This window comes from Castor canadensis, chromosome 8 (assembly GCF_047511655.1).
Source record: "Castor canadensis chromosome 8, mCasCan1.hap1v2, whole genome shotgun sequence".
Taxonomy (NCBI): domain Eukaryota; kingdom Metazoa; phylum Chordata; class Mammalia; order Rodentia; family Castoridae; genus Castor; species Castor canadensis.
The window spans coordinates 10,215,701-10,504,058 of record NC_133393.1 but is presented as its reverse complement, the minus strand read 5'-3'; the positions used below and the strand labels follow the sequence as shown (position 1 = coordinate 10,504,058).

Sequence of the window (288,358 nt, the reverse complement as noted above, 5' to 3'; positions counted from 1 at the left end):
GACTCCTGTTTCCCACCCAGATATCCACCTAAGTTTAAGAAAAGTAAGTTTCTGGAGAGAGGGGAATAAACGAGAATGATGGAGGGGGTGAATTCAACTTTGATATATTGTGAGAATTTTTGTAAATATCACAATGTACCCCACAATAAAAAATGCTTAAAAAATAAAAAAAAGAAAAGTGAGTTGAAAGAAAAACAGGAAAAAAACAAAGATGTCTGAGAATGGGAGTACAGCATACCATCGTTGCCTTATTTTTAGGTTATTAATGTATTTGCCAGAAATGCTATTTCCTTTTTAGTTATGCTGCTTAAACTGAAGGTTCCTTGACATTGGGAAAACAGTTATGGTTTTGGTTAAGCTCTTGGAGAAACAGGAATCCTTTGTCATGGATGTGGTTTTCTTGAATTGGAAATTTTGGCATAAATAAAATAAAAACCTACCTGCGTATAAAAATAACTGACTTGATTAAGTATTACTGGACTATACTAAGTCTAGATTTAAGGAAACAAAAATTTGTTCTTTTCTCCATTCTTTTTTATGAAATTTTTATGATCCCCAATTTTTTTTACACTAGTCCTCAGTTTTCTTATGTCACAAAGAAGAAATCCTTAACCCTTTGGTCTTAACTTGCTCAATTGGATTCTCAGGGTCTTGTGTGTCACTCTGCATTGTGGAAGGTTTTCTGGTTTTGGTTCTGTTCTTGTTCTGTGGAGTAAAGACCTGGATGCCGCAGAGCAATGAGGATGGTACAGACCTTGGTCTTTCACCCCCTTAGCCAGCAGGAAGGTTACTGTGCTCTTCTCAGGTGCCTCTGTCTCAACCCCTTCCTTGCTTTTCCTTTCCATGACGGAAGTTAAATAGCTAGTGGATACATGTCCTTCAGCATAACAGCACCAAATGTGTTAGCTTGTTTTCCCAAATTGAGTATTTCTTGGCAGTGTGTCAATTTGGAAAGGATCAGTTTAGGATTTAGGTGTGATTAGCAGTTTATTGATCAGGATTCAATCCCCAGGAAAACACACACACACACACAAAATCACTTCAGAATGTGGATGAAATATACTAGCAGAGTGCTTGCTTAGCATGCATACAAGGCCTTGTGTTTGATCCCCAACACCTCAAAATGTACACATATATATGCACCTATATGTATTATACATATATATCGATATACATAGTTACTGTTTTAGAAAACATTCTGCTAAAAGCAAATTCAGTTTAATATGAGGACATAGCTTTTTAAAGATCATTACGGTAAAATTTGAAAAAGTATCTTTTGTAAAAAATTAAGTATCAGGACTTTCTCACTCTTTGCTGCCAAGATGTTACCTGGGAAGTTGTGTGGAATCTTAAATCTGTATCCATATGTCAGTGCTGCGAAATAGTTCTGCAGATATCCTGAGTTCATCCTCTCTACTGCCATCCATCTGTATGTGTGCTGGGTTACAGAATGTCTAAACCCTTCAGCAGTCTCCACACAAAAGTCATTCATATCCAGGCATTTCACTACTCTCACTAATCTATGGTATTTCACAGGCCACTACTAATATCCCCACCACCAATTCTCCTTGCTTTTCTGCCCTGGAGCAATGGGCACACCGTCCCCCTGTTATCTAGAAATTCAGTCTCCTTTTCCACATCCAGGAAACTCATCATTCAGGGAGTGGCCTTAACAAAGCAACTTCTTAACAACTGCAGATCTCTCCCTAAAAGAAAGCTGTGATTGGATTGATGGAGTGGCTCAAGTGATAGAGCACCTGCCTAGCAAGTGTGAGGCCCTGAGTTCAAAACCCAGTACTGCCAAAAAAAAAAAAAAGCAAATAAGAAAGCTGTGATTATCTCAGCTGTCCCTTTGAACAGAGAGAAGAGCCCAAGAAAGGTCACCAGAATAGATACGGCCAACTACATAAGAATTGAAAGGGAGCAATACACAATTATCTGAAAACTGTACTCTTCATAGAAGGAACAGGCAATGATGCTTCAGCTCAGTAAGAGATGACTATGTCAGCCCTTTAGAGCCCAAGAGACCAGCATCCAACCCAAACCTATTTGAAGCCAAAAAGGAAATGTATTATCTCACGATTCTGAGAACACTGGGGGAACCCAGATGACTGAAAGATGAGCTTCAGGAACCAAGCCTCAGGACCTGCAGAGAGAAGCAGTGGACACCTAGGACTTGTTCTCTGTCTGTCTCTCTCTCTTTCTCTCTCTCTCTCTCCATCACCCATTCCTGCTGTGTCTCTTTCCATGTCTTAGATATTGTTTTAAACACAACTTTAGTAGCTATCTCTACTTAGCCTTGCATAGTAAAAACTAGAAGCCCCCTGAATTTCATCTCCACAGAGCTGGGACTTCCAGCCTAGCATTACTCCATGTGTCTCCAAAGAGTTTTATGCAAATATTATGCAAATTTTTTCCTGAATTCTCACAGACTGACAATAAGAATACAAAGCTTAAATGTTTGAAAGCCAACTAGAAACTATTTCATAAGACTAAATATGTTTTTCCCTCCCCTTGAAATTCCATTTTTAGGCATATATGCTTAAGAAAAAATACCTTCATGTATGCACGAGTAGAAGAACTCAAATAAGTCCATTTTAACACTGATTGAAACAGTAAATAAAAATTATTAGTATTATTATTATTGCAAATAGCTAAAGTACCCATCAGGGCTGGTGGAGTGACTCATGCCTAGAAAGCATAAGACCCTGAGTTTAAACCCCAGTACTGCAAATAAATAAATAAAGTGCCCATCAATAGGGAAATGGATAATAAATTGTGTCATTATGTGTGTGGTAGAATACTATAGAACCATTAAAAGAAATGAGTCAGATCTATTTATTTAGATGCCAAAAGCAAAGAGCTGGATAAAAACAGCAAGTGGCAGAATATTATCTTTACTTCATTTCTGAGCATGTCTAGCTCACAGATGCATAGGTATAGAATAAAGGATGCACAACCAAGTCAAGATGGCAGTTGTCTCTGAAGAGGGGAAGAGGGCATGGGAGAATTTTCACTTTATCTGTGATGTTTTGTACCATGTTTGAAAAGAGAAAATAAACAAATAAAACCGTATTCACTGAGAATTTTATGCATTATTTATATAGCCTTTCTCTACTATTCTCAGTACTTCTAATTTCTCCTTAGTTTTTTCACAAAAATAGGTAAATAAATAATAAAGATAATTAGCACACATATTTTCTCTGGAAGTCATATCACAACTTTTTGTGTACTTAGGAACACTTTAAACAGTGAATCACCAACAAAAAATTACAAAACTGTGAAAAGTGAAACACTAAGTAGACCTTGAAGAGGATACTTGCTTATACCATCAGAGTGGAACAAGAAGGCAAAGCATTGCTTTGTTCACCCTCGGCTGGTAACATGGGTGTCAGGAGACACAAATTTTTTCCTGCAGCAGGGAGGAGGATCAGAAGAAAAATAGGCTACACCTGAATTCTGATAAAGTAGAAAGGAGGTAGGGATGACATAGCAGAGAGATAAAACCTGAGGAATCTGAATGTGGAGAGGGTCATGTAGCACTGGGGACTGAAGAAAGACACATTACACAAGGGTAAAGTAGCCTGTAGAATTGTATGTAACCATATATGGATTAAACCTTGGCTTTTGCTTCTGTAACTTGTTTGCAAGGTTATATAAGGTCAGAGCCCTTTGTTCTTGAGGCTCAGCTTTTAGACACGAGTCTGCTGAGTCTGTGTCAGCACAAAAATATGTTGCTTCCTGCTAAACTCCCTTAGTGTTCCATATCCCAGCTTGAGATTCCTGAAACATTTTAGGGAGGCTTGTAGAGAATGTGATTTTTTCATCTTCTTTGTCACCAGAGTACATCCCCAGACCACCGGGAGAAGATCCCACCAGGTGCCAACGGACAGCTTGATCCGGAGGAGGGGCTCATCCTCTTGATAAGTCAAGGTGAGGGCCTCAGACACACAGTGGAATCTGGTGAGATGCAGGAACCAGCGAGGGGAGGGGAGCACCGCCCATCAGACTGGTGAGAACCCATGTTTAAACTCAGACCTGCCTCAGGAGGCAGAAGGGGAGACTGATCCACTCCCAGTGAGACAACCTAGTAACGCCTTTTGGGGTAAAACTGTGTCTCTCAGGTTCAGGGAGAGGGGTGGAAGTACTGTGCTATGTGAAAGTGCGAGCCTAAGAAGCTAGTAAGGAGGCCCAATCCACGGATCAATGGCCAATTCACATGGTCGAGGCTGAGCCTTACAATGCCTCTGGTCCAGGGTTTATACAGACTCACTACAGCCAAGAGACACCTGAATCCCCACAAAGGAAGCAGCCAGAGACCAATGAAGCAAGTGAGGACCACGTGTAGGTGCATTTCCTAGCCAGGTGACCACTTCCAGGTCACCGATAAGGGGCATGTATTATCCTCCCTTGTGTGTCAGAGAAGAGGACCCCTCTTTACCTCTCCTCCAAAACCTGTACTCCTTTGTGTCTGTCTTGATGTCAGGTAATGGGAGGAGAAATTAGAATAAAAACATCCCCTTGGAGGGTATGGCTAAAAACTTTAAAGACTTTAAAAAGGGATTTAATGGAGGCTATGGAGTTAAGTTAACTCTTAACAAGCTTAGGGCTCTTTGTGAAGTAGATTGTCCTGCTCTAGGTGTAGGATGGCCCCTGGAAGGGTCACTAGATAAAACTGTGGTTAAATAGGGTAATTGTAGGAAATCCTGGGCACCCAGAACAATTTCCCTAAATCAATTGCTGGCAGAATGCTGTCCTCAGCCAGCCCACATGGCTAAGGCCTTACCTGGAAGCGGCCTGTAGAATTAAGGTAGATAGGGTGCCACAACTTCCTAGCGTAGAGAGCAAACAAAGGAGCCTATACTGGCCTGGGAGCCCGAGGAATTACCACCGCCCTACATCCCACTTTGTCTACCTCTGCCACCAGCCCCCCAGTTCCACACCTCCACCTCCAAAATTGGATGGAGAAGCTCAAGGGACAGCCACACCTGTAAAATCTGGTTTGGAAGCCTTGGGGGGCCTCAACTCCTTTAACCCCCCTGAGTCTTAGAGACTCCATGCCCATTCCAAGTCCACCGTGCCCACCCCACATCCCCCACTCAATTGAGAGCATCTAACCAGTCTCCTTGAAGACCCCTCCTATCCTCAGACTCTCACTGCCCTGAGGGAAGTGGGATGCTCCTGAGGGAAGTCTAGAGCCCCATGTATTATGACCAGGAAGGCCAAATATGAGGAGGAGGACCTGTATTTGTCTATCAGCCCTTTACCACCACAGACCTCCTCAACTGGAAACATCATACCTGCTCCTTCACAGAAGAGCCTCAGACTCTGATTGATTTGATGCAGTCTATCATCCAGACTCACAAACCCACTTAACAGACTGTCAACAGCTTCTTCTGGCTCTATTTAATAATGAAGAGTGACGCTGTGTAACACTGGCTGCTCCAAAGTGATTAGAAGATAAAATCATGCGCTGAAGGCACCCTAAACGCCCAAGCATATGATCAGGACTATTTCCCAGAGAAAGACCCCATTGGGACCCTAATAATAGCCCAGATTACCAGTGACTTGAAAGGTATCATCAGCCATTACTGGGAGGCATGAAAGAAAGAAGGGAAAAGGCCACAAACATGAGTAAAACATCAGAAGTCCCAGACAGTTCTATGAGCGTTTGCGTGAGGCCTTCCATTTGTACATCTCCCTTTGACCCAGAAGCTGGTGAAAACCAGCAGATGATCAATGCCACTTTTGTTGGCCAGGCCCAGAGGGACTTAAGGTGAAAATTGCAGAAACTGGAGGTATTCGCTGGAATGAAGACTAGCCAGCTTCTGGAGGTGGCCACAAAGGTTTTTGTCAATCGAGATCAAAAAGCTAAGCAGGAGGCCAACAGGAAGATGAAAAGGAAAGTGGATTGCCTTATAGCAGCCCTTGCAGGACAATCAGGCAAGGCCCCAGTGAACTAATCCAGGCAGAGGCAGAGGCAATCCCCAAAAGTGATGACAAATGTCCCCAGGATTCCCCCCACCCTAGGGAGGAACTGGGGTGAAATCAATGTGCCTACCATCTTCAGGAAAGGCATTGGAAGAATGAATGTCCCCAATAGGCCAGGAACTCCCAAAAGGCCCCCCAGACTAGAGGCAGAGGCCAGGTCACTGAAGGCAAATATCAGCCCACCCACAGGGGAGCCAGCTCCTAAGAGGAAAACACTGTTGCTCTGGCAGGCCTGGAAGGATATGAGGAGGACTAGGACAGACCAGGCTCCATTCTACTGGGCCCCAGGAACCTATGGTCTGAATGAAAATAGGGGGCCATTCTGTTAATGTCATAGTGGACATGGGTGCTAAACATTCAGTTGTGACCCAACCAGTGGGCCCTCTTTCCAACAAGCACACAACAATTATTGGGGCTACAGAGGACTGGGTCCACTGCCCCTTCTTAATGGCTAGACAATGCAATCTTGGGAATCATGAAGTAAGGCATGAATCTCTCTATCTCTGATTGCTCTGTGGGCCTGATGGGCAGGGACTTGTTATGCATACTGAGGGCACAGATAACTTTTGATTTGGATGACACAGCAGCCTTAAAGGTGAGAAGACCTGAGGCAAAGACTCTAATCCTCATGGTTGCACAAGAGGAGAAATGGCAGCTCTACACCCCTGAAAGGAGACTTCTTGAGATTCCTGAGCTTCCCTTCAGGATTCCAGGTGCATGGGCTGAAGATAACCCCCCAGGTCTGGCACGAATTGTGCCCCCAGTAGTGGCAGAACTAAAGCCGGGATTTACCCCTGTCAGCCAGATACAATACTTCATTCCATGCAAGACCCAGGTTGGAATTCAAAAACACTTTGACAGATTCTTAAAATATGGACCTTGTCAGTCATCCTGGAACACCCCCTTATTACCAATCCAGAAACTGGGGACTGGGGGTTTCAGGTCAGTTCAGGACCTCTGGGCAGAAAATTCAGCAACTGTCACTTTGCACCCTATAGTCCCAAATCCATACATGATTTTAGGCCTTGTCCCAGCTGAGGCAAAGTTTTTTACCTACTAGATCTTAAGGACACATTCTTCTGCATCTGCCTGTCCCCACAGAGTCAGTCTATTTTTGCCTTCCAATGGGAAAATCCCAACACTGGAGAAAAGGGGCAACTACCCTGATATTGGTTGACAAAAGGTTTCAAAAATTCACCCACTATTTTTGAAACTGCCCTTGGCAGTTATACAACTGCCACCTGTTTTGTGGCCCACAGCATCTAGCAGTTTGAGGATTTCCTGCCCATACTGGATAATTTTTCCTCCTGAATTAATGAGTCCCCTCTCTTTAGATAAGGCCTCATGGACATGAATAGTTGTGAAGGCATATTTAGAGTCAGTATAAGTGTTACTCACACTCTGGCAGTGAGCTGGAGTGCCCACATGTGGGCAACTAGTTCAGCTTTTTGCTCAGAAGTCCCAACTAGCAGCAAGCAAGCCTCAATAACTGAGTCCAAAGTCACCACCACGTAACTGGCAAAGTGTGTGCCATCTTGGACAAAGCTGCTGCCATCTGTGACATATTCACTGTCTGGATTGCCAATTGGTTAATTTGGCTGACTTGAGAAAACTTCATCCATACTTTCTAGGCAGTCATCCTCTGGGGGTCTTAAGTCAATTGGCAATAGAGTGGCTGGGTTGAAAATTTTAACAACCTCCAGCCGGATGTGCAGGTTTTCACATAGCACACTCTGGTATTTGGCCATCCGAGAGTCAGTCAGCCAATAATTTCCCTTATACTCCATGAGTGTCAGGACAGAGTAGGGAACTCAGACAGTGAGTTCTTGCCCTAGGGTGAGCTTGTCTGCTTCTGTCACCAGGGCAGTGGTGGCTGCCAGAGTATGCAGGCAAGGTGGTCAGCCTCAGGAAATGGCATCAAGTTGTTTTGACAAGTATGCTACTGGACAGTGTCAGGAGCCCATTATCTGGGTCAGGACACCAGTAGCTGTTCCCTTTCACTCATGGACATACAGGAAAAAGGGCTTCATCACATGTGGCAGGCCCAGAGCAGGGGCATTTGTAAGTGCCTTCTTGATTTCTTTAAAGACTTTCTCTTGCTCCCTCCCCCATACCAAAGGCTCCCACTCTCCCCCTTTTGTAGCTTCATAGAGTGGTTTGGCCCTGAGGGAGTAGTTAGGGACCCAGATTCAGCAGAAACCTGCAGCTCCCAAAAACTCTCTAATTTGCCTGCAGGTTTTAGGGGCTGGAATGGAACATACAGCCTGTTTCTTCTCAGGGCCGAGCCTGCATTGTTCATGGCACAGGTGAAAGCTGAGGTATTTGACAGTGTTTCAGCAAATCTGGGCCTTTTTCTTAGAGACTTTGTATCCTGCTTCCCATAAAACAGAGAGGAGTAGGCTTGTCCCTTCCATGCAGTCCTCCTAAATTGGTCAAGCCAGCAGGAGGTCATCTATGTACTGGAGGAGTGTGCAGCCATGCTGGTCAGCTGAGAAGGCACTTAGGTCAGATGCACCAGAAGGGAGATGCAGCAATTGTCCAGGGAAACTGGGCAATTGCAGGTTTCTGCTGAATCTGGGTCCCTAACTACTCCCTCAGGGACAAACCACTCCATGAAGCCACAAAGGAGGGAGAGCAGAAAACTTTAGTATGGGGAAGGGAGCAAGAGAGAGCCTTTAAAGAAATCAAGAAGGCACAAAAGCTGAGACAGCTTTGAGCTCAGATGCACCAGAAGGAAGATGTGACAATTGCCCAGGGAAACCAGAAAACTGAAAAAGAAGCCAAACAAGTGGTCCTTACAAGGGGACCAGTCCCAACTGTTCTGATGGCTGCCTTGTTCAATGTCCTTTAGCTGAATAGGACCCATGGTACATACTGCAAGAACAGGCTTGGTTTAAGACTGAGGAGGGAACTTCTCTATTAAACGGATAGTGGAAGTTTGCTGATGGCTGCAATGCCATAACTGAGTCGCTGCCCCCTACATTTGTCAAGCAATTCCATGAAGGAACTCATTCAGGGTGAACAGCCCTTGAGACCACCCTGGCTCTCTAGCATAAGTAAGTGAGAGATGTACCCTATGTGCTAAAAATAACCTGAGACAGGGCTGAGAGCACTGCTGCAGGCCCAGAATGTTGGTGGAACTCCTCTTGAAAACTTGATTGTGGACTTCACTGAAATGCCATGAGTTCAAGGATGCAAACGTCTATTGGTGTTTGTTTTACCCTCTCAGGATGGGTGGAAGCCTTCCCCACATGAACTGAAAAGGCCTGGGAAGTGGCCTAATGTCTGTTAAAGGAAATCATCCCTCAGTTTGGAATGCCTGTGTTAATTGGATCAGATAATGGGCCAGCCTTTGTGGCAGAAGTGGTACAGCTGGTGGCTAAGGGCTTAGGAATCACCTAGAAGTTGCATGTGGCCTACCACCCCGAGTTCAGGAAAAGTGGAGCACATGAATAGAACCCTAAAATCACAGTTAGGAAAACTGTGTCAGGTGACCCGTCTGCCATGGGATCAATTACTGCCCATAGCATTACTAAGGGATAGGTCTAGCCTTCACCCTTTGAAGTCCTTTATGAACGCCCATCCCCCCTTAATCAAGGGCATAAGGGAGGATTTTAAGGAAATAGGTGATTTCAGCTTGAGGCAGCAGATGCAAGCCCTTGGGTTGGCTCTCTCAAAAATCAATGACTGGGTTCAGGAGAGACTTTCTGTCAGCCTAACAACTACCACACACCCTTACAGGCCAGGGGATGCCATCTGGGTAAAGGGATGGAATGTCCAATTCTCTAAAGCCTCATTGGAGAGGACCTTTTGTTGTTATTTTGTCTACTCCTACTGCAGTCAAAGTAGCAGAGATAGCTCCTTAGATCCACTACAGCTGAATCAAGCCAGCTTTACTCAAGTGGGAATGCATCCCCGATCTGGCTTTGCTGTGTAAGATCACCCTCCAGAATGTCAGCGACCTTCTTCAGCTGGATTCTGCTTCCCAGGAAACAACCAGGGACCACAAATGACAGGACAACAGTCCTGCTCTAGTCTCCCCTGGAAGGTAACTAGTCTACACATGGCAGAAGCTTGAAGAGTCAACTCTCCAACAGAACAAACAGACTGTTTTCCATACCAGTTATTTCATTGTAATGCACTGTCACCCCTTGTCTGTATCTGTTATTGTAGTTCTCACCCTAGTCTTCATCATAGGTTTGGCAGAAACCACCCCCACTGACTGGACTTATGGCAAAAAAGGTTTTTATTAGCTCTCTTCAACCTCTTTTGGACAGGATGCATAATTACTGTTACTGATATGGTTTCCCTTTGTGGTCCCAGAACCCTCATCGTGTGACCTATGTATACATACTACTCTGGCAGGAAGTGTCACCAAGACTTTGCTTTTCCATACTTACTATTCCTGTGCAGGCACCGTCATCAGGTCATGCACTCACAACTGTACCATCTATTCAGTGTGTTCCCATGGTAATCAGCATGTCTGTTTCAACCCCACCTACAGCCCTCAGGAACAATAGTTGGAGGTCTGAGATTTGACGGCACTATCAGGGGAGGAATTAGGGACCTCATTAACTGTACCCAGATATTCAACCCTGATAAACCAGTGTCAGTGTTTTTTGATGAATGTGCAGCTATAGGCTGAGATAGCAGGGGATGTGGAGGCCGAGCCTGGAAGAGAGCCTATGTGTTAAATGATAAATACATGTGCCTGGACCCACATGGTGGGTCATGTGGTGTCACAGGTTGGCATTATTGCACTTAGTGGAGTTGTGCCTCATGGGTTACTTGGCAGAAAGTATGGCACTTGGCTCTCCTCCACAAAGGAACACTTATACCTTACTGTACCTTTGACAATTGTAATCCTGTAAATTTTACTGTACTTAAGCCTTCAGATTGGGAGTGAGGATAAAAAGTAAAGATAAATGGAAAGGGGTACAATCCCATGACCCTACTGCACCTCAAGTTAGTGACTATCAACCAGGACAGTTCCTCTTACCAAGTCTTTAATTCTTTTTATGAGGAAATGAAAAGTGAGTTCCCTATATCTGACAAGACTAAAAACTTGTTCCTCTCATTGGCTGAGTCTATAGCCCAGACACTGAATGTTACTTCATGCTATGTTTGTGGAGGAACCAAGATGGGAGACCACTGGCCATGGAAAGCAGGGGAGCCATATCCACAGATGCTCTTTGATGAGACCACCTTTCCCAATCACAGGAAAAGCATCTAGATCCTGTAAATTTCTATCATGGGGAATTACTGTATCTCCTGCCCAAAAGGCCAGTTCTCTACCCTGGTAGGGGATTTAATTTATTTAGGACAGAAGTTTTACAATGACACTGCCCAAGAGACCCAATGATCTAGAGCTCCAAACCACACAGAACCTCAGCCCTACCCACTGGCCAAATTTTCTAATCTCCAGAAAGCTGGAACCATCTTAATCGCAAACATAGATTGGCGGGTGCCCAGGGGGCTGTATTGGATCTGTGGGAAGAAAGCTTATATGGTGCTACCTAGTAGCAGGTTTAGGTCTTGCATGCTAGGCTTAATCAGACCATCCTTCTCCTTGCTTCCCCTCAGACAAAGTGAAAAGCTGGGAGTCCCCATATATAAAGATTAAATAGACAAAAATGGGGTGCCTTACAAATTGGCAGTTGGAAAGATAACGAATGGCCTCCTGAGTGAATCATCCCATACTATGGTCCTGCCACTTGGGCAGAAGATGGGTCCTGGGGGGCTATCACACCCCTATATGTACACTCAACCCCACCATCAGGCTTCAGGCTGTTGTTGAAATTATAACTAATGAAACTAAAAGAGCTCTTGATTTGCTGGCAAAACAAAGCACTAAGATGCACAATGCCATCTATCAGAACCACTTGGCCTTAGACTATTTGCTGGCCTCTGAGGGAGGAGTTTGTAGAAAATTTAACCTGAGCAACTGCTGCTTGCAGATTGATGATGAAGGAAAGGTCACAGCAGAAATCACAGACAGGAGAAAGCTTGCCCATGTCCCCGTCCAGACATGAAGAAGGTTGGGACCCCAATGACCTGGTAGGAGGATGATTCTCTGCCTTGGGCAGATTCAAAGCCCTGATAAGGGCAATGGTCCTAGTTCTGGGAGCTTGCTTAATACTACTGCCTAGTTCCCCTGGTATTGCAGTCTATCAAAACTATTATGGAGGCCATTATAGAAAAGCGGCCACACATATAATGATGCTATGGAAATATAAACCCCTAAATCAAGATGATGCTCTCTGACCCTAGGTGGGTCCAAGCATCAAAGTGGGGAATAACACAGCAGGTAGGAGAATCAGAAGAGAAACAGACAGGTCTGTGTTCTGATAAAGTAGCAGGGAGGTAGAGATGGCATAGCAGAGAGATAAAACTTGAGGAATCTGAACGTGGAGAGGGTCACGTATCACTGGGGAGGGGGGAAAGACAAGTAGTGCAAGGGTACAGTAGCCTGCAGAATTGCATGTAACCATATATGGGTTAGGCCTTGCTTTTTGCTTCTGTAACCTGCATGCAAGAGTATATAAGGTGAGACCCCTTCGTTCTCAGGCTCAGCCTTTGGACACGAGTTCCCGGAGTCTGTGCCGGCACAATAAAAACATTGCTTCCTTCTAAACTGCCTCAGGGTCCCGTATCTCAGCTTGATCAGTACGTGCTTATCTGCAAATAACCTTACAAGCACTAAGTTGATTTGGGACTTAGAAATAAATTTTATCAAGTAAACAACATTGCATATGTAGAATCCATGAATAATGAGGTTTTACTATATTTTTGCAAATCAGTGACACAAATCATAACAGACCACAATCTAAACAAAACCTTATTATTAAAACTCAATAATCTGGGGTAACCATTTGAGTGACAGACATCAACTGCCTTCTCTCCTACAGAGACTTGTTCACTTTGCAGCATTTAACTCATCATGGCCACTCAACGATCACTTGGCAAATGGAAACATCTCCCTTTCCATCTGGAACACCCCAAATGCCATGAGTCTCTCCTTTGTCTTTCAACAGAGAATTCAGCCAGGTTTTGGTTTTCTGTAATTTTCCCTTTATAGAGAAAGCAATGTTGAACTTTGAACAGATTGTCAAAGTGCCACTTCACTTATTTTGTTGTGAATAATCCATGAAAGTTTTAGAAAGGGCCACAGATCTAGACCTTTAATTAGTTTAATTCATCACTATATTAGGAGGAGGAGTAAATTTTAGGAGGAGCATTTTTAAAATAAGAGTTAGCGAACTGAAATCAAGCCACCACTTTAAAAGCTTCAAGACCTGCTATTTAAAATTTTTTAGGTATAGCCCTCAAAGACAACCAGTTTTGGAAGGAATGTGATTTGAAAAATCTAGCTCTGACCTCACAGATTGGACCTTCTCTATACCTACCAAGGGTCGTGGGAGTGGTTCCAGTGGTAGAGCGTTTGCCTAGCAAGCATGAGGCACTGAGTTCAAACCTCAGTATCACATCACACACACACACCTTCAAATACTATGTTTTCTGAATTTTTTTACCACAGAATTTTATATGTGGACATAATTTCTTAAAGCCTGTATAATTTTTCATGATTTCAAATCATACCATAGATGAATCTCTTTCTTTTTTCTTTATACATTTATTTTCTAGTCCTAAATCATTCTGAGACAAAATTGCAGGAAAAGGCACTGACTCCAAGAGCTGTGGAAAGCCTCCCACAGACTCATTGATATGGAAATTATGAGCACCGAATGCAATGAAAGCAATTGGTTTGGTGGAGTCCCCAAAGATTTAAATGAATAAACAAACTTTGTAATGTTTGGGAAATGTAATAGCCAATATAAATAAATTATATGCAAAATAGTAACTTGAAAAATACGAAGAGAAGAAACTGCTTTTACTGAAATGTTTTTCAAATAATGGGAGGGAAGATGAGAAGATAAATAATAGATTGGATGTTCTTAAGAGATCTTAATAGCAATATAAATACATTTCTGAGCGGGGGTGGGGGGGATTCTTTGAAGTTGAACTTGGAGTCTTGCACTTGCCAGAAGGTCTCTCTCTACCACTTGAGCCATGACCCCAGTCCTTTTGCTTTGTTTCTCAAATCAGGTCTCCACCTAACTGGGGCTGGCCTAGAACCCTCATCTTTTTCCACCTCCCAAGAAGCTGGGATTATAGCCCAGGTATCATCACACCTGGCCCAATTTCTAAATTTTTACTACAGAATTGTGCTTACACAATTCCATTTTGATTGCTTGGCATTTTAATTAAACACACACACACACAGCATTTTTCAGGAGAGGTATTTTAAAATCTTTTGAGACTTACTAAGCAGAAAATAACATCAGTCATTGGTCTGCTTTCCTGAAACAGTGGGGATGATCCAAACACAAACGTTTTGGGTGCAGTCATGTTTCTGGGGTCATGCCCTCATCTTGGCATTCAATGGCATGAATGCATTCTGTATACAAAGTCTCAAATGTGACTTAGAAGAGAGAATCAAGTGAACTGACTACCTCTAGCAGCAACATCCATAACTGAAAAACACAGTAACCATCTTGATCTTTTTTTTTTGTTCTTTCTCTTTTTATCATTTTTACATTACTTACATGTGTACACATTGTTTGTGCCACCTCCCTCACCCCCCTTTTTTTCTTGTATGTTTCCTTTTTACATCTCAGTCTTGAAGCATGCCTTTGTTGGTTTTATTTTTTACATGAAAAACATTATGTTCATCAACTTGTAAAGTTAATAATTTTCTAGAAATAACATCATGTATTTTTTTGTGTCTGCAATTTTTTTATTCCAATTATACAAAAATAAAATGTATTTGAAACAAAAAATAGTAACAGTAGTTATCTTTAAAATAATAAAAAAGATAGGACTAGTAGTGGTTCCTTTTTTCTTTTTTTATACCACAGTATTTATTCTATAATGAACACATTAATTTCTTAATCAGGAAAGACGAATCAACATGGTATTTTTTTTGTGGAACTGGAATTTGAACTCAAAGCCTAGTGCTTGCTAAGCAAGCATCAGTGTTTCTTTAATGCTGAAATATTGTTATTTGGGGAAAGGTTGAAAATAATTTCAGTGGCTAGAGTTCACGTCTTCGTTTTTCCCAGTTTGTACAGGTGAACTGCTTTCGTTTGCTGCTACAGTACCTAAAATGGATCAACAATCACTGTAGGATTCATCAGTGAACCATCAATAGTGCCATCCATGGCCTTTTTTCTCAAGTCTCCAGCATTCTTTACATCTTTAAATAACAGAAGGGTCACACTGCTTTCAGGAAAAAGATCCCAGTTGATGTGTAAACTGCATTTCATAGACAAGAAGGAGGATTCTACTCCAAAAATAACCAGAGCAAAATGGACTGGAGGTATGGGTCAAGCACCTGCTTTGAAACCCCAGTCTCTCCAGCCCCAGCCTGTCCTGGAAGATAGGATCACATATTTAAGTGACATCCAGAAATATATGAAGAGTGATGCAAAGTGAACATTTTAAGCACATAACAGTTTTAAAATAGATGTAAGTCATGAGCAGAAAATCTTATTTGAGGCCTTCATGCAGGGATATGCTTTTAGCACATAATCATTTGGGGTTTTGGTTTTTTTTTTTGCTTGTTTGGGGGATAAAGTATGTTTTTCAGTGGAGATTGTGACTGTATTTCTTAGGTTGGGAGAGAAGCAGAAAGATAAGAATCTGAATGCCAGAAAAGAGTACACAAAAAAGCTGAGAGGAGCTCACTAACTTCTGATTCTAAAAGTCTATCAGTCAAATAACTCCACTCTGGCAATCCTTGGTGCTCTTGGAAAATTCCAACATGCCCCAGATTCATGACCTCTGCACTTGCAGTGCCATTTGCCCAGGATGTCCTTCAGTGGGTACCCACATGGCTTTCTGACCCACTCCTTCACCTTGTCACCAACACCTCAAATGTTGCCTTCTCATGAGAACTTTTCTGGCAACCCTTTCTAAAATTGGAGGCTTATCCTTCATAAATTCTTTGTCCCCTTTCCATGCCTTTTTCTCCTTATAGTACAACAGATCTAGCATGCTATCATTTTATATGACTTCTTATCTCTCCACAAGGTCAGGGATTTCTGTCTGTTTTGCTCCCTATTCACCTAGAATAGTGCCAGGCAACATGATAGGCACTCTATAAATATTTGTTCAGTGAGTGAATGATTGACAACTGTACTCAACAAAAAGACCAGTTTACCAGCCTTCAACAGTACTTAGTATTTCAGTGGGTCACTCCTAAGCCATGGAGACTCAAAGTTAGTTTTGGCTTTGGGGATTTTTTTTTCAGCCCATAGCACCCTAACTGTGGTAAGAATTAACCCCAGGCAACTGTACTGTGTATTTCCTTTATCAGAGATGGCAAAGATGCAGGTCACTTAACAAGGTTGAATTCCAAGGGGGACTGAGGTGAGAAAAGACAAAGCCCTTGTACAGAGTAATGTACAGCTGAAGGATAGTATAACTCTCACAGGCCCTTACAAGACTTCCGGGAAAACAGATGTTATTACTGTGTTGACCCTAGTTCCTTCAAACCAGTTATCATCTGGAGACTTCCATTATTGTGGTTCATACTTGCTCTTTTCTCTTCACTATACTTTACAACTCCCCCTCTCAGGGAACTTGTTGCTGCCTCTATGGTATAAGGGTAGACAGGACCTGTTTGTAGTCTTTGGAGTGTGAGCAGGGTAGACCCTGGTAACACCTATGACTTCACAGATGGGAAACTGACCCCACCCAGTCACTGGGGAAATCCTTTGAGAACTTTCATCTTTTTGTTGTCATCCTGTGGCATATTAGTACTCTGGCATTCAGCAAATGCTGGCTCATGAGTTAATGGTCTACTTTTTATGACCGTGGTCATTATGGAGTCTTTAGTCCAGAATTCTCTGCAAGAGTGTGGGCATTGTACCTTGTTGGTAATTAGATTAAGTCTAGGCATCTTTGGATAAAAGTGGACCTGTTTTAAATGTCATGTTTCAGAATCCTAAATTATAAAACTTCATAATTGGTTGTCTTCTTAACAACAAAAAGAATGATGGCTTGCCCACCCCAGGAGGGATATGCAAGAGAAACACAAAGAATTGTCACTGTAGGAAAATGAGAGTTTAAATGACTTAGAGAAGCCTGATGATATGGTGTGCTGGAGTAAACTCTGTGCATGCAAAAGCCAAGCTGGGAACAAGGGAAGTCAATGTTTATGCAAACGCTCTCAGGGAAAGCACTCTAAGACTGATGTTGGGTCCCCTGGCACACTGTGAAAGTTTGAGGATAATCACCTGTGACACTCAGGCTTTCCTTGGGACACAATTTTAAACAACTGACCTTATTTCTGAGCTGAGTGGATGCCAAAATTGAATTTCTGCTCAGTTGGAACCAAATTCTTTCCTAGCCATTGCTTGCTTTGAATTCTTTGTCCCACTTTTACAGAATTAATTTGGGATCATTTTGAAGTCTTTCCCTTTGGGCTAGAAGTGGTGAGGGTTGCAGTGTGTGGTATTGAGGTCCCAGGTGAGGCCTTTTTGTTCATATGTTTACATTGCTTTTTCACTTGCTTTGAAGGCCTATATGGTGGACAAGTCTACATTATGGTGCATCTCAACAACACAAGTGCTTATTGAGTAATTGCCATAGGACGACTCCTCTGTGAAAGGCTAGGATAGTATTGCTGGGGAAGAGGGGTGTAACTTACAGAAAAAAGAACATGATGAAGGAAAGAATCCAGGTTCTGTCTTCCAATCCTGGCCTCACTACTGATAAACAGTGAGAACCTAGGCACTATATAAACCTAGGTTTATATAAGCACCATAAACCTCTGTTCCCCCACCCCAAGCTGTAAAACTGGAGTAATGATCTCAAATCTGAGGCAGATGTATTTGGAAGAAGATTTGAAACCATATATATTTCTATAATGGCATAAAATATAATGGTAAACAGCCTCAAATGCAACACAAATATTCTGTTCTTTCAATGCATTAGTAGTCTCTAATCTCTAGAAACTGACAGATGAGAAAAGAAAATAGCCCCATGCAAGTGAAACAAGTACAGAAGAGCAGAAGGCAAATGAGCGGAAGAATCTCGCAGCTCATCTGGGAAGTAGCAGAAGGAAAGAAGTCACAGCTTCAAAACATGTAAAAGGCAGTAAGTGCTATAAGCAAGGAGAAAGCATGTCACCATTTCTGCATGGAGTCTTTTCTTTTTCTCAGCATCAGCCAAGCCAAAGTGCTTATGTTTTTTGATAATCAGAGTGTTTTGTTCTTTCTTCGGTGAGCATGCCTAATTTAAATTCCATTACATTCAGGATCATTAGAGATCAACAGTTAGATTAAAAGCTGTTTGAATCTTTAAGATGAAGTACAACCTTGACTTTTCTACTTGAGGAAACAGTATCATTGTCACTGTACTGAAAAACCAAGAGAAAAGCTTTTTATCTCCCCCTCTTGGACTGTAAAACCAAGAAGACTGGGAGGCTAGACACGATGGTACAGACTGGTAATCCCAGCTACTCAGGAGGTTGAGGTGGGAGTCACACATTCAAGACCAACCTGGGTTATATAGAAAAACCCTGTCTCAAAAGAAAAAGAAAAAAAACAAAAAGGACAGGGAAAATCATGCTGCTCAAGTTTGACTGAGGAATAATCTGGGTTATTAACAAAATTGCTATCAGTATTTCTAAAAATGGATCAGTATGTATATAGGTGTTTGTAATACACGTGTAATAATGTATATGCATGTACATGTAATAGTCATATGCGTATGTATATTTATGTAACACTGTAATAATGTAGCAATATCACCAATGGCCAATCTGTTTAACCTCTACAGTGTAAATTTTGCACACATGAGTTCTGTTAAGGTCAATAACCCTCTAAATATAAAAACAGTACACGTGAAGCCCCACCTATGGTTGTTCAGAACTCCAGGAAACAGGTGGCATGTGAGTAAAATGGAGCTATTTAAGGCACAAATTGCTGTCCATAAAGTGAACACTTTTGGTTTGCTGACGTGAAGATGTGAATATTTCCAGCTTCTTAATTCTTGGCTGCCTTATTCTTGTCTCTCTGGTGCAGCACACACCCTGTGAATAAGGACTGTTCCATCCAAGGAAAACAGCTTATGACAGTCCACTTCCTCGTATCTCACCTGGAACAGCCTGGTTGGTCTATATTTGACTGACATCACCACATCAAAATGTGCACAAATGGTTCCCTTTGCTGTAACACCTCAAATGTATATTAGAAATAAATTAGGGTGAATTTGATCAAAGTACATTTATGCATGTTTTAAGTCTCACACTGAAATCCCTTTAAACAATTAATTTATGCAAGTAAAAATTTTTTTAAAAATCAAGCAGGGCTTGGTGGTACACACTTATAATCTCAGCACTCAGGAGAAGCAGAGGCAGGAGGATCTTGAATTTGAGACTAGCCTGAGCTGCAAAGAGAGACCCTATCTCAAAAACAAAAACAAAAATCTAATTCAATCTTAATATCACCACCACAAGCAATCTCTCTTTTAAAAACAGTTTCTGGTCAATAAAACTCTTGAGTCAAAGGATTGTGTAATCAAATACTTCCCATATCCTGCTAACTTGGCTTGGTGATTTTAACTAATAATCATTTTTAATTCTTTCATGCAGACAAGTGTTTTGTTTCCTAAAGCATTTATACTGCCAGAAGTTCAAATAGAAATTTTCCTTGCTGGCCTGTTTTGGTAAGTCACATATTTTTTTCCTTCCAAGCTGAACTTATACTGGCTGTGATCTCATAGTATCACTGATAGTGTGTTCCTTTTTTTGAGGAAACAAATTAATGAAGGTGGGGAAGCGTGGGTATGTAAAGGGAACAACATTCTCTTTTATACAATTGTTAAGTCATTTGGAAGGCATCGTAGAAATCACCTAGATCTTCTTCATGAAATGAGGGGGTTGAATTAAATTTCTTTTGTGCTTCCTCCAGCTTTAGAATTCTAAGGCTCTATCACCCACTCAATTTTGAACTCCTGCAAGAACAGTCATGAGGTCTTATTCACCTCTTTATTTCCAAAGCCGCTTACAAGGACTTGGCATGCTGTAGGGCCTCATTATTTATTTCTTAATGAGTGAAAATATCATCTCACATTTTTATATGCCTCCTTTTAATTCTTTCTGACTATAGCAAGAACCATATGTTGCCATTTATTGCTCACATTTCTGTTCTTCACAGTCATAAAATCATACTCATAAAATGTCCCCATTTTTGTTTTATTCTGTGGCTGTAGACAACATACACATAGACTAACAGTGCTCATGATTTCATTGAGGTAGATCAATCCATTCATTCAATAAATATTTTCAAAACCTGTACTAGACACTTGCATTACAATGCTGAACTAGATATAGCTCCCTATATGGAGGAATTTATAGTGTATGAAGAAGGCAGAGAAGTAAAGTAAAATTTGTAAGTACAATACATAATAAAAGTGCATAGAACCATAGGAACAGAAGAGTCTGACTTGGACTGAGGAATTCTGGACCAGCTTTCCAAAGGAAGTAATAAACTTAAACCTAAGGTTAAGAGTAAACCAGGTAAAGGTGGAGGAGGGCTGGGTAGTATGGGAGCAGTGAAACTTCAGGCCCAGAGTTGGTGTTTAATTATAAGACAGTAAAGATCCCTGAGAAGAGGGGGTGCAATTTGTTTTAGAAAAATCTCTCTAAATGCAGTGGGAGCATTAGGAAACACAAAACCAGAGGCCAGAGAAGGCAGAGAAAGCCTTCAGACAGTGGCCATGATAATGAAGACAATAGTAGCAGATATGAGTGGAATTAGATGAATTCTAGATCTATTTAGAAAGAAAGTATATGGGGAGGGCTAGTGAAGGAAAAGAGAAGTCAAGTCTAGTATCTGCTTTTGAGAAATTGAGTGGATGGTTGTGTAATCGGCCAAAATAAGAAGCACCTAAAGTACAGCACTTTGGGAGGGAAGGAAAGCAATGATGTCATAGGGTTATTAAGTGTACACAAGATGAAATGTCCAGTAGTGGCATGGTCTGAATGTGGATGCAACCTCCCTCCAAAATTCATATGGCGAAGACTAATCCCTGATGTGTTGCTATTTGAAGGTGAGACCTTTGGAAAATATGAGGGGAGCACCCATGTATATGGAATTGGTGATCTTATACAAAGAGACACAAGAGCTGGGAGCCCGTGGCTCATGCCTGTAACACTAGCTTCTTGGGAGGCTGAGATTGGGAGGATCAGGATTCAAGACCAACCCAGGCAAAACAGGTCATGAGACCCTATCTCCAAAATAACCAGAGAAAAATGGTTGAAGGTTTGGCTCAAGCAGTAGAGTGTCTGCTTTGCAAGATTGAAGCTCTGAGTTCAAACCCCAGTCCCACCAAAAAAGAGACAGAAAATTAGAAATAATCTCCCTCCACCATGTGAGAATACAGCAAGATGTTGGCAAACCATGAAGCGGGTAGGACTCACTTCTCCAGAGCAGAGTCTGCTGGCACATTGATCGTGAAATTCCCTGCATCCAGAACTGTGAGAAATAAATTTGTAATTTTTAAGCCATCTACATGTGGCAGTTTTGTCATAGCAACCCAAACTAAGACAAATAGTTATTTGATTACACAAATCTGGATTTCAGAAGAGTCTTGCATTGAAATTATATGATTTAAATCCATCGACATATAAATAGAAACTGACACTATCAGAATAAAACTCCTAGGGAGGAAAATGCAACTAAAGAGACCTAAGAAACAGGTATTTGAATGTCAGGGCTATAAAATACTTCCCTTGCTGATTAATGTTTCCTGCTCAGTCTCCATTTCTAAAGACTAGATTCATTCTAGGTCATAGGGACCTGCTATTGTTTGAATGTGTTCTACAAAGTTCTTGTGTAGGAAACTTGATTTCCAAAAGGAGGTATTAAGAGGCAGAAGCTTTAGGAGGTGTTTGGGACATGAGGCTCTACCCTCATAAATGGATTAATGCCATTTTTGCAGGAGTGGGTTCTTTTTCATAGGAATGAGCTCCTTATGAAAGAATGAAATTAGCTCCCTTCCCTCTCTAACTGCCCTTCCACCATGGTGTTATAACTGAAGTTCTAGGTCAGCAGCCCAACTCTGGGAGATCCCAACAAATTAGCTTTGGACACTGGCTCCATAAATCAAATGAAAAAGTTCTGGTGGAAAGACAGGAAAGGATGTCAGTCAGCATGGTCATGTAGGGAAGATGAAGATTGAGCATCTCAGCCCATCTTCAGGGTGCTAACATGACCTTTAGGTTTCAATAGAAGAAGAAGTGGGCCAGGAGGCAAGAGATTTTCATAGCTTGGCAGTCTTGATCAAAATGTGGTTCTGCAAGGTGACTTTGGAGAAGTCCTTATCACTTGAGGAAACAGTCCGCTTATCATAACAAGATTGCTTCTTTTGGGCCAGGGAGAGGGTGATCTTGAAGTGATCTGTGTGTGAGGCTTTACAGAATCCACAGGACTCCAGGTTTAAGGCAGTGACTGGAGACTTTCATCATATGCTTTTTTCAGGGATCTGGCACCGGATATTGTAAAAGTTGACAGTAGAATACCTTGCTTACTCTTATTTTTGTGCCTTCAGCCATAAAGGGAGAGGAAGTATATTATGTACCTCCATGTTTTAGACAGACACTTCTCAGTAATTAATATGCCCACATGCAGAGTTAAGCAGGAATCTGGCCCAAAGTAAAGGAGACAGCTACAAAATGCTGCTTTTAGTTACCTTGAGGGCCTAGTAAGGAGTCAGTGCTTTTTAGCAAAAACAGTCTAAGCTGAGCACCAGGGACCCATGTCTGTAATCATAGCTACATGAGAGGCTGAGATCAGGAGGAATACAGTTCAACGTCAGTCTGGGCAAACAGTTCTCAAGACCCCCACTTCCAAAATAACCAGAACAAAATGGACTGGAGGTGTGGCTCAAATGGTAGAATGCCTGATTTGTAAGCACAAAGCCCTCAGTCCCACAAAAAAAAAAAAAAAAAGAAAGGAAAGCAACTCCTAAGCCCATGTTATCAGTGGTATAGAGTGATGCAGCCAGCTGTCAACCCCTCAGTCCCGAACTTCCCAATTTCCAAATCGTTATAAATGACCCAGTCCATGGTATTCTGTAATAGCAGCAAAAAACAGACTAAGACAAGATCCAACCAGGCACTTTCTGTTGTGATTCTACCCAAGAACTCTGGAAAAGCAAAACCAGACTGAAGGCACTTAAAGATGTTTCATATAAATTATTGACTACTTAATCAAAATGATTTTAAAATCTTGCTTGGTCATGTGAGTATAGAGAAAAAGAAGAGTGCTAATTAATAAATTCATGGGCACCTAAGAAGTGTCCTTGGGTTTCATCAAGAATATTTTTATAGCTGGGTACTGATGGCTCATGCCTATAATCCTAGCTACTCAAGAGGCAGAGTTCAGGAGGATTTTGGTTTAAAGCCAGCCCCAGCAAATAGTTTGTGAGACTCTGTCTTGAAAAACACCATTACAAAAAGGAGCTCACCAGCTCAAGGTGTAGGCCCTGAGTTCAAACCCCAGTACCGCAAAAAATTAAAAAAAAAAAAAAAAGAACATGTGTATACCCAGCATTCAGAGTCAGGAGGATTGCAAGTTCAAAACCAGCCTGGGCTACATAGAGAGACCCTGTCTCAAAACGAACCAACCAAAGAATACTTTTATAGGTTTGTTAAGCATCACAAAAACATACAATATCATAAAAACCCATTGGTATAGAGAGTCCTTGTATTTGTCACTAAGCCATTTTTAAGGAGCGCCAGTATAATTCTTTGCTTTCAGCATCTCATCACCATTTTGCATGTACAACTTAATCAGCAGGAATTACAGTGGAGAAGATGGCACCCGTGATGGTGTCAACAAAAGTTATAGGTGCAAAAAGCAAAAGGAGAACTTATACTCCTGACAACAAACTGAACTCCAGAGCATTTGGCATAAGACTTGAGTCATATATATATACAACATCTCATAAATGGTTTCAGACGCATTTCTGTAAATACTGCTAGGCAGAAATCCACAGCTAAGCAAATGATGGCTCCTTTTATAATTTTCTAAAACCCTAGGGTCAGCGTGGGTTTTTTTTTTTTTTTATGTCATTTTGTTTTGTTTCACTTAATCTGAAGTATCCTGGAGCTATTTAAGATCCCATCTATTGAAACCTTCCTAGCTTGCTGTCAACTTTAGAACAAATATTTGAAGAACCAAGGAGTTTTAACTGAGGAGTTTAAATCAGATAAGAAATTCTGGGGGATGTAGAATCATTGAAAATTTATTATCTTAAGAGATTTAGTTATTTTCTTAGTCATGCATTTGCTATAAACTTCATGCTTTAAAAAGCTAACTTTCTGCAAACACTTCAGTTTTGAGGGCATAATGAATCCCTAAGATTTGACATCTTGGTAAAAATAGACATGAGGATGGGTGGTAGATAAGAGGGTACCCAAAATAGACTCACACATCCTGCTTAAAAACTTCCCACAGTTTTGAACTCTTTGAACATTAACAAGAGTCTGCATATTAGCCCAAAATGATTTTGTAAATTATTTCTGAGATAAATAACAATTCATAACTTTAAATTACCTTTGTGGTGGAGTATCCTAACTAAAACGAGGCTCTAGTTAATTCTTTAATTGAGTGTTAAGTGTTTATTATGATCCAAGCACTTTCCGTCTATCCAACCATCCAGTCCTTGCAACAATCCTACAAAGAGGACACTAACCATTATTAGACTCAGTTTTCAGATGAGGAAACTGAGGCACAGGAGGCAAACTAACTTGCCATAGGCAAACAGATAATAAGTAGTAGTATTTAGAATCTAGTTCCAATGCTATGTGCTTAGTTGCCACCATGCCAGATGTACGATTTTCCCATTTTGTCCATAGACCCCGTTCAGCAAAATCACTTGAGTGTGCAAGTCGGCTTTCTGTTGCTGTGACAAAATACCTGAGGAAAACAACTTAGAGGAGGAAAGATTTGTTTTGTCTCAGGGTTTTAGAGGTTCCAGCCCATACATACATGAGGCCATACAGCACTGTGGAAAAGCGTGAATGAGAAAAGGAGCTCACCTCCTGGGGGCCAGAAAACAGAGAAAGACATAGCCATAATTGATTAATCTATTGATGACATCAGGAACTTCATGGTCCAATCACTTCCCCACCTCACCTCTGAGAATTGCAGCAGTAGGGACTAAGCTTTCAACATGAGCCTTTGGAGACATTTCAGATCCAAACCATAACAGAAGGCTCACTCAGAAGTCCCAATTCCCTGGGAAAATCATCCTTCCATGCTCTATGCTGCAGACTGAACCCATCTTCCTTTCAGCTTTTTTTCTTTTTTTTTTTTGAGACACATAGCCCAGGCGGCCCTCAAATTTGCTTTGCAACCCAGGCTGGACCTAAACGCATGAGCCTCCTGCTTTAGTCACCGAGGTGCTGGGATTACACACATGTACCACCCTACCCAACTCCCTTCATCTTTTGGGGCATATGGCTCTCAGATGCCAGTAGGCTCCAAGCTGAAGTGTCATCATTATCACCTTTAGAGTTTGTTTAAAATGCAGCCTCTGGCTGAGGTCCAGTGGCTCACGCCTGTAATCCTAACTATTTGGGAGGCTGAGATCAAGAGGATATCAGTTCGAGGCCAGCCTGGGAAAATAGTTTGCAAGCGTCCATCTCCAAAATAACCAGAGCAAAATGGAGTGGAGATTTGACTCAAACTGTGGAGCACCTGCTTTGCTTCACATGAGGCCCTGAGTTCAAACCTCAGTCCCCCCACCAACAAAAACGCAGGCACTGGAAACCTTAGTGACTAGAAAGATGGAAAACTTCCAAAGTTTTCCTGATTTTTGACCGCCCCTTCATTTTGGAGGGAAAAGGGGTTTATTAGATCTTTGGGTATATTCAACCAAGAAAAGTCCAGGTCAGGATGATGAAACAGAGTTACTCAGCTGCAAAATAACATAGAAGTTTGTCATCTTTGTGCATGGAGCTGCAGCTGAGAAGACTGTTTTTGTGGGGTGGGGATAAAGTAGAACAAAAGATCAACCAAGAGGTCTGATTCCCAAGTTAAGCTCAAGCATCTTCCTGCTGAAGGGAGATATACTCACCCTGCAGTATGATAGCAAAAGCTTGGGGAGGGACTGGCCCAGTTGGATTGATGGACTCAGATGTCAACTTTATCTCCACTATCAGTAATATCTTTTCAAAAAAGTTTTCATGGCTACCCTACACACCTTTCAATACCATCTTCAAACAACTTATTAGCCCTTCATATAGGACAAACTTACAATAGCTCCCTTCCTATTCTTTATCCCTCATTTGTACTATTGTTTTCATATGTTTTGCTTTTACATATAATATAAATTCAAGGCTGCATTGTTGCTGTTTTTTCTTTAAATAGTTTATCTTTTAGAGTGACTGAAGATAAGAAAAAAAGCATCTTATATTTTTGTCTTCATTCTTTTCAGTTCTGGTGCTCTCCATTTCTTTGTATGGATTCAAAGCTTCAGAACTTCCTTTGATATTTCTACAGCACAGGTCAGTTGCCAAGATTCTCCCTGCTTTGTTTGTCTGGGAAGTCTTTATTTTGCTTTCATTTTCAATGGATGTTTTCACTGAGTATGGAACTCCAGGTTGACAGTTTTTCAGTTTTCTGAAGAGGTCACTCCATTTTCTTTAAGTTTGCTTAGTTTCTGATGAAATGACAGCTGTAAACTTCCCCATAGCTCTTCTGTATGTGATGTGTCTTAGTTTCACACTGCTTCCAGGACTGTATCTCGCATTTGGTAGCTTAACTACATTTAATAGATGTGACTTGCTTTTAACTTTTATTTGTTTTATGATTTTTACTTTACATTTATCCCACTTGTGGTTATCTGAGCTTCTTGAATCTGTAGTTTGACGTCTCTTATTTTTGGAAAGTTCTCAGTAATTAACTTTTCAAATATTTTCTCTTTCTTTTTCTTCTCTCTTTCCCTCTCCTTCTTCTCACTCTGCCCAGGATTCTAATTATACATCTGTTAGACAATTGAATATTGAACTGGATCAATATTCAAGTCTTCTTTTTGGTCTTTTTTTCCTTTTCATTTATTTTTTCTCTTTGAATTTCCATTTGGATAATTTCTGCTGAAACATCTTCAGATCCACTGACTCATTCTTCAACTTTGTCATATCAACTGATAAGCTTGTCAAAGCAATCCTTTATCTGTGATATCGTATGTTTTATTTCTAACATTTCAATTTGATTTTCCTCATACTTTTCTGACTTTGATTTACATAGTTATTGTGACAGATACTATTTTAGCCAACACAAAATCCATTTGTTTTCTTTCCCATAGAACTCTGATTTGATGTTGGTTTAGTCTGTTTATTTGTGCAAATAGACAAGCTCCATGCTCTCAGAGAAGGTGACCAAATGAGCTATGAGGGGAAATCTTCTGGAGAGCTTTTAGGAAAGTTTCCTTTTGATAACAAAAATAAAGGAAAAACTCTTGCACCATAGCAACGCTTTCATTTCCTGTCTTGGTTATTAGTTGTGTGGGGATATAACCCTTGCAACTATCTTGAGATAGCTTTGTGAGATCCTGTCTCAAAAAAGAAAAAATACAGATCAGTATAGAAAAAATGAAACTGTCTCTATTTGCAGATAATATGATGGTCTATGTAGAAAATTTCAAGAAACCTAAAAAAAAAAAATCCTCCTTAAACTAGTAAGTGAATTCAGCTAGATCATGAGACACGAGATCATACAAAAATAAATTGTGCACATGGACACCAATTTTTAAAATAGAATATCATTGATAATTACTCTCCCCAAATGAGATGCTTAGGAATAAATTGAATAAAACATGCACAGGACTTGAACACTGAAAGCTGCAAAAGGCTGATGAAAGAAATCAGAGAGTACCTGAACAAGTAGAGAACACACATGTGCATGTGTGAAAGAACTCAAGGTCGTGGAGGTGTTAGTTCTCCCCAGCTGATATACAGGTAATAAAATTAATATATATAGACAGCAAATCCTCTGCAGATCTTAGCAAGATTTTTCATAGATATAGACAGTATTCTTTTAATGTCTATAGAAAACCATTTGGGAAAAAAAGAATAAAGTGAGAAGAACCAGTCCACCTAGTTCCAAGACTTACTACATAGCTGCAGTAATCAAGCCTGTGTATAACAGCAGAGGTATAGACACACACATTCAGGAAACAGCCCCATACAATTATGCTCATTTGACTTTGTTGTTGACGTTCAATTCCAGGAAGCAACTCCTATTTTTTTATTAGTATATATTAATTGTGCAAAATGATGGTTCCTACTTGATTTTGGACACAGAGAGAAAAGCAATTCAATGGAAAAAAAGATGTGTTTTGTTTATTTGTGTTGGCAGCATTGGGGATTGAATTCAAGGCCTGTGCTTAGCAAGAGTGCTACACTTGAGCCAGGCCCACTTCCCTTTTGCTCTTAGTTTGTTTTACAAATTGGGTCTCCCACTTTTGCCTCAGCCAGCCTCAGACTCCAATCCTCCTATCTCTACCTCCTAAGTAGCTGGGCTTACACAGGTATGCCACCAGGCCAGCTCAAATATTGGGGGTATTTTTTTTTTTCTTTTTAGTTTTTTGGCAGTACTGGGGATTGAACTCAGAACTTCCCCTGTTATTAACATCTTACAATAGTATGATTATGAACCAATATTAATAGATTATTTTTAGCTAAAGTCCCTAGTTTATTTAGATTTCCTGTTTTTATGACCTTAACAGTTTTGAGAAGTAATGGCAAGGCATTTTGAAGAATGTCCTACAGTTGGATTTATCTGATGTTTTCTCATGAGTAGATTGGGACCATGAATTCTAGCGTGAAAGTCAGTGCCATTTCATCATTTCATAAAAGAGTGCACACTGCACCACTATTTATGTCAACCTTGATCCGATGGCTGCTGAGCAGGTTTCTCCACCCTGAGGTTATTCTTTTTCTCTGTTTTCCATACTTTTGTACTTTATTTATTTTGTAGTACTGGGGTTTGAACTCAGAGCCTACACCTTGAATCACTTTATTGTGCTGGGTTTTTTTTTTTTTTTTTTGAGATAGGGTCTTGAAAAATATTTGCCCAGGCTGGCTTCAACCCGTGATCCTCCTGATCTCTGCTCCCTGAGTAGCTAGGATTATAGGCATGAGCCACCAGTACCCGGTTGTTGTTTAATTTTTATTTTATTTTATTTTATTTATTTTTTTTGGCAGCACTGGGGTTTGAACTCAGGGTCTCACTCTTGCTGCTAGGCAGGAGCTGTACCACATGAGCTACTCCACCAGCCCTTTTTTTGTGATTGAGTTTTTTGAGATAGGTCTCAAGAACTATTTGCACAGGCTAGTTTTGAACCACAATCCTCCTGATCTCTGCCTCCTGAATAGCTAGGATCACAGGCGTGAGCCAGCAGTGCTTGGCTGTAGCTTATTTTTTTTAAATGAAGTACTGATACATGCTACAACATACATGACCTTCAAATACATCATGCTAAGTGAAAAAAGCCAGGCACAGAAGACCATCTGTTGTATGGGTCCATTTATGAAATATCCAGAAAAGAAGGATGTTTATAGACAGAAGCTAGATTAAGGATTGCCTCGGGCTGAAGGGCAGAGAGGGGAGTTACTACAAGACGGTAATTAAAAAAAAAAAAAAAGCAAACCTACAATCAGAGAAGCCTCTCTTCCAGTCCTGCCTTCAACCCTGTCCTCTCATCCCCTACAGGAGATCATTATTTAAAAATCAGTTTTTGGCTTACTCTACCATCTTTCCTTTAGCAAATATGAAAAAATAATATGCATTAAATAACATTTTAGCCAGGTCTCAGTGGCTCACCCCTATAATCCTAGCTACTCAGGAGGCAGAGATCAGGAGGATCATGGTTTGAAGCCAGCCTGGGCAGATAGTTCTCAAGACCCTATCACAGAAAAAGGGGGAGGGAGCTGGTGGAGTGGCTCAAGGTATAGGCCCTGAGTTCAAATCCTAGTACTGCAAAAAAATTTTTTTTAATTAAAATTAAATCACTGTCATTTTGTTAAATGCTGGTGATGGGGCTGGCAGAGTGGTTCAAGTCATGGAACACCTGCCTAGCAGGTGTGAGGTCCTGAGTTCAAACTCCACTACCACTAGCAAAACAAAAAACAAACTGAAATGCTGATGGTTGAGGAAAAACAGGTCTTGTTGAGAGGGAAGAAGAAACTCCCTGTCATGCTCACATCGGCAGCACATATACTAAAAGTGGGATGAGGAAACTCCTTTTAAGCTTTATAGCTTTTACCTGCCACTCCACAAAAGTTTTATATATTGTAAGCACTTTTGTAAATGTCACAATGTACGCCCAGTACAACAATAACATGATCATTAAAAAAATAAATAAATAAAAGTAAAAAGTTTTTTTGCCAAGCATGGTGACACACACTTGTAATCTGAGTCCTGGGGCAGAGACAGAAGTATCGCCACCTGGCCTACATAAAGAGTTCCAGGCCGATCTGTCCTATGTAGCAAATCCCTGTCTTTAAATAAATAAAGTTTAAAACATTGGTTTCAGTGTGCCTAGTTTTTCTGAAAACACATGGCTTTCATTAATTTGAATGCAGGTGTTCACAAATTAAGAAAAGAAGAAAGTGGAAATGGCAAAATTGTCCTGTGGGAGACCAGACAGAAACAATTACCAAGGATTGAGAGAGAAGGTTGTGAGTGGAAGAGGGTGGACTGTGTGTGCGTGTGTGTGTGTGCGGTGTATCTGTCCCTTCGTGCAAGAAAGAAATTATCTTTGGTGGCTGTTGCTAGGCTGTGCATGCGAGCGGGTATCTGAGTTTGCACATCTATGGAGGAAGAAAGCGAGTCTTGCCATTTCTCACAATGACCACTAGATGGCGACGCCGGTCCAAGACAGTCTGCTCTGACGAAGGGTACAGAAAGGTAGGTAGAATTTCCCAGGGCACGTGCAAATACATCACGTGTCAATGTGTGAGTATATCCAAGGACAAAAGCAGACGAGTAAACGGAAATGAAAATCTCCTCCACGGCTGTCAACCTTAACTTTTGTTCTTACATTTGAGGAATTTCCTGACGTCAAGATAGGGTTGACCCCAAAAGTGGGAAACTCTAAATCCTTAGGTTCTCAGACAATAAAACTTATTTAACTGTAATTTTACTGTCTGCTTCAAAACCTAACTGTCACACTTTTACACCCTTCCATGGGGATGAGTTTTGCTTTCAACTTGGTAAACCAAGACTGTCTCAAGGGATGGGGATTTCTTAACCCCTAAGCCAGAGTGACAATATATAGCAAGTGGGTGACAAGGACAAAAGGTGTGCTAGGCTTCTTTCTTCCCTGTGGGACCACCAGCTTCCATTTTTCATGAGGAGGTTTGTCCTCTCCAGCACTCCTTGCATTGGGAGAATTTGTAATTCCCCTTTGAAACCAAATAACCTTTTAAAGATTTCTGTTTGGTTAGGTTTGGCTTTACTATTAATTACATCAGGAAACAAGAAAGCTGAGCAAAACATCAAGGAGAAAGTTGCAGAGTTGCAAACAATTACACCATGAATAGTCTCACAATGAGAGTTGTTCCTGCTATTCACTTGGAATGTAAATGCAAGCTTTGATGACTCTCACTACTCTACAGCCACAAATCAACTTTATTTTTGCGAGCCCTGACAACTCTGGGAAACGCTCAGTCCTGGGGGTTATGCCGTTGGCTGGCCACCCGGGACTTCTCCCCCACCCCTGCCTTACATTCCTCCCCACCTGCTTTTTATTTAACATTTACAGAAAAAAATCTGTCAGTTCATACGGGATGTTTGAAGATACAAAACAAACCAAGTGAGATTTAATTGCATTCAGAAGAAACCACGGGTTTTCTGCCCATTTTCTTTCTTCAGAAAAGAAGGCCATTATGTGCTTTTTCTTGCCAGAGCAGGGGATGAAGAGCCAGTTGGGAAGAGAAGACTGAGGATGCTACATAGCAGACAGCTTAGAGGCGGAAGTCACAGGAAGACAGTTTGACATGTCTAGTGTGTGCTGAGGCACATTTCAGTAGGTCCTACAGGATGCTGACCTGCATACTCTACAACTGAAGTTGCTTAATGCAGGACCAATTTGAAATTGTTTTTAAAAAGAATAGGAAGTAAATCTATTGAGGCAGATGATACCTTTGCCTCAAGCTTCTCTGTGGCCAGCTGTGAGCTGGAATCAGGGGCCCTTCGGCCAAAGACTTTCTCTGAGCCAACTCAGGGGAGTGAACACTCATCCTGGGCGTTTCCTCTTGAAAATGATGATGGGAACTCCAGGAGTACCCTTTGCCTCGTGGGGCCTGTGTTCTACTGGACTGCAGCATTCCCAGCTGGAGTGAGCTCCAGTTGTCCAAACAGACTGGATAATGCAGACCGTTTTAGTTACCTTCTCTTCCTTGCCTCTCTTCTTCACACATCAACATTTCTTGGGATACCAAAATAAACTAATTACCCTCAAGTCCTTGTGTCACAGGATCTGCTTTTAGGGAAATCCAAACTTAACATATATAATTAAAGGGAGTTTTTAATAGTGGTAATATATCCATAATGAAATTTGCAACTTTTTTTCTCCTTTTGTCGTTTTTACATTTACTTACATGCGTATACATTGTTTCTGCCCCAACTATTTTTACGTGTACAGCACTGTGGCATTGAATGTGTTCACATTGTTGTACAACAGTCACCACTATTCATTTCCAGAACTTTTCATCATGCCAAGCTAAAGCTATCTACTCATTAAACCTTAACACCCCATTCTCCCTTCCCTGGTCCCTGGGAAATATCAATCTACTTTCCTTGTCAATAAATTTGACGATTACGGGTATCTCGTGTATGTGAAATCACACACTATGTATCCTCTCATATCTGACTTATTTCATAGAGCAGAACGTGTTCAAGGTTCACTCACATTGTAGCAGAATTCCGTCCCCTTCTAAGGCTGAATAACGTTCCATTATATGAATATGCCAGAGTTCTCATTCTTCAGTGGTGGCTCTTTGGGTTGATTCCCTGTTTGGCTAGTATGAATAATGTGCCTAGAAAGATTAGTGTTCAAATCTGTTTAAGTCCCTGCCATCAGTTCTATTGTGCATATCAGAAGCAAGACTTCTAGGTCATATGATAATTATATATTTAATTTTTTAGGACCCACTGTATATTTTTGACAGTGACCATGCCATTTTACATGCCCATCAACAGAGCAGTGTCAATTTCTCCATCTCCTTACCAAGATTTGTTATTTCGGGGGGTTTTTCTTTCTCAATATGTAGTGGTCACCTTGTAGATAAAAGGTAGTATCTCATTGTGATTTTGACCTGCATTTCTCATTAGTAATGAGATTTTCATGTGCTCTTGGTCATTCTTCTTTGGAAAAGTGTCATTTCAAAACCTCGTCTCATTTTTTAATCAGATTATTTGGGTTTTTAATTGTTGACTTGTAGGAGTTCTTTATATATTCTGGACATTAATCCCTTGTCAGGTATAAGCTTTGCAAATATTTTTTTCCCCTTATGTGGATTGCCTTTTCACTCTCGCAATAGTGCCCTTTGATCTACAGAAGTTTTTAATTTTGATGAAATCCTGCTTACCTATTTGCTTTTGTTGCCTGCACTTTTGATTTCATATAAAAAAACAGCCAAATGCAATGTCACAAACATTGTCTTCTAAGACTTTCACAGCTTCATGTTGTACTTTTTTTTTTTTTTTTTTGCAGTGCTGGGGCTTGAACTCAGGGCCTTCACCTTCAGCCACTCCACCAGCCCTATTTTTGTGAAGGGTTTTTTGAGATAGGATCTCATGAAGTATTTGTCCAGGCTGACTTCAAACTGCAATCCTCCTGATCTCAGCCTCCTGAGTAGGATTATAGGTATGAGCCACTGGTGCCCAGCTGTGTTTTACATTTTGAGTTTAATTTTTATTTGGTGTTAGATATGGCCCTAACTTCATTTCTTTGCATATTGTAAATAAATATTTTTTAAAGAAAGCCCCAGTTATTATTATGTAAATAGCTTTGCTAATGGCAAGGGTTAATATTCCTCTCAAATTTTTATTTACATTGTGAACTTCTGGTCAGTTCTCCATATGGTTATTTAAAAAAAAAAAAAAACTAATGTCATGACAGATGTGATAACTCCGACATCTGTGGAGACTGAAAAATGAGATGTGATTACTGAAGGGGGTGACTTTAGCGTCAGTGTTACCTTCTTGTGTTTCAAGGAGCAAACTGTAATACTTAAGAGGTAGGGAAGTCAGGAGGTAAGGATGTCTTTCATAAGCGATATTAGGTGGTTACAGATTAGATTCTATGTATTCACAGATTAAAACTGACTTAGTCATAGCTTGAGGTTAATGAAAACATCGGCATCCACAGATATAACTTGTTTTATTCCATTATATGCGAAATGTACCTGATGTTATAGAAAATTCAACTACTTATTATGGCTATGAACAAACTTATTTTCAAATGTCTATATTAAAAATGTTGTTAGAAATGTAAGCAAGTTGAAGGAGGGCATAAGTCAGAGTTTTGCTCTGAGATCTAGTTAGTAACAAACTTCCAACCATTGTTAACCTCAAGTCATTCCTAGGTTTCATGAGAAATCTGTAAGAATACATTTAATTTTTTAGAACTTTGGGAAAAGGAGCTTTAGAAAATAAGTTTAATTTTTTTAAAGCTTAAAGAAGGAAACATAGGCTGGTGTTGGTGGCTCATGCTTATAATCCTGGCTACCCAGGAGGCAGAGATCAGCAGGATCGCAGTTCGAAGCCAGCTCAGGCAAATAGTTCCATGAGACCCTATCTCGAAAAAACCCATCACAAAAACAGGGCTCATTCAAGGTGAAGGCCCTGAGTTCAAGCCCCAGTACCACACACAAAAAAAAGAAGAAAACATAGAATTTAGAAAACTCTGCCTTTTAGCTTTAAACTCTGCAATATGCTTTTTTAAGCCTGAAGGCTTAACAATTTTTAATTTTTATTAAAAATTAGTATTATAATGAATCACTAGGGGAAGACTGACAATTTGTTAACAAGTAGAAGGTGAGGAGTAAACACTTCTATTTTATCCAAAGTTGTCTCCACATTAGCTGTTCTCTATAAGGTTTAAAAACAATATTTTTAGGCTGGTATGGTGATGCACTCCCAACACTCAGGAGACTGAGGCAGCAGAATCAAGACTTCAAAACTAAACTTCAAGCTACACAGCCAGACCCTGTCTCCAATAAGAAAGATGGGGGGCGGGGGGAAGGGAAAAAACAAAGGAAAGAAAAGGTTTCCTGCAAAGGAAATGAACAAAGGGACAGATAACAAAGCAATCTACTTCCAAAGTGTTTTTCCTGCAGTAAGTATAATTATACCTTGAATCCCATTTAAAAGGAGGAATTCCCCCCAATTACCTGGCTTCTTGACTTTGGCTGTTATTGCTTCCTGTCTAGAATTGCTTTGGGTCTGAATAAACCAGGCAAACCCTCTTTCGCCATGGATAACCATTAACCAGCATATCAAATCTTGGTCATTTACAATTAGATCATGTTGACTCTCTCTTCCCAAACCTACAACAGGAAAAAAAAGGAGTGTGGGGTGGGGGGAGCAAGCAATTTAAAAACAAATTTAATTTCCTCTAGATTTCTAAAGCTGGCTAACTTTGTCTTTCCTCATATTTCTCAAGAAATTCCCAGATGATTACACAATTAGGTGTTACATTATTCTTAAACAATAATAAGCTTCCTTTGGAGATCCTATCCCACAAATTAATCACAAGTTGATGACAGGCAGGAAAATAAAGCAAAAAGGCAACAAGCCAATGTGAGGTTTTTTAGATCTATTATATATCACACAGTTGGCAATTTTGCCAGTTTCATTATTTGTTAGCTGAACTAGGCTTCAGGCTTCTATGTTGAACTTGATTTCAGTATCTTCTGCTTTGATCATGGCAAATATTTTGTCAACACATTAAGAAAACAAATACATCTCCTACCTCCAGCTCTTATCTTTCTCCTTTTATTCTGTGTGTTGTTCTCTGTCCTACCAAACAGCAAGCAGGCAAGACTCCTGACTCCTCCTTGTCTGTCACCCACCAACTGTAGAGCTGGTGGGCACCCAGGATTGCAATGTGGTTTCCAATTAATCAGTTAATCATAGCATCAGAGTTAAAATATTTAGTTGCTTGGAAAACAGCTGTGGGTGGCTAAAGTACCAACCTTCTGAATTCTGAGTCATTCTCCTGGAATGGAATACAGTGTAAATATGTTCACACCCACCCAATTTATCTCGACCTCTGGAAATTATAGAACAAAGCAGGCATTGCAGTGCACTGGCCCTCAGGCTGGCCTTCCTGGAAACAGCCTTTCTTGGTGAGGAGAATCTTATTAACTAAGAACTCTGAACCACCAGGAAGCTTTAAAGCCAGGCCTTTGCTTCTCTGGTCCACCCATTCTACAATAGAAGATGTAACTAAAGTCCTCATTAGTCTATTCACCTGCATTGCAGAAGGGCAGTGTGTTTCTTCGTAAGGAATTGAAATACTGGCAGCTGGCACTGATAGCTAATGCTCCATTATTTATGTGCATAAACCTACTCTGAACTTTTTTCATAGTCACTTTGCCCTTGTGAAATCATCCCTCTATCAATTTTTTGTGGACTGTTTTCCTGTAGCATAAGTTAACATATGCTCAAGGAATAAAATATATCATAATGTTAATAAGGGTGAATAAAATAATTCAAATAGTAAAAACTTATATTGAAACCAACGTACTTACATTTTTCTCATTCTAAAATTGCTTTCTCGGTTAAGTTTATTATATGTCAATTAAAATAACGTATATATATATATATTTGTCATTCATTTTTATTAGTTATTATCTTTAATTTAGCATAAGTGTCTCAGTCCTAAAAAATACTTGAAGGAAATAAAGGAAAAGGCTTGACACAGAGGCACAAATCCATAATCCCAGCCTGAAACAGGAGGATAACAAGTTCAATATAGCTGGACTCTATCTCAAACAAACAAAAAAATTACACAGACAACTAATAGTACAATTAAAACTGAAGTACATTTTCTTTCCTCGGTCTGCTTTCTAACACATACCAACCAAGGTAACCCATTCGTTACCCAAAGTAAAATAAACACAAACACCTCCATTCAGGGGACATTTAATATTCTCCATTGGTGATATTTTTTTCCCTGGATTCAACATCATCCTCCACCAACAGTACATTACTTCATTGCATCTGATAGCCAGGCCTAATTCACTTTGCACATACAGTAATTTTCTATTTGAGTCTGCACAATGCAGCCTAGTAGAAGTCCTTTTTGGCACTGATACTCAACTACACCAGTGCTTCCTATGAGGTAAATTTTAGTCTCATACAAGTCCGTCTCATGTTCTGTATAGGGTTCTCATTGTTGGAAGACCTCACTAGCTATAATTTGGTTTCACCAATGACACTTTTTCCAGCATGGGCTCAAAAGATAGCATTAGAGAGAGGTTCCCTGAACTACCTACAAATCCATTTTGAGAACTGAAAGTGAAATACCCCAAGCCTCATTTGATCACATCATGGAAAGGGAAGCAAAATTTGTTCAAGTTTCCTTATTTGTCACATTAGGAAGCTGGACTCTTTAGATCACTGGAATTCTTCCAAGCCTGTGAATTCTAATTTTTAATTTATAGAATGTTTTAAGATTATACAGTCACAGAGATAAGACATATCTTTTTTTCTTTTTCTTTGCCAGCACTGGGGTTTGAATTCAGGGCCTCATACTTGCTAGGCAGGTGCTGTACCACTTGAGCCACTCCTCTAGCTCAGGACTTATCTTTAGAGATTTCTTTTACATGTTTGCTTTTAATGAGATTTCTTCCTTACAGAAGAGCTTCTTATTTTCCAAGCCCCAACCTGGAACATTTACAGATGGATTTACACAATAAATAATCCATTGAACAACTTGTTTCTTACAAAATAAAGCAGAAACCCAGACCCAGAAATTAACTATCTTCCTTTGGGTTTCTGAAAGAGTCATGGTTACAGTCTAAATTTATAATAAAGTTCTAAGTCTGGTATTAAATTTCATGTTCTTATTTGGAAATACACTTGTCAGATAATTATTTTCCCTTCTTTATTTAGTGACTAAGAAAAGTGTATTTGACTGGTCATTTACTTTCTTTGTTAAATAAAAATGCAAAAATTATGTCCCAGAATGAGTCAGTGTATAGTGCTTCCTGGATGAAAAATAGCTTTCAAAAACAGGAATGGAAGGGAAGAGGAATAAGGGATATGCATACCTTCTGTGCAGCTTTCAGTCTCATAGAAAGAATAAAAATGAATAACTGTTGGCTTGTCTAGAAGCTCACAATTACACATAATACTAGTAACATACAAATTAACACTGTCTGCTCTTATAAAGTTGTTAGAGTCACTGAGGCTTGGCAGAGTGAGAATAGAAAAACATCTTCAAATAGAGTGAGATTTTTTATTGTTTTACTTTTATAACAAAAGGGAAGGAGGAACATGGCTATAGGGGAGAAGGCTGAGTATTATGGGAAGGAAGAATGGTATGTGTTATGGTTCTGAGACAGATGAGGGTATCAAAAAAAAATAAGAAATAGAAAATTTACTTCAGGAGAGATAGTAGAATCACTTTGCTATCTTATAAAGTCTCATTCATTTACTCATACAGTAAGTACTAACTGCCTACTATGTAACCGTCACTGTGTAGACATCAAGACATCATATAATAACTACAAATATCATCACCCTAATGATGGGTTCCAATAAATACCTGTCTTTTCAACACCATTCTTCTCATCTCTAACAACACACTGGTGTCACCAAAGCACCATGCAACTTCATCATGAAAGGAAGTCTTCCACAAATTCATTCTACCATAAATTAGTATAATTGTTCACTGGTCAGGCACTCCACCCAGAATCCCAGAGAATGATGCATTAGCCTTTTACTTCCATTTCATATCTTCTCCTCCCTTTTATGGGGAAAAAAAAAATGTCCTCTTACCTTTTTTGACAATGCTGGGGTTTGAACTCAGGGTCTCACATTTGCTAGGCAGGCACTCTATCACTTGAGCCACTCTATCAACCATTTTTTTGTATTGGCTATTTTTTATATAAGATCTCACAAATTATTTCCCTGGACAGGCATCACACTATAATCTTTCTGATCTCTGCCTCCTGAGTAGCTAGGATTATAGGCATGAGCCACTGGTGCCCAGCTCACAACTTTTCTTCTAATTTCTGGAGATTTGAGGGTGGCTTCTTTAGCCTCCAGGGAAGACCATTTACCCCTATTCTCACTACAAGCATGAAGCTTGGGTTTTAGAACACCAAGTTTACTCAAGGCCATCTCTTAAAGTGTGCTGTTGTGCAATTTCTCCCCCTACCACATATAGTGATTCAGATCTTTCTAACCTACATAAGTTAGGGAAGGTACATAAATCAGAAATCCAACTACAGTGGCTTATTCATATAGGGATTTGTTTGCCTAAAGCAGTTAGATTCCAAAGGGTAGGCACAATTCAAGGCTTACTATGAGGAAGTAGCCATCTTTGAAACCCCTACTTCTCCATTCCTTTCAATTGGTTGCTGCAGTCCCAAGCATAACAGTGGGATACATTCCAGGTACCCCAGTAAATGCCTGATTCATGGGTAGAAATGAACCCTACATATGTTGGGCTTCCCTACATGTTCCTACCTATAATAAAGTTTAATTTATAAATTAGGCACAGTAAGAGATAAGCAACAATGACTAGCAGCCTCACTAGTAATTAATTCCTATTTTCTACCTCACAATTTCATAGACAGAAGATTTTTTTCTCAGTGTTGATTTTAGCAACCACAACATATTTTTTTTCTTTCCTAATTAGGTCAAGAACTCATTTTTTTGCTTAAAGGAAACACTTTATGTCTTCTCTTTGGCATATCTGAATTGCCAACATCACTGCTGATGTACTTTGGGCCATTATTAAGTAAAATAAGGGTAACTTGAGCACTAACATTACAATACTGTGACAGTCCATCTGATAACCAAGATGATTACTGAGTGTATTAGTCAGTTTTGTGTTGCTGTAACCAAATACCTTAGCAAACAGACTTACGGAAGGAATGATTTATTTTGGCTCATAGTTTAGAAGGTTTCAGTCTATCATGGTGGGAAGGGTGTGGCATAACAGAACATCCGGTACCAAGAAGTAGAGAAAAAGAATGACTATGCTATTGGACTTTCTCTTTCCCTTCTCCCCACTTTTATTCCATGTGGACCCCAGTCTATGGCATGGGGCTTCCCACATTCAGCGCAGGTCATCCTCTGTTTACTTAATCATCTCTGGAAACACCCTTATAGACACACCCAGAGCAGTGTTTTACTAATCTCCTAGGTGCTTCTCAACCCTATCAAGTTGACAATCAAGATTAACCATCACACTAAGTGACTATCATATACAGTATAGATATGCTGGGCAAATGAATAATTCTTGTCACAGGCAGGACAGAGCAAGACTGCAAGGGATGTTATAACACTATTCAGAATAGCACAAAATTTAAAACTTGTGAATTATTTATTTCTGGAATTTTCCCTTAATATTTCAGACCATGGTTGATCATAGTTAATCTAAGCCACAGGAAGTAGAACTGCACAATATGCATTCTAGGTAGAATAAGGGGAAGTAGAAGATTGTACTCTACTTAACTATCATTAGCCAAACTAAGGCACATAGCCATTCTTAACTACAGGGGAGTCCAAAAAAAGCAAGGTAGAAAAGAACTAGATTAGCACTAGAGAACCTGAGGCAGGAAAATCAAGAGTTTGAAGGTAGCCTGGGCTACATAGCAAGACCCTAGGGGAGGGGGGAGAGAGAGAGAAAGAGAGCACTAAGATGGGAGAGTAAACTTCTAGTATAGATTTCACCATCAAGGTCCTACCTCCTCTTAAGCAAAAGACCTCTACAATGAAAGCTATAAAACACTGAAGAAAGAAATGGAAACAGAAGACAATAGAAAATGGAAAGACATCCCATGTTTAGGTATAGACAGAATTAAAATTGTGGACATGACCATCTTATTGAAAATGATCTACAGATTCAATGCATCCCCATCAAAATTTCAATGACATGCTTCACAGAACTGGAAAAATAATCCTGAAGTTCATATAGAAGCACAAAACAGCCCAAATAGCCAAAGCAATCCTGAACCAAAAGAGCAATGCTGGAGGAATCACAATACATTATATTACAGAGGCATAGTGATTTAAAAAAGTGGTACTGGCACAAAACCATACTCAAAGACCAACTGACTAGAACAGAGGACCCAGAAATAAACCCATGCAGCTTGATTCTTGACAAAGTTAGCAAAATATACTTTGGAGAAAAGACCCCATTTTTAATAATGATGCTGGGAAAACCAAATATTCACATGGAAAAGACTGAAACTAAATTCCTCTTTCTAACCCTGCACCAGAATCATCTTGATTTGGCACAAAAATCTTAAGATAAGACCTGAAACTTTGAAATTACTAGAGAAAGACATAGGGGAAACACTTCAAGATATAAACATTAAGCAATGACTTTCTGACCAGGAGTCCAATGGCTCAGGAAATAAGAGCAAGAATTGACAAATGAGATTGCATGAAATTTAAAAGCTTCTGCATAGCAAAGAAAGCAATTACCAGAGTAAAGTAACAGCCTACAAAATAGGAGAAAGTCTTTGCCAGTTCTTCATCCAATAGGAAATTAATAGCCATAATATATGAAAAAAAACTCAAGGGGCTAGGGGTGTAGCTCAGTAGTAGAATACTTGCCTAGCATGTATGAAGCACTGGGTTAAAACCCCAGCACTAACTCTCCCCCTAAAAATTTAAATGCCAAAAGAGCAAATAATCCAATTAATAAATGGCCAAATGATCTGAATAGACAGTTCTCGAAAGAAATACAAATGGCCAATAAATACCTGGGAAAAAAAAAGTTCAATTACTTTAGCCATCTGGGAAATGCAAATCAAAACTACATTGAGATTTCATCTGACCCCATCAGAATGTCCATCATCAAAAAAAAAAAAAAAAAAAAACCACCCCCAAATGCTGATGAGGATGGGGAGCCCGGGAATGGGGAAGTGAAGGGTGGGAACTCTTAAACACAGCTTGTGGGAATGTAAATTAGTACAGCCACTATGGAAATCAGTATGGAATGTCTTCAAAAAACTAAAAATAGAAATGCCATGTTATTCAGCTATACCACTTGTAGGTATGTACCCAAAGGAACCAAAGTCAGCATGCAGTAGAGAGTCTTACACACCATGTTTGTTGCAGTGCTGTTCGTAGTATGCAAATTAAGAAAACAGCTTAGGTGCCCATCATCTGATGAATGGATAAAAAAAAATGAGTGTTATTCAGCTACAAAGAAGAATAAAATCATGTCATTTGCAGAAAAATGAGTCGAACTGGAGATCATCATGTTAAGTGAAATAAGCCAGACTCAGAAAGATATGTATTACATGTTTTCTGTCATCTGTGAAATCCAGCGGGGGGAGAGAAGGTTAATATAGAAAGGGGACTCTTAGGAAAGAAGAGGATGGGGCAGGAGGGATAAGAGAGGGTGGTTATGATCAAAGTACATTATACGCATGTATGAAAATGTCACAATGAAACCCATTATTTTGTACAATTAAAATACACAGTAAAAAATGTTTGTTTAAAAAAAACAAAAAAGAAACTCCTCTCATCTACTCCCTGTATGAGCTGTCACTCATTCTCAGCCCTATCTGCAACTGCAGGTAGTATGGGCTGGGCATATGTTTGGGCCTGAGGACTACTTCTGATAGAGTTGAAAATAAGAGCCTTTGAGGTATTCTCCCCTCAAAGACAGAGCATCTAAAAGGTACTTGTTCCTTTCCCTGTGAACTTTTACGACTTCCTAGTGGCTTTCCTGTTCTTTATTGTGCTAAAAATACATTGTCTACTTAACGTGAAACTTCAGTGAAAATGGGCACTTTCTGTCTCTTTGTCAGCCCCTACAACAGGAGGAAAAAGTGGGAAACAGAGTCAGCACTTCCATGTGTGGAACTACCCTGGGACATATAGTCATCTCATCAAATATAACAGCCATAAGCCTTAATTCCTCACCTTATTCTTGCCCTTCTACAAGTACTTCCCTCGGCTAACCTTCTGACTTTTGTCACAGGCACTATGCCGTCAGGAGGCTCCAAAGCCCAGTCTTCCTGACAGTTTCTCTACAATATCCCTCCCGATAGGCAGCAGGCTTCAGGCTCACAAGTCCAGTTGCTTCTTCCTTTTTTTTTTTTTTATCTTATTTTACTGTATTTATGCATGCATGTATATTTGCATGTGTGTATGTATTTATTTATTGGTTTGGTAGGGGGTAGGGTCTCACTATGTAGCCCCAGCTGGACTGTAATTTGTTAACTAATTCAAGCTGGCCTCAAACTCATGGTCCTGTCTCAGCCTCTGGGAGTGCTGGGAAACAGGCAGTCATCACTTCCTGCTTTGCTTCCTCCTTTTTAAGATCTCTTCTATCTGCTCTCCCATTCCCTTTGCAATGACCAAGGTCAGACTCTCATTTTGACTATTAAGATAAGCTCCTAACTTCCCTGCCTCAGTTTCTGTCTTTCTTTCAATCGATCACATATTAATTTTCTAAAATGTTAAATAAAAGCCCACATCCATTCAGAAAAGAACCCCCACTCTAAAACCAGTTAGTGTGGAATCATTTGAAAAATACACACAAAATATACCACAAAGTCATTCTTTCCTGTAGTCAGGTTGGATTCCAGGAAAAAACAGATCTGACTGATAAACATCTTGTGACAGAAGTCAAAACTAGCCTCCAGGCAGCAGAAACATGTTGTTGTTTGTTTGTTTACTGGAGGCAGAGTCTCAAACTCCTGCTGAGGCAGGAGGCTGACCTCAAACTCTCCATCCTCCTGCCTCAGCATCCCTAGTGCCACCACATCCTGCTGCAGTGATTTTCTTCTTGCCAACAAGGCTCTGTATGACTGGTCGTGACATAATGATCAACCAGACAACAGCCTAACCACAATCACCAGTTATGCAATTCTCCTTTGTTCTCTCCCCGTCTAACCCCAAATCTATTGTTAGCTCCTCAAAGACAGGGTTTAGAATGTTGGTTCCCCTGCTTCTTGCAATTCAGAGAATAAATTCCTTTCCTGCGTCCTCTACCACTTGTCTACTGTTGAGTCAATTGAGGCAAGTGGCCAAGTCTGTTCCATTGGGACATTCAGAATTCTGATAACTGTTCCAAGACTATTTTATTTGAACTAATCAGCTAAATGGAATTTCAAGTCTTCTTTCTAGCATAAAGTTACCATTGCACCATCTGTGATTCTGGATATGATTTTTTTAAAGTGGAGTAAGAACTATATACAATTGTGAAATAAGTACAAAATCTCTCCAGATTTCACTGTCTTTTTCCTAATTTTTTTATTGTAGCTTATGTATTTGATAAATTATTTTTTGTTTTGTTTTACAAACTTAACTTCTAAAGGAGATCCTCCAAAGCTTTCAATTTATTAATTTCAATTTAGCAGGGGAGCCAGTGGCTCACGCCTATAAGCCTAGCTTCTCAGGAGGCAGAGATCAGGAGGACTGAGGTTCAAAGTCAGCCTGGGCAAATAGTTTGAGAGACACTATCTCAAAAAAAAACCACCATCACAAAAAAGCTCTGGTGGAGTGGCTCAAGGTGTAGGCCCTGAGTTCAAGACCCAGTACCGCAAAATAAAAAAAGAAAAGGAAAATTTTAATCACAAGTGTGTGTGTGTTGACTTATACATTTTATTGTAGAACTTTACCCACTTTTGTTTCTGCACTCTATTAGTTTGTATAATGCCTAATTAAAATCTCTGGAGGTCTGGATTCAGATAAGAGCACTCACGCACACCTCTTGACTTTCCCATTAAATGCAGCTATCTGCACAGTTCATGGAGCAGCTAATTATCTGAAAAGTAAATAATGGCAGGCAGACTGAATGGAAGGAGCAGAATTTGAAGTACCACTGACTAAAAGAGTAACGAATTTACCACTTTGGGCTTTTTCTTCTGTTGTGGGTTACCATCTCACATCTGATGAAATGTCTTCTAAGGCTGTGGAATGGCTCAAGTGGTAGAGCACCTGCCTTATAAGCAGGAGACCCTGAGTTCAAACCCCACTTCTGCCAAAATAAAAGTCTTTAAAAAATTCTGATGATCCCAGGTAGTAATACAAACACAGCTTTCACTTATCACTTACGGGAAGGCAAACGAGACAGCCACTTTGGAAAACAACTTGGCAGTTGCTTAGAAAGTTAAAAATACCATATGACCCAGCAATCAAGTTTTGGTGTATTCACCCTAGAGAAATAGAAACACATTCACACAAAAACCTGCATGTGACCATTTACAGTAGTTCTATTTTCAATAGCTAAACTGCTCAACAGGTGAATGGTTTGAGAAGCTGTGGCACATCCATACAATCAAATATTAGTCAACAGTATAAAAGTACAAACTGTTAAAACACATACAAGTTTGGGTGAAGAATCTCAAAGGCATTACACTGATTTAAAAAAAAACAGTCTGATAAGGTTATATATTACATTTTAAATTCATTGAGAGCCAGTGGCTCACACCTGTAATCCTAGCTACTCAGGAGGCAGAGATCAGGAGGATTGTGCTTTGAAGCCAGTCTGGGCAAATAGTTCTGCCAGACCTTATTTTGAAAAACCCTTCACAAAAATAAGGCTGGTGGAATGGCTCAAGGTGAAGGCCCTGTCTTTAAGCCCCAGTACCACAAAAAAAAAAAATTCATTAATATTATTTTTTTAGCTAGTGGGGTTTGAACTCAAGATTTTGTGCTTGCTAGGCAGGTGCTCTAACACATGAGTCACACCCCAGATGCTTTTTGCTTTGGCTATTTTTTTAATTTATTGTTTTGCTTGTTTTTTTTTTTTTTTTAATCTTTTTGTGGTACTGGGGTTGGAACCCAGGGTCTTACACTTGCTAGTCGGGTGCTCTACCACTTCAGCCACTCTGCCAGCCCTTTTTTTTGTGATGGGATTTTTCCCCCAAGATATGGTTTCTCCAACCATGTTCCTCCTGATCTCTGTCTCCTGAGCAGCTAGGATTATAGCTGTGAGACCCTAGCCCCCAACCATACTTTGATTATTTTTGAGATAGGGTCTCAATTTTATGCCTGGCAGGCCTGTATCTTAATCCTTCTCTTCACCGCATCCTATGTGGTTGGGATGGCCACCACATCCAGACAAATGTCGGTTGAAATGGGGTCTGATGAAATTTTTTTTTCAGTACTGCAGCTTGAACTCAGGACTTACACCGTGAGCCACTCCACCAGCCCCTTTTTGTTTTTTTCTTTTTCTTATGATAGTTTTTTTTGAGACAGTGTCTCACAAAGTATTTGCCAGGGGCTGACTTCCAACTGCGATTCTCCTGATCTCCTGATCTCTGCCTCCCCAGTAGCTAGGATTACAGGCATGAACCACCAACACCTGACCTGATGAAATTTTTGCCTGGGCTGGCCTCAAACAGTGATTCTCCACATCCCTGTTTCCCAAGTAGCCAGGATAACAGGTGTGAGTCACTGCACTCGACACCATGTGATTCTAAAGAAGTTAAAACTGTAGGGTTGAGAAACAGATGAGTGGTTGCCTGGATAGAGATGAGGGAAAGATATGACTATAAAATGGTAGCATGAGCAACTTTGGGGAGGGGGGATAAGAGATGTTTTCTGTATTTTGACCATGGTCATATTTACACTAATTTTTATGTGTGTTAACATTCATGAAGAATGAAAATAAAAATGTACAATTACAATAATGAGTTCTCTTGACACAAACAACTCAACTGATGGAAGTAGAAGAGAACTAGGAAGCAGTGAGCCAGCCACAAGCAATCTACATAACAGCTCACCTTGGACATCTGCTAGAATATTTTCTTAAGAATGGAAAGCATTGTTTAATGTGGAGATTTGGGTAAATGAGGGTCTGCTAAAAAGCCTCTACAGGTGTTCGCCCACAATTTCACTTCACTCCTTTAAAAACACACTCCAGATGTTTGAATTCTTTATATTAAAAATCTCCATATAAATGCTTGATTACTCAAAGTCAGTGTACATGAACTCCCAGAGGTACTTCCCACATGTGCTGTTTCCAATTCTTTCCTAGTTCACAGTTCTCTGTTCCTCCTCCCTGCTGTCATTAAAGGTGACTTCCTGTAGCAGTCAGCTTAGATGGTACTACTGCAACCAAGGTCACTAAAGATCCTGTTCTTTTCCAGTGAGGGGAAGCTGCCTGCCAGCACTGGCCATCTCCCCTACCAGGACTCACTGACTTCACCGAAGGAATGATGCAGAACAGGACGGAATCTTAACTCACGTGAACATTCGCATGTACTCCAAAAGGCATTTTTGGATGCAGGCTTCCCTGAGGCCAGGCTTTGAGAACATTCCTTTTAAGGCAGCTCAGAGCGAGAGACACAGATCATAGAAACTCTGGGAAATTCTCCACCTCAGAGTTTCCCGTGTCTTCTTCAAAAGAAAGAAGAGTGGACCCTTTTTTTGCATTTTTGGTTTTGATACTGAGGTTTGAACTCACCTTGAGCCACTCCACCAGCCATTTTTTGTAAAGGGTTTTTTCTTTAAAATAGGGTCTCGTGAACTATTTGCCCAGGCTGGCTTTGAACTGCAATCCTCCTGATCTCTGCCTCCTGATTAGCTAGGATTATAGGCATGAAACATCAGAACCCAGCTCAGAATCACTCTTAACAGCATAATATACTGTAGAATTTCTCCATACTAATTAGAAAGATGTCTGTATAAAGCAACAATAGTAAAGGAATAAATCACTTTACAAAAAGCAAAATGAGTTATTCTGAAACAGCAACTAAAGTGATTTAACAAAGGTGACCCCTTTAGTATGTCCCTGTAAGCCAAAATGAAAATGATAGTACTATTATATTGGGTTCTTGAGAGAATAATAATAAAAAATAAAAGTAAGTAGATAGATAGAAAGAGAAAGGAAGGAAGAGAGGAAGGAAGGAGTCACATACAGTCATATTTTGCCTAGTATGCATTTAAATTACACTGGCCCTTCAATTACATTTGTTGATATTTGCTTCCAGATCAATCTGTTACTTTGACTGATAAATTACATTTTATAAGTATAATTTTTACTACTCTTCATCCAGCACTACAAGCTGGTGAATTAATACTTATAGGTCTGCTAACTTTAGGCCTACAGACACTTATATAGTTTGAATTCCTGAATATTCTAAGCCAAACTCCGAGCCAGGTAAAGGTGGCTCTGTATATATTCCTAGCTACTTGGGAGGATGAGATCAGGAGGATCATGGTTCAAGACCTACCCTGGGCAAATATTTCGAGAGACTTCATCTCCAAAATAAACAGAATGAAATCACTGGAAGTGTGGCTCAAACAGTAGAGTACCTGTTTTGTAAGTGCAAAGCCCTGAGTTCAGACCCCAATCCCATTTAAAAAGCAAAAGTAAAATAAAACAAAACTAAAAAACCAAAAACTTTGTCTCCTCAATTCCTCCCCAAACCTGTATCCACTCAGAGATCTCTATCCTGGTCTTGTCATCACCATCCTGATAATTACCTCTGCTACTGCTCAGGGTCACCTCTTCTCATGCATAACTCAGTTTCCCTTTTCTGCGTGAGATTTCTGTTATGTGTTCCTGTCTCTCTTGTCCCTTTCCAAAACCTATGCAAGAAAATTTCCTGCTCTTTTCTGGCTGGAGCCATGGAGAGTGAGGAAAAGAAGAAAAAGAAGGTTCCTGCTGTGACCAAAACCCTTAAGAAAAAGATTCTTGCAGTGCCAGAAACCCTTAAGAAAAGGCATAGGAACTTTGCAGAGCTGCAGGTAAAGTGCCTAAGGAAGAAGTTTACCCAGAAGATGCTTGGAAAGGCAAGGAGGAAGCTCATCTGTGAAAAATCCAAGCATGATCACAAGGAATAGAAGCAGATGTACAGAGAACTGAGATTCTCATAGCTAGCATGGCAAGAAAAGCTGGCAACGTCTACGTACCTGCAGAACCCAAATTGGCATTTGTCATCAGAATCAGGGCTATCAGTGTTGTGAGCCCAAAGATCCACAAGGTGCTGCAGCTTCTTCACCTTCACCAGATCTTCAATGACACCTTTGTTAAGCTCAACAAGGCTTCAATTAACGTGCTGAGGATCATGGAACCATATATTGCATGGGGGGACCTGAACCCAAAGTCAGTAAATGAACTAATTTACAAGCATGGTATGGCAAAATCAATAAGAAGCAAGTTGCCTTGATAGAGAACCCTTTGATTGCTCGAACTGTTGGCAAATTTGATATGATCTGCATGGAGGATGAGATACGTGAGTTCTAAACTGTTGGAAAATGCCTCAAGGAAGCAAATAACTTCTTGTGGCCCTTCAAATTATCTTCTCCACCAGGTGGTAAGAAAAAGATAGCTCATTTCGTAGAAGGTGGAGATGCTGGCAATAGAGAAGATCAGGTCAACAGGCTTATTAGAAGGATGAACAAGGTGTCTACCGTGGGATTTTTCTAATCTGGTCTGTTAATAAACAGTGACTGCTGGCAAACTGAAAAACAAGAATATTTCCTAAAGAGAAGTGCTATTCCCAAATGCCAATCATTACATTAAAGCACTCTGAAAAGGGTGTTCATCACGGGTAGGGCCACCCTTCCTCTGCTTACCACACCATGAGTGCTGGCTCATGGTAGAAACCAGCGCTGGCTCTCTTAGTCCATTTAGGTCAGGGAAGATCCTGCTTTTGTAAGACTTGAACCATATTTCAAATACTGGTGGACCTTTTTAAAGAAAAGGCAATTAAATTATGAATTTAAAATTTGGTTAAAATAAGTACTCATTTAGAATGAGAAAAAAAACAACACTAATTTCAAGTCACAAACATCATAAATACAGAAAAGCAATGCAATTTAAGAGAATTAATTTGCTTACTGTAGCTCTTCAATATTTTTCTTTATTATTTTATCTACCTTTGATTATTTCTTCATGTCACCAAATTTTCAATGTTTTTAATAAAAGAAGAATAGAAAGATACTTTAGTCTTCAGCATGATTGTTTGAAAAAAATTTTTTTATTGATAGCATAGAAAAGTTTAAACTCCTCAAGTCATTGTTGATAATACTGGATTGTATAAATTTAATAAACGTAAGTGAGGAAAGCAGACTTGCAGTTACAAATTTCATAAAACACATGTCATTTCTAGGGTTCTCCCAGAGTCATGGAGGGAGTCTGGGCAAGAGTGGGTCCTTGAAGTTGAAGATTCATGAGCTTCGTGGTGCATCTGTCCCCACACACCCTGAGGCTTCAGAAGTGACACATAATCACAGATCTAACTTCAGAAGTGAACAACCCTAGGAAGAAGAGGCTCTTGAAATCAACCATTTCACAAGAATGGAAACAGCTGTGCCGGCCCTTCCAGACCGCATGGAGTGGACTTTCTCTTGTTGGTCTCCAGAGACACCTGGTATGGTCTCTGTACCAAGCAGCAGCATTCACAATGCAATGAGGCATGGATCCCAGCTGCAGAGCCTCTGGGGCTTCCTTTCCTGCTCTTTGAGAGACTCCAAGAGATACCAAACATTCTTATTAAAATGACATTATGTTTCTACCTAAACAAGCATACGTAGTTTCTGCCGTCAGTCATGAATCTGACTGAGAAAATGTGGGAGTGTGTTCCAAAGGATGAAGGCTGGGGTGACGCCTCATGCATCTCCCTGAGATGAAGGATAGAAAACCAAACAAAAGCAGAATGCACAGGAGAAAACTAGTGTCCAAATATCAGAAAAGTAAAGATGAAGGTCAAGGGCTACAGGTGTGGCTCAAGCGGTAAAGATAAAGATCAAATCGAGGGGCCCACTTGAAGGCAGAAGCCAGTGAGCCAAGAATCTTCACAAACGAAAGGAAACTGAGAAGATCAAAGAAAGACAGCTCAAGATCACATGTGGCAGGTCAGCAGTTGGGTGGTATGTATGAGGATCGAGTGGCCTTAGAAAGGAATAAAAGGAGTCTAGGCAATATTTTAACTTAGGTTCTTAGTTCTCACTGGAAGCCCAAAGCCTCCTACCTTCTTGTCTACCTTGCATTAATGTTCTTTACATAAGACCATTTAACGGGCTATTACCATTGCCTTGCTTTAAAAAAAAATCAGTGTGACTCCCCATTGCTTACAGAACATTACAGAACCGGTTAGCTTTCCATTTCTAATCCTCTTGCTTGCAGGCCAATCTGTCTCTCCAATTTATTCTTCATTATTTTCTCATGCTTTATGCTAGAACTACACTGAGCTACTTGGTATTTCCTAGACAAGCGTTTCATTTTCCCATGCACGGGCTGTTTCTGCCTGGGATGTTCTCCTTGTCAATTGGCAGCACATCCAAATCACTCTGTTTGCTAAAGTCCACTTCAAATGCCACTTTCTTACTCACTGGTAGTATATCCTCCTCTGAGACACCTCAGCTATTTCTCATGTGACTTTTTGCTTTCTGTGTTTCATTACAGTTATTCAGGCACACATTTTTATTTTCTAAAATAATTCAGAGGTTCACTTTGGATCGAATTCTTGGCACAGTGCCTTGTATGTTATAGGTGTCCAAAATGGCCCTAAACGAAGCAACTCTCAGTACCTAAAGAAGGCAAAGGTACTAACGTGTGGCAGGAAATGTGCAGGTTTGAGATCGGGTAAACAGGAGCCGAAGTCATGACTGTCACTGACTAAGAACCTTTGGACACATTGCTGAACTACACGGACCGTTGTGATGTGAAGATAATAATACAGTATAGGATTACCCTGAAATTTTAGCAAGGTTCTAGAAGGCACCTGCTATAACTCCTGCCATAAAAGAGATACTAAATGGATGTTAGTGATTTTTTTTTCTCCCTTGGTCTTCTCTTCAGCCTTTACAACTCTAATTCTACATATTACTTTTCATAAGAAAATATTGTGAGCTATCATGTATTATGAGAGTATGGTCTGCCCATGAATATCATTTTATCAAGATTGCTCCTAAAAATTTGAATATTAGCTTGTGCCTGCCTAGCAAGCACAAGGTCCTGAGTTCAAACCCCAGCACCATAAAAAAAAAAACAAATTTGAATACTAAAATACCCCTAGTGTGATCTGACCAGTTTATAACAGTTTATAGCATATTGGAAATATTACTTGATATGATCTTGGCACAATAATCCTACTTTTGCAATACAAGGGGTATATATATATATATATTAGCAATACTGGGGTTTGGACTTAAGGCCTCATGCTTGCTAGGCAGGTGCTCTTCCACTTGAGTCACTCCACAAACTTTGTTTTGTGCTGGGTATTTTTCAAGATAGGGTCTTGATAACTATTTGCTCAGGCTGGCTTCAAACCACAATCCTCTTGATCTCTGTCTCCCCAGTAGGTAAGATTATAGGCATGAGCCACTGAATCCTGGCTCAAAATTGTGATTTTTTTACTTTGACAAATCTTAAATTTGTAGTTAACTGGCCTGGCACCAGTGGCTCATGCTTGTAATCCTAACTACTCAGGAGGCAGAGATCAGGAGGATCGCGGTTCAAAGCCAGCCCTGGGCAAATAGTTCTCGAGACCCTGTCTCGAAAAATGCTTCACAAAAATAGGGTTGGTGGAGTGGCTTAAGGTGTAGGTCCTGAGTTCAAGCCCCAGTACCACAAATAAATAAATGAATAAATAAATAAATAAATAAATAAATAAATAAAATTGAGGTTAACTAAAATCTTCAGGGTTTTTTTTAGAGCAATATACCTTAAAACCACATGTCCATTTCACACTCGAACATAAATAGAAACACTTCCACTTACATCTGTTAAGTATCTACTTATTTATTGAACCTAAAATTCTACTTTACCAAAATCTCTTTCAGCCTCTATTTTAATAATCTTTAAAAAAGGTATGAGGGGAGGAGAGTGGGAAGGCAATGAGTAATAACTCAGACATTCTCCTGGTTCTTACTTAATTGCAAAGCAAACATCTCCCACAGTGATCCGTAAAGCAGGCCAGCGTTTTATCTATGAGGAGGAAAAAGGATGACTTTTGCACTTTGCCTCTGCCAATCATGGCCACATGAGTAATTAAACTTCAACATGCTTAGTAACTGAATAATAGAAACATATTTTGAAGAGATCACCTTAAGGAAAAAGAAAAGGGGAGGAGGAGGGAACATAACATTCCTTCACATTCTCAAACAGAAAGAATTCGCTCATGATTTAATTGAACCAGCTCTTTTATGCTTTAGTTATTTTTCAGATAGGATCTTGAGTTTTTGCCCCAGCTGGCGTAGACGACAATATTCCAAAATAGCTAGGACCACAAGCATGTGCCACCACACCTGGCTTATTTGTTGAGGTAGAGTCTCGCTAACTTTTTCCCTGGACTGTTTTTGAACCACGATCCTCCATCTCTGCCTCCCAATAGCTGGAATGAGAGGCATGAGACACCTTTCCCTACCTAATAAATGATGTTTAGCTTCTCAGAAATGTGGAGGAACTATTTTTGGGTTCCTCCTATCTTCTTTTTACAAAATTGATGAAATACATGTGTTTTCCCAAGAAATTCACATATTGAAACCCTAATCCCAATGTAGCAGTGCTTGGACGTGGGCCTCCAGGAGATGCTTCGTTCATAAGGGATTTGGCTCTTAAAAGAAGAGGCCAGGGAGCTAGCTCCTTCTTAGTCTGTCATCTGAGGACACAGCAAGAAAATGGTGTCTTTATGAAAAGAGGAAATGAAGATAGATACTCGTGGAGGGAAGACCAGGTGAAGACACGGGGAGAAGAAGACAGTCATTTACAAGCCAAGAAGAGAAGCTTCAGAAGAAAAAACCTTGCCACACCCTTATCTGAGACTTCCACCAGTCTCCAGAACTGTGAGAAAAATTCATTTCTTGTTCCAGCTACCATTCTCAGCCACCCTTTGTTATGGCAGCCATAGTAAACCAAAGTAATGGGAATGGGCCTTTGAATGAGATCGAATTTGGGTCAACAGGGAAGAAAGTTTCTTGAAAACTTCTAGGAAAGAAGGTTCTTTGCTTAAAAGAGAATACCAAAGTGCACTCTTTTTTTCTTGATTTTTTGAGGCAGTGAGGCAAAAATGATAAATTCTGAGGCCATCTTGTCATCAAAAGGATGCCAAGATTCCACCCTGAGGATAAGCCAATGCTCAGAGATGGGCACAGCCAAGAACTGTAAAAACAGGAGCTGCATTGTCTGAATAAATCAATCTCAAAGTCAGCTCAATCTCTGTACTTCCAGTTGCTGTGAACCAACAAATCTTCCCACTTACTTACGTCTGCTAGGACCAAATTACTTATACTCTCTGATGGATTTGACGGGTATTTGATTTTACAGAAAGGCTCAGGCCTCTTCAAATTAGAATGGCTTGTCTAAAGTACTAGAATATACATTAAATAATTTGAAACATTTCTCTTAAGATTGAAAGTATGTACATAATTTGTTGGATCATTAAGAAGAGTACAAGTGAAAGGTTTCATAAATAGAATGAAGAAACTATTTCGCTCTTTTTTTTTTTTTCATTTTTCTTTTATTATTCATATGTGCATACAAGGCTTGGTTCATTTCTCCCCCCTGCCCCCACCCCCTCCCTTACCACCCACTCCACCCCCTCCCGCTCCCCCCCCTCAATATCCAGCAGAAACTATTTTGCCCTTATCTCTAATTTTGTTGTAGAGAGAGTATAAGCAATAATAGGAAGGAACAAGGGGTTTTGCTGGTTGAGATAAGGATAGCTATACAGGGCATTGACTCACATTGATTTCCTGTGCGTGGGTGTTACCTTCTAGGTTAATTCTTTTTGATCTAACCTTTTCTCTAGTTCCTGGTCCCCTTTTCCTATTGGCCTCAGTTGCTTTAAGGTATCTGCTTTAGTTTCTCTGCATTAAGGGCAACAAATGCTAGCTAGTTTTTTAGGTGTCTTACCTATCCTCACCCCTCCCTTATGTGCTCTCGCTTTTATCATGTGCTCAAAGTCCAATCCCCTTGTTGTGTTTGCCCTTGATCTAATGTCCACATATGAGGGAGAACATACGATTTTTGGTCTTTTGGGCCAGGCTAAACTCACTCAGAATGATGTTCTCCAATTCCATCCATTTACCAGCGAATGATAACATTTCGTTCTTCTTCATGGCTGCATAAAATTCCATTGTGTATAGATACCACATTTTCTTAATCCATTCGTCAGTGCTGGGGCATCTTGGCTGTTTCCATAACTTGGCTATTGTGAATAGTGCCGCAATAAACATGGATGTGCAGGTGCCTCTGGAGTAACAGTCTTTTGGGTATATCCCCAAGAGTGGTATTGCTGGATCAAATGGTAGATCGATGTCCAGTTTTTTAAGTAGCCTCCAAATTTTTTTCCAGAGTGGTTGTACTAGTCTACATTCCCACCAACAGTGTAAGAGGGTTCCTTTTTCCCCGCATCCTCGCCAACACCTGTCGTTGGTGGTGTTGCTGATGATGGCTATTCTAACAGGGGTGAGGTGGAATCTTAGTGTGGTTTTAATTTGCATTTCCTTTATTGCTAGAGATGGTGAGCATTTTTTCATGTGTTTTCTGGCCATTTGAATTTCTTCTTTTGATATTTCTCTCTTATCTGATCAATTGAGGAAGGCTTGAAGTGAGGGATTGGACGTATTGGCAAAGGACAAAAAGTTCTGACAACTAGCTGTAGCACCTGTACATTTACCCTACAGTCCTTCTAGCCTCATCGTTAGCAGGGATTCGACTCTATACAAAAATTCATTCCTTTCATTTCTTTTCATTGACCTCCTGCTCACGGATCATAAGATGTCTAGGCTGCTTCACACACCATTCTTCCTAGGAGTAGCCCCCATTCACCTCTGCCCAGCTTTCAGTGCCTCAGCTCTGATGTTTATAATTTATTGTTGCTGGGAATCTGTAAATGCAAAATCAAAGCAGCTTCCACATTTTAAAAGTGCTTATGACACATGTTTCATGAGAACACAGACAGTGTTCCTCCCCCTAAATAGAAAATTCATATTCACCATTTGGGGAAGTGTGAATTTTCCCATGGTTCGACCCTTTAAACTTCACAGACTCAAATCACTGTATCTTTTTTACATTAACATTTTCGTACCGGGAAACAGAAAAGGTCACATTGAAAGATTCTGATTTTATACATTTCAGGGCATGAATTATTCTTTCTTTTCAATCTTTAGCAAGCTAAATAAAAAATCGGGATTGTGAATCAAAGCTTAATTTTTTAATTTAACATATATGCTTAAATATTACATATTGTAATTATATACTTAATACATTTAAGTTAAATATTCTAAATATACAATTACAACTCTAATGAGTGAGAAAAATCTCCCCATCACCTGTAACTGTGCTTGGCATGTAATGTAACAAATACAAATTTATTGCATAGCTATTTGTTGAATGAGTTGACCCACAGAACTTTGTTACATATTTCTTCATCACAAGTTGTTGAATTATTTTATTTTTGTTTGTTTATTTATTTATTTACTTGAGACAAGATCTCTCTAGCCCATGCTGGTCTTGAACTCATGGTCCTACTGTCTCACCCTCTCAGGTACTAGAATTACAGGTGTGTGTCACCACCCCTCACTGAATAAGATTGAACCCTGGGCCTGGCACATGCTAGGAAAGTGGTCTACCAACTGAGCTATGCCCCAGTCCAATTTTTATATTTTAAAAGGACTCTATGTCATTTTTTTTGTCATGCCACAAACGAAAGAATTTCTTAAAAGAAAAAAGTTGACTACTTGATCAAAGACTGAAAAGGAAATACTTTGCAGTTTCCTCCAACAAGGTCCAAGCTGGGTGCCCTGTTCATTCTTCTCTCCCTAATTGAGTGTATCCACTGCCACTTTTGAACAGTGATTTCAACATGAAACCGACCAAAAAGAATTTGTCCTCTTTGAAAAGTGTAGCTAGCAAGGATTTTTTTTAAAAAGCCACTTGGCAGCTGATCAACTAGAATTTTTTTTCCCCTTTACCTCAGTATTCATATAACACAATGAATTTAATCTCATACCTGAGTTTTACCAACTGCAACTGGGAGATGGAGGGGGATGACTTTTTTTGATCTTTGTGTTCCAAGAACTATCATCATTGAACCATTTCCATATCAAATTAGATGGCCAGCAAGGCAGTGTAAGTTTTAGTCCATTAAGGAGATTTTGACAAATTACAACATATTCCCATTGCTTCCTTTGGGTCATGATTTTCTGGTCAATCTACCTCTGTCACTTCCAATCAGTGAGCTCTAAGAACTTAAGTGAGACTCCAGTGATATCAATGGCATTTTGGCACCCCCAAAAAAGTCCATTAGAAATCCTTAAAAGTGAATATAAACTTTCTCATAGACTCCAAGACATATAAATTTTCTTCCAGTATCATTACTTGCATGTGTGTGGGTGCACACACATATATATACATATATATATGCGTATATATATAGTGTATATATATATATATATACATACATATATATATATATCCCTCCAGAGATATAGGATAGTTTCCCCACTTGCTGCACATTTGGGATTTGTTAGCATGCCAAGAGCAGCTTGCTAGGTCTTGTGACTCAGACACCAGACATATGATGCTTCTGCAGGGAGCACAGGCAGGTGGGTACAGACCTAATCTGTTTGCTGACTTTCTTCTGGGATTTCAAATATACCACCTACTAGCTGGTGAGAAAGGATTTCATTTGCATCTTTTAAACAAACGCTTATCAATTCAAGGAAACTTTGAAAAAGGAAAAGAGGCAAACATTCAAAACAAATATGCTGTGTGACAGTAGTCAGAGAGAGAGCGGTTTGCCCTGTCAGTCCTATCACCCTTACCCTGTCTGAATCCCCTGGGGTGCTCCTACAAGCAGGTGCTTGGGCCCATCCCAAGAAATTCTGAAAAAACAACCCAAGATTTTTACTTCTAAAAGGGAAGAAGAAGACAATCTATTTTTTTATTTTATAACTTTTATATACTGCTTGAATTTTCCACATTATATGTTTTTTATTTTTACAGATTTATTTGAAAGCATCTGTCTTCAATGTGGTCTTTACCATACTTGCTAGTGATTGTAACTCTTCTCAGTACTAAAACACTTACCCAATGCCAGAGTAGAAAAAAACCTCTAATTTTAAATATATTGAAATAGCATTATGAACACTGAAGATGAAAACATAGACTTGAAAGCATAGCTCTGCCAAGTGTATAAATTTGGCATGCTTATAACTCCTCTGAGCCAGATTCATCATTGTGAAATGGAAACATTAATATTGTAATTTTAATTTTTCTTTTGTGGCCCTAGGCATTAAACCCAGAGCCTCATGCATGCTACGTAAGTACTGTACCACTGAGCTACGTCCCAGACCAATAATGTGCTTACTTCTTGAAACTGAGAAGAAATTAAATTATCTGATTGATGTAGTTTTCATATAGGAAGTGTTCAATAATGATTTTTAGTCATTATGCACCTTAACACCAACTCTGAGATACACAGTAAGAGGGAATTTAAAGTATGTTGAATTCCCAGGAATGCGGGGAGGAGGATAAAGGAGAATGATGGAGGAGGTAAATTCAACTACGATATAGTGTAAGAACTTTTGTAACTGTCACAATGCACCCCTAATAATAACAATAAAATGATAATAAAAAATAAAATAAAGTTAGAAGAAGGAAAAAAGTATGTGCTGGGTGGGGGTACATTGTGGCATTTACAATGATATACCTTACTACATATTAAATGTATCTTACTTGAATTCACCCCCTCCACCATTGTCCTTCACCCCCTCCCCCTTTCCTGAATAGTTTCAACAGATATCATTTTTCCATTTACATATATGTGTACACAGTATTTGTACCATATTCACCCTCCTTCACTTGTTGAATTCATTTAGTCATATTGTCTTTTCATGCAAATATGTGGTTCTTTCATTTACTAATGTAAATAACATATGAACACTTCCTGAATGAGAGCGTACTTGCTTGTCCAAACTCAAAGGCAAACAGGAATTAGATACAATTTGTCCTAGTTAGGAAATGTTCTCTGATTCATTGCTACTGGCTTTTTCTCACCACCTGCCTTTTGTATACCGATCTTTACTCATTGGTGCTTATTTATACATAACCACAGCTTTCCAAGCTTCATAAAACTCCAATATTGTTTCAGTGGGTGGTATGTTTTTAGGTAGGAGACAGGTGGGTTTACAGTAATCATGAGTATTTGTTGCTGCTGTAATCCATGGTATTTCATGCCTACCAGATACATATGTAGGCCAGGGTTTAAAATAAAACAAGGAAATAGACCGAATATGTTAATATAATATATGATGAGTTTTATAATTTTCCCAAGTACTTTGCTTTGTTGAACAAAGTTCACATTGCTACTTAGCGTTCTCCTGCCAACTTTGGAAAGGGTCTTAGAGTAACTTATGGAGATCAAGATCACTTTGGAAACTTGTTTCAACAATATCCCCAGGTGTCCTGGCAGTACTATGCAGTCTTTTAACTTACTAGTTGCCTCAGATTTTTAAATTTTTTTCAGTGCTGGGGATTGAACCTGGGTCCATGCATGCTGGATAAGTTCTCTACCACTAAGCTACATTTTTGGCCATTCTTTGTTTGTTTGGAAGAACCGGAGTTTAAACTCAAGGCTTTCGCAAGTGCTCTACCACTTGAGCCACACCACCAGTCTGTTTTGCTCTGGTTACTTTGGAGATGGGGGTTTCACAAACTATTTGCTCAGCGTGGCCTGGAACCATGATCCTCCAGACCTCAGCCTCCCAGGTAGCTTGGGAACCTAGCACCCAGCAGCCACTGGTTTTTTTGAGCCAGGTTCTCACTATTGTAACTTAGGCTGCTTTGAATTCATGATCCTCCTACCTCTGCCTGCCAAAGTGCTGGAATTACAGTTATGTGCATGCCTGACAAAGATTTATCTTCACGTTTTTAAAGGGGCTGGTCTGTGAGAAAAAAGGATTCGACTTACTCTGTCTCAACTTAAGAAGACAGAGTGCAAACTAGTGATCCAAAGAACTCTCGCATCCCACCGTGTCAGTGGGTTTCTTTGCCTCAGGAAGTAGCTAATTTCAAATTAAAGGTAGAGTTCAGCATAGACTAAAGTCCACTTGGCAAGGATAGCTTCAAGTGTAAGTTGTGGTTGGACTAAGAGATTATTACAGCTTCTTTCAGCAGTGAAATTCTGTACTTCCACTTTTTTTTTTGTTGTGGTACTGCGGTTTGAACTCAGGTCCTTGCACTTGCTAGGCAGGTGCTCTACCGCTTTAGCCTCGTCTCTAGCCCTATACTTCCACATTTCTTACTGAGATGGAGTTGTTGAAATAGTCAGAATTTGTAGGTATACAGAGCATCTCTAAATCTTAGGTAAAATTCTCAATCACTTACATAATGTTCTGAAGTTCCTTACCTATTAGGTTATTTTTCTATGTCTACAACATCTGAATTAACTTTATGCTCCAACTTGACAAATAGACACCCTTGATAATTCCTTGTGCTAGGATACTTTTTAGTGGCAAACTCTTGCTTTTATTTTACAGATACAAACATTTTCACACTTTTTTCTCTAACAATTTCTCAGGTATTTTTCTGTTCCACACTATTATGTTGTCTTTGATGACAAAGGTTATTGATCTGTTTTTAGTATAATATTGATGAAGATACAGAACAATTTTTTCTTTTTGGTGAAACTGGGGTTTGAGCTCATGACTTCGCACTTATAAAACAGGAGCTATACCGCTTGAGCCACAGCTCTAGTACTTTGTGTTTGGGTTATTTTGGAGATGGGGTCTCTCAAGCTATTTCCCCAGGCTGGCCTCAAATCATGATCCTCCTGATCTCAGCCTCTGAAGTAACTAGGATTACAGGTGTGAGCTACCAGCTCCTGGCTGCAAAACACCTTTTAAAATAAAGTACATAACTACATGCCTTTGTCAGAGAAAGGATAACTTTTGTATAACTAACCTAAGTGCATGCAACTTTTAAGCTAGAGGAACCTATAACTATTAAAAACTCTGAGTCAAAAATGGTTTCTTTGCATAGTAACTGTGCTTATTTTATATCAGACACTGTCCTAAGGCTTAAAATACATCAACTAATTTTATCTTCCAAAGAGAACTATAATTTAAGTACTATTATTATGACTCTGTTAGAAACTAGGAAAATAAAGAACAGAAATGTCAAGTAACTTAGCCAAGGTCGTACAGGCAGTAAGTAAAATAAGGCTTGGTGCTGTTAACCAAAACCAATTCTCACACCTGCCTCCGTTATATCCTTACAGTGCCGTAAGCTTCAAAAGTAATTTTAGTTTCTATTTTCTTAAACTTCACTAGTGCATTTGTTTTATCCAGCTATTAGGAAAATTAGAAATCTTACTTAAACTAATTCACACTAAAGGGTATTAAAGCATAGATAGATTGTGGCTGACACAGTCGTTATTACATGATTTTTTGTATTTTAATAAACATTGTCTATTTTGAAGGAATTCATCTACTTGTAATGGTTTTAAAATGTTAGGAAGTAAACTTTAGGGTCCAGCAGGAGGCCCCTAGATCCCAAAAACAAAAGCTCTGCTTTTTCAGCTGAGGCTATAGCTCAGTGTTAGGTGTGCTTTGAGTGTGTGTGTGTGTGGGGGGGGGGTGTTCCTGGGTTTAATTCTCAGCATTGCAAAAGAAGAAAAGGCTCTGTTTTAATAGATGACAGTTGTGCATAAAACTTCATTTGGGAAAATAAAAGAATCTACTGCTTGAAGTAATAGTAAATAGAGCCATTTCTCAGTGAACTTTCTGGCTTTTTTTCCCCTTCCCCTTCATCAAGCACACAGCATTCTCCCCAGTAAGGAAGCAGAGGGCAGAACACCGATGTGTTCACAGGTTTTCAGACAGAAGTTCAGAAAGCTGTTTTGAGCAGACGCCTTGAGCCTCTCAGTGATGTGATATCATCCTACAGAGGCGAGCATCCGGGCCACAGGATTGTGCTCTTTGATACTTAGCACCAACAACCTGGTTTCCTAGCATGTCGGCCGCAAAAGGGGCTTAATTGACAAAGCAAAAGTTTTATATTTGGCATTACAGAAATAGGAAAATCACCAGCTACCAGTCACCAGCATTCCTCCAGTTTCTCTTAGAAAATCTGAGTCATGGGAAGGCCTGAACTTTCTGCTTGAGGCAGGTGACATTTCTCTGGCTCTCTGGCTGAGTTTCCCTATAAATGGTGGAGATTGCATCTGACACAGTGTCTGCAACTCTTTCTGTTGTTAGAATCAGGTTTCTGATCATGGATCAGATCATGACTTGAAGTAGTTTCTTTGTTCCTCCACACCCAGCGAATTCCTTAGGGGATCACAGGGACACATGCAGATTTCTACGTGTACATGTTTGTTATTGCTGAGAACTGTGAGTGTCGTCTTTCTGGTTCTAGTCAGTGATTAACTTGTGTAGGCAACTCTTCCTTCTGTGTGTGTGTGTGTGTGTGTGTGTGTGTGTGTGTGTAGGACATAGAGGATCTGTTCTGAGTGTTTCCGCACAGTTACTCAGCCCTTTTCCAGATCAATCAATGGCCCCTAACACTATTACTGACTCAGTAGTAAATCCACTTCTCTCAGAAATCCCTCAATTGCCAGAAAAGAGAAATCAGCAGATGTTTACGAGGATGATGTTCTATGCTCACTGATACCAGGGCAAACTGTTTTTGACTTAGTCCTTTAGCCTGTGGGAGTCCAGAGGCCAATTCTGTGACATACACTTATCATGGATAAGCATGTTACAGGATCAACAATCCAATTGCAATTAGGGCTTCATTTCAAACACATTTCACAGAAAAAAACACCCAGATTACCATTCCTACTGAGGGGTTTCACTATATAATCCTAAAATGGTGTAACTAGAATGCACTTTGGCCTGTAATAAAGCAGATATAATACAAATCTTTATCATACATTTTATGGGTGTTTGGTGATTATTAAGTGCATGTGTCTGTCTGCATTACGCTTGCCCTTGTCCCCTCTTTAAATTTCAGTTCCTTGTTTCCGCTGACTGCTCAGACTATCTCCAACTCTGAACCCAAATTGCATAAAATCAACCCTTTCTCTTCCCCAGTCAAAACAGTACTTCCTCTGGATTCCCCATTTTTGTCCCCATTTCTGCAAATAAATCATTTTCCTAGGCTTCTGACTCAGAATTATGTTTCATTTGCTACTCCAAATATTGTCATAGTTTAGTAGGTTTTAATTTGGAAAACTGTCCTATAGAACGGTTTCTTTCTTGGCATCATGCCTGAAAACCTTGCAATTGTCAGCAGTGGAATTATGGTTCCTGTCTATGGTAATTCAGTCCAAGTGGTCAGCGTTACCTAAGTAAGGCATGATTGAGAGTAAGGATTTATTACAAAAGTAGCTGAGACTACAAGGCACATGTCACCATATCTAGCCAGCACAGTCTTTTGACAGTAGTGGAGGTGATGTGGTTCCTGCAAACGACAGCTGTACCCACAGCTTCCAGATTCCACACATCATAGCCAAAGTGTCAACTCTATGGTTACCTCATCCTGTGCTGCATTCTTTGGAAGTGACTCTGGAGGTTTAGCTAAAATCTAGTTAATTATTCAGTCAACAGTTCTGAGGCCATTGAAATAAATTCTTTTCTTAACCTAGAGTCCATTATAATCTCTGCAACCAAATCTTGACAAGATATATGAGTACATATGCCGTGGCAAGTGGAATTAATAGCCCTCCCTGCAAATGTCCATATTCTAATATCTGGAAGCTGTGAATATGCTACATTACATGGTATATAATTAAGAATTAAGATGGAATTAATGTTGCTAATTTACTGATTTTAAAACAGGGAGCATGGCCTAGATTACTTAAATGGGCCTAATGTAACTACAAGGGCCTTTAAAAGTGGAAGGAGGAAGTTGGGCACAGTGGCATCTGTCTGTAATCCCAGCACTTAAAATGCTGAGGCAGGAGGATTGTGACTTCCATGACAGCCTGGAGTACATAGCAAAAACCTGGCTCATAAAATGAAAATTTTAAAAAGTGGAAGGAAAATAAGAATCAAAGGAAGACAAGACTACTGAAGCTTGATCAGAGTTTTGTTTTGTTTTGGGTGGGACTGGGGTTTGAACTCAGGGCTTTGCACTTGCAAAGCAGGCACTCTACTGCTTGAGCCACACCTCTAACCCCTGAACTTTGATCAGAAAGATGCACAGTTGTTGGCTTTGAGGATAGAGAAAGGGTCAGGATTCAAGGACTGTGGGTGCCCAGAATGTGGAAAATGTAGTGAAATATATTGAGCATAGAAATAAGTATTAAGAAAGAGTTGGGAAAAAACATTGAATCCTTTTCATGCGAATAAACATCCATAAGGTTTTGATTTTTTAAATTATTATTATTATATTATAGTGGTGCTGGGGATTGACCCCCAGGGTTTAGAAAATTAAGCCAGGCATGGTGATACATGTCTATAATCCCAGTGCTCAGGACGCTGAGGCAGAAAGATTGACAGTTCTGGGATATATAGCAAGTTTGACCTTGACTCCAGGAAAAAAAAAGTATTCTGGGAAGCCAATTCCATATACTTTTGAGTCTGTACGACATTGCCCTTGTCAGTCACCATTAGAGAAAGAAGGAAGCTGGCAAACGTGGTGGCAAAATTATAGCAGCACCCTATCCAGACAAGACCATTCTAGAAAGTGTATCTAGTTCATCCACTAACGACTGTTAAAATGAGCATACGTTCAACATTGTAAAATATTCGTAACAATGACTACAGGAGCAATGGAGTAAGCAAAAAGTACTAAGCAATTGTTCCTGCTCTATAATGTAGAATTAAAACTTTTGACCTCTAAAACTTTACATAACATTGAAATAATAATTTTAAAAATTGTTAAAAATAACATTTATTCTTGTATGCTAGAATTTTCATCTACATTGAAAATGCCCAGCTGTGATCATGAGTTCTGATGAAAATTGATTTTCATAGTCGATTTGGAAGTTAGTCAAAATATGTGTACCATGTACTTTTACTGCTCAGTCAGGCTTAGGAGCCAATTATTTCCTGAATATTTACATAGGGAGGGACCTGGCAATAGAAAGATAAACATCTGTACAGAGTTATACGGACGATTTACGAACAGAGCTTTGTATATTGACTCATTGTTTCTTGCTGGGGCAAAGCTCTTTTATAATTCCAAACATTTAAAGCAATTTTCATTCTGATGATGAATAATTGGGAGAGAGGCTGTGTATTGAAATATCATGAAACAGAAACAGGAACTGATCAATTGTATGTAGAATTAAGTACATGATAAGAGGGCATTTCAAGTCAATAAGATATATGTGAATTATTCTTATCCAACATGCTGAATTGCTAGTCACTGAGAGGAAAACAACCAAACCTGCATTACAGGTGCATTATTCCATGCACCTTCAAATCAAATTCAGATATATCACAACTTTACATATAAAAAAATGAACTGGAGGTGTACCTAAGTGATAGAATGTTTGTCCAACATGAACAAGGCCCTGGGTTCAAGCCACAGCATTAAAAAAAAATGCAAAAAATGAAATTGCAATGACCAGAAATTTTATACCATGTCAAAATTTAGCAAGCTGTACACATGGCATGAATACTTTTGTGACTATATGTTATATTATATATTATAAGCAATATAAACATAAAAAGTAAAGTAGAATGTTAACAGAAGATTTAAAACTAGACAAATGGCTAGTAATCAGCAGTAGAGCACTTGCCTAGTATGCACAAAGCTCTCGGTTCTATCCTCAGCATGGCAAGAAAAATTAAATAAAACTATACTGGATAAAATTAAAATATGCTGTTTATTTTTATAATTTTAGAACCAAAAAGGCCTTTCAACTGCAACATAAAACTCAAAAGTCCAAAACGACATTGAGATTCCACCTCACCCTAGTCCAAATGTCTATCACCAATAACACCACCAGCAACAAATGCTGGTGAGAATGTTTAGTAAAAGGAACGCTTCTACGCTGTTGGTGGGGATGTAAATTAGTGAAACCGCTATATGGAAGTCCTTCAAAAAACTAAAAAGAGCTAGGCACCAGTGGCTCAGGCCTGTTATTCTAGCTGCTCAGGAGGCAAAGATTAGGAGGATCACCATTCAAAGCCAGCTCTGGGCAAATAGTCCATGAAACTCTCTCTTGAAAAAATCCATCACCAAAAAGGGCTGGTGGAGTGGCTCAAGTGGTAAGAGCACCTGCCTAGCAAGCATGAGGTCCTGAGCTCAAACCCCAGTGTCACCAAAAAGAAAAAAAAAAGACCTACCATATGATCCAGGAATACCACTTCTGTGCATATATCTGAAGGAATGTGCCCCAGGATACAATACAGCCACTTGCACACCCATGTTTATTAAGCACTATTTACAATATAGTCAAGCTTTGGAAACAGGCCAGGTGCCCTAAAATTGATGAATGGATTAAGAAAATGTGATATATATACACAGTGGAATTTTATTCAGACATTAAAAAGAATGAAATTATGTCATTTGCAGGTAAATGGCTGGAACTGGAGAACACCATGTTAATCAAAGCAAACCAGACTCAAAAAGTCAAAGGTCACATGTTTTCCCTCATATGTGGAAGCTAGACTTATAACTTAAATGTATATGTACATACATATATGATCATCTCTCTCTTTCTCTCTGAGTCTGTTTGAGGGTACACTGGGAGGCAGGAGAGGGAAAGAAAATGTTAGAGAATGAAACATATTGAAACAGCCAATCTGTATATGAATAAAATATAGTGTACTGTTAAAATAAAACCTCAAGGGTGCCTTCTCTTGGGACCCTCCTCCATCTCTGAGCATTCTACTCTCCCACTTTACACTGTTCTATCTCAATAAACTCTTCTGCTTTACTCAAAAAGAATAAACAACCTTGAAAGCCATTCTTAAAATCACTGATAATTTAATTACATGCAACTTTAAACTTTCTAAATGGCATAAAAATAACATAAAATATGCAAAAATGCAAACATCAAAATGGGAAAACAGTTTTACAGTACTTTTGACAGACTGTATCAGGCAGGGTCTGACCAGGAAAAGAAAGACCACCCTAAGTATTTCCAACAGAGAGAATCTAATATAAGAATTGCTTTCAGAGATGACAGAAGAGCTGAGAAGCCAAAAATGGCTAGTAAGCAAACAGTAGGCAGCTTCATCACACCTAAACTGGAAGGAAAAGGATGTGACATTCCCAAAGCCCAGAGTGGACAGGGTCAGCTAGCTGAAGCCAAAACACCACAGGCTTCTCTGATGGGAGCAGAAGTCACGAGGTATATGCTGTCAATGTCAAGACGCAGATGAGGCAGGGTGAGAATATCTTGGCTTCTCCCTTCTTAGTTGCTTTTGTCATAAATTACTACCACATATTAGGGAGTTTAAGTCTACATGAGTTTATTATTTCACCATTCTGGAGATTAGTAGTTTGAAGCAGGCTTCATTGGGCTACAGACAAAATGCTGGTAGGGCTTCACTTCTTTCTGAATGCTTTAGGCAAGAATCTGATTCATTAGTCTTTCCAGCTTCTTGAGGCTACCTGCCTAGGGTCATGGCCCCCTCCTTTCTTTTTGAGGCCAGCAATGGCCAGTGAGTCCTTCTTATACTGCCATCTTGAAAAAGAGAGAAAACAGCTGGGCACCAGTTGCTCATGCCTGTAATCCTAGCTACTCAGGAGGCAGAGATCAGGGGTATCATGGTTTGATGCCAGCCCAGGCAAATACTTTCTGAGATGCTATCTCAAAAAAAACCCATCACAAAAAAAAGCTGTTGGAGTAGCTTAAGGTGTAGACCCTGAGTTCAAGCTCCAGTATGTACACACACACACACACACACACACACACACACACACAAAGTAGAGAAAACCTGAATAACCCCCCTACCTTCACTTTCTTTTAGTTGCTTACTTTCATTCCTGATTTTAGAAGTCCCATAACAGCACAATAAAGCATTGGACTCCTACTAGTTTTGCTACAGAGAACACCTCTGGTCACTATGGTAATGATTGCTCAAGTTGTTTTTCATGGTAATCTTATTTTAAGATCAGTTGATTTACACACATAATTCCACTTCAATCCAATTCCTTTTTTGCCATGTAACATGATTTGCTCACAGGTTCCAGGAATTAGGATGTAGGCATCTTTGGCCCCACTTTCTACAGCACTCCAATCTTCCATCAGTGCTGTCCATTGTCCAAACTCACCTGGAAGCCAACTGACTAAGTCAGCAGATTGCAAGGGTCAGTGATGACACACTCCATCCCCATCCTATCCTATACGCTGTGGGTGGTAGTGGTGGTAGGGAGAAAAGGAATAGATCTAAGCCAATGGGCATTTGGAGAATTCACTAATATCCCTAGAATAAAACTTTATTAGAAATCAGTGAGAAAATGAAAACAAAATAGAAAAACTATCCAAGTATAAGGATTGGCAGGTCTAGCAATTTTTAGGCAAATAAGTAAACAAATCAATACATATATGTAAATATTTTTAATCTCCTTAATATAAATTGAAAGAGCAAACTATAATTTCCCTCCTGCCCTATGAACTAAATTCAAAACATTGTTGATATTCATTTTTGAGCATAGTATAGATTATTGAAAAAAAGTAATTGGAAGTAATTCTTTTTGGAAGGCAACTTAGCAAAATCTAATCAAAAGGTGAATGTATGGTTTTTATTTAGTGATTCCATTTTTATGAAAAAATCAGACAACCACAAGTATGCAAATCATACACACACACACACACACACACACACACACACACACACACATGAGATGTTCACCAAGGCAGTGTTTATGATACCAAAACCCAAAACAACCTGGAAATCTTTCAAATGTCTATTAATACAGGATTGCTCCCCTTCAGTAAAACCATGGAATGCACCAATTAAAGGAATGACTGGATGACTGGATAATGGAATGCACTGGCATGAAAATATTTGTAGTAAGTTGCAGAGCAGTATGTATAGTATGCTTACTAACTATTTACAGGTTAGGACACGAATAAAAATTCCACTAAGTATAAACCAAACTGTTAATAGTGGTCACTCTGAGAAGTCAGATCCTTTAGGACTTTGACCTTTTGTCTGTAGTGTTTGAATTTTGTTCAACAAGCAATTTTTACACTACCAGAAGAGTAAAAAACTGTGGTTGTACTGTAGGGCTGGAGATGGCGCTCAGGGGTAGAAGTGCTTATCCAGCTTCTGTGAGGAAGCCCTGGGTTTGATCCCAAGTACCACAAAATTAAAAAAAAAAACCCTCCCTATGTTGAATAAATGAATGGGTATAGGAGTGATTTTTCTGTCAAACCTCTAGTTATACTGGCATTTCTCTCACTAATTTGTTTAAGTTGAAGGTCCTTTTTCTCAAGTTTCTTCCCCCAGATGAAATTGTCCCCTGGTGCTTTCAATTCCTTTCTCCTCTAAGGGTCTGCTGTGAAGTTCCTTTCCCTTTCATTTCGGTTTCAAAAATATTCACAAAGACCCATGAACTAACACTTTCATTTGAGGAAGAGAAATTGGTAAGTGAACTTACAGATGGAAGTCTGCTGAGGCTGTGTCTCTAGGCATCCCATTTCCTTGGAAAACTGCTGATCTTTTAACAACTCTAATGTATGGTGATCATGGTATCTTTCCATATTATAAATGTTTTATATATTATTCAATTGGGTTCTGAAACAGTTAGTGTACCTCTGAATCTTAGTTCTCATTTTGTGTACCTGATTATAGGTTTAACCCCACACAGGCAGTGAGTATTTTCCTAACCAGCAGTGTTGACTCTGTGTTTCAGGCACAACCTTATAGGGTTATAATAGCCTGGATTTCTTCTTCATTCTTTGCATACTTTTTAGGGGTGAGAGGTAAAGTCTGAAAATAGGGTGGTGGTTCTATGGTGGAAGGGGAGTAGACATATGAGTATAAATGCAAATGTGTCAGTGTACAGAAGCCAGGCTGATGAAGCCCAGCAGTCATTTGTCAGGAGAGGCTGCTCAGATTGGACAGAAAAGCCTGTCCAGCATTTTTCTCAAACACTGGCATTTATTTCCCTCTTTCTTTCCACCCAATAGTTCTCAGAAAAACTTATGACCTTGTAATAAATAGTGTATATATCTTTTCAGAATGTACTCCTTCAACTTTTCTGAGATGGTATTTTTTTTTCTCTTTCTCTTCTTCCTTCCTTCCTTCCATCCTTTCTTCCTTCCTTCCTTCCTTCCTTCTTCCTTTCTTGTGGTACTGGGGATTGAACTCAGAGCTTCATATAAGTACTGTTTCACTTGAGCCACACCCCATCCTTTTACTTTTAGTTTGCTTTTTAGATGGAGTCTCACTAACTTTTGCAGAGTTGGCCTAGAACTGTGATCCTCCTATTTCCACCTCCTGAGAAGTGAAATGGCATTTCTAATAGAATTTTAATATGTAAAAATTAACTAAAAATTATTACTTGTTTAAAAGGGATGTTTTCTCTAAAAGTGATAAGGGAATACTCAGTTAAGCAAGCATCATGGTTAATCACTTTTTGGCCAATTATCTCCAGCAAGAGTTTGCTACAGAGTATCATATCATTTATTTATAAGAATTTGAAGCTGGGTGTGGTGGCTTGTGACTATAATCCCAGCACTCTGGAGGCTCAGGAGGCTGAGGCAGGAGGATTGAGAGTTCCAGACCATCCTGGGTTACACAGCAAAACCCTCCAAAAGAAAAACAAACAAACCAGAACAAAAACAAAACTGATTGCTTTAACCACTGAAGAAATAAATCCTTAATTTTAAATCTTGCATTCTTTCAAATACAGTGAATTTAACTTTCTTCCCCCTGTGGTGCTGGAGATGCAACCCAGGGCATTGCATATGTTAGGTCAGTGCTCTCCTGGCACCTCCAATTCCTCGTATGTAATTACTGATAATTAGCTTCATGTGGACCAATAGCTGCCATGAATGCAAAGGTGAGTGGGACTGTCCCAGTCTTCAAAGACTTCACCCACATAATAGGAAATGAAAATTGTATGAAAATAGCTATTTTACAAAAGAAAATACACCAAATATCCTAGGAGAGGTACAAGCACACATTTTATGAGAATGGAAGGAATGCATTCTAGAGTCATGTAAGAGGGGCATCTGAGAAGAAACACAGATGATGTATATTGTGTGATTGTGAAATGACTTCCTCTTTTTAAATCTTGAGTTCCATAAGGGTAGAAATGATGCCTCCTTTCTCTCTTCCTCCATCCATCTGCAAATACCTGACACAGTAGCTGGCCGAGAACAGGTCTTCAATGAATGAAGGAGGGGAAATATATTGGCCTCAAGTATCCAGTCCATGCCAGGTCATTTCCTGCTATAACAAACCACAAAAGGAGCAATCTTTTACCTATCTCTTCACCTACCCCTTTTTCTCTTCCCTTTTCCTTCTCTTTCAACAAAGGAAGAAATCCCAGCTCAAAAGGCAAATTAACCTAAGATAGGCTGGAGTATCAACTATGGAATTCAAGCACAGGCTCTGCCACTTCAGAGTTTTATGAACTCTCTCTGACAAGTTAAGCAATCATGTTCCCTACTCATTAAAATGGAGGTGACAATACTACTAATTATGGGGTTGCAATGAGAACCATATCTAATGAGGTTTATAAGCGTTCCGTGTCCAATGTTGTCACCAATAGTTAAACTAGAAATCGTATTGTCTACGTCACTGCTTTATTTTAAAAAAACATGTTTAGATTGCATACTGCTAATGTGTAGAAAGCTTTGTTCACTTTATAATGGTCATTCTGTTATTCTGTGAAATTGTGTTTGGTGGCAAGAGAAGATTAGATGATTAAAGAGCCTACCATCTAGGGTTTACTAAACCAGACAAACTGGATTGACAACTAAGGGACAGTGTTAAAGAGGAGAGATGCAGCCTAAGATAGAGAATGGGGTGGGCAGGGAAGAAAGGAAAAAAAGAAGGATAAGGATATAGCTTAGGAAATTAAGGGTTAGGTAAAAAAGGTAACTCTAGAATAAAATTATGAGTCTAAATCAAAGACATAACCTCTGATGGGGGAAAGAGGGCATGGTCTATGTCAAAGATGAAGCAATTCTATAAAGAAGGTAAGCAGAATGCACAAGGGGGCCTTTAGGATGACTCAGTTTCCCTGACTGTAAAGTGAAGGTCTTGGTATAAGCCTTAAGGGTAAGAAAGTCGAAGTGCACTGTGTTTTGTGGAAGCCCTTCCTTCCACAGATAAGCTGACAGGAGGTGGGAGAATTGCTTATGAGCCACATATAGAATGTGGTGCAGTTGTGGGAGTGATGAGAAATGGCCCAGTAACTGGCAGAATGGAATGTGAATTCTCAGGAATAAGCAGAGAGGAATGTCTTGGTTTATGAGCTTCCTTTGCTTTGGCAGGCAGTTAAGTCTGTGCATCAAAATAAATGTCATTCAGTCCCCAGCAGACACACACATCAGAACAGGCAGTTTGAAAGCTCCAGTGTCAGTTGGGATGTAACCCTTATTGTCACCTGTGCAGCTAAGGAAGTTAAGTGGGGATCTGAAATAAAGTTTCCACTTCTTGTTTCAGAAGCAAGCTATGACTAGGTGGGCAGAAGCATAGCAAAATAATTGTTTATGAGTGAAGTTTAGTGTCACAATTAGGCCAAATGTCCAAATGGTGTCTAAGAACTAACAATTATAGATGGAACCCTCTGTTGAGAATTCCTTTGGGTTTCCATTAAAAAAAATTCCTGCTTTGTAATTTATAAAAGCTCACAAGTAAATTAGTAATATTAGTAATATTCTTGTTTTCAAAAAATCTACCTTGTAGTACAGTATATTAATGTATATTAATATACATTAATCATCTGTTTATTGGGTAACAGGTCACTGTGCTTATTCCTTAAAATTACAGAGATTCAAATTAGAATACTGCTAAAAGAGCAAATCAATTACCTACCATTCTCATTAACTACCTAGGATAAGAGCTCAGATCATTCCGTTGGCACAGGGACCTTATTTGACACTGGTCTCCCTAGACTTTTAGTTGTACACCTGCTTGTTCTCCTGGCTGTCTTACTATCCTTCCTCAGTCTTTATGGGCAACTCTAATTTTCCCCTTACAGAATCCTCAATACTTCTTCTTTTAATGGTAGGGACTGTATTTTATCTCTCTGTTTATGATGCAGCAGTTACTGATTTATAATGGGTGATCAGTAAGTGTTGACCTGAATGATTGTATACTATGAGGACAATCTAGCTGTCTGATATTTGAAAAATGCAAATGTACTTGTCATTCATCATAAATGTATCATTTTGCATAAAGTATCTGATCTTTTAAAAGGGATCAGCTTTACATTTTGGGAGAATAATATTTCTTGAAAGAGATTCCCAGTTGAGGGCCTTTGAGGCTCCTATGTTTTGACTATCATGTCATCTCTGTGACAGGAGCATCTGATAAAAATGCAAATAGCGTCATTAGAAAGGTCCTTGCTATAGGCAAAGTCATGATTCATTTGGATGGGATCATCACATTTTTATTTATTTGTTTTTATTTTTGGATTTTTTTTTTCCCAATGCTGAGAATCAAACCCAGGGAATTTTGCATGCTAGGCAAGGACTCTACCCGTGAGCCACAACCCAAGTTCCTACATTTTAAAACTTTTTCTTAAAATGCAATAATGGAAAATGCTTAGAGTAGTCTCAACCCATTGCCCAAATTGCTATTGGAGTATCAGAATTTTGTCACAAGCTTTTTGTCACCAGTTTGAGCAAGGGGTTTCAGCTTTAATGACATCACAGTATAGACTTTGTGATTGAGATTATAATTTCCTGTAATTGTTTTTCTAAAGAATGACTTTTAAGATTCAGGTTATACAAGTTTAAGTGTACTATAAATTAGTCAAGCCAAAACAAGATAACAATTAAAGAAAAAATCTGTCCAGGAAATCTAGTACTTGGGAACTGTGAAGAACAAAGAAACAAAAAAGAATTAATTGCTTGCAGTGTTTGAACTAAACAGCCCTGTAAAAAATAACCCAATTTAGTTAACATTTGTTTTTCTTCAAGATAGTCTTCCTGGTAAAATAGTTTTTTAAAAAAAGGTGATTTAAAAAAAAATAGATATCTGCTGATTAATTGCTAAGAAAACTTTAGGAAGAAATTATGGCAGTTTACCATGAATTAGGTTGGCCCAAAATTGTGTCAATCACACAGAGATTGTAGTACTCTTTGAAGCCAGATCAATATGTTCAATATTTAGCAGAAAAAAAAAGTAAACGTTCAGTATGGTATTAATACATTTGTCCTGCAATACAAAGAAGGATGAAGACAGATGGATGAAACCAAACCTAATTCAGTATAAAAATAGTCGTGAAAGAAATAAAGGCAAAACAAAACAAAAAAGTAACACACCCGCGATCCCAGCACTTAGGAGGCTGAGACAGGAAGATTGAAAATTTGAGGCCAGCCTGGGCTAAATAGGAAGACCCTGTCTCCCAAAACAAACAAGAACAAAAAGTAAAACAATTTCTTTGGCTGAAAGAAAATTTGAGTCCATATTTAACATAAGTGATAAATATGAGCTTATCTTACCATCAGATTTTCTTTCATCCAACTTTTAATTGTTGTTGAGGAAAGCAATGATTTGAGCTGATGGCAGTTCTATCCAAATAGAAGTGTATGAAACACAGAGTAAAACCTTTACATCCTCTTAAAGCTGGGAGGTAAGGCTTGCAAGGTGAAAAGAGCAAGAGCTTTGTGGGATAATTAATAACTACCATTTGCATAGTACTCAAGAATTTAGGAAGTACTTTTATGCACCATTTTTGCAAGTTTAAAAATAAATGGCTATATTTTGTTTTTCTGTTGAAAAGACAGCCCTAACTTTAAGAGTGTGATTACTTTTTAGCTTTACTTCAGTTTTTTTCAGCCTTTATTATAAATCCTTTTCCTTATTCTTCCTTTTTTTTTTTTTTTTTGGTGGTGCTGGGGTTTGAACTCAGGGCTAAGTTCTCTGCAGCTTGAGCCATGCCCTTTGAAACTTCCTATTTTTATGATCCAACTTTGGAACATTATCACAATAATGGCTTCTGAATTTTCTTATTTTAATTTTTAAAATTCTAAAATGTACAATTTATTATGGAGATAATACAGATCCTGGAGTGTCTAGGACAGAAGTGATTGTAAATGTTTTATCACATTGTCAGATCATGTGACTGGACATCTGGATTAGAAAATATGTTCACCTTACCTACTTGACCTCTTATCATTCAGTTGATAAAACTTTAATATTTTATACTCTATTATATGTATGTAATGAAATTATACTTTCAAATGTGTGTTCCCTCCCCTTCTGTTTGTTTTCTTTAACTTCTCTTTTACTCATTGTTATTTCTTCTTTAAATGTCTAGGATTCTAGGATCCCAGGTGTTTGGGTCTCTTCCAATAGGTTATTATTTTTTTTTATTCTCCTTCAATGAATCCTCTTCTGCAGCTCACCAGCCTCACTTTTCCAAATCTTAAAATGTCTACTTTTTTTTGAGACAGGGTCTTCCTATGTTGCCCAGGCTGGCCTCTCTGCTGGGCTCAGTCTACTTTCCTATGGGCTGCTTGAGCCACACTGATTCCTTAAAGGCTACGGAGTATTTTGGGTGCATATCCACCTCCAAAGCTTAGTTCAAGGACTCCTTCAGATTGAATTTCTGCCTTCCTCCTAGCTTTAGTGCAGCTCTCACCTTCTCCTATAGTTTGCTTCGGCCATAGTCATGTGCTTTCCTTTAAATTCTCAAGGATTTGACTTTACCTGATTATTTCTCTACCTGTTTTTTAAGGTTGTGTGTTCACGTCTCATCTTCTAGTTAGAATGCAAAATCACTGAGGGTAAAGGCTATACTTCATCTTTTTTTATTTTCTATATTTTGGCTAGGTAGGGGATAATGAAAGTAACAATAAATATTTGAAAAAAGGTACATGTTCCATGATTTTAATACCACACATTTAACATCCTGTTTAGGTGTACATATTAAATAGTTTTCCTTTCTCCTTTTTGGCCAATACTTGTCTTACAATTCTTGTTTTAAAATTACCATATCAACCTTTTTAGAAGTAATGAAAGAATTAGAAGGTGGCTACAGGAGACAGTGGGAATGGATGGTTGCAATGCTGCCACTCTGTGCCAGATGACACACTATGTACTGTAAGGATTTCCCTCGACAGATTTAAGAAACTGAACTTTACCCAGGTTAATTTACCCAAAGTCCCACACAAAGTAAGCAATGGCTGTGCTGAGTTTCAGACACCAGGTCGGCCTGGTTCCAAAGGGCAAGGCAATTTTAGTGTTGGATGACCGTGAGAATTAGATGACATAATTTCTTGAAAAAGCACCAGGCACGAGAGTTGACACTCAACAAATGCTGCTTCCATACGCATTTGCCTAGGAATTGGGTCTCTGACTCGAACAAGAGGGGAGGAAAAAAAAAATCTGATTGAATCAACTACATTTGTTTATAATTCGAAAAAGGCCCATGTCAGGCTTGAACTTGCAAACCGAGCGCGCATTTAGGTTTCCCACAGGCTGCTTCTTTGCAGAAAGTAACGCCGCGGAGCCGCCGCCGCGGAAAGTGGGGCAACCCGAGCTCCCTTTGCCTCTCAGCAAAAACCTTTTGCATCCATCTGAGGCCAAAAGCCAGATGAAGCGCCCAACCCAGCTGCCGCGAACCTCCGCGGGGAGGAAGCACCGCAGCTCCCGCGGACGGCTTTCTCATCCGCTCGCGGCACCTGGAGGAGGGCGGCGCTCACCCGGCCGTGACGTCACCGCACCTGGCCTCCGCCGTGGGGGTGGGGGTGGGGGCGAGTGTGAGGGAACCGAGGCTCGAACTCCGCGCCAGGGGGGCGGGGCCGGGAGGACGAGGCCGTTCTCGCGAGATTTCCCTCGTCCCTGGGCGCCGCTGCCTGCACCATCCCGGTTCAGCCCGGGTCTCCACTTCAGTCTTTGGCTTCGTGTTCTAGGACGCTGAGGGGCGGGCGGTCGCTCGAGGTTGGAGCCGACGGCCCGAGCGACCTAGTGGGTCTTCCAGCCCCTGCAGAAGCCAGGAGGGGTGGGGGAACCCCTGAGGGGGCTGCGCGGGTGGCGGGCAGGGTCGTCCCGCCGCCGTGGCTTCGGCGGAGGCGGGGCGTGCGGAGCCGCAGTCGCCTCGGCCTGGCGGGCGGTGCTGAGGGACCGGCCGGAGGGCGCCGCGGGCGGATGGAGGCGCCTCCTCGGCCCGCCTGAGCTCAGGAGGGGCCGGCGCGGAGCGCGGGGCCCGCCTCCCGCTGCAGGAGCGGCCGCGCGAGCCACCGGAGCGGACGGCGGGCGCCGGGCTTCTCCCCTCCGGAGCCCCCAGCATGGGTAAGATTCGGGGCTCTTCCGCCGCGCGTCCGGGGCCTCCCACCTCGCCCTGCCCCTCCCCGATCCCGGTGTCCGCGTATTTGGGGGGCGGCTGGGCTGCAACGCCCCGCTCCACCCTGGCGCCCCCTCCTCGCCCTGCCCTTCCACCTGGCTCGGCTCGCCGAGGGATTGGTCGAGGGGCTCGCGGTGACCCCTCTCCTGCCGTCCCTGCCGCCCCTGTCCCTGGACCCTGCAAAGTGCGGGACGGGGGGGGGGCGGGGGCGACCCCACCACCTCTCCGCGCCTACCGCCGTGCAAAGCTCAGCTCCCAGCCGCCCTCTGTGGGTTGGGGGAGGGTGATCGCCAAACTTGACGAAAGTAGCACTTTCCATTTTTGCTTTGGGGCTTTGTAGAGATTGGGATTTTAAGGAGGAAAATAGATGCGCGCGCCTGTCTGTGTGCACAGGAATGTGGATTTTTTCCCTGCTAAAACTTGCAAGGAAACCTCGAATCTGTTTCTCTGGTTCCGCTCAGGCAGCGTGTTGTTGGCACTTAGACTCGAATCTCCTCTGAGGACTGGGTTGGGGTTTGGTGGGATTCAGCGTTGAGCATTTTAGGAGCAGTTTCCTGTTTGGAGTCAGACTTCCTTGCGAGCGGGGAGAAAAGTACAAGGCCTTATCCTTTTTTTTTTAGTTTTGTTTGGAGTTACGAGAAGGCACAATGCCTTGCAGCCTGGTTTGAAAAGGAGTTTTGTTGAGTGCTGTAACAATTTTTTTGATAACAAAGATTAGTATGGACTAGGCACAAACTCCCTCAAATCTTAAAAATCTTTAGCAATTTAAAAGAGAAGAGTTTTCCTTTTAAATCAGGTTTGTGCCACCATGAGGCAGAGTATGTTCAGTAAGAATAAAGTCAAGTTTGGTTTTGTGGAATGAATCAGAAGGACGCTGTCATGTCTTCCATTTGAGAGTTGGTACTGCTTCATATCAACAAACCATTACCGAAATTAATAATTCATGAAGCTAACAAATGACTTAGTAGCACGACCAACACGGAGCACTGCTGATGTGGCACCCTCTGCCCACACTTTGTTTTGCTGGGGATGCGTTGAGCATGGTGTTTATAGACACTCGCCCAGCTATTCTGTTTTCTAATTTTATGTTGCCTTTACCTTCCTCCTGCTTTCCGGTACTTTTTATACGCACAGTGCTCGTGAACTCAGAATAAACTAAAATTTGTTGTTTGGAACTTTCAGATAGTTTTCTTTCCAGTTGATGAGCTTATGTGTAATTGTGGGCTTATTCCTTTAAGCGCCAAAATATAAAGCCACTTTAACCGATTTGGATGAAAATCCTCCTAAAACTAAATATCAATTCCTATCTGTCTTAAATGCAAAGTGTAATTAAACTTATTTTGATGACCTACAGTCATAATTTGTAACTTTCAGTTGCTGTGATGCCTTGGGAATCTCTTGGATTGTGTATAGGACTGTTAATCTAAGTGATGAATAACATTTCTTGCCATTTTGAAGTTATTTAAAGTAAGTACTTTTTTTTCCTGTTTTGCTGTTGGATGTGCTTGTAGCTGTGGTCAGTGTCTACCTTCCCCTTTGCTTTTCTCATTTTTTTTGAACTGTGGAAATCATAATTAAATTTATAATTCTGTATAGGGGAAAAATCAGTTAAGTCCTTATAGTGTGAGGTTCACTTTTGGGAAAAGTAAATGAATACCAGTACTTGGACATTGTAATATTTTGATTGGCTACAGGCCTTTTCTTAATGACTTGTTTTGTTCTGTTTAGGTGAGTTGGCAGATACTCTTGGTAAATTTCATGTTAGCATATTGTCACCTTCACTATTATTTAAGTTGAGTTTTGAAGGTGTCTTACTTGGGATGTTTGTGAAACATTTCCATATGAATGTGTGTTTTAAATTTATTGGTTATGATTAGTCATATTAAAATTCTCAAATTTAAAGGCATTTTCTCTTTAATATCAATCTCATTTGATTGGTTTTGTTATCAGTCACTTTTTCGTTACGATTTAAGATGCAGCGTAAAGTAGTTACATGATCTTTTATCTAATTTGTCACAAAATGAAAAAAATCATTCTTTTTTTTGCTTTGAGATTAATGTGAATACCTATTAAGTGAGGGTTCCTACATTTAGGGTTTAGGCTGCTAGAAAGTTAGAGCAAGGGGTCTGGACAGGGACTTCTTGAGGTCTCACCTATTAGCTATGTGACTGAGCAAGTTAATTAACCTCTCTGTTTACTTTTCTTGATCTATAACGGTCAGTGTCATAGGTTGTTGGGGGATTGAATGGCCTAATATTTGTAAAGTGTTTAGAATTTTCATTTTCAAATGGTTGCCCTAATTTTTGTACCAACTTGGTGGGGAGCAATTTTTGACCTTTGTTAAAAGCAGGATATTGTCTTTCAAGGACCACTGAGCTAAGATGATTTTATACTCATATACAGGTTGAATTCTATATAGTAGAACTTCACAGAAATTATATAGAAAGATTTTTTTTTTTTCAATATTGGAGATACTGTGAGAAATTCCATTATTCATTGGGAAGTTTAGTTGCTTACAAAAAACTTTTAGGTGGAATGATACTTGAATGCTAGTAAAGACTTACTTGAATTTTAATTTTTTTTTGCAGTACAGGGGTTTGAACTCAGGGCTTTTGGTTTGTGAGACTACTTGAACCACATATCTTGAGCCCCGACTTACTTGAATTTTATGCTGGTGTTGTCAGTTTCAGCACTTGTTAAATGGTGGAATTTCTTCCTATCAAGAAATTCAAGGCACTTGTGTGGAGGAATTGGGAAGAGCTTTAGGGAGATGAAAAGCAATACGTATTTTTTCTTATTCGAAAAATACAGATCTGCATTTTGGTTGAAACAAGAAAGCAAATGGTGCAAAGTGTTACTGTATGTGAATTTTTGCTTTTGAAAGAGAACAGATACTAAGGACTGGATTTCTCTATTTTAGATAAGGTTATGAATTTTTTATTTTAAAATTTGTTTTAAAAGGTTGCATATATAACATGTCAGTCTCAAAGCTCTTTTAATAGACAGAAATTTGCGTTTGATTAGATGATAAATGTACTTTTTGCGATTTCTTTATTTTTCCCTGTGTACTGTTTGGAGAAAATCGTGATTCATACAGATACCTAGTTGTAAGTAGGAACTCTCTGTTAATGGCTCACCTGTTAGTCTCCATGATTCGGAGTATGAAAAAGAAACATTTTGTTTCAAAGTTGGATCACTGCAAACTAATAATTTTATTGCTTAATTAGAGTAAGTGGTCATGATCAGATTTTTAGAAGTGTTTTGAACTTTGAATTTTTTAATTCTATAAAATCATGTTAAGGGTAAAAAGTCACACTTGCAATATTTTATATTTTCCTGTAGAAAATATAAGCCTTAAGTTTGCCATGTACCTTTCCATGAGGGATTAGTAAAATGTCACAATCATTTAATACGATTTAATTTTTTTATTTTTGCGGTACTGGGACTTGAACTCAGGGCCTTTACCCTAAGCCACTCTACCAGCCCTGTTTTTGTGAAGGGTTTTTTGAGATAGGGTCTCCTGGAACTATGCCTGGCTGGGCTGGCTTCAAACCGCAATTCTCCTGATCTCTGCCTCCTGAGTAGCTAGAATTACAGGCATAAGCCACTGGCGCCCAGCTAATACCGAATTTTTAAGATAAAATTACAGAATATGAAGTCTTTGCTTCATGGTGTATTGTCAGTAAAAATACTTCCTCTTCCAATTTTTATTTACACTTAATCTAAATCTGTGATTTCCCCCCTTCCTGTCTAATGAGTATCTTCTCCTCTTGTTCAATTTATTTTGCATATGATAAAATGTTTTAATTTTCTGATCTATGTAAAGACGAGGTGTTGTACCTGGGCAGTGTGGCTCAAGCCTGTAATTCTAGCTACTCAGGAGGTAGAGATTAGGAAGATTGTGGTTTGAGGCCAGCAGGGAGGAGGTGCGAGGATGGTTTGTGAGAGCTGACAGAGTGACTCAAGTGGTAGGGCACCTGCCTAGAAAGTGTGAGACACTTAGGTTAAAACTCCAGTACTACACACAAATAAAAAAGTTCCCGAAACCACCATCTCAGCCAGTGACTGGGTATAGTGGTGTCCATTGTCATTCCAGCTACCAGCTCCACAGGGAGGCATAAATAGCAGGATTGTGGTATAGGCCAGCTAGGGCATAAAGTGAGACTCTATCTCAAAAATAGCCAATGCAGCCGGGCACAGGTGGCTCATGCCTGTAATCCAAGCTACTTGGGAGGCTGAAATTGGAGGATTGAGGTTCGAGGGGAGCCCAGACAAACAGTTCTCAAGACCCTATCTCCAAAATAGATTGGAGGTGTGGCTTAAGTGGAAAACAAAAAATGCAAAAAGTGCTGGTGGAGTGACTCAAGTGGTAGAGTGTTTGTGTAGCAAGTGTAAGGCCAGTACTGTCAGGGAGTGAAGATAAAGAGATGTTAATTGTTCTTTATTTCCGTGAGCATAGGGCAGGGTGCAGACGTGTTTCCCAGGTAAACTGGTGAGGCAAGTAGTAAAACATCTGAAGGTTTTCAGAGATTGCATTCAGAAAAGAAAGCCTGAGTGAAACCTAATACTGGCTAATCATTACCATGTAGCTGTGACTTGCTTGGTTGTAGGAAACAATATCAGCAGTAAGTACTTCTAGATGAGGAGGGAAACAGAACACTAATTTGGGAAATCTAGATGGAGGTTCACACATGTCTGCAGTCAGCATGTCAGAATTAGGGATATGTCTAGCAAGTGCCGTTTGTGGATTGATAGGTGGAACGGTGAGGTTGGTATGGAGTGAGATGGTAGTTGGTAGTAGGTATTAGGTGGAGGTTCAGATTGGCATCCTGGAGTAAAAGAGAGGAAATGGAGTCTGGCTGTAGGCCTCAAAGACCTAGCCACAGGGAAATGAAACCAGACAGGGTCCAGATTTTTTATAAGTGAGATAAGGTAGGTAGTTGTTCTCAGGAACATGAACTTGGCTTGTTGAATTGTTTACAGTGAGCCAAACAGTAATGGTGTTAAGATGTTGAGCCTCTTGGCTATGGATGGATCTTAGGCTGTGTATTATCTGTTTTGAGATTGTAATAGTAGTCAAAATTAGTAACTGAAACTATTAAATATATGATGATATAAGTGACCCTGAATAATTTTGGAGTTTAATGGATTTTCTGCCTATCTAAATACTTGAGAATATTCCTTGGCCATAGTCTAATATCCCCTCTTACTTGGTTCCTGGGATTTGGAGTGCCTGCTTTTTCTTGGCTGCCATCTCTTTCTCTCTCTCTCTCTCTCTCTCTCTCTCTCTCTCTCGCTCTCTCGCTCTCTCGCTCTCTCGCTCCCTCTCCCCTCTCTTCCCCTCCCCTCCCCTCCCCTCTCCCTCTCCCCTCTCCCCTCTCCCCTCTCTCCATTATTATGAGGATCAAACCCAGGGCTTGTGCATGCTAGCCAACCACTCTACTACTAAGTTACATCCCAGTCTCAACCTTTCTTTTGATGTTGGTGGTAACTGTTTGTTACTGTAACCACACTTAAAGGTATCTTTCTACTAGAACCCCCTAGTGATTCGATGATACACTACCACTCTCTTGGCACACTGGAATTACCTCCTGAACACTGAATCATCAAAAAGAACTTGAGCTAAATTGGGCGTGATGATATGTTGGGATCACTTAAACCCAGGAGCTTGAGGACAGCTAAGTGGCACTGATAAAGTACTGAAACAGGTATTAGAATTCAGGCTCCCATTATCTCAGGCTTTGCTTTCAGTCTGAAAGGAAATGAACTCGAGAGAGGAGAAGGAGAAAGGAGGAGGAGAGGAGAAGGAGAGAGAAGAGGAGAGGAGAAGGGGAAAGGGAAGGGGAGGGGGAGGGGAGGAGAGGACAGGGGAGGAGAGGGGAGGAGAGGGGAGAGGGAGAGGGAAGAGAAGAGAGAGAAGAGAGAGATAACACGAGGTCCTATCATCAAGGAAAAGAGCTGCTGAAGAGAGATTAATCAAGAATGTCTTAATTTTTCGTTTTGAAACTTCTCTGTGTCCTGATATAAATGCTCTCATCTCTCCTTGTTATTGAGTGTCATAAATCTGTTGGAACGGCTTATTAATGTTGTGATAAGAATAAAACTTCATAGGAATAAAAATAAAACTTGTGACTACATTAAAAATCTGTGTAAGAGAGGGAATGTAGTACTTTAAGGGGATATGGCTAAGTCCCAGTGTTAGAAATGTTAAAAGGTAGCAGAAGAAGCAGAAAGAAGATCAGAATACAAGTTCTTGTGTTGGAAGGCAGATAGGGTTTATCCATCTTTCATGTTTGACCAGAAACTGGATGTGGAGGGGGCAATAGCATGTCCTTTAAATGATTTCTTAAAACATTTTAGGAAAGGAAAAGAATACTGAGTTAAGCAGAGCAAGGAATAGGAATTGAAATGAGTATTTTCTCTATGTGATAATTTAGATTTTTTCCAAGAGTTGTGGTGGCTAATTATTCATTTGATCAAATTCCCTTTGTTGATATTTTATTTAGAACTTTAAGAGAGTACATTTCTGAGTGTAATTTGGTCTTAATGTCATTCAAATTATTTGAAATAAGATTGTTTTAATAATGGAGTTGTGTTTTCAAAGTACTCTTTAGCCTATTTTGGGGAATGGTTTTTCATGTTTAGTCTACTTCTGATGTTATGTTTGGATTATTGATCTGTTTATTTTTTTTAAAAATCTATTGACTAATTCATGCTTTTTTTTAACAGAAAAATTTTCATTTATTTCAATATTTAGATTTGTAGCTTTATAGCATATGCAAGAACCAGCCTAGCCCTCCTCTGTAGCATTTCTTTTTGGAATGTTGACTTGATTAACTTCTTAGTGTATTTTATAATCTCTTATGGCTCTAGTTTAATTTTCATTGCTCATCCTGGTAAACTTCTTTAAAGTAGTCAACTTTTTTTTTTCCAGTGTTGAGGTTTGAACTCAGGACCTTATGGTTGCTAGGCAGACAGGCTACCACTTGAGCCACTACTCCAGCCCGAGGTAGTCATTCTTTTGAGATGCTTTGGAAGTGGGTCACTGAATGAGCTAACCATACAAGTGCTGCTGCTGTTGGAGGGAGCTGATCATTTAGGTAGACATAATTTTACTGTTTGGTATTAGAGAGGATGACTACTCATATACTGGCGGAAAACATCCCTGAAAAATATGAATTGATTTTGAAGATCTAGTTTACTGACTTGAGGATCTGGTTCATTTTGCTCCAATAAATGAGAAGTTAGTTTTTTTTTTTTCTTCCTTCTTTTTTTGGTGGTACTGGGGTTAGAACTTTGGGTTTCACACTTACTAAATAGGTGCTCTATTGCTTGAGCCATGATTCCTGCCTAAGTTAGTGTTTTGAATACAGTTTTTAATCTGAAAAGAATTAGAATGATGCTTTTTAAAACATATGTATAAGAGTAGCTGTTATAACAAACTAATTTTTCTAGAATAAATTTTACTGTAAAAAATGTTTATGTACTATTTTGAAATGAAAGTTGGATTTTGAGGAAGATTTTGCTAAAATAAGGTTAATGAAATATATGAAAGTCAACTCTGTCATTTTCCTGCAAGATGGCAAAAATAATTTAAAGAGTAACATAATTTTAAGAGGAGTTCATTGTATTCCGTTGACATTTTACTGCTTGAACTTTTTTTTGCCATACCCTTCATAAGTCACTGTGATCTTCTGAAGAACATTGTATTATATGTTACATGTATACACAAAGATTTTAAAGGTTATTGAACAGCTTAATTTTCCAGTCCAAATATAGACACTATATAATTAAGTAGATTACTAATAAATAACAATATTACATTGAGTTAATAGTCAGGAACTGAGTATATTTGTAAAGTCAGGATTTCTTATTCTATATGGCTTATTCTGTGGACTTTGGTTTCTAAGATAGTAAAATGATTTTGTTGAAGCTTGGGGATAGTTTTTTTTTGGTATGAGTTTGGTTTTGATGAGAATTCTGTTATTGTATGAAGCGGGAGAATAGGATTTATGGCTTATTAAATGGTGTCTTTAGGGATGAAACATATCCCGGGTTGCTCTTTCTCTACAACTGGGTGAAAAATTTTATCATACACTTTGTGACAGCATATCTCAGATACTCTCCTGTATCACGTTGAAATGAAATCCTCATTGGAAAAGAGTGACATTATAAAAGGGAATACTGTTGCATAATTGAGGCCCTGCCTTACTGACATTCTCTAGATTGTACACTCTAAGATGTCAACATGTGTGATATGTTAGGAAGGTTAGAAAATAAAGAATGAAGGAGAAAAAAACAACTAATCCTCTAGAGTGATGTCATTTTGATGTATTGGTTCAAGTCTTAAAATATAAATACATTTTTACAGATTTGGTTCATCTTTCACATTAGTTTGGTCTCTTGCTTTATTTATTTGAAATTTTTGTGTTGGATATTTTTGAGATAGGGTCTCATCACAAATTTTGCCCAAGTTGGTTTTGAATTATAACCCACCTGATCTCTCTGCCTTCCCAGTGGCTAGGATTATAGGTGTGAGCCACCAGCACTTGGCAACATATCTTAATTATCATGAACGTCTTTCTGTGGTTCATCTGAACGGTACGAAAATAACATTTGTTTTATTACAGTGTTATTTAAAGTTCTTGTCAAGTTCACCTATGGAAACCAGAATTTTGGGGTGCACAGTTCTGTGAATTGAAACACATATAAATTCTTTTAATACAAGAATTTTAGTTGGGTGCCAGTAGCTCACACCTGCAATCCTAGCTATTCAGGAAGCAGATCAGGAAGATCATGGTTCAAAGCCAGCCTGGACAAATAGTTTGTGAGACTATCTTGAAAAAGTCCTTCATAAAAAAACAAAACAACCCCCCTCCCCCCCAAAAAAAAGTGCTGGTGGAGTGACTCAAGGTGTACGCCCTGAGTTCAAACCCCAGTACTGCAAAAACAAACAAACAAAATATATATATATGTATGTATACTTGTACTACCATAAAACCTCCCTCATGCCATCCATTTGTAGTTACTCCTTTCCATTCCTCCTAACCCGTGGCAAGCAGCCATTTGTTCTATATCTTTGTAATAGTTTTATGTTTTTGAGAATGTCATATAAATGTCATTATGTAATATGTAACCTTTTGAAATTGTCCTATTTCATTTGGCATAATATCCTTGAGGCTCATCCAACACAACAGTATTGTTATTACTGAGTATTTCATTTAATGAATATACCATAGGTTTTTTTTTTTATTTTAAATCCATTCATCTGTTGAAGGACATTTAGTGTTTTTATAGATTTGGTGGTGCTGGGGTTTGAACTCAGGGCCTCACACTTGCTAGTCAGGCACTTTGTCACTTGACTCATGTCCCAGCCCTAATTTTTCTAGTTTTGGCTGGTAAGAACTGTTGTAAACATTTGTATGTAGGTTTTTATGTGAACTAGGTATATATAGCTAAGAGTGAGATTGCTGAATCATATGGAAAGTATATTTTTAACTACTGAAAACTGCCAAACACTTCTGAGTGTATTGCCATCAGCAATATATGGAATAACAATTGCTTCATATCCTTGTCAGTATTTTTTATTATAACCATTCTAGTAGTTTTGTAGTAGTATCTCACTGTGTAAAATTGGAATTTTCTTTTTGAAATACTTGGTAGAATTTGTCAGTGAATCTATATCTAGATGTGGAGAGTTCCTTTGAAGATTTTCTCTGTCTTTGGATTTATTTCAGTTTAAGTATTATATGCCTAGGTATAGATTTCTTTTGTTTGTTTTTATCCTGGTTTGTGTTTTCTCAGTGACCTGGATATGTGTTTGGTGTATGTTCAAATTTTGGAAAATTCTCAGCTATCGTTATTTCACGTTTCTTTTGCTCTGTTCCCTTTTCTTCTTTTGGTTATTTAAGTTTTTATACTAAGTGTTTCATGGTTCTTGCATTTTCTGTACTCTCTTCTTTTTTGTAATTTTTCTTTTTTTCTCTTTGCATTTTGGTTTAGGGAATTTCTTTTTGCTTTTTTTTGTAGTATGTGTAGGGGGAGTGGGGGTGGGGCTACAGATACCATCTTTCTCTTGGCGAATAGTCCTTTCTTACCGAGAACACTACATCTATTTCCCTGTGGTTACTTTTTCTTCTCCTTGTCAGAAGCCCAAGGGGGATCTTTCTTGGCTTTTCTTTGCTGTGAGAATGTCCTGGGGTTTCTGTAGGTAAAACCCACAAAAGCATGGAGGCTTCCTAAAACCTGTGGTCCCCAGTGGTGTCTCACTGTCTAATTCTCCACTCAGCTTCCAGCAGTTCATTGAAATGACCATTTAAATGTTTGTACTAAATCAGATTTTCATCTTCAGATAGGTAAGTCTAAGTCAGAGCCCCTGATACCTATAAATGTGGCACTTGGAAACAGTCTTTCTTTATAGATGTAATTAAAGATTTCAACATGAGATCACCTGGGATTTAGGGCAGGCTATAAATCCAAGGACTGGTGTCCTTGTTATGGTAAGTAGAAATTTGTCTTTGTTATGGACAGAGAAACACAGTGGGAAGGCCATGTGAAGAGGAAGGGAGGCAGAAGTGTGAGTTATATAAGCCAAAGAATGCCGAAGACTATTAGAAGCCTCCAGAAGCTAAGATAGAGCTATGAAGCAGTTTTTCAGAATCTCTAGAAAGAGACAGCCTTGCTGATAGCTTGATTTTGTACTCTGGCCTCCAGAATTGTAACTGGAAGAGAATACGTTTCTGCTTTAAGATACCTGGTTTGTGGTGATTTGTTCCCAATCACTACTTTATGGCTCCAGCAGTTTCTTTTCTAGGAAAGTAGCTCTTGGCTGTGATTCTCTGGGTTTGACTGTGTCTCCTGTATTTTGAGTTGGCAGTTTGCCCTATGACCTCAGTTCTCTGATGGGTTCAGAAGTCATTGATTTTCAGTTTGTTTACCTTTTTTCTTATTGTAAAGGCAGGTGTGATAACTTTCCAATTTTTTTACATATTGGAGTTGAATATTAATCTCTTCATATTCAAGAACTGCCGTGTTTAACATTTACATTTTTATACTTTTAATGACTACTGCATACGTTTTTATAAAAAGCTAATGTTAATTGGCAAATTTACTCTTCTTTTATACCATGCAAATATCTTCTTGGGCTGTTATTTTTTTTTAATCTTTCTACATTTTAAATTTCCTTTTTTTTTATTTATTCAATGTTTGTATATCTATGTACTCACCACTTTTGTTTTTCTTTCCTTTCTACATATCTGACACTTTTCGTTAAATTTATCTTTTTCCTTTTCTTTGCTCTCCTCAGACAGCATCAGAGTTTTTTTTAGTGTGGCAAACTTCAGTTCTGGAGTATCAGGAGTATCTTTATTTTTTTCTTCCTTTTAAAGGAAGATTTCTTCGTATAAAGAGTTTGTTATTTTCTGTGTGCACATTTAAGATACTAATATGCTACCTCTGGCTTCCTTTGTTGCAGCTGAGAAGTCAGCCTTAGTCTGAGTGTGATTTTTTTGCTAACTATTTCTTTTAAAAGAAATGTTTCTTATTGTTGTGGACTTAACACTGTATTATACTGTAATGGGTTTGGAGGTTTGTTTTTGATTATTCTACTTGAAATCACTTGGACTTCTGAGTTTGTGATTTAATTTTTTTTTCTTTTTGGAAATACTGGGGTTTGAACTCTAGCCTACACCGTGAATCACTCCACCAGCCCTTTTTTGTGATGCTTTTTTTTGAGATAGCGTCTCACGAACTATTTGCCCTTGCTGACTTTGAACTGCAATCCTCCTGATCTCTTGCTTCCTGAGTTGCTAGGACTACAGGCATGAGCCCCTGCTAACCAGCTGATTTTTTTTTTTTTTTAAACCAGTTTGTTGAATTCATAGCCCTTTGTAAGTAAGTATTTGCTTCTCACCTTCTCTTTCTGGGACTCCGGTTTAGCATGTTAGTTTGCCTTACATGTTATGTGTCTTAGACATTCTTATACTTTTCATATTTTTATCTCAGCGTCATTTTGATTAGTTTCTGTTTACTAGCATTCCTTTAACTGCTTCTATTTCCAATATACTTTTAAATTCATCCTGTTGAATTCCTGTTTTTGGTTATTGTCCTTATCTGTTCTAGAATATCTGTGTGGTTCTTTTTCAAGTTTGCTGTCTCACCGTCTACAAATTTTAGTTGTGTGTTAAGTTTTTCAAGCTGAACTTTTTTTTTAATGTGTGAGAGTGGTAAATGCTGTTGTTTTAAAGTCTAGGATCTGGAGTTCATTGAAGTATTCCTATGTTTTTTTCTACTTATATTTTTTTGAGACAGGGTCTCAATCTGTAGCCCAAGGCTGGCTTTAAAATCACCAAGTGCAGTTTATTATTTTTCTTTTGTTTTTGTGCTTTTGGTATCATATTTAAGAAATCATTGCCTAACTAAAGCTGTAGGGATTTACACCTATGCTTTCTTCTAAGGGTTTAACTTTCACAATTTCAGTTTTCATCTTTTTTGGTACTGGAATTTGAGTTCAGGGCTCTTTTACACTTGCTAGGCAGGTGCTCACCCACTCCTCCAGCCCTGGCATTGAACTCACCATCCTCCTGCCTCACCTCTTAAATGCTGGAATTGTACGTGTGAGCCACCATGTTTGGCTTCCATGTACTTTTTTGGTGTTTTTATCATTTCACATGGTCTCTGGATGTTATAAAATAAAAAATATTTCCTGGTTCAATTTTAGGTTTAGGATGTCTTCTCTCAGAGAGATTTTGGTTACTTCTCTTGCCTTAGACCACTTTTGTCCACATTCAAAGCTTGAGGTTTCCTGAGTAATCAAAATGACATTAAGCTGAACTGACTTGGATGTAATTATTTTGGGTCTTATCCCAAACTGCATGTGTTGTCACAGAGGTACCAGCTTTGATAGATCTTAGACTCTACTTTTATATCTTAGGATGGCAGAACTATTGAAATACAGTTTAATTAGTCTCTCACTCATATCTTTAGGATTGGCAGATACCTCCTCTGGTCAAAGTGGTCATGTATTATAAGCACTTTTGTCATAATATCAATAAGCTAATTTAATATTTACTGCTTTATAAAAATCTTATGTGATATCTGCATATGATATACAAATATAAACACGTTTAAATGACTTATAATAAAAATATTTTTCTATTATTATTTTCATTCTATAGGAGGAAATCACTTTGAACTATGTGATCTGTGTTTACTTAGAATCTCACATCTTTTCACCATAGTTCCAATTCTCAATTACTAATTAAGAGTATATAGTTAAAATATTTCTTTTTCAAGCATCTAATACAGAATTTCTGGATTTAGCACTTTTGTTTGATGAATATATTAATACCTCTCTTATTCTCTTTATCAACTCTTCTCTCCCAGTCTTTTTAAAGAATTGTTATCATTTGAAGTGTCAAGGGTGTTAACATTTACATTTTGTTCTGCACAATTTAGTCTGTTTTTTTATAAAATAAATTGATTGATAAAGATGTTTTCTAAGATGTAACCAAACAAAACATTTTTAAACTGTGCAGTTGTGTATGAGAATTATATTTTTAACATTGTAGAGTTCTTTGTCTTTCCAGACATTTCTAATTGACTTTAGTGTTTCTCTCCTGCTTGGCTTCATTCTCTCTTTGAATTGTAAGGATGGTTCAGAATTTTGTGGCCTGTTCTCTGTTATTTGCAGCCAGGTACCTCCAAGAGCTTATTGTCTCAGTTTACTTGGTTTGTTAGATTTGCTTCACAGTTGCTGCTTTAGTACTTGTTTTCTTATTTAGGTTTGGCTTTACATTTTCTTAGATTTTATCTTCATATTTTCTTCATATTTTTATTTTACAAGATATTTAATTTCATATATGGAAGTTAGTTTTCTTTGTGTAAAAATGTTATGACCTGGCATTTGCCTGCTGATTTAGTAGAGAATTTTCTTTCAGTGACTTTTTCTAGAAACTGGTATTGCTAATGACAAGTGTTCCGATGTAATTTGCTTTTTAAAAATTCTTGTGAATTTTTACCCAGATGTAAGCCCCTACTTTATTCACTGAACTTGGACTCTTTTGGACCTCTTTCTCTTTGAAGATTTGTTTTGTTTGGCTGTGGATTATTTTGTTCTCCATTTTCTTGTCTTTTTGAACACTAGTTAATTGGGTGTTGGATTGGCTATTTGTGCCTTTGCTTTCATATTTTGTCTTTCTTTTACCATTTTTGAAAAGTTTTCTTGGATTTGTCTACCCCTAAATACCAATTTTGAAAACAAAATTTTTAAAGCTTTTTTATTTTTTTCACAGCACTCATATTTTATAAATTTTATTACATCACTTGAAGATACAAATTTGTTACATATATATTTAATTTTTAAAATTTCGAAGCCAAAGTTGTTGTTGAGTTGTGTAAATGTTCCTTGTAGAGGATAAAGAATTTTTTTCCAGGTATCTTTCACCCTAATTCTTTAGTGGGAATTTCTTACAAACTAGGACCTTCTCTCACATAATCATAATACAACTATACAATTTAAGAAATTAACACTGATTTACAATTAGTGTGGTCTCATGGTTTCTTATAGTCGATTAATTTCATTATTTTGATGCTGAAATTGTCCTAATTTGTTCAGTAGATACCCTTTTGATATCACTTTCCTATATCTGTTTGATAGCATTTCAGTTCTTAGAGAACTGCCTTGCGTTCTTGCACAACAAGATGTCCCAGGCTTATCTTGTACTCTTTTCTGCCTGGCCCTGGGACTACTCATTTTTCCCGAGGATTCCTAATTCCTTTTAAAAGTAGATTCCTTTTAGTAAGATCTCGGCATTAGTCTTGCTCATTGCTATTGGCGTGTCACTGATTTCAGATCCATTTAGTGGACAGCATATGTGTGTGTATTGTATGAATGAGTATGTATGTATATCTAAGTATATACATACATATACAGACATTTGTATCCATGTTTACATGTCTGTCTTTGTTCTGAGAACCTTAAATTTAGCCAGATGCTGGTGACTTTGCCTGTAATCCTAGCTACTTAGGAGTTAGAGATCAGGAAGATCATGGTTCGAAGCCAGCCTGGGCATATATTTCATGCTACCCTATCTTGAAAATACTCAACACCAAAATGACTGACAGAGTGGCTCAAGTGGTAGAGCACCTGCATTGCAAGTGTGAAGCCCAGAGTTCAGACCTAGTGGGACCACCCAAAAAAAAAAAAAATGAGTTTTCAGTTCTTCCATGTATAGAGCTGGTGGAGTGGCTCAAGTACTTAAGTGGTAGAGTACCTGCCTAAAAAACATGAGGCCCTTAGTTCAGACTCCACTGCCATCAAAAAAAAAAAAAAACCCTCAGTTTTTCCATGTACATATTAATTCTCCTGTTTTCTTTACTACTTTTTATATGAGGCTACCTATTCTGAATTTCTGGTCTCTTTGGGGTTATGCTGAACAGTTGCTGTTTTAGGTTTAATTTAGTCCTCTGAAAATTTCTAGGCTTCTGCCTAGAAATAAGCTATGTGTTCACTTTTAGAAGTTTGTTAAAGTTTCTTGCTACCTCCTTTATCATTCTAGGATGTTTTAAGCTGCAAATCCTGTCTAAAATTTATTTAAAAGTTTAGAGAAAAACTACTTCATGTAACAAATGTAAAGGTGTTATAGATAGGGAGTTGGTTAATTTAACAGTTTGATGAATTCAGCCAAGATTTCTACCTTTCTTTTCTTCTACCTTAATCATATCTACTGTTTTTCTAATTTCAAACAGCTTATAGCAGTTTTTGACATTACTACTACTACTGCTACCACCACCACCACCACCACCACCACCACCACCACTACTACTACTTCCTTCTCTCCCTCATCCCCTCCTTCTTCATTGTTTTCTTGAGACCTGGTCTTGCTTTGTATCCCAGGCTGGTCTGGAACTCATGATTCTCCTGTTTCAGCCTCTTGACTGTTGGAATTACAGGTGTATGCCACCATGCCTGGCCAAACATCACTTATTAGAGGTTATTCAATGTCTGCAGCAGTACATTCTTTTTTTTTTGAGATAGGAAAATCTTGCATTTGCAATCCTTCTGCCTTGGCCTCCTGAGTATTGGGATTACAGGTGTGTCCCACAGTTCCCTTCCTTTCCTTTTTTTTCCTTCCTTTCTTTTCTTTCTTTCTGTGTGTTTGTTGAGCATTGAATCCAGGGCCTCCTGCTCTACAATACTTCTAGTCCTGAGTTTTTGTTTTTAACTTCACAAGCTCAGAAGGAAGGTCAGAAGTCACCCATTCCATGCCTATTTGAAAACCACACACTGTATGTGTGTAATTATATATAATTGGAATTACTGTAAGTGAACTAGCTCTCTAGACTTCTACTTCTGACCAACAGGTATTTTGTCAGTTAAAGTCTACATTTAAACCTTATTCCTCAGGAGACTGGATTGTATTTGAGAAATGCTAATGTAGGCTAGTCAAGATTTGTCCTCCTGGTGCTGAGATAAACTTCAATTGTAAAAGTTCAGGATTTCAGAATATCTGAACCAAATTAAGTTTCTGTGAAAAAGGAAGGAGGGAGATAGGCAGTGTGAGAATGGCTGTTGGTTTGGCAAACAATGCCTGTTCATACTCTCTTTCCTTTGATTTGTTTTAGTTGTAATTGTGTGTGTATATTTTCTTTTTTCCCCTATGGTTCTTACAGGAAGAAAAAAAGATGAATGGTAATATGGTTAGTCTGCCATCTTACATAGGAAATCCGTTACTGCTTTTTTAAAAATTGAGTCCTATAAAACATTATGGTATGCATATATGATGTTCTGTAATTTAAAATCCTATACTTAATGCAAGGTAGATGATTCCTAATATTCATTTCAGGGTGCTTTCATTTTGTTTTATTCTGTGACAGTGTGGACACAAACTTAGCAGCTTTATCTCAGTTTCTGTGGTTTTAGTCTGGGCATGGTTAGCTGGTTCCTTTGTAAGGCTGTAATGAAGGTGTTGACTAGGGTTGGGTTCTCATCTGGGGCTGTATTGGGGAAGGATCTGCCTCCAAAGTTGTGATTGCTGGCATTGTTCAATTCATTTGGGTTTGTTGGACTAAGGGCCTCATGCAGAGACCTCCTTCCCTTTCTTGCTTGCGGTGTTCTCCCTGGGCCAGTTTATAAACAGTAGTAGCTGTGTCTTTAAAGCCACTGAGAGAGATGCTGTCTAGCAAGATGGACATTACAGTCTTACTTAAATACATTACAGTCCGTCATCTTAGTCATTCTGTTGGATAGAAGTCAGTCATAGGTCGTATGCTCTTTCAAGAAGAGGGAATTACACAAGGATGTGAATACAGAAGGGCAGGTGGGGAGGTCATGGAGATTACTTCACAAGTCTGCCACAGAGTTGTGTATTAGACTGTAAGAATTTAGGATGTAGTAAATCATGTATCTTAAAGACCTATACTGTGTTGTATACAAGATGAACAAAGTTGCTGATATAGCCAGATATCTAAAATTGTTGAGACAAGCTTAGATGTCTTTGTAATTATTGTTGCTAACCAGATTCTGTAGTTTCAAGCTATAGTATTTTTGTGAATTAGCTTGTGTACATTTCCTTCTTCTTTTTTTAGTTGACTATATTGTGGAGTATGACTACGATGCTGTACATGATGATGAATTAACTATTAGAGTTGGGGAAATCATCAGGAATGTGAAAAAACTCCAGGAAGAAGGATGGCTAGAAGGAGAATTAAATGGAAGAAGAGGAATGTTCCCTGATAATTTTGTTAAAGTAAGTATTTTCAGTTTAATTTCTAGATGTTGCTTCACAGAGTTTACTCTCTTAATGTTAAAAAATATATGCATATATATTTAAAATGAAAATGGTTGAGGTACATTTTTACTCTAAAATTTAAGGAAATGGAGGTCCAAACACTTTTATGGTGGATTTCATTATTGCTTTGTGTCCTGCTGGGTGATAAAACTGTGATGTATGTGTATTTATGTTCTTACATATGTTTGTATATATGTTCCTGTCTGTTTTTAAAAAGTAAATAATAGCTTGCAATTGGATTGCACTTTGTAATTAATAAAGTTCTGATGTCTGGGATATTATCTCACAGGTCTTTGATTATATTTTGTTGCTTTTCTATCCTAGGTCAGAATGTATTCGGTCACACATTTTTTTTTCCTTCCCTCCCTCTCTCCCATTTGGTGATACAGGGCCTTATGCTTGCTAGGCAAGTACTTTGCCACTTGAACCATTCTGCCAGCCCTTTTTTGTGTTGGTTATTTTCAAGATAGGGTCTCATGAACTGTTTACCTAGGGTGGCCTGGAACCACAATCCTCCTGATCTTTTGCCTCCTGAGTAGCTAGGATTATAGGTGTAAGCCTCTGGCACCCAGCTAGATCATACTTTTTAAGTGTTAGCATTTGCAGTAGTTATCTACCACAGTAATAATTGCCAATTACTTGTTTTGTTCTTGTTTTGGCAATACTGAGATTTGAACTCCTGCTTGCTTTGCTAGGCAGGCACTCTACCACTTGAGCCACTCTGCCAGCCCACAATTGCTCTTTTAACTACCACTACACATTCTTTTTTTTCAGTCTAGGAAACAATCTACAATCTTCAAGACTGTTAATTTTTTTTTTTCTTTTCTGGTTTTGGGGCTTGAACTCAGGGCCTACACCTTGAGCCACTCATCCAGCACTTTTTTTTGTGTGTTAGATATTTTTGAGATGTGCAGGCTGGCTTCGAACCGTGATCCTTCTGATCTTTGCCTCCTGAGTAGCTAGGGTTACAGGCATGAGCCATCAGTGCTCGGCAAGACTGTTAAATTTATTACAAACTAGTAAAATTCTTAGGAGATTAGAGAAGGGAAAATGGGTAAATACCATTGCTTTATAATGCTCTTGTTTTCCTTCTTATTTTTTTTCTTTTATCCAGATTATCAGTTGGTGGAAGGCTAGAGTGTATGTCTTGTTGGCTTTTTCAACTTGTACAGTAGTAGTTAGCGGAATACTAACCCAGCATGCATGCTTAGTTAATACTTGTTTTCTGAATAATTTGTGTTTTATAGTTGCGCTTTTACCTCAAGTATGAACATATACTTTATTCTGTAAATTGATTTCAGAGAAATAACTGCACTTAATCTAATTACATTTTATCTCATGAAGCAATTGAGAAAAGGTGTGCCAGGGCATTGCATTTTGGGGTGGAGATCACTTTTTTTTGGTGATACTAGGGTTTGAATTCAGGGCCTCATGCTTGCTAGGCAGGTACTCCACTGCTTGAGCTACTCCACCAGCCCTCTTGCTCTACTGGGCTGTCCTGAATTCTGATCTTCCCACTCTCCACTTCCTGTGTGGAAGGTCACTTTTGTTTTTATTCATTTAATTTGTTTTATAAGTGTCTTAAGCAGATACCATGGAAATTCAAGTCAGGATTGCAGTATGAGACAACATTGTGAACTCATTCTTGTTTAGTTTAAAAATTGGACAGGTAGATATAAGAATAATTATATTTGTGTGTGTATATATATATATATGACTGTTAGTATGCATACATAAAATCACTGAGTGGGCCTAGAAGCAGTGACAGTTCAGTAGTAATGAGTACACTCATTGTTCAAATCTTGATTTCTAAGTATAATTCTCCATTAAAAAGAAGCAGGCAGCTCAGCCTTTCTGTGACCCTTCCAGTACGGGTCTTTCCTTCTTTTTTTCTCTTTGCTTAATAAATAAACCTCTGCTCTTTCACTCAAAAAAAACCCCAAAAAAACAAAAAAAGAAGTAAGGCTACTTGGAGAAATGACCAGTTCCAGCACTGGAGTAAGGAAGATACCTTAAGGAAGACACTAATTAAGTAGGTTAGTTAGTAGGAATTCTTTATTTCCTTAATTTTGTTAGGAAGAACATGGTCATGGGCTGTGTTAACATCAGGTGATACTGAATGAAGATTATTGTGTGAGAACTCTGTACTAGCTTTGCATTCTGTGCAAATCCTTTTTACTCCAAAGGAAAATGTCCATTTAAAAAATTAACCACAGGTAATGAGTAGTCCATGAATTAGTGAGGTGGTTGGATTAAGTCCTTGAGGTAATGTGTTTTAAGATTGGGGGAGGGGTGAGGGTGTCAGGGTGCTTGCCCCGCCCTATGTATGTGTGGCCTGGGTTTGATTCCCCTGCACTGGGGGTGGGGGTGTAGAGGAGAGCTCTAATTTATAATTTACTCTCCACTTTAAGCCTTCTAGTGGGATATTAAAGTGTTACTTTTAAATGTATGACTGTAGTGGATTATAGAGTTGATTTTCCTATAAAAAAAAACAAAAAAAAACCTCATGTCCCTGTTACTGTTTCTGATAGCTGCCCTGAAGGACAAGGATAGTCAGATTGGGCTTGGCAGAAAGGCAGAGAGACAGAAATGCCAAATCATGCCCGTGGACTTTTGTGGTAAATTTGTTTTGTGATAAATGTCTATTTCAGTGTCCTTTTGCAAGCACTGTTAGTTTTTATTCAATGAATATAGAACAAGGAGCAATGAACTTCATGAAGAAAATATTATCATTTTGTCATTGTTGCATCAGTGTTACTTTATAAAAAAGAGGACATTACAGATAAAAGTGAGTTATTACCCCGTTGTCATCTCCCTTTGTCTGTAGAACCACCTAGGTCCTGAAATTGTATGTATTCTTTTAGTCCATAATTTCATACATTTTTGCCTGTGATACTAAATATTTTGTATGATTTACACATTTACATAATTATTGCATCAGATTGGAACTTTTCTTTATAGCTACATGAAATTTTAACATGGATACATAGTATGGCACTAGTTAGCTTATAGATATAGAGAAATAGTGTCAGGAAAACACGAAAGCTGTATTAGCTTATTTCCTAGTTTAGAGGAGCTGTAATAAAGATTGTAGAAGTAAAATTTTATCAAGGAAAAGGAAGGCTCTCAGTGTGGGTACTTGCATAGACAGGAGATCCTTTGAATCATAACTTTATTTTTTTAAAGTGATTATCTGTACCTGGGCATCTTCCTCAAAGTTACATAGTATTGGCATTGTAGGGTCCTTAAATCTTGGTGTTCATCTCCACTTCTGTCTGCACTATATCACTGTCCACAAGCCAGCATTTCCACTTAGTGCTTTTATATATTTTTAATAGCTTCTGAAGGATCCTTCAGTTATGACTATTTGGGCAGTATAAATTATTGCCCATCTTCTGATGGTCCATCTATTGTTTTTATTTTTAATGCTGAGGCTCCAAATTTCCATAGATGTAGTAAGTCATTCTTGTCCAAAATTATGCTGGTAATAGTGGGGCAATGACTTGGTAGTAGGTTAGCTTTGTGACAGGAAAATGTCAGGTCTGTGTAGAAGTATGTTATCTATGGAATGTGCAGGTGTGTTAGTTACTTTCCTCATTGCTGTGACAAAATACCTGACAGAAACTTAAAGGAGGAAAGATTATATTGGTTTATTGTTTCAGAAAGGTCAGTCCATGGTTATTTGGCCCATGTGCTTGGGCAGAAATCATGGCAGTGGAAGCATGTGGTGAAGGAGAGCTGTTCACCTCATGACAGACAGGAGGAGAGAGAGAATGCCTGCACTTTGGCTTTCTCCTTTTCCCCTGTTTATCTGGGACCCCAGCCTGTAGGATGGTGCTGGCCACATTCAGGGCACCACGTTGTCTTAAGCTTCTTTGGAAGAGAAGTGTCCTCTACTAATCTAGACTCTTCTCAATCCAGTCAAAGTGACAATCAGAATTAACCATCACTGGGCTGGAGGTGTGGTTCAAGTGTGGAGCCCCTGCCTAGGAAGCGTGAGGCCCTGAGTTCAAACTACAGTCCCACTAAAAAATAAGTAAAAATTAGGAAACTATCGATACTCAGAATATATAAGAAACTCCGAAAACTGAATAGCGTGAAAACAAATAACCTGATTTTAAAAATGGGGAATAGACTTAAATAGACATTTCTCAAAAGAAGACATGCAGATGACCAACAGGTATATGAAAATAAGCTCAGCGTCACTATTACTAAAAATATAACAAGCCTCTCCCAGTAAGAATGACAATTATCAAAAAGATTAAAAGATACCAAGCATTGGCAAGGATGTGGAGGAAAGCGAATGCCCACACCCTGTTCATGGGAGTAAATACTAATAAATTAGTACAGTAATTACTACTAATTTAGTAATTTTAGTACTACTGTACTAAATTAGTACAGTAATTAGTACAGTCCTCAGAAAATTAAAAACAGATCTACCGTGTGGTTAGCAATCCCAGTACTGGGGTGTATTCCAAAGGAAATGTAATCACTATGTTGAAGAGATGTCTGCATTCCCACTTCATTGCAGCACTAGGAACAATAGCCAGGAAATGGAAATAATCCAGTATCAACTGGTGAATGGACAAAGGGAATGCACATATGTGCAACGGAATCCTATTCAGCAATAAAAAATGACTGTGACATTTGTGACAACTTTGGTAGAACTGCAGATCATTATGTTAAATTAAATAAATCAGGCCCAGAAACAAGTGCCACATGATCTCATTCATGTGTGAAATCTAAAAGAAATTAATCTCATGAAAATTGAAAGTGGAATGGTGGTTACCAGGGGCTGGGAAGAGGGGAGGAAGGAAGGGAAGGCTGGGGAAAGGGTGATGTTACAGTTAGATAGGAGCAGGAAGTTTCTGTTGTGTTATTGCATGGTAGCATGACTGTAGATAATAGTAATGTATTGCACATTTCAAAAAGCTAGAGGAAAGGGTTTTGAAAGTTTTCCCTATTAAGAAATGACATGTTTTAGGACATAGATATATTCGATCTTAGTGTATGCATGTATCAGAACAATATGTGTTACACCATTAGTTAGTGCAGTTTATTTATTAAAGTTAATAAACCACTTACTAATGGTAAGACCAGACTGTAAGTAAGACTGCAGACTGCAGTAAGGCCAGACTGGAGAGACTGTTTTTGACTACAGAGGAATTGACAGTTAAATGGGAAAGTCTTGGACAATGAGCTGTGTTCTTTATTAACTTAGATCATTTTGTGTGATTTTATAGCTACTATAACACCTTTGATATTACTTCTCTTGTTTTTTATTCCCACCAATGCCAGTTATTCCCAAGTCTTTTCTGCAGTACCTTTTAGATCTTCTTTCTTTTAAGAGATGTGGACAGAGTAGTATATAGTTTAGATATTTAAACTGGAGCCTTACAGGTTTATGTCCTCTTGGGCACGTGATTTTAGCATTTCTCAGATTTTCACTCCCCACCCCATCTGCTAAAAGAGGGATATGAATAATGTTTATTCCATACTGTTGTTATGTGTTAAAAGAGATGCTACATTAAGCACATAGTGCCTAGTGCATTCTTAAGTGCTTATTAAATTTTGAAACCCATAGCCAGCATGTTATGTAAATGAAATAGGTTAGAATTGAAGTTGAGTAGAAAATACCAGTTCATTCCCAGGTAGCATGGGAAGTATTGTTTGTAAGTGCTTTCTATAAGGTGTGTGTTAAGGGAAGTTCTACATATGTGTGCTTAAATGTATTTGTGGATGTATTGGGGTTGTTACAAAGTCTCCCCCCGCCCCTTATTCTGAGGACACAGCAAGGAAAAATAGTGAAAATGATCAGATTTATTTCTTAAAAATCATTTTTACTGTGTTATAATTCACAGATAATAAAACATACCCATTTGAAGTATATTGTTCTGTGAGTCTTGAGAAAGGTATATATACTTGTGCAACTATCACATCAAAATGTTAGATTATTCATTATGTGTAAAAGACTTTTTATTGTAGTATTTTTCCCCATCCCTCTCAATATACCTCCCCCTATTTCTGTCAGCTCCAGACAACCATTGATCTGTATTTTGTCATTCTGGATGAGTTTGTTTTCATTAGCATTTCAAATACATTCTTATACCACAATGTATAATGGATGACATGTACATTTGACTGACACGATCATATGTATGACATAAGATTATAATGGAACTAGATCATTCTTGTCCCTTAGCATTTTTACTGTATGTTTACATATGCTTATATACACAAACAATTATCATTGTTCTACAATTACTATGATTGCCTATAGTATTCATTAAAAACCTGTACACAGGATAGTGGTTGATGAACTTGGAACTAAATATAAGCATTTATTTTTACTAAAGCAGAAAACCATGCTGAAAAAAGTAAAATGAGTTGCTCCAAAGTCCATTGCCCTCACTTCGCCTTTGTTGACAGTTGTATGAGTGCTTATTATTCCTGGGTGAGGATCCCCACAGGCCTTATTTTAGAGTGGTCACAACAATACCACTGATAACCCTCTTGGCTTCAGGAGTGTCACATTAATGCTGTCATCCCTGTGGCTCCCACTGGCTGTGGTAAGTGGGAAGGTGGGGAGTTGGGTCGATAAGTGTTCATTCCCACTTGGGGTAGAGGAAAGTCCTGGCTGTCTGCTTGGACTTCTCTGGTGGGGCATATGGGGTGATTGGGGTACCTTATTACAGCCTGATGAGGATGGAAATCTAGGTTCTCTTCTTGGTTGACTGCAGTAGAGTGGTTATTGGTTACCACCAGCCAGGCCTGTAATCCCAGCATTTGGAAGGCTTGAGGCAGGAGAATTGTGAGTTCCAGGCCAGCTTGGACTACATAGGCAGGACCCTCTCTCAAGCAGAGAGAGAGGAGGAAGGGAGAAGGGGGAGAAGGAGAAGGAGAGGGATATATTTCTATGGGCCCTGTTTCTTTCCAGTCAGAAGAAATCAGAGACAACCCTCATTCCCTGCAGTTACTGTTGAAAATGTAGATAACATTTTTTCTTGTATTGGTCATTATAGATGTATATACAGTAATTTAAAGAAGTAGTAACTGCTATTCTAAAACCAACTTAGTTACAAGGCCTAGAATGTGACATAAGCTTCCATTCCTTTTTTTCCTCACATTTTTTTTATTGTATATATTCATTGTACAGTGTGGGAGGTTTCATATGATATTTCCATACATGCATTTAATATATTTTGATCATATTTATCTCTCTGTTACTCTTTGTTATTCCCCACATCCCTTTTATCTTTCTTGCAGTTTAAAAAGAAATGGGTTTCTTTATGACCTTTTCATTCATTCATTCGACATACTTCGATTATGTTTGCCCCCCTTCCCTTTCACCTCATGCTAGTTCACCCAAAATAGTGCCCCAATTATGTTCATTTTTTTTCTTTTATCTACTTTTTGACATACAAAGGAAAACATGCAATGTTGTCTTTTTGTCTGACTTATTGTGCTTAACATGATGATCTCAAGTTCCATCCATTTTCCTGCAAATAGAATAATTTTGTTCTTCATTATGGCTGAATAATACTCAACTAACTAGTATGAAAAATGTGACCACTGTAAAATAATGAGTATTTTCAGTTCACTTCAATCAGTGTGGTATGTCCAAAAGAATATGTATGAGAGAAGATTTCTTTACTTAGTTTTTTCCCACTATACTTTATTTGGCTCTTATTAACATTCTTGGGATAGAGAAACCAAATTAATTGCCATTGACAATGAATTTATGTAACTTTTCTCCCTCTTTTTCTTCTTTTGTTTTTTCCAAATGGAGGAGGAACGGTTTAAAGAGTCCCTTTGTCCAAAGTGGAGAGATAGCAATTATGTAATGAAAAGCATATTTGGGGACAGAAGTTTAGAAACTTTCAAAATAGTCATGTATTATATCTGTCATGGCAGTTTTCCTTGTTGATTTTGATATAATGACATCCAGAAAGTATATATTGATTTCATATTAAGGACAGTTATTTTCTGTTCATTTTACTTTGGGCTTAAGGGCCTTTTGGTGTATGACTATTCAATTTAATCATATAAAGGGAAATTAAATGATCTGAAGTATTTCCTTCAGGATCATTACTTGTATATGATCACTTACATTCTAAAAGGACAAAATGTAAACTTTAGGAGTGAGGTTAGAAATCTAAAATCAGCCTTTTCTAGATTAGTTTTTAAAATGTAGGCCTAGAGTTAACCCAGTCAAAGCAAGAACAGTGGGCATATGCCAAATAAACATTTAATCCTTTGAGTTTTTTATATTCTTTACTAATACCACTTTTTTTATATCTTCTAATTATACTTCTGTAAAGTCGGAGCTATTGGTTTTATGTAACACTTCTCAAAATCCAGAATGTTAAATTAAAAATAATTATGTTCTTAGATTTTTATTAGCTTAAGCAAAGCTACCACTCTAAGAATTTAGTGATTAGGTAGCCTACCTGTCTCTTACTTTGGAGAAATACAAAATTCTTGCCCTCATATCTAGGTTTTGTTATTCTTTTTGAACTTTGATTCTATGAAATATAAGTTAATTGCTTTCTGTTTTCAAGTCATAGTAATATATTGGTCATGATCAGATAGCCATTATTATTTGTGTATATTATGACATGAAGGAGTAAGTAGTTTGTAAATTTTGCAAATTATGTTTTTATTTATCTAGTTTGGTTGATTATCTTAATAAACTATGTCCTGTTCAAGCTTTCTAGCTTCCCATCCTTTCCTTCTGTCTCTCATCTTCTTCTATGTTACTTCTTACAATCAATATGTAGTACATTCTTATCTATGTAGAGATTATCCATAGTGTACTTTTTTCTTGGCCAATTGTGTACTGATACTACCTATTATGCAATAGACCTTCCCTCATTTGGAGAATGAGAGTTAGAGTTTCTCAAAATTTGCTTTGTCCATTCATGCTTGCTCCCTAGGGGAGGATACTTTTTGGCATTTTCAGAGTCCAGAAAGAAAGGTAATGTAAAACAAATACCATAATGTTAAAATATATTTAATTTACTGTGTAGGTACAGATAATAAAGGACAGAAGAAGAATGAAATACTAAGAACCTTACTAACATTTTGTAGGTACTGAGTAAAATTTGCTGGTCAAAGATAGCTAAAAAGTAGTCTGGAGGCATTATGTGTCCAAAAATGGGAACTGAGTAGGTTGGTGACAGTGTGTGTGAATGTATCCAGTGGTATAGGATAGTATGTTGGGGAAAGTTTCCAGAAGAGGAAGTGGTGGACCCCAACTCAAACTTTGCCTTATTTATCATTTGTTTAGAGCTTTGAGGTCACTTGGTGGATATTATAACATCTTGGCACTCTGTGTTTGGAAGGCCATGAAGCTGAGGTTTTCCTATTCAGTATAGGCTATAGTTTTAATTTGCTTCCTCACTTTATTTCATGTCTTCTTTCCTCAGAAAATTTATTACATCTAAATGTTCATAGGTATGATTATGTCACAGAGAATATTGAGGGTTCCTAAAATTGGGCTGATCTTGAGGAATGAATGAATATATATGATGTGTCCATGATTAATTTTTATTAAAGGTGATATAGATGTCCAAGGTTAACTAGCTCATAGACAGGATAGACCCAGGCTAGTTTTCTTCTGAACTTGCTTGTAGATGATCTTTATTCTTTGTCACCTCCTATGGATAAATTGAAAGTACAGTGTTGAGACAGGTATACAAAGAATTAGACTCTAAATTTATTATATCCAGTAGACCAGTGTGCAGACATGAACATGTACAGACTTTCTGCCTTGTCGTCATTCCCTAAACAATACGGTACAACAACTACTCGCATACCATTTACACACTTTAGGTACTGTAGATTTCCCTCCTTCCCTCCCTCCCTCCCTCGTCCTTCTTGTTTCTTTTTCTTCTTTTGAAATGGAGTCTTGCTATGTTACCCACACTGGCTTTGAACTCCTGCTCGCACAGATCCTTTTGCTTCAGCTTCCTGAGTATCTCAGAGTATTGTTGTGTGCCACTGTATTGAGCTGTTTTAGATATTATAAATAATCTAGGTTATAAGGGAAGATGTGCGGAGGTTATGTGCAAATACTCTTTCATTTTATGTAAGGGCCTTGATATCTGCAGATGTTGATGTCCTTCAGGGGATTCTGGAACCAATCCTCCACAGATAACAAGGGATGATTGTACTATTAGGGGTTTTTTTGGTTGTATTGGGGTTTGTACTCAGAACCTCACGCTTGCTAGGCTTGCTAGGCAGGCACTCTACCACTTGAGCCACTCTGCCAGCCTGTACTATTAGTTTTTAAAAGTAGTTTCCCAGCTCATGGCTATTCAGACTTCTAGTTTCTTTTAAGTGGTGTGCTTTCATAGGCATCTATGTTTATGTATACATACTCATCTTCATATACTTGGTGATCTTTATTCCTACAGGATAGATATTTAGAGCTGTTAATTGGAGACTGTGAACATTACAGCTTTTTTTAAGTTTTGTTATGCACTTTTTGGAAGGTCTATTAAGTATTTAAAGTTTTTAGGTTTGTAAAGGCAAATCTTATAAAAACAGTGCTATTTAATTAGATTCTCAGTCTTCATGTATTGTGTAATTATTTCCATTTCCTTTGTGAAATACCTGCATGGATTTTGTTCCTTTAAGATGGTTTTTTTTTTTTTTTTTGGGTGGGATTTTGTTCATTTAACATTTTTTTTGTTTGCTTTTTTTTTTTTTTTTTTTGTGGTACTGGGTTTGAATTCAGGGCCTCATGCTTGCTAGGCAAGAATTCTACCACTTGAGCCACTCCATCAGTTCTGGATTTTGCTCATTTAAAAAAGATTACAATATCTTATGAAGTACATCTAGTAGTTCCTGAAATAATAAACCAAGCTTTTTAAAATTGTGTTATGTTTTTTCTTTTTTTTTGCCTGGGCTGTCCTTGGACTGTGATTCTCCTGTCTCCAGATTTCACTCTTAAAATCCCCTGTGCTTATTGCACTTATTTATTCCCTCTCTCTCTTCAGAGTTCTGGCCATGGCTCATCTTTTTCCTATCTCCATTTGCCTTTCCAAAATGTTATGTAGTTGCAATTACACAAATTGAACCTTTTCAGATTGGCTTTTTTCACATAGTGATATGTACTTGGAGTTCCTTCATGTTTTTTTGTGTTTTGGTAGCTCATTTCTCTTTAGCACTGATTACTCTTCCACTGTCTCACTGTACTATGGTTTATTTATTTATTCACCTACTTAAGGGTATCTTGATTGCTTCCAAATTTTGGCAGTTGTGAACAAAACTGCTGTAAATATCCCTGGTATGGATTTAAATTTTCAGTTCATTTGGTTGAATGTACAATTGCTGGATTATTGTATAGTAAGAGAGTGTTTAGTTTGGTAAGAAATTCTCAAAATGTTTTCCAGAGTAGTGGTACTGTTTTGATTTTCTACCAGCAGTGAATGAGAGTTCTTGTTTCACATCCTTGCCAACATTTGATTCTGTTAGTGTTGTGTATTTTGGTCATTCTAATAGATGTTTTGTGGCATCTCATTGTTTAATTCATAATTCTCTGAAAGAACACAAGATTGAGCATCTTTTCTTATGTTTACTTGCCATTTCTATGGCTTTAGTGGTTTGTGTTTTTTGCATGTTCTTTTTTGTTACGTGTTTGTTTTGTGTTTTGGCAGTACTGGGGTTTGAATTTAGGGCCTTGCGCTTGCTAGACAGGTGTTCTACTACTCGAGTGACTCTGTGAGGTCAATTTTTGTTTCAGTTGTTTTTTGGGCAGGGTCTCCAGTTTTTGCTCAGAGCTGGCCTCAGACTCTGATCATTCTACCTCCTGAGTAGCTGGGATTGCAGTGTGCCTCACCATACCTGCCTTATTGATTGAGATGGGTCATGCCTTCTGCCCATGCTAGCCTGGAACCATGATCCTCCTAGTCTGTGTCTCCAGAGGAGCTGGAATTACAGATATGAGCTACTGCTCCTAGCTTTTGTGCATTTTTTACCATCTGGTTATTTATCTATTTTTTTATTTTTTGTTGTTGTTGAGTTTTAAAGCGTTCTTAGTCCTGGTGTGGTGGTATACTTTTCTAATCCCAACTACTTGGAAGGCAAAGGTAGGAGGATTCCAATCTGAGCGTAGACTGGGTGAAGACTCTGAAAAAAACTCTAAAAGTAAAAGAACTGAGGGCATGGGTCACATGGTAGAGCACTTGGCTAGCAAGCCTAAGGCCCCTGAGCTCAAGCTCAGGTCCCCCACCCCACTTAACCCCAAAAGACATGTTTATGTATTTCGGATAATAATCCTTTAAGATGTCTTTTGCAAATATATTCTGTGGCTTGTTTACTCATCATCTTGATTCCTTCCTTGGTGAGTGGCAGCAGGTCAGGAAATTGGGCATCCTTGATTTTTTTTCCCATAGGTTCTGTCTCTGTGTTTTGTATCTAGTGTTTTGTCATTTAATGGTGCTTCTAGACTAAAAGAAATATCTAAGAGTTGCACGTACTGTTAGATCCAAATAACCTAATTATTTATAGTCTTACCAGCTTGCCATTCAAAAAAATAATACAAAAGCTAAAAGAAAATTAATTTTGTTCTTAACCATGGTTACTAATGGGTTGTGCAAACCTTTGAGCACTGCACAACTCTTAAATATTGGACTTTAATTGGTTATCATTGTAGTTATTTTGTGTTTCACCTTGATTTTTATCTGGTATTTCCTTTTTGTTAAGACAGCTTCTTCAAACCTTACGTCACAAATACATAACACCATCCAAAGAAATGTAGAATAGCCTAATGTTGGTATTTTTGGACTACCTTGAGCTAGTAGTTTTTGTGTTTCATATATGTATTTAAAATGTTTGATGTTTCTGGGAGTTTGCTGAGGAAGCATGAATCCCAGCACCATTTCTGCTGAGAGTCATGAGTCTGTGCAAAAGGTATGCAACAATTGAGGTTAAGACACTGTCTTAATTTCTGTTTTTTTGCAGTACTGGGGATTGAACCTAGTACCTTGGGCAAGTAAGATAAACACTACCACTTGAGCTATTCCCTCAGCCTGAGTCTATTGTTAATTTCATTTTCAAGCTTAAGTATAATAGTTTGCATTGCATTAAAAAACTAGCAAATTATCAGTTCTCAAATACTGTACTTTAAAAAGGCCCATTTTATTAATACCCTTTTTAGAAGATTTTTTTTTGTCTGTGTGTGATACTGGGGATGAAACCCAGGGCTTTCTGCATACGAGGCAAGCACTGTACCACTGAGCTATATCCCCAGTTCCAGAAGATACCCTTGAAGCAATCTGTAGTGCTTCTTTACTCTTAAGTATTTTATCAATCTGGGATATAAGTATTCTATTGTAGTATAAGGTTGAGAAACTTCTACTTGCCATGTCAGTATACGTGTGTATACATGTCTATAAATTTATATGTATCTGTAGCTTTTTAGCATAAAATAGATTCACTTTTTTATACTCTTTAAGTGTTTGAGAAGTAATAGAAATAATGGGCATGTAAGATGGAAGGAGGTATCCAGATTTCAAATTCTGTTGCCCTTCTCATGTATAATAGGGAGCGATGTGAGAGGTCTATGTATGTAGCTCCTCTTTTTACTATAGTACCAGCTTAAAGTCTTCTGTTAAAATAAAACATAATTTTCTCCAGCTTTTCATCCTCAGTAAATTCAGTGGGGAGTGATGACAGCATGTCATTTTAGGGATAAATAGAGTCTGGCCTCCCCTTTCTACTTTCTCTTTATATCTTGGTGCTCAATTCTTAGAAAGTTTTACTTTGCTCCTAGTCCTTCCTTACTCTAGTAGAACTGTCTCATACTCTCTGACGAACACACACAAACCACCTGATGTCTATTGGCATGTGTCCTTATTCACTGGTTATAAAGACATCCAGATAGCTTCATCTTGCTGCTTGAGATTCTCAGCTCTGTTGTTCTTATTTTACCCATTCAGGCATGTTTCCCATTAACTCCACTAGAGTAGACTCTAATGGAACTGGGAGACTTAGCTTCCTCCCTTTCTCCCTCCCTCCCTCATTCCTTTCATACTGGAGATGAACCCAGGGTCTTAGACATGCAAAATATGCCCTCTACCACTGGGTGTACTGCCAGCCAGCAGACTGGTTTTTAATGGTGTTTGTTTATTTTAAAAACAAGCAAATAGTTTCTCTCTCTGATCCTTTTTGAAACACATTAAAATTTGACTTCCTCCTGTGAATTTTCATCTCTTTTTTTCTTCCCTGCTGTGTTGGGTATCAAACTCAAGTTCTTCGCACATGCTGTGCAATTGCTCTACCACTGAGCTGCACCCTGGACCCTGAGTTCCTGCTGTGAATGATTATTTATCCAGGAGCCTGATACCAGAATAATTTCATTTAGTGAAATACAAGTTCTTTGTTTACTCTGGTGGTTAAATCTTTATCAGCTTACTTCTATTGAGAGACAGTTAGGAAATTAATAAAGTACACTCCTGGGTGTGTCTCTGAAGGTGTTTTCAGAGAGGATTGACAGGTGGGACAGTAACTTAGGGGAAAAGATCCACCCATATAGGCTGGGGGCCCAGATGGAATATAGGTGGAAAAAGGAGGAAGTCAGCCAGTGAGTGCAAGCTCCACTGTTCTGAGCAAGTGTGTCCATTGCTGCTGCCATCTCCCATGGACATCAGACTCTAGTTTCTTCATCCTTTCAGTGTGGGCTCACACCAGGGACTCTCCAGGGAGCTTTAACACCTTCAGCCTTGGACCAGAGCTGCATCACTAGTCCCTCTTGTTCTGGGGCTTCCAGGATTTTGGACTGAGCTGCTACTGGACTCTGGTTATCTGCAATGCACACGGCCATCATTGGGCTATCCAGCCTCCAATTGTGTAAGACAATCTAAGAAATGCCCTTTTATGAATACATATATTCTGTTGACTTCTCTAGACAACCCTGACTAATACACTATCTATGTGCAAAATACCCTTTGATTAATTAAAAAAAATTAAATGACTTCATGGTTACTTTCAGCAAACAGAAACTGTTAATTTTTATATCTGATGTGTGAGATAGGACTCTGGTTCCATTTCTTACCCCCTAAATAGTGGAACATTAGTTTTTAGCACTGTGTACTTTCAGATGCCATTTTTTCTCACTTTGGTTGTAAGTTAAGTTTCTTTGGACTTCCTCTTGTTTCATTTATCAGTATGTCTGTTTTTATGTTGGTTCCACTCTGCCTAATTTATTGTATTACAGTATCTTGGTTAAAAAGAAGTCTCTACTTTCTTTTCCTTGAAATATTTTGGTTGTTGTTGGCATTATTCTGTATAAATTTAGAACCAACTTATTATTAAATTGCTGCTTCAAATTTTTGATGTATTTATTGGGATCACTTTGCATGTTTACATCAAGTTTAGGGGAGAATTGATGTCTTAAATACTGAGTTTTTAATCACTGAACGTGGCATAATTTTCTTTTGTCTTATGTGTCTTAGTAAAATTACATACTTTTTTTGTTTTTTATAATTCATATTTAAATTTTATTTTGATTACTAGAACAAAAACATTGTCATAATTATGTCCAGATCTATACTTTTTTCCCTGTGATGGTCCATGTCTTTATTATACCCATGACTTAGAACAGAGGCTATCAAACTAAAACCCACAGCATAGGATCTGTAATACCATCTGTTCTTGTAAGACCCACAATCTAAGAAAGAACGCTAGCTAAGAACTTTTTTTTTTTTTTTTTTTTGGTGGGATTGGAGTTTGAATTTAGGGCTTCCTGCTTGCAAAGCAGGTATACTCTACTGCTTGAACCATACCTGTTTGTCCAGCCTGGCCTCAAATCTTGATCGTACAATCTCAGCCTCCCAAGCAGCTAGGATTACAGGTGTGAGCTGTCCTGGCTACTAGCTAAGAATTTTATAAGTGGTTGGAAAAAAATCAAAAGACTATTGTATGATGTGTAGAAAGTATCTGAAACTTAAAATTTTACTGTCCATAAAGTTTCTGTGTTGTATGTTTGTTTATTTAGGTGTCTGCAGTTGTATTACACATGACAGAATTGATTATTGCAAGTCATAAAAAACATGCTATCTAATGTGCTTGATAGAAAAAGTTTGTTTCCTGACTGAGAAGTACTGTCTGTCTTGCTTGTTCATGTATTTTAGAATTATTTTGTGTGTTAAGGTGAGGGTGGGGGCAGGGTTTCAGCCTCTCTTTCCTTTACTTCCATCTTCAGTTCCAGTAAGACTTAAACTCATAATAAGTCATCTTCATATGTATTTGAGTAGAACAAAAGGTTGAAAATTAATGATGTCATGACTTACATAGTAATCACTGTAGCTATGTTCTTGTATTTTACATTTGAAAATTTAACTTAAATAAAATACATCTTAATTTGCCTTTTTAACTGATTTCCCCTTTTATAGGAAATTAAACGAGAGACAGAATCGAAGGATGACAATTTGCCCATCAAACGGGAAAGGCATGGAAATGTAGCAAGCCTTGTACAACGAATGAGTACCTATGGGCTTCCAGCTGGAGGAATTCAGCCCCATCCACAAACCAAGAATGTTAAGAAGAGTATGTGAAAAGTCTTTTCCTGCTTTATTATGTCAGAATAATTGAGGATAGTTTACAAGTGGTCATAAATTCAGAAAAATTAGTTCAATCTTCAGAGTATAGTAGCTTCTAAGTTATTTATTTATTTATTTGTGGTACTGGGGCTTGAACTCAGGGCATACACCTTGAGCCATTCCACCAGCCCTTTTTTTTTTGTGATGCTTTTTTTTCGAGATAGTCTCTCAGACTGTTTGCTCCATCTGGCTTTAAACCATGATCTTCCTGATCTCTGTCTCCTGAGTAGCTAGGATTCCATGTGTGAGCCACCGGCAGCTGGTGTCTTAAGTTATTCTTAGGTTATTGTGTTATTGGCTTCTTAGTCCATGTAGTCAATTGTCAGTTTTTCTTTTTTTTTTTTTTTTTCCTGGTTGTTCTGATGGTTGAACTCAAGCCTTGTGCTTGCTAGGTGAGCTTATATTACTTGAGCCAATGCACTCAGTCCATGTTTTCCTATTTAGTTGCATGTGGTCAGTTTAGCATGAAATGCTGGAAGCCATCTACAGAGTTAAGATGTGAGATTTTTTTCTTACTAATGTTGCAGACTCTGTTGAATGATTGATACCTTAGTTGTGTTTAATAACATTTAATAGAATGCTGAAATGTCTGCTGATTTTCACATAACAATTTTGATAGTTTTTTTTTTTTTTGCATTACTCGCCTTTGAACTCAGGGATTCCTGTTTGCCAGGCACACACTCTACCACTAGAGCCACATACCCAGCCCTTTTTCACTTTAATTATTTTTTGAGATAGGGTGTCTTGTTTTTGCCCAGTCCTGACCTCAGACCATAATCCTCCTATCTACAGTCTTCCGAGTAGCTAGGATTACGGTTATTTACCATCACACCTTCCTTATTTGTTAAGATGGAGATTTCACTAATTTTTTTGCCTGGGTTGACCTCAAACTGCGATCCTCCTAATCTCTTCCTCCTTAGTAACTGAGATTATAGCAATACCTGCTGCACCCAGACAATTCTTTCTTTCATTTTTTTTTTTTTTTTGGACACAGGGCCTGGCTGTATAGCCCAGGCTGGTCTTCAACTTACGGTCCTCCTGCCTTAGTCGCCTTTGTGTTAGGACTGTAAATGTGCCATTTGGGCCCTGTGAGGTCTATGTTTTTGGTGGTTAGATGCTTGATACCTGTATCAGATATTTAGACATTTATTTTCCAAAATGATTGGCCCAGAAGAGTTCCCTTTAAGGATTTGGTATTCTCTAGATATGTTAGGAGAAAATCTTGACAGAGAAAGCATCAGATTTTTAAATCAGATGGGCTTGAGATCATTTAAAATTCTCCTGAATTTTATTTTGCTGCTTGTGAGAAAGTGTTAGAAAATCAGGCCATTTCGCCATTCTCAAAGACTATTATTTAAAAAGTATATAGCATTACACATGTACGAATGAAACTGGAGGTTTTGGCCAAAAGCCAGACTCCAAGAGTACATGTTAGTTCCAGCCACTCCCCTCGATGTGCCAAAGAAAGACACGAGTCGTGATAAAGGCAGAGAAAGATTAAATAGTGTGACCATGGGCATGCTGCAGGAAGAGGCAGGGTCTGCATTTCAGCCCACCTGGTACAGGAGAAAGAATTACGGACTGGAAGAGAGGTATGCAGTTATTAAACAAGTGGTGGTCACAGGTGGTCAGGTTGTTCATTGTTTTAGGATTGGTGAACTGGGCCTTGTTATAATAAGAGAATCATTGAAGGTTGACAAGGGAGTAGGTAGTTTTGGGCTTGTCCCGGGATGTTTATCCAGCAGTCTTGTCTTTCCCAGATTCCAAGGTGTTTGCAAGCCACTGCAGTAGAGAATGGCTCAGAGCAATGGACAATGGTAGAAAATGGAAGCAGGGATGTCAAGCTTTATTCTGCTGTCAGTTAATTTGTGGGTCCAAGTAAGGAGTCAGTGCTTTTCAATAAAACCAGCTTTTAGGTACCTATTATACAAAGAACAATTAGGGGAACAGATAGCAAGTATTTTAACATTAAAAAAAAAACAAACAAAAACCCTGAAGCCTCATGGTAGATTGGTCAATGTAATTTAATAAATTTTTAATAAATTTTGTTTATATACATTACCCAAATTGTAAGTATAAGACTGTTAATGATTCTTACAGAATCCATTTAAGATTTAAGATTCTTAAATCTTAGTCTGCTACTTTCTGTCAAGTTTGTGGGAATCTCTACTTTGATTATTTTCACAAAATAAAAACTTTTTATTTTTATTAAAAATTTTTTTCTTCTTATTGTTGTGCTGGGAGTACATTGTGGCATTTACAAAAGTTCTTAAAATATATCATAGTTGAATTCACCCTGCCTCTTATTTTCCTTTATCCCCATTTCTGGAATAGTTTCAACAGGTCCCATTTTTCTATTTACATACATATGTGCACAGTATTTGTACTACATTCACCCTCCTACACCCTCTCCCACATTCTCCCCCCTTCCACTAGTACCAACCCCCCAGACAGGACCTGTTCTGCTTTCCTGTTCTCCATTTTTGTGGGGAAAAAAAAAGGTTTTTGGAAAGTAAATTTCTTGATACCAAGACAGATAAATTAAGGTTTTCTTGTTCTTTGTCTCCCAGAGATGTGATGGTTAAACAATATTTGTATTCCCCATACTGCTTTCAGCCTGTCTGAAGAGGGACAGTTTCAGCAGTTCTAATGGTCCTGACTCTGAAACTGCTTAGAGACTGGGGGAAAGGCAGCATATATCCACTTCTCTGACCTACAGCTGTGCCTCTTTCTAGAATTTCTGTACTCAGAACTTTTAGTCCCATTTGTGATTTCTTCTGCTTACAAGTTTGTTTCACTCTGTGGCCTTGTAAAAGGACTAGCTTTTTCTTAAGTACAGGCTAGACAAAGCTTCAAAGCTATGAATATTTCATTAATTTTACCTGCTATCTAGGAGAAGACACAGAAAATTTTACCTTTCTTAAAAACACTGGGCATAGTTCCTCCTAAGAAGGAAAAGCTGCTTTGCAGTTGATGCCAAGAGGCTTAGGCTTTTTCCCTAAGGATGTTCAGTAAGTTTTTTTTTTTTTTTTAAGTGCTTGAGCTTGAAAGACTAAATTGGCCATTTGGTACCTGATAACATTTAAAACAATGAAGATTTTTGCTTTCTTGTTTTCCTGTTATTTATGTATTGTATGTTTACTAAATCTGTTTTTTGTTGAAACTTTTGCTATTGTGTATTAGTAAAGCTAATAACTTCTCTGGTAAATCAAACATATTTTCTAGAGCAAGTACACAGTAGAAAACACAAGTTTTTCTAGGAAAAACTTGATTACTGTAAGTTACTAAAGTCACAGAACAAATTTGTGTTTTTCAAAGTCCACACAGGTACATATTGCATTATTTCTGACAATGTTCATAAAATCAGCTATAAAAGCTATAAAAGCTTGTAATCCCAGTTATTCCCAATCCTAGACTGAGATTGGGAGGATCAAGGTTCCAGGCCAGCCCAGGCAACTAGTTCATGAGACCCCCCCATCTTCAAAATAACTAGAGCAAATGGACGGGAGGTATGTCTCAAATGGTACACTTCTGCTTTGCAAATGCAAAGCCTGAGTTTCATCCCCCTCCTCCCTCCCCCCCCAAAAAAGAAAAAAATCAACCATGGTAAAGACTTGATATCTTTTGGCATTACAACTCTCTAAGTAACATTCGGTATTGAACATTAACAGGTATATATACATTTGGGAAAATTTGATGCCATATGGACTCTGCTCTTGGCATGTATGAAGGAAAACATCATTGTTTGCTGACTTTATTAGTGGAAACTTATGCTGCTGAGGAAGTGATTTTTCATCCAGTTTATTATTTTGAATATAAAAGATACATTGAGATTGATACCTATAGATCCCTTATACGTGTACCTAAATGAATGCCATTGGCTCACGCCTATAATCCTATCTGTTTCGGAGACTGAGAATGGGAGGATCGAGGCTCAAACCCCAGTCTCATCAAAAACAATCCCCCCCCACATACACACAAAGAAAAACCAGCTGACAGAATGCTAACCTATACTTTGCTTCATTTCCAAAAAATACTTGGTAGCAATAGTTATGCCTCCTGAATTTTGTCAGTGTTGAAGACAACAGTGAAGGTTCTGAACACAGTCAGATTATGGTCTGTAACTATGCTTCTTTGCAGCACACCTTTTGAAAAAATGTGTTTATTAGTTCAGGCTTTGCTCTTTAACTTTGAAGTATTCTGACTTGTATAGAAAAAGATTAATTCAAATCACTTTTCCCAGTGCAGCCTTTCAACTGAGGGAATGGGGATAAGGCATTTTTTTCTGTATTCTTTTGAAGTCTTTAAATCTGCAGAAAAGTTCTTTGTTAATAACTTTGCTTACAAAGTATTGATTGAAATTTTTTTTTGACCATTAGTTTTTTGAAAAGCCATATGGAGTTTGACTGTAATAAGAAGATAGTTATATTTGGCTGGGGACGTGCTCAAGTGGTAGAGATCAGCAAGTGTGAAGAAGCCCTGAGTTCAAACCTCAGTGCAGTCCCCCAAAAAAGTGTTACTTTTTATAAATTGACTTAAGTTTAAACATCCTTTTGTTGGCAGCTTTGGTCTTCTATTTGTTTTGTTTTTCTTCTTTTTTCTTTGTGCTGAACATAGATCTGATACATTGTAGAAATTAATAATTGCCCAATATTTATGGATAGACATTATGTAATTTAAAATACGAGAAATACCAGAATTCCTTTACTTGTGTCACCAATTAAATTAATGGATGAATTCAGTATAAGCAGTGACTCAACTTTATGAGTGACCCCTATATCAATATAGAATCATGTGGAAAAAATTTTAAAATAACTCACATTTTGGTAATAATAGGGCTTATGTAGATGTTTTTTATCCATTGTTTTTTTTCCTTTGAAAAATAAAAATAAATTCTTTGCAGGTAATTCTGCAAACTAATTTAAAAACTCATACTTCAGTATAAGAGGCAAAAAATGTACTTGTTTGTTAAATAGAAGTACACTCAATGTTAATCAACATGCTCGAGGTAGTGGCCTAAAAATATAGGCTACTTATGAACTGTGGTCATTGTTTACTTTCTTTGGTTCCATTTCCTGAAAGTGTATAATAAAAAAAATCAGAATCACATTCTTTTAGGAAGACACGCACCTTTGTTTTGGAGATTCTGTTCTTTTTTCTATATGATGGTAAGGTCTGTGTTGCACATCTTCATATTGTTGATTGCATGTAATAGGCTGCTTTTTTTTTTTTTCTCTTAGTGCAGGGAAGAAGGGGCCTTGTCTTGATGAATAGTTTCATAGATCCATAGGATGTCAGAAAATGAAGTAACTAGTAGTCACCTAACTAGCTTGTTTATGGCTCAGGAAAGTGAACTAAATAGGTAATAATAATTGTACTAGAACTCAAGTCTTCTGACTTCCAAGCCAGTGTTACTTCTCATGAAGTATGGCATCTTTCTTTACAAAAAATTTATTTGGAGTGGTTTATTAAAGTCATGATTTGGTGTAGTGAGATTCTGCCTATGTAGATACTTTTTTTGGTGGGACTGGAGTTTGAACTCAGGACTTTACATTTGCAAATCAAGCATTCTACCAAGTGACCCACACCTCCAGACCATTTTACTCTGGTTATTTTGGAGTTTGGGGTCTCACGAACTATTTGCCCGGGCTGGCCTTAAACCACTATCCTCTCAGTCTCAGCCTCCCAAGTAGCTAAGATTATAGGCGTGAGCCACTGGTTCCTGGCTCTCTGGACCTTCTTAACTCTGTAAAGTGTGGTGGCATTGCTCAAAACTATCCCAACACACCACTGTGGATCAGAGAACTGTGGAATCGCTGAGTTCTTTGTCTCCTTTGTTAGCAGCAAGCACCTCTGTGCAGCACTGGCAGAGGTTTAGTGGGAACTGCAGATAGCCACCTTCAGTCCTGGCACCCACATGAAACCCCTTCCAGTCTAGCTATATCCCAGTCTTAATGGGCAGGCTCCCTAATCCCCCAGATTGTGTGGACAACACTCTGTATCCCAATAACCTCCTACCCATCACATTGCTCTTTTAGTGGGTTTGTGTCAGAGTCACGCCACTGAGTTGAGTCTGGTGAGGCAGCTGGTTCAGTGCACTGAAATGTGTGTGAGGTTCCAGAGATATGCAAGGCATTTGACCCCTAGGCAGTCCTGGTTATAGTTTCCTGAAGGGTCTCTGGGAGATGAAGTGAACTCCTTTTCTAAAGCCAGGCTGCTGTGCAGATTTCACAGTAGCCTCTTTGCTATTTGGAGTATAAGTCTTCAGGGGTCACAAAACTTTCAACTAGCAGAGTGCCAGTGTTTGTGCTGAGAATTTGCTGGCACTTCCTCTTTCACCTTTACCACTGGGGAAGGGAGGCTTCCAGGCTATGGGGCTGGGGACAGCATTTGTTGGTATTTTTTGGTTTTTCATTGTTGAATTCCAGTGTTCTCCTGTGGTCACTCACCTCAATATGCAGCTATACTATACACCTGTTACTTTGGTTCTTTTTTTCTGGAGGAGCTGGTGAGTGCTGGGTGTCTTGCTTCAGCCATCTTGCCCTCCTGTTCCACACACGCACTTTTTTAAAAGTAGTGCATTTTAAATATTCCTAGGCTTTGATCGGAAAATAAGTCTGAAAATCAAGACCTGGAGGACTTGTCAATGATAAATTTGTTTTGTCAAAATTTCCTTCTTCCCTTTCTCCTTCCCCTTCCCCTCTCTCCCTCTCCCTCCCTTTTTGTGCTGGGGGTACATTGTGACACTTATAAAAGTTCTTACAATATGTCATAATTGAATTCACTCAAAATGTCTTTTTTTTTTTTTTCTCAGTTTTAATATTGGTAGTGGCTATTTTGCCTTTGTATAGTTGGATTCCATTGCTGGAAGTCTTACATGTTGTTTGTTGTTGAATTGTGGGGATGACTACATTATAGTGTGGAGGAAGAGTTAAAAAGCCAACCAGGGCTGATTGTGGTTAGCCAGAGTTTTGAATGCTCATTTTCTTTCATCCTCCATGTAAAGTCCTATGACTGTAAACATAGTATGTAAGTAACAGTACAATTTTTCTGCGCTGGGATTTGAACTTGGGGCCTTATGCTTTCTAGACAGATGCTCCACCACTTGAGGCACTCCACCAGCTCTTTTTCGTGTTGGGTATTTTCAAGATAGGGTTTCCCAAACTATTTGCCCGGGTTGGCTTCAAATTTTGATCCTCCTGTTCTGCCTCCTGAGTAGCGAGGATTACAGGTATGAGCCACTGGTGCCCGGCTAAGACACTATTTTTTAAAAAATTATCTTTTCTAACCTGATTTTTTATTGTTATTTCCTTTAGAGTTGAAGAAGCGTCAGTGTAAAGTTCTTTTTGACTACATTCCACAAAATGAGGATGAGCTGGAGCTGAAAGTGGGGGACATTATTGATATTAATGAAGAGGTAAGGATGACATGTTAGCAATAAAGTAGCAGTTTAATTTATGATCTGTTTTAGTAAATGTTTTGTATGAATATTAGTTTTTGTAAGAATTTATGCCAGCTTTTAAATGAAATTTAAAGGTATTGTTTTTTTGGTGGCACTGGGGTTTGAACTCAGGACCTGGGCTTCTACACAGCTGCTCTGCCACTTGAGTCAAGCTGCCAGCCTTGTATAGACTTTCTTTACTCACCCCTGCTATGTATTATATTTATGTATTTGCCTTTTAGGAATAAGAAATAAACTTTAAGTTTAAATCTCAAACACTTCTGGTCCCAAACATTTTGAATAAGGGGCACTCAATTTGTATTGCATAGCACCTTCATAGCCCTGAGTGCATCCATTTCAGCTAACATGGTGAAATGTCTTTTCCAATTTATCCTTGGAAAGAAAATGTTGTTTTCACTACATCCTGTTGGTTAGAAATCACTTACAAGCTGTCAAGATTGAAGGGATAGGGGACAGAAACTGTCTTATGGTGGGAACAATGTCAACACCACATATGTTGGAGGAGAGATTTTACTGAAGCCACTTTGCTGACCATATGCCTGGCAGATGGGGGATGCTTTTTTTTTTGGTGGTCTGGGCATCAAACTCAGGGCCTCATGTGTACTAGAAAAATGCTTAACCATTCAACTTCATCTCTGACTCTTAGTTTTCTTTTGAGATGGAATCTTAACAGTGTAGCCCAGGCTGGGCTTGAACTCTCAATCTTCCTATCACTGCCTCTTGAGTACTGGGATTACAGGCATTAAGCACCATGCTCTGCTGTTTTTGACCGAGTGTTCTTTACCACTTGCTACTCTGCCAAGATTTCCTTAATTAAATAACCATAACTATATAGGTGCTGATAATTGGGGTTCCACACATAGAGAGTAATCTGCTGATGTTTCTTGCCCTTTGTTGTATCCCAGTTTCATCTCCTTAACCACATATACCTGGCTGATTTGAATGATCCTCAGTCTTTTATTATCTCCTTAAGTGTGCTTAAAGTTGAACTCTTCATGCTTACTGCCTTAGTTTGCTGTCTCAGCTTGTGTTCTAACCACTTTGTTGTTTAGCTCTACTCTATGAGTAAATCATTTATTTTTATGTCATTTTTTTTCACATGATTTTTACCTAGAAAATTCTTACTCGGGTTTTAATATTGTGTTCTTTTGTCATTTCCTTACGGGGGAGTCGCTATTGATTCTTTTATGCCCTTCCTGTGTGCTCATATGGCATTTTGCTTCTACTTTTGTTACAGTAATTACTGTATTTGAATTATACCATCTGCTTACTGTTTTCTTCATTAGATTGTTTTATTCAAGGACAGGTATTTCTCATGTGCAAGTATGTATCTTTCCTTAGTAGTTAATGCCATGGCTTGCACATAGTGAGTGCCTATTACTGGAACACTTCATTAAAAGTTTCTTTGCAATTATGATAAGGTATAAAACATTTAAAAATGTTCTAAGCAAAAAAAAAAAAAAAAACCAAAAAACAAAAACCCTTCTAACTATGATGTTGCATGTACTGCTGCTAAAAATTTTTGACAATGAGTAATTTACTTATTTATTTTTAAAATTGTTTAAAATTGTTTATACATTTATTTATATGTTTATTCATTGTTTGGGCTATCTCCCCCCCTGCCCTTCAGTAATTTACTCTTAAAAATTGGTTTTACTTATCAAAATTCCTTAGCATCCTTAGGAAAAACTGTATGCTTTGAAATAATTATTGAACATTTTATGAAATAACTTCATGGAAATTGAGTAATCTTGTTATTAGTGAGTGGAAATACTTTTCTAAAGAGTTTGATTCATATTTCTGTTTAGGGAAGGTGTTTATTAGACTGATCTATGGACTTTTAAGAGTAAATATTTTTGATAAGGGCTGGCTGTGGTGCATCACGCCTATCATTCCGGCTGCTTAGGGAGCATAAATAGGAGTATCGTGATCCAGGCCAGCATGGGCAGTAATGTGAGATCCTATTCAAAAAATAACTAAAGCAAAAAGGACTGGGGGTATGGCTAGAGTGGTAGAGCACCTGCCTAGTAAGTGTAGGGTCCTGAATTTAAACTCTAGTACTCTCCCCCGACCCCAAACGAAAAAGAAAAAAGTCACTGTTCAAGTAAAAGGTTAATCATCTTTTTGTACCACTTAAGACATCATATTCTTACAGTTACTGAACTTTTTCCAAACCAGAACGTTCTAAGTGTTTTACATATGTCTTAATTACAAGCTAAGGCCCAATAGTGTTTAAGAGAGTGATATGTAGGCTATGTGGTTTTTGCTGTTGGTATATACTTAATCTGATACTTTCATGAAGTATCAGATCAACTTCATAGGTTGTGATTGATTACCAGTTCTAATTGTAAATGTTGCAAATTGCTATTAATATATGATTAATCCCATGTATAACTAATGTGGACTTAAAATGTATTTTTCCACGTTGTATTTTCTTGTTTTAAAGAGCGTGGTTTGCATCATTAACTGTGTGTGCATTTGTTTTTGTAGCTTAATTTTTTCATAGAGTGAAGTTTTTTCACTTAAAAGAAATTTTTATTATTTTTGAGTTGTGAACTCTTTCAGGTAGAAGAAGGCTGGTGGAGTGGAACCCTAAACAACAAGCTGGGACTGTTTCCCTCAAACTTTGTGAAAGAATTAGAGATAACAGATGATGGTGAAACTCATGAAGCCCAGGAGGATTCAGGTACACTAAAAAGTTTTTGGGAAGATTATGTATGACTTAGTATTTACTTTGTAATTTTTGGAAGTTATATTTTTATTTTTGAAAGTTTAGTCAGCTTACGTCAAAGATAAAATTCGTCAAGTAATTTAATATTTTTCTGTCTTCAATCTCTACTTCAGATCTAAGTATACCTTTAATTCTGACTAAAAATGCTACTTATGTAATTTCCTATTTCTGATATATTTATGTACACTTTTGTATATAAATTGCCAAATTTACACATGGTTTACCTGATACTAGAGAAATTTTAGAAATTAAAAAAAAATCTTTTACTGTTTTTCATGTTCACATAATAGATTTTGTTTTCTCCATACAGTTAAATGTCATTTAATTATTTTTGATGTCTGTCATTTAGAGACTCATAGATTTATCCTAATTTCCTCACCATTCAAGAGTTTGATTGGGAAAGTTTTACCCCAAACTAGATTTACATTTTGTCATTTTAAAAATTGCTGTGGGAATTAGGAGATTTTTTTCAAAAGATGATTTAAATTCATAGGTGTTTATGCAGTAGATCTTTTTCTTGGTGGAAAAGCATGCGTAGTGAGGGTTTTCAGAGAGTTACACTTGTGTTAACTAGCAGTACTAGCAATAATAATAATAATAATAGCAATAGTATAGCTAGCAGTACTTGCCATCTTTATGACCACAGGTTCATAGACATTAAGGGGTTGTATTACTGCTTTTCCCCCAGAGTCAGTGAGTGCCAAGGTATGATAACTCATACAACTCAGAACAATGAGATGAAGTGATAAGATTGCTTTGACAGTTAGATACCTAACATTTTTTGTTGTATTCCAGTGGTACACAGCTATTCTAAATGTCTAATTTTAGATATACCATGCTAAGGTTAGTAGTGTGACATATAGAGGGCAAATATTTTGAAATTAAGTGAGACAGTATTATAAGGGTGTTATTTGTAGCAAATGGATTTATGAGCCTCAGTGTACTCCGTAATAAAAGAAATCCAAATAATTTAAAATTTAATTGGGTGATAACATTAAAAATAATTAATAAAAGTAAAAGGCATTCAGAATTCATTTTTGAGATATTCCTAAAGTTAATGTGCTATATGTTTGGTTCTACTATTTCAGACTTTAAAAAAATAAAATTTCCCAAAACCTTGTCTTCATTCATAATTACGTGTTGTTTTCCACATGAGTGATTTGTAAAATGCACCTTACCATCCTACATACTCTTCCTCCCCTGACAATTTTAAGAAACTCTGGAGCCAGGAGAGATAGCAGGCTTTTGAAATGGTAGAAAAGACATGAAATGATAAAGCAAGTTCTGAAGTATATAGATAGAGAGCAGGAACGCTCTGTTGCAGCCCTCTCATTTTATAGCAGAGAAACCAGAGACCAAATAGTGATTTATATTCTTTCCGTTTTTCCTAAAAACATCAGTGTGTCTTAGACTTTTGACTTTTGAATTCCACTGCCATCTCCTCTTTTGTTTCCACTTCTCACCATAGGGCAGCCTTCTTATTGCTACAGTACAGTGTTAATGTAAAACATATTTTTTAAATTTGGAGAAAAATTATAAAAATAAAAACTTCTTGTGTACTTTTTACCCAGGTTTGTCAGCTGTTAATACTTGACCCCATCTCTATATATCCATATTTTTTTCTTAGCACTTCAGTATATATTTCTCAAGAATGAGGATAGTTAATCTCTTAGGGAAGTATAGTAGTTTACCAAAATCAAGACATTTAATACTGCTTATTCCATAGCCCATATGCAGATTTCTTTAATTGTTCCAATGTACTTTCATTGCTATTTTTTCCTCCTAGTCTTGGTCAGGTCCACAAATAGAGTTTATTTCTCATGTTTCTTTAATCCAAACTAGTTCCCTAGCTTTTCTCTGTTTTTCTTGGCATTGAGATTTTTGAAGAGTGTTGGCTGGTTGTTTTGTAGAATGACACTTTCCTTGGGTGTTTCTTCTCATTCTTCATGAGTATATTCTGGTTACATATTACTGGCAGTACCACCGAGTGATGATGCCTCATTGTATCATATTGGGAGACCCATGATGTCATTATTGGTGTTAAGTTTGATTTAAATTTAATTGTAATCCAGTTTAAAATATGCTGCCATTGTAAGTTTAGCATTTTTTTTCTTATAGTTAATATCTTGTAGGGAGCTACTTTGAAATGGTGTAAATATACTATTCCTTATCAGTCTTTTACCCAATAGTAATAGTGTTATAAATTTTGTCCAAATCCATTCCTGCTATCATGATTGCAAGCTGGTAATTTTTTTTTGACTCTACCAACCCTCCCATGTTTATTATTTGGCATTTTACTCTAAAGAAGAGCTTTTCTTTTTTCCCAACTTACTTATCAATGCAGGCTCATCAGTTGGATCTTGGCTTTATTCACCAGATGTTGGTCTATAACCAGTATTATTTATTTTGATAACCCTTAGATTTGGTCCTTTGGCTTCTCTAGCTAACTTACATAATTTTTAAAAAATTGAAATTTATTGGAGGTACGATTTATATACAGTAACTTACACCCCTTTAAAATTTATAATTTGATGAGTTTGACAGAGGTACACATCAATAAAAACCATCAACGTAGTAAGTATACAGAACATTTCTGTCGCCCTCAAAATATTCATGCCTCTTTGCAGTCTGTCCCTTTCTCTGTCCTTGGTCCTAGGCAATTTCAGATCCACTTTTTTGTCAATGTGAATTAAGTTTGCATTGCTGTGTCCTTTTGACATGTTTCCATCATTTTTGTGATACAGGATTTTCTTAAGCTTTCCCGTTCCCAAGCCTGGAGTCAGTCACTTAATCCAGGCAATCTTGGTTTCTTTTATAGAGGAACAGCATTTAGACATCAAGATTTAGGTAGACAGATGTGTGCTCATTGCTACTGGAGGCGATAATCCTTTTAGTTCCTCTGAATTGATTGTACTGGGAAATACACACACACACCTTGCCTGTCTCTCTTTACCTGTCAGTCATCTGTTTGTCTGTCTCTTTACTGTACCTCTAATTGTAACTTAATACCACAGGGTATGTTCTAGTTTCTTAATGATTCCATTTCTATGCCTGTTATCCATAGACATGAGTGAAATGAGTAATTGAGATTATTTTATTTTTAAAGAAATTTAATTTTTTTATAATTGTGGTTACAAACCACAGTTATATTTGCTGTGTCCATTTGGTTCTTAGTATAAACACCATCTAGTATTAGGATTGAAAGAACAAATGCTTAAAAGGCAGTATTCTAATTTTCTGTGTTATTTATAGATTATGATGCATACAGAAAAGCCAACATGAATTCAATTTCTAAAAGACTGATGTAGAAGAAACCTCTCGTAAGTTTAGAAAGTAATAGGAAAAAATGTGTTACTTTACATGATCGTAAAATTCTTTTAATTTGTTCTGAAAAGTAGATAGTGTATAATAGATCTAATAAATGAGAGCTAGGAATAATGAATGAGATCGTAAAAAGTATTACCAGTTAACTAAATAACATGAAAAATTCAGGTAAGGAGTTAGTTATAGTAATAATTACTAAGTTAAAGTGAATATATAAATTAGTTGGAATAATGTTACTGTTACTGTAATTTTTAGCATAAAATATATGACCTGAGGAAAAAGTAGATGCTATTTTAATCAAGATAATATTTCTTAACCCTTTTATGTTCTAAATTTATTCTGGTTCTGTGAGTGAACAAAATCTGTCTGTAGGCCAGAGATTTAAGGTCTACCTTTCTAGAGGATAAGACAAATATGAATAAGTATACTTAAATCATAGAGTAAAATGATTTGAGTTACTTTGGGTTGGTAAAACATTTTTAAACAATATTTTGTCAGTTTATTTTGATTAACTTGCTAATTTTCATTGTCTTAGTATGGCCCAGCATGGTAGTGCACATCTATAATCCCAGCACTCAGAACCTGAGGCAAAGAATTGATCATTCAGAGCTAGCCTGGGTTACATGACACAATCCTGCCTTTAAAGACAAAACAAAACCAGTCAGCCCCTCTGACCTGACAGGATGGAGCTCTTTTAGCTTGGATGTTATTAACGAAACTCTGGTTTTTACCATTTAATTGTTCTTTCCTTTGTTTCTTCTCAACATTTTTTTACTTATTTTTTATGGGACTGGGATTTGAACTCAGTGCTTTGTGCTTGCAAAGCAGGTGCTCTACTGCTTGAGGCACACCTTCAGTCCATTTTGCTCTGGTTATTTGGAGATGGGGTCTTGTGAACTATTTGCCCAGGCTGGCCTCGAACTTCAATCCTCCTGATTTCATCTTCCCACGCAGCTAGGATTATAGGCGTCAGCCACCTGCTCCTAGCTCAACATTTTCTTATGTGTATAATTTAAGTAGGTTAAGTATACCCACACTGTTGTGTAACAGATAGCTAGAACTTTTCATTTTGCGAAACTGCAATTTTGTACTCAGTGATAACTCAGCATTTCCCATTCTTGTCACTGGTTACCACCATTCTACTTTCTGTTTCTATGAGTTTGATTACTTCAAATACCTTATATAAGTAAAATTATACAGTATTTGCCTTCTTTATTTCATTTAAACACAGTATTCTCAAAGAGCACCTATGGTGTAGCATTTGACAAGATTTCCTTTTTTTTAAGGCTGATTAGTATTCCAATGTATGCGATACTTTTGTTTACCTATACTTCCCATGACTTTTTGTTTTTCCTTAGGCAAGTTCTCACTGTTTAGCCCAGGCTGGCCTCCAACTCTCAATTCTCCTGCCTCTCATTTCAGCTCCTTGAGTGCTGGGATTACAGTCATGTACCATCGTGCCCAGTTTATAGCAATTTGTTAAATAAGTTAACAGTGTAGTTTGGCCCATTCATTAATCGACTCTTCCTTTCATGAAAGATTTCTCTGTAGCATATGATGCTATTTGATAGCATCTTACCTGAAGTAGAAACTCTTTCAAAATTGGAGTCAATATTTTATCAACTAAGTTTAAGTAATATTGTAAATTACTTGTTGTCATTTCAACAACATTCACAGCAGAGAATAGTGGTTTTGAGAAACCACTATCTTTGCTGATTTATCCAGAGCAACTCCTTACCTGTGAAAGTGTTATCAGCAGTTCAGTCACATCTTCAGGCCTCATTTCTAATTCTACTTTTCTTGCTTTTTTGACCACCTCTGCAGTTACCTGCTCACTGTAGTCTTGAATCCCTCGGTGAGGGTTGGAATAAACTTCTTTCAAATTCCTTGTTAGTGTTTTATATTTGGACTTCTTCCCATAACTCATGAATGTTCTTAATGACTTCTGGAAGGGTAAATTCTTTTCCAGAAGGTTTTCACTTTGCCCACCTCCATCAGAGGCTGCCACTTAGGTAATAATATTTGAAAGTTCATATTTATTCCTCGAATTAAGGGCTTCAGAAATGATTGTGTTAACAGGCATGAAAACATTAATCTTATCATATATCTCATCAGACTTCTTGCTTACCGGTGCAGTGTCAGCGAGCAGCATTATTTTGAAAGGAATTTTTCTTTTCTTTTCCTTTTTTTCCTGTGTAGTAGGTCTCAACAGTGGGCTTAAAATATTTAGGAAATCTTGTTGTAAATAGATATGCTAGCTTACATGTTGTCATCCAGGCTTAGCTGTTTCATAGATAGAGTACAGACAGTAAATTTTGCATAATTCTTAAGGTCCCTAGGATTTTTTAAATGACAAACGAGCATTGGCTTTGAAGTCACTAGCTGCATTAGCCTCTGACAGCACAGCCAGTCTGCCCTTTAAGCTTTGAGCCAAGCATTGAGTCCTCTTCTGTTGCTATGAAATTTTTAGATAGCAGCATCTTCCAACCTAAGGCTATTTTCATCTACATTGCACATCTGTAGTTTATTGTACCCACCTTCATCTTTCATTAGAGTTGGATCTTCTGGATAATTTGCCACTTCTTCTGCATCAGCACTTGTCACTTTACTGTGCATTGCTGTTATAGAGTTGACTTCTTTCCTTAAATTTCGTGAACCAGCCTCCTATAACTTCAAACTTTTGTGCAACTTCTACCTCTCCTTGGCCTTTACAGAATTTAATTGGGCTTTATGAAAAGCTGTGGTTGATTTGATCTATCCAGACATTTAAATCTTTTTCCGTATCAGTAATAAGATTGCTTCACTTTTTTATCATTTGTGTGTTAACTGAAATTGCACTTTTAATTTTCTTTAGAAAATTTTCCTGTGTGTCATACCTGGCTAACTACTAAGAACAAGAGGTTCATCTTTCAACATACTTTTCCTCAGTGAGCTTAATCAGTTCTAGCTTTTTATTTAAAGTACAACTTTTCCTTTTATTTGAACACATAGAAGCCATTGTGGCTTATTAATTGGACGAATTTCAGTATAGTTGTGTCTCAGGGAATAGGAGATGCCCAAGAAGAGGGAGAGAGATGGGGGGTGAGGAGGGCCATTGGAGAGTCAGAACCCATACAACATTTGTTAGTTTAAGTTTAGCGTCTTATTTGCAGTGCATGTTGCCCTAATACATTCACAATAGTAACATCAAAAGTCACTGAACCCAGGTCACCATAAAAAATAAGAAAAAGTTTGAAATACTGTGAAAATTACCAATATGTTACACAAATGTGAAGTGAGCACCTGCTGTGAACAAATTGTGCTGAAGAATTTGTTTGACACGGAGTTGTTACAACCTTCAGTTTGTAAAAATTGCATGTAGTGTCTGTGAAGAGCTGTAAAATGAAGGTATCTGTGCTTGTTACCATTGTACTTCTTAAATAACTAAAAATTGTTTCTGTGTATAATTTGTAAAATCCTAGAAATTTGATTGAAGGTTTTGTGGTTTAGAACTATGATTTTAAGGTCATCTGGCATTTAGTTCAAACACTAGCTTTATTACTTATCAGCTAAGGTCCTTGTGAAAGTCCTTAACATCTATTTGCTTTAGTTTACTTATTTCTAAAATGAGAAATAATACTGTTTAATGACAAGAAGAAAGCCGTGAAGATGAAAATTAGGTAATTTATGTACAGACAAAGTACCTGCCACAGAATTCCTGAGTCAATAACAACCACTATTTTTTCTATCCCTATTAGTATTTTTACTGTTAGAATTGAGCAGACTATTTCAGTGAGCTGATATCACCTATTTTCCCCCACCTTTTAACCCCAATCTGAAATCCATCTTTGATGGGTTTACTTTTATAAGGATGTTTGAGACTCTTACTGGATAAAAGCTGTGCCTCTTTTACCCATAAATATGTACTGTAAGAATTGCCACACAATTTCCTATGGGATTGTTCATAAGTCACTGAGCTTGTAAATAAGAACTCTAGTCATTGAGCAGAAAGTAAAAACACCTTTCTTAAATAATGTTAAGCTTTAAAAACTTTTATTATCTATCATAATTTAAATTTGTACTGACAAATTTATCTGTCATAAGTTAAATTTGTCACTGATGAAGTTAAAGTCTACTTTAACTTCATCTCAGTGAAAATGACAGGTCTTAAACTGTTGACTTTTTTAAATGAAAGAGAATTAATTAATTAATTAATGTCATGATAGCCATTCTATCACCAACCTTTAAACTGTTAACTTTAAAAAATAATAATCCTAGCTTTTATATTCAGAAACTCATCCTAATTTTGATCAGATTGAATCATATTAACTTTTAAAAAATGATTATGTTTTCTCTCTTTAATGTTTCAGTGTTAAATTATTTCATCTTTGGCCAAGATCTATAAATTTGTCTTGGTCCATTTTGTGTTGGTGTAATAAAATACTTCAGACCTTACAAAAAAAGAGTTTTATTCAGCACAGTTTCTAGAAATCTGAGAGAGGAGGGAAGGTGGTTTAGGCTTGCCCCTTTATAATAGTTGCTTTTTCGGGGACCAGCAATTCACTTTTGCTAGTCCTAATCCACTCCTTGATACTAGCTAGCATTGAACTCTTCACTGGGGTGGTTGTGAGCCAATTACCTCCCAATAGGCTCCACCTCTTAAAGGTTCCATCACTTTCTATACATCATTGATGTTGGGGACCAGACCTCAAGCATGTGAACCTTTGCTGGCAGGGACAGTCATGGTATGATTTTGTTAATGATCTGAATTTCTTAGTCTTTTACTAATTAAATGTACATAGATTTGTTGCTGTTTTATACAACAGCAAAAACCAGTAGAGTATCCTTGCTTTTGGATATTTTAATCTTTAGTTTTACTGTTTTTAATCTGCTATATTTTAATTAGTTAATATAGGGCGTAGACATGGATGGGGATGTAGAGAGTTTTGTGATTCTGGGTGTCAGACTTTAAAAACAAATTATTCTTTCAGATACTGTTTTGACTGGGCCTGCCTCACCATTACCATCTCCAGGGAATGGAAGTGAAACTGCACCTGGATCGATTACACAGCCAAAGAAAATTCGAGGAATTGGATTTGGAGATATTTTTAAAGAAGGCTCTGTGAAACTTAGGACAAGAACATCCAGCAATGAAACAGAAGAGAAGAAAACAGAAAAGGTGGGAATGATGAATTTGACTTAGGCTAACTTTATTCATTTTCTACTTACCTTTTTTTTCTTTCTTTCTTTTTTTTTTTTTATTTGAGACAGGGTCTCCCTGTATAGCCTGGGCTGGTCTGGAACTCCACATTTGCCTGCCTCTGTCCCCATACTAGGGTTATAGATGTGTGCAGCACCCTCAGAATTAAGTGTTTTTGAGAGCGTAATTTAGCATGCAACTCTATTACATTTCTGTTTTGAGATTGCTAATAATTTTGTTATGAATGAGAATCTTGTGGGAAACTTTTCTTTCCAAATTTACAATGATTACTTTCATATTTATGTTTGAATCTTACAAAATTAGGATACTGATTTCTGATGAATTTAACAAACTTTTCTTAGTAGAAGGTTTAGGTTTTTTAGTTATAACAATATAAATGTGAAAGGAAAGCTTTCCTTTTTTAGCTATTTTAAAATTCATTCACAATAGAATATTAATTAACTTTTTTATGGATTGTCAGTAATTGCTAAATTTACTAATCTCCTTTCTGAATGTATGGAGAGTTTTATTTTTCATTAGTATTTTACTGTCATTTTCAAATGAAGTAAAGGTAATGAACCGTAATCTATAAGATGTAATCAGTTTTAAAATCAAACCCTAAGTTTTAATATTGGTGGAAACAGTAGCTAGTCTTCAGAACATTTTTTTTTTGAAGTTTTTTTGTTCCTACTATCAGTATTGTGGAGATACTTGGGTATTTACTTTAGGTAGGATGCTTTTCCCTTGACTTAAGTGGGTGTTTCCTTTATAGTTCTCATTTGTATCTCTTTTCTAACACTTTAAGAGTTCAAAATATTTTAATACTTACTTGCTTAATTTAGCTACAGTTCACTTATAAGACTGTACTTTGATTAGTGAAATACATTCTTTCATTTTTTGCCAAGGTGGGTATTTTCAGCATTTGTTTTTGTCCTTTCCCAACTTCATATTTTTCCATTTAATAGTTAGGTGGATTCAGGAAAGAGATCTTCCTCTTTGTACCCTGTCCTGTCCTAGCTCGAAGACTGTGAGGTGTTAAGATTATGGGGTCTGATTGATTGGAATTCTCAGGTTTTGAGATGGTACTCTATCGCCATAGAACAGCTAAAAATGATGGAGGAGCAATTCTTGCATTATGAGGGACATTGAACTAGATGGTCGGGGGGGGTCCCTCTTCCCTCTAGCTCTAAAAGCTTTTGATTATTTTGATTAATGACTATATTAGTAATCTTTCAGTCACCATTAATAATGTCCACTAGTCAGTTACCAGAGTAGTCTCAGTGTTACCCTATTTGACAAAGTTGGGAGCACCTATTTCATAATGTAGATGACACCATCTTGGAAAATATGGTTAAAATTGGAAGAAGTTAAAATGAGTATCTTGAAAGACAAATAGAAGACAGCAGTGTGGTTGGTACATAAGTAGTGTGTTCAAATTTTGAGGTATTGAAATCTAAGGTCAAAATTACAATTTTTGGGAAGAAAGTAAAGGAAACACTTCTACAAGGTAGTGAAAGAATTACTATAGTCAGTTATAATGGTAAAATGTCTAAGTACTCTATAAGGTTTGTAATATTACCTAAGTATTTTCATTCAGATAATAATGGAATACAAATAGTTTTGGGTCTAGGCATGGTGACTTGCCTATAATTTTGTTGACTCTAGAGTCTGGAGCTTGCTGTTTGAGGCCAGCCTGGACAAAAAGTTGGTGAGGCTCCATCTCAGACAATAAAAAGTTGACTGTGGTGGTGCATGTCTGTCATCTCAGCTACATGCAGGAAGCTTAAATAGGATTGTAGTCCAGGCTGGCCCAGGCATAAATTGGAGACCCTGTTAGAAAAATAAGGTGAAAAGGGTCAAGGAAGTGGTTCAAGTGATGAAGTGCCTCCCTAGCAAGTGCAAAGCCCTGAGTTCAAACCTTAGTAACCCCCCCAAGCCCCCGCACAGTCTACTCCCCCCAAATATAAGAGCTTTTAAAGTTCTATTTCAGTTTAAGCTTCAGAGCTATTAGGAGCCTACTTTCTGGAGTCAGACTTCCTAGGTTCAGAACTGGTTCCAATGCTAAATTACTGTTATTGTGGGAAGATTATTTAGCTGCTTTCTAATCTATAAAAGGGAAGAATAATGCCTACTTTGTGCAGATAGTTATAAGGATTAAGTATAATACATTTAAAATGCCTGATTTTTATTGCAGAAATTCTAAAGTTATAGCATGACTATATTATGCTATTCTCATGGAATTTTTAAAATTAGTATCATTCAAGGAAGTTTTGAGCTTTTTAAAAAACCTTTTTTATTGCCAAATTTTCAGTCACATTACTCATATGGCTATAAGTACCATTAGAGAAAACTGGGTAACTATAAATGGAAACTTTGTTTAGCAATATTATTTTTATTTTAACTTAATTAGTTCATGTCATCCTTTTCTATTCTAGTCTTTAATTATGCAATCACTAGGATCCAAAACTCAAAGTGTGGAACTAGCAAAAACAGACTCTGAAGGTAAAATTAAAGGTAGGTTTTTAAATAAAATCTTCTTAGTAGAAACATGTTCAAATGTGTTCTTAGACTTGATTAAGGGATTTGTTACACTGTACTACGTATCAGAATATTAAATCCTAAGGTTTATGTGCTCCATGAGGTTAAGGATTTCCATGTGCTGTGTTCATTGGCGTTCCCCTTCTAGTTAGAACTCTGCCTGGTGCATATGTTAGGTAAATACTTGAAAAAATGATTGGTGAACTTGTTTTTTAACACACAGTATTGACTATAAAGTTTTAAAATTTAAAGATGAATTACTAAGTTCATCTTTAATAGCTTCTTATATATGTATTTCTTTACACAAAAGACAGGCTAAGTATTTGCTGAAACAATTTGTATAGCCACATTTTTTACCTTCTTTATTTCAGCTAAGGAATATTGTAGAACATTATTTGCCTATGAAGGTACTAATGAAGATGAACTTACTTTTAAAGAGGGAGAGATAATTCATTTGATAAGTAAGGTAAGGTATTTTTTTAGTGCATCATTTAATTCATAGAATATTTTTCAAAATTTGTAGATTGCCTCCAGAATGTAAGTTCTAGAAGAGCTGGAAATATTTCTTTGTTTCTGGATCCTCAGAACCTGGCTCAGGAAGTTTAAAAAAACTTTAAAAAGCTGACATTTGTTATCTATATTTTTTATAACTGCTATATTGAAAATAATTAACTATCAAATTGATTTTTTTTTCTTTATTAGCCCGTTTCACAGATTTCTATCCTCACTTCTCTTCATATTTTTTCCTTCATCAATGGAAGCATTGTAACATAAAAAGAAAAACAGGGAAATAACCTAAATGTCCATCACTATGTAAATGGCTACCAGATTCTTCATTCTTTGGAAAATGATGTAGCTATTCTAAGGGAAGAAATGATTTTATAAATTGGAATGAATTCTAAAACAAAATAACCTTATTTTGTTTTAGAATTAGAGTATGGAAGCCAGTAAATGTTGTGGGGTTGTTTTTGGCTATATCCCTATAGTACAATTTTTGTTTTTTGAAATTTCTCCCATTATTTTAAATGGACTTTGTTGTGATATGGCTTAATGTATGGGTTTGAATCAGAGTTTCAGGCTTGCAAAGTAGGTGCTCGCTAAGCAGGTACTCTACCGCTGTGCCACACCTCCAGTCCATTTTGCTCCAGTTATTTTTGGAGATAGATCTTGTGAACTGTTTGCCCAGGCTATCTTCGACTGTGCTTCTCCAGCTCTCAGCCTCCCATGTAGCTAGGATTACAGGCGTGAGTCACTGGCACTCAGCTTAGAATTTTTTAAAATAAATTTTGTTGTGTATTTAAAGTATGTAACATGTTGTGAGATGTAAATAGATAGCAGAAAAGGTTGTGTATTGAAACTAATCAATATATCCCTAATCTCACATAGTAACTCCCGGAAAAGCAGCTAAACTCCACTCATTTCATAGCGTGAAACTATGAATACATGTAATTTTAAATATTCACATGGTTCAGATGGATAAGATCTGACTTTGCAAGCAAAGGTGGTTATTTGGAAAGAAGATTTTGTTAATTTCTACAGTTGCTAAATAAGTAATTTTTAATATATAAAGTGTTAAGAAGAACATTAAGGAAGATGCAGATTGATTATTCATACTCTATCTCTCTTTACCTTTCTCTCGTACTTTCTCTTTCATCTTTCTCTTCTTCCCTTAAAATCTTTTAATCTTGTAGATGAAATTTTAAAATGGACTAATTAAAAAAATTAAACCCAATTTTGTAACTGCTACTAAAATTAATATGTGGGTTTTTTTTTTTTTTTTAGGAGGACCTTATGATCTGTTTAGGTTTTTGTTTTTTTCTTGTAAAGATATTAGAATTCAATATTTTCCTATTTTGTTTTCTCTCATTTAAAGATAACTACTGTTATTTGTATTGATTTTCAGGAGACTGGAGAACCTGGCTGGTGGAAGGGTGAACTTAATGGTAAAGAAGGAGTCTTTCCAGATAATTTTGCTATTCATATAACTGAACTGGATAAAGATTTTCCAGTAAGCTTTTGTTTTTCATTGGTGAAATTGCTTCAGTATTTTGACAATATTGTTTTTCAAAGCAGGTTTTTTTGCCTTGCTACTAAACTATTTTTCTGAAGGAGTTTCCTAAAATTACGTGTTTAGGTGAAGGTTAGTTGAATTATAGTAAAACAATATAAAGACACATGGATGATGGTAGATATAAGTTTATAAAATAAAGGAAAAAATAGACAGACTGCTATATTTGATTTAAACCATGCAGAAAGTCATGGAAGTGAGTGAATGCTTATAAATTGAGGGAAAACAGGCCTTTTTCTTTAATTTTCCCTTTGAGACACCTTAAGAATTAAAGAATGAAAACTAGGTTGATTTATTGTTGTTCTTGTTGTTTGTCTATAAATAAGGTCTACCCTCCCCTTGTCTTGCTACTTCCCCTATCCCTCTATCCTTAACTGTGCAAAAGGGGTAAAATGATGTTTAAGAATCTTAAACTAGGGAGACCAGAATGCAACAATTTTGCTCATTAAGATACTTGACTTTATTCAATTCATTGATGATATTTGAAGTATTTCGCTATAAACTTTAATCAAGGAACTAATTTGAAGCTAGGGCATAGCTCAGGTGGTAGAGTGCCTACCATGTACAAGGCCCTGGGTTCCATTCCCAGCGACACACACACGCACTTATGTACATATACATACACATGCAGATATACAGAGATTGGGGTGTGTTTGGTTCATTTCTTGCCGAGGATGAGATGAAAAGAAATGTTTTTCTAATTTTGATTATTAATTCTTCTATGTTATTTGTAACTTATCAACATTTTTACTACTTTTTTTTTTTTTCCTTTTGGTTACAGAAACCAAAGAAACCACCACCTCCTGCTAAGGGTCCAGGTATGTAAGAAACACATTATTTTAGTTTGCTATTCTTCATATTTTCAAAGTCTGAAACAGTAAGAATAAGTTTAATGTAAATCATTATATTAAACAATTATAATATTGTATAAAAATTGGGTGTTCCTATGTATTGTTATCCATCACTTTTGGAAATGGAGCCTGTGTAGATTTGAACTTGGTGCCCTGTGCTTGCTAGGCAGGCACTCTGCTACTCCCAGCCCTCATTATTTTTTAGAGTGCCAGTGGTATAAATTAGGAGTCTAGTTAGGTGTTGTAGTGCAGGCCTGTAATTGCAACACACTCTTGAGGCTGAGGCAGGAGTATTGTTAAGTCAAGGCAAGTGAGATTGTCTCAAAAAACAAAAAAATTAAAATAAAAAACAAATAAAATTGGGATTTTGGAGGTAATTTGGATACTTTAGTTAACCTGTTTTAGAAAACTTCTTGTATTGACCTAACCTTTTAGTTGTTCTACCTTTTGTTGTTGGTTTTTTTTTCTTCTTTGTAGCACTGGGGTTTGAACTTAGGACTTTATGCTTGCTAGTCAGGTACTCTATCACTAGAGCCACTTTGCCAGCCCTAAATATTTATTTTTTAATACAAAAGCTTCATATAAAGTATTAATTGATCCTAAATATAATATGATTTTGTTTATTTGTAATTTTTTTTTCCTGTAGTACTGGGGTTTGAACTCAGGGTCTCATGCTTGCTAGGCAGATACTCTACCACTTGAGCCACTCTGCCAGCCATTTTTTTGTGTTGGATATTTTTGAGATAGGATATTGCTTTATTTCTTTGGCCCAGGCTGGCATTGAACTGTGATCCTCCTGATCGCTGCCTCCTAAGTAGCTGGGATTATAGGTATGAGCCACCAACACCCTACTGATTATTTTGAGACAGGATCTTGCTGTGTAGCTGAGGTTGACCTTGAACTCATGTAGCATTAGGCTAGCCATGAACTCGTGATCCTTCTGCTTCTGCCTCCTGTGTAGTGCTGGAGTTACAACTGTGAGCCACCATGCTTGGCCTACAACATGAGTTTGAAAATGCAATAAAGTGCAGTCATGCATATGTAGTTGTATCCATAAGTATGCTAAATGAAAACCCATATGGCAATAAGAAACATTAACAAGCCTAGTCGAAGTATCAATGAAGATACTCCTCTGACTTCCCGTGCTTCATAGAGCATGAAAAACCACCAATCATTTCGTTAGTCCTTGTACATTATTTTCTGTCCACATTCTCTGAGTCTGATTGCATCCTTGGGTTTTATGTCAGTTTCTCTGTGACATTTTCCTTTTCTGTGTAGCAGATCTGCATCATTGGCTGCTGCTTTGGGGTCTAGACATCCTTCCTGGTGTCCATTGTTAGTCCTTATAGCATGGAGAAACTTCTCACTGATCTTCCCAACAGAACCCTCTGCCTTTAAAACAATAATTTATACTTCTTTAAGAGTTAGATTTAGAAATTGGTTCTGTATTTCCATAAATTCTACCCCAAAGCATCTGATTTTAGAAAAATAGCAAAAATTTTTATTTCTTGAGAGATTTGCTGGTTTTAATTTTTTTTAGAAGGACAATCAAAGCTCTTCCCTCTCCCTTAGTTTTAGCTTTATGTTTGCTAATTTAATTCCAAAGTGAGGAAAGCAAATCTTAAAGGTAATTTTTGTAGAAGTTTTAGTGTTGAAGGCTTAATCTAAAGCTGTACAATTCACCATGGTAGTAACCCTAACCCCTAGCCATATGAGGCTTTTCAAGTTAAATAAAAAAATCAGTTTCATAGTCACAGAAGTCACACTGCAAGTGTTCATTGGTCATATGTTGGATAATGCAAGTCTAGAACATTTTACCAACACAGAAAGTTCTACTGGACTGTGGTGTGACAGAGGATATGAACATTGACACCTAAACTTGACAGAAGGAAATGAGACCACATAATTGTTATTGAGGGTAATAGTATCAGATCAGGATTAGAAACTGAGAGTGGTGTTGGAAGTGGTAGCTCATGTCTATAATCCCAGCCACTTGGCAAGCAGAGATTGGGAGGATCATGGTTGGAGGCCAGCCTGGGCAAAAAGTTAGTGAGATCTCATCTTAACAATTAAGTCAGTCACTGTGGGTATGCTTCTGTAATCCCAGCTACTCAGGAGACATATGTAAGAGGATTGTAAGCTGAGACTGGACCAGGCAAAAATAAGAGACTCTGTGCAAAATAAGCTAAATGCAAAAAGGGGTATAGGTATGGCATAAGTAGAGCACCTGCCTAGCAAGCAGGAGGCCCTGAGTTCAAACCCCAGTACCACCAAAAAAGAAAAAGAAAAATTGAGCATAGTGATTTCGGTGTACTGTTCTTTTTGTTAAACCATCTAATGTTCTATTAAAACTGCTGTTTACTTTTTTAATAGTTAAATAGTGTCCATGCTTTTAACTAATTTTTAAAAAGTAAGTATGTACTTTGCTTTTTGTTCCATAGCTCCAAAGCCTGACCTGTTAGCTGCAGAGAAGAAGTTCTTTCCTCTAAAGCCTGAAGAAAAAGGTAAGTCTGATTTTTTTAATCCCCCCTTCCCTAAGCAATCCTTTCTTTTCTTTCTTTTATCATTTTTACTAATTTATTTTTTTTAGCATTTACTCACATGTGTGCACATCGTTTGCCCCCCTTCCCTGCTTCCTGGCACACCTGTTCTGGCCTCTTTTCTCCGATTGAGAAAACATAAGAGATATTAAGAAAGACATAGCATTTTTACCAGTTTGAGATAAAGATAGCTATATGGAGAGATTTCTAGTGTTGCTTCCATGCGCTTGTGAATTAAAAACCGACATTGGTTCATCTCTACCAGACCTCTCCACTACTTTCTAGTCTTCTTCCTATAGTGCTCTCTGCCAGTTTAAGATTACTTTATTTGCTCCTCTATAGTGAGCACATCAACCACATTCAAGTTTTAGGTCCTTCCCTTTACCTATTCCTCCCATGCACGTCTTCCCCTTAGTGTATGACCCATGTCCAGTAATATTACTGGATTTGTTTTAGGTTTGTAATTCACCTATGAGGGAGAACATGTGAAGTTTGGCTAACTTCGCTTAAGATGATATTCTCCAGTTCCATCCATTTACTTGCAAATGACAAAATTTCATTGTTCTTTGTGGCTGAGTAAAATTCCATTGTATTCAAATACCACATTTTCTTAATCCATTTGTCAGTAGTGGGGCATCTTGGCTGTTTCCATAACTTGGCTACTGTGAATAGTACTGCAATAAACATGGGTGTGCATGTGTCTTTGGAATAACCTGAGTCGCATTCCTTTGGGTATATCCCTAGGAGTGGTATTGCTGGATCATATGGCAGATCTATGTTTAGTTTTTTAAGAAGCCTTCATATTGTTTTCAGAGTGGTTATAGTAGCTTACATTCCCACCAGCAGTGTATGTGGGTTCCTTTTTCCCCAACATCCTTGCCAACATTTGTTGTTGGTGGTGTTTGTGATCCTAACTAGTCTAACAGGAGTGAGGTGGAATCTTAATGTGGTTTTGATTTGCATTTCCTTTAGGGCCAGGGATGGTAAGCAGTTTTTCATGTGTTTTTTTGCTATTTGTACTTCTTCCTTTGTTACAGTTCTGTTTAGTTCAGTTGCCCACTTCTTTATTGGTTCACTGATTTTGGCGGACTTTAGTTTTTGAGCTCCCTATATATCCTGGTTATCAGTACTTTGATGTATAGCTAGGAAATATTTTCTCCCACTCTGTGGTTGGCCTCTTCAATTTAGAGACCATTTCTTTTGTTGTGCAGAAGCTTTTTAATTTCATGTAGTCCCATTTGTCTATCATTTTTCTTAGTTGCTGGGCTGCTGGAGTTCTACTGACAAAGTCCTTGCCTATACCTATTGTTTCCAGCGTATTCCCTGCTCTTTTGTGTACTATGCAAGGTTTTGGGTCTGATATTAAGGTCCTTAATCCTCTTTGAGTTGATACTTGTACAGGATGGCAAACATCTAGTTTCAGTTTTCTGCAGGCTGATACCCAGTTTTCCCAGCAACATTTGTTGAAGAGGCTGTCTTTTCTCCATGTATGTTTTTGGCACCTTTATCAAAAATTAGGTGGGTGTAGCTGCATGGATTCCTATCTGGCTCCTCTATTCTGTTCCACTGGTCTTCATATCTGTTTTTGTGCCAATACCATGCTGTTTTTATTGCTATAGCTCTATAGTATAATTAGAAGTCAGGTATTGTGATACCTACAGTGTTGCTCTTTTTGCTCAGTATTGCCTTGGCTATTTGCAGTCTTTTGGGTTTCCAAATGAACTTTAGGGTAGGTTTTTCAATTTCTGTGATAAATGTCCTTGGGATTTTTATGGGAATTGCATTGAACATGTAGATTGCTTTTGGTAGCATAGCTGTTTTCACTATGTTGATTCTGCCAATCAATGAGCATAGGAGATCTTTCATCTTCTGTAGTGTTCCTCAATTTCTTTCTTCAGTCATTTGTAGTTCTTGTAGAGGTCATTCACATCCTTTGTTAAATTTATTCCTAAGTATTTGATTTTTTGGGGGGCTATTATAAATGGAATTGTTTTCCTATATTCTTTCTCAGTTTGTTCATTGTTGGTGTATCGAAAAGCTACTGATTTTTGTAAGTTGATTTTGTATCCTGCTACATTACTGAAGCTATTTATGGTGTCAAGGAGTTTTTGGGTGGAGTATTTTGGGTCCTTGAGGTATAGGATCATGCCATCTGCATATAGAAATACTTTGACTGTTTGCCTGTTTGGGGTTGTGTACAGTTGGTACAGTAGGCTAGTCAGCTGGTGGTGAGTGTGTAGGAGGGCGGAGTATTGTGGTGACAGGGTTGGGAAGGATAGGAGGGGGAGGTGAATGCAGGGGAAAGTGGATGAGAAGGGGCAGAAAGAACAGTTGGGAGGGAGAACAATGGAGAAGGAGGGAAAGTGAAGAGGGTAAGAATAGGGGTAAGAGAATAGTGATGGTGAAGTTAGTAATACAGGAATAAAAAAAAAAAAACCAAAAAAGAAACACAATACAAAACACCAGGTTCAGGAACCACAGAAAGTTCAGTCCTGTGGTGAGAGTTTTGGATTATTTCCTTAGGTGTCCAATACTGGTATTGGCATACAAGTAAAAGCTCTGATGTTATCTCGCCAGGTGACTGGCTTGTGAGTAGTATTTGATTCCTTCTGTCCACAAGATTAGTTAGAATTGTGAAGTAAGGTAAGACTGGTGGTCAGAGCTGTTTCCACCAGGCAGCATCTGGGTGGCCGTTCAGCTGCAGCTCTGTTTGGTCAGCTCCTACCCCAGCAAGGCAGGGCAGTTCAGTTTTGAATAGTGCCCGCTGTTCCATAGATCAGCTCTGGATCCACCACCTGCCCTGCTGTGGGAGGTTGACCTGTCGCCCACCCTGCTGTCAGCCTTTATGCCTCCCCTGATCTCCGCTGGGTGCTGGTGACTCCTTTGGGGGGGTTGGCTTGTCACCCCATTCCTGCTGTGTCACTCCTTTGTGCCTCTCCTGATCTCTGCTGGGTGTCAGGGGTTCCTGCTCTCAGTCTTTGCATGCGTGGGCGGGTGTTAGTTAACTGAGAGTTTGGCTCTGAGAGTTTGGTTCCTTGCCCCATCCCTGGGGCAGGTTCAGTGTTCCACCTCCACCTCCACTGTTGGTGTCAAATTACATTTGCTGTTTGTTTTTCAGTTTTGCTGGGGTGTGTGTGTGGGGGTGTAGTCTGCCCAGGGGCTTCACTGTATTGTTTTCCCAGGGAGTGGGTAGAGCAGTCTTGCATGGAGCATGGAGACACGTTGCAGGGAGGAATGGCCTGCTTTTTTTCAGTGAGGCTTACGTGCTTGGTGTCCAGGATGTCCCTGAGTTTGATTCTGATTGATGCTTTGTCTTGCAAGTGTAGCTCCAACGTCTCAAGGAGGTTTCTGGGGTCATGGAGCTTAGTATTTCTGATTCCCTGCCCTGGTAATCCTTGACTCTCTCTAGCAATCCTTTCTTTCACTGTCATTTTAAAGAAATATGTCTCTTCATAATATCCTGTTTATACTGACTTTCTACAAGTGCTTGTATTTATCTTACAATGTTTGGAGTTTTCTGGGAGGAGGTGTTTTATCAAGGTTGATAGCAAATTAAGCTTTTACCCTGATACCAATCTACATTCATTAAAAAATTAAATCATCCTTTCAATAGGTTATAGTAGTCAGTCATAGTTATTGCAAATGATGAACACTAAGCATTAAGTAAATTACATTATTTTTTTATAGTGTTTCAGAGAAAATTTAAAATTTCCTTAGGTATAAAAGTGGCTATTACTTTATGTCATTGTATGTGTTTGTCATATGAACTTGGAAAGTTACACGTAGGTACTATACATATTTTTTCAAAAGCATGTTACTTTGTTGTTAATTTGTAGAAAGAAAATCTTTCTCTATATGCAGAAATATCTGCAATGGTTGAGTTATATATGTGGAAAAACTTGAATTCTGTCTTAGAATGCTTTTGTTTCTACTGCCAGTGTTATAGTTTAGCCTATCCTTGTCTCTTACCTACTGTGTCTTATCTGATATCTCTTACTTTATCACCTTATGTGGCTTGTACTTCATAGTGTTACCAGGGTCATTTTTTTGTTTGTTTGTTTTTTTGAGACAGTATCTCTCGATGTAGCCCAGGCCGAACTTGAACTCATGATCCTTTGCCCCAGCCTCTCAAGTGATAGGATATAGGAGTGTCCTACCCTGTCCAGCTCTCTCTCTCTCTCTTTCTCTCTCTTAATAGATGCTTTTTGGAACAGCTTTAGGCTCACGGAAAAATTGAGTCAAAAGTGCTGAGAGTTCTCATATACCCCCTGTCCCAATATAGGCACTCTCCCCTTTTCATATTGGCTTCTCCCACTTACTAATTATTGAGAAATTCTCCATGTCTTTTCTTGGCCTGGTAGCTCATTTGTTTTTAGTTCTGAGTAATATTTCACTGACAGCATGAACCATCGTTATTTACTCACCAAGAAATACGTTGATTGCTTTCAATTTTTGGCAATTATAAAGTTGCTATAGACATATATGCAGTTTTTAGCTCATTTACCAAGGAATGTTGTGTTGGGTCGTATGTAGGAGTATGTTTAGTTTTGTAAGCAACTGCCAAACTTTCTCCCAAAGTGGCTGTATTATCTTGCATGACTGCTAGAGTGACAGTTTTTTTTGTACATCCTTGCCACCATTTGGTAGTCTCTCTGTTTTGGTTTTTATCAGATGTATGTTTTACAAATATTTTCTCTCATTATTTGGCTTGTTTTATTTGCAGAGCTGAAGTTTACATTTTATTAAAGTTCATTTTATGAGCAGTTCCTTGAAGGGCCATACCTTTGTATGGTATTTAAAAAGTCATCACCATATTGAGTATTCAAGACCATCTTGGTTTTCTCCTATGTTAATCTTGTAGGAGTTTTATAATTTTGTGTTTTGCATTTAGGTCTATGATATATTTTGAATTTTTGTCTCTCTCTTTTTTCTTTTTGGCCTTTGTATGTCCAGTTGATTCTGTACCATTTGTTGAAAAAGTTTCTTGTTTACTTCAAATTAAAAGTCCAAATACAAGGTACTTCAGTAATTACTGTCAACCCTAAATTACATTTTTTGGTATCATTTTCCACCCTTCTCTTTCACTGAATGCAGCAACCACTGATTACCTGGAATCCTTCTTTCTCTGCAGTTTTTCTCTCCTCATAATCTTTCATGTCTAGTTCCTTTTCATTTTTCAGGTTCTAATTTAAAATGCTATTTCTTGGACATTGGTCTTTTCCTTGCTACTCTTATCTAAAAGTAGATGTTTCTCATTATTGTCTGTCTAGTTTCAGTATTTTTTGTATGTGGTCTTTCCCCCCCATGCTTGATTAAACTCCATGAAGGAAGTATGTGTTTGTGTATACATCTGAACTTTATTTGCCATAGGTTGTCTGGGACAGTAGGTATATAGGCTGTGTTCATGGTTTCAGAGGTTTCAGTCCATGGTCAGTTGGCTCCCTTGCTTTGGGCCTGAGACAAGAGAATGTCATGGTGGTGTGAGCATGGTGAAACAGAGCTTCTTACTCACAACAGCTGGGGAGCAGAGAGAGAGTTAGAAGGAGCCAGGGACCAGATATACTTTTCTATTCATGTCACCCCACATGACCCACTTCCTCCAATGCACCCTTATCTCCTAGTTTTCCACTACCTCCCAAGAAAGCTATCATATTATGAATCCATGAAGGGTTTAACAATCCTTTGATAAAGTCAAAAACCTCAAGATCCAGTCACTTCTCAATGTTTGGATCCATCAGCTGGGGATTTGAACCTTTTGGGGGTCAGTTAATATCCAAATCATAGCAAGTACAATAGGGCACATTTATTTTGTACTTTGAAGGACTATTAAGGGTTTGAATAATTCCAGGGTATGCCATGTTCAGATTTTTTTCATGACTTTTTCTAGTGCTGTTTATAAAATACGGATGGTGGAAGGCTATGTAAAAGTTGAAGAGCAAAGAACAGACAGGTTTATTCAAAATGACCTGAACAATAGGGAAACAATCTCACATAACTGGAAATCCAGAAATTGTTACGGGACTCATAAGTCACTGGTTTCATTACAGATCAGGATTTTGTTTCTTTTTTCTGTTCCTTATCCTTAGTGTTTACTTTGTCTTAAGATTGGCTTTCCTAGTGGTCACAGGAATGCTGATAGTGATAAACAAGGCTACTGATTTTTTGTGCATTTGACCGGAACGAGAGGAAAACCTCTTTCTAGACATGGAATTAAGCCCTTTTCAGTTTCTTGGGCCAACTTTGGGTACATATTCACTTCCAGACCAATAAGATGTGTAAAAATAATTCTATGCACTGATTGGCTTAGTGTAATCGTATTGAAGATGGGATGGCTGTGGGTGAATCAACAATTGTGTGCTGAGATACTGAGATTTCTTTAGGGGTTATCATGAAGAAACCAATTTAGGTTCTACATTGAGACATCTTGCTGACCAGTTCTTACTGATTGTCAAGAGGGAGAAATGAGAGATGTAATATGGAATAGACTATTTCTAGAGCAAAATAGGGTAAGTTCAGCTTTTGACATGGAATTTGTTACGAATGTGGGAAGCATGGGTGAACCTTTGACAACATTAAACGTATTAAATGTTTATCTATAAGGTTGTGTCCTGGAAGTTAGGCATTGAGATTATGAATATGGATATAGTTTTTCGAGAAGATTGGTTAGAGAATGATAAGAAAGCCTAGCAGAGACTTAGAATACATACATTTAAGAAGTTATTGGATAAACTGTAACTCTCCAAGAATACTGACAGGAGTGGTCATAGAGATAGGCAGAGAATGATCAGAGAGCACAAGGGAGTAGATGTAAGTCAAATTTGAAGTTTAAGATTTCCTCTGACAATAACAGCCAAATCTGCTGAGAATACCTACAAATAATTTTTTTCTGGATTCAAATCTGTGAATTTTATGAGGTAGAGGTGAAGATTTCTTTTTCTTTTCTTTTTGATAATCAGCACTGAGGATTGAACCCAGTTGTTCACACCTATAGGCAGACATATCGCCTTTGGAACTATACCTTTGTCCTATTTGTTTATTTCTTATTTGGGTATTAGTCAACATTGTTTCTTCTCTTCTCTTTTACTTTTTGTTTTTTTTTTTTCATTTTTCTTTTATTATTCATATGTGCATACAAGGCTTGGTTCATTTCTCCCCCCTGCCCCCACCCCCTCCCTTACCACCCACTCCACCCCCTCCCGCTCCCCCCCTCAATACCCAGCAGAAACTATTTTGCCCTTATCTCTAATTTTGTTGTAGAGAGAGTATAAGCAATAATAGGAAGGAACAAGGGGTTTTGCTGGTTGAGATAAGGATAGCTATACAGGGCATTGACTCACATTGATTTCCTGTGTGTGGGTGTTACCTTCTAGGTTAATTCTTTTTGATCTAACCTTTTCTCTAGTTCCTGGTCCCCTTTTCCTATTGGCCTCAGTTGCTTTAAGGTATCTGCTTTAGTTTCTCTGCGTTAAGGGCAACAAATGCTAGCTAGTTTTTTAGGTGTCTTACCTATCCTCACCCCTCCCTTGTGTGCTCTCGCTTTTATCATGTGCTCATAGTCCAATCCCCTTGTTGTGTTTGCCCTTGATCTAATGTCCACATATGAGGGAGAACATACGATTTTTGGTCTTTTGAGCCAGGCTAACCTCACTCAGAATGATGTTCTCCAATTCCATCCATTTACCAGCGAATGATAACATTTCGTTCTTCTTCATGGCTGCATAAAATTCCATTGTGTATAGATACCACATTTTCTTAATCCATTCGTCAGTGCTGGGACATCTTGGCTGTTTCCATAACTTGGCTATTGTGAATAGTGCCGCAATAAACATGGATGTGCAGGTGCCTCTGGAGTAACAGTCTTTTGGGTATATCCCCAAGAGTGGTATTGCTGGATCAAATGGTAGATCGATGTCCATCTTTTTAAGTAGTCTCCAAATTTTTTTCCAGAGTGGTTGTACTAGTCTACATTCCCACCAACAGTGTAAAAGGGTTCCTTTTTCCCCACATCCTCGCCAACACCTGTTGTTGGTGGTGTTGCTGATGATGGCTATTCTAACAGGGGTGAGGTGGAATCTTAGTGTGGTTTTAATTTGCATTTCCTTTATTGCTAGAGATGGTGAGCATTTTTTCATGTGTTTTCTGGCCATTTGAATTTCTTCTTTTGAGAAAGTTCTGTTTAGTTCACATGCCCATTTCTTTATTGGTTCATTAGTTTTGGGAGAATTTAGTTTTTTAAGTTCCCTGTATATTCTGGTTATCAGTCCTTTGTCTGATGTATAATTGGCAAATATTTTCTCCCACTCTGTGGGTGTTCTCTTCAGTTTAGAGACCATTTCTTTTGATGAACAGAAGCTTTTTAGTTTTATGAGGTCCCATTTATCTATGCTATCTCTTAGTTGCTGTGCTGCTGGGGTTTCATTGAGAAAGTTTTTACCTATGTGAATTTTATGAGGTAGAGGTGAAGATTTCTTTTTCTTTTCTTTTTGATAATCAGCACTGAGGATTGAACCCAGTTGTTCACACCTATAGGCAGACATATCGCCTTTGGAACTATACCTTTGGCCTATTTGTTTATTTCTTATTTGGGTATTAGTCAACATTGTTTCTTCTCTTCTCTTTTACTTTTTGATGGGAAGGGATTTGAACTCTGCCAGAGCCAACATGTCCAGTCCACTTTGCTTTGGTTATTTTTGGAGATGGGGTCTTGTGAACTATTTGCCCAGTCTGGTTTCAACCTCAGATCTTTTTAAATTTACCCTCCCAAGTAGCTAGGATTCCAGGCACGAGCCAGTGGTGCCAGGCTTAAGATTTTTTTGGGCTTTGTGTTGACGTTATCTTTTTTTGTTTGCTTGTTTTTTGGTGAGACAGGTTTGAACTCAGGGCTTTGTGCTTGCAAAGCAGGTGCTCTACCACTTGAGCAACACCTCCAGCACTCAGTCATACTCAGAACATACTTTAGTTATTTTCTTAGCATACATTTTAGCTGTTTTCAATGAAAAAAATTAATTCTCCTTTTCTGTATTTTAAATTATCATAAGCTTGTAAGAATAGGGGGCTGGTTAACATAAGAACCAGCCATGTGGCCTATGTTTTAAATAATTTTTTCTTGGACATTCAAGTAGTTACTTTAGGACTTACTGTCTTAGATCTGTATTTTCTCTTGATTTTGATGAGTTCTTAGCAGAACTAAAATTCTTACACACAGGGATATTACTACATGCAACAGAAAATAAAGCTGGAACCCTACCTCATATTATATATAAAATTAACTGCAAATGGATCAGTACCATAAATAAAAGTGCTAAAATTCTTGGGGGTAATTCTTAATGACTTTAGATTTTACAGTGGATTATAAGATACGTTTGATATTGTAATATAAGAAATGTGTATTTGATCTTGGTTTCTGTTTTCCTGGCATATAGCTTCTAAAACCCTTGGTATTTCCTAAGTGATAATGGCAAATGGTGTATGCTTTGTTATTTATATCAAATATCTTTTATCCATACCTTAATGAGGTGATTTTTATAAATCCTGTAAGGACAGGGGTCTGGTTGCCAGGGGGGAATTAACCCTGTGATTATAGTGTTGGAACATTTAGCCCCATCCCCAGACTTCTAGGGATGAAAGAGGGACTGGAGATGATTAGTTGTCACTTAATCATGTTGTCCTAATGAGACCTCCATTAGAAATCTTAAAATGAGGTTTAAAGATCTGTTAGGTTAATGAATACATTGAGTTGCTGGGACACTGAGAATGGGGTACGGAAGCCGTGTGCCTTTTCCCACTTATTTTGTCTTGTAGATAGATCGCTTCCATTTGGTTGATGCTGAGTACCCTCCTTTGTAATAAACTAGTGGTAGTAAATAAAGTGCCTTCCTGAGTTTCCTGAGCCTTTCTGACAAATATGAACTCTGAAACTTATGGTTTATAGCCAGTTGGTCAGAGTATGAGAGGGGTAGTCTTGAAATTCATACCTGAAGTGAGGGGTGGCCCTGTTGTACTGAGCTCTTAAAATTTGTGGAGTCTAATGCTAACTCAAGTGAAATTGTAGGTCACCCAGCTGGTGTTGAGAATTGGGTGGTGCGGGAATAAGCCCCCATGGTTTGGTGTCTGTGTTATGAAAATAGAGAAACACAGTTTACTCTTTTTAGACTATGACATCAAAAGTATATTCAGTAAAAGAGTGAATAAATTGGACTGAATCAAAATGAAACACCTCTGGGCAAACTACTGGGAAAAGAGAACCTACAGAATGAGAGAAAATATTTGCCAGTCTTATGTCTGGTAGGATCTAGTAGATGGAATATATAAAGAAGCAATTACAACTAAACCATGGAAAAACAGTCCAGTTAAGAATTGGAAAAGGACTGAAATAAATACTTTCCTAAAGGAGATATGCACATGGCTAGCAAGCACATAACAAGATGCTTAACATCTTTGGTCTGTAGAGAAATGCAAATCAAAACCACAGTAAGCTCCTTCTTCACACTTACTGTGATGGCTGTAATTTAAAAGCAAATGGAAAATGATAAGTATTGGTAACGAGGTAGAAAAATGATACCTTGTGTATTGCTAGTAGGAATGTAAAACATTGTAGCCACTGAATAAAAATTTGGTGATTTTTCTTTTTCAGAAAGGTTAGCATAGAATTACCATTCGACCCAGCTAAAGAATTGAAAACAGATAAATACTTGTACCCAAATGTGCATGAGCCCACTATTTACAAGAGCCAGGAGATTGGATAAATGCCTTGTGTTATATGTATTGGAATGTTAAGTCACAAAAAGGAATGAAAAACTGATGAATGTTAGAAAGAGGATGAACCTCAAACACATTGTGTTAAGTGAAAAATAGCCACAGAAGATCATGTGTTACATGAACAAGTCTGAAATATCCAGAATTGGTAAATTAATACAAATAGAAGGCAGATAGCTAGTTGATAGGGAATTGGTGAGGGGTGAATGGGCAGTAATGAAAACAGTTTTCTTTTGGGCTGATGGAAGTGTTTTAGAAGTCAGTAGGAGTAGAGGGTACATAACATTTTCAGACAATAAATGGCATTGAATTTTTCACTTTGAAATCATTAATTTTATGTGTTACCTAAATAAAAGCATAGTCCTTGACTCTGTTGATTCTGGGCCCATGGTGGGGTAGAACATCATGGCAGCCAGGAGAATTGGAGCAAGAGGCTCACAGGAAGCAGAGAACAAGGAAGGGATGGGGATCAGGTATAACCTTCAAAAGCATACCCTCAGTGACCTAATTCCTTCACTAGGTCCCACCTCCTAAAGCTTCCAGAACCTTCCCAGATAGTGCCACCATCTGGGGACCAAGCATTCACATGTACCTACAGGGGCATTACATATTCAAGCCATACCATTTTGCCCCAACCCCCAAAGGGTCATGGCCATTTGCTAATGCAAAATGCATTCAGTCCATCTTCATTAATCCCTAAGGTCTTATAGTTCCAAAAGCCCAAGTTCAAAGTCACCTTTGAGATACAACAAACTATTAGCTCCGAGTCCCTGTAAAATCAAAACCAAGTTACATGCTTCTAACACAAAGCGGCACAGAATAAAAATTCCTGTTCCAAATGGGAGGCATAGGAGAATAACAAGGAGGGATCAGAGCAAAGCAAGACTGAAATCTGGCAGGGAGCCATTAAATCCTATAGCTCCATGTCCTGCATCCTGGGCACGTGGTGTGATGTGAGTTCACAGCCCTGTCCAGATGGCCTTGCTGGTTGCAGTGTACAGTCTCTCTTGAGCTGGCTCTACTTGCCTGCTGCCTTCCGTAGCAGATACTCTACATTCCTGCCATCTCCAACATCCTGGGGTCGCCATTGCAGCTTAGGTTTCATCCTCACAGCTTCACACAGTTATTAAACAAATGACAAAATTGAGACCAGTAACATTTTATATTTTTATTTTTGTGAAGCGAAACTTGTAATTTTTGAGGAGGAGTTTTACTATGGCTTGTGATTTTTTTATTCAAGTTTCATAATTATTAGTTTCTGGCTGGTGTGAAATTCCATAAAATTATCTGTGGTCCTCTCATAGACTTTCTTTTCATAGGCAAAATAAAATCATTCAGTATTGCACTAAGGAGTTTCTTATTTTGGGATATGTGTCTTATGATCTACTCTTGACTGCTGTGTCATGAGTCTCAGTTATGTGTGCATGTGTCCATTTTAATACTTGTTCTTAAGTACCTGAAAGATCAGGAAGCAAGTATGTCATATGTAGTACCAAAAGTGTTCAGTGTCTTATTAGTGATAAAATTGTTTTTATATTGAGTTCAAACCCCAGTCCCACCAAAACATTTGTTTTTATTGAAGTAGCATAAGGTTATTCTCACTGTACTGCCAAAAAAAGAAGAAAATATGCATACATACTCAGATACAGAAAATTAAAGTTAATACCTGTCTGTTCTTGAGACTTTTCCATTCTGACAACAATTAAGAAATAGAAAAACCTAAGTAGTTTTTATTGTTAATAACTTGTTAAATATTTTTTAATTATCAGATGAAAAATCACTGCTGGAACAGAAACCTTCTAAACCAGCTGCTCCACAGGTCCCACCCAAAAAGCCTACTCCACCTACCAAAGCCAATAATTTATTGAGATCTCCTGCAGTAGTGTACCCAAAGCGACCAGAAAAACCAGTTCCTCCACCACCTCCCACAGCCAAGTAAGTTCTACCTAATTTTAAATTTGCATTATTGATTTACTTACCTTTGACCTGAATGGCACTATTGCCTTTCTAAGTTTCTCAGTAACTTTTATTTTCTCTATGGATGTCATCTGTTAAATGTTACTCTTATGTTCTCAGTAGATGAATGCACTCAGACTCTTTATATTTCTGATTGTATTGTGATCAGGTTAGGATAGTTGGTTTGGGAATAGTTTTGTAGAATACAACGTAATCTGTATTATGTTATAAAATTTTTAATGCCATTAAAGCCTAATTTTAATTTTTTAATTTTTCACATTCAAGTGATGTTTGCATATGTTTGTTTTTCTCCTTTCAGGCTTAATGGTGAAGTTTCTATCATTTCATCAAAATTTGAAACTGAGCCAGTATCAAAACCAAAGCTAGATTCTGAGCAATTACCACTTAGACCAAAATCTGTAGATCTTGATTCACTTATAGCAAGGAGCTCTAAAGAAACAGGTAAGTCAGCATGGACAAAGCTAGTTCATTAAAAAAAAGTGATCAGTATATTTTTTAGAAACTCTTTGATTTGTATATGCAGTGGGTTGAAAGAAATAATGGAATTTTTTGAAAAAAATTTAAAAATGGAGTAGCCAAAGCAGTAAAGTACAATTAAAACAAGATAAGTGAGCAAAATTTTTATGGTTCTTACTGTTCAGAGGTTTCTTACTGATCAGAAAACAGAAATGGATAAGTTTTCATACTGGTCAGAAAACTGAAATGGATGTTACAAGATGATCCATCTATTACTTTATGTCTTTACAGTGGAATAACTGTTATCAACTATACCAGGCAGATAAGAGTACATTTTAGTTCTCAAAGTTTAAAAGTAGGACAATGTAGACAATTCAGTGCCAGCATTAGTTCATATTTTATAAGTTTTAAAATCTTTTCCTCTTTCACTGGAGGTGCTTTGATTTCCAACATAGGAAAATTTTTTTATGACTATATGTATGTGTATGTATATATATAAATCACAACATATCAACAAACTTCTTTTGCTAAATCTTGTTTCTTAAAGTTTAGGACTAACTTTTAGCCACTAATCATCTTGTCTTGTCCGTACTTCTTCCTGGTTTTTGGTATCTTATTAGTTGTAAAATGAAAACTTGAGATAGAGGTATCTTAAAAAGTGCTCTTTACTAAAAGCATTATGCATTCATTACTTTGAGATAATGGTTATTATTTTATATAAAACTTTGCATTTGCTTTTTAGTAAGTTTTACATTTTCAAAGCACGTTATGTTCTTGTTTTATATTTATAGGCTTTAGGAAACTGATGCTCTTTTCCCTATTTTGCATTTAAACAGAGTAAGCTACAGGCACATCAAGAATGACCAGTCAGTTGCATAAGTCAAAGAGAACTCTTTATATGTAGTCTAATACAAAGTGCTCTGTGATACTTTAAAAAATCTTAATGTTTTAATGTATATCTTTTTGGCATCAGTTATGACATTTCATATTTAAACTTCAAGGCCAATTATACTTAGATTTTTTTTTTTAGGTCACTGTATTGTTAAATAGTGTAATATTTCAAAAATTTTCAGGTAATCTTATTTTCCTTTCATCTTTTCAGATTGTCAGTGCAAAGGCTCTATCTTAACTGTGGTCCTCTTTTGTCTTTATATGAATATTTTATAAATCTTTTTGTCATATTTGTTTCCTGTCTGCTCTGGATGATATCATATTCATTACTAATTTCTGGGAATAAAAATGTTTATAGTTTATAGAAACTTACTGACACATACTTATATGTCTTATTTGATGAAAATTGACCTTATTTACTATTAAATAGACTGAAAAAACTTAATACTTTAAAAATAATTCTTTATCCTTTATTAAGTTAGAGAGCTTAGTAATAAAAAATAGAATATTATCAGACCATAATTTTTTGTTTGATGTAAAATATACCCAGAAATATGTTTTCAAAAGTTGAAAGAAAGATGATTTGCACAATTTTAACTCTGGAAATCAAAACTATTGGTGTTGTCTTTCAAAGTCAGCAGTCTTTATCACAACTAAATTTTCATGGAGTCCTTTGGGAGTTGAGGGAGTAACAAGTAGTCTGTTTTGGTTTCTTTGTATCATTCTTGAGCATTTGCTGCATTATTTAGTTTGTTTCAGGTAGTGGAATTTTAAAACACTTTTGGTAAAACAGTTTTCACTTTTTTCACATACTCATTGATAAGCTTTGTTACATTTCCAACAGAAACAATACATTTAACAATTTGAAATCAGTGGTGGTTAGAAAGTTCTACTAGTTTTTAACTTCCTTTTGGGATCCTGTTTTTATCTTACATACATAGTAGTTACATACTCTTTGTATGAATAAAGAGGCTTTGTGGAGCAGTTTGAAAATTTCTAGTTTCTGGGTTTTTTTTTTCCCTCCTCTTTAGTAAGACATAATTAGAGATGCTAACACTTAAAAAGTCAGAAAATTAACGGTAAACTTCCAAAATCTGTCCTTTATTCCTCCTACTTAACTTGACTAACTTTGGTGTGCCACACTGACACCCTAAAAAGTTAAAAATATATAAATTTTGTGAATTAAGTAGCAAATATTTCCTGAGTCATTATTATATTATAGCCTCAGCAATATTTTTGACACAGTTAGTATGCTCAAGTAAAAGACAGCAACATATGCCAAACATGAATTAGAATATCAAGTGTTCCTAGTATAGATTGATTATCCCTTATCAAAAATGCACAGCACCAGAAGAGTTTGTTCAGATTTCTGATTTTTTCAGAGGGAAGGTGTTGGTTTTGAGGTTTGTACTCAGGGCCTTGTACTTACTAGGCAAGCACTCTTTCTACCACTTAAGCCATGACTGCATCCTGTTTTTTGCTTTACTTATTTTTCACTTAGGATCTCACTCATACTTGTGATCCTTCTGCCTACACAATCCCACATAGCTGGGATTACAGATGATCACTACCACATCTAACTTGTTCTTTGAGATAAGAACCCACTAACTTTTGCCCAGGTTAGCCTTGAACTGTGATCTTCCTATCTTTGCCTCCCAAGAAACTGACATTATAGGTGTAGCCACTGTACCTGGCCCACATTTCAGATGCCTTGATTTTATATTTTGCACATACAGATTAAACACTAAATTCATTTGTTTCATACACTGTATACATGCATCTTCAGGGTAATTTCATGTAATATTTTGTGTGCTTTCATTTTGTCTGATGTAACCCGATACCTGAGGTCAGGTGTGGAACTTTTCCTCTTTTACCCTCATGTTGCTGCTCAGAAAATTCAATTTTGAGCACTTCCAATTTCCTACTTTTCAGCATAGGGATGCTCTTACTTATAAGTGCTCCGTGTCTTCTGTGGGATATTACCCCTAAAAACATGAGCTTTGTGTCAAGTACAGTCTCACATGTGGTATTAGGTTGACTCGTAATTTATAATTTTGGCTATTTTGAAGTTGTACATCTTTAAAATAGTGTATAAAATGAGCCGCTAATTTTCACAAAATGTAAAACATGGAAACCTCTTTCCATTACTAGCTAAATTAATCATTTGAGGTGAAATAGTATAGTAGAAAGTCCACTGATTCTGCTGTTAAAAAATATGTGTTTAGCTGATTGGGCATAGACAAGTTTTTTCTCCAAATCTGTTTTCTTGTTTAACTAGCTATTGACTGATTCAGTTATCTACATACCTACTAAAATACTTGGCATAGAAATTACTATAAATGTTACTTTTCTTCTGCCCCTTCCTCCATGTCCCCATTGTGAAATCCATCTCATTCTATGAAACATATGAGTTCCTGACTTTATTATCACATGAAAATTTCCTGTTTATAGAGCTGTATATATAAACATTCATGTATATGTATAAAACACATTCTGGCTTTTATCCGGATAAGGAAGTCATTCCTAGACTATTCAGTGAAGTTTTATTTTTTCTTTCTAATAGCATGAGGTAATTTAAGTTCCCACTTACGTATTCCCATATATATAAAATGCTATAGTACTATAAATTGCAGAGCCATGTTTTAGGGTTTTTTTTCTCTTTTTTCAATCTCTTCACCAAAAATTAGTTTTAAGGAAAATCTCATTCCCACTACCAGGTAATTACAGATATCACATGGTTCAACTATTTCTAAAACAGTAAATTTTCTGAGAAGTAAAATTATCTTGAAATTAGTTTTAAAATACTACGTAGAAAATTTAGTTCTAACATGGCTATTACATTGAGTCAACTGAGCTGATGAGGCATCCTTCCAGTGCAGTGTGCTACATCTCTTCATTGATTTTGACTGGTTTTTCTGTGATAAATTCTTCTAGGATTAAAAGGAAATTTTAAAAATGCATTATTTGATTCCAAAGCATACACAGTAGAATAAAGAAGGATTCTCTCAAATTTTATTTTACAATTAGCCTTATTTTTGTTTGAATTGCTTTCCCAATATTTACTCATTTCTCTCAGAAAGAATTTGTAATGTAGTTTTCCAAATAAGGCTCCTATTCAGTAGTAGACACTATAAAAAAGTTAGCTTGTGTCTAAACTAGGATTAAAAAGTTTCTAATACAGAGTACCTCATAAGGCATTAATAAATATTTACATTTGTATGAGATATTTTACAGATTGTATTGAATCTAATTTTTATAGTGAAATGCTCTAAAATAACATTTGGCATATTTTTATTTGATATCATAGGATTTAAATTGCCACTTTATAATCACTGTAATGCAACAAAGACTAAACTTGACTAAAAGTAAATTAATTTTAGTTACAACTATATTACAGTATATTAACATACTGCTTTTTAACATTGGCTTCTTAAGTACTAAGCTGTCCTTTTGAAGACTGTCTTGGTGTTCAGTTAGTAATAAAACAAGACTTCTTTTTACTTTAATGTGTATTGAAATTAATACTAATCTTTTGAAAGACATAGGAATCTAAAATCTAATACATACCTGTAGATAACCTGCTGAAGGTATATGCTAAACATTGAAATGCTTCTATTCATTCTACAACTGTTCCTTTTTCCTGCTTTGTAAAATAATTTTTTTGGTTTAGTGTTTTTTCTAGACATTCCTATCCTTGACTTTTCTTTCCAGATTTTGTTTCCTAGCCTGTTTGCCATGTTTCCCTTCTTACGTGTCAGGAAATTATCCTACCCTTCTCCATTTTGGTAAGATAACAATTTATGAAAGAAATCAAGATTAGTATATTCAGTATAAATAGTGGTGCACATTGATTTTTTTTCCTTTGTAATTTTACTGAAAGTGTACATGTTTGTCTGTCTTTATTCTAACCCTTTTGGTTTTCCATTTTAAAGTAATACGAAGTTCATTTTGGAAAAAACTTTCTTGCTTGTAGTTTAAAATATTTTTTGATGAAAGATTTCTTTAAAAAATATTGGCAACTATAAAAGTTGAGATTATTTTCTCCCAAAATTGGCTATTTCTCTTACTTTTAAAAATAAAAATTCCATGTATACCTAGCACATACATAAGTGGCTGGAAAAGTGACAGATGGGACTATAAGAGTTGATTGTGTTATACATTTTATGCCACAGTTATAGTGTAAATCCATTGTTATTATTACTCTTAGGTAAATTTAAAAGCATTTAGATATACCATAAGTCCAAAGTGTGCACTGTTCCAATTTTATTAACTTAATGGCTTAAATGGAGAACCTGAGAGAGTTTTAGAATGGTAAAATTGTCTTGGTGTTATAGCCCAAAATTGGACATATGGAAGGCACTTTACATGAGCATGGTATATTTTGTAAGTCTCCATTTTTTTACCCTTTCAGTTTCATTTCTCCTTATTTCTTTTATGTTTTTCTGTTTGTTTCTTTTTCTTTCTGTAAGCTGCTTAAATATGCATTTGAAAATTATCTTTATAAAAAGGCCAAAATGGTTGGATTTTACCTTTCAAAGTGTTTTTTTTTGTAAGTTGTCAGTGCACATTTATCAGTGTAAAGAACTGTTTTTAACCCTTCAAAACTACAGTGTATTTTTAACCTACCATTTAAAATTGCCATTTATTTTCTTTGTTTAATGTGTTTGCAAGTAAAATGACATGTATTTAAATATGTGCTTAAATCTCTTAGATGGTACAATACATTTTCTTACTATGGTTTGTTACATTTTGTAATTACTGATAATTATCAGAAGACAAAAAAAATTAAAGTGAGCTTAATAGGGTGTCTATTCTGCTGTATTAGCTTAGTGACTTGCTCCAAAATAGAACACATATAGTAATCTATGGAGAAAAATTAACAGTAGTCAACCAATACTGGCAGTTACAGAATGTGTATTTCCAAATAATACTTCTTTTTCTGCCTTGCCTTTGTGTTTTCCAACGCTTAAAGTAAAATTCTGTAAATGACTTTGAATATGAAATTTAAAGAATAAACTTTGAGGGTGATAATGGTGAACTTCTTCAGGGCTTTGTAAAGAAATAACGAATCACTGAGCAAGACATTTAGATAGCTGGCGGAAAGTAATATAGCCATCCAGGAAAATGGTAGTGTGAAAAATGAATCTAGGCCTAAAGATTAAACAAAGATAGATGCTGCCATTTTGGCTGTGGTTAATATTCCTAGTTTCGAACCTGAGCTACAGGAAGGTTAGATTGGCCATGGAACTATAGCAGTTTACCAGTAGGGTTTTTAGAGCATACATAGATATTTGGGCCTCAGAGTTAAAGAAACTCCTTTAGTAAGGTTTTCTGGTTAATGTAGAGAAAGCTAAGAAATGCATAGCATATTTTTCACAGGAATGAATTATCTAGATTTGTTCTTAAACCCGAAGTATTGGGTCACAGGTCAACTATTCTTTGATGGTGAGAAAGCACATTGGTGATCTGTGTAGTATTTTCCCTTGGTATCTGATTTGTTTTAGTTTTCTAAACATGGCAACATCTAAGCATAGGTGCAGCAAACTCCTAATAGTTTGAGTCCCAACTATAACATCCCATGCATGTACATTTCATATTAAGGCACATTCAGTCATGCTTTTGCTCTACATTGAAAAACACTAATGGAAAGCATCATGGTGTTGGATATAGTTGAATCTTTAAAATTTTAATATTATTCCACTAGTTGAAGTCTAAAACAAATTTTTCATATAAATTTTGTAATACGTTGTAATTAATTATAGTTTAAATGGATCATGTTTCTTTTATAAGCATGAACTTATGATGATAGCTTTTTATGCTATCACAATTTATGGTACAGATTTATCTTCAATAAGAACTTTTTGTTGAGGTCTGAGTCTATGTTGGAAGCATAACCCTTGTATTGTTGATAAAGTCTTACGTTATAAAATGTATCAAATAGAGAGGATGTTTGATTTTTTAAAAGGTGAGTGTTGTTTTCCAAATGCATATGCAAAGCACAGGTCAACTTGTGAGCTCTTCAAGTTAGTGGTACTCTTTTTAATTCGTAGTTTGTTAAAAAAACAGAAACATTATTTTTTTACTTTTTAAGGGTTATCTTAATAGGTGATACTTTTATTCTCTAGATGTTGTAAATTTTGATGACATAGCTTCCTCAGAAAACTTGCTACATCTCACTGCAAATAGACCAAAGATGCCTGGAAGAAGGTTGCCTGGCCGCTTCAATGGTGGACATTCTGTAAGTTACACTTATTACAGGAAACACAGAAGATTAACAGATACAGAGTCCATTTGAAGATGAGAATGAGAGGATTGATACCCACACCTGAGGTTAAAGTCTGCAAGATAGCTGTTATACCCGTATAACAGGTGACTGTTTAAGAAAGTACAGGAAACAAACATAGACATTTCAACAGGGCCTGGAATGAAATATTATAGAATCAGAACTAAAGAGTTGTCATGAGACCATAACCAGGGAGTATAGGGCCGCAGGGGAACATGAAACTTGTTTAGTCAACCTATCCAGTAGGTTTGATTAGAACTGAGCAGTAGATACATTAACAAAGAATGATAATGTTTTTTTCTCCTGAAATATTCACTGTATTTGTAATACTTGTCCTGGTATCTAAGTAACTTCTTTTTATGCTTTTTATTCATTGCCTGGAATATGGGCCATACTTAAATATATTTGCTCTCAAGCACTAGGTGCTTTTAAGTTACATAAGTGGAAAGATTTTGCTATTGTGAGGCATGCTGTTTGTGCCCTCAAGATGAGCAAAAGTGTTATTCGGCCTTTAAAATGTAACCTCCGATTAACAATAATAGAATATGAGGGACAGTGGCAGCTGAAAACAAAGTGGTAAAGCTAATTTGCTTCAATTTCCAAAACCTTATTACATTTTCCTTCTTTGTTCTGTTTCTTGATTTAAAAAACAAAACAACAAACAACAAAACATTTAGCCAACTCAAAGTCCAGAAAAAGCCTTGAAGTTACCAAAAGAAGAAGATAGTGCCAACTTAAAGCCACCTGAGTTTAAAAAGGATACAAGCTACTCTCCAAAGGTGAGATGCATTGTGGTCGAAGACTTGTATAGTTTATAGGATTCTTTGGGAATGTCACAACTCCAGAATTTAAGATATCCTTTAAGAAAATTACTTCTTCCGGAAAGAAAGAAAATTATTCCTACTGAAAAAAATTGAGTTACACTTAAGTCACATGATTCTCTTCAGATCTTTTTTTAGAAGAGCTTACTATTTTAAATGAGTAACATGTTTTCTATTTCATGGCATAGATGTATTAAGGTTTCATTTTCTTATTAAGTATACACTATGAAATTAGTCCACATAAAGAAATCACTTAGGAGGGATAACAAGTTGTATTTTACCTAGCTTGGTTCTTTTCATCATAACCAAGCACTCAGTATATACTGGAATGAACCAGAATACATGGATCTCTATGTTACATGTTGTTAAGTGTCTTTTTTAAACATGTGCCATTTTTATTTAAGATAATTTTGCCACATCTAACACAAATACTTAAGATCATGTTTCCTTCCAAATTATTCCCCAGTTTTTTTCTAGGACACTTGGCTACTTTTTTAATTTATCGGGTATATTTAATCTGATTCTCCAAACTCTCAGCAGTCCACTGAAATTTACTAAAATGATTTTCTCCTATTTTAGTGAAATCCTTAGAGTTCCAGGCTATGGACTTACAAGTCCTCTTCCATGAACTTATTAAATTCTTTGTAATTACTTTTAAGTGAAGCTCATTGGATATCTTAACCAATATGTATTTAATATGGAATGTCAAAATAACACCATAATAATGCTGGAACATTCTTCCTTGTAGGTGCTCCGCTAGGCAAACCATCCGTAAGATAAATATCATGGATCTTTTTCTTTGTTCTTTTTTAAAAATAAAATCATTGGCATTTTTCACAGTAAGCACTAGAGGTTGCAAATTTATTCTTTAGTTGTCTGGTAGGTTTTTTTTTTGTGATGAGCATCAAATGACTTTTTGAATTTACAAATTTGCCATTTTTCTTGAAGTACAGGTTGAATATCCCTTATCCAAAATGTTTGGGATCAGAAGTGTTTCAAATTTCAGTGTTTTTGTTTGTTTGTTTTGAAATATTTGCATATACATAATAAGATACATTGGGGATGGGACCCAAGATCAAACATGAACTTACTTTGTTTTATATACACCTTATATACATACCTTTAAGGCAATTTTATACAATACTTTTAGTATTAGTATGCCTGTATTTTGACTGCAACCCATTACATGCTATTAGGTTTAGAATTTGTCAGTTCAGGAATTTTCAGGTTAGGAATACTCAATCTGTATTAAGTTAGTTGTTTAGTTTTTTTACTATAAAAATCTCTTGAATTTAAATATATTAAATTATAAATGCAAATAAAATAGAGAATAAACCTTTTATTATGTTTTCAGCCATCTCTTTCAGCACTTTCAAGTGCTTCTAAAGCAAATACAGCTGCTTTTCTAACTCCGTTAGAAATCAAAGCAAAAGCAGAAGAAGCAAATGCTGGGAAACAAAATTCCTTGGATGAACTTAGAGCCCAGGTCATTGAGCTGCTGTGTCTTGTGGAAGCTCTGAGAAAGGATCATGGGTAAGTAGCCTGTGTTTTCTCCTGTGAGTGCTACTTAACACGTGCATAAGGAAGTTCTTCACATTTTATCAACTAAAGATCTAGTATGCCAAATATTTGGTATAAAGAAGCACGTTTTCAAAGAAATTTTCATTAACAGTGCTTTTGTTTTTGTTTTTTTAAAAAAGAAACCCTAGAATTAGAAAACTTATTCCAGTAGTTTAATTTTTAAAAAGGTACATATGCACCTATATGCTTAGGCTAGAAATCTTCTGGTCAGACACAAGGATTAATTAGTTTTGAAGGTACTAAGAAAATCATACTGTATTTCAGATATAGTATATATTTTTCATAGTCAAACTTCTCAGAGGAGTTTGATCACTATTTCTGCTTGGGTTAAGTTAGACATTTATTAAAATGGGTTGGAATAAGTGATCTCTAACAACCTTGTTTTACCTGTGATTTTTTTTTTTTGTTGTTATTTTTGGGCACAGTGCTGGGGATTGAACCCTGTGCCCTTGTATAGGCTAGGCTAGTATTCTACCACTGAGCTATCCCCATGATCTTAAGTATTTGTGTTAGATGTGGCAAAATTATCTTAAATAAAAATGGCACATGTTTAAAAAAGACACTTAACAACATGTAACATAGAGATCCATGTATTCTGGTTCATTCCAGTATATACTGAGTGCTTGGTTATGATGAAAAGAACCAAGCTAGGTAAAATACAACTTGTTATCCCTCCTAAGTGATTTCTTTATGTGGACTAATTTCATAGTGTATACTTAATAAGAAAATGAAACCTTAATACATCTATGCCATGAAATAGAAAACATGTTACTCATTTAAAATAGTAAGCTCTTCTAAAAAAGATCTGAAGAGAATCATGTGACTTAAGTGTAACTCAATTTTTTTCAGTAGGAATAATTTTATTTCTTTGCGGATATACAGTGGAACGGGACACCTCTAATTGAAATTTAGGGCATTTTTAGAACTAAAATAAATGTAAATATCACCTATTGTGGACCCTTCCTCCTTTTAGGTTCAGAGAGTTAAAGATGATTTATTTATGATTACACAGTTCTTAAGTGACAGAGCTTAAACCCAACCCTGTGTTGAGTTTTAAAGTTTGTTGACATTTTAAGCATAGTCCTGCAAAGTACTTAAAGGTGAAAACAGATCAAAGAGGAGCTAATCTAATTGAATTGAAACTGTGAGTACTCATTCCGTTACAGATTCCCCTCTGAAAGGATTTCTTGGAATATGGTGTAAAATTCACAGCTAGAGGCCATGTTACCCTAGCCTAATTTTAACCATTTCTCTCAATTTGCAGTTAACCTAGGATTCTTTATTAAATTAATTTTGAGATTTACAATATAAGGTATCTGTAGCTTGTAGAACACTCTTAAATGGAAATAAAAAATGTATTTGAACAACTACTTAAAATATGTGTTGTATACTGTTGTCTGCCTAACGGAATTTGTCATTTTCTTGGATCCCTCACTTATATGTTTTGAATTTTTTTATTGATTCTGCAGTGTACGTATTAGAGACTGTGCACTCATTCCTGAGTAAATATTTATTGACTACTATCCATCAATTACAGAATTCTCCTGATTTGTGGATTTTGTTGTTTTACACTTTTGATACCAAGTGTACTGTTTTTAATGAAGCAGTATTTTTTTCTATATACATACAAATTGCCTATAAGTGCTTTTCAATTAGTTATAACATGGATGGTTCTGATTTATATATATATTTGGAAATATATGTCTTATATTTTAAATGTTTTCCCAAAAGTTATTTCCAGCATCTTGAGTTCCTCTTGAAAAATGAAATTAGATAGAAAAAAACTTTTAATCTAAAAAATAAGAGAGTCATCTACTGGTATATTTATAGAGAAATACACAGTATATGCAGTAAAAGTAAATGAATTGTGACCACATGCATCAACATGAATTTAAAATATGAAGGATGGTTAAGAAATACACATACAGTATTATTCCATTTACATGAAGTTAAAAAGAATAAAAGTCAAAATATTGTATTAAGATATATTTGTATGTATGATAGGATTAAGAAGAAAAGAAAATGAATGATAAATAATATTAAACTTTTCCTATATGGAAGAGAGGGTGCAGATAGAATTGAGGAGAGATGGTCATTTGGAGTCCAGAGGTACCAGTAATATGCTATTTTTAAAGTTGAGTGGGAATTCTTAGATATTTTTAGCTTACACAAATGTAAAATGCAGTATTAAAATCTAAAATGCATGGAACATGTCATTACAAAATTGAGAGATTGATGTGGAAATACCAACAGAAATATACAGTAACATCTTCATTGGAAGTTGCAGAGTATTATATTTGATCCTATTGTAAAAAAGAAACAGGTTATATAAAAACTGTACATTTGTAAACACATTTTTAAAAAGAACAATAAAAATGTGAGAGTGGTACTAAATTATCAGATTAGAAAGCAAACAGTTAACACTATCAATACAGATAAATAGAATTGGATAAATATTCTAGGAACAGTCTCAAATATAAGTTTAATTTGTAATAAGCTCAAATATTGAATAATCATAAAAGGAAATGTATAATTTAGTAATAACTTTATGGAAGTAAGAAATTAGGTTAGAAGTACCTTACCAAAATAAGTTGTAAATGAATTTGAGTTAAATAATATTTCAAAAATTACATTTAGGTAGATAAAAAAGTTAGAAAATGTACCTCCAGTATGGAAAAATAATTTTCTAATTTTTTAAACAACAGAAAAAGTTAGTTTTGAAATACTAATTTGAATAAAGTCCCTTCCTCTATATGCGTTTCTTATTTGTTTTTTAATATCTGTCTGTGTCTGTCTGTCTATCTATCTATCTATCTATCTATCTATCTATCTATCTATCTGTCTATCTATTTATCGGCAGTACTTCGTGTTGAACTCAGCATTGCGTTTGTTATGCAGGCACAGTTCCAGTTGAGCCATGCCTCCTGCCCTTCTATAGTACTCTTGAAGAGAATTTCTCTAGTGTATATTAAAAGGCTGAAAGTGTCCCATACTTATTGATTTGGAAATTTGACGTACTCACATACTAATGACGTTAGGTGAATTCCTTATTCTCCCTGTCTCATGAAAAATCAAACAAAAAACCCCTAGATAATTGAATATCAATTCAAGTAGAAGCCATCGTAACTATGGAAAATTTAGCAGCATGGAAATGTTTTAAAATAATTTCTAAAAAGACACAATATAAAATTTATATTTATAGAGTGACTATCTAGATAAATTAGAAGAAAATGAATCCATAAAGAAGAGGTAATACTGGCCAAAGATTTTTGGTTTTTGGCTTCCGAATGTTAATGTAATACTTAATTTTTAAAAAATAAGGTAAACTTGAAGTCCACTTGAAGTCCAGGTTATCTTACGAAATAAATTGTCATTTGCCTTTTATTGTCACTTACCAATATTCATTTTTGTCAAATTGTTTCAACTCTGGAGGTGTTTAGCACTGCAAAATTCCTGATAGCTGAATATGGAAAGTTGCTTTTAAAGAGTCTTTCATGAGCTGTTTTTAATTTACTTAATTTCTTTATCTCAAATAAAGAAATTCACCACAGTGTAGTTGGGTTTTTTATTCATATTGAAGTATTCAAACTAGAGAATTTGAAATTCTTCTCAATTAACATGGCTATTCCTCTTACAAAGTTTTCCTCATGTACTGGGTTGTTAGACAAAAGAGATTCTGTTAACATTAGTCAAATACATTGTTTAATTAAAACTTTGTTTTTAGGAAAGAACTGGAAAAACTGCGAAAAGATTTAGAAGAAGAGAAGGCAATGAGGAGTGATCTAGAGGTAATTCATTTCTCCCAGTTTTGAGATTTTAGAAGCATAAACTGGTCATGTTTTTTCCCTTCCAACTGTATGATTGGTTCTACTACAAATTTCGCTAACCATTTTGGTTAGACATAAAACTCCATTTTCTATATTTGGCGAATCCTATTTTTTGGCAGGTTTAATTCTTTGTGTAAAAATACATTTTTTCCTCATTCACAAACAAAAGCCTTCTTTCAGGTCTCTCTGCCCTCTTGATTTTTCTTTCTTTTTTTTTCCCCCAGTGCTGAGGTTTGAACTCAAGGCTTCATGCTTGCTAGACAGGCACTTTATGGCTTGAGCCACTCTGCCATCCCCTCTGCCCTTTTAATCTACTATACTTGTTTTGTTTTCATTTGGGATTCATTTATTACAAAACAATTCACACCCCACTCCCTCAAAAAGCCTACCTTTGTAGTCTGATTCTTTACCTTCAATTCCGTCTTTAACCATTGTGTTTTAGTCTAGGCTGACTGATGCCCAGTCCAGTCTCTTCTTAAGTTTCTGCAGCATTTCACATTTTGGCTGTTCCCATCTTATCAAAGCTTTGTCTTGGTTAGGTGACAATACAGTTTTCTGTCTAACTTCCTTTTCCTTTCTTTAACCTAAATGTAAATGTTGTTTTACCATTTTTTCAAAAGTTTTTTTTAAGTTACAAATTTCTGTTTAGTGAAGCATACTTTCTCCTAAAAGTAGAAATATTTCCAACACATGACTGAATCTTAGGTTTATTACTGGTTTTTAAAGACAGTTTAATTTAGCATCTATCATTTATAGTTGAGAAATTTGAAATCAAGTGAAGTAACCAATCTTACTCTTTCTGTTGTCTGTACTGCCCTCATTTCTTAATTTGGTTTCAAGGGTTCTTTTGTTTTTGGTAGAACTGATTGTTTTTATAGTTCTTATATTAAATGCTCATATTACTTAACATTCTGACTGAAATAACTCTTTTCTTATTATCTGCCATTTAGAAACTTATATTGTGACATCTGCTGAATCTTACTCAACATTACTACTCATTGTACCATGGGAAATTGTATTTTAGATATGGAAGTCAAAATCTAGAGGCTTTGAAAATATGATCGCATGTTAATGACTCATGCTAACTGAAAGAAACTTTACTGAACTGTTTTGTGTTTTATATTTTAGGTAGAAATAGAGAAGCTGAAAAAAGCTGTCTTGTCTTCTTGAAGTGGCATGGACCCAGTGTTCTTAGTGTTCCAGGGAGTCAGAAGCAACACTGAACCTCAGCTAACTCATTACTTAAATACGACTGCTGGTGTTATGACAAAGAGATATGAGTATATGAGCTATAGTATCTATGGGATAGTTAGGGTTAGGGGAGGGTGCTTTTTTTTATATATATTTTGTTTGCCAATATAAAAAAAAAAGAGGCCTTATTTCTTACTGTGCTGGGATTGCAAACATTTTGTTGTTGTTTGCTTGAAAATACTACTGAATCTGTATAAAAGGAAAGGACGCTCACATTAGGTTTTTTTAATTGAGACGTATTATTTTTAAGGAGATCTGTACTATAAATATGGTGATATCTTTACAAGTAATCTGTAAGGTAAACTATTTGAGAGGGAAAAATTAGCTTTATAGTAACTATAGTCACTACTTCCTCATAATACATAAGGGATATAAGTTTGTGTATGTACATATATATATATATATATATATATGTATATATACACACATATATATAAATATATTTTTACTTTTAGCTTCTTACCCAGGATTACACTGTTGTGCCTGTTTGTCTGCAGTGCTGTTTATATTTTGGGTGATGAAATAGGAGTTTCCTAGGATAAACCAGATTACTCACCCATGCATAGAGTAATAACTAATGAAATAATAAAAATAACTTCAACTTTTAGTGTTTTATATTGCTTGCACTATAGGATTCATAAAAGGAATTTAATTAAAATGTATTGGATTAATGAACATTTGGGAAAATATGAGCCTTATTTTAAATTTATGAGGTCTAAGGAAACTAAAAATGTCAACTTAATTCTTGTGCCTAGAAACTACAGCACATATGAAATATGTAAACACCAGCCTTATTGCTGTGCTTGTCTGCTAATTTTACAGTCTCAAATACTACTTATTTCATTTTCTTGTGATTTTTGTTCTTCATGCTTCTCTCTGACTTTTAATAATGGTAATATTAGGAAAACGAGTTCCAAATCTTTCCAGAACTTCAGTGTGAGGTTTCCTAGATGGACAAGTTATCATTGTGTAAATACTCAGGTTTTATAGTGGATAATTTATCTAATAAATAGATCAAATTTACTCCTGGAGATAAGATGTAAAACGTTTAGAAAGAGTTTTAGGATGTCATGAAATACAACATCACAGCTTATTTAAACCAAATGTAGTTGACCATATAAAGATACATTATCACAGAATGACCGAATTAGTAGCTTCTCTGGTCACATATGAATAGTTGAACTTTAAAAAATATGTTACATCCATATGTGATATGTCTAAAAACATAGGGGTTTATTTAAAATTAAGATTTTGAAATTTTTGCATTTGTAACAAAAATTAGGTTTTAAGCTTTACTATAATAATTGAGTGTCAGATATTGAGTATCAGTTAATCATGTTTCCATTTTTAAAACCACCAAATATTTTTTCTTTGCATTTTAATCATAATATATAGAAATCTTACATAAATGAAATTTTGTCATGTTTCAGATAATAGAAATGGTAACACACAATTACTTAATGTTTAATTTAAACATTTGGGGAAAAGCTAATTGTGCATTGAGTGTGTACATTTTAGCCATTTAAAGTCTTTGGATTCCTCTAATGAGATCACTACTGAACAAAATTGTTCCATTTTGTTTTGTTTTTAAATGACTATTCAAATAAATTATTTCCTTCTTGTTAAATAAATTACATCTTCCTTTTATGGTAGTCCTTAATGTAAAAATTTAAACGTTCCATTCTAGAAATCATACTGCAGCTTTCTTACTGGATGATCTACTAAGTTTTCACTTTCTACCCTAAAAAAGGGATAGGGAAGGGTCTGGTGGATTCCAGGCTGTTCTTAAAGTTGTGAGCTGTGCATAGTGACTCACACCTGTAAACCCAGCATTCAGGAGGCTAAGGCAGGAGAAAGGATTGAATTTAAGGCCAGCCTGGGCTACATAGTGAGATCCTGTTTTTGTTTATTTGTTTGATTTTAAAGGAGTTCTTTGGGTCATTTTTCACTAGTACATAAAATCAAAGTGGTAGTGAGTACTGACATACAACTTTTGCTTTCTTATTCCTCAGTCAGAATAGGAAAGTTATTGAAGTTCTGTGTGTCTCTTTTTTTATCCTTTAGTAAATAAAACCAAGCAAGCTTGAACCTAAAGGACAAAAGTGATTCCTTTAATACAGCAATTTACCAGTATTTATCCCTAATATGGAAACTTCTTTTAATCACTATTCCTAAATGTTTGTATTCAAAATGATAGGGATTAAGTTTTAGTATTAATTTTTTTCCCTACATGTGAGTATAAATAACAGACTAAAGGTGGACATCATGGAATGTGTCCTGCCAAATGATTAGTGAATGTATAGTTCAGGTTTGCTATTCTTTGAAACACATAACATTACTAATTTCTTAATTAGTACTTCAATTTTGTGACTGTGTTTGTGACCACTAAGTCTCTGTCTTATTATGAAGCTGTTACCTCTACAGAATCTGGCAGAACTTTGTAGAAAAGTCTGAAGATACAGAGAGAGAATGGGTCTTGTGTGAGAGAGGATTCTCTTTTCTTTTGTGCTTCTTACTGTGATCACAGAAAATAAAAAACCCAAGTGCGCTGTAGATTTCTTGATAAACATTTTATGCTTGCATTTAAACTTGTATAAGCAGAATGAGACAATCAGTTAAAATCAGAAATGAGAAGTATTATATAATTTAATGGCCTTGTTTTCGCTGTAGCAATAAAATGATCAAGTGCAATGACTTAAAATCGTCTTTTAAAAGTTGCTGCTATGAATATTTCTAGCTACAAAATTGTACCCTTGTTTTAGCCTGACTTGCCTTTGATAACTGTAATGTAATGCAGTTGTTTTGATAATCTAACATTCCAAAAAAACTCCATATATATATATGGGATCTCTTTTTACAGGTGCTGTTAAAAGAAAGCATGCTTTTCCCTCAAAAAAATTAATTAAAAAAAACCTGTATTGCCAACTTTGTCAATCTTTATTGGTTATTCTTCATTAACTTCAGCGTATGCTTGTTTTAGAGTATGATGGAAAATTACATTACTTTGAATTTTTCAAAGAAACAATAAAAGCATTAAAAATTCTATACCTCTGCGACTTTTATTGATTCTTTTTAGAGTGTATTATTGCATCTAAACCTGTTGAGACAGTTACTACCTCACAGGATTATGGAGACAATTGGAAGTAAAGTGCCTTGTGGGGTGCATGCATAGAGTTGGTTAATGGAAGGAATTCTTACAGTGTTGGATATGATGTAAATTAGACATATAAAAATTAAGAGAAAGGAGAACTTCCTCTCTCTCTGTATTGAATATACTGCCCCTTTATGTGGGGAAGACAGTCCATTTGTGTGATACGTTGAAGACAGCTGCAACCATCTACATTCTTCCCTAACCACCCTGTGCCTTGTGCCTAGGGAGAGTATTTGACTCAAACCGAGTTATTGTGTTAATAAGAGACTGACATTGGAAACAAAAAAGTGCTAGTGTCAGTGTGAGAGCTCTTCACAGTACATTTTTCTGTCATCTGGAAAAAGCTGATTTAAAAGAAAATTTAGTAGAACATAGAAGATGGAAACAGAATCCCAGAGGGATTTTTGAAACATTACAGTCATTCTTGAGCCTCATTTACCCATTGCTTGGTTACTGAAGAATAAATTTGCTCATAAACTTGTTGGATTTCTGAACTCACAACTGAAAAAGTCCTGACAATAAATCAAGAGGACAGCAAGGGGCTGAGGGATGGCTCAGTGGTGGAGCACTTGCCTAGCATGCACAGCCCCTGGTTTCATTTTCCCGGCCTTCTAAAAGTGCTGGAGAATGAATAGGACACCACTGAAACAATACTGAAAATAAGCATTAGCCATTTATGTTATAGTTTAAATTTTCCTAGTTGCCTTTCATTGGCCTGGATACACACTGGAACAAAAATTACAACCTTGTGCAGAAAATGAAGTTTTTAGATTTAGTTGTAAGATACAAAGCAGACAGCAATTTAACTTAGATGCATTTACTAGGCTCTGTTACCCTTCAGTTAAGATTCAAGAGAGACAGTCTTGAGTTTTCACTTTTTCTTTCTGAATCCTAACTATTGTTGCTTTTATCTTTTAACTCCCATACTGTGAATCTGCTTGGCTCAGATAAGGAAAATAAATTTAGAAATATTTTATTTTTTTGTATAGAGCCAAATTTTTTCTGTTGTAGAAGGTAGTTGTATGTGTGTATAGTGACTATTGAATGGTATTTTTTATTAGGATCCAAATTTTTATTAACCACTTACAGTTCCTTTAAGATTATGGGAATAAAGTTACTCAAAAGTAAAATGTTTTAAATGCATTGAGTAAAGAATTCACTAATAAAGGAAATCATTAACATTGCATGGTATAGTATATTTTTAGAAATATTTCAGACTAATTGAACAATCCAAATACAATTTGATATGACAGTAATGACATTTTTATTGTCATCTTAGCCTCTTGAAACCTGTAATAAACCAATGCATAGAATTAAAAATAAATTTTGCAGATTTAAAAAATCTGGGATAACATTTCCTCTAAAATGAAATAAGGTAACAACTACAATTTATAATAAACACCCCCAGTTGAAAACCAAACACCAATGCTTTGGAACAAAACGAGGGAGCAGCCTGAACATAAGACCTCTCTCTGACATCATAAACCTCCTCAGGTCTTGTACTAAATGTAGATTTCTTTGTAAGCACATCTGGTCATCTTTGGTCCAAATCGTATACAGTAGAGTAGCAGGGAAATGTGGAGCTGAAAGAAACCACACTTATTTCTAAGCCCTGTTCATTTGACGTCTGAGGTGCAGGAATAGGGAGACATGCTCTTAGGGAACACAACAGAGAGGGTGTTTTAGAATCTATAGTTCTTTCCCCTCTTGCTCATTCTTGTGCCATTCAGAAAACAGTTGATACCATTCAGTGGTGAGTAATCCTATACACACAAATATCTTTATAGATGCGTTTTATATTCAAATGTATAGAAAAAAGCAATTGTCCTGAAAAAAGGCTTGATTAAAATAATTTTCTAGGAGGAAAACTGACCAAAGTTAATGAAATGTTACAAAGAATGCATTCTGACCCACTAAAAATTTAAAATATTAATGACAGCATGAGCAAATAGGAAATATAGTCAAAAGTCCTACCACTGAAAAGGACAACGAGGCTAGATGGGGTCATAGCTGTGTTTCAAACTAACTGATCTTCAAACTAACACAAAACTGGAGAAACACATGGAAAACTTCCCAGTTTTGAAAACTTCCCAGTTTTTTATATGAGTCCACCATAACTAATATCTAAACCCAGTCATCATACCACAAACCAGTCTCGTGTATAACCATCTGTTGTCAAGAAACTTAGCCCTCTATTGCATCCTGTGCAAGGCAAGGCACTTCTGTACTGGATGTGGTGGTGGGTTCAGTGATAGCAGGGAATACTGCTGTTTTGTATGTATGCTGAGACCCCAGCAATTCTACTCACCATTGCATTTACACCACTACAAATTTCACAATGAAAAACAACTCATGTTGGTATTCTGATGAAAGGTGTTTTGCCTTTGTGTACCATACTTTTGAGAAGTGCTAACTTAGATTAATTAAGTATGGCTTTTTACATACAGCAATCAGTGAATGTTCAGTAGATGAATCAATAGATGAATGACAGGCGATTGTCTCATTTCTTTACCCTTTTTTACTCTCTTCTCTTGCCTTTTCAAGTGTTCAAGCATTCAAGTTGAAATATCTCCTCAAGGCTAATTGCTGTCATACCAATTGCCACAAAAGACATGCATCCACAGGAGGTGTGAGGTTCATAAAATGTTTTAAATAAATTATCTTGAGATTTATATTAAAATAGGCACCACAACAAATATAACTAATGTTTATATTGTGCTTACCATACGTCAAGCATTGTTCCAAGTAATCACTATCTTAATAATTTATCTCAACCTTCAATAGTCCTGTGTGGTATTACTGTCTTTCACAGGTAAGGAAATGGGCTCAGAAAGACAGCAACTTTCCACTGAGCTAATAAGGGATGGTGCTACACTGGGAGTCCAGGCAGCCTGGCTTTGAAGCCTGTGCTCTTGACTGTATGCTTTATTGTTGCCTCTCTACATAAATAAATAGTAGGAAAGGAGCCTGAATGGAGGGGATCTGAATTTCTTCTAGTTCTGCTTCATTCACTCTTTATGATCCTTCATATAATCTATGAGAATCAAATTTTTTCCACTGGTAAGAGAGCCTAAATAACTCATAAAAGTCCATTTGCAGGGATACCATAGTCTATATTTATGTGACATGGTCACACATAAATTTTAGGGGACATTATTTCTTAGTGTACATCTTTACAAACTTAAATGATTTTCATGGCCTTTTAGCAGGCATGAAAAACAAAAATTCTACTTCACTTCCGTAATGAAATTAAATGACCACTAGATGGCAGTCAAAGCTCAGCTTCTTTTGTATGTCCCATGAAACACAAACACATGCTACCTGCAAGGAAAATCATGGATGCCTTCAAACCATCGAATTCACCAAAACTGGAATACACACACCTGACTCCCCTAGCCAGACCACTTTTACAAGCAAAGTGCCACTTGGCAGAGTGTGGAGTCTGTGTGGGAAGTGGATATATGCTCTTGACAGCTGGAAGCAAGACTTAGTCTGTGTGTTGTCCTGCAAGCAAGTCTTCATTGTCCCTAGCATAAAATCTGCACTACTCAGCTCTGGGTTTCCTCTTCTGTGTCCTCTGAGTTGTTGCTGGTCCTGCCTAATTCTTTATGGCATTGTGCTGATAGGCTCTTGATTCCCAAAAAAACCTCGAATTACAAGTCTAAGTGCAGCACTTCCTATTCTTCTTAACCTAGTGCTTCCAGTAGTCATTAAATGCTTCCCCCAACCCAGGTATCCACAGATTTGGGGTCATGCTATGATATGCCCTGCCAAAAAAAGGGAGACAGTTTTCTAGTGCTTATCAGGTTACATTCTTGCTCTGCTCTTACTACTCATTGGCCTAGTTCAACATTCAGTAACAAGCCAGGCCCCTCATAATGCCTCCCTAGGAAGTTTGAAATCCCCATGAGCTGTCTGGGGAAAGGGAGCATCGCCCTTCATCTGTGAATCTTTTCAGGAATAACAGTGTCTGAGCCCTTGCTACCCTCTGCCGCTTTTCCTCCCCAGCTGAGTACTGACCTGAGAGATGCGTCTGTCTTGCCTCTGGCTCTGCACTTGCACTTGTCTTCTCTTCAAGGGCTTCCCCCCTGCCCAGATCCAAAAGGGCTCTGCATTAATTTTTTATTATATTAGTCTTCTATTGCTAATGATATTATCACAAGTTTAGTGTCATAAAACAATAGAAATGTATTATTTTACATGCTGGAGCTCTGAAGTCCAATGTGGATCTTGCTGGGCTGAAATTAATGTTGAAGCATTGATTTCTGAAGAATCTAGAAGATTTCTGAAGGATCTAGGGACGAATTCATGTTGTTGCCTTTTCCAGTTTTAAAAGGTTTTTGGCATTTCTTTGTTTAGGGCCCCCTTTCTCCATTTCCAAAGCCAGCGGTGGTAGCAAGGGCATGGGGAGTGGAGCAACTCACATCATGGAGGCTAAGAAGCAGAGCTAGAAATGCCTGCACTCACTGGCTTTTGCCAGCCTCTGGAATGTTGCTGTCCACATGCAGGTGAGGCTTCCTGTCTTAGGAAATCCTCTCTGGAGATGCCCTCACAGGCATAATCAGAGATGCGCTTTACCAGTCTCCTAGGCAGGTCTCAATCCAGTCAAGCTGACAATCAAGAGCAACCATCATGGTGGGCTCCAGCTCATACCAGTAACCCTAGCTACTCAGGAGGCAGAAATCAGGAGGATTGTGGTTTGAAGTCAGTCCTGGGCAAATAGTTTGTGAGACCCTATCTTGAAAAAAGCCCACTGTGAAAAAGGACTGGTGGAGAGGCTCAAGTGGTAAGAGTACCTGCCTAGCAAGCATAAGGCCCTGAGTTCAAACTCCAGTGTTGCCAAAAAAACCATCATGCATGCTATACCAATCCTTCGTTTTCTTCATCATTCTGAGGTAAAACCAAAACCAGAGTTAAACACAACTCAGAATGAAGTCAGGTGTGGTAGTACATGCCTGCAATCCTTTGAGAGGTGAGTTTGAGGCCTACCTGGGCTACGTAGTGAGACCCTATCTCAAAACAAGCAACAACAGAAACAAAATAAAACAAAACTCAGAACATTAGATGTATTATTTCATATACGGTAGATAGGTGGTTTGGCCAGATGGTATCTTCCTACTGCAACCAAGACTTTGGCACCTCAAATGGGAAGTTGCAGGGAAGTAGAGACTTAGTAATATTATCCCCTTTAAAATTATCCTGTCATTGCTTTATTTATTCTCTAGATTTGTCTACTGTTTCCATGGCATTATTGTCACATCAGTCTAGGGTCTTTACTGCATCACAGGTGAGAAGTCAAGAAGAACATATGCAAGGATTTCCTCCTCCTGGGGGTTCAGAGTCAAAAGAGAAGGGGAGATCATTCTCCAGGGGCAGCTGTGGGTACAAACTGGGCAGACTGGGGTGCAGGGCTCTCAGAACTGCTCCTGGGATCCACTCACACCAGAGCTGGGAAAGTTCTTGGGAATTACCTTCTTCAAAGCTATTCTTTGATTCCCTCAAGCATATCTTTTGGGTTTTGTTTGTTTGTTTCTTGATCCTGCCTGTTACCTCCCTGTGGAATATAGATGGAGACTTCTGAAGGCCTTGGGATTTGTACTCAGTTCTTGGGGACCAGCTTTGAGCTGCAAGTTGAGATTTTTGGTGTTAGCTTCCTCCCCCAGCCCTTCCAACAGATGGGTAAGACTCTCATTCCCTCTGGTGAAACTCCTCATATTACAATACAAAAAGTTGTTTTTGTTTTTTTGGACTGAATCTTGACTATAAAGTTTTCATCTTATTTTGCATCTTAATTAAAAGTATTTTAATGTGAAAACTTGAAACATATCAGGGTGTAAAGACTTCCAACAAGTCCACTAGCCAGAAAGAGATAACAATAAAGATTTTTCATTAGTTTCTTTAAATATTTGTTCAAGTTGTAAGTATATGCACATACATATTTTTCCAGAATAATATGATATGTAGACTTTTGGGTGTTTTTGCCACTTGACATTTTAATGATTTTTTCCAAATCATTAGATATTCCTCAATACATGACTTTACATGCTGTATAAAGTATGGTTATACCATAATATATTTAATTAATTTACATGAATTTCAGGGTTTCACTGTTAACAGTAACACCGTGATAAATATTCTTTCATATCTTTAAGATAAAGGTCAAGAAGTGGCACCACAAATGGGTTAATGGTAGGAACATTTTCACTGCTTTTCATACTACGACCAATGGGCCTCTAAATAAGTCGTGCCAATGTATTTCTCTCTCTCTCTCTCTCTCTTCTTTTTCTCTCCTCCTAAGTGCTAGAACTGTAGGTGTGCTTCACCATACCCAGCCACACATCTCTCTTAACAAGGCTCATCTCAGCCTGCACAGGCTGTGAGAAAGCTGGCCCCAGGTTAGCCAGCGCTGGACACTTTACACGGGTTATCACAGGTGTGATAACCTCCCCTATACATGACATCCATCGAGTCCATAGTGAGGCAGGGGAGGCTAGAGAACACTGCAGTAAGCTTACACCCTTCTGACCCTGGTTCGTTGTCTGAGATTAAGCTTTTCTTGAAGTTTGTCTCTCACTCGGATGAAGTTTTTGCCAGGCAGTATTACTAAATTCCTTAAGCTAATAGTCTGTTAGAGATTCTACCATGTAGGTATCGCAGGCCTGTCTGACGCCAAGCAGGTCTATAGCACTTCGATGCCTGAAATTTAAAACTTCACAGTGCAATCTGTACCAACTTTTCTATTTTCTCTTCTGTTATGTCATCTTCAAGCCATGGATGCTTCAGGCTCCTCTAGCAGTAATGCCAGTGATGGAAAAGCAACAGTAGAAATGGGAATAACTGAAGAAGTAGCAGTGATAGCAAGGATTTCTATTATTTATTAAAGACTTATGATGTGCAGGCTGTCTTGGTCCATTTTGTGCTGCTATGAGAAAATCCCTGAGACTGGATAATTTATAGAGAACCAAAGTTTATTTCTCCCAGTTCTGGAAGTTGGAAATCCAAGATCAAGGCACCTCCGGGAGAGGAATAGTGTGTCATTACATGGCAGAAGGGATGAGCAAGCTGCTGAAAATCACACAGGCCTCTTTGATAAGGACCCTACTCCTATTCATGGAGTAAAGTTGGTGGCCCAATCACTTCTTAAAGGCCCCAGATCATGACACCACCCTATTGACAACACCAGAATTTTGGAAGTAGCCTGTTTACACCATAGCACTGCACTATTCTAAGTGATTTAACATGGATTAACTCAAATGTCCCTATAAGGCAGGTACTACTTGGCTAAACATGAGTCCAGAAGCTTTTGCCTAGGCCAAAACACACAGGGCTCCAAGAATATCACCCTCATCACCACAGAATAAAAGTACTGGCCAGAAGTGAAACAGAAGTGGAGCATCTAATAAATGCTAAACATCACAGGAAATCAACTGAGAGGACCAGTCATTCCTAAAGAAAGCAAGACGATAGTTGCAGGAGGACTGATGAATACAGTGACCAGGAAAGACTTCACAAGAGTAATTCACCATCACAGTCCATTTCAACAACTCGACTCTTAAAATCGGCCAGATGGCTAATTTTGTGGTAGAGAATAACACTGTAAGGGAGAAGCAATGAGATCTCTTACTGATCAAATGTGAACCTAAAAGCCTATTTGGTGACTCAGATGGGAAATTAGGTTACTGACTGCTTCAACAGAGGAGCTGAAGAAAGGTGGGTAGTGGACAAAGGAGAGGGAATATAAATTAAAATTATGAGGGTGTTTCAGAACTTTAGAAAAAAGTTTTTCTGGTGTCTGATACTTTCCTGTTCTTGCGTTAAACAATACTAAAACTGAGCCTCCTTTCCTATTTTAGTATGAAATAATACCTAAAAAAGCAAAAATAGCTTATTCTATTTTGCTCTTATTTCCCAGGCAACTGGCATCTTGTTCAGAAAATAACTGACTATAACTGTATCTTCAAGAGATTTCTTTTTGGGAGCAGGTTCAAAGGTTTGAGTCTGACATTAAGATCTTTGATCCATTTTGAGTTGATTTTTGTACAGGTGAGAGAGAGAGGGATCTAGTTTCAGTCTTTACTTGTGGATATCCAGTTTTCCAAACACCCTTTGTTGAAGAGGCTGTCTTTTCTCCAGTGTTATATTTTTGGTACCTTTGTAAAAAACCAGATGGTTGTAGCTGTGTAGGCTTATTTCTGAGTTTTCTATTCTATTTCATGGGTCTGCCTGTCTGTTTTTGTTACTGTGGCTCTGTAGTATTTTATATATATATTATATATATAGCATTATACACACGCACACACGCACACACACACATGTATTGGTGGGACTGGGATTTGAACTCAGGGCCTCACATTTGCAAAGCAGGCTCTTTGCCGCTTGAGCCATACTTCCAGTGCGTTTTTGCTTTGGTTATTGTAGATATGGAGTCTCATGAACTACTTGCGCTGACCTCAAACTGTGATCCTCCTGATCTCAGCCTTCCAAGTAAGTTAGGATTATAGATGTGAGTCCCCAGAGCCCTGCTCTGTAATATAATTTGAAGTTAGGTATGGTGATACCCCCAGCATTGCTTTTTTCCCCGGGGATTGCTTTGACTATTGGGAATCTTTTATGCTTCCATATGCATTTTAGAATTGAATTTTCTATTTCTGTGTAGAATGATATTGGAATTTTGTAAATGGATTGTTTTCCAGATTTCTTTCTCAGTCTGTTCATTATTGAAAAAACTATTCATTTTTGTGTGTTCATTTTGTATCCTGCTACACTGGCAAAACTGTTCATCAAGTCTAAGAGTTATTTGGTGGAGTATTTAGGGTCTTTTCAGTATGGGATCATATCATCTACAAATAGGGATTGTATGACTTCTTTCTTTCCTATTTGTCTTTCTTCCCCCCCCCACTCCCTCCCTCCCTCCCTTCCTTCCTTCCGTCTTATTGCTCTGGCAAGAATTCAAGCACTATATTGAATAAGAGTGGAGAGAGTGAACACCCTTATCTCATTCCTTTAGATGAAATGCTTTCAGTTTGTCCCCATTTAGGAAGATGATGGCTATAGGTTTGTGATATATAGCCTTTATTATGTTCAAGAACATTTCTCCTATTCCTAGTTTCTTCAGAGCTTCTTATCATGAAGGAATATTGAGTTTTGTCAAAGGGTTTTTCTATATTTATTGAGATGATCTTGTGATTTTTGCCCTTGATTCTGTTTATGTGCTGTATTACATTTACTGATTTATGTATGTCAAACCATACTTGAACACATGGAGTGAAACCAACTTGATCATGGTGTATGATTTTTTTAATGTGTTGTTGAATTTGGTTTGCAAGTATTTTATTGAGAAGTTTTGTGTCTATTTTCATCAAGAAAATTGGTTTATAATTTTGGGTTTTTCTTGTGTGTGTGTGTCCTTACCCAGTTCAGTATCAGGGTAGTACTGGCTTCACAGAATGAGTTTGGTTGCATTCCTTCCCTTTCTATTCTATGGAATAGCTTGAAGAGCATTGGTGTTAGTTTCTCTTTAAATGTCTTGTAGAATTCAGCAGAGAATCTATCCAGTCTTGGCCTTTTCTTTGTTAGGAGACTTTTCATTACTGCTCCAAAATCATTGCTCATTACAAATCTGTTTAGGTAGTTGGTATACTTTTGGGTTAATTAACGTAGTTCATATGTGTCTAGGCATTTATCCATTTCTTCTAGATTTTCCAGTTTATTATAATGTAAATTTTCAAAGTATTCCTTAACGATCCCCTGAATTTTATTGGAATTTGTTGTACTATCTCCTTTTCATTTTTAATTTTATTAATTTGAGTCTTCTCCTTTTTATTTAGTTAGTTTAGCTAAGAGTATGTCAATCTTGCTTATCTTTTCATAGAACCAACTTTTTATTTCATTGGTTATATTTTTTAAATCTTGATTTCATTAATTTATGCCCTGATCTTTATTATTTCTTTCTGCCTATTAATTTTGAATTTGGCTTGTTCTTCTTTTTCTAAGAGCTTGATATACATCATTAGGTTATTTATTTGAGGTTTGATTTTTTAATATAGGCACTCATAATTAAAAACTTTCTTTCTGGCCCTGCCTTTGCTGTTTTTTATTTTCATTTGATTCTAAAAATATTTTTATTTCTCTCATGTCTTTGACAACCCATTGGATCATTCAGGAATATATTGTTCACTCTTCATGTGTTTGAGTATTTTCTGTAGTTTCTTTTGCTATTGATTTCTGGTTTTATTCTAGATCTTTTTTTTTAAGTGCAGACAGAAGAGGTTTTAATCTGAGAAATGATATGATTGCTTCTATCTTGTAGAAGATTTCCAAAAATAGATTGGAAGAGGTCAAGTGTAAAAGGCCAATCAGAATGTGTTTGTGTTAATACACAAAGGAGAGGAAGATGGCTTGGGGTGAATGAGGTGTAAAGAAATGGACAAGTTTGAGATATATTTTGAAGGAAAATTCATAATAATTGCTGACATGGGAATTTAGAGCTTAGAAGAGAAATGAGGGAAAATAGAAAGGAGGGGAGGAATGAGGAGAGGAATGTTGGAGTTTCCTTAACTCCAAACCTTAGATGTTCAGTAGAGTGGACACCAGAGAAGAAACAGGAAAATGAGGAACATGTGTTTTAAAGAAGGAACATTTGAGCAACTCATGTGTTTATTGATGTGTGAGTGAATAAGAAAAACACATATATTCACAACGGACTATTTTTCAGCCTTAAAGAAGGAATTTCTATCATATATTATAACACGGATGAGCCTTAAGACATTGTGCTAAGTGAAATATGTCAGTCACAAGAGGATAAAGCCAGAAGGAAGAAAGGTAGGGTGAGGGAATGGGTCAAGATGATTTTTTCTAGGGCCGCTATCTCATTTTTTCAGGAATCTGAATCTCGCTAGAATTTCCTTTCCCCTCAGCAGACTTCCTCTAAACTCATTGAACAGAAATGGTAACTTGCCTACTTCTAGTTCAGGGACCAGCAAAGAGAACCTAGAGAACCTGCTACAGTTGGTTAAAAGTAGTCCTGAGGTTGTGGTTGGTGGATAGTCACTGAGCCCAGAGACTATGGAATCTGCTGGCCCTTCATCAGATTGCCTGAGGGATCATCAGTGCTGATTCACACAGTCATTTTGAAAATAAAGTTCAGGAGAAACAAAAGCTGTTTCAGGAGGATAATGGAATTCTGGTGCATCTAAAGAGTAGGGTGGCTGATGCCCTTCTGTACAGAACTACCATGGTTCCTGGTTGGTAGTACAGCATATACCATGTATCAGTTGGCTATGACTTCATTTCCCAAGAAGCAGAGTTGACTGCAGTCATCCCAACAATCACTTGTATCACATTAATTCAGCTCTCTGTAGATCAGTAATCTGATGAATAACTGCGCTCAGCTTTGTGGATCAGTATTTATTGACTTGTACTGTATGCTACCAGTAATGTGGTCGTTACCATTAAAAAAAAAAAAGTAGTTCTAAGGGTTGGGGATATGGTTCTAGTGGTAGAGTACCTGTCTAGCAAGCACAAGGGGCCCTATGTTCAAACCAAAAAAAAAAAAAGGTTAAAAGTAATCATGAATCATCAAATCTGGGTTTTGGTAAGATTGAAGACAGTCTGATTTGGAGTACATAAATAAATAATGATAGCCACATCAGGGAATGCTTCTCTGGGGAGATGGCATTTGAGCTGAAACCTATCTGGTAAGGTGGTACCAGCCTTCTGTGCTGTGGTCACATTGATACAGAAGGAGAACCTGGGTCAGGGTAGTTGGTCATGGAAAGCCTGACAGAGAAGGAGACACTAGAGGAAAAGAGTGAGTCAGCCAGGTGTGAGGCAGTGGGTGGAGATGGGTGGACACCTTTCAGGCTTCAATAAAGGCCCACAGAAAGGAAAGGGATGTGAACTAGTTTGTGTGGTAAGAGCAAGATGAACAGGACAGGGTAGGTTGCTGCCTTGATGGAGATGACTTCAGAGGGGAGAAGTCAGATTACAGCATTGCATAATCAGAGATAACAACCTGTGTGCAAAAGGAGGGTGCTCAATTTCATTTGGGTTTTAGATGAGGCTTCCTCCAGAAAGTGTTGTGTTGAATGCTGACTGAGTACATGGACTCAGCCAAGGGACAGAGGTTGAAGAGCATCCTAAACACAGGACACAGCATGCACTAAGGCTGTGAGGCTTGACACAGTAGGGCAGACCTTCAGTAAGGCATTGCCAGGTTATCATGTATGAGTCAGAGAATGACTGGAGCATTGGTTAGAAGCCCTGAATTATTTAGTTAAGGCCAGCACCTGCTTTTAAAAAGTTGGGAGCCCTTGATCTGACAATAATAGCTGAGCTGGTTTTCTCATTTGAGCAATGTGGTGTTGGGCTTGGATACGCTCTAAGAACACTTTCATCTTCTATATTCCTGGTCTCTAGGAGATGCATCATAAAAGTTTGCTGAACAAATGAACTATGTCTTCCACTGCCAGACTTTGCTCATCATATGAATTGGATGTGTCTGTCCAGGCCTGGTCTGGCCCTGGATGTCCCACCTAGTGTCTCCTGACCAGCCCCACTTCCAAAAACCCCTCCCTGCTTTGGAATGACTGTCTCTGCAGAGACAGGACTTGATATGTTTTTCATATTTTTGTGCCTTTGTCCAAAGAGACTGTGAGCTCTGAGATGTCAAGGGTCATGTTTTAAGTAAATCTATATATTCATAGATATCAGACACTCTGGAAATTTTAATATCCATAATGAAAATATGATTATAAGTGTGTGTTGATATAGGTTCATCAATTGTAAAAAATGTGCCATCCTGGTGTGGAATGTTGACAATGGGAAAATTTGTTTGGGTGGTGGGGGAATGTATAGGAGATCTCTGTGCTTTCAGTTCAGTTCTGCTGTGAAAACGAAACTTCTCTAAAAATAGGGAGTTATTTTTTTTTTCAAGATATAATTTCTCATCTGAGGGATTGAACTTGACTGGATTGCAAGAGGTGAATATTCAGTCCCAAAGGAGGTTCTCAAATCTAGAGTTAGTGATAAAGTACAGAACCTGTAGACTTTAACCTTCCTGCCCTCATCACTCCCTAGAGTATTCAGAATAGTCTAGGCCACAAAATAAAGATGCAAAGTGCTAGGATTAAAACTAAGGGGTGTCTGTGACCATGTCACAAGAACATTTTGGTAAGTGCTTTAAAAATTGTCACACTCTAGGTAAGCATGATCATAGTTTTTTCAAACATGGGAATGGGGGAGCTAAAAAAAAAATCCACAAATACCAAAAAATTGGAAAGGAGTTTTGAGTCTTTCACAGTTTAAAAAAGATATGTCACTGACCATCCTACTTTTCAACAGCATTTGTCTATAGGACAGGTTATGCTGAACCAAAAAGTAGCCCCCAAATATCAGTGACTAAGAAAAATAACAAGTAATCTTTCCTCATGCCCATTGTGGCTCAGCAGAAGCTAATCACAGTCATCCAGGGACCCAGGCTGATGGGAGAGCTACCGTTTTGAATTGGTGATCACCATGTAAAACTGTTTGTGTGACCCCATACAACCACAAGGAGGTTAGGAATGGCAATGCCACTTTACCCTAGAAATGGGGATAACCAGGAACAAGAAAGGAACCATATTACTGTAAATCCTAGTGATGGAGAGCCAGCCAATCAGTTGCACAGCCCCAACATAGGCCCTTGTGATTTCTATATTCCATTCACAGCCTTAGGCAAACCCATAAAGATGAAAAAGGTATAGGAATACACCACAGACACTGTTCTAGCACCATAGCTCTGAGTCCCTAGCCAGAGATGAAAACTTTGCTTTTTGTGAGACTCTGTGTTTCACCTGGTGTGTGACTCATCCATTCTCCAGTGCTGGGCCCCACCCTCTGCAGGTGCTACTCCCATGCAGGACTTGTCTGTCAGGCTGTGGCACCTCTGCACGAGGGATAGCTGCCTCTGGAAGGGCAGGGCCCAGCCCAGCTGCCTCAGCCTGCGGAGCTGCCATTAGGGGCCAAATTGACTGCTCAGAGGTACAGGAGCCCAGCCTGCTGATCTGATGTAAGATATGACAAGGGAAAGCTGCTAAGACCCATGTCTCCAGGCACTAGGTCTCAGAAACCCGTGACACTGTTGTTGGACAGCCACAGTGAGTAGTCCCATGTCCTTCTTCTCCTTCCAGTGACTTCCTTTGGAGAGGAATTTCAGAAATGAGCAGCCAATTATGATTTTATGGTTGTGAGGCCTTGGTAATGTTGGGTTTAATTAATAACATAAAGTGACAAAGTATTAAGAAGGAATTTGGTAACTTGGAAGCTTTTTACATAATTCAATAAGAGCACTAGTCTGGCATGAAAATATTTTTGTTTTCCTTTGTTGATGTGTGCTCTTCTGATCCCATCCTAATTTTGAAATATAAGAAACTGGAATTTCTAAACCATTACTTTTTTCCTGATAAGCTCCAAGTGGCTAAGTGCAATTATAGAGTTAATAACCTTATCATTTTCCCTCAGCAGACTGTGTAGTGTGTTCTCTACAATTTTGATTTCTTATTACGGTTTCACCAACCTCAAACCTTTTTGAAACCAGAGGAATGTTTTTGTACCTCCCTGGAGTCCTGCAATTCTTGCCATCAACTAACCTATTCCTCTGAGACCTCTTGGTCCTAGACATTGTTTTGCTTGGATCATGTGAACTTTGGAAGATTTTTCTTGGTTTAGAAGCTTGTTTTCATTTTGTTGCTCTTTGTACCATAGGAGACAGTGCCCAAACATTCACATTTCTATTGTCTTTCACACTGTTCCTTAAAACAATATTGAAATTGATTCCTAACTTCATTTTTTCCTAAAGGATTTTGTCAGTATTTGTTGAGTGTGAATTTTAAAGGTTGAGTTTTGCTTCAAAACTTTTAATTTTTGAATTTTTACAAAATGTGGTTTTCCCAAAAAGAAAGCTTACTGAGTAAAAAAGGAGACTTAATGTTTATTTTTGGCTTATCACAAACTCTTTCAAAGCTTATTCATATTCTTATAATTTGGAAAAATTGATTTACTGTTATCTCAGATAAGTGATTGAAAACAAACTTGTCAGCAAATAGCCTTAATAAGCTGAAAACCTTGTATTTTATGTCTTCATGGATTGTATCTCAAGACCAGATAGATCCAAGTCCCTTTCAACAATATTTGCATAATATAGAGTTACAACATCATTGTCTTTTTGCAAAATAAGTGGAAATGGGTAAACAGATTTCAGAACTCTTATGCAGAAGTAATGATATCAGGGGGCAGCTCAAGCCTGTGAACTGTTGCTCTTTCTAAAATCAGACATGGGTAGAGGGCACAGTGGGTAGAGGTGAAACCAATATTCTTTGGATCCAGGCAATAATGGGAGCAGTGTCTATCAAGAGCAATATTCCTAAATATGTCTAAAACGGCAATCCTTTTATCATCAGTTTGTTCTGGCAATGCTAAACCATGTCAGTGAGAAAATATCCCTCCCCACTGGGGCAGACCATGGCCACTGCCAGCTCCCCATTCCCGCTTGGTGCTGTCTCTCGTGAATGAGATTTGCTTTGCTTCACCAGTGGAAAAGTCTATCTTCTCACAAAGTGGCTACTTCTGAAGACCTGTAATTTAGCAGGTGGTCTACTACTCCCATTATCTTGGGAATTCATGGCTCTCTTGGTTGACTGTTTTTATATATTTCTCTTAGTATAATAGTCATTAAGTAGCCATAAGTGGCCAATAAAACCCCTGATTTTATTTTTATTTAGGGATTAGTTTGTGGAACTGTTCTGCTTCTGCAAGTTATTTCTGCACCATCTTAAGCTCCAAATGTGACTTTATTACATTTATACTCATGCATCTCATAGAAACTGAGACATGAAGGACCAGGGCCTCAGTCCAGTTTTTTTACTTTTGTCGTTCTTAGTGCATCTGTCTCAGTCTGCTCTGTCCTTCTTTTTGTAGTTGGTTGTTTTCAGTCACATAATATCACCCCTTGGGGGTTCTCCATTCTGTGTAGTAATATCACCCAGAGAGTTCAAAAAGACCATTCTTCCTAAAAATGGTAATTACTGCCACCTAGACAAAGACATATGTGAACACTTCTATACTATTCTTTCGGCTTTTCAATAATAATGAAATTAATAAAAATGAAAAGTTTGATGGAACTATTGGTATCTGAACTTTACTTCAGGAGATTCTGATTCAGTGGGTCTGGAGTATGGTCCGGGCACTGGTACTGTAAAAAAGTTCCTCTGGGAATCCTAATGAACAATCAAAGCTGGCAATTATTGCTATGAGCTGCCATCTTTTCACCTTCTCTAGATTAAGTCAGTGAGCATCGTTAGTTTTTCAATACAAGCTTCAAAGTTCCCAGGGTGAGTATTGACGGGCTCAGCTTTGGCCAGGAGCATTGTTCAGATGACTGCACATTCAGTAAATGTGGAAGGGCAGGCAGTTTCCAGACACACATGGGTGGGGTGAGATGACACCTGGGTAACTAATTAGTAATAATAATGATAATGATAATAATAATAATAGTCCAGGGCATTCCTCTAACAGAAAGGCAAAGCAGGTCCTAAATTACTAAATTTGAGAACATCTGGCTGTTGATAAGCCAAAGACATTACTTATTGTTATGGCTATCTTTTTTTTCCTGATTATGTCTTCGTTTTAAAAGAGTGGAATGATGATAATTCATTTGTGTTAGTTATATAGAGAAAAACACACATTAAACAGATCATAACAAAAACAAAACACTATCCACATTGGACTACTCCTTACAAGTTGCTTTGAATAAGATAATGTATTCTAACAAATACTGTGAAGTATTATGCTTGACTTAATGCTCCAGTTATATCACCAAGAATTTTATCCCATAACATACTTGGTTTTAAAAATATTTCCTCAAAGATTTTCTTAATCAACTAAGAGGCTCTGAGTCTTCTCTGCTCCTTTCTTCCCCCAGCAATTTTGCAGGAAATTCCATCTCAGTCTTGTGTCTGCAAAGGCTGCCTCATTGCTTAGACCCCAATACAGATTCTGAGATTCTTAAGTAGTCTCAAATTGTCATTGAAGTTGGATGAGAGTGGCATTATCACTTCTATGCAACCTTGGTCATGGAGACCTTTTATGATGGTCCCTAATTCCAGTGAGCCCATATATCCTGCCCCTTTCCTATTCCAGGAGGAAATTCCTCCCTCTTCCCTCAAATCCCATTCTTTTTTCCATTATTCACCCACTGTCAACACCTGAGCCAGGCGTTTATATAAGAACAAAAGCCAGGGTGGGAATTGTGTTCTGGGGAACTTGCAATTTCTTTTTAGGTTGAATGACACCATAGTCCTTAATAACCCATTGAATTAAAAAATGTAAGTCGACAAACAAGAGAGATGCCTGCACACCCATGTTTATAACAGCACTATTTGCAATGTCAAAATATAGAACCAGCCTAAGTGCCCAACAAACAGTGATTGGATAAAGGAAATGTGGGGAAATGTGGAACATACATACAATGGTGTGTTATTGAGCCATAAAAAGGAATGAAATTGTCATTTGCAAGAAAATGGATGGAAATGGAAATTATCATATTAAGCATGGAAAGAGATATAATACAAGAAAGCCTGAAATTTAAGGAATCAAAGTGGGAAATGAGCCTGCAACATGGAGAACTGGAGAGGAAGTTAGATAGCTCCTTGTTTTCATAGAACTTTTTATTTTTGAACATTTATTTGGGGGCATTTTCCTCTTTCCATGTATGAAATACTTAATCATAAATAATTATTCATAATGCTGTCATATATATCATTATCCCTATTTTTATGCAGAGAGAGAGAGGGGGAGAGAGAGAGAGAGAGAGAATATGAGAGGAAATAAAAGGGAGCTAAGTTCACAAAGAATATAAAACTCCAACTTGTGAACTAGTAAAAAATCACTAGGGGGGAAGAATGACCCAAACAATGTATGCACATGTGAATAAATGATTAAAAAAAAAGAAAAAAATCACTAATTGGGTGAGTATGTGTATTTCAAAATAATTCTTAAGCTATTGAGTCAAGAGGCCCACTTTTTAATCCTGTTCTACCATGTAATTTGACTAGGAGTGCTACTTACATGTTTTTACTTCAATATTCTCATTTTGTAAAAGAGAGTTCTAACTCACCAATGAGCACAGCTATGAAAAATTATATTATATAATATTTTAAATATCTGTAGGTCAGAAATTATTCTTTTATGACAAAGTGTTATATATTTGCATGTATTTTTAATAACAATTAATTTATAACTGTTGTGTTTTTTATGTTGGGCTTTTCATTTCTGAGTCTTCAGGTGAATGATGTAGTAGAGGGATGCTTTTGCAGAAGTACGAAACACTGACAAAATGTGTCCTTCAGTTGTAATAATAAGCATGGCTTTTATTAAAAAATGTCTATTGAAATCTAAATCAGAGTAGAAGTACTTTAAGAAAAAATATTCATAAAGGAAATGTATAAATCTTGGAACAAACTTTTGGGGCTAAGCTCTATTTAAATATCAACTTTATTTCCTCATTTTCTTTTGTTTTGTACACTTGCCCCTCCTTCTGTATTTCCCCTCTTGATTAATGACATCAAAACTGCTGGCTCTAAACATAAATATCACCTTTTTTCTTGCTACATTTTCCACATTCCCCAACATTTTGTCTTTTCCTGTAGACTAATTTTTTAAATGTCATTCTGCCCTTCACTCCTCCCTCTTGTTCCCTCTGATTCTGCTGGCTTTGAATCCATTCTCCTACCATTGCCTGGATTTGGCTCCTTGTTGTTCACCTGGATTGAAGAATGGCCTCTTCACTGGCATTCTGGCTCTGCCTTCTGCCTTCCAAGCTACCCACTACAAGGTAGCAAAGACTCTTTCTAAAATGAAATCTGATCCTGTCATTAAAAGACTTGGTAGTTACTCATTGTCCATGGAGGAATCCCTTGGCTTCCCTGTGGCACAGAATTAGCCTGACTTTGGCATCAGCTTTTCTTTGCCTGAGGAACTGCATGCTTCAGTCCCTACTGTACACTGGATGCTCCAACTTGTCAGCTTTTTCAGTCACTCTGCCTCACCTGGCTACTTCACACCTGCTATGCACCTGCACTCCTTTGCCTGGAAAACTTCTTGTGCAGTCCCTGGGCATGGGCCACACTAAATGCTACCTCATTTGTGACCCTCCTCTGAATCCCTTATGGAGAGTTTATCACTTCTTGGCCCTAAACTTCCAATATATATTTTATGTATCTCAGGAAGATACAGTGTTACTTTGCATCATATGTGTCTTCTTTAATTACACTGTAGATTCACAGAGAACCAGACCATGGCTCTTTTGTCTTCATAATCATCTCTAGAGCTCAAGTTTTACTTGGTATGAAATAGTCCCAAAACAAATGTTTTCTAAATGAATGCATAAATAAATGAATGGAGGAAGAGACCTAGAAAAGTCAAGGACATCACTAAATTTCATAAAACTAGTCATGACAGAATTGGGGTGAGAACACAGATCTCCAGACTTAAAAATTACCTCATGCTTTTTGTGCCCCATTGCTAAAAAGTTTAACTTTTCCTAATATAAAATAATTATTTTTAGAAAATACTGAATACAGACAGTATATAGAAAAATATTCTATGCTTTTTTGTAGTCGTTAATATTGTGCTATATTTGTTTCCAGTGTTTTTTTCTGTTTTAAGAATAATTTTTAGAAATTAAGAAACCTCAAGCATAAATATGAAAATAACATTCACATTCCTACCTCCAGAATTACCTGATGTTAGCATCTTGCTAAATTTACTTCCTTCTCATTCCCTCCTCAAACTTGGTTATTTTGGAGATGGGGTATTGCGAACTCTTTGCTCAGGCTGGCCATGAGCCTTGATCCTCCCAAATAGTTAGGATTATAGGTGTGAGTCACCTTTTTCTGCCTCTCTGACTTTTAATGTAGGCACGCATAACTATAAAATTCCCTCTGAGAACTGCTTGCATTGTGTCCCATAGGTCTGGGCATTTTTTTCTCTTTTTAGTATTTGATTTGAACTCAGCGCCTTACATTTGCTAGGCAGGCACTTTTCCACTTGAGTCAAACCAATAGCCACCTTCTTCTTCTTCTCCTTTGCTCCTTTTCCTTCCTTTTTTTTTTGGGCTTCAGTTATTTTTCAGATGTTTTGCATTTTTGCCTAGGGCTAGTCTCAGACCATGGTCCTCCTACTTATGGCTCCCACTTAGCTTGGATTACAGATGCATACCATCATGCTTGGCTTGTTGCTTGAGTTGGGGATCTCACTAACTTTTTGCCTGGGGCTGACCTCTACCATTGATCCTCCCAATATCTGCCTTTCCAAGTTGCAGTGATTATAAGCATGTACCACAACACCCATGTGGTATGTTCTGTTTTCATTTTCTTCTAGAGAGTTTTTTGATTTCCACCATTATTTCTTCTATAATCCACTGATTATTCAAAGTGAATTGTTTAGTCTCTATATAGTTATATATTTTTCTGCAGTTTCTCTTGCTATTGATTTCTAGTTTTATTCCATTGTGCCCTGATAAAATATGAAAAGTTATTTCAATTTTCTTGTATTTGTTGATTTCTTTGTGTCCTAATGTATGATCTTTTAGAGAAAGTTCCATAGGCTGCTGAGAAGAATGTGTATTCTTCAGCTATTGGTAGACTATTTTATAGACATCTGTTAAATCCATTTGATCTATAATATCATTGAATTCTGAAGTTTCTTTGTCTTTTTTTTTTTTTTTTTTGGTCTGGATTAGCTGTCTATTTCTGAGAGTGTGGCACTGAAGGCACCCACTCTTATTGTGTTGGGTCCTGTCTGTGATTTTAGCCACTGTTTGTTTTATGAAATTGGGTGTGCTGATCTTCAGTGTGTCTATGTTTGTGATTGTTATCTCCTCTTGACAGATTATTCCCTTTATCAATGACCTTCTTTGTCTCTTTTGACTAACTTTGGTTTGAAATTTGCTTTGTTAGATATGAGTATAACTATTTCTGCTTACTTTAAGGCTCCTTTTGCTTACAGTATCTTTTTCTATCCTTTCATTTTAAACCTTTGCTTGTCTCTGCCAGTGATGTGCATTTCTCATAGGTGGTTTATTCTTTACTCCTATCCAGAAGTCTTTCTTGTGTTTTGATTGAAGAATTGAGATAATTAACATTCAGAGTTATTATTGAAAGGCATGTAGTAATTCTTTTTGTTGTTTTCATAATGTTTGATTTTTTTCTTTTCTGCATGTAGCATTCCTTTAAGTATCTTCTGCAGTGCTGGCTTAGTGGTGATGAATTCTTTTATTTTTTGTTTTTCATGGAATATTTTTATTTCTCATTCAATTATGACTTCCATTACACAGCAAAGGTGGATATGGGAATCTAGATTGGAAGTTTTTTGGGTTTTTATTTTCAGGGCTTAAGATACACCATCCCTTGCCTTCCTTGCTTTTAGAGTTTGTATTGAGAAATTTTGCATTATTCTGATGGGTTTGCTTTCTTATGTGACTTTGGCACCTCTAGTTTATAGCTTTCAGCATTCTTTCCTTGCTCTCTATACTTAATGTTTGAGCTATAATATGACGAGGAGAGGGTCTTCTCTGGTCTTATCTATTTTGTGTTCTAAGCTCTTCCTGTATTTGGACTACCATCCATATTACAAGATTTGGGGAATTTTCTGTCATAATTTTTGAAAAATTTTATCACATATCTTTTTGTATTCTTTTAACTTGTATCTTCTCCTTCTTTTATGCCCATGATTTGTAAGTTTGGTCTTTTAATGGTATCTCAGAGGTCTTTTGTGTTGTTCATAATTTCTTACTTTTAAAAAGTATTCTAATTCATCTATCTTTTCTTCAAGTTGTGATTTTCTCTCTTCAACTTGATCAGGTCTGTTAGTGAGGACTTCAAGCAATTTTTTTCTTTGACTTATTGAAATTTCATTTCCAAAATTTCAGCTTGATTTTTAAAAATTTCTGTATCTTTATTGAATTATTCTTTCACATCCTCCATTGTCTTCCTTATTTCATTTGCACTTTTTTTGTATTCTCCTGGAATTCATTTAGGTATTTGTGTCCTCTTTAATTTCCTTCATTATTTTTGCAACCATTTCTTTGAATTTTTTTCTTGGCTTTCACCCACTTCACTATCATTAGAGTCTATTATTGTGGAATTGTTGACTTTTATAGGAGTTAGATTGCCTTGTTTCTTTTTTTTTATATATATTTCTTTTGTTCCTGCATTAGAAGTTGGGCATCTGAGAACAAGTCATTGGTTGGAGGTTTTAATTTCCAGTATTCTTTTTGTTGAAGTAGTCTCAGTGTTTGTGTAGGAGTGTGTAGTGGCAGGGTTGATGTGCAGTTTCTCACCACTGGGTGGGGATGTAGCACAGCAACTAAGCACTGAGCTAAACTCAGGGGACTGGTCTTGATCCCCAGCATTACTCAGAGAGAAGCAAACTAACTGGAGTCTGTTGTAGTCCCTCATGTGCAGGTTAGTACTGTATGTAGGCTAAGGGTGGAGTTGGTCAAAGATCAGGTGTTGGCTGTAGGCTACATTCAATTTAGATCCTTTCCTTCTTTGTGTATCAGGAGTCACTGCCCGCCACAAGGAGCTTTGCAGCCTGTGGGCTGGCAGGTTCCCACTACTCTACAGACACCCCAGTCTGTGTCCCCAGGGGCAGAAAGAGTCCATGCCTAAGGCCCCTCAAATGCAGAATAGGGGAAGCAAACAGTGCACTGAGTTCTGCAGAGCTGAGGAAACTCTGCTCTCTGCCTGCTTGTTCCAACACTTTCAGGCCCTGCCTAGCACTTTCAGCATCCCTGTATGAGGCTAGGGAAACAAAGTGATCCACAGATGCTGGACTCAGAACTCTGAGTCCCACCTGGCAGCAAGTCCTACAAAACTGCAGGGAACTCTCAGAGGTTGAGCAGTCCACCATGCTTGGGGTCTGTTTCCACAGTGATCCTCAGGTGATGAGGCTCACTCCTCACTGAAGAGGGCAGGGCTACTGATGGTTATGCATGTTGCTGCCTGAGCTTCTTGCTTCTTAAACTTCTATGTGAGTCCATTTCAGACCCTTCCCTGCTCCATGATGAGGGAAAATGAGGACTATGTATCTCTAATTTCCCAACTTCTAATCATTGCCAATGACTCCCATTGATTTTTTTGTTTGAATTACCTGTCTATTAGTCAGAGCATGGCATTGAAGTCACCCACTAGAGTTCTATCTGTGATTTTATCCACTATCGTTTGTTTTATGAATCTTTTTCTTGGATTTCGTCCACTTCATACACTTGGATTTCATCCACTTCACTATCATTAGCATCCATTATTGTGGTTGACTTTTATAGAAGTTATGTTGCCTTGTTTTTTCGTATTTCTTTTGTTCCTGAATTTCTTCCACTGGAAGTGGAGATGAGACATTATGTAAGTGTCAGCTTCTTGTCATAGAGAGTAAGATTTAGGAGGGCAGAGAGTAACTCTGAAGGGGAATAAATGGAGAGAAACAAGCTTACTTGGGCTTAGCTCTTTTGATAATGAGATTTTACTAAATGTATAATGTCAGAATTTCCTCCATTTCCATGGATTGTACATGCCCATCACAAGAGTCTTAAGGCTCTGGATTATTTTCCTCCTTTTCATTTTCTTTCTTTCTTTCTTTTTCTTTCTTCTTCTTCTTCTTTTTTTTTTTTGGTGATACTGGTGTTTGAACTCAGGCCTTTGTGTGTTGTTAGGAAGCTGTTCTACCACTTGAGCATGACTCCAATCCTTTTTGATTTGGTTATTTTGAAGATAGGGTCTCTCTTTTTGCCCAGGCTGGACTGAACTGCATCCTACAGTAGCTTGGGATGACAGGAGCATGACATCATGCTCAACTATTGTTTGAGATGGGGTTTTATGAACTTTTTGCCTGGACTGGCCTCAAACTGCAATCCTTCTGATCTCACCCTCCCAAGTAAGCTAGGATTACAGGCTTGAGCTACCAGTGCCCAGCTTTGATTGTTTTTTAATCTGGCTATAGCTCTAGACTCTTCATTTCTATCACAGAGAGTCTCATTGCTCCCTTCCCCCATTACACAATATATCTTCAACATCTAATTACAGAATTCTTCAATCCAACTCAATGCTAAGGTTTGAATGTCCCCTCTAAAACTCATGCTGAAATTTAATTGCCGTTGTAACAGTATTAAGAGGTGATTAGATCAAAGCCCTCAGGAAAGGATTTAGGACATTATCTTGGGTGTAGACTGGTCATTGCTAAAGTGGGCTTCTGATAAAAAGATGAGTTCAGCCTGATTTTTCTGTGTCTCCTGTGTTTGCTTGCCCCTTCCACCATGTTATGATGTAGCACAAAGACCTCTCTAGAGGCCAGTGCCATGGCCCAAAGCCTCCAGAACCATGAGCCAAATAAACTTATTGTTTATAATGACCTAGTCTGTGGTATTATATCAGCAGAAAGTGGATCAAGACAGATGAGCAAAATCAAAATGACTGTCATATTTTCTTCTCTCTGGATTTCCGTGAACTACTGATATTTCTAAAAATTCTGTAGAGTGTATGGATCGAGTAAAGGGAATAGAAAAGCAAAATAATCTTAAAAAAAAAAACCCTTCAGATCTTCTAATCTTTAGAAAATGTCTTCTACCACATCCCACTCCATTTCAGAATGTTTAGTTTTTTCCTTTAACAGTTTTGAATTGTTCCATTAAATTATTGCCCCTATACTCACTCATTGCAATTAGAGAAATGTTTGTGGGTTTTTAATATTTTGTTAGATGCTGGTGATATTCAGATTTATATCCAGGCAGATAAGAAATCCCATCTCCATTTTTCTCTGTATGTGCGTACTGAATCTTATTGACTAGTTTTCCTATTAATGTGAAAAAATTATATAACATTGCTATCTCATACAAATGTATTATGAAAACTCTTCATAAATATTGTTTTTAGTATTTGTATAATATTCACTTATATAGATTTGGTATAATTTATTATCTGCTTTATTATTGTTTGACAGCTCTAATGTTTCTATGTCTCCTTTTTGTTACTATACATATAATTGCCATCAGCAAACTTGTATGTCATGCAACACTTAAGTTATTTCTATATGATAGAACTAGAAGTGCTACAAGTGCTGCCATGGTTTGGGTTTACCTGTTTAGTGTTCCTATCCAAATTTGGCACCTTTTATTAGTCTATATTCTGGTAACGTCTGACTATTAGGTGAAATTGTATTTAGTTTGATGGTGACTCATGAGGTAGATGATTCTCAGGGCGCTCCTCCACTAAGTGCCTGACATACATGCCATCTGCACTTGCTCATCCTGTTTACTGTTTACATTTCAGGTGTGAGTAGTCATCCATGGCTTCCCACTTACTGAAAGCTTCATGAAAACTCAAAAAAAGTTTAGAGAAAAGGGCCAAGGCTCAGAGGAGCCAGTAAAAGTTTAGCAGACTGAGCTTCTGGAGAAAACTGAGGACTCACTCCAATCACATGAGTAGGTATGAGTAGGTAGCACTGAAGATGTGGTTTAGGGCATGAAGAATCACCCTTGCTTCCAAACATTTGGCCTATTGAGACCGTGCTTCCACTTCCTACCATTGGAGAGGTTGACTCTGGAAAATCTTGTTTGAAATGTACCCTTACTTGAGATGACAAACCCCCCAAAAGTATTGGTATTAATTGTTTTGCTAGAGATGATGTCCAGTACTTTTCATCTCCAATGAGGACAGAAAGGAAGACATGGAGAGAATAACATACAGTTACTCCTCCCTATCCACTAGTTTCCATATCTGTGGATTCAGTTAAATATGGATCAAAAATGATACATAAAAATTGCATCTGTACTAAACATATATACACTTTTTCTTGTCATCATCACTTAAACAATACAGTATAACAGCTATTTACATAGTATTTGCATTGTGTTAGCTAATTTGTCTGCTTTTGACTTTTTTGAGACCCTCGCCGTGTAGCCCAGACTGGCCTGAAACTCATATAGCCCAGGCTGGCCTGGAACTTGAGATCCTCCTGTTTCAGTCTCCTGAGTCCTGGGATGGCACACATGTGCCAGCTGTAGATCTTGGATGGGGGAAAGGGCTTAGGGGGGATAAAGGAGAATGATAGAGGGGGCAAATTCAACTAGGATATATTGTAAGAACTTTTGTAAATGTCACAATGTACCCCCAGTACAACAACAGTTAAAAAATAACTAAAAAAAAAGTCATGGATCAGGAGTCAAAAGAGAATCTGGATCTTCTAATAAATTGAAGTGTGATGTTGGGAAAGCCACTTACTGTATGAATAATAACCTCCTCTGTAATAGAAGAGAGAAAATGATAGCTACTCTGCCTCTCTCATAAAATTATTATTACACTAAGATGAAAATTACATGTGAAAATTCTCTGGAAGAATTAAGTCCGTACAAAGGTTAGTTCTTTCTTATTTTAGAAAAGTCACATGGTATTCTGAAAAAAATAATCACAAACCTGGGTTTGAATCCCAAATATTCTGCCTGGTACTTGTGAGATTAGGCAGGGTCAGCTTTTAGCTCCTTAACATTGGGAAATTGTGGAAGTCACTTCAATAGCAAAGAATTACATGAAACATTAAAAGAGCCAATGTAGGCATAGTTCACAGCACAGAGTAAACAGACAGTAACTGTTTATTTTATTCTCCTCTTCCATTCCATAATGACTGCATTCTGGCAGGAGGGATGCCTGGGTCATCAACTAAGGGTAAAACAATGGAGTGGTTAATGAAGACGCTATGGAATCTTTCACTCGTGAGATAATCAAGTCTATACCCACAGTCTGCCTGGGAACTTCTACAGTCCTTTTTAAGAATCTCATTTGAAACCTCAGTGATTCATTACAAAGCCTAATAATGCAAGTAGTAGCCGCAGACTGGCAAAGCTGGTGATTGGACTATTCCTGGTTGGCTGATAAAATTCTGTCTGGAGTTTTGTTTAATTTTGTGCTTGCTATGACTTGTGACTGCTGTTCTGATTTTTTTTTTTCTTAATCAAGATAGATAAGAGAGTTCAAGTTGTAAAGTTTCTTTTTTTCAAAATTACACTATAAAATTGCTCTTCTTTATTGCTTGTATGCATGTGGGTGTTTCAATTAAGCAAATGCTCATTTCTAAAGGGGCCATACACAAACATATCCCAGCCTGCAACTCACATGTTCTTTTTCTGCTTAAATTACAGAGCTGTAGCTTTTTGCCAGCCAACCATATGGTTTCACTTTGGTATAGATATAAAATTAAATTGTCAACAAAGATCAGAACCATTTTTGGAATCTGAAACTTTGGAATACTTCCTTGTCATGTTGATGACACCAGTTTTGCCTCTGAGGAGTTGTTAATCTCTAGGAAACAAGCCTCATTCAAGTTCCCAGACCCATAGGTTGTACATCAGAAGCCCCATTACACTGCGATTTCCTGAGGGGTTTAGGGAAAGAAGTGCTCCTCTTTGTTTAATTAGCTGCTAGTACATTGCTTGAAAAGAGGGGTTTCAGTTTTGTTTGTCGAATGTACACATAAATGTCTCAGCACCTTCTTCAGGTCTGAAAATCAGACAACTGAGAATGGGACAGTATAATCTCGGTTTGATGACTGGAAATGTTATCTCCTTGAGGACCTAGCCATTGTGCCAGTATACTTTTCTCTCCTTTCCCTCCCCCTTCTTTTAAATAAGAGAGTAAGGGAAGCACTTTTTTTTTTTTAAATTATAGCACATTGTATTTGGCACGTTTTACCTTATGGAATTTCAGTACTGATATAATGATGTAATTGTAATTGTTTTATTTTTGGGGGGTGTGAACTACATGAGGTGCCTTTTTTTGTTAACTTGAATGTTCTTAAGCCTTTTCTAAAATGAGTTTGTGTAATGAAGTTTTTGGCTTAGGCTACATGAAGCTAACTATGCCCTTTTGTTTCTTCTGAGCATTCTGCTTTTATGGAACCAGGAAAAAGAACTAATTACTGTTTTAATGTCAACAAATCTGAAAGAAAATGCTTTTTGTAAGGGTTACAGACATCCACAAAACTACCAAAAACAGGCTAAAATAGGCAGTGTAAAATATTTTAAACCATGATTGGGTTTCAGTGGAATTTTAATTAGATTAGTATTTCTATACAGGAACTATGACTGCAAAATCAATTCTGCCTAGTCTTTAAATCAATATTCTGTTTGCTATAGCATTATGCATGATTGGACTAAGAGTTTCATTTTAGTTAAAAATGGTGAAGTAAAAAAATGGTCAAATAGCAAGTATCACCCAATGGATTAATAGTTTTGGACTTTGTGATGACATCCAAGACCTCTGAATCCTTTCATGTAAAAGTGAGCAATCAAACATCTTTCAAAAATGACTTTGCTTGGGGGGACCTTGAAAAACACTAAAATTATTAAAATTTAACATTAATGTGCTTAGGCAAATCCTTTATAGAGAATTCCACACAATCTCTTGTATCCCTGCTACAAATGGTCAGCTCTTTCTACCCACCTTTTCTCCTTTACTCCCTCTCTTCTTTTTACCTCTCCCCCTCCTTTCTTCTTCCTTTATTGAGTATACTACTGAGTATATTGTGTGTATGCCATGTGTCAAGTACTATTTTAGGTGTCAGGAATTGGTTTAGTTTTGACATTATTTCTGGTAGACACAAAAATAGCAGATTAGTTTTGAAGAAATTGTTACCTCCTATGCAAACCCAGTCCAGAGTTAGGGCGGAGAGAAGGATAATAGGAAAAGCCCAGTGTTTACTCTTCTACCAAAGGCATTTCTGGGCTGAGCTTACCCATAGGAACCCCAGCTCATCTTCTAATACAGCCACCTACACAATTCTCAGCACTTCCTTACCCAGAGCATGAACCATCATCCCTACTACCTCAACAAAGGCTGTTATTTATTATGACCCGGTAGGTGAGGTGAAATCTGTCAAGCAGCTGCTTCATCTGGAGGGATTCCCATGTTAGATGTGACACGCAAGCCAATAGCAGAGAGAGAGGAATGGCTCATCAATTGCCAGCACCTCCTAGCGTGGGCTGGAGCTTATACCTGGAGCCTCCTCTGAAGTCTATGGGAGACCAAAAGGACACCTCCCCTCCCCCTCTCCAGGAGCAGAGCAGTTTGAGCAGACTACACTGAAGACAGAAGCCAGTTTCACAGGCTGACTGGGTCAGCAGTGGCATGGCACTATGAAAGCTTCAGCTTGGAGACATTTTGCCTCTTTATTTATTTTTATAGAAGCAAGAAAATCAGCTGTGTGGAAGACAATGACTCCTACACTTTTGTTGTACTGCTTGGTGCTTCTTTTGCCCACAGAATCCTGTAAGACATTATGCCAGGTAAGAAAAATGGGAAAAAATAGGTGTCTGTGGCTCATGCCTGTAATCCTACCTACTCAGGAAGCAGAGATGGGGAAGATCTGGGGCAAATAGTTTGGGAGAAAATACCCAACACAAAAAAGGTTTTGGACTGACTCAAGAAGTATAGCACTTACTTAGAAAACATGAAGCCCTGAGTTCAAACCCCAGTACCACCAAAAAAAAAAGCAAAAAACAAAACAAAACAAAAAAGCAAAAAACAAAAACAAAAAAAAAAAAAAAAAGAAAGAAAGAAAAAGAAAAGGAAAGAAAACAGGCTAGGCACCGGTGGCTCACACCTGTAATCTTAGCTACTCAGAAGGCAGAGATTAGGAGCATCAGGGTTCAAGTTCAGCCTGGGCAAATAGTTTTTGAGGCCTTATCTCAAAAACCCATCACCAAAAAGGAGTGGTGGAGTGGTTCAAGGTGTAGGCCCTGAGTTCAAGACCTAGGACTGAAAAAAAAAGAAAAATTGAAAAAAGCATATTGGAGTAGAGGATGAACTGGTGGGGAGAGCTCACAAGTAACAGAATCCATAGTTAACCAGTTGTGTTGCTTGAGACCTAAAGAGTTAAGAGAAGGTGGTGATAGAGTGGCCCAGCCAGAGAAACTACAACAGGTGGCAAAAAACCAATTTTAGTCAATAACTACAAATTATTTTCCCATCAGTTCCTCCTCCCACATGTTCTGAGATACAGTGAGGCTGGAGTGATTTAAGAATAATAAGCTGTCCTTCCCCCCATCCTCAAGTTGTGAAGCATTTAGTTGCTCATAACCAGGGGGATGGTATTTCCTGAGCAGCACTTGAAAATGTAGATGTGGTGAGGTCTGCCAGTGGGATGAATTAATGGCATTTAGTCGGAAGGCTCTAAAAATGATTTGACACAATGAAGCATCGTCCCACTCAGAATGGCAAAAGCATCTCTCTTGAGAATCCTGTTAGTGAAAACTTGGAATAGGCTGGAAGGAGCAAGTAGTAAATGAGCCCATAGTTAAGCAAATTCTACTTGGGGTGAAGTTTTTAGTAATGTACTATTTTAACTTTCGTGGGACAGTGAGTTCTATGACTCTCTCTGGAATATTCTTCCTCATACCATAACTCATTTAAAATTTCCTATTAGTTACTTACTTAATTAGTTTTTTTTTTTTTGGCGGCACTGGGATTTGAACTCAGTGCGTCATGCTTGCTAGTGAGGCACTCTTACCATTTGAGCCACTCTGCCAGCCCAAGTTATTTACTTAAAATAGGGTAAGGAGGAACATTAGCAGATAGAGAATATAAAAATATTTTGAGTATCTTAGAAAGAGAGAATTATTTTTTGACCATAAAATCTGGAGGGAACTTTGAGACTGAATAATGGATGAAGTTCCACTCCTGACTTGATAGACAGAGACCAAGGCAGTGTTGTATAATATGATTCATGGGAGGTATGCAACTGCTTAGCTATAGGACCAAGGGTAGAACAGCTGTCTCCAGATTCTCAGCTTCTTGCTCTTTTCATTTTAATGTGTTGCTTCTTAACAAGAGTCTCCTTAGGAAAAATGACTTTCAAAGTTCTTTTCATGCATTTTCCAAATAGTATTTACTTTACTCTCTAATTAGACTCTGGATGAGAATATTCTCCATGATTTCTCCTGTCCCGCAATGCTGAACTGATACCTGTTTCTTGGGAGAAGTTGGAGACCCTTTGGAAAGACATTTTTTCTGGAGGCATCCCAACTCTACCGTTTGGTACTATTTATTTCTCCCTTTTAATTCCATTGTTTTAAATTCACTTTTCTTTTTCTTTCTGCAAGACAAAATGTGGTGTGTAGGCAGAGCATGGGAGGCTTGTTTTGTTTTTCTTGATTACTGGGAATCTCACCTTACCAGAAACACTCCTTCCTTTTCTTCCCATGCACAAGTTTCTGGAGGATGAGCTGCTGGCTACTGTCCCTCCTCTGACTTGTCTACACACCCTGGGGAAAGTCAGCAGGTTGAGCGGGTTGCTGGTTTGCAACTGTCTTTCACAGTATGAGGTTGAGAGATGTTAGTATCTAACACCAAAGTGGCCCATTCTGGATGCCACCCTAGAAATGACCAAAAGAATCATATGTTATGTGCTTTGGAAAGTCAGCTGAGAGTGAATCAGGTCCTTCGCTTACGATAAAAGGCAGATTTCCCAGAACTCCTTGTAAACAGCACACCATGGCCTTCTGTCCACATATCTGATTAATGTGATGTGACTTCAGTGGAGTTTGTTTAATGGACCAAGTATCATCCAAAGTTTCTGACTTCTAACTGCATTTGTCATCATATGTTGAGGATGGGTTTTGGGTGCACTGAGAAACCTGTATTTCCTTTCATATATCCCCTGTACCTGTTGCACTTGGATAAAGGCTCGTTTTTCAGACAGAACAGTATTGTAGGAATTACAAGAGCAAAGGTCTGGTCTCAGCTATCAGAGAATCTTATCTTTTACAATGCATTCTTATAATTATAATTCTTATAATGCATTCTGCATGTCACGTCAACTCTCAGCTTCAGTTTATCTGTAAGATAAGGAGGTTGGACTAGGTGATTTACAGTTTTCCAGAACTCTAAAAAATATCACCTTAGCATTTTTGGTTTAATGGAACAACTTCAACTTTTCAGCTTACATACGAAGGCTTTATCTTATTGACTATAAAATGACAGGTCATCATACGTCAGTGATTTCAAGGATATTCTGTTTTGTGAATGTTCAGCAATACTTCTTGACCTTGGAGAGACCCATAAATGTCCAATTCGGATTCTTTGTTAGTTCTTAGAGAAAACAGGCAATATTCAGCCTTGTTTCTTGATAACATATGGAGAAACTATTGTGAAAAGGAAAGGGAAAAGAACCCCATGTCTTACACGGCCGTCCTTTCATTTCCAGTTTCTTCCCCAATAGCTAGGGCTTGGTGCACGAGTTGAACAATTAAACCAAAGCTCTTCCCAGACACTAGAGGACACTCTTCTGGTGCAATCACAGGAACTGGTCTCTTTCCCCTCACATATATATGTGCAGGCCTAAATATGCCATTATACACATATAAATAGAGTAGAATGACTAGTCTTGCCTCTTGCATGGCTGAACAACTTTTTTGTCCTATTGCTGCTACTTTAGAAAAGCATCTTTCAGCTTTTCCACTCATTACTAGTAATGTTACATAAATATGTAGGACTGCTGTCAAATTTGAGAAAATGTGTCAAAGTTTCTTTTATGTGTGAACTGCAAGATCTCAGGACACTTAGAATTTTGTCGCTCTGTGATCACTTGCAAATACTCTTGAATTAATGCTACCTGTATGTTGATGTCTTTGTTGTCATTTAGAAGTGGCTTCACACTGCATAAATATATCCTATGAAATACAAATTAAAAGTATCCCCAACTCAACTCCATGTCCAGGTTCCATAAATAAATGTTTCCTGAGTGATTCTTGTAATAGAGTAGAGGGTGAAGGAGGGGATTTGGGATGGGAAAAAATGATAGTCTCCACAGATAGCAGGCAGTTAATATATTTGGCTTTTGAAAAACTTAGTACATGTGATCATTTGAACATCTGCCTGACCCTCTCCTATGATTCAAAGAGGACCATACAAGTATAATAAACCTTCATCAACTTCCTGATAAACCTACCTCTGCCCATAATATATTTTCTCAACAGAATGTAGATCATTTGTCCTGGAGACAGAGGAGAATCCAATGAGTAGCAGAAGGTAGGCAAGCAGAAGGAAAATGGGATCATTGCATTATCCTCCATGGCTTGGCTTTTGGTAGCCAAGCTTGGTCATACCTGATTCAGACATGGCTGTCTGAGACTCAAATGAACTATTGGGATAACATGTCAATAATTAATTTTGATGTAAATTTTGACTTTCTCATTCTAGGCCACCAGCAAAAGCAAGGAGAAGGTGTCTGCCAGGCTACACGGTATGTTGGCAGCAATTACTAACCACATAGAAGTTTGGCTGTTTATATTTTGTAATTCTTAGCCCTCTGCCTCATGGCATGGCAGATGTGACACCTTGATAATTTGTGTTTGGACTCTTACTTTTAAAATTACATTAAAATTTTGCCTTTGATCCCAGACATGTTGCTCTCTCCTTCCAGCACCCTCTGGTCCACCCTGGTCTGAGACTTCTTTGCCATAGAACCTTCATATTGAGCTAATTCAAACCAGGGCAGTGGCTAGAACTGGTCTCTGAGAATTTGTTGACACTATAAAGTTATAAAGCGAGGTTTCTTTATCTTTTTTGGGAACATCAGGGGTATTGGATTCCAAACTAGAGCTGATCTGGAAAGCCCTAGGTTGTGAGGAGGTGCTCAGGGGTTTCCTTGGGCATGTGAGAAACTCAGTGGGTTGAACTGTGGGCTCTTCTTACTCACTTTTACCGGGAGCAGTTCTGTGTTTATCTGTCTTATATAATGCAGTTCAGGATGTGATTCTGTTGGGAAGAATAGGATTCTGTCTCTGAAATATGTGATGACCATTGACTCATTTCAATCTTCTACCACCCTTAGAAAGGAAATCCATCTGATGCCCACAGGATCCTGTGCTTTCATTGCACCAACACCTTGGTGGTTGGTCCAGTGCAGCCTAGAGCTCAGATCTTTTTATCTGATATGTATGACTTTTATTTTCCCAGGTGTGTGTGATGGTATCTGTATGGATAATGCCCACTGTAGCCAGTCTTGTCCTCTAGGCACTGAGGGAAATATGGAGTATGCATGCAGGACAAAGAAATGGCACAAAATCACAGATACCTGCCGAACTCTTAATGCCTTCAACATCTTTGAGGTAATGTCCATTCTCTGTCAACATGGATTCTATTTTCAAAATTCTTATTAGCATAAATTAATTATACAAAGGGGTTTCACTGGAATATTTACATATAAGCATTTAATGTGCTTTAATCAAGTTCACTCTTCATATTACTCTTTTTTTTAGCTCCTTCCCCTTCATTTTCTATAGTTTTTAGTGTATTTTAGTGATGCTGTCACATTCACCCATCACCAGCCTCTCCTTTCCCCTTTTCCTCTTCCTCTGGTCCCTCCACCAGTAGTCCATCTTTTATAATCAGCAACTTGAATTCTTCTGTGGACTCTGTGAGCAAAGTGGAGGCTCAAATTAGCAATGAATATGGCCCTACATGAAGGAGAGGAAGGGTATGAGGCAGGGTGGTAACAGGTTGTTTGTCCATAAATACACAAATACCTAACTATCTTCTCTTAGCTCTGGGTATTTAGAATTTGTGTTTCGTGCCCCTCTCCTTTTCCTGATGTGGAGGAGTCTGCTCATTTAGGTAGAGCTGGAAGAGAAGCCTGGGGTTTTCAGTCAACTTCTCTGTCTTCACCCTTGGCCCTTTCGTTTTTCAAAGCTTTGATACTCAAACTGTCCTTCATGGATCACCATCATCCCTGAAAACTTGTTAGATGTGTGGGACTTGGACCCCACCTCAGACCTGCTAAATCAAAATCTGTACTCTATTGGGATCCTCAATGATTTCTGTTCTCATTAAAGCATGAGAAACAACAGGACCTAAAGTGAAGGACTGAAGTGACCTAAAGTAACCTAAATATGTTCGTCAACAAACTAACGTATTTCCATAAATACTTAAGTAATTATATATTTTGCTAATTAAGTTCTAACAAATAAAACCAGGTCAAATGCAATTTCTTCTCCTTTTTCTCCTTTTACGGCAAAGGCTTTACCTTTCTGAGATCCAGCTTCTTTTTCCTTCAGACGACTCCCTGCTTTGGCATTTCTTTTGTCTTAGGAACATTTCCATCCTGTTTTTTTTTTGCATGGTTCTATAGCGCATTTAGTGGTTTTCGAACCAGAAATCTCTGACCAGACTCTAAAAGGTTGCCCAACTCTGACATCTGGGGAGTCTGAGCACAGATGTACACACAGGCCCATGTACCATTTCTTTTAATATTTAAATACTCTAAAACAGTTTGCAAAGTTCTAAATAAAATATATTGTCTGACTTTCATCCCATATTCTATTCTGAACCTCTAGGGAAATGGATAAACCAAGGCCATGAATCCATGACCCTGAGAACAGGTGCTTCTTGGCCACCTCTCAAGGTCTAGGGGTGAGCATCTGCATAGCATGGTGGCATGGCTCATCCATGGCAGGACAAACTTAAGGAAGACACCATGAAGGCCTTGGAAGTAGTCATGGAGTGTTGAGCAGGAAGTTCATGCATCTAGCAGAGGGACATGGACTCTGGGCAGGCATACCGTCTAGGCTCATGGACCAATGTCCCTGTAGGAAGGCAGGCTGGAAGAAGGTCAGAAGGGGACTATGCAAGCAATGGCCAGCAAAAACTTTTGTAAAGGGCCAGGTGGTAAATAGATTAGGCTTTGTGGGTTGCATGGCTTTTGTTACATGTACTCAACTTTGCCTCTATAATGTGGAAATATTCATAGACAATACTTAAACGAGTAAGTCAGCTGAATTTCAATAAAATTTTACTTATAAAAAAACAGGTTGGGCCATAGTTTATCACTTCTACCCTAAAGAATGGGACCTGGAGCCTGAATCTATGGGGAATACTACCTAGCGCAATTTTTAGTCATCCTTTTATCTTGGTGTTCTAGTTGCTTCATTCAAATATAATTTAGAATTTCTGTTTTTAAGATACACTCATGTCTCATGCTTTGACTCTTGGGAAAAGTAAAAATAAGCCTAAATCACCCTAGGAATACACACATACACACATACACACACACACAGTATACATGCAATATATATATATACACACACAGAGAAAGTGTTTGAAATAGTATATTAAAGATATTTGGGGACAAAGGGAAAAGGAATAGGCAGTCGAGAAGTTAAGACTTAATTTTTGCTTCATACACCATGGTATTGGTCAGTGTACTCCATTTAAGATGTGGCTTTGAAAATGGAAAAACATGCAACATACAATTGTATGATAAAGCTATCCTAAATTTTAGTAAGGGGGCTTTTATATTTGACACAAAAATAGTATAATAAGAATTTCTTTGTTTTGATCATATTTTAGGAGGAATCATATTCAGTTCAACCATTTGGAGGAGATGTAAATGTAAATGAATATGCTAGAAAATCTGAGACCATAGCAGACAAGTTAATGCAAAAGTGTCCGATGGATTTGTCTTGTGTAATTAAGAACATTCAGCAGTCTCCCCGGATACCAGGAAATATTGCTGTCATTGTGCAGCTCTTACACAACATATCAACAGTGCTAATGACAAATGTTGATGAGGCAAAGATGCAGGTGAGTGGCCTCAAATATTTAGTAGACCATTACCTCCATGGGAAAGGAATTTAGACTAGTTGCAGAATCCTGGGAGTCTTTCCAAAGCTGAAGACAGTGATTTTACCTCAGTATTTCCAAAGTCTAACATAGCAAGTGTTCAATAAATCTTCACTGAAGAAAGAATGAGTGAATAAAAGGAAAGAAATGAACACATTGACTCACCAAACATTCACAGAAAGCACTTACTTGGTACTGTAGTGGACATGAGTCTGTTTTTGTAATGCATATTTTAACTACTGAAAACCTCTAAGAAAATTCTAGGTCCTGCATGGAGAAGGACTTCTTACTTTTATTTGTGAGTTAGAGTAAGTTGCTGAAATAGGAAACAACTGAATGCAAAGAAAATGCCATACCTATGTGCTGTATAAATGTGAAATGGAGCTGGATCCATTTCCCTTATTTTATTTTAATTTTTAAAACACTTTTATTGGCAGTACTGGGGGTTGAACTCAGGGCCTTGTGATTGCTAGGTGGTCACTCTACCACTTCAGCCATGACTCCAGACTCATTTCCTTTACTTTTGATTTTCGAAGAAGGTAGTCAAAAGTAAATCCAGCCCTTTGGGGTCAATTTCCAATTTAGTATGTTCCTGTACAGAGTCCTGCAATACAGTTGAAATCAAAAAGCTGTTAATTACATGATAGTTTCCCTGACAGGTAAGAATATCACTGGTTTTGCCTAGGTATGAAGTAGAAATAATGATGGAATGAGAGTGTAAAGACTTCCCACCGACCTGTCTCACAGGAAGGCATTGCTTGAATGCTAGAAGGGTACAAAGCAAGTCACCTGAGGATCCAAGGAAGAGGGTGGAGTCTGAGATTCTGTGTCTCTAAGAAGTTCTCTGGGAATCCCTACCCTGCTAGTTGGAGGACCACATTTTGTAAAAGTGAATCTTGAATGTATTGTACTTTTAGTACTGAGTACTAATACTAGTGCCACTTTTTCATTGGCAGAGTTACAGCACCATAGCCAACCATGTTCTTAACAGCCAAAGTATTTCAAACTGGACCTTCATTCCTGACAGAAATAGCAGCTGTGTCTTACTTCATTCGGTCAACTCCTTTGCAAGAAAACTATTTGTAAATAAACATCTCCTTGACATATCAGATACCTTCATTCATACCATGGGCACCATCATAACTGGAGACAACACTGGAAAGAATTTCACTTTCTCAATGAGAGTCAATGATATCAGCAACGAAGTCATTGGGAGTGTGTTGCTCAGTAACGATGAACTTTGGAAGGTTCCCTCGCCTTCTCAGGTCATCAGCATTGCATTTCCAACTCTAGGAGCCATCTTGGAAGCCAGTCTTTTGGAAAACGTCGCTGTGAATGGGCTTGTCCTGTCTGTCATTTTACCCAAGGAGCTTAAAAGAGTCTCCCTGATTTTTGAGAAGATCATCAAGTCAGAGGAGAGAAAGACACGGTGTGTTGGCTGGCACTCTCTGGAGAGCAGATGGGAGCAGCAGGCCTGTAAAATGATTCAAGAAAACTCCCAGCAAGCTGTTTGCCAATGTTGGCCAAACAAGTTGTTCACCTCTTTTTCTATTCTTATGGCACCCCACACCTTGGAGAACCCAATTCTGATGTACATCACATACATAGGCCTGGGCATTTCGATTTGCAGCTTGATCATTTGCTTGTCCATTGAAGCCTTGGTCTGGGGTCAAGTGACAAAGACAGAGATCTCATATTTGCGTCACCTGTGCATTGCTAACATTGCAGTCACCTTGCTGTTGGCTGATGTGTGGTTCATTGTGGCTTCCTTTCTTAGTGGTCCAGTGCTACACCACAATGGATGTGTGGCAGCAACATTTTTTGTTCACTTCTTTTACCTTTCTGTGTTTTTCTGGATGCTTGCCAAGGCACTCCTCATCCTCTATGGCATTCTGATTGTTTTCCACACATTGCCCAAGTCAGTCCTGGTGGCATCTCTCTTTTCAGTGGGCTACGGGTGTCCTTTGGTCATTGCTGTTATCACTGTTGCTGTCACTGAGCCTGGTAATGGCTACATACGGATTGAGGCCTGCTGGCTTAACTGGGACATGACAAAGGCCCTCTTGGCTTTTGTGGTTCCAGCTCTGGCCATTGTGGTAGTAAACCTGATCACAGTCACACTGGTGATCATCAAGACCCAGCGAGCTGCCATTGGCATCTCCATGTTCCAGGAAGTGAGAGCCATTGTGAGAATCAGTAAGAATATAGCCATCCTTACTCCAATGCTGGGGCTGACCTGGGGATTCGGAATAGCCACTATCCTTGATGGCAGCTCCCTGGTCTTCCACATTATCTTCTCCCTGCTCAATGCATTCCAGGTAAGTCCAGATGCTCTGATCAAGTTCAAAGTGAGAGAATATATGAACAGATTTTGTGATCAGGACATTGTGGCATCAGATTTCTTTACAAAATACAATGAAGAACATATTGAGTAAGAAAATAAGCTTCTGTTGCAGAAAGGCACAGATTTGAATTCTGTCTCTCTCATTTGCTAATGTGTAGCATCTTGGAATATTTAACGTTCCAAGCATATTTTCCTCATACATAAAATGGGTGCAATACTGCCTAATTTATAGAGGTGTTTGGGAAAGAAAATGGTGAATGGGAACATGTCAAGTACTAAAATGATCCGAAGGTCACAAACATCCTTTTTTCCCATTTGTGTTTTTGTTGTGCTGGGTGTGAAGACATTGTAGCATTTACAAATGTTCTTACAATGTATCAAATATATCATACTTGAATTCACCCCCTCCACTTCTCTCTCCCACGCCCTCCTCCCCTCATTCCCAGAACAGTTTCAACAGGTATCATTTTTGCATTTACATATATGTGTACACCTTGTTTGCACCATACTCATCCTCCTACCCCTTTCCCTGCCACCTTCCCCCTCCCACCCGTGCCAACCGCTCTCCCCTGGAACCTGTTCCGTTCCCTTGTTCTCCGATTTTGTAGAACAAAAAACATAAAAGATAAAACAAAAGATATGACATTTTGCTAGTTCGAGATAAAGATAGCTACACAGGAACTTTCCTTGTATTGTTCCCATGCAAATGTGTATTACAGCTCCAAGTAATTCACCTCTTCCAGTCCTCTTTACTCCTCCTTAGTCTGCTTCCTATGGTGGCCCCGAGCACATCAACCGCATTCAAGTTTTCGGTTTCCTTTCCTTGTCCTATCCCTCCCTTGCACAGCCTCCCCTGAGTGTGACTGGCATCCCATAATACTGCTGCATACATTGTAGGTCTAAGATCTGCCTATGAGGGAGAACATGTGATTTTGTCTTCGGAGCCTGGCTAACTTCAATTATGATGATGTTCTCCAATTCCATTCATTTACCTGTGAATGACAAAATTTCATTCTTTTTTGTGGCTGAGTAAAATTCCACTGTGTGCAAATACCACATTTTCTTGATCCATTCATCAGTAATGGGGCATTTTGGCTGTTTCCATAGCTTGGCTATTGTGAACAGTGCTGCAATAAACATGGGTGTACAGGTGTCTTTGCTGTAACCTGACTCATTCCTTCGTGTATATCCCTAGGAGAGATATTGCTGGATAATATGGCAGATCTATTTCTAGTTTTTTAAGGAGCTTCTGTACTGTTTTCCATAGTGGTTGTATTAGCTTACATTCCCACCAGCAGTGTATAAGGGTTCCTGTTTCCACACTTTCTCACCAACATTTTTTGTTGGTGGTGTTTTTGATGATGGCTATTCTAACAGGGGTAAGGTGGAATCTTAGTGTGATTTCGATTTGCATTTCCTTTATGGCCAGGGATGGTGAGCATTTTTTCATGTGTTTTTTGGCCATTTGGATTTCTTCCTTTGAAAAAGTTCTGTTTAGTTCAGTTGCCTATTTCCTTATTAGGTCACTGATTTTCGGGAGTTTAGTTTTTTTGAGCGCCCTGTATGTTCTAGTTATCATTCCCTTGTCTGATGCATAGCTAGCAAAGATTTTCTCCCATTCTGTGGGTGGCCTCTTTTATTTAGAGACTGTTTCTTTTGTTGTGCAGCTTTTTAATTTCATGAAGTCCCATTTGTTGATCCTTTCTCTTAGTTGCTAAGCTGCTTGCGTTCTACTGAGGAAGTCCTTGCCTATACCTATTGCTTCCATTATATTCCCTGCTTTTTCCTCTACTAGCTTCAAGGTTTCAGGTCTGATATTAAGGTCCTTAATCCACTTTGACTGATACTTGTATAGGGTGACAAACATGGATCTAGTTTCAGTTTTCTGCAGGCAGATAACCACTTTTCCCAGCAACATTTATTGAAGAGGCTGTCTTTTCTCCATCATGTTTTTGGCACCTTTGTCAAAAATTAGGTGAGCGTAGCTCTGTGGATTCACATCTGGGTCTTCTGTCTGTTTTTGTGCCAGTACCATGCTGTTTTTATTGCTATTGCTTTGTAATATAGTTTGAAGTCGGTATTATGATACCTCCAGCATTGCTCTTTTTGCTCAGTATTGCCTTGGCTATTTGTGGTCTTTTGTGTTTCCAAATGAACTTTAGGGTTGATTTTTCAATCCTTGTGGTGGGTGTCATTGGGATTTTGATGGGAATTGCATTGAACATGTAGATTGCTTTTGGTGGTATAGCCATTTTTACTATTTTGATTCTGCCAATCCATGAGCATGGGAGATCTTTCCATCTTCTGTAGTCTTCTTTGATTTCTTTCTTCAGTGGTTTGTAGTTTTCCTTGTAGAGGTCCTTTACATCCTTTATTAAGTTTATTCCTAGGTATTTGATTTTTTTTGAGACTATTATAATAGAATTGTACTATATTCCTTTTCAATCTGTTCATTATTGGTGTATAGAAAGGCTACTGATTTTTGTAAGTCCATTGTGTATCCTGCTACTTTGCTGAAGCTGTTTATGGTGTCTAGGAGTTTTTGGTGAAGTTTTTTTTATCTTTTAGGTATAAGATTATGTTACCTATGAATACAGATAGCTTAACTTCTTTACCTATTTGTATTCTTTTTATTCCTTCTTCCTGCCTTATTGCTCTGCCTAGGAATTGCAAGACTATGTTGAATAGGAGTGGAGATAGTGGGCACCCTTGTCTTGTTCCTGATTTTAGGGGAAATGGTTTCAGTTTTCCCTGTTAAGTTGAACAATCATCCTTCTAATAGTATGTAGAAACTAAGGTATAACACCTCCTCCAAACTAGAGTTATAACTGGAGGTGTTAAAATTTTACATCTACCATATTTCCTGTCACTTAGAATTTTTAGTTATCATCGGAAACATTATTTTAACAAAGCAAGCTATATAGAAAGGGAATCTCGCTTGTGTGTGTGTGACTAAACAAGGTCATGGTTTTGTGCCTATGCTTGACAAATTTTACATAATATAGAAGTTAAAAACCAGTGTATATTATTACAGAACTGGATTTCTCACTTAAAACTATGCTCTAGAATTTTACCAGGTTACAATATCTCTTTAAAGTCTGTGTAATATTCAATATTTAATACTTTCCTTCTTGACTGGAATTTTGTTTTAGAGTACGAATGAGTCAGCATTTTTAGATATTGCATATTAAATATCTAGACAGCAATACCTGGAAAGAAAGTTTTTATTTTTCTAAGAGCTCTAAACTTTTTCTTTCTTTTCTGAGTGTAAACAATAGCCAGTGAAGTTGTTTCCAAATGTTTTATCTAATTGATGACAGAAACTTTAAATCAAGTCTCTACTCATTTTTCTCTTTCAAAATTTAAATATAAATGATTTCATTTTACCACAAACACTTCGATGCCTTGGAGAAAAATGTTATCATCAGGGCCTGTCTCACACTTTTAATCTCTGATGTTTTTTAAATTTCTGAAGAAAGTATTAATTGTATTCTACACTTATGTAGCTGTTAGTAATTATTAATTCTTTCCATGTATGCAAAGCTAGCTATTGATAGAAGTGAGGGAAAAACTCAGATTTCTTAAATGTCAGCTCGGCATATCCCATGTCTATTCTTCATAAACACTGCCATTCCATAGCACTTTCCTTTGCTTGTCTCCCTCAGGATCATTTGATCTGTGACTCTTATATTGGTCTAGGCTGTGAGCACTTATAATTTGGTATCATGAGGACTTTCACCTGTCACAATATAATCAACTTGAAATTTCAGCTCACTTTCTGTCTTTACTCCTGACAAGTAGTGTGGAGCCCACTGCCTCAGTGCCCATGAGGCAGTGGGAAACAGGGAGAAGCTGTGGATGGAGGCTAGACGCTGGGGAGGGCACATTGTGCTGGCTTATTGGTATTTTCAGTAATTTAGTGAACTGTTTATAAATACAGTTATCAGTAAAATTAAATTACATAGACTTAATAGGAAGTAAATTCAATTAAAAACAAAGGGCATATATCTTCAAAATCAATCACTTCTAAATTATATGTCTACATTTTACTGTGCTTTTAAAGTTATTTGGGTCTATATTACCTGTCTGGTGGAAATAGTGAATAAGGACCTGTTACAGTCCATCTCTTTCTAAATCCATATTCAGCTATATTGTATTGCTAGATTTATTCAGTCCTGGTGGTTGAATTAACCATAGAGATGGGCAAATGCTACAAATTAGGTGAGTTGTTTATTATCATTTACCAGCATGCTGCTGTATCAAGGCATCATCTGGTCTCGCTGCGAGGGAGGAGATAGAGAGGAGCGATGGATCCACTGAAGCTAGAGACATACCCAACTGGGGGAAAAGAATTAGCAAGGGAGTCTTAGAATGAGAAGAGATGAGGGACAGTGTAGGCTGATGGAGCAAGAGAAGACAACATTTGAATCACTCTGGGAGGCCCAGAAGATGAAGGAGGAAAACCTAAGAATTTCTTGATTCTAGCCCTATGGGAGTATCCACTGATTTAAAAGCAAACTATCACCTTCACTATGGAAGTGTTATAATGGAGTCAGTTGCTGCCTTGGATACCTACCATAACTTCTGGTTGGTATCATCTCTTGTATTTACTGATGTAAGTGTGGGCTTGGTGAAATTTTGGGGACTCCTTATTGCTGTTCTAGTAGAAAAAAATATATAGCAAATATGTTAAAACCTGGGAGGACACCTTGTGGTTTACCTGCTCAAACTGTGGATTATCTACTAAAAGAAATGCAAAGAGACTGCTACTTGTATATTAGGTATATTTTGTTATTCCTTTCTCCGCCAGACACTGAATTTTATGAATAATCTTTTATTATCCAGATCTTCTGAACGATATTTTGTGTAGCCTCCCCAAGGTGTCATAAACCAATGAAAAGTGGTTTTACGGTATATTTCCCTGTTACATAATTATTGCTGTATAGATGCAAGCTGCATAATAAGTTATATATCAGGGCTGGAAATGTAGTTCACTAGTACAGTGCTTGGCTAGCATGAATGGAACCCAGTGTACATCAATACCCAATACCACAAAGAATCAGCTATATGAAGTTATTAAACACATGCACGTTCAAACACATACATGCCATATTTATTATTTTGCTCCAATCATTATGATAAATATTGCAGATACAAATATAAAGTCAACTCTAAAGAACTAAAAATCTTATGAGGAGAGAATTTCTCTTACCCTTTAGCCCCACCCCCCCCAAAATGCAGATTTTATGGAGGAACATGCTAGAATTTTGCTTCCCAGATCTTTAAATAATTTAATTTCTGGGCCAATTTCATCTAGATTCCAACATAAAATGTATTCCCCAGTACCCAAACCAGGTTGGAATGTATTTGTTCCCAGCATCTTTATAAGAATGATACTTTATAACCTTGTGCCAAGATGACATTTTCTTAATAGAAATAATGGTAGGCTAACAGTGACACGCCCAGGAAAATATGATTGAAACACCCCCAAAAACAAAAAATAAAAAGCTACATGTACAGCAAAGCTTTCAGTGTTTGTCAGACTGTGTGAGTGGAAGGGTGTGTTTCATTGTTGTTTGGGGAGTGAATGAGCTGAATGGCTCTGCTCTGGTCCCTGTAAAGTTCTCCATCTCTTAGCTGAATTTTTACCAAATTACAGTAGATTTGATGTTCTCATCAGTGACAGTTGTGTTAAACTTATAAGCTTTAATAGGCTTCTGGCTTGGTTTATATTCATTTATGCAACCAGAGCAACTTAACAAGGGGCTGCCTAAATAAAAGGCCACCATCACAGTTCTCTTTTTTTTTTGTCCATGATCCAAATAATTGAACACTCAATAAAACTTTTTTCTAACGATTGTTGCTATCACATTTTGAAAGTTGACCTTCAATTTTCAGAAAAGTTGGACTATTCCATACCTTCCTCCCTCCAAGGTGATTTTGTGCCAACATATGTGGGAAAAAATTAAAAACTCAAATAGACAGAGGAACAATAAGATTTTGACTTTATGAGATCTTTCTTTGCATGGAAGATAAAAGATAATTATTTCTTTTTCTATTATCCTATGTGGAGGTGGAGCACCTTCTATATGTTTAGGAATTCAATCCATTTCATGGTTTGTAAATTTTTAGCCAATGCATTGATTTGATATTTTTGTGTATAAGTTCTATAATTTTTTTTGTTATAAATGGGAGAAAGAAGTTGAGGGTATTATGGGCAGCTGAGCATACGTTTTTGCTCTTTGCTGTGGAATGTTCTTTCATTACCTATTTTTCAGGGTCTACAAGACAGATGAGCATTGCCTTACAACTTCTTTGGCTCTTTTTTAGATCATTATATTCTGAGATGAACAACTCCTGGTAAATACAAAATGTTTTCATTTTGCTCAACTTAAAAAGAAGTTTCCAAAGTATTTCTGCATGAAGCAGAGACCTTATTCTGTTTGGTTTACTGCTTGGTATCCCAAGCATTTTGAACAGTGGCCAGGACATGGAAGACAATTGATGTTCATTGAATGAATGAATCTAGGTGTTGTGACCTTAAGTGGGAAATTTTAAAAAACTGAATGAAATTGTTTTCCTTTTGTCAAAATAGCAACTGAATGATGAATATTGGAATTTGTTATTGTTATCATCATTAATTTGTAAATGGCTCTTTATCCCCTCCCCTCTACTTTTCACAGGGTTTCTTCATCTTGGTGTTTGGAACAATCTTGGACCCAAAGGTACTGTATGTAAATTGTTTTTTCCCCTGCATTATCAGTACTTGTCCAGGAAATCTTCACTAGTGAATGCCACTTATTGGGTCTTTCACCTAATTATTAGTGCAGATGTATGAACTGAGTGTCCCTGCTCTTTGTAACATGATACCTACATCTTTCAAGCTCTTTTGGGGCTATGTGTTTTATGGACATTAATTCTAAACCTTAAAACAATCTTGGATATTATTATATTTCAGTTTTACAGATGAGAAACTGAAACTCAGAGCGATTAAGTAGCTTGCTCAAGATCTCTACAGACACATAATTTGATTTGTTGAAGCAGAAATGGGATTTATTAAATTTCACAATATCATCTTTTAGGAGGGTTTCTTCCTTGGGTTGGAGGTCATATTCCAGGAATACTTTCCAGTATGACGCAGAAGTCTTCTATGAGGGGTACAATTATCCCTGCCTTTTTCTAGGCACAGATAGCACAGCTTAACAAGCTAATGTTAGGCAGAGGATGCTTAAACTAGAATTGCTATTACTGCTGCTTTGGGAGATCACCTCCAATCCTGCCTGTTGGGACTCACTGGCATCTGCTGTTTTGCATCATTGAGTATGATTGTCTGAGCCCAAGTCACATGGCAATATCTTGGCTGCGAGACTGGTTGGAGAAGTAAGTTCCTACTCCTACCTTGAAGAGTAGTAGACTACAGGAAGGGAATTCTCCAAATACAGACAAGTGTTGATTGGCTGTAGTTGGTAAAAATGAGTAAAAACTAAATGAACAGAACATCAAGTATTTACTCAGAGATAGACCTCTTTTCATTGTATCATAAATCTTCCTGGAATAAGCAAATTAAACAACCCTCTCAGGTGTAGATGCAAACACTCTGTCACATAAATTAATTTTTAAAAATGAAAATGGACATTACCAAAACCAAAAGCAAAGTAAATATCCATCCTTACTTCAGAGTTGTAAAAAAGCTATCAATGCAATTTTATTAAGTTAATATCAAAGGTTTGTGAAAGAGGAATTTCACAATGGCTCTTTCATTGTCTCACAAGGGTACTACATTAACCTAGTAAAAATTATTCAGAGTTGAAAGAGTATTAGTCTCAATATTTCTATATATAGATAGTCCTCAACTTACAAAGTCTTGACTTATAATATTTTAACTTTATGATGCTTCAAAAACAATACATATAAAGTAGAAACTTTATTTCAAAATTTGAATTTGGACCTTTTCCTGGTGTAGTAACATGCAGTGTGATACTCTCTTAGCAGGCTGTGTGGTAGCAGCAAGCCACAGCTCAGAGTCAGCCTCATGATTACAATGCTGAAAACCAATACTCTACTGAGTTGCTAAGCTATAATGTTCAGTAGATTAGGTGTATTAAATGTAATTCTGACTTTGGTATTTGCAACTTACCATGGGTGCATTAGGACACAACCCCATCATTAGTCAAGGATCCTCAAGTGGAATGCACAATTAAAAATACATTCCTTGACTTCACTGGATTATGTACAGAACAAATTCAACTTTATAGGTGACAACACAAAGAAAGCATTTAAGATATCACACAATTTCATCCCATGGGGTTGTGTTACTTGTGTTACCTTAACCAGTATTTGCAGCCAAAGCAGCAAGTTATGAAACATAGAATTAAACAAAAATGATGAGAACAAAAAAATTTAAGTAGAAACTCCAGTATTTCTTCAAAGTTCCAAAAGACCTTTGAGTGCACAGGCTCCTGATCCCAGGAGAGTTCCTCCTCCTTTGAAGCTTGTGGGTGACAAAGAAAGTGCATTTTCAGGGAAGGGTGAAGTCCCCATGAGCAGGAGGGCTTTGGCATACATTAATTTGAAGACAGACTTATATAAGGTCTTGGACAGTGAGCAACATCTGCAAAGCAGCGGGGATAAAGAGAGGAAATGTTTGTATTAAACAGGAGAGACTGTGGGAAGAAGTCAGGGTCAGGAATTCAAATTCTGGTTGCTTTTCTTTGTAGTTGATAAACTTTGGATGTCACTCTTGGGGCAAAATGGGGATAACAATGTTTACTTTGTAGTGTTGATTTCTGGGTAAAATGAGATGACAGATGTGAAAAGCACTTTAAGGCTATACAACATATAGTTGTTACTTATTATTTTTATTTCCTTGGATTCATGGAATTTTGCTATGTTGTGCAGTACTTTTTTTCCTTAAGCAAAGGTTTCAATAATTAATAAACTGTGGGAAGTGATGAACTATTTTAGTGCTCTGAAAGAGAATGCGAAAGCTATGATTGGAATCCTCAAGCTTGTGGCAAGCTGTGCTTCTTAACCATTGGGTTCATGTTTAAGACCCTGGACATGAGTCTCCTCTGATGACTCCACCTCGCCTGTGTCTCCCCATCTCCTCATCTTTTTCCAGACCAATCTACCTGGTTATGGCCCCCCATATCACGGCTTCAGGACCAAGCTGGAAACTTACTCTCTTGCCACAATATTTATCAGGTCCAGACACATATGTCAACTTCTTGTAATCTTTTAATTCTTAACTCCTTTTGTTAAATATCTAGATAAGAGAAGCCTTAAAGGGTCGAGTAGCGTCTGTCAGATGGATCTCCAGAATATCAGAGGTAAAGCTCTCATACTCAGTTTTGCATTTTTGTTTGATGAATTAACAACAATGCTTTAAACAATCACTGTAACACTTTGTGACAGATTTTTCCTGAGCCAGTGCCTCTCTAAGCTGTTCATATACTTTCTGGAGTATGGGAACCACATACAAAAAGATAAAAGTAGGGTTAAATATATTTACAGGTGAGTAACAAGGTTGGAGGTGTTGATCTCAAACCATGAAGTAGGAAAGCAGGTTGTAAAAGAGAAGTGAAAGGAGGTGAGGTGTCTCAGGTCCCATAACAGCCTAGTTGTTCTCTATGCCCCTAGTCACTGGACATCCAAAGTGTTCCAAGGAAACACATTCTCACCCTACACAAAGAAATTACTAATAGCGTGATTTTTAAGAAGGGCCAGTTGCCATGTTTACTTGAGTTACATAGGCTTACAGACAATTCACGGCTGTAGCAGAGAAGCTGCAGTCATTGTGTAGGAAGCTGGACTATGATGTTCCCTTTAGCTTATCTATTCCTTTAACTTAAAAACCATTTATCATAAAACAAAACCGTTCTGAGTAAGGGAGGAATTGGAAATTTTTATATGGCAGCAAAATGGGGTTAATGTTGACCTAAGGAATGTACTCAACAAAAGAAAAGGTGATACAGAGTTTTCCTTTATGGCTGGTGCTGCAAATCTGCATGGAGTGGGTTTTGGGTCCTTCTGGGGCTGGGCACCTGTGGCCCTGAATAGCAGCATTGCCTTTCTCCATGGGTTTTGTATTCCATTGTCCTTCCTCTGATTTTTTTTAGCTCCCTCTTATCTTCTTTTCTTTTTCTTCCCTTTCTTTTGCTAGTGTTTTTGCCTTATTCTTACCAAAGCTCTGATCTTTTTCTCAGTGTTTGGTCTTCCATAGCTGGGCGATTGCTGATTTTTATCTATTCCTTCCAGCTTTAAAAATGCCAAATTTACTAAAGGTAGACATTGATCAGATGTCACACATCAGAATCAACTGGTAAGCTTAAAAAAATGAAGTTTGCCAGGGATATTGGTCTGAAGTGTGGTTTGGGTTTGAGGAATTTTAAAAGCTTCCCAGGTGATTCTAATGTACAGTCAAGATTGGGAGCCATTCATCTAAAACCTTCCAAAGGATCCTGGCTTCCAACCAGCATGCCTGATTTAAATATTCCCTACTGCTACTCTTTTGTCCTCCTTGAACTCTTAGGAGAGATGCTTGAATCTCCCAACTCCTTCTAAGTTAGCATGGCTCATTTCCTTAGGTGTTTTCAGTATTGAATGATTCAGACCACCATAGGGAAATTATGTCCATCAATGCCAAAGAAAAATAGTCATTTTGCCCATTTCTCTTTGGTTCTTACATGAATAAATTAGAATGACACTCAGCACTTTATTATCAGTTGTAGATTATCTGCATCAATGGTTTTCAATGCTGGTTACACCTTAGAAACTCCTAGGGAGCTTTTTAAAAAATAGCATTGTCTAGGACACACTCAAGAAAAATTAAATCAGAGACTCTTGGGGTGAGGATAGAGCTTAAACTTTTATTTTAGCCTCTGCAGTGATTCTAACCATGTGGCTAGGGTTAAGAACCATGGGTCTAAGTACTACATACATTTATTCTTCTCCAGGCAATCCTTCCTTCATTCTGCTCACTAGCCTAACTGTTGTCTGCCATTGACTTTATTTCTCCAAGGATAGAAATAGACATATTATCTGTCTATGCTCCCTAGGTAGCAATCTTCTACAGTCCATATTTAACTTATCCTTTATGGTACCTGACTGGAAGGGTCAGTTCCACCTCTCCAAACCTGGGATAATAAATGTAGCTGTGCTCATTTTACCTCTGATGAGATGAATTAGTCTGTTTTCATGGGGTAAAAAGTATATATCCAAAACATACTGAAAAGATATCCTTTGGACACATGTATATCACAAGGGGATGATTTCAAGGTTAAGGTTTTAGCAGACCAGCTGGTAAGGAGCTGTTTGACTACCAGGAGCCATTCAGTGTCACTCAGCTGTCTTCTCTTCTTTCTCCATTCATACCCCAAGCAAAGTAATCCCTCAGGAGAGAGGTCTAGGCCAGGACATGGAAGAGAAGAACTTCTCACACCAGCCTGTTTCTGTATTGTTAGCCATTCTAATATAAAGAGGAGAAGAAAGGGATGAAGTTAAAGATAAAAAAAATTGCTGTGGATCACAGTTTTGTGTGTGTTTTTAGTCATTATGATAATTGCAAACAGGCTAGTAAAAATAAGTGCAATTATACTTTGTCTTCAGCAGGACCTCGCTTCTGAATTCTCTTGTCATCCCACCAAAGGGCCAAGCTAACAACCCAGGCTGCATTCCTAACTTGAGAGGTGAGTATAAACAATAGGGTTTCCATGTATGTGTCATATATGGCATTACTATAATTTTATTATAATTAGAAATACTTCTTTCTTGATTGAAAAGGTTCTCCTATATAATCTACTCTTACCTCACTGTGTTAGAAATGTACCCACATTTCTAATTTACTTGGGCTACTGAATGTTGTTTTTGCTATCTCTGCAAAATAATCAGGCGTGTCTGAGAAGCCATATGGATTAGCCTAGGTGGCTCAATCTCTTGAGCAAAGTTGCCCCTCTACTTAACTGTTCCCTCTTCTTCATCTCCTCTCTAGTCTCACATCCCCAGGACATCTTATGTCAGCAATATCTCCAAATTTCCTATTATGGCCCCTCACGTTTCTCTAGTCTTAAAAGATCAAGAAATTTTGATAAACAATATTTGTGAGAGGCTTTTGATGGTAATGTAGGTGTTTATTTGCACTTGAGTTAGTTTCTGTGACACAGATAAGAGACATATAGACAAAAGAGTCATAGAAGGGGACCACAGGAGTAACAAACTCAGAACCATAGATAGAGAGAGTGACATGGTGACCCAGGGTTGGAAGAGAGCCAATGAGATCCACAGACATGTACAGGCACAGCTCTTCTAATCCTATGTCTTGATGTCCCTGTAGGTCTAGAGAGAGAACAGACATGGAGACAGAAGAACACTCATGGCGACAGCCACATCCACTGGGAGACTCACAGAGACAGAGAGATGAAGGGAGGTGCTAAGAGGTGTATGGGGATGGGGTTCAGAGAAATGTTGAATGAAGCAGGGGGAATGACATTTGCACAGACCAGGATTCACAAGAGAAACAGACAGAGATGCAGAGAGGGAGAGAGGTACTCAAGTATGTAGAAAAAGCCTCCCAACCCTCACCCCAAACATCCAGCCTCCAGCAGCCTTTGTGACTATTTGCAGCAGTCTAGGATCTTGTACAGAAAAATGGTCTTATCGCACAGGAGGAGTAGGGTAAGGGAAGGAAACCTAAAACTTGAATGTGGCTGATATGCTTACTGTATAGAAGTGAATAAAGTAATCTTAAACTGGCAGAGGCCACTATGGAAAGGGGACTAGGAAGTAGTGAAGAAGTCTGGTAGAGATGAGCCAATATGGGTTGTAATACACATATGGATGGTAACAACACTAGGAATCTCTCTGTATAGCTATCTTTATCTCAAACTAACAAAACCACCATGTTTTTCTTATTATCTCTTATGTTTTCTCTTCAACAAAATGTGAGAACAAGAGGGCGGAATAGGTTCTACTTGCAAGGGGCAGGGGAGGTGACTCAAATAATGTATATACGTGTAAGTAAATGTAAAAAATGACAAAATAAAAAATAGGTCTTTTCTGAGAGGAGTTACACTTAAAGAGAAGTGGTCCAACTAACAAGGTTTGTAACTCAGCATCTATAAACAATGGATCAAGCCTGAGTTCCAGAGTTGCTTATGAAGACTGTCCATCTGCCAGTGGGGCTCCACAAAGGGGCTTATAATACAATTGTGAAACCTTTGGATCATGCAACTTGTGTATTGAAGCTGTGATTTTCTGTTCTTGACAAGGTTCTGTATTCCAGGAATGGCAGAGCCCAGAGAAGAATGTGCTTATTCCTGTCTTCCTGCCCCTGGAGACTGTGAAGGAAGCCTCAAACACTATGAAGCTGATGAAAGAGGAGATGAAGAATGGAAAGGATCAAAGACCTTTCTGCCAAGCTGTTCTGTGCTACTAAGCATCTCTTGCCTATCAGTTGCAAATATGCATACACTACACTGGGCATCCACAAGGGAACACAAAGACAAATTAGGCCACAGCAGGACCATGGTCTTATCAGTCTCCATCTTCATGTTGTTGGGTCACATTTATCCTCAGGAAGAAAGTACTGGCTTATCTTGGCAAGGGTGGCTCGCCTGCCACCTAGTTAGATTCTGTGGGTTGCTGAAGAAAGGGAACTCATGAATAGTCACCAACAGTTGGGCTGACTCTAAGTAGGTCACTGCTGGTTTGTTTTGTAAAAGGACTCTAACCGCCACTCAAAGTTAAGTTGATTAGATGGTCAGCCTGACTTGCAACTCTTTTGGCCATGAGCCATGTGAAAATTGGAACTCTTGAACCAGAAAAGATGCCTATTTTAATTTAAGGAGATGGAAGCTTGGAGCTGCGAGTCACAGCTAATCAAGGCTGAGCCAGAGGTAGAAACATAATTCTGCTGGCTCCCAGCTTTTGGCTTTCTCTTCTGGACCATGTAGCCACGGAAAGACTTTCTGCCCACACTTTCTGTCACCAACAATATGTGCTTTTTGAAGTCTGGGGTTGGGGAAGAGGAAATACCATATTTCGAGTACAGAGCTGCTCATTTTCTTAACTTTGTATCTAAATAAACTGAACATTCAAACAAGATATCACCTTCAAGAGAACAATGCTGTGGGTATAAGCCCTTTGAAGAGCAAGCTCATAGACAGCTGCAGCAAAAGAAAACTAGGGAATAAACACAGAGGGGCTGTGGATGGCCCCTAACCTTCCTACCAAGGCCAGTATTATTGATGCTACATTGCAAATGGGGAAGTGAGGCTCGCTTTGTGAATGAGTAGGGTCTTGCTTTCTCTTTTTATTTATTTGTTTGTTTTTACTACAAGGAAGGGTAGTAAAAGAGTAGCGGTTCTCTTCTTGTTTTTTTTTTTTTTTTTTTTACTACTTCCTCTAAGTAGGTAAGTTTGAGAAGGCAAAGGTATAATAAAGAAATAATCAGAATATAGGAAAAAATGCACCAACCTGGAGAAAGAGTTATCTTTGAAGTGGCATTGCTCATGAATGCTCATGAGTGCTCATGAGTGCTCATGAGTGCTCATGAATGCTCATGAATGCTCATGTTAGGACAGCAACAGCCTCCTTTTCAAGAGATCAGAAAGTGGTTTTAGTTTGCCATTTTCCAATATTTCCCTAGGGACTCTTTTTTTTTTTTTCTTTTATTCATATGTGCATACAACGTTTGGGTCATTTATCCCCCTTTCCCCCCGCCCCCTCCCTTACCTACTCCACTCCCTCCCCCCCTCCCCGTACCCCCTCGCTACCAGGCAGAAACTATTTTGCCCCTAGGGACTCTTCAAGAGAAAGGTGGGATAGTCATAGTCCTGGTTTCCTCCATGTAGAGATTTAGGTGTGAAGAAATGTCAGCTGCCCAGAGTCAATATGTTGAAGTAAGGATGGACTCTCATGAAGCCAAATAATTGGAAGGCTGTAAATCTGGATGAACTTTAGAAAAGAGTAAGTCCATTTGTTTCATTTTACAAATGAGAACTCTGGGCATAGAGTGAAGGAGGGGATTCCTTGAACTGTGTTATGCATTGAGCAGTCACATCTGGTATGAAAGCATTCTCTACTCAAGTGTTTCCACTCCCTGAGATAGGATGGTGGGAAAGATGTTCACTCACAATAAACCAAGGAACACCCATGGATGTCAACAGAGGAGCCCTGGAACTATTTGGGAATACCTTGAAGAAGCTGAGCCCTGTTTCCTGAAGTCCCAAAACTACTCTGCAGCATCTTGAATGATGTCAAGGAACTGCACAGATTAGGTTAATTCTGGATGACCCTGGCACACACTTCACAAAGGAAGTGACTTGAACAGGTGGACTAAGGAGAAACTGGTGCTAATGGGTCTAAGGCAGATTCTTGAGTAGAATACTTAATAAACGGCTCTCCTTGGGAAAGTCATTTAAATTCCTCAGACTTTGCTTGTCTCATCTATAAATTGAGGACAATAGAGCCGACCTCACAGGATTAAATTACTAAATGTAGGTAAAGTATTTAGAATAGTATTGGGAAATAATAATTACTCATTAAAATGTTAATTTTTAAATTGGAATATCTGTGAACACATGCACACAAAAAAAGACACACATAAACACAGGCATGTGTGAGTTTGGATGTAGGTACCCTCATGCGAATGAGTTAATTGACTTCTAAATAAAAGAACTAAGCTTTTGATTTGGTCTGTTCAACATTAGGGTTATCAGTCAGCAAAATCTGCTGAGCTTACCATCAAATGAACCTTGTAGCTCATGGTTCCCTACTTAGGAAGAAAGAATATACATCACTGGGCTCTACTCACTGCACATGTTGTCCAAACTCAGTTTTACTTTCTACCTTCTCTTACAAGTCTTCCCTTCTGGTCCAACCAGAAGTGCTGTTTCCAGTTTCTTAGAGTATTTATTATCGGCGCCACTTATTTTACGTTAGTATTTATTGTGTTATATTGTTTGTTTACCTTGGTCTTTTTTGTGCATGTTTTCTTTCCCAGATAAGTTTGTAAACCATTATGAACGAGGTTACTCACTGAGTGTCTTACTTTTGCTCATAGGGCAAAGCAAGGTGTCTTAACAGAAGAATATGTTCAATACATATGTTCAATAAAGTTCTTTGATTACACAACTGCTTGTTACTGGTTTTTCCAAATTCCAAATGAGCCAATGCTTCACGAGTGACCTAAATGGAACTGACCCATTTCTACGAACATTGCCTCAGTGACCTTCATTGCTACAAATTGTGTAACAAAACCGCCTCTCACTTATTTCTCCTTATTGTCAGCGTTTTCCCTGGTAACATCTAAGTGGACATTTGCATTAGCTCTTTGGGGAAGGAAGGTCTGTAAATAGAATATACCAAAATAAGAATGTGAGGGACTATGTGGTGGGGATAAGAACAATTCAAACTGGCTACCCTGTCCTAAGTCCTGTCATGTGAAGTTCTCCATAGATGTTGAATGTGCCTTCAGGATCTGAATTACCTGCAGCCACCAACAGGATCAGTGACAGCTCTTCATCCTAGTCATTAAAAAAAAATGAAACAAACATCTTTTTGGTGCCAAGCCAGAGATTACTGACCACTTTCTCAGCCAGTTTTCTCCAAGTTCAACATTGGTACGGGCAAAATGCAATAATAACCTGTTAAAATCATCCACAGTTGTGGCACAGCTTTGCATTTTATTCCCCTCATTTTAATTACACCAGTTCAAGTGCAACACAGCGTTTCATGCAATCATCCAAGATAAAGATGAAGAATTGAAGGATAAACAAATGACTCACTTTAATGGATTTACTTCAGACAAGAGAAACCTGTAATTTCTCTTAGGTGTGCTTGACAGACCCATTGTGGAGTGAATCACAGTCTTACACAAGCCTTGAAGCCGTGGGTAGCTTTAGAGTTGTCAGATCGGCTTCTCGCAATAGGCAGTTGGTTTTTCACTGGGGCCTCCGAACTTCCTTTTCAAAAGATGGAGAAGATGGGTCACAGTCACTGAAGGAGGACTAGGGGCTGTCAGTGTGGATGCAGGTGATGGTGGGGCACAATGGTGGGCAACTCCACACCAACCTTCCTGCTGGATGATTGTCCACTTGTGGACTGTTAGATCTACTCCCTGGAAGCTGTGAGTACATGGTCCATGCCAACACCTCTTTCCTAGTGAAGGAAAGTTTGTTTTTGTACCTGTCTCAGAATGGGGAAAGTGTGTGCTTTATGATGATATTTTCTAGAACACTTGATTCTGCAGGCTCCTTCCCTAACATTATTAAGAAATGGACAAGCTCAAAGTTGGAGGGTTTTCCTCAGCCTCTTTTACATCTGTTTTTCTGCATGAAGTTGTCGGTCAGGCTTGAATGTTTACTCCTGGGAGTGAAAATGCAAAACATCCTGTCAAGCAATTAGACTCTGTCCCTGCACTATTCCCTTGCCTGATAAATTTTAATTTCCTTTCTTTAGACTGATGCAAAGCTAGAATTTGTTTTTATTCTTTAGTATCTTCTTCTTTTAGTGAAGTTGACAAAGCCGTCTTTATAGAACTTACAGAAAGCATTTCCTCCAGTTACTGTTAAAAATCTTTTTTCAAAAGTGTCTCTCCTGGTTTTGAATAGTCAATAGTATGCTGTTTGAAGGACTGTGTGCCTTAGACTCTAAGGGTAATTGTGGGGGCTCTAAAATGTCAGCACTCCAGTGAGCTTTCTTCATGCATCAGAGCAATTGTTGGGTCTATTGATTTCTTTACAATTACATAAGCATCAAGAGAGCTGGTGAGATGTTAAGACACCTTCCAACTCTGAAACTTTGTGATTCTTGAAATCTATCAGAATTTGAGTCCAGGCTCCAATCTCAGATAAAGTTCCTGAGCTACAAAGAGATGACTGTAAGCCATTTAAACCAGCCAAAGAAGAGATGCTGCTGATTCTAATAGATCTTTATATCTACCTTTCCCCCAAGGCTCTGTATAAAATGCCTCATCCATGGCAAGGGAGAACCAGTAAGAGCAATTAAGTAAATTCTATTATTGAGGTCAAGAAATTCTGCATCTTAAACATATAAACAACTCATTTAGCCATCTGATGTTATAATCAGAGTCCTAATTATACTGCTAGAGTAGATGGAACATATGGTTATGGAATTAGGCTAAGGGAAACACGCACACACACACACACACACACACACACAAACAGATGTGGGTCACCTCAGTCTTAAGTTCCTCACCCTCCCATGAACCTTTCTCAATTGGTCATTCCATAAGACATTGAGATTGACCAAGGAGTATGAAGTGAGTTGCTGCCTATAAGGTTAACAAACTATTGAAAATGTGCCTATCCTGTCACTTTGTGGTGCAGATCAATGGAGAAGAACATTTTGGGAAAAGTGTTCACTTGGTTTGCAGATATTCCCAGGCAACTCACCTTAGGGTGTTTGTATTAAGTTTGAGGTATCACACCTTCCAATATATTTCTTATCTTTGACTGCCCATATGGTTTCTGGGTTGACCTCTTTAAATTTTCTTTGGAATCCCAGATGCCAGCCATCACCAGGCATGTTCAGACAGGTGGGGAGTACCTCATTCTGTGTGAGTCATCTCCTGCAACTCCATCTAGCACTTGCTAGAAATAAGCTCAAGACTCAGGCAGAAAGTAATTTTGAATTCCAGCTCATTCAGAATTTCAGCTCTAGGTACAAGGAAGATGGGAAAAAAATAAAACATAGTATTTAAGAACAAAGGGATCTTCTGGATCTATCCAGAGACCCAGTATTTTATGAGTTCTGGTTTGTAGAGATAATATTGAAAGAGACACATGCATTGGCATGCCACCCTTGTATGCCTCCCCTTCCCTTCTCTTTTCCTTTCCCTTTTTCTTTTCCTCTCTTCTTTTTTCCCTTCCCTTCCCTTTCCTCTCCTCTGCTTTCCTTTCCTTTCCCCTCTCCCTTCCATTTTGCTTTATTTCTTTTCCATTTTATCGTTCCTTCCCTGTAGACTGCTTTCTTTTCCATTCCCTTCCTTTTCCCTCCCTTCCCTTCCTTTCCTTGCCCCTCCCTCCCTCAATTCTTCCCTTGCTCTCTCTCTCTTTTTTTTATAGAATGACTTTATTTCTCACTCAACCCACGTGGAGTTTCACACACTTTTTTTTTAATTTTTACATGAGTATCCCAGGTAGAACAACACAGAGGAGATACACGGTAGGTCTGCTATTAGGGAATATTTATACCAAAATCACCAGGTTCCAGAAGTTATTTAAAGTTGCAAATATTTTGGTCTTTTGTATCTGTGGGTTCCACATTCACAAGTTTGACAACCATGATTAAAAACATTCAGAAAAAAATTGTACTGAGCACATATAGAGTTTTTTTCCTCATCATTATTTCCTAAACAATAGTAGAATAACTATTTACAAAGCATTGAGATGATTTAAAGTATAGAGGAGGATGTGCATAGGTTGTAAGCAAATACAATACTATTTTCTGTGAGGGACTTGAGTGGTATGGGCAGATTTTGGCATATCCCCCACACATACCAAGGGACAACTGCATGCTCTTCCACCCCTCTAAAATAGAAAAATTTCCCCATGATTTTAGAGCAAAAACTTTAAATGCTGGGCAAAGATCTTCATTCACTCATTCTGTTGTAGGGATTATTCACTCACTCGTTCATTCATTTATCTAACAAATTTTTGCTAAGTGTTCACTATGTACCTTGTGCCTTGCTGGATGTTGAGGATAGAGAATTTTTTTTTCTATTCCCCTAGGTGTGGCCTGATTTCTGTTAGGCTCTGGGATAAAGAGCCTGGGATATTTGTGTTCTGTTGACCCATTGTGATTAGGGCTCAGTCCATGGGGTAGAAGGAGCTGACTGCTGTAAATTTGTTGGGGAGGTGTCTCCTCAGACTCACTCACTTTGGGACTAATGGATTTAGCTACATTTTTCTTTAGGCCTCTGAGGCCAGCAAATATTATTTTTCTCTCTCTCTTTCTAATCACTAGGTTACAGCAGAGAGCCTGATTTCATTCAGAAACCAGAATTGCTGTTTATTATGTGAAAAGCCAAGGTAGGTGGCAGTAATTCACACTTAGAGGGATGCATAGAGAAGGGCAGGTTATGGACCTAGGGAGAGGGAATTTGAGACATGCCCTGATTACTTTTATAAGTCCCAAGAAGCTGCTGTGGTAGGTGGTTTAGTTGCTTTTATGGCTGAAATGAGTATCTTGCAAATACTTTAGAACAACATGTGGAGCTGCCCTTCCCTTGTGACTGATATAGAAACTGGAAGAAGCAAACTTGTTTGCAAATGACAAGTAACTCTTCATTTACCTCATAGTCATAGATAACCTCAGGCAAGAGTTCTTTCCACCGTGTTTTCTTTTGCATTTCTGAATCTGTCTTCTTCTCCCTGCATTCATTCTGAGCTGTGGTGTGAGTGACTTAAGGAGCTCCTACGAACATACTGGCACAGGGACTGGTGTTGGGTAAATGCCCAAAAAATATGTGTCTGGATAGATTAATGTGTTTCCTTCCAAGATAACATGTTTTCATAGAACAGCATCTTTAAATTACCTAAAGCATTTTCGATGATCAATTAATTTTTGTAAACTTGAGTGAAATGGTTTTTTTTTTTAACTACAAGAATTTTCAGAACCTTGGTGTATGTTTATTTGTTCAGGGTAGGAGAGAGTGTGGGGGTCGTGGTGGTATATATTGCTCGCCATTCAACTTGACCATGGAATATCTTTGTTTTTCATTAGATTCGTGTTCCACAAAAACCTAGGGCACAGGCCATGGCTGAATACAGTAGACACCAAATCTACATTGTTCACCTACTAATAGTAAAGCAGGCAGATTCCTAAATTCAAAGAAAATTTAAGTCCATAAATATAGTTGCCCTCATTGTTTAATTTTTCTTCTGTCTCATTTGTTTAACTTTTGGTGTCTGTTCCAAATGGTTGGTAAACAAATCATGGATAATATGCATGAATCCCAGATATAAATATGCATTGCTGTAGTACTATTGTATTAGGATTACTGCTTATGATATTTGTTTGCCTGGATTGGCTACAAGGATCTTGATTTACATAGCCTGCAACCTATCTTCCTACAAGGAAGGTTTCTCTGCCACCATACTGGGAGTTGGTAGAATTAGCGATGGAATGGAGATTTACCAATCAGCTGACAAACCAAACACATGGTAGAACCAGAAGTCAGTAAATGTCATAAAGGTAGTTTATGTATAATACACAACTTTAGATTCTCCATGTAGGGTAGGACCTGGCTTTTACTCAGCCACACATCTCTGGGAACTGCTGCTAATCTTCAAGGCTGAGTGAGTTAGTTTCTGTGAGACTCACATCTTTCAGTGCTCTGTGTGTTTGCTAATATTTGGGCAGTCTGCACTCTCCTTGTCACATATAACTTAATACTTAGGTTTTTGTATCTTTGTTCTTCTCCTCATTCTTTCAAGAGATAATCTACAACATATTTATTGTTTTTTTAGCACAATACAAATTTGTATTTGCAGAAACTTTTCAGTTTGGAATCATGCAAAATGGAAAGCTCACTTTAGTTAAGTCTTTATCAATGGTAAATCTTCCTCAACTCTGTTGTCTAAAATGTCCATCTCTCACTGTACATTATGCTAATGAATCTTTTTATTTTAATTCCTGGCTCTCAGAACTTTTAAGCTCTACCCAATCTCTGTCTTGCTGAGAATGCTGCCTTTTGGCCTCAGGAATGTCTGCATTCTTATGGGAGGCATCTCATTCAACTTTGATGAGAAGAAAAATAACCCAATTGCGGCCAATCTGAAAACATCTATATGACCCATCCTTACCAATTAAACTGGGAAAAAATAAGAATGCCATGATTCCTGCTGTATAATGTCTTTCAGAGTCTCCCCCAACATTTGTAGCAACTGAAAAAACTTAGCAAATGATATGTAGGTTACATATACCAGATTATAATAACACAACCAAAACTCTGCCAATTGGCTCAGTTCCAGTTTGTATTTTTTAAAGCCATGCCTATGATTCCTATATATATATGTTTTCTGCTAGTAAGAGTTTTCTTAGCTTACATGAATATATAAAATATATTCATTAATATATCATTATCTCAGTGTTCCATCAGAGAGCACAGTGATCTATAGAATACGTAATCCTTTCCCCTTGAATATTTTCAGGAGCTGTGTGACTCTGAAGGCTCAAGTGCTGTCAAGGAGTCATTTTTGGACTCCACAAATTATATCACATCACTGACCTGACTTTCTTTCTTCCAGCCAGGTTAACTTTTTCTTTTTCTTTTCTCTTCTTCTTCTTTTTTTTTTTTTTGAGGGAGAGTCTCATTATATAGCCCAGACTGGCCTCAAATTTGAGATTTTCCTACTTCAACTTCCTGAGTGCCACAATATCTGACAAGCAAGGCTGTCTACCCGCAAAATTCCTGTCTTGAAAACTATGGGGCCATGCTATACAGGCTTTTGTCCTGAAAATATCAGATAGATAACTCGTTTTGATTTTCCTTCACCCATTTGTGCATTTTTTACCCTACTTTCTAGTGGACAAAAATTGGGTTCATCCTTGGAATTTAGCCCATTTATTTGGTCCTCAATCTGGGTATCTTTTCTCTCATGTACCTTGGTAGGGACATTTCAGTATAATTACGAAGAATAACAAAGAGAAAGTATTAAAATGGATGCTTTAGTGAAAGACATGAACAATTTTCAACTTGGCAATGAAATAGACCTATAGTCCCTATCTCTGTTGCTCAAATTACAAGCTACAATAGAGGTTTGTAATTTTATTAAGTGGTTAGCAACCAATACTGAGACTGTCAAATAGAATAGAATAGTAGACAAGAGAAAAACACTCCAGCATATTCAGTATTTTTATCTGGATACTCTGGATATGCCAGAGTATTTTTCTTGTGGGTAGGAGGGATAAATATTTTTACATAAAATTTTTAAAGCATAAAAATTGTATATGTTTTCAGTTTTATATGTAGTTATCTATATACATATTTATATGTGTCTGTACATACTGACTCATAGTATAAAACATATTTCTTACTGTGTCACAGCAAAAAATTTGACAGTCATAGGTGTGTATGTGAAACATAGGGATACTTTTAAGACAATTTATACTACTTCTTCTGGTATTGCTTTTAGGGCTAATCAGCTAACTATTATCTTAAACATTGTATAGACCACTCATCCACCAACTTACTGCACACGTAAGAACTTCTTTCCATCCACGCTGTAGGATCATGAATTCTATACACATAACCCAACATCTATGCAAATTAATTCCCACACTTTGCCTATCCTTCTGCCATGTTCCCTTCCCCTGCTCAGACTTGCTCTACAAAATGATGTTGTAAATCGAAATACTTTCTCATTCTTTGGTTAGGAACTTTAGACTCAAAGAAAATGTGGAGGCCCTCCTGTAGCACATCATTTCAGTTCTCCAACTCTCTGGAGAACTGAAATGGCTCTCTGGGGTCAGGAAAGTCTTTTTTAGTCTCGACTCCACCCAGCAAGGTTCTGATGCCAGATGAGTGAGCTGTGTCTGCTCCTTGGCCCCAGACTGCTTCATGACCTCAATAGGGCAGAGTTAGATCATCTCTAGTAGAACATAAGGGAATTGAAGCTTGCTGATAGCTTAGTCTTTTCCTGGTCTTGCAATATGTGCACTATTGCTCTTCTTTCTCACTATTGGCTTGCACTGTCTGTGTTCCCCACTGGACATCTGTTATGGAAAGGACAGTGTCTTTTATTTTTTTGTATTCCCAGCATCTAGTATCATTTCTGACAAATAAGAGATGCTTGGAAAATGATTGGTGGAATGAATCAGCACCTATATTTTGTGAAATGAATGTGAAAAGAGGCTTAGTAAGGGTCATTTATAAACAGTAGAGATCTGATCATAACCTAGTTCTTACTGACTCTAAATCCATGATACTTTTACTTTATTACACCTGCCTTTCCAAGAAAACTATTCTAAAGAAATTTGTTGCCAATAAGGGGCCTGAATTGTCACCATCCACTATGAAAGTATAATGATCAGGTTGATAATGAGTCTCAACTCTTATAATGATACTTTCCTCAAGATATGGCTTTGAAAGATGGAACTATGAAGAAAAGGGGAAGAAATAAACAGATGGCATTAGAAGAGACAGTTATCTTTCAAGGCTTCCAGTTTATTTGCACAATGGTTTATGTCTCTTTTAGAGGTATCTTAGTGCTTGTTTTAGTAGCAAACAATTGTGCACACTAATTTCACTTGAAGTTACTTGTCTGCAAATTCCTAGAGAGATGGTACACTGAAGGAAAGTAGTTCTCAACTGGGATATCTCTGGGCACATCTGGCATTGTCTGGGGACATTGTTGGCTGCCATACCTGGGGAGAAGAATGGCGGTGCTGTGCTGGCATCTATTAGGTAGAGGCCAAGGTACTGCTAAACATCTTACAAGTCACAGGACAGCCCCAAACAACTTAGGAATTATTCAGCCAGAAATGTTAGTAGCACCAAGAAGAGAGACCCTGTTATAGAGATATGGAATGACTCTCTCATTGGACCAGTTGGTTTAAACTCTTGGCTCTATGACTTTTTATCTGTGTGATATTGGGCTCATTGTTGATCAACTTTTTGTTTCTTAGTTTCCCCCATGATAAAATGAAGATAGTAATAGTACTGTCTATTATATGATTAGATGAATTGATGCACAAAAGTGCTTAGAATAGTGATTGGCAGCTAGGAACTTTTGATAAATGTTAATATTAAAGAAAATTGTGGGTTAAATGATAAGCAATTGTGCTTTTCTGAACATACATCTTTCCTGTTGCTTCCATCATTCTGTCTTCTGCTGTAGTCAGGTCAGCAATTGGAAGAAAGTCTCTTCAACATCTTAACTGGTTGAAAATAGATATCGGTGTCCTTACCTGGGGCAGGTTGTTTTGTTTTGGTGTGGATATCTCAGAGTGCCTTCCCTAAGTGGCTAGTTAGCCTGCTATGCACTATGTTAGTTATGTGAAATTACAACCTTTGGCTAGATTTACCTTATTTTCTATTGCAGGTTAAGATCTTGATGTGTGAAAATGAAGACCCAGGTTACCATGATTTGTTGTTTAGTGTTTTGTCTGGTCACAGACTGTTTCCACTATAAATCCAAGATTCACATGAAAGTAAGTTTCATCCATCCCTTTGTAATCCCAAGAGAGATCCTTTTGCTTCCCCAATGGCTAGATTTTTGATAAATAACATGTTATTTTAAAAAAAACTTTCAAATGACTATAATTTTACCCTTACCAATAGTAACTTTCTAAATAAGGGAACAAAAACAGAGAGGTGACAGGCACTTCTCAGAGAGCAGCAGTATAGTGGAAGAATTGTATTATAAACCACAGAATGTAGACAGGCAGCTGTTGAGAGGAGAGAATACTAGCCTGGCAGTAGGACAATTTAGAGTGAGAATTTAATTTTGTGAGTGAGAACTTAATTTTGCTTCTCACTGGTTATACAAGTTGTTTTACTTTTCTGAGTCTTGATTTCCTTATCTACAATATAAGACTTGTTTTTAAAGGTAATATTGGTAGTCCCCATATATAGGTATAGATTTGTGATTCTATTATTGTGACTTAAAAATTATTCTTAGTATCTACTCATCTTTTTCTTCTAAGGATATATGGTATCTGTGGCACCAAATTAGCTGCATTTCATTCTTAGCATTACTATAGACAAAGAATAGCTTTGTAGTATAATTGTCACCTCCACCTCTGCATTCTCTCTGGATACTTAAAATTTTAGAAAAGTTGTACCCAATCCACTAACTTGACCTTCAGAACCCATGTGACCTTCAAGGTTCTAGCTCTCATCAGGGGACAGTATGTCCTCATCCATGTTCCTTCAGAAGTTCCTGTAATACTGTGATACTTCCACATGATTCTGCTGCAGTTTTCTTCCTCATCCAGAACTCATTTTCTCTTCGTGTTTACGTGGAGCCTCTAAGTTGAGACAAGAGGAAAGTCCCACAGAAAAGAAGACCTTTGGGAATTTCTGTTTTTCAGGATGGAGATAAACTTCAAAGCCCTGAAGGGAAACCTAAGCCTGGGAGAATACAAGGTATGTAGCTGTAGAACAGTCTTCATCAATCTGGAGACAGGGCAGGAATAAAAGAAAGATGTTGATGTTGCAAGCATATTCCTAGACCACAGGCTTTCTCACCGAATAACAATTTCTAATACATTCTCCATGTTTACCAGCCTATTGGTCACATCATTTACTGACTTCAAGACCTCAGTATCATCCACTTCTTTCCATTCCACTGACACTTCCCTATGGCAACTTTTTCAGGACTGCATCACCATCTTTGTTCTTAGACTCCCCTGTCTCATGCTTATCCACTCTGACCCATTGGCTAAATTTGCCTTGCCATGAGCATTTGTGTTATTGGAACACAACTATGCCATTCTTATACATACTGTGTTTGGCTTCTTTTACAATAAAAAGGCATAACTGAGTAGCTGTGACAGAGATCAATGTGAGCTGCAAAGTCTAAAATATTTACTTTCTAGATTGGGTTAGCATATTTAACAAATAAAAATATAGAATGGCCAATCAAATTTGAATTTCAGATAAACAGTGAGTAATATTATATGAATCATATGTACAGTAATATTTTATTCCTTGTTTATCTGAACATTTCCAATTCACCCTCATTATCTGCAGAGTCTACATTTGTAAATTTGCCTACTCATTGCAATTTATTTGTAAACTCATACGTCAATGCTCGGTGCTTCTGTGGTCATTCCCAGACATGCCCAGAGCAGCAAAGACAGTTGAGTCGCCTGATACACATGTTCCCAGCCAAGGCTGGAGAAAGGTGATGTTGCCTTGCCTTGTTGCTCCAGCTGTCATACTGTAAACACGTCATTTCCCAGTTGATGCTGTGTTGTGCTTTTTGGAGATAATTTTTTGTGTTTAGAATGAGCCCTAAACAGTGCTATTTAGAGTTTTTAAGGCAAAGAAAGCTGTGATGTGCTTTATGGAAAAGACAAGCTTTGTTCAAGCAGGAGTTCTAGTGCTCTGTGCCATGAATTGAACAGTAATGAATCAATAATATATATTAAAATAGTGTCTTTACACAGAAACAAACATAAAACAAGGCCATATATTGATCAGTTGATTAAAATGTCATGAGCAGAGTTTCATAGGAATCTAACTTATATTCCCCCAGAAGTGGATCAGTATTTGCTAATTCAGTGTTCATGGTGACCATATAGGTAATAACTTTGTGAACAAGGAGAATTGACTATATATGAAAATAAAATTAACGTTTAAGTGAGTTTCCCATATTTTATCTGGCAATTCCATTTACATAGTACTGTGCAGAAAAGTTTGCTGATTCTCCTTCTATGTATTGTCAATTACCCTTCAATGACAACCATGTTTTCTGGTAACTCCCATGTCAATTCAGCATTCACAGCCCTTTACAGCTTACCCCTGGCTTTCCTTCCTGTCATCCCTTGCCAGTCCCTCACTTCAGGTGTGCTGAATGAGCCTTTCTGAGTGCCCTGCAGTCCCCGTTTCCCTGTGCGTCTCCCCAGTCTGCCTGTCAGCTCTTGCTGGTTGCTGTGGACCTGGTTTAGAGTCACCTCCTCTGGGAAGACATTCAGAGACCCCCCCAGGATGAATCAGATGCACCTGTCAGAGCAGGCCTCTCACTTGCATTGTTTCTTCCTTTTCAGAAAAATGCCATGGGCCTTGCATCCCTTCTTCCATCTGCAGCCAACCCTGCACTGAGCACTTTCGTGGAGAAATAGGGTTTACATGTAATCAAAACAAGTGGCAAAAATCAACTGAAACATGCACAAGCCTTTCTGTTGAAACGCTTTTTAAGGTGATGCATTTGGGGAGCTAACCACCCAGGGGGTGTGGAGGCATTTTTAATTTGATGTGTTCAGCATGATGATAAATCTCAGACCATGGCCTTATGACAGTCTACAGAGTGGGTTAAATTAGTCTCTTGAACTTCTTTCCTTACTCAAACTCTCAGGTACTCTTCTTTTTCCCAACTCTCACTACTTCTCCCATCCAGATGTTTTTCCTAAAAAAAAAAAAAAAAGAATAAAAAAAAAGAACTTGGAAGTTATTTATAGTATGGTGTAAATGACCTCTTAGAGGTTAAGTTTTAACTTTTAGCCTTAAAGGTGGATCTCCATGCCTCTTGTGCTAATCAATTAATCTGTATGTCTAGAGTTAAATTAAGTTTGATATTTTTCTAATACTTTCAATCCCTTGACCAGAATAAGAGATACATGATCCAGTGGGAATAGAAATTCAATGAATACAGTAAATCTCACTTAAATTAAAATTTCCTGTCTTATCCTTACACTTAGCAGCCATTTCTTTCAATCTTCCCTCTAATCTCCTTGCAGCCCATGGTTCTCTCTGTTTCCTACAGTTTTAACAATGGTTTATAAAGGAATTGCAGATGGAGTCTCTGTCAAAGCATAGGAAATCAAATTGAAAATCCTGACAACTTCAGTGGCATCAGAAGTTAATTAAAGGAAATAAGTCATTGCTTTGCCTTCTTCAGAGTCACGTTCTGAGAGAGTCTATGTAAAAGGATCAGGAAATGAGCAAATAACTTCTAATTAGTGAGCTGTAAACTTTTTGAAATTGAAGCTTCTGTGTATTGGATATTTGAGCTGCCAACCTCCCTTGACTCCTCTTTGAAATTCCATTTGGGTCCTCTTTCTCCATAACTTCATAGGAATGTGTTATTATACTAGCATTTGAGTAAAAAAAAGCAAGTTCTAATAGGAAAGTTCAATATCCTGATCTCTGTGGGGATTTTGGAGGAACGCCCTACCTGTCTGTGACCCTACATTGTTTTCTCTACTTCTCACACTGAGCCCCTTTTAGGATCACTTGCTTTCTGTCTGTTTTCTCCATACAGGTGTTTGTGCCTTCAGTTCCCTTAGTCAGACACATTTAGATACATAGTCATTTTGTAATAAAACGCCTTGTTTTTTCAAACAGGACTCCAGTGGTGCGTCACGCCTTTCCCTAGCATCATCTTCTTTTCCTCTGCACGTTCTTGACTTTCGAGTTCCTGAGCCTATTAAGAGTGTAGCCCAAGGCATCCGCAAGAACTGTCCCCTCGATTATGCCTGCATAACTGATGCTGTGACGTCGTCGGAAACCACATCTGGCAATATTGCTTTTATAGTGAAGTTATTAAAAAACATTTCTGCAGACTTGTCTGATAATGTTACTCAAGATAAAATGCAGGTACTTTTTAAAAAATTAATTTCATGAAACAATATTTTTCTTAAAATCTTGCACTTTACAGCTGAAAATGTATGTTTCAGGTAAAAACTATAGTAACCATAGCAACAGCAGCAAACATTTCATTTCAGTTTTGCACATTTGGTGTTATGGAAGTTTTCAAGAAATTAGAAGACTGTAAATACAAAATGGTGACCATGAACAAGACTAAGTCTACTCTAGCATTTCCAAAATTATGTTCCAAAGAACACAACTGTTCTGAGAAATGTTGGTGGAGGTTCCAGTTTTAAAAGGGAAAGCCACAGCAGCATGGCAGCATTAGAAAGGTCTGGGGTAAACAAAGTTAAGCAGATTTCGTAAGGACAGGACTTTTCAGAGCCTTTATTTAGTGTGCTAATGAAACATTGATGTTTGGTATTAAAGGGAGGGATATGGGAATATGGCATGCAGTATTTGTCAGACTTAGAGTACTGTAGAAACTACCATCACTCCTTCTAGGAAGCACTCATTGATATCTCATGGGAACCTTGAGTTCTACATCCTGTAGTTTAGAAGTGCTGCCTTGGGTACAATAGTAAAGTTGGTAGACATTAGCTGTGATAATATATGTATATTTATATATGTGTGTATATATATGGATATAGATATAGATAAATTTATTACATGCAGTTTTGACTAACCTTGGACAAAATAGATAAATAAGTAAATAAATAAAAAAGAGAAATTTCAAAACCAAACATAATAAATTCCTAAGTGTGCATAATTCAGCTCAGCTGATGCACAAAGAACCTCTTAGTCAGTTCCATGTTATTGTCAGTTGTGTTTAAATCTTTGTGTGATCTGTTGATTGCTTTCCCTGCCCTCAATTTGGTAGAAATGTCCTTCCAAAAACCAAATAGTGCCCCAGAAGCAAGGCAAAATTTAATGTGCTTAATTTAAATGAAAAATGAAAAAATTTAGATTTGTTGAAAAGCAACATGTCATTGGTGAAAATCAGGAGGCATTATGGGAAAAATAACTCAAGCATCTGCAGTATAGCACTGAATTCTACACTGAACTCCTGAGCATGTGTGAGTTTTCCTCAACTGAGGTCTCCTTGTAAGCACACCTGCAAATGCCAAGGCTCTACTGTATATGTTGTACCACATATATTAGCTGTCTTACTTTTCTTCCCTTTGTGTAGCCTTCCTAACTTGAGATTCTAATACGTGAGGAATGTTAAGAGAAATATGTCAAAGTACATTATGTGCAAGTATGGAAATGTCATGATGAAACCTCTTACTATGTGCAATTTAATATATACCAATTAAAAAGGGATTTTCTGACTTTAGAATTGATTTTGTACAGTAATGAGCTTTTCTTCATTGCAGAGCTATAGTGAAATAGCCAACCATATCCTTGACACAGCTGCCATTTCAAATTGGGCTTTCATTCCTGACAAGAATGCCAGCTCAGACTTATTAGAATCAGTGAATTCATTTGCTAGGAAACTCAACATCCATGATGAATCTGAGAACATTGTGGATCAACTCTTCATCCAGACGAAAGGCTCTCACATCCATCACAACACCTCAGAGATGCATTTCAGATTCTCCAATGGCATGAATAACACCACAAAAGGTATCTTAGGAATTATAGAAATCCCCAGGCAAGAGCTACAGAAGTTGCCACCACGTTCATCTCAAGCTATTGGCATAGCTTTCCCAACCTTGGGGTCGGTTCTGAAAGAAGCCCACTGGTCAAATATGAGTCTTTCCAAACCCATAAATGGTCTGGTCCTGTCGGTGGTGTTGCCAGAAACACTGAAAGAAATCTTACTCACCTTTGAAAAAATCAATAAATCCCAGAATGTTAGGGCACAGTGTGTTGGCTGGAACTCTAAGAACAGGAGTTGGAATGAGAAAGCATGCAAAAAGATGTTGGATATCACTAACCAAGTGGAATGCTGCTGTAACTACACCAATGCCATGAAGTCTTTCTCCATCCTAATGTCCCCCACAACTGTGATGGACAAAGTCCTGGACTACATCACTTGCACTGGACTCAGCATCTCAATCCTTAGCTTGGTTCTTTGCCTGATCATTGAAGCCACAGTCTGGTCCCGCGTGGTTGTGACAGAGATATCATACATGCGGCATGTGTGCATCGTGAACATAGCAGTGTCACTCCTGACTGCAAACGTGTGGTTCGTCATAGGTTCTCACTTTAACATAAAGGACTACAAGTGGTGTGTTGCAATAACGTTTTTCAGCCACTTTTTCTACCTCTCCCTGTTTTTCTGGATGCTCTTCAAAGCGCTGCTTATCATCTATGGAATACTGGTGGTTTTCCGTAGGATGATGAAATCCTGCCTGATGGCCATTGGCTTTGCCATTGGCTATGGGTGCCCACTAGTGATTGCTGTCACCACAATTGGTGTCACAGAGCCGAAGCAAGGCTACATGAGGTGTGGTGCCTGTTGGCTTAAATGGGACCATACCAAAGCTCTTTTTGCATTTGCCATCCCAGTCTTGGTCATTGTGGCTGTGAATCTCCTTGTGGTTTTGGCTGTTGCTGTCAATACCCAGAGGCCCTCTATTGGCAGTTCCAAATCCCAGGATATAGCCATAGTTCTGAGGATCAGCAAAAATGTTGCCATCCTTACCCCACTGCTGGGACTGACCTGGGGTTTTGGAATAGCCACTCTTGTAGAAGACACTCCCTTGATATTCCATATAATATTTTCCCTCCTCAATGCTTTCCAGGTAAGTTCTAAGAGAGAGATTTTCTGTGTACTTCCTCATTGGTTGTCATGTTGGATTTGGCTGATCCAGTCTGTGGAGTCTCCTTCCTTTTCCCATCGGTGATCCACCTGTGTCCATCCAACGGTTTCAGTGTTAACCTTCTCTTAGGAGGACTATCCTTTGCTCAGGGATGGTGAAGTTACAATCATATTATGCCTTGAATCAAGCACAATTTTATCCTTTTCCAGCGGTTTGGGAATTCAGTGAAATAGCCATTTTCTAATAGGATGAAGAGATGGCCTTTGACAGTCACTTTGGATGTTAATCAGTCAGGAGTTCTCATACTTCTTTGGTATTCCCTGTGAAATAAATGTAAGTTGTTATTTATAGAAAGAGATCTTGCCTTGTGTTACCTTGGGAAGGTTACTTTCCTTTGGGTCTCAACTTTCTCATGTGTAAAATAAAAATATGGATCTAGATCTCTATTGCCTTTTCCAGGTTTGGAAAGACTGTTTAAGATTGTTTTACTCCCTTTTGCAACTAAGCCTACACTTTTAGGAAGCTATCATTAGCTAGATTGTTTTCTATATCTATGAGTAACAGAAAAATTTGGCAAGTCCATAGTCTTAATTACGCCTTTAATCAGGGGTTGGCAAAGGACAGCCTGCTGCCTGTTTTTGTAAATAAGGTTTTACTGGAACATGGTAATGCTCATTTGTTTACATTTTCTCTATGATTGCCTTTGAACTACAATGACACATTTGAGTACTTGCAACAGAAACTGTATAGCCTGCAAAGCCTAAAATATTTACTATCTGTCCCCTTGCAGAATAAGTTTTCTGACTACTGCTTTAAATAATATAACTACTTAAACAAAGAGGCAAAAAAGATTTCTATTAACATATCACTAATATTCTACTTAAAAGCATGATACAAAATATAAACCAGACTTTCAAAAATGTCAACTCAGATCATTTATACATCTTATTCATCTTTTTTTTTTTTCTGGTAGTACTGGAGTTTTGAACTCAGAGACTCATGCTTGTTAGGCAAGTGCTTTTACCACCTGAGTCACATTCTCAGCCCATTTTTGCTTTCATTATTTTTCTAATAAGGTCTTGTAATATGGTCTTGCTAACTTTTTTTTTTTGCTTGGGCTGGCCTGGAACCATGATCCCCCTATGTCAGCTTCCCAAGTAACTAGGATTAAAGGCGTGAGCCATAGCCCCCACTCTCTTACTCATCATTCTTTAATAACTGTAGAGCACATTCATCTCACTCTTCCTGTTACATTACTTTAAAGAGAAAACTTTGACTTAAGACTTTTTGCTTGCTTTCGGTTTTCAATTAAAAGCTTTTAGATTCACATATATTTCCCCACTCTTAAAGTTATTCTACTGATTGATGATTTCATCCTTTTCTTACTTTACAATGTAATTAAACCCTAGGAAATTTTGTTCTGTATTTCTTTTCCACATCATTTGTGTTTCTCTCTTTTTTTTTGATTGAAAAATACCAAAACCTTTTTAGTTATATACAATTCTCTTTTCTCAGAAAGTTTTCCTTGTGACTTACCTTTAACATTTATTTTTGCTCATCTGATTGTGCTTCTTCACCATAACCTTAGATGGTCTAGTGATCCAACTCCCCACCCTAAAACTTGCAGGTCTTTGTCGATTTCTGTCTTTTATGCAGAAGGTTATTTTACCTGCTCAGAACCCATGACTGCCTATTCAGTGAACCTTACCTTCAACTCAGAGCAGAGTAGACAACAGGCTTCGTTTACTTTCTTTCTGTTTTGGCAGTACTGGGGTTTAGACTCAGGGCCTTGAGCTTGCTAAGCAGGAATTCTATCACCCGAGCCATACCTCCAGTCCTTTTTGCTTTAGTTATTTTTGGGAGAGAGCCTCATTTTTTCTTCTTTTGCTCTGGCCAGCCTAACCTGTGGTCCTCCTATTTATCCTTCCTGCATAGCTGGGATGATAGATGCACCACCAGGCCCAGCTATTGGTTGAGATGAGCTCTTGATAACTTTTTGCCTGTGCTGGTCTGGAACTGTTCTCCTCCTGATGTGTTACCTGCATGAGCCACTGTGACTGGCTCACAAGCTTCATTTTCTTAAGACAACTTTCATGGTTGTGGTTTTAAGTGACAAGATTTCATGTCATCTGTATCTGTCATCATGAGGAAGAACAGCCACTCCAATCTTTGGGAAGTAGAAGATTTAGTAATGTCAAAACCTTTATTCTCCATGTGTAGTTATTCAATAAACATTAATAACCCTCATACACAGTCCCATGAGGGTGATCCTTAACCAGGGGTGGAGATAAGAAATACTCAGGAATGTATTTTTTAATCTGCATCAGTACAAATTGCTAATGTCCAATTGCTGTCCTAGAGGTTACCTAGAGGAATGGAATTAAAATAACATCTGGGATACTGTCTGCAAAGCTGTCCCTCATGATTTTGTTAAATTTTACCACAGGGCTTTTTCATCTTGCTGTTTGGAACCATTATGGATCACAAGGTAATTTGAATTTGCTTCATTCATTGCAAATGACCCATGTGGCTAAGGGGAGCAGGAGGGTGACATGGTTTTGCTCAGAGAGCATGGTCCAGGGGAGCTGAGTTTGTGAGGATGGTTCAGGGCATTAGCTGTGATTTAGAAAGGAAAGAACTGTATTCTCTAATTTCTTGTTGTTATGGAGTCAGCAGGAAGCTGTGTGCTAGTATTGGAGAAAAGAATAAAAACCATGAGCACAATTTATACTTACTTCTAAATCTAGTTGTAACTACACTTCAACTTTTATCTGAGTCCCACTGTTTACCAGGCACTATGCTAAGCTGTTTGATGGTGGTTTTGCTAAGGTTACTGTTTTCAAAGTTCCAGGAGCCGAATCTAAGCTTTGGCAATTTTGTTGTTCCTCTGACATCTGCAAGGCATTTCTCACTGTCATTGTTTTCTAGATAAGAGATGCTCTGAGGATCAGGATATCTTCGCTGAAGGAGAGATCAAGGGCAGCAGAGGTATGTTCCTTCTTTTTAGTGACAACACTGGATCGTCAGTGTCCTAGTTATGCAGGGAAAAATACTGTAGCTCAGTACTCAGCACTTGTTAACAAAGAATCAATAGCATATGATTGGTTCACTCATTTCTTCATTTTATAAATTTGGAGTATCCTGCTAAAACTGAAGGTCAGCAGAAGATAGCCTTTGAGAGAATTTTGCACATTGGGTATATTTCACTTTGACATTGGACCCAATGAGATGGTACCTGGGATCATAGATTTATAAAAAGTGAGAGCCAGGAAATGGAACTTCAGTTAGAAATGAGATTCTATTCCAACCCACTCATTTTACAGAAAAGGAATTTAAAGCCCAGAGTACTTATGAGTGGAATGACTGGTAGAACCAACCGCCATCAAAATCTCTCTCCATTCTCCTTATTCAGGATTCTTTCCAAAAAACCACATTTTTGTGTATTGGAGGATCCCAGTACTTATAGATCTTGAAGACTTTTGACCTACCTATCTGTCTTTTAAGGCACCAATTAAAATTGCCAACATTTCTATATTAGTTAGAAGTTATTTGTTCAACCAATAGATTTCATTAAGTTCTACTTACTCAAAAACAAACTTTCTAGATAGGTTGAGAACACAATTTTTGATTAGTACTACATCTGACTTTTAGTACCACAGTTTTTTCACCTTTTGACATTTTTTTCACCATTTGACCTTTTGTAAATTGAAATGTATCTTTTAAAAATTATTTTATTTTTGAATTAACATACATTAGCAATATGAGGGATTTCATCACAATAATTACCTATATACATTTATATGTACACGTACATATATATGTATATATAGAGTACCTTGAACATGCTCATCTCCTCTACCATCTTTTTGTTCCTCCTCTCCTCCTCACATTTTCAAACAGTGTTTGGTGGGTTTCTTTCTTTATGCTGTCTCCATGTGTACATATGAGTGTACTTCCATCCTGTTCACTCCTCAGTATCCTTTAACTTGGAATATATCTTATAATCAAATATGGCATTATTAAATGGCAAGTTTGTTTCATTTTATTTTTTAGGAAAACATAACTATGAAGATATAGCTTGAGTTATACTCAGTGAAATAGGGACATTTTATTCTTAATAGATGTGTCAGTTTGGCACTTTATGCCTTCATTTTCACAGGCTGTACATAAATATACATATGCATCCTTTTCATCAAAATCATTGACTCATTGTCAACTCTGTCATTTCCCCCCTATTTAGAATGCATCATTAAGTCCAACCAATGGATCTAGATTGATGCATCATTGAGGATGAGATGTGAGTATTAAAGACTCAAGGGGGAACCTCACTTGTAAGTTGAACTGAGCCACTCGGCGCCCCTGTGAGAACACTGTTACCCGAAATGTGATGCTGAGAGGAGTGGGAGGGGAACAGGGGAACAGATCTTTCAGAAAGTAGACACTTCTCTATTGTTTGTGATGAACAATAAATAAATGAAAATTTGCACATTTTTTGAAAGCCTGTGACATCTGAGTTTACATGAGCAGACTTTAAGTGCACTTTTATTTTCTGTCCTCGGTAATAGGATGCACAGGTGCAGGATACACCCTAACTAGCTACAAAATGCCTACACCTGAGTCCCATCTTCTCAGTGAATTATGCCACTTAAAAATGGCCCCACTGTTGACAGTGAAGGAAGACTCAATTGGCTGAAATCACAAGCAATAAATCTGTCTCTTCCTAATGAAGTGGGGGTCCAGAATCATTCCTAAGAGGGTGTATAAGTAGGGTTGTGGCAAATTAGCTGTCTACTCACAGCCAGACCTTTGAGATTTATTTCTACACTGCTGAAATCTCAGGAAACAAATATTAGGCATCCACAAAAGGGTCATTAATTCACAAAATGACACTCAGAAGCCAGACTAGTAATAGGGGAATGTGGGAAGGGACAATCAACCTCAACCTTGGTAATGGTTTTGTTTTGGAAGGTTTCATGGCCTCTATGCACTGGTATAGATGAGTGACAGACTTTTTTTTAAAACACCATTTGGCACCAGTCACATTCTCTTCTACATTCCTTCCCTTTATGAGTCATGACCCATATATTGAACAATGGGTCAAAGCTCAGGCCTGAACAATGCCATGGAATCAAAGATACTATGAGTTGGAAGAACTCTCATGGTATCTCCTATGTTACAGTTCCAACTCCGTGTTGAGCAGAATGGGACATTGGTATACAGTCCAAGGAAGAGGGAAAGAGAGAGTAAGAGAGCTCTGCCATCTACATAGACTGGCATATGTGAGGTGTGGGAAAACAAAAGAAAAATGCTGGAAATTTAAATCTTTAAGTGATCATCCTCACATTTGGATTTTTATATTAGAACATTTAAAAGTTTGACATTTATGGACTGTGCCCATTTCCTAATCTGTAGGTCCTTCATGGTGGAATATCACTTTAACAGTTTGAGATTTGTCACTAATCCAGAGTTATTAATTCAGATGGCCTATTAAAAACACAACTGATCTTTATTTTGACAACCTGTTTTAGGTCTATCAGACTGTTAGGTGGAGAATGTCTACCTTCTGGGTTACTTTTCAGCCTTTCTACAGAGGAGAAACATGGTGGAGGCCATCTCTCCAGCTGATTGGGGAAGCTTGTTTGCCTGTGGTAAAAGATGGAGAAAAAGAGTAGAAGCCAAAACCAAGGACACTATGTATAGAGTGGGGGAGGAACAAAGGGTTTAGATGAGTGTTAGAGGAAGGCTGGGTAGTAGGTGGGAATGGACTCCCCAATAAAGTCATCTTCACATAGTTTTCTTTCATTGTTTTCTAATTTTGAACTTTTGAGGAAGGTGATGAACTCAGTATTGCATATTTTCAGCACATCCTCCACAGGTGGCCCTGTGCCTATTTAATTTTTCTCAGTAATTAGGGCCTATGATTTTACATCTGGACACATGGTATCAGAAGGTTTCTACAACAGCAGCTGGCATAGTGGTAGATCATGTTGAGGATCCAACAAGCATTAGAGTACAGGAATAGGAAATTCACAGTAAGTGGTTTTCTGAAGTACAGAGTGAAGAGCAGGTAGCACCAGTAGAGGCGCAGGGTTTATGGTAGAATTACTACCCAGGAGCACCTAGGATGTTTGGTAAGTAAAAAGCAGGGGTGCATTCAGTCAATATTTCAGCTCTTAAACCACAATGCAAAGTGTAAGACTCATTGGCTCTCAGGAGTAGGCTGAATTCCAATGGCAAGAAAGGAGATGGGAAATCAAGTGACCTGCAGTGAGAACTGAGGCTTCCACTGTACCTGGAAGCTCCTAGGTCAAAATCATTAGAAACAGAACTGAGACATTTCTGTCAAGAGGTCCCAGGGTGAGGGAAGGAGGACTGCACAGCAGTGAAACCCTGGCCCTTTCTTTCAGGCAGAGATTCTGATTGGTAAACCCCATCCTGGAAGGCAGAGAGAGGGAGACTTCATTCTACTGAGTTCACAGCTGCAGAGCGCCCTCTGCTGTTGCTATGATGGATGGGACTTTAATATAACTCAAACAGGCTGTTTCACTCCCTGTGATTCCAGGGGTACCAGGAAGTTTCTTGGTTCCTCTAAAATATTTCCCACCTATTTGTTTAGGCCTGAAATTCACTTAAAAGGATACGGAGTTCATTCCACAATGAAAACTGAGACAATAGATCAAACATTCCTAGGGAAACGACACAATTTAAAATGTAAAGTTGTAAACTCAGAGCAGCAGAGTCATTCCAGAGACCAGGTTTAGATAAGGAAAGAAGAGAGAGGGCACTGAGTACCCAATTTAGGATCAAGGGAGCAGCATGGAAAAGGCAAAGGATGCACAACAATACATACAGTTGGGAAGATAGCCTTCCTGCTGTGTGACTGTGCAGAGATTATTCATGCTTCTCAGCTTCCTTTCCTCATCTGCAAATCACGGTAATAATAGCGCACACCTCCCAGGATGGTTTCAGGATTAAATGAACTAACACATTAAAAGGAAAATTCCTGTAATAGTGCCTTGCTTAAATTAAGTTGTCGGGAAATGTCAGCTATTATTTTTACTACTAACAAGTGTTCCAAACATTTTGCACAGGTTGCCCCATTCATCATAGATGTCCTGCATTCTGGGATGAAGAGTGGGCTCCAGGAGAAGGACATGCTGGAATGAGGGAGATAGCAATGCTTCGTTGGACTTCCTCTTCCTTCCAGGAGTGACAGCTAAACTGAGGAAAACTTGAGGATAACATTTGATCACTGGGCTTTAAAAAGGCTGACCTGCTGATCCTTTGACCTACCCATCTCTTGAAAAAGGCTGGCTTCTTGTTAACCTTGGCAAGATTCAGAATCAACCTGCAACTTATTTCATGGTCTCTTTGGCAAGCCTGCAGTTAGTGGAGCCCTGTTGGAACTGATTGGCTTCCACATCCAAGGATACCCTGAGGCTCCTTGGGTCAGTCATCCTCTCTTTCTGCATGGATCCAGGGTGCTTTGGGGGACAGGGTTAAATCCAATTTCAGGCATAAGAATGTCTGGGTGGGTTGGCAGGATAAACCACAGACAGTTTATTCATGGTAGGTTTCCTAAAGACAAGGAACTGAAGAACAAAGTAATTTAGCTTCTAAATTTTAGTTTCCTCATTTGTAAAACAGGCAAAATATTCTTGTAGGTATTACTATTTGTGTGTTTGTACATACCTGCATTCAGGTGTGTGTGTGTATGTGTGTCTTTTTATACCACTGTACATAAAGAAAATTCTGGTTGTTATTTTAGAAATAAAAATGAATATATTTACCTTTCACAACTTGCTCAAGTGTGAGCTCATTCAAGATGGACTTCTCTGTTGATACCACAACATTCTTGGGTATCAAACCTGTCATCATCCACCTCTACTCGTTGATTAGACATACAGGGGGTCTGGGAATGCAATCCTGCCAATGTGCCCAGGAAGTGGGAATCTGGAAAAACTTGGCAAAGAGTACCACCTTGAACTGTCTTTGATAGAATCTCAATGAAATTACTTACCAATTGGGTTTTAGAAATTTTGTGTGTGTGTGTGTGTGTGGCAGTTCTGGACTTGAACTCAGGGTCTCATGTTTGCTAGGCAGGTGCTCTACCACTTCAGCCATTCCACCAGTCCACTAATTTCTTTTTAAATATTAAGATATTCATTAGGGCGCAGTATGGCCATGTGGGTGGGAGTAGAGAAATTTGTTCAAAACAGAAATTATAAAAAGCCACTCTGTCACCATCTTTTTTTAAAAAGCAAAACAAACAAGTAAGCAACAAAACAAAACAAAAAGCAAAAAAAACCCTTCAGTGAGTACCTCCTTGTAGGGTTGTAGTCAGACCCCTAACATTGGTTCCAAAACAGGAATTGGTTTTCAAATCAAACAGTTTTTCAAAGGAAGAAAAACTTGTCAACTGCAAATTATTTCCCTTTCATACTCTTAAAATAAAACGTTCATTGGAGAGACATGAATCTAACTTCTAGATTTAGAAACTTCCATCAGCATTAATTTATTGATCCACATTGCCTTCCTGACTCTTGCTGCTGTGAAAACAACTTCTATTTCTCTCAGTCAAGCAATTCCAGAATATTATGTAATTCCAAGCCAAGTTTGGTAGATTTGTTTAGTATGCAAATTCCACAGTAGATAGGGTACTTTTCTTAGTAAATGAAGTGGTTTGCTTTTGGAAATGGCTTCCAGTTAGGCTGCTGCTTGTTAGTTATTGAAAAAGAAAAAGGAAGATTATCTGAAATTGACAGAAAGCTGTAGCAACAGAAATTAATGGCCTGTAGTGTGGTGAACCAAGAGAGATGGGAAATGTTTGGAGTGTGTGTCTGAGTGTGTAAGTGTGTGTGTCTATGTGTGTAAGTGTGTCTGCATGTGTGAGAGCACTGTGAGTGTGTGTCAGTGTGTGTCCGAGTGTGTGAGTGTGTGTGTGTGTGTACAACTTTTGTGTATTCTTCCATGGCTTGCTTCATGTATGTGCAGTTTCCTATGTTCATCCAATGCTTCTGGCAGTTAATATTATGCATAAACAAACATGAAATTCATGTTGTGTTCAAATTACTCCCTAAAATAGCCATCCAGTTAGAACAAATTCTGGTTTCTGAAACAAGCATTATAGAAGAACCAACCATAAATATCATGGTGAGCCACGATCAAGAACAGTGGTTCCAGCCTCACAACATTAAAAATCATCTGTAAAGCTTCTAAAAACTGTGGAAGTCTGATCCTTATCTCCAGATTCTGATTCAATTAATCTTTGATGGGAGAAAAACCTTCCAAGGCGATAGAACAAAGAGAAAAATTTTTGCTAAGTGATTTTAATTCGGGCAAATATTCATTGGTTTCTTTCTATATATCCCTATCTTAAAGGGTACAAGTGGAGAGAAAAGAATATTTCCAATTAGTCTTTTGCTTGTGACCAAATGTATATCTATAAAAAAGTGGTATGAAAGAAAACAATGTCAGCCAATGTTGAAATGTTACACAAAGTTTGGTGCAATGAATGTATGATATCAGAGACTTGAGAGAACGATGTGGCCAGGAATGCTGAGGGACAGTGGAACCAGAGATGGTGGAAACAGGGAAGGATCTACTAGCTGGAAGGATTTGAACAGATGTCAAGTGCTTATTTTAGGCAGGGAGGAAAGCATGAGCACTTCAGAAAGGAAAGTGAGAATAAAGAAGTCACTCACTACAGGGGAACAGATAATGCAAGTGGAGAGCCATATTCTTCATAAGACAAGAATGTCTGTAGGGTCTTTGGTTTGATCTTAAAGGTCATAATAAAGATAATAAATAGAACAGCACTGCTTTCTGTTTTGGAGAAAAAATTGTTTACCATATAAAATGAAGCAGAGAAATATGGAGGATCAAGCAGGTGGAGTGAAGGGGATATTTATTAAGAGGGTGCTGTACAGGTCCTTGAATAACTGTCATGTTTTGATTCCAGCATCCAGACATGAACCTTCAGAAATATCTTAGGCCAGAGTAACTCAGTTTCAGGATAAACTTTTCTTCTGGGAATTTCTCCCTCCTAACAATTGTCATCTTTGGGCACAACTCAGAGATCCAATGGATGGGTTCCATTCTGACCCTTTAAAATGAAATTCATTTTTACCTTCCCACCTCTCTATATTACACTCATTGTAACAAAAGGTGCAGCTAAAAGTTATACACTGAGGGGGAAACTTTTACTTGGTGCTTGGTTTCCCAACTTTGCTCTTCAAAAGATAGTGATCTGCCCAGGAAGTGAGAAACTGGTTTCTAAAGAATCTTTGGGAAACTGTCAGTCAGTGAATGGTACTACTGAAAGGCACTACCAGAAAGTGGAATTTACATCTTGCCCATTTCCCACAATTTCCTCCAGGAAGGGTCTGGCTGAGATTTAAGGGCTCTCCGTTCAGGTTATGGTGAGCTTACAAAGAACAGATTTTAGCTGATAAAACAAATGAAGACTATTGAAACTCATTAAGCAGGAAATTCTTGGATGTGTACAGAAGAGTATCATCCTGCTCCATGATACAAAGTTATGCTAAGATAGTGGGTAGAACCTTTGCTTAGAAACATAAATGGAGTGGACTATGAATGTCTATACCTTTGGGTAGATTTGGGGAGGGTAGGTGTAGATTGTGGCTTGGTTTTGTGATGCTCTTCTTACACAAGCAGCATGGGTCAATGGAAAGAAGCCAGGATTGGGAGATAGGCAGATATACATTATAATTCTGTTCTTTCCACAGTGGAATGACTGATTTGGGTCATTCAGTCCCTTGGAATCTACTGTGTTGCCTATCCATAAGATAGTAATATAAAAATGCCTGTGATTGCTTATGAAAATACCTGACCTTGTGTCCAACACATAGTAGAATCTTGAGAAATGCTGTTCCCTTTCCCATCCCATTTGTCTGGGGATGAGGCTGTGAGAACACTACTTTTCCTTTGGAGGTGCCTTTGGCTCTGAATAGCAAATGGGATGGTAGAGGGGAGTAGAGAAGCAGAATCAAGGATTTCTACAGTAGGACTTCTATCAGGCTCAAGAACAGTAGCTAAAGGGGGCTTTTAAATGTCCTTCTTGGTTTCTTTCCTCTCTAATCTTGGCTCAGTGTCTAAAATTAGCTCAAAGAAAAGTGCTTCCCATGCAAGTGAATACTCCTCTTTAGATTTTAAAGCAGTGGCTTAAATGACAAGTTCCAAGTTTCCAGCTTAATCTATTATTGTAGTTAAGGAGTCACTTCTGAAGCATGCCCTCTGCAGAGTCTGCACATCAGCCCTGCCTCTCATCCTCTGATGCATTTCACTTATCAGCTCATTTTTGTCCACTTTCGAGCTTATTCAAGTCATTCTGGGAGCACTGAGTTTCATGCACAGCAATGGTTTTAGCTTGGGATTTGCAGCATCAACCTGGCTCATGTATCCTGAGAACGAGCCCTAGGTTCTGGGAATCTTCAGCCTATAGCTGTTCTTTTGTGCCCTGTATTGGCAGAATCCAGTTCAGTGCATTGATCTGAATTGCACCTTACATGACCGAAGCTCTGATACCTCTCTGGACAGGCTTGTCCATGGACACCATCTATTCCATGCCCTGGCTGGAACCCCACTCCTTTGTCATCCCCTTGTCACCTCCTATGCATGGATTTGCTGCTGTACCACATGTGGTATTCTAGAGTCCTTAGGCAATGCTCATGCATCCAAGTTAGGCAGCACCTGGGCATTCCTGAGAGTTGAGTAGCTGTTCCCTCCCTGTAGGACCAGTACTCTAGGCAAGTAGGTTCAGCCTACCTTAGCATCTTCCCTTCCATTGGCTTCCTCTGCTGAGGTCTCAGACAACTTCAAGAAAGTGCTGCTTTGTTTTGTTTTTTTTTCTAACTCCATTCACACTATTGCTTTATAGCCCTCCCACCAAAGGGAAAATGGAAACGCAGATAATGCCTTAAAAATAGCAAGTTTTATTTGGTGTATATATTTGTGTAGACAACAAATGTCTCCAATATTCAATGGTCCTGCTTAAACTCTAGTCCCAAGAATGTTTTTCCCCATCTGAGTTCACTTCATCTTAAACTTCAGGACCAGTTTTACCTTAGGCAAGAACTTCAAGACTGCTTTTGATCTTAATCAGAAGAATGTTTGGTATAAGCTTGTGATTCAGCATCTAATTAAACAATTTTTTAAATCACATGCTTCAGTTATGCTAATTGTACTTCTATATTTCTCCTGCAAACAACTCTCAGTGTTATATTAACCCTAGTAATAACATCCCTGTGGTATACATGGCCATACATTTTGATTTTAGGTCCAAATAAGCCTAGACTGCCCCATTGCTCTAGTTTTTACCTTTTTCTTAGGGACTGATTCCCAGTTTCCTCCCTGACCTTAACCAATGTCTGTTTTTAGACACCTTGACCAATGTACATACTGCTCAGTTACTAGGAAACCCTTCTTACGTCCTAGAGAAACTGCTTCTTACACAATATTTGTTTGAGCTGTCATCTGTTTCCTATGGTAACATTTCCAAGTACAGGCATTGATTTAGTGTTTATTGATCATCTGCACTAGGCTTATCCTTGTGAAGAAAGTCAAGTCCCTTTCTTCAAGAAGCTTACGATCTACTGAAGGAACAAGGCAACTAAATGGAAAATACTAGTAGAAGATAATTGCAGAATATGTTACCTAAGTAAACCATTTTATCCTCACAGGAACTCTGTGAGGGGGACATAATTGTCTCCACTTAAATAGAAGTAGAAAGTGAGGCTTACTAGCATAAGTACATTAGTCTGGGTCACACAAACAGGAAAGGGCAAAGCTAAGTTTAGAACTCAAGTCAGCCATACTTTTACTATTAATTCTCATTTTGTGCAATGATGAGTCTAAGTACAGCCTGTCACTATACAGAAAACAGTCTCTTGAATTTTTATTGGAATTATGTTGAATTTGTAGAGAATTACTATTTTTGTATAATTTTGTTTTTTAATTCATACTTCTAAGTTAGTATTTTGGCTGTACATGTTTTATATCTGTACATCTTTCACCCATCTTATTAGACTCATTTTTAGCTATTTGGTGATTTTTGGTATTATTTAAAAAATAGTAATTTCTAATAATTTTCCTGTTATGTAGAAAAGAGGTATTTGAATATTGCTCCATCATTCAACAACCTTACTAAATTTATTTGTGTATTCTAGTAGTTTATCTGTAGCTTTTTCTGTGTATACATTCTAGTGTTACAAATAAAGGTAGCCCTTCTCTTTTCAAATTCTTACATCCTTTATTTCTTTTCTTTGCTCTATTATTCTGACATCATTTAATTACCTGAATAAATGATGAATAGTTAGAATACAGTTTTCTGTGACTGATTTTAGAAGTTTCTGTTGTCTTTACTGTATTTAAAACTGAGACTTGTTCAACAGTGGTCCTTATCTAATCTTTACTCTGATGTTAGCTGAAGTTAGGAGTGGGTGGTGCCAGAGATGCCTTGACTTGGAACTGTGCAGCAGTATGAGAGTTCCTGTCTATGATTCATGTATTAGTAAGGGCTTCATTCTATTCTCCATAGCTCACAGGAGACTTGATTTGTTGGAACTACCTTGGATATATATCTTTATGCAAAAATACTATCAAGAGGTGAGGAGAGACAGAATGAGAGAGAGAGAGAGAGAGAGAGAGAGAGAGAGAGAGAAAACTAGGGAGAGAGAAGGAGAAGGAGATAGAGACTGAGTTTGTTAAAACATTTTTCTAAACTTAATTGTCCTGTTTTGCAGCCAACACTCCCATAATATCTTGGAAACTTCTCTGGGGTCCTTACCACCCTACTATGATGCTTATGAAATCTTGGTAAGGGCTGGAGAATTGAGTCATGGTTAATTTGAGCAAATGCTTGCTTTATTCCTATTCCTATCCTTTTAATACTCCAGAAAAAATGTTGAGAATGCTGTTTGACTTGGGTATGTCAGAGAAAAATATTAAAAATCAAAACATGTTAAAAGTTTTAGAACACATGTTAGCTGTAGTAGATAGAATAATGGCCGCCCAAAATACGGACATCCTGTTCCCGGCAAGCGAGATTAGGTTAGCTTACATCATCAAGGGGGAATCAAGGGTGTAGGTAGAATTAAGTGTGGAAATTAGCTGACCTTGACAAGGAGAGGTTAACCTATATTATCCAAATGGGTCCAATGTAAACACAATGGTTCTTAGAACACATGAAAATGTCATACAGCTGGCTTTGATGATGGAGGAAGAAGCCATGAGCCAAGTGTTGTTGGCGTCCTCCAGAAACTGTAAGGTGAGCAGAACAATTCTCCCCTGGAGCAGTCAGAATAAATGCAGTCCTGTTCAGGCCTTAATTTTGACGTATTGAAACTCATTTGGGACTTCTGACTCGTAGAATTTTAAGAGAATACATTGTGATTCTTTAAGCAAATAAGTGTGTGGTGATTTGTTAAAACAATGATAGGAAACTAATGCAGTAGCTGTAACTATGTGGCAATAAGTAATTTATTGACAAATTAATTTCAGACTTGGCTAATAAAGAGTGTAGACAGAATTGATTTAATACATCTAAGTCCTAGGAACTGTTTGGTTGAAATCTTACAGTGAATGACAATTGAGATGACATTCACTTCCAGTGGGAATACTCTGCTTCAAGCATGGTGGTAGGCATATTGTTTGTGACTAATTAATTAAAAAGTTGAAAAGATACTTCAAGTAACAGAGTGGAGAAAGAAGTCCATCCTCTTGCATGAGTGATAAGAAAGAAAAACAGCCTTATTGCTGGACAGATTTCACTAGCCACAATATTCACTTAAGCCAAAGTGTCTTCCAAAGCAAAGTCCTAGATCAATTTCATGAAGAGTGAGAAGGCAGAAGAGGCTGCACAAAAGTCTGAAGCTATCAGAGGATGGTTTACAACGTTTAGGGAAAGAAGTCATCTCTATAATGGAAGTGCAAGGTGAAGAAGCAGCAAGTGCTGTTGCAGAAACTGCAGCAAGTTATCCAGATCTGGCTCAGAAGATGAATGAAGGTGGGTACAATACAAAACATTTTCAGTGTGGACAAAAATGGTCTTCTACTGAAGATGTCTTGTAGGACTTTCACAGATCAGAGAAGAAGCCATTGCCTGGCTAACTGTATGTTTAACTCGACTTAAACATTACAGGATGCATTTATGTATCATGACACCATCAGAAACTCAATTAGTGAGCATAATTTTTATGTTTTTGCAATCAGTTAAACAATGAGTTTAAATTTAAAAAGTTTTCAAGGGATTGGAAAGAGTTATAAGGAAAAAAGAAATGAAGAAACAGAAAGAAAGAAAGGGAAACAAACACATCTGTATTTGTTTATTTAAAAATGTACCCACAGGAGAAATAAGGCAGACAGGAGCAATATGGTTATTATTGGAAGATCAAGAAGGGGATGAGGAGTTCATTGTACTGGATAGAATGCCTATTAATTTCTTATGGGTGTTGGAACAGATGAAAAAGGGAAGGAGTATAAGGTGTGCATGCAAAGGATGGACTGTGGGATTTTTGCTGGGCAAAGAGGGAATTGAAGCCATCAAGAAGGTGAGGAACAGCAAAGAAATTTAAAAATTAATGAATTGCTGGTGAAATTGTAAGCAGGGTAGAAAGGCAGTTACTATAAAGCATTAGAGGGAATGTGCTGAACAGATAGATGTGGCAGACAAAAAGTACACACTTGAGATTATGAAAGGTAGATAGCTCTGTTGTGGACGGCAACGATAAGTTCTTAGCTCTGACCTTATGGTGGTCCAGGTGCAAGAAGTCTCAATTATATGTATATTGAAGTCACTAAGGATTAGGACAAAAGCAGTTTGGGAGTGACAGTGAACCAAGATTCTTCAGAAAATGAGGACAAGTGACTTTGAGGTCAGTAGATGAGAGTTACAGTGAAATTCAGAATTGAGGAAGAGAATACTGTGAGAGCAGCAATGGAGGCTGAGAGGTAGAGGAAAATTACTTCCTTGTAGTCTAGGAAGAAAACAATGAGAGTTGGCTACAGTTAACACAGGGTTCTCCCAAGGACCTGGCTTCTGTTTAAGCAATAAGAAGGTTAGTGGAACATTCGGAGAAGATAGTAGGAGGGATTTTTCCCTCTTGTGATTTGCCATGGATCTGGACAGCACATTGGGAAGATTTTAGGATGAGGGAGAAGTAGAAGAGAATGGATAGAATGGGGAATGAACAGACCCTCAGGGAACTACAATGTAGGAAATGAAGGGAAACCTTGGGGTTTGGGACTTTTGAAGTAATTTTCACAAACAAGGACAAAATGAATAATGTAGATCCAAGGGAAAGAGTGGAAGTGAGGCTCTGACTGAACTACAAGGTGTTGGAGCAGATGGGTTTCTGGAGCTCCTCTTCACCCTGATGATGGGGTATTTAGGTAGATGTCAAGTAGAAGCATGTTCTTAGAGAGATATGCCAATTCTCCCTATGCCACTAGGTATGAGATGGGTTATAACCCAAGGGTGTCTGCTCCACTGGTCCCTTTATAGGGACTGTGTATTGGATGATTTCCAGAGCAGATGTAAGGTCAATTGCACTTTCCTTCAGCTACAAAGATGAGGGTTGAAGGCAACACCTTGTTTCCCCAATAGAAAGCAAGAAGTTTAAATGCCAGCAGTCTAGGAAACAGTTATAGCCTTAGAGAAGGGAAACTTAACTGATGGTACCTAAACAAACAGAGGCACTGAGAACAATAGAGTCCTGAGTTCTTTCTTCATGAACTATTTTTTTCCTTTTTTTTTTTCGGTGCTGGGGACCGAACTCAGGGCCTTGCACTTGCCAGGCAAGTGCTCTTCCACTGAGCTAAATTCCCAACCCCCTTTCTTCATGAGCTAATAATATTCATTGAGAATTGAATATGTGTGCAGCGCCTCTTAGGGCACCTAGTACATACAAACAAGCAGTGGAACACAGCTTGTGCCCTTGAAGCAAGCTAAATTGGAAAAATAGTAGAAAGCATTTTGTATGCAGGGTTATCTTGAAGAACAAAGACATTGATGGAAAATGTTGAAATTTATCTTCTTATTGATCTAGAATTTAACTTTCATAATGCATGAGCAAACAAGAAGTCAACTAACCTCCCCAACTATAGATTGATTTATTTCCTTGAATTGTTTTCTTACAGGCATTTTGAATTTTAAATTTCTTTAAAAGAATATTACGTACATATGCAACCAGAAATGGCAATGTCCCATAATGGGAGGTTTTTCTGCATTCTTAAGGACTATATCGAAAATCAAGTATCTGTGTATTCCCATTTTTATTTGTAATTGCAAATAGCTAAGAAGTGACGGCTTAAGAAAGTCGCTGATTCTAAAGCCCCTTTGACCCATTTTGTCTCGTGTGATTTTTTTTCTTTCAGTCCTTCTAGGTCTTGCTCTGTCCCATCATCTTTTCGATACCAACTATACTGTTGACTCATCAATGATATGAACTTGTACGGGTGGGTCATCCAGAAACATTTGTCCTAGTTTAGGAACAAATTAAAAGTTGCCTCAGTTGGTGGTGTCTAAGTCTTCAACTTAGAAGAGAGAAAATATTAACAGGAATCAACTTCGCTTATTTAACAGGTCAAGCTGGCCTCTGGTGTCCATGGGGACACTTGAGGAGAAGCCTGTTGCATTGAGATGTGTGGAAACAGGATCGATAATTTTCAGTAACTGAGGAAGATTACCAGAAGTCAACGCAGTCTTTAAAGAGACTGTGCAGTTCTGAGCCCAGGATTGTCAACACTTGGTAGGTGATGGAGAAAGTCTAATTGTGGCTGACAATGAGTCATCTTACACTATTGTCACACCTCTTTTCACCATGTTCCATTTTAGAAACAGTATAACTTGCCCTGTCAGAGATTGTCTAATTTAAATCCTGACTTTATGTGAATCAAAATGACTCAGAATGTGTAAATAAAATAGACCCAAGATGCCAGTGGCTGTTTCATTTTTCTCATAGCCTCTCTTCTCAGAACTAAGTCCTCTATCTTCTTTGTGTGTAGAAAAGGTGTTAGTGAGAGAGGACTGAATTTGGGTGGCAAGGGAAAGAAGCAAAGTCTCCAGAAGTCAGAGCATTTTCTCTGATATGAAAATACAAGAAAAGAGTTTTAAAATTTATCATAGGCATTGCATTACACAAAAATAGAATGCTGATTCTTTAAAAAAAGAAATAATGGCTGCATTGTCAATGTAATTAAAACACTGATAAACAAAAGTGGAGGATGTGAATATGTGTGTATGCATGCATATACACATCCATAGATATATTCATTGTATTTCAGTTTTGTCTGCTTGGCTCCTATCCCTGCCCATCCCTGTGATTTTATTCTAAAATAACCATAGCTTATTTTCTAAAATGACAAGAACTCACAAGCAAACATATTGGTCTATAAAAAGACAATTTGTGCTGAGTAGTTAGACCATTTACAAGGCATCATTTATTCCATATCCAACAAATGGCCCCAAATGAGCTAAAATGTAATAATATCTTATTTTTGTATAATTTTTTTCAGTTTTGAAGATACTTTAATAATTATTGTCACCTTCACAAACACCTGTGTGGTAGGTATATACAAATTTTTATTTCTAGTTTCTAGGTAAGGAATCAGAAATACAGAAAACTTAGGTGACATGCCCAACATCTAATGATCCAAAAATCATGCATGCTGACTACTATCTTAATGGTGGGTAGAAATATAGAAAGCAAGAGTCGAAATTTTCAACACAATAGTATCAGAATCTCTGAAATGGCGAAAATGTAAGGGAAATGTCTTCAGTTATCCTGAAAAGTTATCTAGTTAAGACAGGTCATTTCCCCTGACTAGGCATTGCTGTATTTTTTAAAAATGATATTATTATTCTTCCTTTTATTCCTTTTGAGATTGGCTTTTTCCTATTGTGTGCCTGGGGTCCTTTTCTCATTAGTAACCTGTTTTCACATAGAGTTATGACATGAGTTGCCAATAAGTATAACATTTCTTTGTATTAATTATAAATCATACATGCTCATTGTAGAGAGTTTGGGAAATGCACAATTTGGAAAATAAAAATTAGTCATCACCTAGATAAATCATAATTTATATATTTCCAATAAATTTTATCATTTTATTCCAATCCGGGCCTTTTTTGTTTTCTGGTCCTGGGGTTTGAACTCAGGGACTCATGTTTGCTAGGCAGTGCTTATCACCTGAGCCATGCTCCATCCTTTTTTGTTTTTAGGTATCTTTTGGATAGGGTCTTGCATTCATGCCTGGGCTGGCCTCAATGGTAATCCTCCTATTTATGCTTCCAGTGTAGCTGGAGTGACAGATATGGACCACCAGCTTTTAAAATTTTTTATTTAAAAAATTTTTATAGGTTTCATTATTCTATTTTCATACATGAATATAAGACACCTCCACCATATTTGCCCTTATGCCTTCCCTCTCTTACTGATGTCCACTCCCAGAAATGACTATTTCACCTTCCTGCTCTCAAATTAAAAAAAAAATTGTTAGTTTGATTGATAATTATGCAAGGGTTTCATTGTGTCATTTCCATAGATACATGTATTACACCCTCAGTTCATTTATCCCCTTCATTATTCTCCTTTCTATCCTAGTCCCCTTCTCATGGTGACGTCAGCAGGTTTCAATGTTCCATGTTCATCCTTGTATACAGAAAACAAGAATGAATTTATTTCCTTTCTTTATACTCCCCTTCCTGCTAGAGCCCTCCCCTTAGCATAACCTGTTTTATATTTCTGGGCTTCATTGCTTAGGTGTTCGTCATTTGTTGTTCAGTGGGAGTTTTCTCTTGGTATTTTACCTGTAAATGTATTGTGCTTATATCCATCTAGCCCCCTCCACTACTCTTCCTCACCCTTTCCCCCTATCTTACCACTAGCTTTTATTGGTTGAGACAGGAATCTTGCCAACTTCTTCCCCTGAGCTGGCCTTGAACTTGATCTTTCCTATCTCTGCCTCCCAAGTAGCTAGGATTATAGGCATGAGCAACCTCACGTGGCCCTAACCAAATATTTAAAAAATGTAATGAAGGAACTATTGCAATATAAACTATATTATAATTATTTTACTTATTCTGTAATTATTTTCCTGTCATTAATATAAAATCCATGAAAATATTTCAAATTACTGTATACTATTTTGTACACAATTCACATGCTTCATAACTATTTGGTCACGCACATCATTGGAAATTGTTCTACTTCCAAGAATTTGTTATTATACACAGTACATGGATGAATGTGGTCCAAGTTTAGGATTATTTCTTTTGGAAGTGGTAAGATGGTTCAAGTGATAAGAATATTTCAATCTGTTGACATACATTGTTAATTTTTTTTCAAAAGTGTTTACCACTAGCTGGGTGGAAAACCACATCATCTAACCTGGAATTATCTGAATGGAGTTAGTGTTGAAAGATGTATCATTGCTGTGACATCACCACGAGTACAATAGCTTAAAACCACACAAGTATATTGTTAGTTTAGATGGAATTGTGCAGTTTAGATGGAATACATCCTAAAATCAAGGTGTCAGCAGAGTTACATTCCTCTGGATGCCCTAAAATCATTTCCTTGCCTTTTCTTGCATTGGGAGGCTGACTGAATTCTTTGGCTAGTGGTCCCTTCTTTCATTGTTAAAAGTAACATGTTGACATCTTTAAATCTGTCTCTTTTTGATCTCAGTCTCCATCAACACATTTTCCCTGTCTCTGACCTTCCTCTTCTAATCAGCCTTGTGATTACATTGCTTTTACTTGGATAATAAAAGGCACTCTTTCAACTTAGGACTTAATGATATCCACAAAGTCACTTTTACCATGTAAGGTCCTAGGGACTAGGGCATGAACACATCTGGGGAGTCATTTGTGTTAGTCATTTTTCATCATTGTGAGAAAATACCTGAGAAAACAATTACAGGGAGGAAAGGATTTATTTGCCTTATGGTTTCTAAGGTTTCATTACTTGGCCTGCTGGCTCCACTGTTTCTGGGCCATGGTGAGGCATAACTTTGTGGGGAGGTTGTGATAGAGCAAAGTTACTCATCTCATCAGCACCTCATCTGCAGCAGGAAACAGAGAGACAATGTGGCTGGACAGAAGACGTACCCATTAAAGGCATGTCCCCAGTGACCTGCTTCCTTTGACCAGGGCTTACCTCCTAGTTTTACCACCTCTCAATAATGCTCTAAATTGTGAATCCATCATTAGATTAACCCAAGGATTAGGGCACAATCCTCATGACCCAATCACTTGGTAAAAGCCCTACATCAGAACATTGCACTGGGGACTGACTCTTCAACATGTAACCCATAAGAGGAAAGACATAATTTGACTTTTGCATTCTAACATGTAGCTTGAAGAATGGGTCATTAGTGCCTTGCTCATTTCTAAAAATTTTAAAGAGGACTTTTGTATGGTTGGAGGTTTAAGGCAGATGAGAATATGTTTATTAAGTAAGTAGTGGTGTGTGGTTCTTCTGACAAGTGTTCTCTTCCAGTGCATTTATTGGGAGTGTGGTGCTTCGTGGAAGGTAATTCACTTTCTCTCCCTGGTAAGCCAATTTAGTCTCTCTCCTTAAATAAATATAGCTTCTTGAAGTCTTCTTGCTTATTATCTTTTTTACTTATAATATTGAACTTTCTGATGACTGCAAGTGATTTTTTTTTAGCATCCAATTAAAAGTTTAGGCTACTAGAGACTTTCAGAGCACAGTACTTCTAAATCAGCCAACAGGTGGACAATATTCACACATTTTTGGTCTCTGCAAAACAAGTACTGAACGTGCAAATATAAAGCAAAGTGTCAGTTTGTATAATGGCTTATTTCCTATCCTATTTCTTCATGTGTTGAACCCAAATAACCTGAATGGCTCTTTCTTTTTTCTTCTAACATTAGCTTCTATTTTATTTTCTTTAAAAAAAGTAAAAGAAAAAAGAAAAAAATAGAGAAAAACATTCCTTCCAACTATTCTTTAATTGGCCCCAAATATATGTTATCTGTTTATTAATCAAAGTTATTATTTTACAAAGGATATCTTACAAAGAAAATCATACTATTATATTTCAGTGGCAGAAAGCTCTACTTTTTTGTGGGTAAATACTGAATAATCATTCAAAAACTCCACCTTTGCAGATTAGATATAAGCTGAACCTAAAGAAGCCAGTTGGAAAGTGAAAATTGCATTGGCACTTATCAAGCTACAGTGCTTGCTTGATTTTTATTTTGTAATTCAGGAATACTATTAGAGTAAGGCCTCATTTTCCTAAGCTAATAAATACATTTAAAAATAGTTTTCCACAATTTTACTGGAAATACATCTAAGGTACTCTTTAAGGCCTTTTTGTATCATACTTATTTAAAATATACATATCATTTACACATGAGTGGGTTTATATACCGAGTGTTACTATATTGTGATATTGATTTTTCATATGTAGCTTTGCATTTCCATTTTAGTGATTGCACAAGATACACTAGCTGACACATTTTAGTTTGCTAAAATATGCTGCCATCAGAAATTTTTATTGCTTTTGGTTTTCCTGTTATTATAAATAGACAGTAAATCTCCTCACTATGCTTTATAATGTACTTTGGGGGGAGGAATGGCCTAAACAATGTATGCACATATGAATAAATGAATAAATAAACCAAAAAATGTACTTTGGTAATTTCAATCTTTGAAAATAAATGAACAGTTTACTGCTAATAAAGTAGACTGGAAGATACATTTCTAGGTTGTTCCTATCAATCTTAAAATTTTTTAATATTCAAGTCAAGTGTCAAAAGTCATTCTTTCTTTATTATTTGCATCTACATTGACAAAACTGACCAGCCTGCTTTAAAAGATTTAATAGGACTTTTGAAGGAAAAGCATATAATTTTCAAACCTATGTCTATTCAAATTAAGTAAACTTACTAACTTATGAACTTGTGCTAACTCAGTACTATTAATATCAGTTTTAAACTTGAAAATTGACTTTAAGTTTATCAATGTCAAGAAAGCATAATTCAAATTTTCCCGAAATGGTTGCAGCTAATTTATATATTTTCAACTACAATTAAAATCTTCTGTTTTGCTTCATGTTAGAAAATGTAAGGAAGTAATAGTGATTGGTTTCCACTATAAAAAGTTTTAATGTAAACATGCATTCACATATCAGTCTAGATAGGTTACAAAAAACTTTATCTTTCTTTGAGGCTTGAACACATAGCTTCTTTGTAGCAGCGTAATACCAGTAAGGAAACATAAATTATATTACTGGGTGTTTGTTTTTGATTATTGGATATTTGATAGGTATTCTTTTTGTTTCAATAAATTCCTATTGTGGAGTCAACTATGCAATAAGTAGTTGAAAAACTTTTCTACAACTCAGCCATTGACATTGACAAAAAGCAGAAGTCAATTAGATTCCTTGTTTTCATTCTTCCAATAGTTTTATAAATTAGTGGTTATTCATAGCATTTTCATATACATGTGGAATGATTTTAACTGCATTAATGACACTGCATGGGATTGTTTCAGAAAAAAGATTACCAATGTTTTTAATATGTATCACATATTAAAGTGACGTGTTAAGGAAAACATGAGACTTTTGCCTGAAATTCAAGTAAATCTGGAATTTTGATTTAAAACAATTAGAGCACCAAAGTCTGAAGATATCTATGCCCTAAGTCCCAATTTTTAGGGATGAATTTTCCTTTTTTTTTTTTGTAACTAGGAAGCCATTTGAGACAATATATACCCTGATTAATTATCTCTTATAATGTATGACTCATTTAATGCTAAACAAAAGTTTTTGACATTTTCAACTTTTAATCTGTTAACTTTTGATATTTTTAAAAGTTCCTAAAGTCCGTGGTCAATGGTTTGGTGAGTTCATCAGATATCTTTAACTTGCTGCAAAGTACCTTTATACACTTTCCTCCAAACTTTCTAACAAAATTTCCACATCTAAATTTTTGATTTATATTTTTGTATCTCTAAAAAATTGTTTTCCATTTTTTGAAAAATTCAAGATGTTTTACATCTGGACAAAGTTACAAGGCTAGTTTCTTCTTAAAACTGTTCAATTCTTTCTTTTTTGGGCATTTAATTCTGATTTTAGGTAGCTACTTTGCCAGTTTCTTTTACCTATTGGAAATCAACTTCTTGTATAAGGCTAAACATGTCTCAGGAGTGTTCTTTTTTTCTCAAAGTATTTTTACACAATAGCATCTTTTTTGCTTTCTTCTCATATAAAAAAGTAAATTTGCCATTCATTAGAAATTTGTGGTGTCCCTTTTTCTACTCTTTAAAAGAAATTTCATCTGGGTCAATAGTGCTGAATCTGTAGGATGCCTTTATTTTAAATTAAATTTATCTTTACGTGTCTTTTACATTGGAGAGAAAATTTAATCACTCCGTTATTAAAATGAATATTTCAACTTGTATCTTGCACAATCTAAACAATCATCACAGCAATCCTTGCGGTATGCACACAATATTTAGGTAAACACATTAAAGTGTTACAGTGATGCATAGAAAAAAATCACTGCAAATCAATCAATCTCCTGATTCCAACTAAATTGATGTTCCCTGTGTGTGTAATCCTGACGCAGGCATCTAATACATTTAGTACAACACAGCAGTAATATCTTTTCATGTTTTAAAAACAGAAACAAAACCTATTTTAGTAGAAACATAAAAACTGCTACATTATTGTTTCATATGTGTACAGCAATAATAGCTTGCTCAATGTAATAGTTAAAGTGAAACTGAAGCAATAAAGTTGTGGTCAACAAAATTTAAATTCAATTTATTAAGAATATGCATAAAGTTTAAAATTACATCGTTCAGTTGCAGTAGCCTATTTTCAAGTGCTTAATTCCTACCCATGCCTGGTGGCTATCAAAGTGGACATTTCTTTATTCTTATTAATTCTTTGCATCTGTTCTAACAAAAACTGAGAGGTTTGTTAATATCTTCCAGTGTCATTGGGCAACTCTTCTTCCTTTTACTCCTGTCAGTTTTGCATATTTGAAGATGTGCTGGGTGGCATATACATTGTTTAGAATTGTTATATTTTCCCTAGGGATTGACTTTTAGCATGCTGAAATGTCCCTTTTTAACATCTACTAAAATTCTTTTTTTTTTTTTATGGTGAAAGGGTTTCAACTCAGGGCTTCACGCTTTGATAGATAGGTGCTCTACTGCTTGAGCCACTCCTCCATCCATCTTTTTGTGTTGGGTATTTTTGGGATGGGATCTCTCCAACTGCCCTGTTTGGCTTTGAACTGTGATCCTCCTGATCTCTGCATCCCAAATAGCTAGAATTACAGGTGTGAGCCACTGGAACCTGGCTCAAGTGTTGTTCTTATGTCTTAATGACTGCTTTACCTCGTATTAAAACTACCATGCTAGCTTTCTTTGGGTTAATTTTTCCATTATATACTATGGCATGTTGTAAAATTTTAAAATCTAGCATTTTGGGAGTGAAAGGGAAGCACTTTCTTCCAGTTTCTGTGGTGTTACTCCTTCAACCAAGGCTGCTGATTTCAATCCCCACGTGACATTAATTGAGTCACAAAACTTGCCCAAATTTAATAATTGGCTTTCATAATGTAGTGTATCTGCCTCAATATCCCATTGACGGTGTGTCTACTTCCATCTTTTGACATGTCTTTATACATAAGCAGAATGCCTTAATCCTAGCATTATTATGACGCTTGTCTTTTAATTTTGCTATGATCTCTTTAACATGGATGTTATTATTGAAACATTTGAGTTTAAATTATTATCTTATGATTAGTTTTTGTACTTCTCAATTTTAATTTTCTCCCCTTCCTTACCATTTAAAAATTAATCAAATACATTTTATTGTATCACTTACTTTTCCAATCTTATTAGTTATACATTATTTTATCACTAGAGATTAAAATATTCATCCTGGACTTATTGCAGTTCACCATAAGTCAGTATTTTTGCCACTTCCTGGACAGTGCTAGTACTTTAGGATGCTTCAATTTCATTTACTTTTGCCTTTATTAATTGCCATTTTTTGCCATATTTTATGCTGTGATTTTAAGCACCACAGGCATGTTGATTATTGTTTCATAGGACTATATTCATTTAGCTCTAACCCATAGTTACCCTTTCCATTGCTCCTCGTTCTTTCTCACCTGTCTGCTTCTCTTTACAATCACATTCCTGATGTCCAAAGAACTCCTTTCAGCATTTATTTTTATACCTTTGTGGTGGGAAGAAAATCCGAACTATTATTACTTCAAAAAAAACCCCTCTGTCTTTATTTTTAAGTGTGTTTTTACTTGGAATACAACTTTAGGTTAGCAGGTACTTATTTCACCACTTGGAAGACACAGCTTTCCTTCAATCTCCACCTTCCCACCAACCTGTCTTTGCTGCTTAGAAGGTAATGTACCTTGTTTCCCCACTCTGGCTAATTTAAAGATTTCTTAGCCTGTGATGGTGGCACATGCCTGAAATCCCAGATACTCAGGAAGCAAAGGCAGAAAGATCATGAGTTTGAGACCAGCCCAGCAAAAGTTCATGACATCCTACCTCAAAAGCAGAATGCAAATCAAAAAGGCTTGGTCATGGCTCAAGTGTAGAGCACTTACCTAGCATGTGTGGAGCCTAGGTTCAATTCTCAGCCCTGCAAAAAAAAATTTTTTCTCTTTGTCTTTGTTTTTCCTATAATATACTTTGGAATGCTTTTTTTAAATATTGGTTTATAAAGATTCTTCAGTCTGTGGTTTGATGTCATTCATAATTTTTGAAAAAAATTTAGTAATTTTGTCTTTAAATATTCCTTCTACCCCCTTTATCTTTTGGTCTTTTCTAGAACTCCACATATATGTCATAAACTTACACCTGAATGGTGATTTACCCAAGTTATACATATTCAATCCTCTCTTCAGCTCTGTCTGATTTGCTCTGTATCTATCACACTTCTGAGGTCAGTTACTTTATTGTTCAGTTTTAGAATTTCCACCTTATATTTATTGATTCTAGTTATCTGATGAAATTCTCTATCTGGTTATTAAAATTTGAGCATGGAAGTCACTGGTTTTTAAAATGACCTTGTTTATTAATTTCAGCATCCCTATCCCTGTGTATCTATGTCTTAGCATCTGCTTCATGTCTTGCTTTTTTTTCCTGATATGTATGCCTGATAATTTTTAATTGAATATCAGCTGTTGGGCAACAAATGCTGACTTCCATTTTTCACATTTAATAAACAAAGGAACTTGATGTGATGACACTTTGATCTTGTACTTCTAGCTTCCAGAAACATGAGAAATAACTTTCTGTTTATTTATTTAATTTTTATTGGCATATATTCATTACATGCTGGGACTCATTGTGCCAATTATTTCCCAATAGCCTTACACTGTACATTGGTTAGACAATTCCCCACCCCATTTAAAGCAATTAGAAGAGGCTTCGTTGTTCTCTTTGTCACCCAGTCTATGACATTTTGTTATGGTAGCCCAAGGTGACTTAAGCAATACATATAAAATAAGGAAAGTTAATGCAATAAACATATATAGTATTATAATATACATCAATATATCAATAGTATGCTATACATTGATATATTAACAGTATAAATATATGAATACTTACATGCTTTAAATTATTAATAAATACATTTATTTTATATATAAATACATAAAATATGCTATATACATGCAGTCATTATATCTAGTGTGTACATATGATTTTTTGACTAAATGAAATCTCATAATTTTTATGATCTATTATTTTAAGTTCAGCAATATATGAACATTTGTTTCATCATTAAATATTATTGTACCACATATTTTAATGATCCTGATTAGATTTCCTTCTAACCTTTTACCATTTAAAGTAATCCTTTGATGAACATACCTATGTTTAATTTTTTTTCTGTGTATCACATTTCTCCATGATAGATTATTAGATGTATAGTTTGCCTAAATAAGTGTTTATATATGTTTACATATATACATTTTTTATTACAATTTTAAACAAGTGAAAATGTAAAGACAATGACCTTCCAAGTATTGAGAACATGATCTCACTATTTCAGCAAGCTTTGAAAAGCATACTTTGGAGCTAGCCACAATGGGGCATTCTGTAATCCCACCCCTTGGGAGGCAGAGACAGGAGAGTTGAGAGTTCAAGGCCACCTCAGAGCTGTCTCAAAAAATGAAATAAATAAAATGTGTTAAGTACTTAATTTCATTAATGAATTAATAATTCATTCCTTCCAACTAGGGAACTTAACTAGGTGTTAGGGCTTTTTTATTTCTTTTTTCCTCTCAAATACTTGCCTTTTCAATTTCTTATGTCATGAATGTACAACAGCCTTAAACATCTATGTTTAACAATTTTTTAAAAATGTTTTTGTTAGTATAATATAGTTGTAAAGAGGGATTCAATGTGAGATTTTCATATATGTGTACAAGATAGCCCAGTTTGGCTCATTTCCGCTATTATTCTCCTCGTCCCCCATCCCTTCTTAAAATGTATCAACAGGTTTCAATGTTCCATATTCATACATATATAGGAAATATGTCAACCATATTTGTCCCCCTTTACCTCCTCATTTACCCCTCCCTTCCTTCTATACCCTCTTTCTTCACATGACCTGTTTTACATTTGTGTCCTTCACTGTTTGTCTGTTCACTCTTCAGTGTGATTTTGCCTTGTTTTTTTTTTTAACCTGTAAATATGTTGTACTTTAATCAGTCAAACCCTCTCTATTACTCTTCCTTACCCTTTTCCCCTACCCTATATTATTCAACGGTTTTCAATGTGCTTTGTTATGTCTTGTTCCTATACAATATTATCCAATATTATTCACTCTATCATTCTCTTCTTTCTCTGCCTTAGTCTCCTGTAACAGTCCCACCTTTGGAAACATGCTCTGTACATATATATGTATACACAATAATGCTTGTATTTGTATTTGTGTTCATTCATCAGTTGGAGGGCATCTGGGCTGTTCCACAGCCTTGCTATTGTGAATAATGCTGCAATACACATGGGTGTGCAAGTGTCTTTATTTATTATATCTTGACTTACATTCCTTTGGATATATGCCCAGGGGTAGTATTGATGGATCATATGGTAGTTCTATTTTTAGTTTTTTAAGGAACCACCATCCTGCTTTCCATAGTGGTTGTACTAATTTGCATTCTCACCAACAGTGTCTGAGGGTTCCTTTTTCTCTGCATCCTTACCAACATTCGTTGTTGTTTATATTCTTGATGATGGCCACTCTAACAGGTGTGAGGTGGAATCTTAACGTGGTTTTGATGTGCATTTCTTTTAGGGCTAGGGATGTTGAACGTTTCTTCATGTGTTTTTTTTTGGCATTTGGACTTCTTTGAGAAGGCTCTGTTCAGTTCATTTGCCTGTTTCTTCATCGAGTTATTGACTTTACGGGAGTTTAGTTTTTTGAGTTCCCTGTATATTCTGGTAATTAATCTCTTTGTCAGATGTGTAGCTGGCAAAGATTTTCTCCCATTCTGTGGGCTGCCTCTTCAATCTGGTGACCATTTCTCTTATTGTGTAGAAGCAGTTTAGTTTCCTGTTGTTGTTAATTGTTTCTCTTAGTTGCTGAGCCATTTGAGTTCTATTTAAGTCATTCACTATGTCTGTAAGTTCCAGTGTATTCTTCACTCTTTCCTGAACTAGCTTCAAATATTCAGGTCTTATATTAAGGCCCTTAATCCACTTTGAGTTGATACTTGTACAGGGTGAAAAACATGGATCTACTTTCAGTTTTCTGCATGCAGATATCCAGGTTTCCCAGCAACATTTGTTGAAGAGGCTATCTTTTCTCTATCATATTTTTTGGATGACTTTGTCAAAAATAAAGTGGCTGTAGCTGCATTGATATGTTTGGGTCTTTAATTCTGTGTCATTGGTCTTCTTCTCAATTTTTGTGCTAGTATCATACTGTTTTTATTGTTATGGCTATGGAGTATAGTTTGAAGTCAGGTGTTGTGATATCTTCAGTGTTGCTCTTTTTGCTCAGTACTGCCTTGGCTATTCAATCTTTTGTGCTTCCATACGAACTTTAAGGTAGATTTTTCAATCTCTGTCAGGAATGCCATTTGAATTTTGATGGGCATTACATTGAGCATGTAGATTACTTTTGGGCATATAGCCATTTTCATGACATTAATTCTGCCAATCCATGAGCATGGGAGAACCTATCTTTTGTAATCTTCTTCAATTTCTTTCTTTAGTGATTTATAGTTTTCATTGAAGAGGTCTTTAACTTCCTTTATTAAATTTATTCCAAGATTTTTAAAAAATTTATTGTAAATGAGATTGTTTTCCTAAATTCTTTCTCAATCTGTTCTTTGTTGGTATATAGAAAAACTGCTGGTTTTTGTATATTGATTTTGCATCTTGCTACTTTGCTAAGGATATTTATTATGTCTAGTTTTTTGGTGGACTTTTCAGGGTCTTTCAGGTATAAGACTGTGTCATCTGCAAATAAGGATAATTTGACTTCTTCCTTTCCTATTTGAAATCCTTTTATTTTTCTTCATGTCTTATTGATTTGACTATGAATTCCAAAACTATGTTGAATAAGAGTGGGGAGAGTAGAACCCTTGTCTATGAGCCCAATTTTTATGTATATTGCAGGAAATCCTGAATAGCATTGGGCTAAATTTACATTATATTGATAAACAGGAACTCTGAAATATCATAGCAGAACCCAAGGTGTTTCATTTTGCCTTTGGGTTTCTAGAAAGGTTCAGAGGACATGGAAAAAAACATAGAAATGGACTTTAAGCTCAAGGTCAACTTCCTGGAAATTAAGATTAAGACATACAGGGGATATGTATTTTCCTTCTGGAGGTTGACCCAGAGCTCACAGAAGAGGGTTACTAGGAAATGTCACTGTGAAAACTTCCAGACTCAGATTCTGCAGGACTTGGGAGCTGAATGTCAAATGATACAGGTAAACTTCAAGCTGAAGCCTGCCTCTGAGGACAGAAATCACTCACATCCTTGGTGCTTTTAAACTGCCTGAGAGACCTTGATTATGGGAACATACATTTGTTGTATGGAGCGTGGAAGAAGCTGAGGCTGCGATGGGTAACAGATGAAGCAGTCTTTTGTGGAAGAGACCAAAAGAGATGAAGAGGCGTTGAAAATAATCTACAGAATTGGAGTATATCAAAGATGAAACAGATACAGGAAGAGTCATCCAAGAGCCAGAGGGAAGGAGCGCACTGATGGGAGGAAGACACGGGGGCATATGCTTATGAAATGTGAGGCTGAGAACTTGAGGTGTGAGGAGAAGACATGACTTGAATCATCTACATCTTGGTCTATAGCTTGGGCTTTTGCTTTTTCCTCATGAACAGTGCTGCCTGAGCGCATCAGTTCAATCTTTTCTGTTATTCACTTATTTTTCTATATAACTTCAACTTATTCCATGGGAAATAAACATATTGGCCTTTTATAAAAACATGACTATCTTGCAAATTAGCAAAGAAATCACATTCCTGAATCACTCTTCTAGCAACTTTTCTCCCAGGGTAAAAATCATTGCCCATATCAGTTCATTAAAAGTGTGTGTGTGCATGCGTGCGTGTGTGTGCCTATGTGTATGTATGTAGATGGGGTAGAGTATAAGATAAATGTACAATCAAAAAAAGGCAAAGCAGGCTACAATGTATAGTAACATTAGGAAGGTTGGGGAAAATACCCACAATAGACTGGTCAAGCTGTAAGTCCTTCATGAAAAAGGTGGCTGCTGAGATAAGCCTTGAGTCATATAGACTGAGGCTAAGAAAGCAAGCATAATAGAGGGGGTGAATTTGGTCGAAGTACCTGATATGCACATATAGAAAAACCCCTTTGTACAATTAATGCACACCAATATAAAAGATAGGGAAGAATAAAATATAAAAGAATGTTTGAAAAAGGTTCCAGATCAAGGTACCTGTGCCAAAGCTCAGAGGCACAAATACATGTCAGTGATGAGGAAAGACTGACAGCCCATAGGTTTTCCACGGGAAGTGGGGATCAGCTGGAAGGTACATTTGAGACCAGTTAACACAAGACTGCCCAGGCCAGACTGGGAAGATTGCAGTCCGTTAGGAACTGGGGAGTTTGTCAAATAATTTTGGGAAAATTATATTTTTCTGGATAATAACTTAAAATACTTATCTTAATTTTTTAAAAACATTTTCTTTGATTTAAAAATCAATAGAGGAGTATTGAGCATTTTAGAAAAAGAGATCAAGAATAGAAAAAAATCACCCATAATTTTACCAGCTGGAATTGACTTTTTCTATACTTTCTTCTACAAATGTTTATTTGTGACCTTAATTATTTGCCTCCTGTCTTTAATGCATAATTAAATGCATAAATCTGTGCCAGATTTATGGATTATCATTTTTTTTGAGGGGGAATAGCAAACCTGCAAAATCAAGATTAAAAAATATTTGCAGTTTAGAATGATAGTTAGAAACAAAGAAAATTTAATAAGGATATCTGCACAGTCATTTTAACAAATTTAATTTTATCTTGGTTTCAAAAGAATAAAAAGTGTCCGTAAGATACCAGAAGAGCTAACGTGAAAAACATCCAGCACTTACTTTAATAGGAGTGTCAGTGAAAAGATAATTGTGACCAAAGAGCTAATATGATCTTATGGCTTTAATCTGAAGCACAGTGGCACAAGAAAAATAAGTAAGAGTCCCTCTAAACTTTGATAAATTTATCTTATGAAAAAATAATCAGTTGGGAATGAAGGAGCATGCAAAAGTCAATACTTCCCAAGGTGATTAATCAAATGTATCGTGACAAGCTTCAGATTCTGACCTTTAAGTGTATTTGTGATAAGAATGAGTAATCTTATGTTCCAGGAATGCCTCCGTCTTTATCTCATGGTAATACCTGTCTCAGGAGGCTGATGGGCTTTAAATTAAAGAGGTTATTTAACAACAATGCTAGCTTCCATTTTTCACACTTCATCAACAAGGAAAATGTGGTTAGAGTAAAAATTTTACTTAAATGAAATTAAACCAGTCAGGTCCTTAAAGTTCTTTTTGTGGCCATGAATTTCTGATGTGCACACAATATGTAGATATCAGTGATAAAGGCAGACATTGGTTTGAGTGAAAATGAAGACCATGGTGTAGGTCAGGCCCCTGTAGCTCACACATACAATCCCATCTCAACCGGCAGCTTGTCCCGTCCTGCAGGACACATCAGCGTGGGTAGCGAACCTAGAAGGGGAAGAATGAAGGGACAAGAGACACGAAGGAGACAGCAAGACAGGAGTTCTGATCAAGCTGCAAAATTTTATTGTTCACACAGGGGTATTTATGTGCTGAGGGAGTGAGGGGTACGAGGAGGTGCAGGCTGGTTGGCTGGTTCTGCTATAGGACTTCTGATAGGGTGCCCGTTCGCGCCGGCGGCAAGGTAAACTCCCGGAAGAGAAGCAGGGACGGCGCCATCTTGTGCTGGAGATGGAGAAGTCGGGCGGGTGGTGCAATACCGCAGGGTATTTGCATGAACACAGGATGTTTGGAGAAATGCAAGATGTTCCAGGAAGACAAACAACCGCAAAATGTTCCAGGGCAAGGTCAAGACAGAATGGCTCACAAAGGGAGCCTTGTCTCCGACAGCAGCTGAGTATGGTGGTGCATGCCTGTTGTTACAAGCTACATAGGAGGCTGGGCAAAAAGTTTGTGAGCCCCTGTCTCAAAGAAGAAAAAAGCTGTGCATGGTGGCTTGCACTTGTCATCCCAGCTATGGTGGAAAGCTTAAAATAGGAGAATAGTAGTCCAGACCACCCTGGGCAAAAAGTGAGACCCTGTCTCCAAAATAACCAGAGCAAAATGGACTGGAGGTGTAACTCAAGCAGTAGAGCACCCGCCTAGCCAGGGCAAAGCCCTGAGTTCAAATCCCATGCCACCAAAAAGCGAAAAACAAACCCAAACAAAACAAATAAAAAACATGGTATATTGCATAATGTGAAAGATAATATGAGAGGCTTAATTGTAATTATTATTTGCACAATATGTTTTTAAAAGAATATTTATTTGGAGGCAGGCAGGGCAAAAATGTGAACTACACAAATATGAGTGAAACACAGTTGCTGAGTTTAAGAATTACACAACAGAATGTTACACCACAGATGTAACAGTGGTTGGATTAACTTTGTGGAAATATATGAAATTTAAAGAAACTGGCTTCATGGAAGTTGAGAGTAGAATGGTGATTGCTCAGGCCGGTGAGAGTAGTGTGGGGGAAGGGATGGGTACTGAGTTACAGTTGAATAGGAGCAGGAAGTTCTGGTGTGCTCTTGCCCAGGAGGGTGACTATAGGTAAAAGCAATGTACTATACATTTCAAAACGCTCAAAAAGAGAGTTTTAGGTTTTCACCATTCAGAAATAATACATACTTGAGAAGATAAATGTGTTTAATTATATTTGACCATCACTCAGTGTATACATGGATGGAAATATCACATGGAACCCCATGAATATGAATAATTTTTTTGTTTTTTATTTATCAGTTAAAGTTTTTTTTTAAAGAACTAAGCGAACAATTAGTGATTCTCTGTATCAGAGTGTGCTGGTAAGAATGGAATGTTATATACAGGTGATATTTAGTTGGTTTTGGAGTACAGAAGAAGGGACAAATATTCCAGAAATCAATTGCACATTCAAAATGTCAAGGAAAGCTTATTGCTGACAAAAGTCACAGTCTTGCTGAACAGCAAATGCAGCTTACAAGGCTGTTAAGGCTTAAGGCTTAAAATATATTTCAAAGGTCTTTTAAGTAAAGTGGTTGGAAAGAGCTTTTCTTTCTTTAGTCAGGCAAAAAATAATTAATCATTTTATTGAGTGATGGCCAAACTATTCTTTATAGTAATCATCCACCACAGGTATTATATGATATATTGTTTATCTCCATTTTGTATATGGGGGAAAGAGGTTTAGAGAGTTTTAGTATCTTGTTAAGATCATTCAGCAAGACCTGGTCCTGGAATACATGCATTCATTCATCTGTGAGTACATTCTTTCAACTGGTTTTGTTTTCTTAGATTGCCCTTATATACACAGACTTACTGTTAGTATACAGATATACATGGGTGGATGCATATATACAGTGATTTGTTTATCATTGCCTGACCAAACAGACTTTTATTGCTTATTTGCATATATCCTTTTGGCTCATTCACCCCTATCACCCTTCTAGCTAACCTTTTTTTTGGTGATGCTGAAGTTTGAACTCAGGGCTTTGTCCTTGCTAGGCAGGCACTCTACCACTTGAGTCATGCCTCCAGCCTTTTTTGCTGTGGTTATCTTGGAGATAGGATCTGGAGTTTTGCACAGGCTGGTCTAAATCAGTGCTCCTATTTTAGGCTTCCCACTGTACTAGGATGACAGGCGTGTGCCACCACATTCAGCTTTTTTCCATTGAGATGGAGTCTTATGAACTTTTTACCCAGGCTGGACTGGAACTGCAATCTTTCTAATCTTAATCTCCCAAGTAGTTAGGATTACAGGTGTGAGTCACTGGCACACCTGACTCTTCTATTTAAATTTTGACTACAAACCCTTCTATGTGTTTTTTTTTTTTTTTGAGCACTTTGTTTTAACTCATTTAATCTTAAGTATTTTTTTTTCCAAAGGTACACAACTGGTAGGTACTGGAGCTGGGATTTGAACCCAGGAGGCAGGAGGACTCTAGCTCCTATGCCCCATGGTATTCTCTCAGCTGTCCTTCAAGTCCCACACTTGAGATCACCTCACCTATCAGCAAGAAAGAAACCAGGATTCTGAAGAGCAATTTGCACCACCTTACTTATTTCAGCATAATTTACAATACCCGAGAAGTTCAAAACAACTTAAACATCCACCAGCAGATGAATGGGTAAGTGAAATATTTTTTATGTGTATAATGGAATATTTCTCATTTTTAACTAAGGAAGTCCTGTCATTTGTTAAAGTTAATCTTGAGGACATTATGCTACTTCCGTACTTTTAAGCGTTTCCTTTCCAGCACTTTGCCGCTTGGGAAGCCAGATAACTAAGTTTTGTTAAAGTTGTATCTAAAATAAAAGGAAATATACTGGGCATGGTGGGGTATGCCTGTAATCCCATCTACTTGGGAGGTGAAGGTAGGAAGATTGTGATTTAAGGCAATCTTGGGCAAAGTTAGTGTGACCCTATCTGAAAAACAAACTAAAAGACAAAGGACTGGGTTTACAGCCCTTTACATGGTAGAACCCTTGCCTAGCGAGCATGAGACCCTGAGTTCAATCTCTAGTACTGCAAAAAATAAAAATTAAATTAAATTAAAAACTAGATGCTTGGGTCTGATCAAACTCTGATGCACCCACCTATTTCAATACACATGTGCTTAACTGCTTTCCTTGGTTATTCCTGTTCCTTGTTTTTGCTATTTACAATGTACATGATTAGAGTCAATATAAGGAAAATAACTAAGAATAGGCAGAAGTGTTTGCATAAGCTCATGGAGCTAAAAATATATACTGAACAGCTTACATAAAACGTGTAAATGAAAACTATCGCTCAATAACATTATATAGTATTCCCTGATATCCACAGTTAACTGATTAACTGCCATATTTGATAAGACAGAGGTTAGAAAGTTTTTGTTTGCTGTTAAAATGAATTTTGAGGGTTGATAGATTTTTTTTTTAAAATCTGTCATCCTGTTATTATAGTATTGCATGAAAGTGTTACCTGAAGGGTTCTCAAATTAGATCTCAATGGAAATTTCAGTTGGTACTAAAATAACTGTCTTAAAATATCATTTATTTTGCCTTTCTCACTTTTCTCCCTATGATGACTTTTTGCTGAAGGGAAGTATTTCTGACTTTGTTCCCAGTAAATCTCCAGAGAGTCAATTTGATAAGAGCTTTTATAAGTTTCCTTCAAAACACACACCCACATTGCTCTTTTATAAGCTTTCTTGTCTGGTGTGTTTCATACATCTTTAATCACTGCATTCATCTATGGTTTAAATAAATGTCCTCCAAAGGTCCGTTTGTTAAAGGGTTGGTCCCCCAGGCAGCACTGTTGGAAGACGGTAGAGCCTTTAGGATGTGGGTACTGGTGGGAGTCCTAGGTGTCTGGGGGTTTGCCCTTGAAAGGGGACTGTGGAACCCCAGCCATTTCCTCTTTCTCTTTGTTTCCTGGCTCATGAGGTAAGTGGTTTTTCTCTATTGCATTCTACTTGACATTGCTCTGACGTTGGCATCTGGCATGCCCACAGGAGGCCTGAAGTGATAGGACTATCCATTGTTGGACTGGTACTTCCAAAACAATGATGCAAAGCGAAATTTTTCTCTGTAAGTTAATTATCTCAGGTATTTCATTATGGTGACAGAAATCTATCTAACACATTCTGCATTTGCACACTTTCCAGGGAATTGTACTAGAATTTAGGAATACTTTGGCTGCTTTTGACTCTTCCTCATTTGGGCAGAGAGCTTTGAAGATTGAAGATCTGTGGCTGACATGTCAGTAGCACTTACTCTGCTTTCTATGTGTGGTTTTTAGGGCCCTTAGAGTCATTGGATAGCTCCAGTGATTCCTCCCCATACTACATTATTATGGCTAATAAGCCAGGGTATATCATGAAATTCTACAGAATTAAATAAGGAGTAATAACTTTTTTGTGTGGTGATGAGGAGCAAAATCCAGGTCCTGTGCATGCTGGGCAAGTGCTCTACCACTGAGCTACACCTCCAGCCCCAGGAATAATAACTCTTAATAAAGTAAAATATGACAATTATTGACATGTTAGACTTGTTAATTTAGGATCAAAATTAGCTTTTTTAGACTCAAGCTATTTCCTTTTTTATACTATTAAGGTAAATAACACTGTTAAACAAAAATAATATCCATATCTGTATAATCTCTATATATGTATATGCATGTGTAAGTACAGATTCAGCATATATCAGATACTCAAATGAAAGTTATTATTATTGCCACTTTTTCTTTTTTTCAGTATTGGGCATTGGAACCCAAGTCCTCACACATCTAGGTAAGTGCTCTACTTGGGCCATGCTGAAAGCCCATCATCACTTTTTTTTTAAACTATCATTCTAGTCATTGGGTAGAAAAACATTTCCTTGATGAGTAAATCTTTCCATGAGGTGTTAATGTTTAATTTTTGTTTCTCTTGATCTATTTTAGAACCTATAGATCTTTGCTGATATTTTATATGTGTATAGCTATTTCATGTGTTTTTGTGATTTGTATTCTGTCATGTTTAGAGATAACACCTAGGACATTGAGCTGTCATGTGGGGCTGTCATGAGTAGCATATGACATTGTAGTTGGGGGTATATTGCAATGTAAAAGAGTTGTATGTTCTTATCATTTCTGACTCTCCTGATGTTTTTGTCTCTGGTCACTCACTTCCATTTCTGAGGAAATCTTTGCTTTAAGAGAGCTCTGTCTTATAATCTCTTCATACCAATATAAAAAAGTAAATTAAGGACAAATACATTCTCATATGACATTAAGTAAATTGCTCTTCCTACTGGATGTACATTCATCAGAGTTATCAGAGGGATTTTAAATATGTATAACTAGTCTTGAATTGAAATCATCAGTGGAGCCCAGGAAAATACACATTAAACAAGCTCGATAAGTGGTTTTAATGTCTAGTTAGTTTTAATTCATTGATCTAATCTTGTAGAAATATATACATATCCCTATTGTTCAGTAATTTATTGAAATGTTAATTACATTTAGTATACAGTTCCATGGACTGCTTTTCTCTTCAAGAATTATTTTAAGGACCATTAATGGTTTTATCACTTCTTCTCTATTGTTTTTATGTTTGTAGTTCATTGATTGTTATTTTTATATTTAGTACTTCCTTTCTTCTGTTTACATTCTTTTTTCATTCAAGTTTCTTAATGAAATCTTAGGTCATTGACATGACAGCTTTTTTTTTTCCTATGTGTGTATGTCTTTATGAACTGATCCCTTTATCACTATGAAATAACCATGGCAATGGTAATTTTCTTTGCTCTACAAATGATTTTTCTTGTATTGCTATAAGCATCTTAGCTTCCTTTTGATGGTAAGAAATACCACTTTTTTAATCCCTTATTTTTAGGCTTATTTATGTCTTTATATTAAAGTGCATTTCTGTGGGCAGTTTGCAGTTGTTTTTTAATCCAATTTAACAATATCTGTCTTTTAATTTTGGTATTTAGACCATTTATAGTTAATGTGATTAAATTTAAAATTTTTATTTTATTTTGTTCTTTGTGGTCTACTTATCCCATCTATAATGACTAATTTTATGTGCCAATATGAATGGGGCACAAGATGCCTCAATATTTGGTAAACATTACTCTGGGAGTGTCTATGAGGGTGTTTCTGGGTGAGATTAACATTCAAACAGTAGATGAGTAAAGCAAATTATCTTTCCTAATGTGGGTGGAATCTCCAGTAAATTGAAGAACTGAATAGAATAAGAAAGTCCATCTATAAGTAGTGGAAAGAGTGTGTCTGATTGCCTTTGGGCTGGAACATGTCTTCTCTTGCCTATGGACTTGGTTTTAGACTGGGACTTACCCCACAGGCCTTCTGCGTCTGTAGCTTGCTGAGTATAGATTTTGGGACTGCTGATACCCCATAAACACATGAAACAATTCCTTGAAATGTATCATTTTCCTTCCCTGTAAGTGGAGCAGCTAGTTCAAGTCTGTCTGAAAGCCTAGGGCGTGACTATGAGATGAGTTGTTGAAATAAAGTTCATTAGATTTGTAGATGACAATGAACTTGGCATAAAATTACCCATGTAGTAATTAGTGTAATTAACATTGACTCTTGGTTCTGCTAAATCCAAAGTAAAAGGCTTTATTTTGAAGTAAGCATGAATCCATATGCAAGGTTGTAAGGTATTGCAGTACCTTCGTAGAGAATTCACATGCAAATGAAGGAAGTTAAGGTACTGTTTCCTTCAGACTCCTCTCTGCCTTATCTAAGCATCATTTCATTACATTTTTCATTCTAGCACGTTTTTTTTGGAAAGGCAATGATTTTTAAGTCTTTTTTTTTTTAATTAATTGTACAGGAAGATAAATCTGTGTTCTAAGTTGAAGATTTAAAAAAACACAACATCTTATCTCTGTGTAAGAATGGGAATTTGTTGAGGCATGACTTATGAGAGACTGAGCAAGTGGGATCTGGTCATCTGAAAAGCATAATTCTAGTGTTTGCATGACAGGATATTTTAAACTGAGCTTATATTGGAAAATCTGGGAATATTTCTTTTGGAAGCTGGTCTAAAATAGTATCTTTTAGGGAGCTTGCCTAAAATGATTCTACTTACTGAATATTACATGTGTTTTTTTCTGACATAAAGAGAATTTCTCCCATTTTCTTCATGAAAAGCATTCTTCAAAACAATTGTTGACTAAGGATTTATTCATTGATTTAGTCAACAACCTATAATAAGATCCTACGGGCAAATAAGTAGCTTGACTTAGTACAAAGTACTTAACCTCTCTAAATCTAATAAAACATGCATACATTTCTGTTTAACACTGAGCCTCAACTTATCACTAGTTTTCTTTGTGCTTGTAAACATTCTTATTGGCAAAATAGTGACAATAATAGCAACCTAGTGACAGCATTCTTCTTGTGAATAAGCAATAGGGAGTGGCACGTATTAAAGCTTGTGGATGCTTATTTCCAAAGTATTAAAACCCTAATTTTCAATCCTGGAAGATTTTTACTGTTGGAAACCTGACCTGAAAAAGCTTTGACTTTTATGTTTTAAAATATATATATGAGCTTTCTTTTTCTGCTTTAATATCCTTCCTCAAGCAGCATCAGGTAATTGAAGAGATTATGTCTTGATTGAAAAGATAGCCTAGGAAGACAAATAATTAAGGCTTTAGAATTTAATTCCTGATTATTTTAAAGACTAATCCAAGGCTTTAAAATCTGAAAAGAAAAAAAGCAAGTATATGGTGTATTAAAGTACAGTTAGCAGACAGCATTATTCTGGTCTCTGATCAATATAAGGGCCAAATCCCTGCTGCTGTTTTTTTAATCACCGATAAATTAAGCTTCCAAAAATTGCATCTCTCCTCATAATTCAATAAGATGAGATTGTTTTTTTCCAAAGATATGATTGGTCATTTCAGCAAAGGGGTGGAGAGAGCAGCAAAGTCTAGAAAATGAATACCTTTCACTTGATAATGTTTAAAATCAGCGGAAGTGCAAAGTAACTACAGTATTGCTTTGGAAAGAACCAATAAAAAGACGTGACAAATTTGAGCAAACCCAGCCAGAAGCCCAGGAAAGAAACTTCTTTTTTGGCAGGGCCTTAAATCGGTGAGTTTTAACAAGGGAATGGTACAACTAACAACAAATTCTAATATTTACTGTCTGAAAAATAAGACTTTAAGTTGAATGATTAGTTAAAGGGAATTATGAGGATAGCTAGGAATGATTTATAAGGCAAAGAAACAATGCTCTTAACTCAATTTGGGATGATTTTCCCCCACCCCCTTTTTTTCTCTGTGGTTGTAAGAAGTAGGAGCAAGGTAGAAACTGTTCAGAGACTTTATTCTGAATACCACTGTGTAATTGAGGAAGTTAATTGGATTTTTTTCCCTGTTGAGTTTAGGCCCCTGTTTATCAACTAATGCTTATAAAAAAATCTTAGAAACGTAATTTCAGATCAGAAATAAAACTGGGAAGGCACCCAGCAGTAAAATAATGACTGTAAAATTGCCGTTTATTTTTTCTGCAGTACGCTTTGAGTTTTTTTGACAAAGCAAATGCATGTGTTTAGCTGATTTGTTTTTAGAGATTTTTTTAAACATTGTGTTGTATGGTTTACTATTTGTTTTTGAGAAGGAATGGACAAATTCTACTGCTGAGAATTCTGCCTGTGTTTCACATTGATCATTATCCTTACCAGTTCAGCATGGGTTTCATGAGGAGTGCTGTTAGTACCAAGTGTTACTCATAGTGACTTTATAAGTCATAGCTCACATGCTAAGCACAGATCTGTGAGCTCAGAGGTGGAATATCTGAATTTAGGAAATAAGTCAGGGGATTTGTGGCCCTTTCCTGTGCAGTTCTGTTTTCATTTTGGTTCAAGTTTCTTTGTAAACTATTTGAGGGCTGAGAAGAAGACAATATGTCCATGGTGAGGCTGTGTCAAAAGATGATTCCAGCTTGAGAAGGATTTTCAAATCCAGTGTTCTTTGAGGATGCAGATGGGAACTTTGAGATTGGAGTTTTATCTAGGGTGTCTACAGGTTCCTGTGTGCTCTTGAGCCAGTCTTAGGCCAAGTGCTGCTTTTATTACATGCAGAGGTTTGGATTATGATTGCCTCCCCAGAAAGGACTCTTGGCTGTATGGAATATTTCCCAGGAGAGAAATAGAGGATACATAACAGATGTCTGGTATTTGAGTTAGAAATCCCTCTTGTTCTGCGAATAAAATTTATTGAGGGCAAGCAATTAAGCTAGTAATTATTATATAAAATTTATACCTCACCCATTTTACTTTGGAGAAGTAAGTTGAGACAAAGTGAGCTTAAATTAATCTCAACTTTATTACTCAGAATTTCAGATGAGTAGGTGAATGAAATAAGTAGTAGTTGTTGCACAGTTGACACTTTAAAGGAATTAATATTAACCATCTAAAAAAATCCAAGCATGTCTCTTTATTGCTTATAACACTCCAATTACCTTAGAGTTATCACCTTGCTTCAAGCTAAACTGGTTAGGCATAAATTGACATGAAGGTTATTATTCTCAACAGACAGTACTGCCCTCTTTTTTTTACATTGCTTGTAAAGAAGATATTGAATCATATTGATTGCTCTGTTGCTGGCTCAGTGATGTAGAAACAAGTATTTTTCTTCCTGTTTCCTTCCCCGTCATCCTCTCTTCTTTCTCCTCTTTCTTCATTCCTTCTCATGTTTGCTACCATATTTCTAGTTAAGTGGGTTGAAAAATGCTATTCTTTTATTTTCTTCTCAAGTATCATATTGAATCATGCAGATAAAACCACAAGAGTGTGCGTGCCTTTCTGCTTGACAGTCAGCTTCAGCTCATTGCTAGTTTTTTATTTGTGCTGTGAACATTTCTCCTGTAGAGAAGGCAAGATCTCATTAGCACTAGCTAATAGATAAAGGTTACCCATCTGGAGACCTGGATTGGGGCATTTGAGCTCCCAAACTATTTATTTTCCTTCATGATTGCTACTTTATATGTCAAGATACTTTGAGGTTGTTTTACTGTATAAAAGAAACATACTACATCCTTACAAATGCCAGAATAATCCAAATACACTAAGCATGGTATTAATACTATTATGGTTTTATGCATATTAAGTCTCTGTAGTTGCTGGCATACAAAAAAATCATTATAAAGACCATGCCTTAAGCTTGCTGAGTTAATAGAACATGTAGTGAGCAAGAAAAGACACAATTACTGGGGAGAAAATCAATGCACCCTCAGCCTGTGGCTGACACACATGAGATTAGATGTAAGCTGTTCCCTGTGTGGTGAAATTTCAGGGCAGTGAGTAGGTTCCTTGCAGAAGAAGCTCCAATTTCACGTCCTTTAAAGCACCACATTAAAGTCAAAGCCCCAAGAAGAGTAATTTATGGACTCAGTAGGGGCCTACATAATCTATAGTAAATAAATATTTATATGAATAAACAAAGTGATGACTAACATTTTTGCTAATACAAGTAATTTGTAATTTATTTAAAAATGAAAACGATTGATATTACAAAAATAATATACCATTGCTAAATAATTGAAAAACACCTGTATCATCAAGTGCCCTCTTCCCCAAATAAAAAATAAGAATGACTTACTTCTAACATGATGTACCATTATACTATCATTGTTTCTAATAAAAACAAATTTTAACCTCTTGGTGTATATATTTCTTGATATATTTCCCCGTAACTTTCTCTTATTTAAAAGTGTTCCATAATTTTTTAATTTTTAGCATTTTTTCACAAAATGTACCATCAACATTGTACTGTGGCAACCAAATTTAATAATTCACCTTTTTTAAATTTTTTTTAATTTTTTTTATTTTTAATTTTTTTTCATTTTTCTTTTATTATTCATATGTGCATACAAGGCTTGGTTTATTTCTCCCCCCTGCCCCCACCCCCTCCCTTACCACCCACTCCACCCCCTCCCGCTCCCCCCCTCAATACCCAGCAGAAACTATTTTGCCCTTATCTCTAATTTTGTTGTAGAGAGAGTATAAGCAATAATAGGAAGGAACAAGGGGTTTTGCTGGTTGAGATAAGGATAGCTATACAGGGCATTGACTCACAATTAATTCACCTTTCTAAGAGAAGAATTTGGTAGAAAAGGAATGAGGAAATGTATGGAACACTGTCGTGCTCTAGTAAGTGTGAAGTTGGAGGGGGGAGGAGAGAGACAAACTCCTCTTCCTGGTTTTTAATAAGGTGTTCCTATGGTCAGTCATCTTCCACTCTGGCTGAATCACTGGGGTTACGATGAAAAGTTTATTCTTCAGTCTTTAGTTCCTCACCACAAGGCACTAGTGTCCTGTCTCAAAAATTCCTGGAGTTCATGCAAAAATGAACCTGACTACAAACTGTGTCTTTTATTAGCTTGCTGAGAATAATCTTTTAATATTTTTTAATAATAAAAATGAGCAATCACCCATTTGGCAAAGACCTATGTAAATTAGCAATGGGAATCAAGTTTACCAGTAAGCATATTTTACCTCTAGATATTGAATTTTTCAACTTTTTTGAGACATAATTTATGTAGCCCAAGTCTACCTTAATCTCACCATTTCACTGCTTCAGCCTTCCCAGTGCTGGGATTACAGGTGTACCCCATGACACCCTACTGAATATTTCAGCTGCTCAGTTTTTTTTTTTTTTTTTTGTACACACTTTCCTTAGTTCTTGGGGCTTCTTTGTTATTTCATACTCAGGGAATATATGTGCCATTTTAGCACATGGTGAGCTTCAAGTAACTAACTTCATAAATTCCTTATGTTAAAATTTTGATTGGTGCTGATGAATTCAAATCTTATGCTCTCAGATAATTTATTCCTAGAAGGAAATTTTGTGGTGATAATGCCTTAAGACATGAAAATGCTAAAAGTTTGAGATGTCAGAGCAGGCCAGTGGGAAAGACCGTTGGGGCAGCACACTTTCAGGTACTTTGTATAAGTGACTACACAGCGATCATGCTTTTTGCTACTTTTTGTCTTAAACCAGATAAAATTTCATGGTTCAAAGGGGAAATTTTTAGCTTAATAGTTTTTGAAGATAATCTGATGACTTGATAAACTTGAACAGAGTTGGATTATTTTCCTTGATATTTTCTCTTTGGAGGTGACTCATCTCCTATGGAACAATTTTATAGTAACTTTCAGTTTGGACACCTGAAGACTTGGGTATGTCTGTGTCTTCAGTTATGCATTAATCTTTAATGTGGATTTATAGAGGATAAATAATTTTTAAAGTCAATTCTAGTAACTCAAAAGATATTTACAACTTTTATGTGTGATGAAGAGTAGGATGTTTTCAGCTTTTTCTTAATAAGCAGTTATGCAGTCTTAAAAGTGTTATTCATAGTCAGAACCATTGATTAGTGGAATGGGAGCAGTGGAGTATATTTTATTGCTTAAAGAATTATTCTAACATGAATAATAACACATAATTTGTACCAAGAGGTTTAATTTATAACTTTGCACAGGATCATAAAGTTGGGGGATCTTGTGAAGTCATTTATTTTATTCTCCCCTTATAAAAAGTATACTTTTCCTCAACTCCTTTACACCTGCCCTGAAATAGTTGGCTCTTCAAAGAAGCACTGTCTGTGTTGTGCAGTATTTCAACAGCAACCCAAAGCTTCCTTCTTTCAGTTTAATGTTTTTTTTTCTCTAGATGCAATATATTTTTAGAACCCCCAATCATGAATGTGTTAATTTAATCCTTTATTCTTAGTGCATTCATATGAAAGCAGAATTTCCCTACATATATTGTCATTTCAAGTACTAGTATCATGTAATGCTATCCAAGAAAACAAATTTTCCATGGTTACTAAATTTGGCAAACTCTGAATAATATTAGAGATCTATTAATATTAGATCCTCTTGGAAATGATCTTTTGTAAATGTCACAGTTTCTGGAAGTTGTTCTAAAGAACAATCAGAACACATAAACATCAAGCACAATAGTATACAACAAGCAAAAATAAGCGTGCCACTGGTTGAGAGCCATTGGTTCTTTTTGTAGGATACCATCCCAAGGAACTGGGAAAGGTGGCAATGAGGGTCCCAAGTACCAGGGAAGATAGAATGGGGCACCATGGACCATAGACACTCTTCAAACATAGGAAGGAAAGAGGGAAGGAAACAGCCACAGGATCTTATTTTAGTTACATGGTGAGGTAACTCAGACCTATTCAATATTGTAAAAGGAATTCCCTAAAAGAGATCTCTAAGCAAATATATTCATGACCATATGTTGCATTTACTACTTTAAATAATACCATTAGAGTTATTCTGCAGAGACATTTACCTTCTCATTGCTACAACCTGCTTATAACAAAAAGTGTGAGTCTGCACTGGTGATGGAATGGCACCACACAGAATAATAATGACACTATGCTTTCTCAAATTATTGCTTTAACTTCTGGCTTTATCGACTGAAGTTGTTCTAGGCATGTGTATGTAGACAAGAGGAAAAATTAAGTAAATTAAGCACTATTAGTGATCCTAGATCACTAATCATTCAAAGAGCCAGGTTTATTTAGTAAGGGACTTGTCTGAAGGTCGATTGGAATTTAGATAGACTGAGAAGAAAGGGAACAGACATTATGGTTCTACCTCTTTCACTCGCTCTGCTTCAGGAAAGTCTTTAAATTGTATTTTAGAAAGGAATCAAAATATTTGATTGCCAAACTTGAACAATAGTACAAATGTAATCTGTGGATCTAGAAAAAATTAGACCACATTAGACATATCAAAAGGAATTCATTTTTCTTACCCAAGATGGCAAAAGTCTTTGCCATCACGGACTTTCTACTTCTATAGAGCCAGAGTTCCTCCACCCTTCACGTGCTTATGCTCATCTTTGCCTCAAGTCTCAGATGTTGTGGGAGTCTTTCCTCCAGAGTTTTTACTGCCTTTAAAGACTCCTGGGCTACAGTGAAAGTTTTAGATCACCATGATCAATAAAATGATTGAAGCAGGGCTCTGAGAACCTCCAGACACAGGAAGGACAATTATTCATATACACATGCACACACAAGCACACATATGTACACATACAGCTTCCTAGTTTCTCAGATAACTATTTCCTTAAGGTTATTGCCTAAAAGCAAATAAGGCAACAATATATTGTATTGTATTATAAGTGTATGCTAATTAAAAAAATATTGCCCATTTTATGGAAGTGGTTATAGATCTGAGAATATGCTCAAGACCAGAGTGTTAAGTCTCAAAGCTGACTCGACCTCATCTTATGATT

At 37.5% G+C, this 288,358-nt stretch overlaps 3 protein-coding genes, 1 non-coding gene and 2 pseudogenes across 11 annotated transcripts; all 6 read left to right on the top strand.

The window, feature by feature from the left end:
- The first annotated feature begins 45,191 nt into the window (after positions 1 to 45,191).
- On the top strand, positions 45,192 to 45,267 carry Trnai-uau (transfer RNA isoleucine (anticodon UAU)). The gene has a single exon. It is a non-coding gene; the product is annotated as a tRNA-Ile (tRNA).
- A 3,593-nt stretch (positions 45,268 to 48,860) lies between these two features.
- On the top strand, positions 48,861 to 49,662 carry LOC109689737 (large ribosomal subunit protein uL30-like; annotated as a pseudogene).
- A 27,780-nt stretch (positions 49,663 to 77,442) lies between these two features.
- Cd2ap (CD2 associated protein) lies at positions 77,443 to 169,601 on the top strand. Of its 2 annotated transcripts, none has more exons than XM_020168708.2 (18): positions 77,443 to 77,573; positions 95,212 to 95,372; positions 111,815 to 111,968; positions 119,338 to 119,438; positions 122,049 to 122,169; positions 130,509 to 130,696; positions 133,153 to 133,231; positions 133,627 to 133,721; positions 135,159 to 135,263; positions 136,105 to 136,141; positions 138,616 to 138,678; positions 151,239 to 151,404; positions 151,745 to 151,887; positions 158,919 to 159,031; positions 159,754 to 159,855; positions 161,252 to 161,430; positions 165,203 to 165,266; positions 166,434 to 169,601. In XM_020168708.2, exons 1-18 carry the CDS (start codon positions 77,570 to 77,572, stop codon positions 166,473 to 166,475), a joined length of 1,917 nt encoding a protein of 638 aa, XP_020024297.2. In that variant the 5' UTR covers positions 77,443 to 77,569; the 3' UTR covers positions 166,476 to 169,601. The 2 variants fall into 2 exon arrangements, with proteins under 2 accessions (XP_020024297.2, XP_073938093.1); XM_074081992.1 differs by lacking the exon at positions 77,443 to 77,573 and adding an exon at positions 79,073 to 79,092.
- A 6,876-nt stretch (positions 169,602 to 176,477) lies between these two features.
- On the top strand, positions 176,478 to 181,016 carry LOC109678289 (cytochrome c oxidase subunit 7A2, mitochondrial pseudogene; annotated as a pseudogene).
- Positions 181,017 to 183,633: 2,617 nt separating this feature from the next.
- LOC109678286 (putative adhesion G protein-coupled receptor F2P) lies at positions 183,634 to 223,487 on the top strand. Of its 6 annotated transcripts, none has more exons than XM_074081989.1 (10): positions 183,634 to 183,842; positions 198,969 to 199,069; positions 202,983 to 203,025; positions 203,742 to 203,893; positions 206,130 to 206,363; positions 207,359 to 208,720; positions 215,430 to 215,471; positions 218,016 to 218,075; positions 220,357 to 220,433; positions 222,026 to 223,487. In XM_074081989.1, the coding sequence occupies exons 1-9, from the start codon at positions 183,788 to 183,790 to the stop codon at positions 220,402 to 220,404; spliced, it is 2,097 nt and encodes a 698-aa protein (XP_073938090.1). In that variant the 5' UTR covers positions 183,634 to 183,787; the 3' UTR covers positions 220,405 to 220,433; positions 222,026 to 223,487. The 6 variants fall into 6 exon arrangements, with proteins under 6 accessions (XP_073938090.1, XP_073938089.1, XP_073938091.1 ...); XM_074081988.1 differs by having other exon boundaries at positions 220,354 to 220,433; positions 222,012 to 223,487; XM_074081990.1 differs by lacking the exon at positions 222,026 to 223,487 and adding an exon at positions 221,078 to 222,005.
- A 2,045-nt stretch (positions 223,488 to 225,532) lies between these two features.
- Positions 225,533 to 248,585, top strand: LOC109678288 (adhesion G protein-coupled receptor F4). Of its 2 annotated transcripts, XM_020153902.2 has the most exons (11): positions 225,535 to 225,871; positions 228,733 to 228,797; positions 233,814 to 233,922; positions 234,805 to 234,859; positions 236,485 to 236,636; positions 237,782 to 238,033; positions 239,401 to 240,774; positions 243,239 to 243,280; positions 243,721 to 243,780; positions 245,033 to 245,089; positions 247,884 to 248,585. In XM_020153902.2, exons 3-10 carry the CDS (start codon positions 233,836 to 233,838, stop codon positions 245,078 to 245,080), a joined length of 2,070 nt encoding a protein of 689 aa, XP_020009491.2. In that variant the 5' UTR covers positions 225,535 to 225,871; positions 228,733 to 228,797; positions 233,814 to 233,835; the 3' UTR covers positions 245,081 to 245,089; positions 247,884 to 248,585. The 2 variants fall into 2 exon arrangements, 1 of the variants encoding a protein (XP_020009491.2); XR_012450619.1 differs by lacking the exons at positions 245,033 to 245,089; positions 247,884 to 248,585 and having other exon boundaries at positions 225,533 to 225,871; positions 239,401 to 241,125.
- The last annotated feature ends 39,773 nt before the right edge of the window (positions 248,586 to 288,358 follow it).

What these genes read in the sequence shown, in the direction of transcription:
- Cd2ap (XM_020168708.2), top strand. An exon ending in TCTAAAGCCTGAAGAAAAAG is followed by an intron (nt 138,679 to 151,238) that starts GTAAGTCTGATT and finishes TTTAATTATCAG; the next exon opens with ATGAAAAATCACTGCTGGAA. An exon ending in CCACCACCTCCCACAGCCAA is followed by an intron (nt 151,405 to 151,744) that starts GTAAGTTCTACC and finishes TTCTCCTTTCAG; the next exon opens with GCTTAATGGTGAAGTTTCTA.
- LOC109678286 (XM_074081988.1), top strand. Translation starts at nt 183,788, where the DNA reads ATGTCTCCAGGCACTAGGTCTCAGAAACCCGTGACACTGTTGTTGGAC. An exon ending in CCTGTAAGACATTATGCCAG is followed by an intron (nt 199,070 to 202,982) that starts GTAAGAAAAATG and finishes TTCTCATTCTAG; the next exon opens with GCCACCAGCAAAAGCAAGGA. An exon ending in GGTGTCTGCCAGGCTACACG is followed by an intron (nt 203,026 to 203,741) that starts GTATGTTGGCAG and finishes TTATTTTCCCAG; the next exon opens with GTGTGTGTGATGGTATCTGT.
- LOC109678288 (XM_020153902.2), top strand. Translation starts at nt 233,836, where the DNA reads ATGAAGACCCAGGTTACCATGATTTGTTGTTTAGTGTTTTGTCTGGTC. An exon ending in TAAGCCTGGGAGAATACAAG is followed by an intron (nt 234,860 to 236,484) that starts GTATGTAGCTGT and finishes CTTCCTTTTCAG; the next exon opens with AAAAATGCCATGGGCCTTGC. An exon ending in AGAGATCAAGGGCAGCAGAG is followed by an intron (nt 243,781 to 245,032) that starts GTATGTTCCTTC and finishes CCCCCTATTTAG; the next exon opens with AATGCATCATTAAGTCCAAC.